This window comes from Notechis scutatus, chromosome Z (assembly GCF_049901735.1).
Source record: "Notechis scutatus isolate UNSWTSFEM ecotype Mainland chromosome Z, rNotScu1.2, whole genome shotgun sequence".
In the NCBI taxonomy this organism is placed as follows: domain Eukaryota; kingdom Metazoa; phylum Chordata; class Lepidosauria; order Squamata; family Elapidae; genus Notechis; species Notechis scutatus.
In genome coordinates, this window is record NC_142025.1 from 101,102,904 (window position 1) to 101,391,261 (window position 288,358).

Here is a 288,358-nt window from a genome sequence, read left to right on the forward strand (position 1 = left end):
ATTGAATGAAAGGAGTGAACTTAAATCTATGCAAAAACTAGAGGAACAAGGTATAAAGATGAAATGGTTTTCATATGCGCAAATACATTCAAGGTATGATAAAGATTTTAAAACAGAAGGTTTCTATGATAAATTGACTGATCTAGATAAGATTTTGACAGGTACTGATGAAAAGGTGATTTAAAAACTGTATGGATATTTATTAGAAATCAAACTAGAAGAAGAACAAGTTAAAGAAACTATGATTGCTTGGGGGAAGAACTTTGGATATGGGATTGATCTAGAGAAATGGCAAAAATTGTGGTCTCAAAATTATAAAATGACAATGTCAACAGCTTATAAAGAAAATTTGTATAAGATGTTTTAAAGGTGGCATTTTCCCCCAACAAGAATAGCAAGAATGTTCAAGAATAAATCCGAAAAATGTTGGAAATGTCATCAGACACCTGGCTCATATTACCATATGTGGTGGACTTGTGCGGACGCTAAAAAATACTGGACTAAAATCCACATGTGGTTGGAAAAAATGACAAAGAAACACATAGATTTGAAACCGGAGATATTTTTATTGGGAATTTTACCTGAAACATATAGTAAAGATTTGAAATACCTGATTGTAAATGTATTAACAGCGGCTAGGATTGTATTTGCTAAAAACTGGAAAAATGAGAAAATACCATCGTAGGAGGAAATTATTAAGAAAATATTGGAATGTGCTGAAATGAGTAGATTGACATTTGAAATTAGAGAACGAGGATAAACAATTTTATAAAATTTGGGACCTTTTCTATCAATGGTTAGATAATAAAATATAGTAATCAAATATGTAGATTCTTAGAAAATAATAAATATATAAAGATGTACTTTTTTATTATATCTACAAAATGTTTTTAGGATAGACTTGGGAGGATAATATGAATTGTTATAAAATAAACTAAGTAAATTATGGTTATCTCGTAAAACATGAATGAATAAAACTATAGTCAAATGACTGATTAATAATGATACTAGGGTACTTAATTTTTGATTGATAATATGAGCTTTTATGTAATGTAACTGTAATTGAAGACTACGAAATGGATGCACAAAATAATTTGTAAACCAACCGGCACACTGTTTGTATACCTATGAAAGAAAGTTTTGATGTTTTTATGTTTTGTTTGTTTTTTGTTTGTTTTTAAAAACCGATAAAAAAATTTTTTAAAAAAAGATATGTGGCATACATTTTCACAAACTTATGTAAGGGCCAAAATACCCAGGGCTCTGTTAGTTTTCCATTATACTGCAAGATATTTTGCTTTTGTTAGAAAATATTAACACAGCCAACGCTCAGATATAATATCTGGCTAGCTGAAAATTTTACCTCTCTCTCCCTCTCTCTTGATATATTCATACACAGTAGTAAGCTATTCTCTTGTAATGAGCTCCCATTAAGAGTTTTAATCCTCTGGTGCCTTACTTTTACGTGGGTTTTAGCAGATTTAAGTAAAATCTTCTTGTAACCATTGATTGAGGTGTAGCTCCATATCCTCCAAACAAGATAGAATACCTGGAACATCAGTATCTGGACTGCAATCAACAATCTGGCACTACCAGGCTGGAGAATGCTAGACATCAAAATGAACTGACCCATTTTCTATTCTATATAGGAAATCACATTTAAAAAACATATATGATATAAAGGGAGAAAAAAAAATCCACATGGAATAATATATCTAAGGTTTGGCATCTTCTTAGTATAATATTCTAGGTATCAGTGTTTCCATGATTTCAGTAATCATATTATTTTGCAAAATCTTTTGTGAGAATGCCAATATCTTGCAAGTTGTAAGATTCAGCAGTTTTGTGAAATTTCAATCATATAAAAAAAATTAATTTTAAATGCAAAGTTGTGGGCTTATACATGACATTTACCAAAACAGCAGACATCACATCACCTCCAGGCACTGTGTCACGATCTATTATATAATCTAGATAGATCTTTTCTCTTTTAAGTATCTTCTTTCTATTAGAATGGGTTGTTTTTCTTTTTTTAAAAAAATCATAAACTGCATCTCCTTATACTTAATTATTTAACAATTTTATTGTGTTATAAGATAAAATACGATACAAAATACAAAAGTAAATATGAAAATAGTGGGGAGAAAGAGGGGAAAGAATCCTTATACTTAATTTGAAGTGATACCATCCACAATATATCAAAATTTTGCTATTTTTTTCTGCTTCATGCTTGGCTCAAGTTTTAGAATGATGAAGACAATTCTTGAAACTACAATATCCATTATCTTGCAATTTACTCAGGTGCACTATAACTATCCCCATTTTATTTGCTAACCAGGAGGTAATAGTAACATTATCCATAACAGCAGAACAGGGATGATGCTTATTCTTATATGGTGAGATGGTTGGAGAGTACAGTACAAGCTTAGCATGCCTATTTAGAAGCAGATTGTATAGAACAGGGGTCGCCAACCTTTTGGATCTCAGGGACCACCAAACTCATAATTTTAAATCCCAGGGACCACTAGTATAAATTTTGACTGATGGTGGCTTGTTGACGTTGGTGGGAGAGAGAGAGAGAGAGAGAAAGAGAGATCTGATCTAACCTCTCTCCCCCCATCTCTCTCTCTCACACACACACAGAGGCAGGGGTGGGATTCAAATGTCTTAATAATCGGTTCTTGTGCATGGCCTAATTTGTGGGTGTGGCTTGGTGGTCATATGACTGGCTGGGCATAGCTTGTATGTAAATATTGTAAATATTTATATCAATATTGTATTTTTTATAAAAAAGAGCAACTTTTACCCAAAATTAGGCAAAGCAGGCAGGCAGATTGAGTTGCTCACCAAATCACAGATTCATTCAGAGATCTGTCAGATTGGCTAGTTGAGTCTGTCACATAAAAATTTGCTTGCAAGCAAACCCATAAAATTTGCTAGCAAAATTTGTTAACTCACAACACACCATGTATGTAAATATTGATTTTTTTTATAAAAAAAGAGCAACTTTTACCCAAAATCCAGCAAAGCAGGCAGGCAGATTCAGTTGCTCACAGAATCACAGATTCATTCAGAGATCTATCTGCCATCAGCTAGTTGAGTCTGTCACATAAACTTTGCTTGCAAGCAAACTCACAAAATTAACTCATGTAAATATTGAACCTTTTATTAAAAAAAGATCAACTTTTACTCAAAATCAGGCAAAGCAGGCAGGCAGATTGAGTTGCTCACAGAATCAGATTCATTCAGAGATCTATCTATCTGCCATCGGCTAGCTGAGTCTGTCACACAAAATTTGCTTGCAAACAAACTCACAAAATTAACTCACAACACACCATGTATGTAAATATTGAATTTTTGGGGGGAAAAAGAGCAACTTTTACCCAAAATCAGGGAAAGCAGGCAGGCAGATTGAGTTGCTCACAGAATCACAGATTCACTTAGATAGATCTGTGTTTCTGCCATCGGTTATCTGAATCTGCAACTGAATAATAGAACCTCCAGTCCTAAGGGAGGTTCGGCTCTCTAAAGATTAGCTAGAAAGCAAGAAATCCAACTGTTTCCTGCTTTCTGCTGAAAGCAGAACCTCCCTTAGGACTGGAGGTTCTATTATTCAGTTGCAGATTCAGATAACCGATGGCAGAAACACAGATCTATCTAAGTGAATCTGTGATTCTGTGAGCAACTAAATCTCCCAGCACAGCAGAACAGCTGATGGTAGGGGGGGGAAAAGGAAAAATAGCAACTTAGCAGGAAGTTTGCCAGGTAAGGAGTGAGTGGGCGGGGAGGGAGGGCCATGTGGGTGGCGCAGCCTTGTTTTTCCATGCAGCCTGGATTAATTGCTTTGGGGGGGTGCTCTGGGGGTGACATTTCTCTGCGGACTACCAAAATTTTCTTGCGGACCACCAGTTGGCGACTGCTGGTATAGAATCCTGTTCAGATCTCCTTTTCTTTCTGTTTTCAGAACTCCCACCCAAACTTTTTACCTCACAAACACTTTCCCCATCCTGGAGAATAGACATATTTTTCTTACCAGAGAACTGAAGTGATTTCTTATAGAGGGCTTTAGAAATTAGGACAATGGCTCCAGGTTGCTCACTCTTGACTTAAACAATTAGCCAGTGTGATGTAATGGTTGGGTTGTGATAGAGTTACTCTTCTGTAATATAACATTTCTTGGCGTGCCTTAGGCAAGAACAAGGGCCATCTGCCCAACATTTTCTTATCATAGTGTCCAACCTAATTACCAATATCCTATGACACTTTAGAAGCAGAGCATGAATGAATAGCTATCTTCTCACTAAAATATCCCAGCAATTGGTATCCAAATGCATACTTGAAGATACACACACACAGACACACACACACTCACATGGGTGGGAGGAGGGAGAGGGAGACAGTGTATATATGTATGCATGCATCAACTGGTCCTCTTTTAAAGCCATTTCAGCAACCAACTTATGATATTTATGCCAGTCTATAATCATAACAAAGATTGTTTGACTGATTACAATAACAAATTTCACAACTTAACTAAAAGAACATTATAACAGATCTGTCCATCAAAAAACAAAACAAATTACATACTCAGGTAATACTTTTAGTAGCACCAACCAAAGTGACATAGAAGAATATACTGTATGGCTAGTCCTTGCTTACCAAATTCCTTTGTTTAGTGATCATTTGAGTCTATAATATTTTAAATAAATACTTCTCGCAATTTATAAATCCTTGCATTTATGACTATTACAAATCTCACTGTAACATTACTACTATTTCTATACTTTGCAATTGTTGCTTATTTATAATTGTTGCAACATCTTATGACTATATGATTGCCATTTGTATGTTTCACCAATGATTTGCAACAGACAGAATTAACAGAAAAAGTGGAAATAAAATCGTAAGTTACAGTCATGTAATGTTTCTGTTAGCAACCACAATAATTTGCTTAGCAACCAAAAGCTAAAAGATGTTAGGGTTTTTGCAATCATGTGATTTTCTCCATTTTCTCCATTACAATGATGTGATTTTCTGCATAGCAGTTGCTCACTGAGCGACAAAGTTGCCAGTCCAAATTGTGGTTATTAAGCAAGGACTACCCATATTTGGATTCAAGGCCTCTGAATGTTTCCATCAATTAAATATCGCAAAAAGTTAGAAATGGGGAGGAAAAACAAGGATATTCAAAAGCAGGCCCAATCTAAAGCTATGAGACCTACAAATTTAGTTTCAAGATGGGAATTGTAAACAGTGTATTTCTTTGTGATAAGTGAAACACAATATGAAGTTTCATCTAGAATTCAGAAACAAAAATAATAGTGACTCTTCTTATCCCAGGAATGAAATCACAAAAATAGAAAGGGTCCATCCTAGTTTGGATTCCATCCTACCTTCACTGAATGTCCCAGGTAGGTCTAGAAGTATTATCTCCTTATAATTTCTGTACATTGTGCATCCATTACATTTATGCATCAAATCACTGTCTTCTTTACCTCTTTTTTTTAAGACCAAGTATTACTTCTTGGAGGAATTATTTCAGCTTCTTGTTACACTTCAGCCCAAATTTTAATCAGAAATGAAAATCCATGTATTTAGCACAGCCCAAATGATCACTAGGTTGATTACAATGCTACATGTATACCAGCATCCTAGCTGCAATATTTTTCTGTCAAATGTGTCATAAAATGTATTTGCTTTGTTTTTCATTTTAATTTACTCTCAGATATGGTAGCCCTCGACCTATGACCATAGTGGAGCCCAAAACTTCCATTATTAAGCAAGACGGTTCTTCTCTATTTTATGACCTTTCTTGCCACAGTTGTTAAGTGAATTGCTGCAGTTATTAATTTCATAACACGATTGTTAAGTGAATTGATTTTGCTTGTCAGAAGGTCGCAAAAGGTGATCACATGGCCATGGGACATTGAAACCCATCATAAATTCATGCCAATTGCCAGGTGCCCGAATTTTTATCACATGCCCATGGGGATGCTGCAAATGACCGTAAATGTGAAAAATAAATCCTAAATTCTTTTTTTAGTGCCACTGTAACTCTAGTCACTAAATGAGTGGTCGTAAGTCAAGGACTCCCTGCATAGCAAACAGCAAGATTCTCTTTTGGTATGGAATTAATGCTAGGCTATTATTTTAATAGGCCTTTACATCATTTTAATTTATAAACCAATTCTAACAGCAGTGGGGCACTGATATAAAAGGATTAAGTAATCCCATCTTTAATGGACAAGATGTTGCATTAGGAGAAGAAAGATATCAGTTCAAATCCATCCTCAGCTTTAGGCCATCCATTAGCTACATTCATGATTAACTAGGTTCATTAAGACCTAGTAGTGCACCTACATAATATGGTCTTTGTTGTGTGGCTCAACTCAGCATATTGTACAACTGTAGTCAATTGGATTAAGTCTGAATAGCTAAATTGATAAGCATGTTGTATAAATTCTCTTTGCCACACCTATCCCATAGGCCAGTTGTGAAGAAAAAATAAATACTATTATGTACACCACTTTGAACTCCTGAAGAAAGATGGATATAAAGTTAATAAAAATGAATAGGAAGAGCTACTCCTTTCAAATTCTAACTTGGTTTATATACTGAATAAACTCCTACTTTGTTTGATGATAGTTGATAATATTCCCTCCATTCATAATGCACTATCCACATTCCCCCGCCCACTGAGTGGGAATTTGTTTGGTTCATGCCAGAATTGCATTTCCTGGAAATACATCCTTTCATTCCTTGTTGATACCTGTGAGAGTAACAGAATTTGTCCATGATTTACAGATAGGTTATGGCATGGTAATCTTTTTAAAATTATTATTAGTTCAGGATTGCTGGTGATCACAATATCAATGAAGTTTGTAGCATTTGGACTGCAGCATTTGAATCAAGCCACATATGCCCAGTACAGAGTCCATGTATAATTGTGCAGTTGTATTCTAGAAATCTAGCAGACTGCCAGTTAAAAGTTTCTCTCTGCCAGCTCTAGTCTTTCCCCTAATTATAATAAACAATATCTTTAAGTCTCCCACATACCTAGGATTGTCTCCCCTTTTGGGTTGATATATTCGTAGAATTCAATGCCAAAAATGACATAAGGATGGGCAGCATCGTAGATGGCTTTAAAAGGCATGTAAGATATTTGTAACTAGAATCATCATATGCAGCAGCAATGTCGATTTATACATTTGGATGGTTGGAGCCACATAACAGTACAAATAATACTTCGTCAATGACCGTAAGTGGGACTAGAGTTTCTGGGCTAAGTGAGTCATGCCCAATTTTATGACCCTTTTGGCACCATTGTTAAGAGAATCACTGCAGCTGCTAAATGAATCATTTGGCCATTAAGCAAATCTGGCTTCCCCATTGACCTGGCTTATTGGAAGCCGGTTGAGAAGTCACAAATGGCAATCACAAACCCCAGGGTTGCTACAACATCATAAATGCATGCTGGTTGCCAAGTACCCAAATTTTGATCACATGACTATGAGAATGCTGCAAAGGTAATAAATGTGAGGACTGATCCGTAAGCCACTTTTTTTCAGTGCCATTGTAACTTCAAATGGCTGCTAAATGAATGGCTGTAAGTCAAGGGCTTGTATTACCTCTATGCTCTATTTTGTAGCAGCCTCTAGACAGTCACTATTGTAAACAAGGTGCTATGCATGACTTGGTCTGAATCAACGGCATTTTTTTATAGTCTTGAATTGCACTCTAAATTTGGGGCTTCTACCCCATGGAGATTGCCCGAGCTAAGTTGTATCTTGGGTGAGATTACATAGTTCTTTATGTGCACTATATGCTGACTTCTGATCTAAAGTAAATGGAAAGTGAGGGAAAGGTGAAAGGGAGCAATAGTCAGTGAGTCCTCTTCCCCTAGGGTCTGTCCTTGTAACCTAGAATTGATGCTAAATGTTAGACAGTAGCTGGCAAATGGAGCATGAAAGGCTGCCACTTTTATTATAGGGCCAGCCTTTGATTTCACATATTACGATTCAGTTTCATGGGATTTGGGTCATATGTAATAGAGATTGGCAAGTACCCCTGACCGCTTTACCCAGAATGAAAAGAAAGGGTGGGATGGAACAATGTTTTCCAATATACCTAAAGGAACACTGCTTTCTGCTCTGATACCTTGCTGCCACCAACAACAATCTGCCAGTTGAGATGGTTGCATCACCCTCCCCAATGTTACTGAAACAAACAGAAAGGCAGGATACACACTGACTGAATATGTGAAAGGTAGGACAATTGCTAACCTTGTCCTCAAATCACTGCCTCCTCCTTATATTCACATTTAGCTGTGTGGCAGAAACATTCTAACATCATCAAGTGTCTGGATGAGCACAGAACAGAACAAAGAGTATACCAGCATTCTAAGCATTTGGGATCACATACTTTATTTCTGAGATAGACTTCTCCGTGTAGCAAAAGCCATCCACAGACAGACCAACCTACATGTATACAGCAAGAATGGATCAAGTACCAGCATATTTGACAATCCAAAATGGTCTCACCCAAGAGAAATGTTCTCAGAACTATGGGATATAAGAGTTGAAGTCTACTGCCATGTTTCTCCAACAATAAGCCCCCCCAATAAGAAAGCCCAGCACTGTTTTATATGCATGTGGTGAAATTAAGCCCTGCTCCCAAAATTTGGGCCTATTTAAAGCATGTGTTCCCTGCCATTTCTCACATCGCTTGAACAACACAAGGTGAAGAGAAATGGGGGGAAGGACGGGGGGAAGGGTGGGGGTGGTGGAAACTTGCCATTAGGAGCATCCCGTGGGCAGCCTCGGCTAGAGCACCCCGTGGGCAGACTCACGTCATCACCAGCCACTTCTATTGGCCATTAGGAGTGTCCCACAGGCAGACTCGTATCGCCACCATCTGCTCCTAATGGCCGTTAGGATCGTCCCGCGGGCAGACATGTCTTGCCACCAGCCGCTTCTATCAGCTGTTTGGATCATCCCGCGGGCAGACTTGCATCACCACCAGCCGCTCCTAACAGCTGTTAGGATCGTCCCATGGGCAGACACTCCTCGCACCAGCCACTCTCCTAATGGCCGTTAGGAGTGCCTCGCGGGCAGACTCACCTCACCACCAGCCGCTCCTAACAGCCGTTAGGAGCGGCTGGTGGCGAGGCGAGTCTGCCACAGGACGATCCTAATGGCCAATAAAAGCAGCCTGGTGATGAGGTGTAGCTGCCCGCAGGGCACTCCTAACAGCCAATAGAAGCGGCCCAGTGGCGAGGAGAGTCTGCATGTGGGGCACTCTAGGTGAGGGTGCGAGTGGGGGGAAAATTAAGTCACCCCTCGAAAAGACAGCCTAGCCGTTTTTTCGGGGGTCAAAAAAAATAAATAAGGCCCAGCCTTATTTTATGAGAAACATGGTAAATTGGTGGCCATCTAGTTCCAGATTAAGAACCTCCAATGGGCAATGATGGGAGACCATCATTATTCATCATGTTTCATTGCTTTAACAGCTTTAATCAGTAAGAAATTCTTCTTAATACTCAGTCTGAACTCTTTAATTTCGGTCTGTTGATCTCTAGTCTATTCTCAGTTTCAACATTGAATTGGGCCATTTCCAAATGGATGTGAATGTCTTTCAAATATTTATAGACAACTATCATATCTCCGTTTAATATTTTTTACGAACTAGTAGTATTTTGCAAACTTGTGATAGCACAAAACAAAACAAATATAACTTCTAATATAGGATCTCTTAATATAATTTGGTAAAATTCTTTCAACCTCCAATATCTCACATACTTAACTTCACAAGCTTCCAGAGTCACTACAGAAAGGACAGACATCATCAGGCAACCTGGTGATGGCAGTCATCAGTTTTTTACAGCACAGGTCCCTAAAAGTTTTATGCTGTTAGGAACACTTGTCCAGTCACAAAATGGCTATAATGGAAGAACATAACCAGTTATAAAGCACTGATTTACAAGCATGTTACTTACCATCGCTCTCTACCCACCTCAGGCAAAATGCTCTCACCTGATTCATTTATGTGTACAAGGAGAAATATCTCTACTCTTAAGTAATGAATTACATCCAATCCATACTTTTACTTCCTAAGAAATAAGGTATACATATATTTTTGAAATTAATACTGATGATGGATAAGGATACTTTCTTTGCTTTGGAGTATGCCAACTTTCCATTGAAAAAAATCTTACTTTAAAAATTAGATGTAATTTAATGTAAGTTATTGGAGCTGTGAATGGGTACCAAGAAAGGTGTATTCTGAAACTAAAGATCACAGTAGCTTTTATTGTCCAAACCTGTTGAACTACAACTGTTCAACCTTCCTGACGAATAAGTTCATATATGGAATCCATTTTTGTTGTTCTGAATTCCCTGGAACTTGAATGGATTTATTGTTCACAAAAGCTTGCCTATCAGATATGTCCCTTCTTCAATGACATTCACCAAACAATACACAACAATTAGACTGTCTCCCAAAGTTCCAGTATTTATGCCACCTCTAATTAAGAGGTATTTGACTTTTTCAGGGTGCATCTAAGCTTATACTGACAGGAGCCAAGTTACCTTTGGCAGTGAAGTACTTATCCATGCCCATTTCTAACTTGCAGAAACTTAACTCACAACTCCCAAATTCTTTTCTATGCTTATCTATACATTGTTCAGATTGTGCTAACCTATGGCATGTTTTAATAATGATGACACAGTACTCTAGTTCACATAATTTCACATAATTAATAAATCACATTTTGATTTGTTAGTTACTAAATTTATTAAATGGGCAGGATTCACATAATATGCTAAACTAGGCCAATATGATGTTGGATAACTGGTATTTCAGCATGTTTTGGGAACCCAAACATTATCTTAGAATATTATATGAGTTAAGACAATCCATAATAAGCCAGCATAGTTTATTTGGGCACTACATGCTGTATACATTTATACTGCATTAACCTGGATTTAAGGATTAACATGGTGAGTACACCGTCTTGTATAAATCCTACCATAATAAAATTGAATCATGATTTACAGTCACTCAGTTCATCATACTGAGCTGAAACCAAACAAACCTTATTATGGCCTCCTGCTGTATATAAACCTGAGCAATCTCACTTAGATTCCATCAAAAGTTATATCCCTGCATGTAATATTTTTTGTCTGGATGGGAGTCCATTTCTCTCTCAATTCAATTGCCTTTTCCTGTGGAAAAGCAAAAGCCCACCCATCTCTGATCTACCTTGGCAAAATGGGTCTTAGTGTCTGGGAAATTATGCCTGTGATGCCTTTTATTCTTCTGATTTGTTTGATATGGGGTGGTGGGAACGTAGCTAATCAAAGAGTCCAAAGGGGAAGTGAGGGGGGAACAGATTGCAATGGTGTATGTTCCTTTATTTGTGTCAGTGACTAATCCCACCACTACACACACACACAAGGGGGAGGGGGAGAGAGATGCATAGCCCCAACTAGGTTGATGAAATGTGAGAAACTGAGATTTCACATCAAATGTGTTATTCTTACTAGCAGCAGCCTGCTGCAAAAGGGTCCATTTATATACCTTCCCTAATTTAGTGTTTCATAAAAGCCATGCTTTTCAAAAAAGAAAATGAAAAACAGTGCGTGTATTCCCATTCTCCTTTGTAAAATCAAGTCTCTTCAGCATCTCTAAGTCTGTTGGATTGTCAAACAAGAAAATGCTGTTTGAAGTCACCATCCCTTCCCTGCTTCTCCTATTCCTGGCTTTTGCACATAAAACAGAGGGGGAAAAACATTGGTGAGATCCATGATGGCACTTTCAATCATGACATTGGTATATTTTTCTAAAATCATCTTTGTTGATATATAACCTGCAAAGGCAATTCACTAATTCAATTCTTAACTCAAGTGAAAGGCTAATCCTATCAAAAGTATCCCTGTTTCATTACCTCTAGGATATAAAGTTTTGCTACATTCTCTCTTCAATATTTAAATGCACAAACAAAAGCCAATATAAATGCTTTCCTAATAGGTTTTAATGAATTAAGGGGACATTTGTTTTAAGCATTGCAAATCAAGGCCTTACAAGAATAGGCATTTGTGAGGATCTGATGAAAAGGTCCTCTTTGCCTAAGAGATGTAGGCTTTCCCAAAATTAAGATGTAAACCTGTAACTTGGAAGCTATTTCAGATGCAAGGTGGAGATTTGCACATCTGAAGGATCTCCCTGCAAAATCTCCCTTGCACAAACTTCCCCATCTAGAGAAGTGTACCAAAGAGAATCTGTGGTTTTAAAATGTCTTCTGGATAGGCTACTTCCTTTCATCCAGAAAATTGTATTTAATAAAGGAACAGCAATTCTATATGAAAAAGGAGACTTCCCAATTATTCTCACTTAGAGATCTCAAATATGTTTACTATAGTCAGAACATGGGTTTTTAGTCTCCATTGCTATTTTGTGAAAACTAGGCCCCAAAGCAGATCCTTGGAGTTTTCATGTTGTTAATAACAACCATGTCCAAGGACCAGCACCAGAATCCAGGTGTGTTTTACAGTCACAATAAATACTAGATTCAAAGGCCTACCTGTATTGGGGCTGTGCTGAAGTGGATCTTGCGATTAGGAACAGCCTCATCCTCTTCTGACAGCCCAGAGATCTCGACACAGCTAGATTCCGGTGCATACAGTCCATCACCATCTTCATCTTCATCCAGCCCACTCCCTCCTGAATCCTCCCCCAGTCCACTGTAGGCACTAATGTCCACCAGGTCAGCCTCAGAGAAGTCCTCCTTCTTAGACTCATCACCCAGGTCATTCTCCTCTGGTCCTTCAGCCTTGGTCACTTCCTCACAATAAGTGTCTGCCAATGGGCCTGGAGTTTCTAAGTATCTTTCACCACCCAGCTGGCCATTTTCCAAGGCCGCATGCACTGTGACCTCAGCTTGAATCACCTCTGCCCTGAGAGGGTCAGATCCCTTAGAGACCTTGCTGATCTCATCTGCCACTGCTGCTGCCGCCACTGCCACCTCAGCTGCCTCAAACTCTTGTTCAGAGTCCCCACTCTCTTCCACTTCCACAGGCTTGATCTTGCGCACTTCTTGGACCTTCTGAGGACGTAGCCCCATGTTGGAATCCTTATCCCCTGGCTTTGCTGCTACTGACCCAGTGGGAACCAGCTTGTTTTGGGCTTTGTCAGTCTCAGGCAACCTTGCTCTCACTTGGAGTGCAGGCCCATCACTATTCCTGGTTTCCACCTTGGCACCTCCTTCTGGAGCCTGGAGGAAAACCCTGGACCTTTTGCTAACAATTTTGGAGTTGAGAGGCCCAACTTTGCCAGGGGCTTTATGGAGATTATTCCTCAGGTCAGCCTTTTCAAAGACAGCACTGAGTTGGCTTACAGTGGGAGACACAGCCTCTGTGTCTAGTTTGTCCAGGGATTCTGTGCTGCCATTGAATCTCACCACCACATCCAACTTCCGGTCTTGGAAGCCAGCTCTCTCTTTCCTCAGAAGCAGTTTGTTGGTGGTCTCCTTCTCCTGCAGGCTCCTCTCGAAGATCTTCCGTGTCTCCTGGAGCTTGGACAATGGCTTATCTGTTTTGGAGTCAAACCGGCTCACCCTCTCAGATACGCTGGTGCCCAGTTTCAACAACGCGCTATGGTCCACATTCTCGTTCAGACTGCTGGCCCGGGGCAAGGACAACCGGACTGGCTTCTCCTTCATCTTGGCCAGATCAACTGCTCCCTCCCCTGGTGGAGGCGCAGTGCCCATTTGCAGGAACATATTTTTGATCCGATGGACATTGGACCCATACTTCTTGTTCCTGGCTTTCTTGGCCTCCTCACTGTCAGCTTGGCCCAGGGCATCCTTGGAGGCTTTCAAAGCTTGGATGCCAGCTTCGTAGGCGTTCCGGTGAGGTGAAGCACTCCTCAGGCTGCCTCCAGCCCCATTGCCACCGGTGGTGCTGCCCCCACTGCTGCTGGTGCCACTGCCGCCAGGAGTATTATGGGACTCAGTCTTCATCATGGTTCACCAAATCTTCTGGTGTCGCTGACACCACATAGCCTCAGGCTTCCTCCACCCCCCCACCCACCCCCGGCCACGCTGCCTCCTCTTCCTCCTTCACCTCCAGCAGCCGCAATAGAATCACATCGCGAGAACCCGAAAGGGGCAAGGCGGCGCGGCACGCTGCTTCTTCTCTAGCAGGCACCGTTCATTGTGTGTGAAGGAAAAATGTGACCAACCGGCGGTGGGGGCGGCGAGGAGAACCGAATCCAAGGAGCTTCTGACCCGCAGCGGGAAGGCAGATCCTCCGAAGGGTCTGGATTAGCTGAGGCCCATGGCAGCCGGCTCGTCGGATGTGTTACACCTCCCCCTTCTTCCCCCCCAGCCTCTTCCTCCTCCTCCTCCTCTTCCTCTCCCTTCTTGTCGCTTTCGCTCGCTCGCTTTTGCAGCGCGATGACGGAGACCAAACCCTTCTGCAAACGCCACAGCCTGTCGCTCCTTTAAAAAAAAAAAAACAGTGGAGTGGGGGAGAGCAGAGGGGGGGAAATGAAGAGAAAGAAGGGGGGAAACCTCTGGGTCTTAAAGTGATCACACTCTTGCACCTCCCTCGTTTTCTGCTATGGCAGGAAAGGAAGCAAAAAAAAAAAGGGCAGCGGCGCGTTCTTCCTCTCTTTTTCTCCGCCCCCCCACAACCCCCCGTTGCTTTCTCTTTACCGAATAAGCGAAAATGAGTCCATCAATCCAATTGTAAGAGGAAGGAAGAGATGCGGTGGGGAGGGAACCTCGGCTACGCCAGCTTTTGGATTTACCTCGCCGATGAATTATTAAAAAAAAATAATCATGACAATGTAATCCAATCGCTTCCTCGTGTCGCCTTTTTCACGCCTTACTGGCGTTGGGGGTGGGGGGGGGTGGGGAGAGGCGCGGTTTAAGCACTCGTGTCTACGCACACATATGCACCCACCTCACGTGTCTTTGCTCCAAAATTGGATTAACCGTGGACACCCTTTCCCAGATATTGTCCCACCCTGATATTTTCCAGCTCTTTAAGGGACAGTATTATCTCTGAATGGCAGCCAGCGTCACTGATGCTGCCGGGATCCACCTCAGGGGTGGGATTCAAATTTCTTAACAACCGGTTCTGTGGGCGTGGCCTAATTTGTGGGTGTGGTTTGTTGGTTATGTGACGGGTGGGAGTGGTTTGTTGATTAGGCGTGGCTACATGGTCATGTGACTGGGGTGGGTGTGGCTACATGGTCATGTGGTGGGTGGGCGTGGCCATGTGGCTGGAAACCCAAATTTAAGTGGTCCACACTTAATGACCAGGTGCTTTTCTTAGTGGCCAATTGCTTAGCCAGTGCTTTTGGCCAGTTTCCAAGTCCTGGAGAACCCTGAAGAGGGCAAGGCGAGGCACGGACAGCTACGGGAAGGTCTGCAGAGGGCTGGGCGGGGCCAACTTAACATCACTTCTTTGCCCTAATGACTAAGTATTAAAAAAGATATACCAAAACAAAAGGTACTTTATTATGTCATGTTTTTAATGCTTAAATAATAAAAAGGCACACAAAACTATATTGTTACAACTTTTTAAAATATTAATCAAAAACTATTACATAACAAAACTTTACAAAAAACAAAAATTATTTAAAGTACTCCCAAATTGCTTTTCTATTATCGTCCTGAGTTACAGTTTTCTGGTGTTTAACAAGAGCATCATCAGCTGTGTGATGATGTGCCCTAAACCACTTCTTTACTATAGGAACAGGGTCCCATTCTTGCAGAGGTAAGCCAATTAGACTGAGGGTCAGGAGGTTTGTAATATTGGAAACTGTAAGGTGACTTCTGCTTTCTGAACATATTATGTTCTTCTGTGAGAAGCCCCTTTCTGCTTCTGCTGAACTGACTGCAATAGTTTTAATAATATCTTTAGCCTTTTTTAACGCTGCAAGGAATTGTATAATTTTTAGAATCTTTTAGTACATTTTCTATGAAATCACAATAATCATTAATATTGATTTCATAATTGAAAATTTGACCAAATGCAACCAATTGTCCTTCAGCTGCTCTCCATGGAACCACCACTTCTTCAATGTTCCAATAATCTGGCTCCAAATAATTTAGAAATTTTAATTGATCAATGTCTTTAAATTGGCAGCCTGTTTTTAAATGTTCGCAATCCATCAATCTTTTCTTCAAATTAGTTACAATGCTTTGTATAAGTTTTTCACGAGGAAGTCCCACAAATCCATGATTTTGTATAAAATTTATATTTTTAAAAGTTTCTGAAGTAATCAATTCATTAACCTTATTTTCATATGAACCCTTTTCCTCTATAAGCATTTCAAATGATCTAATTGACCTTAGCACAAGTTTTTCAGCCTTTATAATGTCTATGTTTCTCGCTTTCAATGCACTAGAAAGGAGAGATATTTCAGTTAGCACATCAATCATCAAGGCCAAATCAGTGAGAAAATATAAGTTTTCAAGACGGGCAGCCATACCGGAGTATTTTTTATTTGAACAGAAAAACTGATGTAGCGCTGGATAAAGCCAGCCACACAGCTAGGGTTGATCTTAAACTAAAGGCAGCCCATCTTGGTCCAAAAACTCTACCAATTTTTATAATTTCAATATCAAGTTGTTTGGAAATTTTGTTAAGTTCAATTAGGTTCTTATTCGATTGATGGAAAATAGAATATATTGTATCAATAAAAATTTGAAAATGATTGATTTGCTTTATATCCCTAATAGAATCATTTAAAACAAGTTGCAGACGATAGTTTAAACAGTGCCATATTATAATATTTGGAAACTCTTTGGCTATCCTAGTGCTTACGCCAGATTTTCTCCCAAGCATAACACTGGCTCTATCAGAGCAAAATCCAATTAAATGTTTCTCCAGATAGTTTCTATTAAACCCAACTTTATTCAGACTTTCTATAACCAAACAATATATCGTCTCTGCATCTTGTTTATCTAATTCTACTAGTTCAAAGGAAAATTGTTGGTGAGAAAGCTGGACCTTCAACTTTTAAGTACAGTATAAGAACTGGTTTGGAAGATATTGTTGAGGCTTCGTCAATTGGAATACTCACCTCTAATGATCTAAGTGCTAGAGCACACTGCAACTACATAGCCAAAAAGGCATTAAGAGTTGTTAACCTAATCCTACGTAGCTTTTTCTCTGGTAATATCACACTACTAACCAGAGCATACAAAACATTTGCTAGACCAATACTCGAATACAGCTCATCAGTCTGGAACCCTCATTACGTATCTGATATTAGCACAATTGAGAAAGTCCAGAAATATTTCACAAGAAGAGTTCTCCACTCTTCTACTCGTTGTAGAATACCTTATGCCACCAGACTTGAAATTCTAGACCTAGAAAACCTTGAATTACGCCGTCTTCGGTCTGACTTAAGCATGGTATACAAAATCATACATTGCAATGTCCTACCTGTCAATGAATACTTCAGCTTCAACCATAACAACACAAGAGCACACAATAGATACAAACTCAAAGTAAACCGCACCAAACTTGATTGCAGGAAATACGACTTCAGCAATAGAGTGGTCAATGTCTGGAATACTCTACCTGACTCTGTAGTTTCTTCCCCAAACCCCAAAAACTTTAACCTTAGACTGTCTACTATTGACCTCACCCCTTTCCTAAGAGGTCTGTAGGGGGCGTGCATAAGCGCACCAACGTGCCTACCGTCCCTGTCCTATTGTTTCTCTTATTCTTTTATTTTTCTTATATGTAACCATTTCATGTATTCACAACTATGTATACATTTATACTTATTATCTTGTAAACAATTGGCAAATCAAATAAATAAATAAAATAAATAAAATAAATAAATAAATTATCAAACAGATTTTGCGAGTTTTCTTAATAATTTTGGTAAATAAATGTTTCCTGATATCTTTTGCAATGAAATCTACTATTGCAACTGCAGTTCTACGTGAATACAACCCTGTTCCCAAATCTAAACCATTTCTTTTTTGTAACTCAATCAGATCTTCTATATATGAAAATGGTCTGCACGTTTGTGTCAGACTATACACTGTAATAAACACTCTACATGTACTACTCAGATATTTCTCACTCATCTTCTCCAGTCCTTTGCCTATGACATCCTGCTCACATTGCTTCAACTTCTCTGTACAGATGTTGTGAGCCTTAGATGAGAAATGTTCCTTCAATTTCTTTCTGAAGGAAGCTTGTTGGATTTCTTTACTCCTTCCAGATGGTTCAATTTGGTAATTCTTCCACTCCTTAGCTCCGTGGACACTTTTTTCTTATTTCACTTATTTCAAATCTTCTGCAATACTTGCAACCTAATTTTTTATGGGAAACATCCAGTCCATCATATTTTTCCCTAAAATTATTGTACTGCTTGCAGTGTCCAGCAGTCAGGAAGGTTCCCTTCAATGTCTGATTCAGCTCTTCCAGTATCTGATGATGTGCTGGCTCCTTCCTCTGGTCGTGTTTTTGGATGATGTGCTGGCTCCACTTTCTTCTATGGATGATGTGCTGGCTCTTTCCTCTGGTCCTGATGTGGATGATGTGCTGGCTCTGCTTTCCTCAGACTCCAATGGTTGTGGTTGTGACTCCTTTGGATCTCCTTTTGTTTTCTTGCCGAAGAAAGCAGACAAACTCATTTGCCTTTTCATCTTGGCAATATGCTGCAAAAAAATCAACAGTGGTTTGGATTCGATAGTTGTTGTAAGTTGACTGGTGAAGGCAGTGGCAAGTAAAGAAAGCAGGCAAGGAACAGTGATCAATAATATTCAGTTACTTTTAAGAGTCCCTGACACTATAGCTAGTTAGTGTTTAACAGATGTTATGGAAGAGAAACAAGTTTCACCAGACAAGAATGAGACAGAACGGAAAGTGGATTTGAAAATGACAGTCTATAAAAAAGATGTTGCACTGTGTATATAAAAGAATGGCTGATATTTTCATAATTACAATTCATTAATTGAAAAAGAAACACTTAAAATGGAAATACTATTAACAAACCAAGGGAATTTGTTATTTTGTGCCAGTAGTGGCACAAAAATCTTTCCTAGCCATGACTACTTACCTGGACCAACAGTCCCTAATGGAATGCTCTCTCTATAGCAGAGAGAGAGAAGCCAGGGGAAGCCATGTTTGGTCGCCTAGCCTTTTTAGAATGCAGCTTAAAAATATACTGAAGCTTTTTACAGCCTTATGCAGATATATATAGTACAAAAAAAGATAATAGTACAAAATCATCTAAGAAGTTAGATTACAAATGGAATTGATAGGTACATTCACAGAGCAATACTGAATTCTTTTTCTGAAATTTATTCCTCAGTTTAAAAAACTGGAATATATGAATTCAATATTGGGCACTGCTAGAGTAGCTATTCAAGAGGATATAGTGTCCAGGTTAGCAAAAATGGTAAAGCAACATATAGATTTAAATTTTAAAACCAGAAATATTTTTGTTGGTACCCACATAAAGGGAGTACAATACATATTTAATGTTATGCGTGTTAACAGCGGCTAGAATTGTTTGCACAATAGTAGAAAAACGAAGAGATCTCCATGAAAATGAAATTTAAAAATTGCAATGTGCAGAAATGGATAGAGATAAGAGGTAGAAATTAGGCGTAGAATGATCATTGCTATGTATGAATTAAATACAGAAGGTTGATAATTATAAACATGTTGATATAATTAACATAATTAGAAATAAATCAATACAAAGAAATTTAAATAATTTTTCTGTTACACTGCTGTACTTATTGATATTTGTTTCAGCTTTGCTTTTTCATTTATGAAATATTTTATAATACTTTATAATATAAATATAATAGAATTACAGAGGTAAGGTAAAGTAAGGATATATTGTTATAGAATAGAGAAGTGATGATGAAATGAACATTATAAAGTAGAGTAAGCAAAAATGGTGATTTGCTCGCATAAAATGATGTAATATTAGTAGTCTAGTAAGTAATTAATAATAGAAATAATATAAATATATATAGTGGGTTTATGAAATAAGGATTAATGCAAATTAGAAGGGAAAGACTGCAGAGATTGTGCACAAGTGATTTGTACCAACCAACACACTATGTAACTGAAGATGGTTTATGTTTATGTTTGTTTTGTTTATGTTTTAAAAAAAGTAAAACACTTTTATTTAATCCATCCATTTATGTACGCATGCAACTTCTTGTTACATTGATGTTGCTATATATTGATTTAAGCAGAAACAGATAATCTATAACATCAATGTAACAAGAAGTTGCCTGTCTCCCTTTTGGTAAGTTGCTTTTTTATTTATGTATTTATTTATTTATTTATTTATTTTACTATCTGTTTTTGTTTTTATTAAGCATAAAAACAAAACAGATACTAAAGAAATAAATAAACACATAAATAAAAAATTATTTTACAATTCATCTTGATGTTTCTTTTTATTTGATTTCTAGGGGAAGTGGGTTTAGCTAATTTGTAGGCTTTTTTCTCTGTATCCCATGTGTTTGGATGTTGCTGTAATTTTATCTTCCTTTGTTGTGGAGAATAGATTGGCTTCAGCTTTTAATGGCTCTATTGACAAGGGTGGGGGCTGAATCCCTGCCTGAGCCTCCACTTCTCCTTTCTTTTAGGGGAATTTTCCAGCCCCTTTTTTAATATTTTAAAATGTCTTTTCTTTTCCTAAGAGAGGGGTGAATCACAACTTCCAACACTAGAAAATAGTCTTGCATTAATTTTCCTCTGTTGCTTCTTTTCTCTTCTGTGTGCTTGTCTCCTCTCCTCCACACCACCCTTCAAATGTAGATTAAGGGTAAGCTGCTAAATGCTTTTTTTTGGGGGGGGGGGGGAATAAGACCACTACTTTGGAATGTCTGTGTTTCTTACATCAAGTCTTGCTTTTCCTTCACATTGACTCTCTTCTCATCCCAAGCAATAGTAACAGTGGGATTTTTTTTTTGTGACAGTGTAAAGGCTGACCTGTCCTCATTTGATGCTTTGTGTTTTCACCTCCCAACTTCCTAAACAAAGAGGAGATGTTCAGGGCTTTTAAGATTTCACCTGATTTTTACCTGAATGTAAAAGGAATACCTTTTACCTAAAGTGAATGCTTTGCGCTCATTTGCTTTGCTGAAGCCCCCATTTCGGATCTCCTTTTCAGTCACGGCAACATAGTGCAGAAATACTACGGTGCTTCTGCAGTAACTCCATCTTCCTTGTAAGACTTAGAATCAGTGAACTGCATCCTGCTCCCCGCTTTATGAAGTATATTCTTTCAACATTGACTTCTGCCACCTCTGTGTACAATCCCAGAAGGCAGATCTTGAAGTAAGCAGAGTGAGTCTACTTAGTAAGATAACCACAAACATTTTTAGCTGATTTATAATACACCATCATGATTATTTTTAATGAGGATTACAAAGTTACATACTGATGGCGAACTAAGAAAAATACTGCAGTGTTATAGAGATTTTGAGAAATTACCATTCTCAAAAGAGCCAGAAAACTCTTAAAGAACTATGAGTAAAGAAACAAAGAAAAAGATTTGTTGTTCTTCCCATCTGGGGTTTAGCAGATGATGATGATGATGATGATGATAATAATAATAATAATAATAATAATAATAATAATAATAATAATAATAATAATAATAATAATAATAATAATAGTAATGAAGCCTGTCTAAATGGGAAGACTCAGATTATTTGATTTGATCAATTTGATGTGATCTCTGTTAAAATTCTTGGATATGGATCCATAATGATAACACATAGAACTGAATGAAATTGAATCGATTGTGATGAACTTTTCAGCTTGGGCCTGGGGCTGCAGGGCAGCGGATGATTGATGGATGAGTGAAACTGCTGAGTTTCCCACTGCTTCAAGAATGAGCTACAGGTTAGCCATGGAAAGAAAAAGTGGAAAATTAAAGGGACAAAACCTCCACAGGTCTGGAGTGATGTTTAATGGTATGTGTATGTGTCTCCCCACAGTTGCAAGATTTTGCAAGAAAGAGAAGTGAGAAAGATCCCATGAAGGATTTCGGAAACAAATTTGTGTGTGTGTGTGTGTGTATGGGAAATGTGTGTGATTAGTTGAAGCTGGGGATGGTGGGGAGAGAGAGACGCTGAGTGGACAAGGGAGATGAGAATTCTGTGTAATTTAAACCCCCCTCCTTCTTTTGCACAGGGTTTTTTTTTTCTTTTTACCTTGGAGGAGGGAGAGAGAAGCAGGGGAGGGGGAACTACCCCCCCTTTTCATTTTAACTATCCCCCCTTCTCTCTCTCTCTCTCTGCAGAGCCAGTCTGAGAAAGGTGGGGTAAAGGCTTTAAGAAGTTTTAGAATAACAGAGTTGGAAGGGACCTTGGAGGTCTTCTAGTCCAACCCGCTGGCCTGCTTAGGCAGGAAACCTATACCTTTTCAGACAAATTGTTATCCAATCTCTTCTTAAAAGGGTTACATCTGATTCCTGCCTTTTTCAGTCTGTACTATTTTTGGCTTGCATATTGAAAGCTATGCAAATATATTTTTCTTTTCTGAATACAATTTTGATTTTTTTTCCTTCTTCTGCAAATTTTTGAGGTTTAAACATGTTTAATTAAACCTATCTAAAGAGAAATGATTTTGAAATATTTTGCTTACATTTGTAAATGCTTTTAACTTAATGAGAATTTGCTTCCATTTGAATGGAACCTGAGTCTGACGCACTGATTTTAAATACTTAGGAGTCAAGGTGCTCCATCCTATGGCATGTTTGTTTATTTGTTTGTCAGCAACACAAGTTATTGTCCTTTTAAGAGTTGTTACAGGGATGAGCATCGGATGGATGTTGTAACTGTGAATGGATAATTACGCTTATTTTGAATGAAGACTTGTATACTAAACTACAAGAAGAGCCTAGTGTTACATAGATTAGGGAATGGCTTTTGAGGGTTTTCAACATAAGTGGGAAGGAAAAATACAGCTGGTGGCATTTTTCTCTAAAATACTAGACCCTACCTGTCAAGGATAGGAGATTTATAGGAAGGGTTGGATTTTGAACATTATTGTGTGGGATACTTATATTATAATCTAGGGTTAGACTTGATTTAATGGATATTCCCTTGGGGGAAATGGCTAAATTGAGGAAATTTAATTATTTATTGATGATAGTGGATCACTTGACTGGATGGATTGACGCTTATCCAGCCATGAGAGCCAAAATTATACTGGAGCAGATAATACCTATATATGGGATAGTTTCTATACACAGCAACTCATTTTTCTGCAAAAGTGCTTCAATCGGTCATGGAGTGTGGGAATTCAGTGGGAATGTCACATTCTGTGGAATGCAAATTCATCTATGCCATGGACCAACTGTTTACCCTTGGCTTGGCTCAGAATTTGAACCTGTCCAAAAAGGGAGATTTTACCTTCTGAAATGATATTTGGATTACCACATTTGGACAGAATGGGGAAATCCCACAATGTGAAACTAAAGATATGTCTGTAAAGAACTGTATACTTGGCCTCTACTCTTCTTTATCTCACTTCAGAAGCAAAGGACTTTTAATTCAAACCCTACCTCTCGAATTTGCTGTCCATAAGTTCCAGCCTGGTAATTGGGTCCTGATAAAAGCCTGGGACAAGTCCTACCAAATCTTGCTGACCATTGAAACAGCAGTCTGAACAAAAGACAAAGGGTGGACTACTGTTGATGAACTTAAAAGAGTGGAAAGTGTTTCCTGGAGAAGACTGGCTGAGAATAAAAATTACCAAAAACTGATGTGGTCATGGTGGTATGAATGGGTTTTGTTTATGATTTTTCTCATTGTAGGAGTACCAACTTTTTTATTTTTCCTGCCTGAGAGGTGGCTTATGTTATTCCAGCTGAAGATCCCAAGTGAAGCTGATGGACCAGTAAAAGACTCTTTTTCAATTCCCAAAAGACAGCTGGAAAGATTATGGGGGGAAGGGTGGAAATTCATTTTAATGTTTTCTTTGTTGTCTCATTTATATTGTAACCAGTTTAATGTACTCATGTAAGGATTGTGTATTTGAGAGTGGTTGCCACAGCAAATTTTGAACACCTTGGTCTTGAACACTTTGGACTTCGGTCTGATGGGAGGGAAATGTGTCCAACATGTTTGTATTGAAAAGTAGTTGCATACACATACACACATATATACAGAGAGACACACACCATTCAGAATTAGACAAAGTTTCTCCTAGTACCTCCACACAAATCTGCTCCTAGATTTTTGCTCTGTGCCACTAAGGCACAAGCAGTCATGTCTTCCTGCTAATTCCATGGGGGAGGGGCATCCCACTCAGGCAATTCCCTCACTTGAAGAGACAACAGAAAAGAGATCTCCAAACCCAAAGCCCTAACTATAACTCACAAATGATGTTGCCCAGATATTGCCCTGGTGGTCTCATGAGTAGAAGTCCGAAGGCTCATTGTGTGTAATTTTAAAAAAAATACTAAATAGCCTGGATTGTACAATGACTAAGAGTTAGGGCAGGTACAGTAATCATCCCTTGAAAATGGACAGCCTGTAATTTAAAGAAAAAACATGGTTGTGAAGAATTTTGGGGCTTGTGCTTGCTTAAAACCTGTCTAGAAACTTACAGACAGTGGTATAAACATCTGAAAATAATTGGCATGAAAAATTGGATACTGTAAATTGGATACTGTAAATTCCTTTCCAGAACTTTTCCCCCTGACTGCTAGACCTTCATGGTTGAAAGCTTTTGGGAGCCATTGAAGGAATCTTTTTCTGTTGCCTCTTATCAATGCCCTTAGCTTTCCTCATTCACTTCAATAGAAAGAATTCTATCTTTTTTTAAAAAGGGAGGAATGAAGGGAATAGTAATAATAAATAAATAGTAAAATATAGCATTAAGTAGAGAGTTACTCTATAGGTATTTGTTATCTTGCTGTTGTTAAAAAGATTTGCTTAACCTTTCACTTGTTGTAAAACAATTATAAACATATGCCTGCAATCAGTTACATCCCTCTCCTATTAAGACACATGATTGTCCCATCTAAATCAATCAGAATCCATCTGTTTTCCTGGATTGATACATTTCACCTGAGCATCACCCCTTAGGAATGTAATGTATCTCTCTGGGAATGTAACATACCTCCATTTGGAGGAATCCACAACTTTGAAGTATGCTGTTAATAGCCTCCTTAAGTGGTCAATTGTGATCAATTAGATGGACAATAGGAGAAGAGATCATGAAAGGTAAACATTGCCAAGAGAGATTTGTCTTTTGCAGGAAAGATGTAAATCTAAGTTAGAGAGTTTTACAATGCAGTTACTCGACTTCTAAGAATCTTAAAGATATAAAAAGGATAGGGCATCTTTCTGTATTTTGTAGAATTTTCCTCTCATGTCTCTTGTGATGTGCTAGGAACTTCTTCCCAGATCTTTAACTTTGATCAAAGAATAAAAGTCTGTTTGGTTTAATTTGCAAGCCTCCATTTAAGTCTTTGTTTTGGTTCATTTTTCACTTAAGTGTACTGCCAGACCTTACATTAACGATGTTATATATTTGGCACAAGACAATTCCTCTTTGTTCAATGTGGCCTAGGCAAGCCAAAAGATTGAACACCCAAAAGGTCCACAAAAATTGTTTATATTCATACAGTTCTTTTAATCTGGATGGACATGAATAATCCATTTGCTGGGTCCCACAATACACTTAAGTTGTGCAAAACAGTTGCCAACATGTTAAATGAACATAGCCAAAATCTCTGCCCAACACAATTTATTTAGGCCTATGAAAAAAGTACATAAATAAACAACCAAGTGCTTTGTGAATATGGCTGTAGAAAAAATCCCAGGTAGTCTATATAACTCCAAGACGGTTCTAATTTTATAAAACAGGAAAAGCCTGAACATTGATGCTACTGCTGAATATGGGCACATAGAATGGATAACCTATTTCAACAATTCTTGCTCCATTGAGAACTAGAGAAAATAAATTACAAATCTTCTCTGGTACCATATTAGCCTGTATGCATTGGCTCAATCCTTCATTCAATAAAGGAAGATGTGCCTAAGTACCCTTAACAATTATTCAAAAAATTGTTGTTAGTGTTAATTGTTGTTATAAATTAGAATTCTCCATCTTAAAATATGAAGCAAAAGCATTCAGTAAAATTTCTTGTGGTTTCAAAAATAATTATGATTGATAGTGAAATGAACATGTTCTAAATTAGCAATAAAGATAGAATCAGGCCAAGAGATTATTTAGGCTCAAACCTGCCAAGAGTAACTGGCAATGGCACTCCTAAAAGTTTTTTTTTTTCAACTACAGGTGCTAATTTTATCATAAGTAGTGCATAACTGACATGATGCATCCACCCTTGTACTGATTTAACCTTAATGTAAAGTGGGGCAGGGTGAGGCATATGTGAGTGCTTAGAACAATACATTTAGCCAGCTGTCAAGTGTTTGACCTACAAGTTACTGATGTGGAGAAGTGAATATGGTGAAGCAGGCTATGCACCCCAAGCGAACCTATTCAGTTCAAACTCATCTCTTCTTGTGTGACTACTAGTCAGGCTAAACATGGATCTAGCACACTTCTGAAAGATGCTAACTCCTATAAAATAATGTAAGAGGTAGCACAAAAGTGGGGCCCTGAATGAGGCAGAGGCAATGATAATAATAAACAAGCTCTGTTCTCAACTAGTGTTGCTGGCAGTGAGTAACCAAAGAGTTCAGTTCTGACTTCATTGCTAGCAGCATCTGGGAGTGGGGGGAGAGAGAGAGACTATTAGATGACTATGTGGCATACAGAATAGTGACTGACCTGCATGTAGTAATTACAAGAACTATCACTATGGCATTTAGCTCTGCCGAAAACCATGTGGATAAAGCAAAATCTATCCCCAAAATAATAAAAACAGTATAGTTGTGTACAATTTCTCTTTGGCAAAAAGAGTTGAAATCTGAAATTGATCCAATGGTAACAAAATGAACAAAACATAGCTGGCAGAATATAGCTCTTTTTCCTAGCTTAAATCTATACAGGTTGGGACTAGCCTGCTTGAAAAAGACCACTAAATCTATAATTACATGAGCCAATTCAGGACCTGCAAGCTCTTAGAAAAATACTAGGTAAGTCTTATCCCTTCTCTTTTATAATCCAAGACAACCGGGTCATGGAAGGAATTTCCCAGGAACCAGATGGGAAGAGGCATAACATATCTGTGTCAGAACGTATTGATGACAAAAACTGTATTGGGAAAAGAGGAAAATACTGTTTTAAATCTGGAACAACTAAACATGACTTTAACTGGAGAGATGCCAGTGTAGCTGGTGATGAGTATGAGATGAATATAATATTATGATGATATGGCATTAAAAAACAGTTACCAAGATACCATGTATCTGCCATAGTCGGGGGGAAATGAGGAAGAGAGCCCATGAACACTGAGAAATATTGATATTGTATTGTATAGAACAGAACAGCATAGAATAGAATTCTTTATTGGCCAGGTGTGATTGGACACACAAGGAATTTGTCTTCAGTGCAAATGCTCTGTGTACATAAAAGAAAAGATACATTCATCAAGAATGTATTATTGTATTGTATTATCTATAAACTTCTGAACAGCATCTTAATTGCTTTTTAACATTTTGATTCTTGATTCATTCTTTAATTCATAGAGTCATTCATTAATTCTCATCAACAAACCTGTAAGATGGCAACAAAGAGGACTACTGATGGTCATCATTTTGTGATTGAACTTGTGATTGAACATTAAATCATACAAAGCAGAAACTGCTTGCAACAATTATTTTTGTGATGTCTCTTTCTCATGGTTCATTAAAGAAAAATATTATAAGTTTGTGATTTGCATAAAACTGGGGCAATTTGGAGAGCATGGTTCATTTTATGAAAGTTCCTTCATTTTATTTCTAAAAGCTACTACCAGATGACTGTTCTAAAATTATTCATTGGATAGTATGGAGACTGCAAAACAGGATGATCTCAAGGGTGTTTATATGGCAATAGGTATTTATGAAATAAACCTTAGCAAACACTCATGGAAAATGTCCTTTTAAAGTGTAGTATTGTGCAGAGTGTATTTAAGATTTCTTGTGTCTATACTTTTTCCAATTACATTGAAGCATGCATAGTATGTTTTGGAAGAGCTACTATTCTTTTCATTTCCTTATGATGTGTAGCAGAGTTTTTCTCAGGAACTTTAAGTTATTTGGACTTCAACTCACAGAATTCCCTAGCCAGGAATTTCTGAGAGTTGAAGTTCATACATCTGAAAGTTGTCAATTTTGAAAAGCACTGATCCCCACCCTGATATTTTTTATTGTGAATTTAGGCCATCTAAACTCTAGGTATGGTACTCATTTTTGGCTTGTTATAAGTATAGTTGGATTACATCTACTTTTACATTTTCCTGGGAATATGACTATATTATAGAAGTTACATATAAGATCTACATTAGTCCTCATGTAACCATTTCAAATAATCCAAAGCTTCTTTTTTTCAGCTGAAATGTGTCAACTGTGAACAATGATACAAAATGAGGAAAATACAATTTTTGAACTAACACAGTAATAAGTAAAATTGCCTTACATGGACACAGGTTTCTAGTAATTTGCCTTAGCCAATGGCTTATTTCAGGGTTGCTTTTCAACTTCCTAGTCTAACCTGCAGTCCTGATCTTTCCAGACAGATTCCCATCAGAATGGTAACCTGAGCCAGCTCTGTTTAGTTCCCTAGGTCATCTGATTGGCCAGATGCTATGTTTTGCATCCTTTCCACTTCATTGCCCTTTTGCATATTATCCAATTTTGCTATTATCCAATAGCGAATTTTGTTTGCCAATTTCCTGATCTATACATAACATTGCATCCATAAAGGGGCCTTTTGGTTAGTGTGATAAATGAACTTTCCCATAATGGCTAAGCATTCTTTTTGAGCCAAGCCATTATAAGTTGTAAAAAAAAGTTAACAATGTGAACTTAATATGAACCCAGCTTTTTTGGACTTGCTGTACCTTCTTCACAAATACATTAACAAATGCATATTGGTTGCACTGACAAAGTGCTTGGTTTCCTCAAAAGTTTTCATGTTATGCTCTTTCTGGGAGTTCTTGCCTAACCACAAATGTTTCATATCTATCAGTGCTCCTATAGCTCACACCCATTTATCATCATGCATGTGAAGAATGAAATCCATAGATAGAAATAAGTAACTGGCCACATCAGACAACAGGGGAACATCCTAGTTGCAAAATAGGCTGCCTTAGAAGGGGAGGAGGGAAAGCATTAATGCATTACTCTGAAGTATCACTTGTAAGTTAAGCTTCTTGGTTAGGCACACCCTCTTCACAAGCTGAATAGCATGTGTTTTGTCCTCTTTCTGCTTGACACATGGCTATAGCCTTTTGGTCTCTGTTGAGACAGGCATTGTAAAGAAAATATTTGCTGGGGCTTAGAGAAGGACTGAACATCAAGGAGATATTTTGCACCTTAGCTCATCCAAGGTCATATCCTGTTCTTGAGCCTAGGTTTGGGAGGAAAGGAAGGGTAAGAGAGAGAGAGAAGGAAGAAGAAAAGGAGGAGCACCAGGACCCTGAGGAGCAGGAGGCTGACTTCCCTTTTATGGTTATGGTTTTCTTCATACATCCGTGTCACACACAAAAAAAATCCTATTCTAGCTTCTTCATTGTGCTTCTCGGTTCAAAAATTGGCTTCAGACATTTCAGCAAGAGATCTTGTGGAGGAACTCATGACTGCAAATTATTTTGATCCCAGGAAAAGCCTAGAATTTCTCAGAAACGTGGAGGCGGTATGATGCTTCTAGATGACTCCTGTAACAAAGGGGAAATCCTCTGCATTTGACTGGAAGCTCTTTCAAATCCTCAGTTTGAATCCGGAAACCTGAAGTTCAGAAAATGTACCCTGATGCTAATGGATGTGAAAGGGTAGCAAATACAGCTTTCATAACTTGAAAAATTTCTTTTCAATCTAATGATTTCAAATTATATTCCTCCATTATATATCCCATTCTTTCCATTTAGCAAAGTTCACTTTCACTTTATTACCATTCTTTCCTTTCAGCTGAATTTCTTTGTTTACACCAAAACATTTTCAAAAGGTAGAAAGAGTGTGTGTGTGTGTGTGTGTGTGTGTGTGTGTGTGTGTGTGGAAGAGTTAATGGAAGAAGCAGCCTAAAGTTAACTTCTTGCAACCTGCACCTTTTAAACAATAGGAGTTATATCATCCTCAGACAAATTGGCAGTGATGGGATTTGTTTTTCAAACAATCCATAAAGTAGTATTCTGAGGGAAACTTCCTTTAAAAAAATTCAAAGTGAGTGAATTAAGCCCTAATGTTTCACCATCCCAACAAATTCTTGCATTGAACAGGAACTGAGAAAGGAACTGTGAAAGAGGAAATGCAAACCACTGGTGCTTTCACTGGAGTCTCTTCTGCTACCCCTAGCTTGAATATCACTAATTGCACAAGAATCTGAAGACATATGATAGAAGAAGCAATTAACCCACCTAGGGATGTTTTACCATTTCCATATCAAAGAGAATAAATACCTTATTCTAAATTCTGGTGCTCAACATTTAAAATTTGTGGGCTAAGTTAATTAGGAATGACTTCTGGTATTCTTTCCAGCAGTGGTGGGATTCAAATTTTTTTTACTACTGGTTCTGTGGACATGGCTTGGTGGCTGGGGAAGTATACTGTAAAATCTCCAGTCAGAGGTGGTATTTGCTGGTTCTTCGAACTACTCAAAATTTCCGTTACCGTTCTCCAGAACTGGTCAGAACCTGCTGAATACTACCTCTGCTTTCCAGCCTATAAAGATAAAGGAAAGGAATTTTATTTATTTATTTTTCCATTGTCTCCATCTTGATCTGATTTATTTTCACACTTGAAAGTTCTTTTGCTGGCTTTTCCAATCCACAACCAGCATCATGCACAACTCAATTTTGGTTTTATTTTGTCCATTTTTAAGAGAATTATCCTGATGACAGAATTCTGAAGCCCTTTGCCTTATTTCTAATATTTTGTTGGACTGGAGAGATTTTTTAAAAGTAGCCCCATTTATGTTAAGCTTTGGACAAACCATTTAAGCTCTGCTTATTTTAGCCCCACCTGCTAACAATCTGATGAAACAGTAAACTCAAAAACCTTACTGTCTATGGAGATTCTCAATCATCCAGGTGATCATTGTCCCAAAGGTGCTTTTTCTTTTCTTTTATAACATTTTTTATTTTTATTTCTTTAAATACATATTTGGGTTAACCTTGTGGTTCCAGGTTTTTTAACATTTTAAATCAAACATGACCATAATTACATATTCAGCTTTCTTATCTAATTTCATATCATTATGTATTACCAATTTTTCATACAATATTCTCATACATTACTTTATATCACTCTCTTTATTATGTATGTATGTATGTATGTATGTATGTATGTATGTATGTATGTATGTATGGCATTCAGCTTTGTTCGGGTATTTTCCCATGTCATTGTAGTTGTGCTTTTAAAGTTGTAGCAACGTTTCAACAGAATCTCATCTGCCATCATCAGGCTTCTGTATTGTGTTAGTCTGTGAGTCAGACTTTCACAGCCGTTTCAGTTTTAAATTTGGTGCTAGCCTATGCTGTGCCAGAATGGTTTTTTCTTAATCCTGATTGGTTGGGAGTCTTGGTCTGTGTTTATTGGTCTTGGAGTTTGCTGTGTTCTGCTTGATTGGTGTTTCTAATATCTTCTGTCTGTTTTGTGGCTTTTTTTGTCTTGATTGGCTGGCAACATTGTGTTCCTGTATTGGAGGCTTTTAGTGCGGCTTGGCTCTGAGTAAATGGAAGGCTATCATTTATTAGGAAGCTAGGTTTCATCTGGGTGCCTGGTTGGGGTGTGTTTGAGCTGGAGGTATCAGGAGGGATCTGTTTGTGCCCAGGTGTTTGCCTGGCTTGTAGTGTGGAGATTTTTTTGTTTGTGAGTGCAGGCTTCCAAATAATTGACAGTCTGGTGGAGTCATCTCTTCTATTCATGCTTTCAGGTCTTTTTTCAATCTCTATGGGTTCTCTGATAATTCTGTGGCTGGGGTTTTCTATAGTGGCTAGGGTTTTGGTGCCATTGAAGTCAATGCTATGAACTGTTGCTTTTATGTGTTGGACTAGTGAGGAAGTGTATTCCAGCTTTTTTACTGCATTTTTGTGTTCATCAAGGCAGGTACTTATTCTTCTATTGGTCTGTCCAATGTATGTGGCAGGGCATGATTCACAGGGGACTTCATATATGCCTTGGTTTTCCAGGTCAATTTTATCTTTGGGGTTTCTTAGGATGGCTGCTATTTTTCTGTCTGTTTTGAAGGCAGTCTTGATGTGATGCCTGAATCGCCAGAACCAAACGCCTGGCAGACAACACACACATAAAGACTGAACTATGCACTCTGACTAAAGTACGGACAGCTAACGGCTTCCACAAAAGCAAAATCACCGGCTTGATCCACAAAAACACACTGAGACATAATGGAGACCTAGAAGATGAACAGACCTATGGAACAGCTGTCCTGCCCTACATAAGAGGTACTACAGACAAAATCAGCAAGATACTACACAGGCATCACATCAAGGCTAGTCCTTTAACAAATTACATAGTCTGATAATAATATAATCATTTTTATCTATTACCATATATATGTACATACAAGTTCTCAGTCAGATTCCACATGGTATTTCTTTCCTCATACTATCATATTCATTTTCTTGTATATACCATTAAAAAATTGTATATCTTAACTAATAATCCTATAATAAAATATTGTTTTCATATCTGTTCCAATTAAATTATTAATTCTTATATTTTTATTATAATTGGTATTTTATAGATCTTTAATAATAATTCTATAATAAAGTATTAATTCCAGGTTTATCAAAATCAATATTTATATATCTTAACTAATAAAATTCTTACCAATGCAAGGTCTCTGACTAACAAAATTGATGAATTAAGGCTACAGATTACAAGGACTAAATTCATCAAAAACTGCTGTGTTTTGCTAATCACAGAAACTTGGCTTCATTCACTCATTCCAGATGAAGCTATTGAGCTGGAAGGTTACTTAGCTCATCATCAGGACAGGAGTAGAGATTCTGGCAAGATCAAAGGGGGAGGTTTAAGCCTTTATGTAAACAAAAGCTGGTGTATCAATACAAAGAACATAGACAGCCACTGCTCCATGGATCTGGAGTATATGACTCTTAAATGTAGACCCATATATCTTCCATGGGAATTTAGCATGGTTTTGATTACTGTAGTCTATATCCCACCTGATGCCAATACTACCATAGCTTTGGGATCCTTGTAGAACATTGTTAGTAATCAGCAGAATAAGTATCCTGATGCTGTGCATATCATAGCGGGGAACTTTAATCAAGCTGATTTAAAAGCAGTGCTCCCTAAATTCTATCAGCATGTTAAGTGTGCTACTAGAGGAGCAAACATATTGGACAACATCAAACATGGCTATAAGGTTATACAATTGCCACATTTTGGACAATCAGACCATATGTCACTGCTTTTAGCACCAGTGTACATCCCTCTTAGGAGATGGGCTCTGCCTATAATAAAGACAGTGAAATCTTGGCCAGGAGATGCTTCCCAACAACTTCAGGATTGTTTTGAGAACACAAATTGGGACATCTTTTACCACCCTGACCTAGAGGTGCACACTGCAACTGTTCTGTGCTATATCAAACACTGCATAGATACTACCACTGTGAATAAGCGTATTAGGATCTATCCCAATCAGAAACCCTGGATGACCAAGGAAGTCCAGTGCCTCTTGCGTGACAGGACCAAGGCCTTTAGGTCCGATGATGAGGCAAGATAAAGTGTTGCCAGAGCTAATCTGAAGAAAGGTATTTGGAAGGCCAAGACTGATTATAAGAGGAAGATTGAGGATAATTTTTATAGCAATAACATGAGGCAGGTGTGGCGAGGGATTCAACAAATTACAAACTATCAACTGACCAATGTCATCCCTGCTGAGGGGGATGCTTCCTTGGCAGAGGAAATGAATCATTTCTTTGCTCACTTTGAAGTGGAGATATCAGAGACCGATAAAATACAACCACCAGCCAATTGTAGCCCCCACCTCATTGTGGAGGAACAGGAGGTGAAGAGCATTGTGAGGGCTGTGGATCCTAGAAAGGCTGCCGGACCTGATGGTATTTCTGGCTGAGTGCTTAAAGACTGTGCTGATCAGTTGGCTGGAGTCTTTACCAGGATCTTCAATCGGTCTTTATCCCAGTCCACTCATTCCATCTTGTTTGAAGGCTTCCACAATTGTTCTGCTGCCAAAGAAGTTCCCTTTCAATAACCTCAATGATTACAGACCAGTGGCACTCACTCCTATCATCATGAAGTGCTTTGAGAAATTGGTTTGCTGGCACATCACTTCTGGTCTTCTGCATACATTTGATAAACACCAGTTTGCACACAGAAAAAATAGATTGATAAACTCCACAAAGCATCCATACAAAGTCTCTTTTATTGGTTCATCAGGCATCCTTATCAACTCACAGTTATGACGAGGTTCTTCTTAATGTCCAATCCTTTGCATTTCTATCTTTATGGGTAAAAAGATGGTTATCTCTTTCATCCCATATCGTAGAGGCAGAGGGTAGAGTTCCCCTACGAGGTTGTGTGTTCAGGCAAGAGTGAAGAAACTTCCCCCAACCCACCAAGGGTCAATTCAGTGACCAATCAGGGTTACAGATGTGACCACCTGACATGTACTACATTTCCCAGAATACCTTAACTACATTTACCATGATGCATTCCGTTAAGGGGACAGCTCCCTATTTCTAACTAACTATCCCAAATCCCATTAACTCTAAACTGTCTGGACAGCACAGCCAGCAACTAGTAGAGTGCAGGATTTGTGTGTGTTTTTCAGTAAACTCCAACCATCATGATTCAGTGACTCCAAACATTAATAGAAACCACTAGAAAGATAAAAAGTCTCAAAAAAAGTCTTTAATGGCAGGTAGACTTGTCTTATGATATCTTTTGACATAAGGAATGATCTTGGCTACAAAGACAACTATTGAGGAAGGCAAGAGCTTATTTCTTGGAGTTTCCAGTGATCAGTTCTCTTCTGGGACTCTGCGAACGGTTGCCTGTCATTGTTGTTCATCTTTGCTAACAATGGTGGATGTCAGAAGTACGGATTCCGACTTCCATAGCTGTCCTCTGGCATATCAGATAATCAAAAGATTGGGAAGGCTTTGTTGGCTGGAAACCCTGGAATTTGTAGTTTCATCACAACTTGTGGTCCCAACACAAGTTGAATGAAATGGATAAAATCAGCTTCCAAAGTCTTGATACTTCTTGTACTAGTTCATGGAACTGACAGTTCTGGATCTTCATCAATCAGATATATTCTGAGTGTAGAAAGGTAAGTTTCCTTTTCCACAAAACCTACAAAGTATTCTCAATCTGGGAGAGGGAAGTATGAAATACCATGAAAGGCATTAATATCTAATTGCCTGTATTATTAAAAAAAAATTCCTATGCTATTTTTTACTCATAATCCCATTTCTTGGACCTGTGATCACAACAGTGCTCACCTGGCTGAATGTTCAGTTCTGGGTTGTAGATCATCTGTAAGTCAGTAGGCTAGTAGGTCATCAGTAAATTGTTTGTACATGAAGCTTCCAAATGAGTTAGGATTTAAGTGTATTAACCCAGATCTGGGCTAGAATGATACTGTTTGAAGGTACAGAAAAAACACTCACCTACCTCTGCCATCAAGCTGGCTGTTTCACCACTGTCTTCTCTAGAAGTCAAATTTGGCTGAAGGAGATTTCATCTTTGTATCTTCCACAATAGTAACACTGCTACAAGGAGAAACATTTCAGGATGTGATAGGAAAGAGTGGCATCAAAAAGTTGAGTCAGCTCTGATTCATATCAGCTCCCCTTCTCTTCCACCCACCATGGGATTTGCAGTAAAAAAAAGGGGGAGATAAGATTTAATAGCAAGATCTTACTGATTACAAATACATGACGACTGGCTTCTAGCACAGTTTGAAAAGATCAGGGAGTAAGGCTCTGTTTACACTGATATTTCTCCCCTGATATAGTTTCTATATAGTGGTCTATATTTTCAAACAGAGTTGAAATGAAAACTAGGAAAATATTGCTTTAAAAAACAAACAAACAAAAAGCCAAACTTTAAAACCAAAACAAACATAACAATAGTTGGCCTTAGAACATTTTATTTTCTATTTGAATTTTTATTCCTCTTTTTACTCAGTGTTGCACAGCATAAATGCTAACATCAACAACATCCACAATATTAAAATACCTATACTTCATAAGAAAAATGAAGTGATGAAATATTGAGAGGCAGTACTTGAAGAATCATAGGAACTAGACTCATTTTAGACCAATGACTTTGAAAATTAAAACAGGTATCTAGAAAGAATAGATTGTAGAAAAAGTTATTTTATAATCATAGAGGGAGAGATAAATTTATAATTGTACTTCTAATTACTGTAAAGAAAATTGAAAGCTATTTCTTTGTATCCTTCCCCCCCCCCTTTGTTTTTGTACTTTAGGCTCTTTCTTTGATTTATTTTTTCTTCTTTTTCTAGTTTTTGTTAGTTTCTATCTTCTTGTCTTAAATGAATGAAACAGATATCCAACCAAATGCCTGAAAAATGAAATAAGCTCACTCACAGCTTGGGTGTTGCTACTGAAAAGACCCCACCTTGTCACCACCAGCCAAACTCAATATAGACATTTGCATGCAAAAAAAGAATAACAAAATCTGGGTGAGGGGAGTAATGTAGTAGTTATTTATTTATTTATTTATTCATTCAATCAAATTTATAGGCTACATCTGTCACAGTTGCAATTATGTAGCTTCCAAATGTAAATACATTTAAAAATGCCTTGTGATAAAAAAAAATACCAAGCATAACAAGGATAACAAATGAAATAAATTATAACATTTCAAATGTAATGCAATATCCTGCTGTACACAGGTTTTCCTTGATTTACAATAATTCATTTACTTTAATGACCCTTCTAAGTTTTGAAAAAGGTGACTTCTGATAGTTTTTCACACTTATGACTATTGCAGCATCCCTATAGCCACATGATCAAAATTCAGATGCTTGGCAACTGGCATTCATTTATGACAGTTGCAGTGTCCTGGGGTCATATGATCACCTTTTGTACCTTCTCACAGCAAAGAACCTGGGGAAGCCAGGTTCACTTAACAACAGAGGTGGGATTCAATTTTTTTAACAACTGGTTCTGTGGGTGTGGCTTAGTGGGTGGGTGTGGCTTGGTGGTCATGTGATTGGGTGGGCGTGGCCAACTTGACCTCACTCATGTCAAGGGGTGCTTCTCCTCGCCTGACCTCTCATGACAGTGGGAATGTTGCAACGGTCGTAAGTGTGGAAAATGGTCATAAGTCACTTTTTTCAGAGCCATTGTAACTTTGAATGGTCACTAAATGAACTGTTATAAGTCAAGGATTACCTGTACAAAAATACAAAAAGCTTCTTTGCTTGCAAAAAGCTGCCCTAAATACCAATCATTAGATTAAAAATATCTGCAAGCCAGAGTTACAAATCAGGCAGGGTGCCAGAGCACCTTGAGGAATGAAAATAATTAAAATGCAATGATAACTATGAGCAGCCAACTCTTGCTCATAAAGTAAAACCCTTTAGCAGAGAGGCCATTTAAGCTCTCCAGAAAAAGCACACCCAGGAGAAGCAATTCTTAGATCCATTTGCACCACTTAAATATACCAGCTGGTCTCACTCCCCTCACAAGATATACTAAGGAAATCATCCAGATTTAAGGAAAGATTACATGCCTCCCAGAAAGGCAGTAAAAAAATCAGTGCCAAGCTTGCATCCTGTCTCTTGGAAGTACACCCCAAAAGGACAATGCCAGATACCACTAAATCAGTGAAGGAAGACCCCCTCTCCAAATAGAAAAAGAAACCATGAGGCAGGAAAAAATTCAAACACAATACAAATAATTAAATCACAACAATAGCTGTTGCTTGTTAAACCAATTACCAGAACAAACAGACACAGGAACTAGCTAGATTTCTCAACCTAGTTTCTTTTCAGGAACAGATATTAATCTTTTTCCTTCCAAACAAAGCTGAATAGGGAAAATTATGCCATCAATAAACACAGGATTAAACGTCACCAAAAACCAGTTTTAGACCAAAACTCAGAAAGGGTATATAAATGTTTGAATGTCAATCTTTCTAGCTAGCCAAGAAGAAGTATTTCCAGGGGAGTATTTCCTCCCAACAGCAGTGTAAAAAGCTTAAAGGAGCCCTTCCCCTTTAAGAAAGACCAGGAAAGAAAACAAAACCTCCTTCGGAGACAGTAAGTCTAGGCATACTGCCAAGAATGTAATAAGGGTGGAAAAAAACAAAAGGAGATTTCTTCTAACTACCAGTTCTCTGAACTGCTTAGAAAGTTAACAAAGGGTTCTATAGAACTGGTCAGAACCGATGGAATCCCACCCCTGCTTAACAACCATGTTACTAACTTAACACCTGCTGTGATTCACTTAACAACTGTGGCAAGAAAGGTTATAAAATAGGGCAAAATTCATTTAACAAATGTGTCAGTTAGCAACAGAAATTTTGGGCTCAGTTGTGATCATGTCGAGGACTACCTATATGAGGGAGCTGTATCATAACCCAGTCAGAGTCTGCTGGAAAAGCCAAGTCTCAAAGATTTTATGAGCACACAAGGATCAATGTTGTATGGATTTCAAAGGGATTGCTGTTCCATGGGGCAGGCACTGCCAACCCAACCTAGTGCCACAAGAACATTTCCTATGTTCACTTGGTGATCACCAAATGATACCTTAGATATGTACTGTCAATCATAACCCCAACCAGTTTGTTACTGTAATGAAGGTGCAGCACTGCGGAGGCAGTAGACACTTCTTATAAATACAGCTTATTGCTCCAATCCCAGACTTCTCAGATACAGAACAAAGTTCTGTTTTTAAAATAACAATAAATGCTATGCCTGGCCAGAAATTAAAACCAAACCTTTGTGAACCAGCATTTTGTTCTGCAGGAAGCAAAGGAGCTATAAAGTTATCTAGAAATGAAAAACATATGCCTTTTTTGAAATATATACCTGTGACATCTTGTTCTCTCATGGGGAGATAATCATGATAGAGAGGTGCATGTGGAGAGGTGCATGATAGACAAGTGCATAAAAAATGTGGAAAGTAAGAATAACCCTCCCCCCCCCCGCTTTGTTGGGGTTTGGGTCCATTCACAACCCAATGACACAGACAGCAAACACAGAGTTACTTCTTTCTATATGTATGTAATTTTACTGGAAATTTTAAAAACAAAGGTAAAAAACTAATACAAACGAATATAGAGTAAGGAAGAAAAAAGAAAAAGAAATCAAAGAAGAAATTAAGTGCAAGAAAGGGGGGAAAACTAATACAAACGAATATAGAGCAAGGAAGAAAAAAAGAAAAAGAAATCAAAGACAAAAAATAAGTGCAAGAAAGGGGAAAAAAAGAAAAAAGATACAAATTGGCTTCTCTTTTCAGGAGATATAAGTAAATTATAAATTTAGCTTTCTCTAAAGTTACATAACAACTCTCTTCTTCCTATAATGTAGCCTATTAAACTGTGAATTATAAGTTTATTTTTTCTGTATACACAAAAGATCCATAAGGATTTTCTAGTCACCAGTAAAGGTATCTTTAATCAAACAAGTCAATTTAGCTGTTTCAGCTTCACCAACCATTGTAGTGTGGAAAGGGAATTTCACGAAGACAGTAGTGTCACAAAAAACAGGAAAAGCCCAAGGGGAACATCAGGTCAGCCAGAAAACAAACTTACATAGGAAAAGGAATCAAATAAAAAGTATTAAAGAATCCCTATAGACAAAAGCCTAAGTAATTAAGAAAACTAGACAAATAGGAAAAGGAAACAAAAGATAATGTAGAAAACTGTTACAAATACAGGACATACCAAATAAGCAAAACAAACAGACAAAAGACACAAAATATAAATTACAAAAGGGACAGATAGGAGATTACTACAGAACAAATATGAAAAACTATCTTAAAGCTAAAAGAGATTACAGAACACCAATAATACAATCTGGCCACCCTGCGGAGTTTTCCCTCCAGCGGAAATAAAGACAAACTCAAACAGGATTTGAAACATTAGGCACAAATACAAACACTCACACAAAATCAACTTACAAAGGGAGAAAAGGGTATAAAAAACCAGGGACTTACCATAAGAAGCTAGCTAGCCCAGGAACACAGACTTCTCGTTGTTCTCCGCCTTCCTGAAAAATAAAAAGATCCAGCTTTCAAGCAGTTGTCCGTATCCTTGCGCCGGAGCTCTCCCAGCGGAAAAAACCAATCCTCAAAAGAAAGGCATTTTGACACCTTTCAACAGTAGGTAGTGCCAAAACTTTCCATTTTGTGCATATAGTAATCCCACTATGGTTATATACACAAAGTTCCATGCCCTTTTTTCAAGTGTTTATTCTCAGTCCAAAAAGGAAGCATTTTAAAAGACTCTGAATCATTGTATGTATTTGAATGCAAAATTTTCTAGCTTTTTTTGCACATCTGCTACGTGCAAAATTACTTTTCCTGGGCTTTTTAATGCAAAATAATTTATCACTAGCAGGGAATGGCCTTTTAGAAAATTCAAAGAACACCAGCTTTTATTCCTTATTTGAAGCTGTTTCTTGGTTTGAAATTTTTACACCAAGTGTCTACATCTATGCAGTCCTGGCTACCCTTGAAAAAGCTAAAGAAGTCAGACTGGTTCACGTTTAGATTGGAGACTGTAAAGCAATTTCAGAATCATAGGCTACACTGGGAAGTTAAAAAAAACACAACAGCAAAGTATTTCCATATTATTGCCCAAGAAAATAGCCGGGCTGTTCAGCCATCTTTACAGTTTCCAATATTAGCAGCAATTATTCTGGATTTTTTTATATTATCACCTGAATTACAAAGAATACAGATTGTCCTCAACTTATGACTACAACTGGACCCAAAATTTATGTTGCTAAGTGAGAATTTTGTTGACTGAGTTTTGTCCCATTTTATGACTTTTCATTTTATGAATCATTGCAGCTGTTAAATTAGTAACACTGTGGTTAAGTCAATTAGGATTCGCCGTTGATTTTGTCGGTCAGAAGGTCGGAAAAGGTGATCACATGACCTCAGGACACTGCAACTATCATAAATATTTTTCTTTTTTTCTTTTTAATAAAAGTTTTATTTAAGTCTTCACAAAACATACAAATACAAATAAAATATCTTTTTTTGAGAACAGTGTGGCCCCGGGTTATCACTTCTCCATACAGACATAAACTCAATACATATTTATCTTATACATTCTAATCCATATCTTATAACTATTTTCGCAATTTTTTCAATAGCTTTTCCCTTTCTTTACTTCCTATAGCCTTCCGGTTTGGGCTTCTTCGGCGACGGACCGAAATCGTGATCGTGCACAATTTTGATCCATGCTCGCCACTGGAGCGCCCTGAGCCACCCAGATTCGGGGCTGAAGCCACCCCGTAGAGGTGGTGAAGAAGGGGGAGCCATTAGTGAGGTTGAGGAAAGCCGCATCTCTCCTCCTCAGCTGGCCATTACTCCCTTTCCCAAAGGTGGTTGCAGCAGTGGTCAGAAATGGCCACTTCAAAGAAGAACATGACCGGACAAGATTGTGCAGGAGGAAGTTTAAAGGAGAAAGTTAGACTGACCAGGTTGAATGGAGATCATCTATTTAAGGTACCTGGAACCTGAATTTTAAAGACTAATACTATTCCTAAAAAAGATTTTAAGCGGTGAAAGAGAAAGGGAAAGGAAACAGAATTGGCTTTTTTTTCTCTTACATTGACAGTTTTAATTGACTTGGAACATTAAGAAGAAGAGATTCGAATAAGAAATTGATACTAATCCACTTTGACATTAATAGGCTATTTCTAGCTGATAATAAAGTGTCAAGGGGATGAAGATTCTTGGAAAATTTTCTTTAAAATAGAAAGAAAGCAGCAGAGAGAAAAAGGAAAAAAAGAGGGTGGAATCTGGAAAATGGAGGAGACCACCTGGAACTTTTAAAAAAATCGATAGTGGAATTTGAAGAAGGCTTGCAAAAGATACATTGGATTATTGGATGATTCCTGGAACTTTGAATGGAGGATTCTAATGAAACAAAATAAAATCAATTGGGGGTTGTTTAAAATTTTTTTTAAATGCTATCACTCCTTGAAGAGTTAAAGATGAGACTTAAAGAACAAAAAGAAGACAATACACAACTGTATGTAAAATGTCACAGTACTGTTTATTAAATAATGCTTATATGTATAAATGAAAGAACCCAATAAAGCATTGGAAAAAAACAGTCAAGGATTGACAATTTTAAAAAAATAAAAAAAAATTATTATCCAATATTCAAGAAATACCGTATTTGCCGGCGTATAAGACGACTGGGCGTATAAGACGACCCCCCAACATTTCCACTCAAAATATAGAGTTTGTTATATACTCGCCGTATAAGACTACCCCTCTTCCGCACACCTTCCACATACCAAATAAAAGGTAAAAGAACATCAGATTTGATTTCAACATGTTAATTTATATTCAAATGCTTATGACATGCAGGAAAACTCACAAGGCTGTGAAAGTATGCCAAATAATAGAACATAAGTAATTTTCCGATTCAGAGCAGGTTATAGTTCATAGTTTTATAAAATGTGTGTGTGTGCCTAAATTTCAAATTACCCATTTACCATGACTTGTCATGGACAGGCAACTTTATTAAAAGAATTCTATTTCAGCTAAGCCGGAAAGACACAAATAGGGCCTGCAGAAGCATAATTTTCACTCTGATATTAATTGTGGCAATGTTGCATTTTAAACTAGCCATGATTAATTATATCCAAATTTTCACACCCACACTCCCCTTCCTTTAGCTTTCTGAAAACCCCACATTTGCAGATCCCATTTTAGCAATGCATCTAAGATTTGACTTGCCAGCCACTATCATTAAATTATGCTTGCTAAAATATGAACTGAAATATGAACTGAAATATGAACTACCCTGCAAAGCTGCCCATAATGAAGATAAGTTGATCTTGATGTCAATCCTCCTCAGCCTTTCACTTGTCTTTTACTTGATACCGCTGCCAAACCTGCTTTTCCATCGATACCAGAGTAAAAAGGTGACATTGCTCCCCGCAGCAAGAGAAGACAATGTGGGATGTGAGAAAGAGGAGAAATCGCAGTGAAATTAAGGAAATTAGGCGTTTGTGTTTTTTTTTCCTTTCCCCCTTCGGGACTGGATCTAGAAAGTTGTCATTTTAACATGATCGCTCCCTTCTTCTCTTCCCACCCCCAACCTCTGTTTCGTCTTTAAAGAGAAAAAGACACCCATTCTGCTTTATTGTATCTGACATAGTGGGCTTTAGTTCAGAAGCTGATGTCACTCAACAGGCAAGTCCTTTCGGAAAACGCCAGGCCCTGCCTGGTCTTACCCAACTCTGCTTGCCAGGGATCTGGCAGGAAAGAAGGAGTTCCAGATCCTTTTTCTTTCTAGCCTCTCCACCTGCCTTTCCCGAGTCCATCCAAGGACGCGCCTGAAAACCAGGTTGATTCTGGGTAACGTCTAAGCCCCAGAGGCGGGGTCTGATCAGTCCCTTCGCCCAGCTCCACAAAAGGGGAAATCGCCAGCGAAGCAAAACAAACGGAAGGAAGAAACCGAGCAAGCCGGGTCAAGAGCTGCGCTACCTCTAGCTGAGCCTTAGCGGTAGTAGGGACCCACATCCCACCTCCACCCCACCTCAGCGAGAGGGAGCCGGCCGGATTGCGGGCGTAATCCCTCCCTGGCAGAGCTACGGGTAACCCGACGCTCAAGGCTACAACTGAATGCAAAGTCCCCGCTCTGAGATCTGCAGCTAATTTACGAGGAACCCTTTGCAATTCGCCAGCGCCTGCTATGACCTCAAGGAGAGGGAGAAGCGAGCCTCCTCACCAACAAAGGCGAAGAATATACCCGTATTTGCCGGCGTATAAGACGACCCCCCCACTTGGAGGCATGTTTTTCAGGGCAAAAAAGTCGTCTTATACGCCGGCAAATACGGTAAATATTGAAACAAGTACGTGGGCAGACCACAATCCAATGACAATTAAATGAAAAGGACAAAAAAGAAGATCTAGATGGACATTAAATAATACTATTTTAAAGGAAAAAAACTTTACACAATGGATGGAAAAGAATTGGCCTTCTTCTTTAATGAAAACAAAAAAGAAGATACTTCAATACAGAATGTTTGGGATACAATGAAGGCATATGCAAGAGGATTAATAATAGACTATACAAAGAAAAAGAACATTAGGAAGAGGCAAATGATTAAAGCTCTAGAAGATGACCATAAAAACTGGAAAAAGAATTACAGAAAACGCCACAGAAAAAGATATTAAACTTAAAATGGATATAATCAAACATAAAATGGATCAAGTAGAGAAAGAAGAACTGGCACAAAAATTAGAAGTGCTAAACAGAACTATTTTGAAGATGCAAATAGGCCAGGTAGATGGTTAGCATATAAATTGAGAAAAGAGAAAGAATCAAGGAAAATATTACAGTTAATAGACGATCAAGGTCAAATTTGTTATGGTAATAAAGAGAAAAAGGCAATCATTCGAGACTTCTATGGACAACTATATAAACAGGAGGATCTTGATGAGGAAAAAATTAAACAGTATTTACAAAATGCTAACCTACCTAAGATACCTGATGAAACTGGGAAAATGTTAGAAAGTGCTATAACAATGATGGAACTAACCGAAGTACTCAACAGACAGAACAATGGAAAAGCACCAGGACCAGATGGTCTCCCGGCAGAATTTTATAAAACATTACAAGAATCGTTGAGCACTTCACTGTTAGAAGTCATGAATGAAGTTATGATAAACAAGAAAATACCTAAAACATGGTCAGAAGCTTATATTACACTTATCCCAAAAGAAGGGGTTGACCCATTACAAATTAAGAACTATAGACCTATTTCCTTATTGAATGCAGACTATAAAATCTTTGCTTCAATCTTGGCAGAGAGGCTTAAAAAATACTTAAACAATTTTATTCACCCTGATCAGAATGGATTTTTACCAAAGAGACAAATTAAAGACAATATGAGGGTAATCCTGGACACATTGGAATATTACGAGGCACACCCTGAAAAACAAATGGCTTTGATATTCTTAGATGCCCAAAAGGCATTTGATAATGTGAATTGGAGATTTATGTTATTATTATTGGAACAGATGGGCTTTGCTAGAAAATTTATCCAAGCAATAGAAGCCATATATTATAAGCAAACAGCAAAAGTAATGATAGATGGAGAATTTACAGACTCTATTAATATTAAAAAAGGTACAAGACAAGGATGCCCATTATCTCCTTTGTTATTTGTTATTTAACCTTGGAAGTGTTAAATAGAAATATTAGAGAGGATATAAACATAAAAGGAATGAAAGTTAAAAAGGAGGAATTTAAATTGCAAGCCTTTGCAGACGACTTGGTCTTTATTTTGGAAGATCCTCTAGAGACAGCTTTAAAACTATTGGAAAAGATAGAGATGTATGGTGAGATGGCTGGCTTGAAAATAAATAAAGACAAAACAAAGATTCTGACAAAGAACATGTTATTAAGACAAAGAGAAGAGCTGGCAGACCTATTGAAAATTCAAGTTACAAACAAAGGTTAAATATTTGGGGATATATTTGACGTCAAGATGTACTACACTGAAAGGGAATAACTATATTAAACTTAAACAGCAGATAGCATCTGATCTGAAAAAAATGGGAAAGCCTACAATTGTCATTGATAGGTAGAATTTCAACAATTAAGATGAATATTTTACCCAGAATTTTATATTTGTTCCAAACAATACCAATTAGGTTAGGTAAGGATTACTTTGAAGAATTAAATAAAATTAAATAAAATTGTGTTGAAGTATATACGGCAAGGTAGAAAGCGAGAATAAAATTAAAACTCTTACAGGATGCTAGAATTAGAGGAGGATTTGGCTTTCCTAATTGGGAGTTGTATTATCAAGCTGCAAACTTAATGTGAAAGAATGTTAAAGAATGGATAACGTTAAGAAAGACTAGATTGTTGGCATTAGAAGGACATGATTTATTATTGGGTTGGCATGCTTTTTTATGGTATAAGGGAACTAAATCACAGGGTTACTTTAGAAGGCATTATATACGGGAATCGTTATGGTTGAATTGGGAGAAAATTAAGAAACAATGTTATTTGAAAATCCCAGTTTGGTTATCAACTATTGAAGCTTTTTCTTATCCTATAACTTATAAGAAGGAACAAACAGTTAGATATGGGGAATTACTAGATGAAAAGGGTGAACTTAAAACGATGCAAAATTTAGAAGAACAAGGTATAAAGATGAATTGGTTTTCATATGCGCAAATACATTCAAGGTATCTTAAAGATTCTAAAATGGAAGGATTTTATGATAAATTGACTGATTTAGATAGGATTTTGACAGGTACTGATGAAAAGTGATCAAAAAATTATATAATTATTTGTTGGAAATTAAATTAGAGGAAGAACAAGTTAAAGAAACAATGATTGCTTGGGGGAAGAATTTTGGATATGGGATTGATTTAGAGAAATGGCAAAAATTGTGGTCTCAAAACTACAAAATGACAATGTCAACAGCATATAAAGAAAATTTGTATAAAATGTTTTATAGGTGGCACTTTCCCCCGACAAGAATTGCAAGAATGTTCAAGAACAAATCTGAAAAATGCTGGAAATGTCATCAGATTCCTGGCTCATATTACCATATGTGGTGGACTTGTGAAGAGGCCAGGAAATACTGGACTAGAATTCGCATATGGTTGGAAAAAATGACAAAGAAACATATAGATTTGAAACCAGAGATTTTTTTATTGGGAATCTTACCTGATACATATAATATAAAATTAAAATATTTGATTGTAAATGTATTAACAGTGGCTAGGATTGTATTTGCTAAAAATTGGAAGAGTGAGAAAATACCATTAGAGGAAGAAATTATTAAGAAAATACTGGAATGTGCTGAAATGAGTAGATTGACATTTGAAATTAGAGAACAAGAAGATAAACAATTTTATGAAGTTTGGGATCTTTTTTATCAATGGTTAGATAATACAATATAATAATAGAATATTTAGAAACATAGGAAATAACGAATATACTTTTTTTTTGGTTTTGATAACATTTTTAGAATATTTTATTAAGATAGACTTGGTATGATTTTTACGATCTGTTATAAAATAAATTAACTAAATTATAGTTATCTTGCTTAAGTATGAATTAGTAAAATTATAGTCAAATGATTGTTTAATAATATTAGGATATATAATTGTTGATTGATAATATAAGTTATTATGTAACACAATTATTATGACTATGAAATGGATGCACAAAAAGGAGTGGTAAACCAACCGATACACTGTCTGTAAATTTATGAAGAATGATGATGTTTTTATGTTATGTTTTATGTGTTTTTGTTTGTTGTTAAAATCAATAAAACTTTTACTAAAAAAACAAAAAGAATAATTATTCCATTTATTATTGTTATACATATACATATACATATACATACATATATACTTTTTTTCTTTTAAGAATTTAGTGTGTATTTTTAAGGGAATGTACCAAGCAGAATTTGATTGAAAATAGGTATGTGTTATAAAATAGAGGTTAGAATATGAATGTTATAACTGTAAAGGTGTAACTTAAATTTTTAAACAAGATTTGAAAAAAGATACAAAGGTGTTACACTCCAGTCTAGTAATTACAGGGGAAAATTTGTTTTATAAGAAAAGATAATATGAAATTGTAAATAGGACAGACGAAAGTACAAAACATTGATTAGAAAGATTTTAAAAATTAGAAAAAGATATGTAATTGAATTAAGAAAGGAATGAGATAATATAAATATTTTTCTTGTAGCTACTTTTTCTTGTAGTTATTACTGCCAAGCATTTGAATGTAAATCTCAGGACCCTAGGGAATGTTGCAACAGTCGTAAGTGTAAAAAATGGTCATGTCATTTTTTCCCCCAGTGCCATTGTAGCTTCAAACAGTCACCAAACAAAGTGTTGTTGAGGACTAACGGTACATAACCTCATACTTCACTCTTGCTTCTTTGCAACCATGTCCATGTTTTAAAAACTAAGTTGGAAAAAGTTACAATTACTTTTAAGAGAATAAAATGCCATTACAAAGAACATAACTTCTCCAAAAGCAAGCTTTTTCTTGTAGCTACTATTGTGATTATGTTATTTAGGTTTTGACCTTTAAAAACACCATTAGAAAAACCAGATTGCATCTATCCTTTAAAAAAAAAACTATTTTTTTCCTGTTAAAAATCTGCAGACAGAATTTATTGTCACAGAACAGCTTCTTCCTTTCCATTCCAAAGGAAATGGTGATGCAGCACAATATAAGATGACATCCCTGGATGGGAATGGAGGTTTGTACTGTTTACATTTCCAGTGAACAGCGGGAGGGGGGAACGAATGCAGTCATCCCAGCTTCACCCACCATCCAGGTTCTCTCAAAAAGAGGACACACTGTTCACATACAATCAACCATCTGCGACAAAGACAGATTTTTCTTAAAAAACAAAACAAGAAAAAAAGCACACATAAATTAAATCTCCATGGAGCTTTCAGCAGAACTGTGCCATGAAAATATCACTATTTGAAGAAGCTAAAGAAAAGCCAAGGATTGCTCTTGATTTCATCATGAGCTGGAATACTTCCAACATGCAAAGAGGCCTAGTAATGGTGACTCAAGGCTTTTTGATATCTTGGGTCATGTCACTCCTTTCTATGTCTGCTAACTTGCAGGGGGCAAATCAAAGAAGTTGCATTTGATCTTCCTAAGATAGTATGAACAAAGTGGACATTGTTGCACAATTAATGAAGAGTCACCTAAACTCTCTTTCTTGCAAGTGATAATACAGTCAAATGATGAAGGAAACTTCTTACTTTAGCAAATATTCTTCTGTTTGGAGAACTCAGTAGCACGGGACAAAAATATTAATATAATCAACACACACAAACACCTTTTAAGTCCTTCCTTAGATACTGAATTAGTCAAAATTATACTAAGTTCATTGAAAATGGTAGGATAATTTCAATTCAACTAAATTCAATTTCAGTTTTTCTCAGTGGATGTATTTGAACTGCTTATCCTAATGTCCCACCAGCCAATTTTACAGAATGTACTTCCATGTCCTAGCCTTTGTCTCATTTTCAACCCACTGCTGTGGCAGCTTATGTTCATCTTTAAGAATTCTGTTTTACCCTCCTCTCTTCTCCTGACACAAGTTCAGTCATGCAAACATTCTGTAATGTCTCACTGACAAGACAGGTTGATGATGAACTCGGGGGCAGGGATCTGCCAAGCTCCCATGACTAACTATGGTTTGTTGCAGTCACCCCCTTCTCCTTTAAGTCCTTGGGTACCTTGTTCCATGAGCTGCAGAAAACATCAGACTCCTGACTCGTATTCAAAGGGAGAATTTTCATCTGTCCTTGTGATTGATACTCAGGCTATTTCTGCATATGCACCTACTATATTGGTCTTCTGCAAGATCAGTACTATATACCTGCAAGCAAAGTAGCCCAGGTGACATGTCAATGGCTCAGAACACAGACCCAGGCTGAAGCACAAGGAATCTCTTTTAATGCATCCCTTCAAGTTTCTCACTGCAACACTTCTCCTACCCATCAGATTTTTAGCCAGGTTATTGGGACACAGTTTTATTGATTTTTCAGAAGACTACTAGGCTCATGTTTAGAAATAGACTGAGTAAAAGTTACCAATGCAGAATATCTCCATGCTGATGACCAGTCACACTTATTAATGAAAATGTTTGGTTATGTTGTTTGCACTGCAGGTCAGGACACATAGAAAATAATTCTAAATCAGAGAATCCACCAGTCCCTATATTTGTATGGTTCCACAACTAAGCTGTAATGACAGGTGCCCTTCAAGCCTCATTAGGGAAGCAGATTAGAGCTTAGCTGTTCGGACAACACTAATTATACAGGTGAGAGCTATTGGTTAAGGCTTCAGGCTAGAAATCAGGAGGCTATGAATTCTAGTTCACACTGAGGCACAAAGCCAACTGGCTCACCTTGGGCTAGTAACCTTCTCTCGGCTCTAGGAAGGAGAAAATGGTGAACCATTCCTGAAAAAAAATTGACAAGAAAATTGACAAGGACTTGTCCAGGAAATTTCCTAGAATTGGACATGATTGAATAAAAGGGGGGAAAGTATTCTGGTAAGAGTTTTCTGCCAAACCAAGGGCTGAAGGAATGCACATTCATGTTGTTGTAAGGAAGAATCTTGAGACTGCAATAACACACTCAACTTAGCTGCTGAATTAATCCTTTTTCTGGGCTTACACAGTACATTAAATCCATGTTTTTCGATTTGGCCATACTAAAATGGGTGCCCGTCAGTTCCCAGAATTACCCAGCTATGAGATCATCAAATGCCTTTATAAATGAATAGAGCTAATGTGTGGCTAAATTCAAATTCAAGTGTTTCTAGCCACCAATATGATCATTTGGAATGATTTTTTTTTTAAAGGAAATCTATTTGTCAGCTTTTAAACCATCTCACAATCACTCCCAGATGCTTATTTTATAAATTAGAAGCAGGTGTTCTCAAAATCCATTGGCTATAACTGGGTTCAGAGAAGCAATATTTAACCCTTTGAGCTTAATAGTGTCAAAAATTTGGAAAATGCCTAACTTGACACTTCTAGCATATATATATTCCTGCCAATCCCCCAGGAACAAAAAAGAAACAATTCTTTATATTCACATTTATTTTAAAACAATATACTCCAATCACGTGTGCTGCTATGTATTATATAAAAATCACCAAATAATTACAAAAATGAAATATGAATAAAACAAACTAATTTTCAGAGGCTTCAGAAGCTGTGTGAGAGCACTGCTCTCTCTGCCTTGTTGGATGTTTGAAAATGCTGGCATCTCACCCAAAATTTTGTGACACATTTACCTTTAGTATTTTAGAGAGAAAAGGCAGGTTCTTGCAATTTCATTTGGGTTTCCAAATCAGGGGTGAGATTCTACCAGTTCACACCTATTCGCCAGAACCAGTTGTTAACATTCTAAGCAGTTCGGAGAACCGGTTGTTAGAAGAAATTACTGGCCTAATCCTGTAAAGAAGGCAGGAAGGAAACATTCTGGTGTTGCTTACAGAAACTGCCTCTCCGTTAACCTTTATTACATTCTTGGTAGGACTAGACTTCCTGTCTTTGGAACTTCTCTGGAGGTTTTTTTTCCTCCTTTGCTGGTACTTTACTTGTGTGGAGTGACCATTGAAAGTTACAATGGCACTGAAAAAAGTGACTTATGACCATTTTTCACACTTAGGACTGTTGCAACATTCCCATGAGAGTCATGAGAGGCCAGGCGAGGAGATGCGTGCCTCAATGTGAGTGATGTTGAGTTGGCCACAGCCAACCAGTCACATGACCACTAAGCCACGCCCACCAACTAAGCCATGCCCACAGAACTGGTTGTTAAAAACATTGAATGCCACCCCTGTTCCAAATGTATAATTTTACTGCCGATTCACTGTCCCCTGCAGTGGATCTTGTTAAGTTTGAGGCATGGGTTTAATGAACGGAGACCAGACTGTAAACCTTGAACTTCAGCTCTTTATTCACAAGCATAACAGAGACAAAACCCCGGCTAGCAGTCACTCTTTTATAGAGTAAGCTGCTATCTGGATAACCAATGGATAGTGTTATAGCGTTTGAATCTTGGCGCGGCCCGCCAACAGCCAGTCAGATTGCTCGGAATGAACCAATCATAACTTGCCATTATATGGGCCAATAGGAAGTGCAGGATTATGATCCTGCTAGGCAAATGAATCTTTATTAATTACATTTCTTTAGTTCACAACAGCTCTTGTATGGCGAGTTCTTTGAATGGGGATTGTGATGGGTCATGCATTTGAGGTGTGAACCCCAATGTCTGAAACTCAGAGTCTCACCTTGCTGCTCTCTGTAGTTTGGGTTTAGTTCCATTTCATTCTCTTTAACAAGGGATATTTAAAATGTTCAAAAATGCAATGGCCCCAAGAAAACATTTATGATGGGTTCACACAGTATGCTTTAAAAGGCAGACGCACTGCCTTAACTAATTATAAAATGACCTGAAATAGCCCAAATCTTTTCTGGACTTAACCTAACTTCTCCCCTGCTGTATGAATTCCATACTGAGGTTTTGTTGCCCCTCTCTGATTTGAAGACAGAGATGAAATCCCAGAGAAGATCTGTTAAACAGGCTCCTCTAAGAATCCCACTTCTGTCACTCTCTTACTCTCTATTCCTACAGCAGTTCTTCTCAAAATGTGGACTAAGAAAGGGTCCCCAAGATCTTTTCAGGATGTCTGCAAAGTCAAATAAAGAAATGTATCAAAACTTCTCTGTTTTAATTATTAATAAATATCAGTAGATATAACTCACATAAACAAAAGCTCTTTGGGGCCATCAATCATTTTTAAATATCTAAAATGGTTCTGAGACCACAGTGTTTAAGAACTGCTGCTGTACCTGTACTACAGGGAGGAATAAAAAGGAGACACAAGGCATACTTGCTATTCCTGGTATATTACGTGAGATAAAGTATTACGTGGATAAGTTTATTCTGAGCCGCAAAAATATATTGAATAAAATTACCTCCTGGATAATGAACATCTTTCAACCTATCCACTGAATCCTCTCTGTCCGTTTTAATATTATGTGACATGTGTAGAATCACAAGACATAATGCAAAACACAGGACATAATGCAAAAATATTTTTAAAGTATTTTTCTAGAACTTAGGCTGGAAGCAGGAAAAAATATAAGAAAGAAAGTCATCTGCATACTACATTGCTCCAGGATACATCTAATGGTGTAGTAAAGTGCAGAGAACTGCAGTGGATATGGGAATAAAGTAGAATGGGCAACTTTCATGACCATGACAGCATCACGCCAAGATTTTCTGAGACAGATAATTCTAGGTTTTCTTTTTTTAAATTGTGTCAAACTTTCCCTGATTCCCCTCATTAATATCCAAACAATTACACACACACACCACACATACACAAATATACATTTGTGTGTGTGTATTGTGAAAGAGAGACATTACTCTCTTTCTCTTTTTTATAAATAAATTTTATTAAATTTACAATTAAAAACATATCGACATTACATACACAAAAGGGAAAAAAACAAAAAAAGAACACTCGGTCTTACAAACTGGAAAGAAAAGAAAAGAAGAGATGTAAAAGAAAGAAAGAAACAAAGGAAGAGAAAGAGAAAAAAGAAAAAAAAAGATGCGTTTAAAAACAGACAATATCCTTTTTGACAGTCTGCAAGATCCAATTCTCCTACCTTAATTTGAATACACACATCTTATCGATATCTATGCTTAAATTACCCATTGTCCATTAAGCAGTTTATCTCTGGACTAACCAATTATACCAAGAGTTCCAATTATCGTAAAATGTTGAAGATTCTTTGTTTTTAAGTGCTATAGTTAATTTATCCATTTCTGCACAATCACATATTTTCTGGATGACCATTTGTTCTGTAGGTGCATAGGGTGATTTCCAACACTGGGCAAACGCTAATCTGGCTGCAGTTAGGATATGAATTGTTACATATTTCATCTTTTTGGGTAAATGTTTATCAGAGATCCCTAGTAGGAAGAACTCTGGTTTGTATTCGATTTGTTCTTTGGTTATCTCCTCCAACCATTTTCTGATTTTTGCCAATATTTCTGGGTTTCTTTGCAAGACCACCACATATGAAAGTAGGTTCCTTCTATGCTTTTACATTTCCAGCATTTTGGACTCGTGTTTGGGTTCATTTTCGCCAACCTCGAGGGGGCAAGTGCCATCTATAAAACATTTTGTATGTATTTTCTTTATATGCTGCCGATTTTGTAATCTTAATATTTCTGTTCCAAATCTTTTCCCATTCTGATAGTGTAATACTTCTTCCGACATTCCTGCTCCAGGCTATCATGTTCCTTTGACTATCTCTTGTTCTAATTCTACTTCCAGTAAGTATTTATAGAATTTGGATATGTTCTTTTGTTTGATCCTAGTAAAATTTTATCTAAATACTGCAGTTTGTTATAAATTCCAAAGTCTTTTATATCTTGTTTGTATCTGCTATGGATTTGTATATATAACCACTGATCAATTTTAAATCCCTGTTCCTGTAGTTCTTGTCGAGTTTTTAATTTTCCTTGCGGATCTAATAAATCTTTATATTTAATCATTTTTGTTATGTCCAAATTATTGGGGTGTACCATTGCCTCCATTGTTGATAGCCAGATCGAATTTTTAGATAGTGTTTTTTGCATATTTTTTCCCAATTAATTAATAATGAGTCCCTAATGAGGAGTCTATGAAAGTAAGACTGCTTGGGTTTCCCCACTTCCCATAAGAAGGCATGCCACCCTCTCTGGAGGTCATGCCCTTCTAATGCTAAAATTCTTTTGTTAAGTAAGTTCACCCAGTCTTTTATCCATAATAAGATAGCTGCCAAATAATATAATTCCCAATTTGGAAGGGCTAGACCCCCTCTACTTTTCGCATCTTGTAAGGCCTTTACATTGATCCTGGGTTTTTTCCCCTGCCAAATAAATTTAAGTGTGATCTTATTTAATTCTTCAAAAAAAATTTTTGGCAACTTAATTGGGATTGTCTGGAATAAATAAAGAAATTTTGGTAATATATTCATTTTAGTCGAGGCAATCCTGCCCAATAAGGAAAGCTGCAACTTATTCCAGGATTCTAAATCTTTCTTTGTTTGTTGAAGTAGTTTATCATAATTGTTCTCTTTGAGTGATTTACCTCTTTACTCTCTTTCTCAACACACAGAGACATATACAGCACATACAAATGCATATTTCTCTCTCTGCCTACACACACACACACACACACACACACACACACACACACGAACTCTAAACCACTAAATTTAGTTTATATTTGTGAGAGTTGGAGGTGAGAATGTTATAATAAGACATAATTAAGAAATCCAAGTTAAACTGCATTACAGGATAGTCTTCAACTTAAGACCACAATTGTGTCCAAAATTTCTGTTGTTGAGACATTTGTAAAATGAGTTTTGCCCCATTTTATGACATTTCTTGCCACAGTTGTTAAGTGAATCACTGCAGTTGATAAATTAGTAACCCATTACTGTTAAGTGAATCTGGCTTCCCCTGTTGACTTTGCTTGTTAGGAGGTTGCAAAAGTGATCACATGACCCTGGGACACAGCAAGCGTCCTAAATATGAACCAGTTGCCAATCATCTAAAGTTTGATCACATGATCATGGGGATGTTGCAATGGCTATAAGCAGGGGTGGGATTCTACAGGTTCGCACCTAGTCGCTAGAACCGGTTGTTAAAATTCTAAGCAGTTCGGAGAACTGGTTGTTAGAAGAAATTACTGACCTAATCCTGTAAGGAAGGCAGGAAGGAAACATTCTGGTGTTGCTTACAGAAAGTGCCTCTCCGTTAACCTTTATTGCATTCTTGGCAGGACTAGATTTCCTGTCTCAGGAACTTCTCTGGAGTTTTTTTTTCCTTCTTTTGCTGGTACTTTGCTTGTGTAGAGTGACCATTCAAAGTTACAATGGCACTGAAAAAAGTGACATGACCATTTTTCACACTTACGACTGTTGCAGCATCCCCATAGTCATGAGAGGCCAGGAGATGCATGCCTCGATGTGAGTAATATTGAGTTGACCACGCCCAGCCAATAACATGACCACCAAGCAATGCCCACCACCCAAGCCACACCCACAGAACCAGTTGTTAAAAATTTTGAATCCCACCCCTGGCTATAAGTGTGAAAAATGGTCATAAGTCACTGTTTTCACTGCCATTGTAACTTTGAATCATCAATAACTGAACTGCTGTAAGTCAAGGACTCCTTATAATTCCCAAAACATTCCATGGAGCAACCATGAAAGGTCCTGCAGGATTTCGAGAAGATACACTAGAAACATGGAAAAGAGAAATGGGGGGAGGGTATTCAGATTGAACAGCTGATGCAAAAGAATGTGTTGAAGCAGCTTGAGGGGGATATCAAGATGAAAGGGCCAAGATAAACGGCAGCGGCCTACAATTAATTATTCATCAAGTTATTAATAGTTGCAGTTGTTCCTTTACTACAACGATCCCACCCACCCCAGTCTTGTCAAACAGAAAAGCTTCTGTTCAGATAATCACATTCTTCTCCTAACCAAACTCATTCTGCTCCTAATCCTGTAGTTTTAGGAAGAAAGGAATCTCCAATTCTGATAATGGTGAGTTTTCCAAGACAGAGGGAGGTGAATGCATTTTAGGTTTTAGAGCATTGTTAAATCACTGAAGTTTTTTGAAATATAACCCCCAAAGAGTTCCATTGACAGCATTAAAATTACAACTCTCAGGGCAATGAATTGGATTGCATCTGGAAGACCCTGAACTAACCTTTTTTTTCAGTTAATAGTTCCTAGTCTTCATAAATCTCTTGGACATGTTGCCTGTGCAAAGCCTATTTTACCAGGATGGCCTGATGGGAAAAGCAAAAACTGTGCACTAGAACAAGTAATACAATCAAGCACTTCCACAATGTTTCTCCACATTATATAGTACAGAATTTTATATCCTGGTATCACAGCCACTTTATTTGCCTTTTTTCTAAATTCAATCAATAAAAACATGTATTGCAATTTTTATTAGTGGGGTGTTATTCAAGCTGTTTGATAATTTGTATTGCATTTTTTAAATTTCTTTTTCAGCTCAACAATTCCCTTTTGGAAAAGTGGTGGTTAGGAATCTACACAATATTCCAAATATTGATGCGATTTTTATTCCAATTCCTTTTCTGACTTAGGGCCTTTCCTTTAAAAAATGACTGCTGCAAATTTTTATTAAGCAACATACCAAAAGCCCCTAAGATTCTTTTTCTGATCAATCACTATAACTTAAATCCCATCAACATAAAATTGCTAACTAGGGCATTCAAAACCTTTGCTGGACCAATACTCGAATACAGCTCATCTGTCTGGGCTCCGCACTGTATATCAGACATTAATACAATTGAGTGAGTCCAGGAGTATTTCACGAGAAGAATACTACACTCCTCTGCTCGCAACAGAATACCCTATACCACCAGGCTTGAAATTTTGCGCTTGGATAATCTTGAACTACACCGCCTATGGTTGTACTTAAGCGTAGTACACAAAATTATCTGCTACAATGTCCTACCAGTCAATGATTACTTCAGCTTCAACTGCAACAATACAAGAGCCCACAACAGATACAAACTCAATGTTAACCTCTCCAAAGTTAATTGCAGAAAGTACGACTTCAGCAACAGAGTGGTCAATGCCTGGAATGCACTACCTGACTCTGTAGTTACATCCTCAAACTCCCACTCCTTCAACCTCAAACTATCCACTATTGACCTCACCCCATAAGTGCAGCCTAAGGGGGCGTGCATAAGTGCACTATCATGCCTCCCGTCCCTGTCCTATTGTCCCCATTTATTTGTACCAATTTCCTGTATTCTTACCCATGTTTATACTTATACCTACTGTCTTGTAAGCGATTGACAAATCAAATCAATAAATAAAATAAAATATTTACTGTAGGATATCTTTTGGGTCATAATTAATATTTGGGAGGGAACAGGGGGCTGCAGGGCAGTGGCTATAAAAGCATTTATAAATGGATGGGTGATTATCCAACACCCCCCTCCCCCCCCATCTTTCTGAGAGAAGGTAGTTTTTTTACTATTACTTCTTGCTTCATGTGTTAATTTGCATTCCAGGGTATACACAATGGGTTTTTTACACTGTCTATCTATAAATGGTAGAAAGATATGTATTATCAGAAAGAATTATGTGGACTCCAAACTATGGAAGTATAGGTCTCCACACCATGAGCCTAAAGTTTGCTTGGCAACATGAAAGAAATGGCTTTCTCCTGCCTTTTTTTTTTTTTAAAGTGTTTTCAACTTTCCCAATTCTGACAGAGCCTTGATGTTTTTGGTGTTCTTATCTGTTTAACTTGTCTGGGTTCAGGATCTCAACAGGGCCTGTCAGAATGTTTATGAAGCACTGTCTTCTGACTGCCGTGTACATCTGTGAAATGTGTTTCTTTGTTTGACTAATGGCATAGTATATGGACATGTGCTAGAAACTTCAAATATTGCTTGTGCTGTCCCAGCCAGTCTATGGGAATTGGATAGTTACTTAGGAATTATGAGCTGTCCCCTTAAGGGAATGCATCATGGTAAATGTAGCTAAAGGTATCCTGGGAAATGTAGTTCATGTCACGTGGCCACATCTGTAATCCTGATTGGTCACTAAATTGACCCTCGATGGGTTGGGGGAGTTTCCCTCACTTTTGCTGAACTCCATAACTCATGAGAGCTGCTTTCTATCGCTATGAGATGGGTTAGGAGATAACCATCTTTTACCACAAGGCAGATATACAAAGGATTGGTCATTAAAGAAGAACTTCATCACAAATGTGAGTTATGAGGATACCTGATGAACTAATAAATGTACTTTGTTATGGATATCTTGTTGAGTTTATCTATCTGTATCTGCACAGCTTCCAAATCCACATCTGTGCAGAAGGCAGAAAAGTAAAAGATGATCCTGAAACCCGTCTGTATAAAGATTTTTAATTTGGATTTGTGATAAAGCAAAGTAATATTGAAGCCAGGAGTGAATATGCAATGTTAATTTAAGCCTACATTTTCTCATCGCCTCTCTTCCTCTCTCTCTCTCTGTGAGCAATGGAACTTTTTACATGCTGTTTACATGGTGGGAGGGGTTGGAATTCCCCCATATGCTACAAACAAAGAGAACCAGTAAACCTTCTACAAATACAGTGAGAGACTCTGAGAAATCATGCCTGTATGTTTGCCGGTAAAACAAAGCTGATCTTCCTCTGCTCCTCTGACAAAGTAATAAAGAGGCCACAGTTATAAAAATATCTCTGGCCAGAGCCATCTTCAAAGCAACAGAGCACATTTCTCCCCCCAAGTCACAAGGCTGATTCAAGCAAGCTATTTGAACAAAGTAATTCAAGGAGCAATTTCTTTTGTTTAAAAGCCTAATGTTTCTTCACTCCTCCTCTCTTTACTAAAAAATTAAAAGCATAACATGGCCACAGTGCATGCAACTTACTGAAGTATTTTTCCTAATGAATTTTTCCCTCCCAGCGAAATCGGCTGACCTCAACTATTAGCTTAAGCACCATCTGAAGTAGGCAATAAATTCCTTTGGGCAATCAGCAAACTTCATAGCCATAAGACTCGCCCCCAAAAGAGAGAAATCAGACTCAAGCAAAGCAGTCTACATCCCCATCTGGTGGTCAAGAAGAAATTTACAGTGAAGTTAAATAATTCTTAACATTTTTCCCCTTTTTTCAAGGGTGGGCAAGGAAGTCCCCCCCCTCTTTTTCTCTTCAGCCCACTGCTACATCTGGGGCTCAAAGAAAAATCTCCCTGAAACTATTGTGGACAATTTAATCAACTTAATTCAAAAGTCTCAAGAGTAACTGCAACCTAACATGGGCGTAGCAACAGTGTCTTCCTGACCCTCTGCTGCCACCTTGTGAAGCAAGTGACAATTATAGGCATATTTCTGCGTTCCGCCCTCAAGTCTTCAGACTATACTACGCATATTTCTGCGTTCAGCCCTCTAGTCTTCAGACTTCGCGATGCAACCTCTAGTGCCCCCTTGTGTTACAAGCTCACAATGCACCCTAGAAGCAGCCATATTGTGTGCTGTGCTAGCATCGCCCAGACTCTGCAGTGCCACCTACGTGCTCAAGTATTAAATCCAGCAGCAATTCTACTTTCTGCTACCTGCTTGCAGCACCCCCTAGTACAAAAAAAGGGAATTGCATGGAAAACCACTAAAATTTTCCAAATTTCTTCCTTTGCCAATTTGAAGTGTGGTAACTTCCTAGCCATGACAGATGTCTCTGATGTACCAGAAGACCCGATTCCTCCACCCACCCTTGTTGTAAACATGGAGCCTGATTCCTGAAACCCAGTTTTAAATGTCCAACCCCCTAGAGAAGCTGTGATACCTCAAAAGGCCTACGACCTCAGACAGCATAGGAAGCTTACCTCACCCATGGTGACACACTTCAGAGAGGATTGGGAGAAGCAATATTGCCACTAGACAGACTCATGGGCAAAGCTTGAAAAGATCTGTGATGCCCCAAAACACAAGCTGCCTCCCGAGGAACTCTGCACATTGCTAGTTGATCTAGATGCCCTTCTTGCACGGTGGAGATGCTGTGAAGACAACCTCAAGTCCATCCAGTCAAGACTGGGTGACCCCAAACTCCTAACTCATACCCAATACTTCAAGGAGTTTCACAAGGAATGTGAAGACTGTGTCGAGGAAAGCAAGACAGCCCTCCAGGCAGCGCTTCACAATGCGCATCAGCAGGAAGTAGCGTCAAGGGAGCAGGCTACATCCGACATGGCTCCTCAATCACATGTGTCTTCTTCCCACCATTCTAAGAAACTCTCCTCCCTCCATCCCAAACTGGCTAGATCACCAGTAGTTTCCAGTGTCTCATGCCAAGTCTCCACTGCTGGCTCTCACCATCTTTCCAGAACATCCTCCCATCATAGCGGTGCATCTCAGGCCTCCAAAGCAGCAAGTTATGCCGAATGGGCTGCAGAAGATGAAGTAGAAGCTGTAGTAGCAGACGCAGAGCTACGCACCACAGAGGAGGTGACACGGCAGAAGGCAGAAATAGCAGCTCAACAGGCAGAAATGGCCAAAGCTCAGGCTACAGTGCAGGCCAAATTGGAGTTGGCTGAACGGCGAAGAGACTCAACAACAAAGACAGCATGGGCCACAGCATGGCGGAAAATGGCCAACAACACCTCCCTCCAATTCAACCTCGAAGAGTTGGGAGAAGAGAGCCCAGATACATGGGTCAAGGCCTACATGGATGAGCAGCACTCGCTTCAAAATGAGCAGATGGAACCACCTCAGTTGCCTAACAGTCTCCCACAACCAGAGAAGCACAGGGATGAATCTCAACCACCGACTCTACACGTCAGTTACACTACTGACATTGTACGACCTAAAGTACAAGATTCACTTCCCACCAACAACAAACCTTCCCCATTGATGTTGTACACACTAAGGTCCGAGATTCTCTTCCCAGCACCAGCAACCCTACTGCAATGTCTCACGCCCTGCTGGCTGAGCAACTTAACCCACCAGTGCTCACAACAACTTCTCGACGAGTCGACATGCCATCAACGACAACTGCCACACTCAATCCACAGGCAGCAGCATTTCGGCCACAACTTCAATACCTATCTGGCTCCCAGGCACCACAAGGTAACTGTGCCCAGCCTACACAACAGTGTGACGCTCGACCATCATCCCCAGTATGGGAGAACAACATCTTCTGTAAGTACTGGGAGGAAGACTACAACCCATCATTGACTTACAACCCAAACCCACCCTACAAGAATCCAGGGGGAGAACCTCTACGTCAATACCTCCCCCCAATTCAGCAAATGCTGAAGATTACTGGAGAAACTTGGCTGTACAGAGCGGAAAGCTAAATTTGCAGACTAACAGAGTTCGCAGATTGTCTGACAAGCCAGGCAGCAAGTATCTAGTATGGAAGAAACTTTTCCTGCGCCCTGGCCAGACCTGCATTCTTCGACCTCTTTGAGGTGCAACAGAACTTCACTTCACTTCACTGTATCAACGTGCCAAGGACCAAGAAGCACGGCAGGGAGGGGAGCTACTGGACTCTGCATAGAGTCATTGGATGGAAGTTCCTGGTTCCCAGTACTGCCCATATTTGAATGCGATGGGATACTGAATGACTGCAGTCAGATCGCAACACCTGAGGTCATTAGTAGCATGCCTCACCTACAGCACCTGGCTCATCACTTTCCCGCTCTAGATCCGGAGGCTGATATCCTACTCTTGCTGGGAAATAATGCCCCATGTGCCTTTCTCTTCTCCGAGTCAGTCGGCGGCTATGTAGACGGCCCAGTGGCCATCAAATCTCCACTAGAATGGGCGAATCGTAGGAATTGTCAGTGACGATCGGATGCAGGCTCCAGCCCAGGCAAATGCCTTAGCACCATCCATTCCAACTGCCTTCTGATTCCCTTTAGCACCATCGAAAACAAGAATGCCATTTCAGCCTAAAAGGCCGCTGGCAATTAGTACACTTTTGCTAGGACAACCTAAATGGCAGCAAGCAACCACCAGACGTCCCTCAAGATGCTCTACACAGGCATATGCCTCCGCAACACCCTTTCCAACAGCTTCCCAATGCCCTTTGACACCATGGAAGCAAGAGTACCATTCCAATCCTAAAAGGCCGCTGGAAGCGACCACCAGACTTTCACCTTTGCCGCCAAGAGTACCTGTACACTCTAAAAGGCTGCCAGAGGTGACAAGGCAGACTTGTACCAAGAGGCCGAGCTTGAAGATTGAACCTCAAGCTTTGCATGCTTTGCTTTGTTTGATGCTTTATTAATGTTTACTGTTTTTCTTAGTTATATAGCTAACTGTATATCTTAGTTATATAGTTATATGCTATTCATAGTATTACTGTTTACTGATTATCTTAGTTTATAGTCCATTTTTTTTCTCTTCTTTTAATAGTGGAATTTACAATTCCAGATGGGGAGTGTGCTGTCCCAGCTAGTCTATGGGAATTGGATAGTTACTTAGGAATTATGAGCTGTCCCCTTAAGGGAATGCATCATAGTAAATGTAGTTAAAGGTATCCTGGGAAATGTAGTCCATATCATGGGAGCACATCTGTAATCCTGATTGGTCACTAATTTGACCCTCAATGGGTTGGGGGAGTTTCCCTCACTTTTGCCTGAACTCCCTCTCATGGGAGCTGCTTTCTATCGCTATGAGATGGGTTAGGAGATAACCATCTTTTACCACAAGGCAGATATACAAAAGATTGGTCATTAAAGAAGAACTTCATCACAAACATGAGTTATGAGGATACCTGATGAACCAATAAATGTAATTTGTTATGGACGTCTTGTTGAGTTATCTATCTGCATCTTACACTTCAAATCCACCTCTGTGCAGAAAGCAGAAAATTGCTACAACTCTGATTCATTTTATTATCTTGAGAAAAAATCAACAGTCTCTGGGTTTGTTTCAAATACTGAGACATACCTTAGCTGGGCCCCATCCATAGTTGAGTTTATGGTCACTGCCCACTAACAATGCAATTCTTTAACTTACTGGATCTAATGTTCTGTTGGCCTAGAAAGCTACTTCTCATAACACGAAAGGCAAAAGACAATCTTAAATGCATTATTTAATAAATCATGCTTGAAGACAATGGTGAGTTCTGTACAATAATTCCAAAGTTTGCCTGGTTCAGCAAATGGGGGGTGAGGATACTGGAAAAGGATTTGCAATACTGCCATTGCAAACATGACTGAGAACAGAATAGCGCAACATGGACGAGTTGTTACTATCTCACTTTGGGCCTGTCATCCACCTTTCAAGTCTTTCCTTTCTGACCAATGGTTTAGGAGTGTGTCTCAATTTAGAAAGCACGGGGAAATTTTTTTCTTCTTTCTCAACTCTTGCTTGTAGCTGCCAGCATTTTGCGCCCACTCAACAGTGAAATTTCTGCTTTGCTGCTCATGCAAACTCCTTCCTTCTCTCAAAGCTCTGTAATTCAAATACCCATTTTTAATATACCATCTAAGCGATATCCCCTTTAGGCAGCAAAGAGGAGTGTTTGCCAACATACAGACACACACACACACACACACACTCTTCTGGGTTCCTGCATGTTAGAAACTGGAAGGTCAGGTTTCAGTGCTCCTGCGCATGTGCGCCGGGGAACTGCTCTTCCAGTTTCCAGCACAGGCGCATGTGCACCCGTATTGGCACGGTGCCGAAAAGGTTAGCCCTCACTGCCCTATAGTATATGTGTTTGTCACAGCTCATATCTTGTTTTTCTGTCATGGTAGTTAGTAATGGACACTTAATGCTTGCAGACTTATTTCAATCACCATCATCATCATGACTCCTCCTCCTCCTCCTCTGTTTCATTCTCATTCTCAATCAATTTGGTGGAAAAGGAAATCAGCTTTACTTCTATTTTTCCTAAAGAAAATACTGGTGAAATTCTTGTAAATTGGTCTGAGAATATTTGCATTCACCTTGATTGTGAGTAGCCATTTGGATCTAAATGAAAAGATTGCCTTTTAGTTCACCCGAAGTTATCTAACTTGTATGCCCTTCTCTATCATTCTCTAAGTATTTGAGAAATATTTGAGAATCTCCTTTAAACTCTTTAAAATTCAGGCCCCTATGATTTTTTACTTTCACTTTTGAGTTCATGTAATTGAAAACAAATGTAAACATAATCCATCAGAAAAGCAGAAATGAAACAGTTTGTCCAGGATCTAATATTCTAATATTACCGCAATATATTTATGAACCAACAGCAGTAACAGAAATGCAAGGTTTTCAGTCCTGCAGTCATTCACATGCACCCTATGGAGATAATTGCCGATACTAATTTATTTTCTAATCTATTTTTTGGAGGGAGGGGGCAATTAGACTTCAGCTTGTATCTGAAATTCTTTCTCCAAAATCAATTGCTTTAAGGAATGCTTCATTTCACGATTGCTCTTTCTCCAACTTATTTTATTTTTAAAATAGATAGAGCAGGGAAAATAAAACAGGGATAGAGGAATCTTCCAGCATTTCATGAGATGCAATTAAAATACAATATGAATGTTACACGTTTTATGTGCATTCAAGAAACAAGAGCAGCCTGCTTCTTTTTCTTTTAAGCAGTTTGAAGCATTTTTTTTTCTACTTATATGAGAGAGAATTAGCTATGCTTCCAATCAGTCAGGTTTTTATATTTTGCTTTCTTGTGGGTCCAATATATTTAGACGTAGGCTCACAGAGCTCCCCCAGAGAATTTTGGATATCGGACTAGGCAATCATGAAAAAATAATAACTAAGTGATATGACAGTAGATTGGTACTTGGCTATAAATATCTTTCTTTCTTTCTTTCTTTCTTTCTTTCTTTCTTCTTTCTTTCTTTCTTTCTTTCTTTCTTTCTTTCTTTCCCCCTCTCTTTCTCTTCTTTCTTTCTTTCTTTCTTTCTTTCTTTCTTTCTTTCTTTCTTTCTTTCTCTTTCTCTTTCTTTCCTTTCTTTCTTTTTCTCTTTCTTTCTCTTTCTTTCTTTCTTTCTCTTCTTTCTTTCTTTCTTTCTCCCTCTCTCTTTCTTTCTTTCTTTCTTTCTTTCTTTCTTTCTTTCTTTCTTTCTTTCTTTCTTTCTTTCTTTCTTTCTTTCTTTCCTTTCTCCCTCCTTCCCTTCTTCCTTCTCTTTTCCTTTTTTTCTTTTCTTTCTTTCCTTCCTTTCTTTTTACTACTCTCTTTCTCTTTTTCCTCTCCTCCCCTTCTCTCCTTTTAAATTATCAAAAGTGAAGTTTTTATTCTTTTCACAGATTGTCAGAACGTATTTTCCCAATGGCTGGATTCACAAAATAAGCTAAAACTGAAACCCAGGTGAATAAAACTTAATTGCTGTGGTTATATAATATGTGTTGAAGACATTAGCCCTATTCACCATTGTTTCTTTAATGGGGCAGAAGAGACAAAGATGTCCTACTTTACATCTCTTTTCTGCTGCTGGGATATGTGGGGGACAGGCTTAAGGCCAGTAACACTAAATGCTTTTCTCTTTGGGATGATCTGTGTAAATTATCCACAGTATTTTTTCAAGCCTGAAAAGTTTTTCCCTTTTTTGATTATATAAAGATACCAACACATCACATAAACTTCTCATTGTTTTTCCTGTCCTTTCCCCCCCCCCCTGCTTTAGCCTGGTTTTATTCCACTGTTCCAGTTTACTGGTATGATGTCTGGGTGCTTGCTCTAGTCTGGGTGTATGGATAAACTAGGTGTATGTTGGATACAAACAAACCTGGACAATACCCACAGTCATTTTTCAAAAATATGCAATGCCAAGACCAATAAACTGCATTATGGAGTATTGGAATAGCTTGATGCATACACAGAAAGACAGTGATGGAGTTCCTCTAGACCAGGGCTGTCAAACACGCGTCATCATGGCGGCGTCACATGACGTATCGGCAGAGGTGGTATTGAACAGGTTCTGACCAGTTCTGGAGAACCAGTAGTAGAAATTTTGAGTAGTTCAGAGAACCAGCAAATACCACCTCTGATTGGTCCCGCCCCCATCTATTCTCTGCCTCCAGTCCCAGCTGATTGGCTGGGTCTTCTTTTGTTGCCCTGCACAAGAGAACGGAGCTGAAAAGCAGGCTAGTGGGGTGGGGAGGGAATGGGATTTTACAGTATCCTTCCCCTGGAGTGGGGGAGATTTTGCAGTATCCTCCCATGCCCACTACGCCACGCCCACCAAGCCACACCCACAGAACAGGTAGTAATAGTTTTTGAATCCCACCAGTGCATATTGGGAATTTTTTCCCCTTTGCTAAACTGGGCATGGGCGTGACGCATCCGGTCTGTGGCCCACGAGTTTGGCAGCCCTCCTCTAGACCCTATTACCCATCTCATGTAGTACAAACCTGGTCTGTGTTTCAACCAAGCCTAGAAATAGTTCTATAGACAGCCCTGTTAAATTATCTTCTGTAATATCTGTACGAAGAGGGACAACTCGTTTGGTCTTGTATGCTGGAGAAAGAAATATTTTTTTATAGGCTGATGAAGACAGTGATTCATTGGATTGCAACCATGGCTTGTGGGAAGGGGACCTCTGGCTCCACTACAGATCTACCGTAATGCTCACTTCCTTGTGCTTAATTGCAGTAGGAAGAAGACTTAAACAGACTGTGACAGTTGTGCATGGGCAGCCAAGCTGCCATTGTACCCTGACATGAAGAGTTATCACAGTGTCTACCCACACTCCCTCATCTCAGAAATGAAATTTATGTCAGCACAAGGGACAGTTGTATGTCCTGTTTATCATGTATAAAGTCAGATTGCCTGAAATTTCCCATTTCTCTAGAAAGGAAGAACTTTTATCTTTGAAAAGCACAGGCAGATGAAGAAATAAAAAAACTAGGTTTGTGGTGAGGTAGGTGGAGGAGTTAAGATTTTTCCTCAACTTCTGATTAAAATTGGAATTTGATGGAAGGATTTTTCAGCCTCCCATAGATAACAAATTAATATAGGATAATATGCATCCTAAAGATCTGTTTTCTAGTCTAGAGGAATTAGAAAGCCACTAGTTAAGAACTACACTAAAGTTTATTTATTTATTGTTTAAGACGAATTGATTGTTTCCTGGATGTCCAGTACTGTCTCTTTAATTCAATTCAATCCAATCCAAGTATCGTTTTTATAATGTGGAACTATGATCCAAGTTAGTTCTAAAGAACAAACTAGCATAATCTTGTAATTTGCTCAGAGCCTAAAGTCCAATATATGTCTGTACTAGAAGTTCCTTTAAAACACTTTGTGTTTTTAACAGCCTTATTTGTTTATATCCCAGCTTTATTATTTTTATAAACAATTCAAGATGGCAAACATCTTATACTCTTTCCTTCTCCTATTTACCCCACACCAGCAACCCTGTGAAGTAGGGCTGGGCTATATTTTTATTTCATTCAGCTTTAGTTATTCTGCATGTAACAATAGAGTTAAAGAAGATTATCCTTTATCTTTTTCCTTTTAAAAGTAACATCTATTTCTATTTAGCCCCTTATGAGATTAATGTAGTCTCCCAAAAGCAGGGAGGAGCTGATTTCGTTAGTTATACAGCTCAATGTTTTTGGGCCAGAAAGAGGTGCTTCAAAATGCCTTTCTTTTTTTAAACTGTGTTTTCTCACACAGTAGGCTGTGAGACTTATCCTACACATATCAGGGTTGTGGGGAGTATGGTTGAAAGTTAGGTGATGTAAAAACTATGAAGCTCCTAAACCTAGGCAAGATCTCTCTCTCTCTCTCCCTCCCTCCCTTTCTTTCTCTCTGTCTCTCCCTCCCTCCTTCCCTTCCCCTCTGCTTTCCATAATCGAATATCACATTAATACATAAAATCCACAAAAACAGTATATAAAATGAGCATATGAAACATCAGAGCAGTGGGTTATTTTAAAAACAATATGAATGATGAATAAAATTATGAATAAAATAAAATAATGTATGGGTGGTTACTGGGGTGGCTATGGCTGGATATCTAGATTGTCGACTAGCCCCGATTTATATTTCCAATATTGGCATCAGTCATGGTTGGTTCAAATCCAGTTGAGCAGAGATAGGAGCTAAAGCTAGGAAACATAGACCAAGGAGAGTATGGGAAAAGGATTAGAAGACGCCCAATCATCTCTTCCAGTTCTATTCTGATTGATGATTGACTGATTCTATGGTCTCAGCTACCCTGGTATGGAAACATTTCAAAAGTGAACTAATGCAGTTCACATGGGATTATCTTTGGTCATAAAGCTGGAGACGGTGCAAACTGTAACTCAGTCCATCAGAAGGGCAAGAGGTTATTGAACTGTGATACTCAGCTTCTCCCAGCTCATTGCTGTCCAGATGTGTTAGACTATAACTCCTGCCATGGCTTACTGGTGAAGAGGTCTTATGTTATCTAGATAAACTGGATCAACAATTCTCAAAATTTCCCAGCCTAATTTATATCCTTGATCTTCCATACTATAGAGCTGCTTCCCCTTAATTTACAACCTTCATATGAGAGTAGAACCTCCATCATTCCAGCAAAACTAATACATTTTTTAAATTTATTTTTTCCAGTTTTAGTTCTATTGTACTTTAATAATTTATTTGATTGTTTTTATTTTTATTTTATTTTAAATATGGTTTTACATTCTGTAAGCCGCCTCGAATTGCCACGGGTGAATAGGTGGCAATATAAATTAAATAAATAAAATAAATAATAAATAAAACAATCATAATAATGTAAATTAATGGGCTCTGGCAGCTGGTAACGAATTCCCAGGTCCCCCAGCCTGCCCTGATTGTGCTGAGAAGTGGTCCCATTGAATCCAAAAAAACTGGTGACTTCCTACTTCTATATCCTTCTTTCCATGTCTCTGCCATCCCCACTGAACCATACTGGCTGATTTCAATAATACCGGCTAGTGCGAGCCTACTTGTCTTACACCTCAACAACATGTCTGGAAGCTTTGCTAAACGGCTAATTCGCTTTGTGCTGTTGTTATTCTGGTCTCAACTCTAGCAAAACAGAATGCGCTATGATGCCAAAAAGATATTGCGTCGTTTTTTCTTCTTTAGCTTGCTGTTGGACCTTTTCACTCGCTTCCAGAAAGCAGAAGGAAATCTACGACCCCTTCTCTTTTTCTCTTTTCCTGTAAAGGTGGATTAGTGTTTTTCACTGCGACCTGGATGTACTTCTGCCCCGCTGCATTCCTCCTTAAGAGACGGGGGCAGGAGAGGCTCGCTGACCTAAATATAGACGGATCATGGTAACGGAGGGCCTAGAGCAGACGCGGGTATATACGCGTACGTAAATATAGATAGATATATACTCTCTCTCTCTCTCTCTCTCTCTCTCACACACACACACACATTTTGCGCGCAGCTGCGACAACTGTAGTCGACGCGAAGGAGTCTAACTGTTTTACTAATAGGCTTTGGGTTAGCTTAGCAACCCCCTTTCTCCAGTTATTAGGGATGCGCGTCATTGCTGTAGTCTTTTTAGGCTGAAAGACAAAGCACGAGCAGCCGTTCATTCTGCGGAGGTTGCCTTTATTATTTTTAATATCGTCTCCAAAGATTTCCACCCCCACCCGGTCATTTTTAAAAAAACGATGTTCAATCCGCTTTAAGGGTCCCTGTTACAGATTTCAAGGGATTTCCTGCTCAAACAGTCAAGAAAACCGCACCATCGTTTTCAGCAATTGGATCCACAGGTTGCTTTATAACGTCATTGCTTATTCTTTTTTTATGTACTTTATAACTAACCAACTAAACATGATGTTTAATTCTGTAAACTGCCCATGCTCAGTGATCACGGAACTGCAGTTGGAGCACAGTGTTGAATATATATTGGATTGGGTGACAGATCTCCAATCACAAAATGTAGGTCTGCGTCTGTGTAGGTTTTAGTATTTTCTTCATCCGGAGGCTGGTTTGTTGCCAAGGTCCATTGTTTCAACTAAATAATTCTGAGATTATTATATGACTCAAATCCTTATGGAAAGCAGGGGCAGCTTTCCCAGTAGGACAGTCTATTCATTTTGCAAGAAGTTTTAAAAGTAACCCTTGGTGACCTACATGATTCAAGCATGCTTAATTTAAGACATCAGACGAAAACTAGTTCCTGCAGGTATCTTGTTCTGATTGCTCAGAGATGTCCCAGAATGGAACCACATTCTTTTCAGGTCTCTTATGCTTGCAACAGCTCTGGTTTTATTTTTGTTCAGGCAGGTTTTCCCTTAACCATCTCTTATGGTGCATGGAAGTTATTGTGTTACCCCTCAGAATCATGTTCAGATGTTAGGGACTCTAGAATCCCTTTCAAAACATCTTAATTTTGTCAGAAAATTGATCTGAGTGAAAGAATGGAGGGCACACTAAAACCCTATTCTTTTGAAGTGTTAACTCTTACTTTCTCTGAATATTATCTGTGAGATAGTAGCTATTGCAGCTATATATTTTTTTTACATGACTTGTATAAGTGAAGCACTCTTTGGAGATACACCCACAATTTGTGTACATTTTAACATCCAAATGAGTAACTTCCACAGAACGTCTGATGGGAAAAGAACAAAAGCAATCTAATGATGAAAACAGTGATCTGGCCATTCATTGTCTTAACCTGTCCAAGTTAAACAAGTCCTTCCCACTTTCACTGAATCATCTAAGCTCTGTACTCTGGATCCTTTGCAGAGTTTCTTCTTTACAACCTGTTAAGAAGCTTAAATCTTAAACCTTGGAGTATATGCAGCAATAGCAAAATTAACAGTATATATTCACAACAGATGTTTAACCAAATTCAGGAAAGCATGATTTCAGTATGTACAATATTTCAAATACTACACAGAATGGCAAAATGTTAACCTTTATAGCAGTGCTTCTAAAGTTTGGCAACTTTAAGATGTGTGAACTTCAACTCCCAGAATCCTAGGTGCAGGAATTCTGGGAGTTGAAGTCCACACAATCTTAAAATTGCCAAGCTTCAGATATACTGACTTGCTATTACAATTTTATTAAACATATCAAAATATAAAATACAAGTAAAAATTAAGATAATAGGAAAATGGAGAAAGGGAGAAGAGAGAGAGATAGAGACAGAGACAAACAGACAAAAGTGTGGACTAAAGGAAAGGGGAATAAAGCATTCTGACACTTTTCATCTCAACAGAATAAAAATGATAGTAACTACAGCCCCAATATTTTACTTTTAAATTGGATGTACTTATTTGATTAAGAAAAGAAAAGATTAAACTGCTTGATTAAAGCAGTTAATTTGGTCATTTCTGCTCATTCCATTAGTTTACCCAGACATTCTTCCAATATGGCAATTAATGTATCTTTCCATTTTTGCACATAGAGCAATTCTCACTGCCATCAACATAAATAACAACAAAATTCCATATTTTTTCAAGTTGTACCTTGTCCATTAAACCTAAAAAATGTGTCTGGCTTGGATTTTATGAATGTTCTGGGTTAAAATATGAATTGTACCCCTATGCATCTTTGCATTGTCAGAGGTCCACCAAAGATGGTAAAAAATACTTTCTTTACATTTTCAGTATACATTTGAAATACCTTTAGATATTATTATATATATATTCTTTTACAATATCAGGTGTTAAATATAAACAGTACATTATTTTATAATTTTTTAAAGATTATATTCATTATAAATTTTAGATTGTTCATTCACATGTTTTCCAACTGTTCAAATATTAACTTATATCCAACAATCTTTGCCCATTGACTTACACAGTGCTTCACATATTCATTCTCCAAATTCAATTTCAGGAACAATATATAAAGCTTCACAATAACATGTGAATCATTGCCACAAAATACAATTTCAAATTCATTTTTTATAAAATTATAACTTTTTGTGGTAGTTTGAATCTTTCTTTCAATTGTAAGTAAATAAATCAATAATATACATGTCCTTCTGACCTTAATTCTTTGGACTTGAGAGTAGGTTCTCCTTGATTAAAAAATATTATTTGACCATAAGCCCATTGGTTTGGCAACATCATCATTTCTTTTCTAAAGGAAACTTCCTGAGGTGACACCCAAAGACAACTTTATTTTTCTTTTATTCCAGGCCCCCTAGGATGGCATCCTAACAAAATGATTCTTAAAATCAACATTTATTTTAACATTGTCGCAGCATAAGAAGGCATGCCATCTAAATCTTAGTTCATGGCCCTCTAAGTCAAGTAGTCCCTTGTTTTAGAGAATCACCCACTCTTTCAAATCTGGTAAATCCAAACCTCATCTTTCTTTAGCATCTTGCAGTAGTTTGCATCTAACCATGGATTTTTTTCCTTGCCGTATGAATTTACAAATGTCATTTTGCTATTGTTTAGATAGAGTGTCAGTGGTCAATGTTGGTGAATTCTGAAATGAAAACAATATCTTTGGCAACACTTTCATTTTAATTACAGAGATTCTACCCAATAGGAAGAAACTTACAATTTGCTTTCTATAGGCTTATGCTGTAGGCATCATACACTGGTAAAGGTACCTTGGGGAAATTAGAAACCAACTAGCTTAATTTTTTTCTTCTTTTTATTTTTTTATATGCATAAACAATATGTAACAATATAATGGAGACTTTAGTATTAACCATTAAATTTAAGATTATTGTATAATAAATAATTTAATATATTTTTTCAGTTGTTTATCGATGCCATTAATCTCATGCTTATCAATATTAACATTTTAGAACTCATGGTCAATATTAACATCAACTTTCTTTTTTTCTTTATCTTTAAAGTTAATCTAAACAGCAGTGTTAATAATCCCCAGTCAACAGTATTTAAATACTCCTGGAAATATAATGTACTGTTGTCTTTATAATATGATAAAACAGGGGGAAAAACAGTGGGGGAAAAAGCCTTTTTTTTTTCTTTTTAAAAATACAGTATATCCTTTTGTTGGCCTTAACAGGATGCCGTGTGAACATATTACATGCAAAGTGGAAGTACTTTTTTCACACTTTCTGGGAGAATCTAACAGAAAGGAAATCTTTGGCAGAGACAAACTTTTTCTCCAAGCTATTTCTTAATTCTCCAATATTATTCCTAACTGTAAGCTGAGATGATGGAGATGAATTTCAGGAGCAAATATTTGGGAACTTTCAAGATTAATATCTGGCACAACATTGGCTTTTTAAGGGGTACGTATTATGATTGTTGAGTATGTATGCTTAATATGTAGGTAGTCCTCGACTTACAGCAGTTCATTTAGTTTTGTGACTGTTCAAAGTTATTCAGCACTGAAAAAGTGACATGATAATTTTTCATACTTACAACCATTGCAACATTCCCATGATCACGTGATTAAAATTCAGATGCTTGGCAATCGACTCATATTTATGACGATTGCAGTGTCCTGGGGTCAGGTGATCACCTTTTGGGACCTTGTTACAAGTAAAGTCAATGGAGAAGCCAGATTCATTTAACAACTGCAGTGATTCACTTAACAACTATGGCAAAAAAGGTCATAAAATGGGCCTAAATTCACTTAATAAACTTTTCACTTAGTAACAAAAACTTGGGGCTCAATAGTGGTCGTAAGTCGAGGAGTATTAGTATATATATGATGTCATATTCTTTAACTTTTATTTTAATGTAAAATAAAAGTATGGTTTTATTTATATATTCCTGTCCTGGTTTTCAGATCTTTAGTTACATTAAAGCATGCATATGCTTTATTGGTTCTGCTAATAATTTCAGGAAAGTGGGTTTAATTAAGTAAAAATGCATATTGACAACTAGGTGAGTCCTTATTTATTGATTAAAAGATATGTTAACATCTTAAGATCTAGTGACTAGATTCATGTGACATGCTACACCCAAGTTAACAATTATATTAATTAACATTATAAACTTCACAAAAGCAAGACAAAGAATACAAATTACATAGAACTGTATAGTTTGCAAGAGGATGCCATAAAAATATTATGGTGAATATACATTATTATGACTTAAGCTTTATGGACTAGAACTAAACCAAACTAAGTAAAATGAATGATTAGTCTCTAGTCCTCCATAGCTAATACAGTAACACACTGGTTGGGTTTACTTAAGTCCAGACTAGGCAAGTATTTTGAATACAAATGAAAACAAATAAGAAAAATAAATTCATTTAATTTTTAAAAGGTGAAGGATGCTGATAGAGCCACTGTGGTGTAGTCTGCCATCAGCCATGGAAGCTCCATGATTGACTTTGGGCTGCTGCCTTGCTCTTAGCCAATAGCCAATGGAGTGCAGTGATGAAGATGCTGGACCAAGACCAGGGAGACCCAGCTTCTAATTCATCTCCAGCTAAAGAAGCTCCCTGGGTGATTTTGGATCCGTGCTCTCGTTCAACGCAGTCTGTTTCAGGAGATTGTTATGGGGAAAGCCTTGAGTTCCTGACGAAAGGCTGGGTATCAGTCTAAGGCAAGAGTATCAAACTTGATTTCATTGAGGGCCACATCAGGGTTGTGTTTGACCTTGGGGGGGGAAGAGTGGGCATGGCCAGGGTGGGCGTGGCCAGCTCGATGTCACTCATGTCAGGGGTGCCTGAGGTGACCCGAGCATTCTGCCAACGAAAAGGGGCTCCTGAGCTCCATTTTTCACTGTGATGCCTCCTGCCGTCCTCTGTCAGTAAAAATGGAGCTCAGGGAGGCGCCCCACGGTCCTTGCGAGCTTTGATTTTGGCTGTGACGGCCTCCTGCAATCCTCTGCTAGTGAAAACAGAGCTTGCAAGAGCCACCCTTGGCCCCCCCAAGCTCCATTTTCACTGGCAGAAGCACTGCAGGCCAGTCCTTTGCTGTTTCCAGTGTGGCCCAAGGGCCAGATCTAAGCACCTTCGTGGGCCAGATCCAGCCCCCAGGCCTTGAGTTTGACACCCCTGATCTAGTATGTGTCCTGCAGCTCATTCTGTTGTAGCCCAATATGAGAGTTACATGGTCATACAGGGTACAGTATTTATTATTTGTTAGATTGATAAGTTGCCTTTCCTCCAGAGCTCAAGGCTACCTATGTGGAAGAAAGTAGAGTTACAAGCAACATTTTTTTACTTAGGGTTTTTCTTTCCTTCCTTTCCTTCCCTTATATAAAAATCAATAAATGCTGATTTTCAGATTCCTCTGTGTCAAGGGGGCAAGGAAAGGGAGATGGTTAGGTGTTCCACTGTTTTAGTCCTTCAGACCACATTTTTCACTGTTAGACAATTCAGCTTTTATGCTATTTTAACCTTGTGCAAAATTGAAAAGGGGCTTAAGGTTAAAACCTTGACAATACTGCTGGCTGAGCAGACTAATGCGAAGATACAAGCCTGATGGGCCTGGAATGGTGATGGTACATTTAACTGCTTTAGGAGAGCACAGCAGAATGGCAGCAGATGAGGCCAGTAGTATCCAGAGTAAACTCTGATGTTGTCAACAATGCCAGCTCACCATCTAGTTGTGGTGTAATCACATCATGACGCGCACACCATCATTTCTCTGTCTCATTGTCAGAGTGGAGAGACACCGTGGAGTTGATGTTTGTGGATGAAATTGATGCATGACCAGAAAGAAGGCATGAACTGCCATCTGTATGACATGGTCAGTAATACTATTCCCCTTCTACCTGCTTACCTTGTTACATCTCCAATGTAATACAGGTACTCCCAGAATTTCAGTCTCCAAGCAATATGATCATTAAGCAAGTCATATTGTGATCAGACCCTTTTACTATTGTCATTAAGCAAATCACCACATTGTTAAAGTGAATCCTGCTTCTCCAATTGACTGCTTGGTGAAAAGCTGGCTGGTAAGGTTGCAAATTATGATCACATAACCTCATGATATTGCAAATATCGTAAATGTGAGACTTGTACACAGATTGCAGTCATATGACCAAAGGGATGGTGCAATGGTTGTAACTTTGAGGATGCATCATAAGTGTTAGGGATATACACCCTAGCAGAACGTACAACGGCAGTCTAGCAGGCAGGCAGATATGTGAGACAAAACGTTGTAGTAGCTTACACTCAGTAAGACAGATACACTGTGCAAGTTAAATAGTTTTTATTCCAGCAAGAGTTATAGCATAGTCAAACGGTCCATATGTCATACACTAAGTTCAGTCAGTCCGGGGTTTATTCAGTTTGCAAAGTCCAGTGTCGAAGAAGAGGTCAGTAAACTTACAATCAATCAGTCCAGTGATATATCTCTTTTGCAGTCAGAGATATGAAGAAAAATCAAACCCCTTTTCTTCTCTCAGCAAACACGCAGTTATCACCATCAATCCATCATTGTCAGCAATCCAGTAAAAGCCGGCAAACAGTGAGCTCTCTTGCTCCCTCTTATGGTGATTTTACAACCGCACCCAAAATACTTGGTTTACAGTTTAAAGTGATACATACACTTAAAACCACTAACATAGTTTATATATATTATTTTTACCCAAACTAAGTTAGGTAACCAATGTTATCCCTAACATTCTCCCCTTTTGGGTAATATAATAATATATATATCTATTTACAATTTCAACCCATAGTTTTCACAATTTTCCTTGTGCTTTACTGCACTTTGGGCTTTTGTAAATCCATCTGCAAAATTTTCTTCAGTCATGCAATAGACCAATCTTATTAAACCATTTTTTACAGATTGTCTAACATTCAAATATCTAAGGTCAGTGTGCTTAGATCTAGTCTTTACAGCAATATTTGTAGCCAACCGTATGGCTGCTTGATTGTCCTCATAAACTACAATGGCATTATTAACAGTTATTCCCATATCTAACAACAACTGTTTATACAGAATTAAATCAGTCCACAATAAAGATAAACATGAAAATTCTGCTTCCATTGTGGACATACTTATATGTTGCTGTCTAATTGACCTCCAACCAATCAGTGTTTTACCTAATAGTATAGCCATGCCTGAAGTTGATTTTCTAGTTTTTATATCTGTTGCAAAACTTGCATCAGCATATGCACTTAAAATCAAATCATCTTTTGGCTCTAAATACAATGCATAGTGCATTGTCTTTTTAAGATACCTTAATATACGCTTTAGCGCTTGCCAGTGACGTTCATTTGGTTCAGCATTAAATCTCGCCAATTGATTAACGCCATAAGCAATATCTGGCCTTGACCAATTACTTATATATGATAAACTACCTATTAATGACTGATAAATAGTCTTATCAAATTTTGAACTTTGAGCATCAGTGTGGCAAAATTCCTGACTCATTGGAGTTTTTGCCGGTTTACAAAGTTCCATTTTATACATTTTTAGCAATTGGTAAATTTTATCTTCTTGTGATATCTTAAAGCCACTATTGGTTTTGTTTATTGTCAATCCTAAATACTGTCTTATTTCTCCTAAATGCTTTAATTTTATCCTCTTACTTAATAATGATATTATCTCAGTAGCTTCATTATTAGTCTTTGTTATTAAAGCAATATCATCTGTAAACAACAATAATAATGATACTATTCCATTTGTCTCTCTTTTAAATAAACATGGATCAGCTAAACCTGCTTTAAATCCTATATTGTTTAACTCCTTTACAATATATTGGTTCCATTCATAACCAGATTGTTTCAATCCATAGAGACTCTTTTTCAGTTTCCAACAGTCATTATTATTTTTATCATCCTTAATACCTATTGGTTTTCTTAAATATATAGTGTGCTGCAATGGTGCATGCAGATAGGCAGTTTCTACATCTAAATGATTTATAATATAATTTTTCTTAGCTGCCCACACTAAAGCTGCTCTCAAGGTTATTGCCTTTAAATTTGGTGCAAATACTTCATCATAATCACATGCAGTTTGATTAAATCCTTGAGCTACTAACCTAGCCTTATGGGTAACAGTCCCATTTTTACCAGTTTTTAATTTAAATATCCATTTACAGCCAATGGACTTTTCACCTGGAGGTAATTTGGCATTTTCATAAACTTTCATTTCTTTTAATGAATTTAATTCCTTTTCCATTGCCTTTTGCCAATTTTCCTGATCTTTTGCAGGATACATCCTAAGTTCTTCAACAGTAGTTGGAACTTTACTAACTTGGCAAACTACACTTGCTTGATACCTGTCAGGTGGTCTGGTTTCACGTGTAGATCATCTAGGTATTACAGGGCTTACAGGTGGACTTTCATGTTCTACCTGTTCCTGATTATCTATTTCTTCCTGTTCTGGTATTTCTTCCTGTTCTGGTCCTATATGCTCTTCATGTACTTCCTCTTTAATTGTACTCTTCTTATTACTGGTTTTTTCTTTTTATCTTTTGTAGGGTTCTATAATTACTTCCTTACTTGAATCTTGCTCCAGTTTTTCCCATCCTACATGTTCCAGGAATTGTGCACTAGCACTACAGTAAACTCTAGATGTACCTTTTTCCCAGAATCTGTATGACTTGTGATTAGATTCATAACCTACAAAAAATAACCTTTTAGCCCTATGTTGCCCTTTCTTTCTCAGTTGTGTAGGTATATGCACCCATGCTGGTGCTCCAAATGTGTGCACGTAGCTTAGGTCAGGTTTTCTACCATGCCACCGTGTGAATGGTAATTCACCAGTTGTTGAATTAACAACATTATTCAATATATGATTACCACACATTATTGCTTCTCCCCACAAAGTTTCAGGTAATCCTGAATCTGACAGCATAGTACGAGCCATTGCTTGTAATGTTTGGCCTCGTCTTTCTATAAAGGCATTATGTTGTGGCCTATATGGTGCAGACTTTTTATGTTCAACACCTGCCATCTTCAGTTTATTTTGGAATTTATTGTTTATAAATTCCATACCATTATCAGTGATAAGAGTTACTAATTTCCTTTTAGTTTTTCTTTCAGCGAATTTAAGCCAATTAAAGAAATTTTGATATGTTTCCGTTTTGCTTTTCATTAGATAACAGAAACCATATCTGGAATAATGGTCCATTATACTTAGTATGTATCGAGCACCTCCCACACTTGGTTTTTTAGGACCTATAATATCAGCAAATACTACCTCTAGAGCAGGGGTGGGCAAACTATGGCCCGCGGGCCACATCTGGCCCGTTGGTCTGTCCAATGCGGCCTGCCCCTGAAAAAAAATCGCTGCCATTGGTCTGTCCAATCCGGCCTGCCCCTGAAAAAAATCGCTGGGCGTGGCGTAATTGCCCTGTGCCGCGTGGCCCCCAAAGCTGCAAAACAGTGCGGAGCAATCTAGGGGTAGGAAAGAAAAGAAATTTGCAAAGGCCTCGGCTGGGAGTTCGAAATCACCTTCGAGTGCGACCTCTCCGAAGGTGAGTCCCCGCCGATCCCCTTTTTTTCCGGGGCTTCCAGGCTTAAACTTTGCAAAGGCAAAGCTTGCAGGCTGGAGCGTCTTCCCGCCGAGGAGCGGGAAGGATTCCACCCGGCGGGCGGGGCGGGCTGCTTGGAGCCACCTAAAGCTAGGCCGCTGCTGGTGGAGCTTTGCCCTGCCTTGGTGCCCTGTTTCCCGGCTTGGCGGTCCTGCTCGGGTGGCACTTTAAAAGCCTGCTCCCAGCACCCGAGCAACTTCCCAGCAACTTTTGGCTTCGTTTTAACTCGCGGGCGCTCATGCCTGGCCCCGAGCCGCGCGGCGGAAGGGAAGCCCGGCGGGCGGGCGGGCAGGCTGCTTGGAGGAGGCTCTGGACTTCCCCTCCGCCAGGCTCGAGCGCCTGCGAGTTAGAACGAAGCTGAAAGTTGCTGGGAAGTTGCTCCGTTTTCCAGGGCTTTGCAAAGGTAAAGTTTGCAGGCTGGAGCGTCTTCCTGCCGAGGAGCGGGAAGGGTTCCGCCCGGCGGGTGGGGCGGGCTGCTTAAACTTTGCTCGGGTGGCACTTTAAAAGCCTGCTCCCAGCACCCGAGCAACTTCCCAGCAACTTTCGGCTTCGTTTTAACTCGCGAGCGCTTGCGCCTGGCCCCGAGCCACGCGGTGGAAGGGAAGCTCGGCGGGCGGGCAGGCAGGCTGCTTGGAGGAGGCTCCGGGCTTCCCCTCCACCAGGCGCGAGCGCCCGCAAGTTAAAACGAAGCCGAAAGTTGCTGGGAAGTTGCTCCGTTTTCCAGGGCTTTGCAAAGGTAAAGTTTGCAGGCTGGAGCGTCTTCCCGCCGAGGAGCGGGAAGGGTTCCGCCCGGCGGGTGGGGCGGGCTGCTTAAACTTTGCTCGGGTGGCACTTTAAAGCCTGCTCCCAGCACCCGAGCAACTTCCCAGCAACTTTCGGCCGTTTTAACTCGCGGCGCTGCGCCTGGCCCGAGCCACGCGGTGGAAGGGAAGCTCGGCGGGCGGGCAGGCAGGCTGCTTGGAGGAGGCTCTGGGCTTCCCTCCACCAGGCGCGAGCGCCCGCAAGTTAAAACGGCAAAGTTGCTGGGAAGTTGCTCCGTTTTCCAGGGCTTTGCAAAGGTAAAGTTTGCAGGCTGGAGCGTCTTCCCGCCGAGGAGCGGGAAGGGTTCCGCCCGGCGGGTGGGGCGGGCTGCTTAAACTTTGCTCGGGTGGCACTTTAAAAGCCTGCTCCCAGCACCCGAGCAACTTCCCAGCAACTTTCGGCTTCGTTTTAACTCGCGGGCGCTCGCGCCTGGCCCCGAGCCGCCCGGTGGAAGGGAAGCTCGGCGGGCGGGTGGGCAGGCTGCTTGGAGGAGGCTCCGGGCTTCCCCTCCGCCAGGCGCGAGTGCCCGCAAGTTAAAACGAAGCCGAAAGTTGCTGGGAAGTTGCTCCGTTTTCAGGGCTTTGCAAAGGCAAAGTTTGCAGGCTGGAGCGTCTTCCCGCCGAGGAGCGGGAAGGGTTCCGCCCGGCGGGCGGGGCGGGCTGCTTAAACTTTGCTCGGATGGCACTTTAAAAGCCTGCTCCCAGCACCCAAGCAACTTCCCAGCAACTTTCGGCTTCCTTTTAACTCGCGGGCGCTTGCGCCTGGCCCCGAGCCGTGCGGCAGAGGGGAAGCCCGGTGGGTGGGCAGGCTGCTTGGAGGAGGCGACCCGGCGGTGCTCCGGCAGCAGCAAGAGGCAGTTTCGCCCAGGCTCCGCTCAGGTGTCCGGCTGGGGCTGTCAGGAGTTGCTACCGCCAGCGCAGCTCCGTGCGGCTCCAGTCCCGCGTTGCCTTGGGAAGGAAAAGGCAAAACCAAGAGCCGCTGAACCTGAGCCTCCGGTGCCGCTGCTCCCGTTGCAAACCACCGCTGCGGCTCTTCCTTTTTGCCTTTCCCTTCCCGAGGCAACGTGGGACTGGAGCCGCGCGGAGCCGCGCCGGCAGAAGCAACTCCTGACTCAGAGGGCCTCTGAGGGGAGGGGAGCCTCCGAGGGAGGGGAAGGAGGAGAAGAGGGGGGAAGGGGGCGATTCCCAAAAATCTTGTGCTGACCCGGCCCGTCTATCAAATTTTAAAAGTCAATGCGGCCCCCGAGCCAAAAAGTTTGCCCACCCCTGCTCTAGAGGCTCCTTTGTTTTAAATCCATTAATTCTATTTGCTGGTATCACCTTGCTTTTCTCTTGACTACAAGTATTGCAGTGCAAATACTTACTGCAAGGTTTCAGTTTTATACCCTTAGATAGTTCTACTTAAGCATTTTAAAATGTATATGCCCTAAACGTCTGTGTAACAAATGTATGCACTCATCATGAGGTTTAACATTATTATAAACCGTGTTAGCTACCTCTAATGAATTATCATTTAACACATACAATTCACCTCTTAAAGTTGCAGTTACTCTTTTACCTTCTTTTTCAATTATGCAATTGTCTCCCCTAAAGGTAATTACATAACCTAGTTTAACCAAAACTCTAACCGAAAGCAAATTAAACTTAAGCTGTGGTACATATAACATTTTTACATTTTCTTTTATGCAAGAACAATATGCTATACCTTCACCTTTAGCTTTAAGTTTCCAGCCATTAGCTAACGATATCTGCTGTGAACTCGTGGACATCTTAACAAATCTTTTCTTATATTTCGTTATGCAGTGCGATGCTCCACTATCTACCACCCATAAATTATTATTCACAGTTTCGTTGCTATACATGGCTAACTCTATGCATTCTTTATCCTTTTGATGCATTTTAGCATTCTGGCTGGCTTTTTGGCTTTTTGCTTTCTTGCAGAATCTAGCCAAATGTCCTTTTCCTCCACAATTAAAACATTTTCTAATTGTATACGCTGACGAAGATATTTTCTCTTCTTCACATTGTGGTTGTTCCCTTCTGAGTTGATCCCTTTCAAGCCTTCTCCTGGCTTCTTCAATTAATCTGCCAGTAATGTCAGTTAATGTAAGGTTATCTTTTGGCAGAACTTCAAGTGAAGTTACGTAGTCATCGTAGCTCTCATCCAAAGAAGACAAAATTATATAAACTTGGTGTAATTCAGTGAAGATAAGTTCTTTTTCATGCAGTTCTTGAAAAATTCTCTTCATAGAGTTTATATGATTCAGCATGTCTCCATTCTTTTGAAGATGTGTTCTAAACAGCTTCCGTGTAAGATTTATATGTGCTCCTACACTGTCTCGAACATAAATCTTCTTTAAATTCTCCCAACATTTCGCAGCTGTTTCTTCTCCATGAATATGGACAAGCTGTTGGTCAGAAAGTGTCAGTCCTATTATACATAGAGCTTGCTCATTCTTCAATTGATATTCTTGTATTTTCTGGGCATCATTCTCATCCTCCGGATCCCATGCATCTACTTCTGGTGGGTTTTGAATTATATTCCACAAACCTTCTCTTCGTAGAAGTAGGCTGCATTTCATAGACCATGAAACATAGTTTGTTCCATCCAGTTTGGATATTAGAGACAAACTTTGTAAATTGACTTGTGCCATCTTTATCTGGATATTTAACTATAATTAATAAAACACAGCTGTCTGTTTACAGTATTGTGTAACTACACAAACTTTCACTTACAAGCCTGTTATATCCTGGTTAGTCTGACTGTGTACCTGGGCCCATAACCAGTGTTAGGGATATACACCCTAGCAGAACGTACAATGGCAGTCTAGCAGGCAGGCAGATATGTGAGACAAAATGTTGTAGTAGCTTACACTCAGTAAGACAGATACACTGTGCAAGTTAAATAGTTTTTATTCCAGCAAGAGTTACAGCATAGTCAAATGGTCCATATGTCATACACTAAGTTCAGTCAGTCCGGGGTTTATTCAGTTTGCAAAGTCCAGTGTCGAAGAAGAGGTCAGTAAACTTACAATCAATCAGTCCAGTGATATATCTCTTTTGCAGTCAGAGATATGAAGAAAAATCAAACCCCTTTTCTTCTCTCAGCAAACACGCAGTTATCACCATCAATCCATCATTGTCAGCAATCCAGTAAAAGCCGGCAAACAGTGAGCTCTCTTGCTCCCTCTTATGGTGATTTTACAACCGCACCCAAAATACTTGGTTTACAGTTTAAAGTGATACATACACTTAAAATCACTAACATAGTTTATATATATTATTTTTACCCAAACTAAGTTAGGTAACCAATGTTATCCCTAACAATAAGTCACTTTTTACAAGTCTGTTGTAACTTCAAAACATCATTAAATGGACAACTGTAAGTTGAGGACCACCTGTAGATAACAAAGCATAATAGATTGTACACACCTTTTGACTGTTATTGGATGCTTGCCAGCTCAAAGAGGAAACCATCACTTTAACAGTGGTAAAGCCAAGGGTGACTTAAGCCTGCTTCAGTATTGGGCTGGGATTAGAAGAAGATAGTACTTAATAAATACATGTTGAATACATATATTCGAAGGCCTATAGTCCAGCAATGGGACTAAACAAAATAACACACAAATGAACACTGACATGCCTCAATTTTTAGTATCTCAGGTCCTCAGGTGCTTTTATTGAATTCTGCTGTTGGAGTATGACAATACTTTGCTTTTTATTAGACATTATAAATTATCCTTTTTCATGGGTCTTAATGTGTCATACCTCTTTGTCAATTGTGTATCATTATTTAATATCATCCTATCATAGTTAGGTTATATAGCTAATAATTATATTACACATCAATTTATTACTTGTCATTACCTTTTCCTTTAGTTCTTTAATATTTAATGCCCTATGTACTCTGTTGTTAGTATTGTTATCAGAGACTTTGGCTGGTCTTCTTTCCCCCGCACCCAGAAATAATACTATTTGGTTGCATTGTATAACATTATTTGGTTATTGAATTACTCATTTTCTGGATTTGAGGTTTTGAACTACTTTACACAGCACAGTAAAACCCTCTGCCTACTCCATCCTGCCCCACCCCCAACATTGATTAACATAACCACATTTAGCATTTTGTGCAGATGTCCTAACATAATACGTATGTTGTCTGAATGCTGACTGCCTCTCTGTATTATCTTACCTACGCTATTTAAATGCAAGCAGATTTTGGAGTAAGGACAAATTTATGCTTAACAATTTGACCAGCTGTTTCTCTATGGAGAATCTATTCCTGGAATAGGTTGATGCTGCCTCCTTGTGGCAGTTATGGGGCCTAAAACATGTCCCCCAGTTGGCATACATACTTAACCTTTGTTGGCAACAAAATACATACACTGCCTCCCCCATTTTCACACCAGCCTGCCCCTGTCAATCAAAGTTTTCCACTTCAAGATGGCAGGACAGTGCCTAACTGGGAGCTGTTTCCTCGCAGGCAAGTTTGTTCCTAGTTTTCTACTGTATATGGGAGGATAGAAATGTGCAACACCCTGGTGTGTTTGTGTGTTCTCTGTATGGCTCTGTCCTTCTGTATGAAGGTGCAGCTTTGCACAGGGGCTGTTTATAAGGCTTCAAGAAGCCATGAGCAAAGATTTGAGAAGGGAGCTACTGTGAAAGTTGTTCAAACTCGCTGAATGCTACTCCAGAGAAAATTCATGTATGGATTTTCTTGTCTTTTTTAACTTCCCAGGAATTGTATGCATTATCAAAATTTCATAGACCATGTTTTAATCTGCTTTCTCACGGCCTCTATCAGTACCTTCTAATTTTAGTGAGCTGCAGTTCCTTTTGTGGCTTGGAGCAGAGGTGGTTATTTCCCTATTTGCTGAAGAAAATAGAGGAACATAGCACAGGTGGTGGCATCTATTAGGCCCCTCAAAATCTAATGCATGTAAAGTGCTGGCTTTTGAGTTATATAGAGCTCTGGTCAAAATGGTAAGGGAAAAATATTTCAATAAGACATGGAGCCAAAATTCAGGAAAGTATCTTTGCTAGGAAAAAAAAAATAGAACCAAGGATTATTATTTTGTTTTTAAAGTAGGATCCATTGTTTCTGGATGTTTTTATGTTTAGCAATGAATGGGAGATCAGATCTGAAATTGATCCAAGTATTTATTTATTTGTTTGCTTGGGTTTATTTATTTGTTTGTTTAGGTTTGGAGGCCACTGGATTCCAAGCGACTCTGTGTGGCTCATACTAAAAAGCAATGACAATGAAATGGAAAGAAAGATAACTTAAAACTGTTGTAAAGAAAATCAAACACCATTTTTTCTCTCTTTTCCTTCCACTTTTACTATTTTCTTTAATTTCTTTAATTTTCTTTTTTCTTGGTTTACTTATTATTTTGCATTAGTTTTTATCTTCTTTTATAACATTTTAATAAAATTATTAAAAAGAGTGAGAAAAAACAGTAAAGGCGTCTCTATAGATTTTACTCCATTGGTTTTTACTGACTACAGGGGGCAGTATTAAGCCAGCACTGTCCGAAGACATTTCCATGGTCATGTGACCAGCATGACATCACAGAGTGCTGTTACCTTCCCACCAAAGTGGTACCCATTTATATACTTCCACTTGAATGCTTCTGAATTGCTAGTTTGACAGAAGCTCGGGTGAGGATGGGAGCTCACCTGGACATGTGATGTTCAGGTTTCGAACCTGGACTTTCCATCCAACAAGCCCAGAGACTTAACTACTGAGCTACTGCAGAGAGGGAAGGAGGGGGAGTGGGGAGGGAAGGGAAGAGGGAGGGAACAACCAACAGCTTATCTGTAGGACCAGGGAAAAGACCCAGATTGCTGCAACAAAGAAGACAACTTCCATTAACCCCCAAAATGACATTTTGATCAAAAATGTTCTGGAGTGCATCCACTTTGCCTGATCTTACTGGGCAGGCAGAGGTAGATGATCCCTCAATAATTATGCACATGTGTGTTTATAGTTAAGTCCTGTTTCATTACACTAGATTTTCCTACTTGAAGTTTTTCCCCCTGGTGTAAAGTATATAATTACCATTTTAGCCTGAAGACCTGACTCTTCCTCCAAGCAGTAGGATGGCGGATGAGACAGGAAACTGTTGGGTGTGGTACTTGTTGGGAAAGGTGGCTTTATTTTTAATCTCTGTTTTTATTTATTTTTGTAAGATGTCTAGAATTGTTATGTGAGATACGTGGTCAAATATAAATAGTCCCCAACTTGTAACCATTTGTTTAGAGACCATTCACAGTTACAACCTGAAAAAAGTGACTTATAACCGTTTTTCACACATGACCATTGCAGCAACCTCTGCAGATCACATGATTAAAATTTGGATGTTTATGGCAACTGGCTTGTATCATTTATGGTGGTTGTAGTGTGTCCTGGGATCACATGATCACTTTTTGTAAAGTCAGTGGGGAAGCCAGATTCATTTAACAACTGTGTTACTAACTTAACAACAGCAGTGATTCACAACTATGGCAAGAAAGGTCATAACATGAGGCAAAACTCATTTAACAACTGTCTCACATAGAAATTTTGGCTTAAGTGTAATCATAAGTCAAGGTCTACTTATGCTGTAAGTTCTATAAATAAGCAAACCTGATTTAGGTTTTTGTTTGTGTTGTCTTCCTCCCTCCCTCCCCCTCTCCCCTCCTTCCTTCCTTCCTTCCTCCTCCTCCTCCTTCCTTCTCTTCTTGCCTCTCTCCTTTCCTTCTGCTCCCCATCCCTCCCTCCCTAAGCAAAGTCATGTGCTCTCAGTAACAAAATAATTGCTTTACTTAAAATCTTACATTTCTTGCACTAGCAGTGAAGAGTGATTCCCCCTCTTTCCCCTGGATGATTTCCCTTTCATTAGAACCAAGCAGAGAGGAATTTGATATTTTTGATTGTCTGTACATTTCTGCCGGTCAGGGAAAATAGGGACTGGGAGGGTTTTGAACTTCTGGTCTAGCTATGATACACTTCCTTATCTAGTCTCTTCCTTCTGACATTCTTCTCCTGAAAGCATCCCATGAGATCAATATGGAACTGTAATAATGAATGGGAATAAGGAAATTAGAAAGAATTGAAGGAATTCTGCTTGGAGGATTCCAAGAAGAAGAAATATTATTTTTATCTGTCCTCTTGGGGGCGACAAGGGCCTTGTTAGTGTACACAAGATATTCAGAGGGAACTTCTTACTCAGTAAGTGTTAAGCTATCTGTATCAGGAACTTCTTTGTGAATCTTGCCAATGAGAAAAAATAATATATTCTAAGCTAAAAAGATCTAATCCTGTCTGAAAATAAATCAAGCAGAGGTGAGAAAAGTCTGTAAAATTAACATTGTTTAAATATCACAACAACAACAACAAGAAAACTGAAGCAGAGCAAATAGAACACCATCATCCCTCCATCAAAACTAGTGATTAGAAGCACATAAATTAAAAAAAAAGAAGAGAAATTCAGTTTGATTGGACTTCTGCACATATAGAAGTTGGGTTTCAATGTATAAACTCTATCTTACTTGCAAAAAAGGGATTGCAAGTTTGGCCAATAACTTTGAAGAAGCGGTGGGAAAAATATTGATTCCTTTGAAATTTGAAGATTCCTGAGAATTAGATCAGGATCATCAAATAAATCAAAGTTCTCATTCAAGGCACAAATTAAAAAATTAAAATTATTATACTTCAGCCACATTATGCAAAGACTTAGCTCTGTGGAGAAGATTGTAATATAGGGAAAGGTGGAAGGAAGGTGAAGAAGAGGGAAGCTAGCACGAAACTGAATAAAATCAATTACAACGGTGCATCATTGGAAGACCTGAAAAACCAAGTTAGGGGCAGATAATCAATAGAAATATTTATATTCTGTTTAGTACCAAGATTGCTTCCAAATTGTTTTAGAATTGGCTCAGTATTTATAAACAGCAATGGATCATGCCCAGTATTTCCTAACCGAACCACAGAAAACTACAATGATCTAATACATATCGATTTTACAGAAGACAATGTTGAAAAAGCACTACGCAATCTAAAACCATCTCTATCTATTGGACTGGATGGAATATGTGCCCACTTCTTTAAAAAGCTATCCTCTGCCATAGCAGAACCTCTAAGCATAATCTTTGAGAAATCTTTCAGGACCAGCTCCTTGCCTAACCTATGGTCACAAGCCACGGTCATCCCCATCTTCAGAAAGGGAGACCCCAGCCTAGTTGAAAATTACAGACCAATCTCCTTATGCTGTGTCACCTGTAAAGTCATGGAATCAATTATTAACCAATCCATTATCCTCCACTTAGAGACAAACAAACTACTCTCTAATAAACAATTTGGTTTCAGAAAAAACTATCCTGTAATCTGCAACTTTAACACTGCAAAAACATGGACTACACAACTTGATCAGGGCAAAACAATAGACGCAATCTACATAGACTTCTGTAAAGCCTTTGATTCAGTGGTACAAACTACTCCTAAAATTAAAATCTTATGGTATCTCTGGACACCTGCATAACTGGATAGAAGCATTCCTGTCAAACAGACAACAGATGGTCAAAATTGGGAGCATCCTATCAAATTCTGTACCTGTCAACAGTGGTGTTCCCCAAGGCAGTGTTCTAGGACCAACTCTTTTCATACTCTATATAAATGACCTCTGTGATCATATCAAGAGCAACTGCGTTCTCTTCGCTGATGATGTAAAGCTATTCAACACCACAGACAATACTGCTACCCTTCAAAAAGATCTTGACTATGTATCAGAATGGTCAAACAAATGGCAACTTCAAATCTCAATAAATAAATGCTCTGTCTTACATATTGGGAAAAAATATATATCAGAAAATAAAATACAGGCTGAATGGTCAAGACCTTGCTGATGATCCAAACTCTGTCAAGGATCTTGGAGTACTCGTCTTAAATGACCTAAGTGCTAGAGCCCACTGTAACTACATAGCCAAAAAGGCGCTAAGAATTGTTAACCTAATCCTGCATAGCTTTTTCTCCGGTAATATTACACTAATAACTAGAGCATACAAAACATTTGCTAGACCAATACTCGAATACAGCTCATCATTCTGGAACTCACATTACGTATCTGACATTAGCACAGTTGAAAAAGTCCAGAAATATTTCACAAGAAGAGTTCTCCACTCCTCTACTCGTTGCAGAATACCTTATGCCACCAGACTCAAAATTCTAGACCTAGAAAACCTAGAACTACGCTGCCTTTGGTCCGATCTAAGTATAGTATATAAAATCATACATTGCAATGTCCTACCTGTCAATGTCTTACCCCTTCAGCTACAACCATAACAACACAAGAGCAAACAATAGATACAAACTAAAGGTTAATCACACCAAACTTGATTGCAGGAAACACAACTTCAGCAACAGAGTGGTCAATGTCTGGAATACTCTACCTGACTCTGTGTTTTTTTCCCCAAACCCCCAAAACTTTAATCTTAGACTGTTTACTATTGACCTCACCCCTTTCCTAAGAGGTCTGCAGGGGGCGTGCATAAGTGCGCCAACGTGCCTACCATCCCTGTCCTTTGTTTCTTTTATATATATATATTTATTTATTTTTCTTATATGTATCCATGTATTCATAACTATGTTTTACTTATACCAATTATCTTGTAAGCAATTGACAAATAAAAATAAATAAATAAAATAAATAAAAGTTTAAGTCTTGTGGACTTCAACTCCCAGAATTCCTGAGCTAATGTGACTGGAAGAGGAATTCTGGGAGTTGAAATCTACAAGTCTTAAAGCTATCAAGTTTGAAGATCCCTGTCCTAGAAATTAACACACAGAACACTTTTTTTATTTACATGGACTAACAAATTTTAAAATATAGCTTATAATTTATGACTTCTTGAATTTCTTATGCCTTAAAAAATTGACCATGTCATCTCGACTGTATGTGTACTATATTATTAAGTGTTCCCTCTATATATCCTTACTATTGCTACTGTTGCATATATTTCATGCTATGTGCTAAATAAATAAATAAGTGCAAAATCTCATTTAAAGTTTGCATTTCCAGTCCTGCTTACATTATAATAATATTTTATAATGTGATTTTTGTAACTCTTGTTCAAGAGGTTCTCTTTGTAATTATCAAAAAAGTTAAATTGGTGAGAAAAATAAACTAATGGAACCTATAAATAACCTACAGAAATCTATTAAATTTTTAAAAAATCGCTAGAAGAACATAATCATCGTCATGAATATGGCTTTCTGCAATTTAAAAGAAATAAAAAACAAGGAAATTGTACGTATTATCTGCGTTTAAAGAATATTCTGTGTTACAGTTTAATCTATTTCCAGGCTAGATGATTTCAATTTTCTGTTTCATTTTTAGCCGGAATACAATTGTGCTGTGTTTCCAGATATGCAAAAACCTTGCTTGAGCTGGATATACAGATAGTACTTGACTTACAACAGTTCATTTAGCGACTGTTTAAAGTTACAGTGATATTGAAAAAAGTAAGACCATTTTTCACATGAGCATTGCAGCATCTCCATGGTCATGTGATCAAAATTCATATGCTTGGCAATTCACTCATACTTATGACGATTTGCAGTATCCCGGGGTCATGTGATCCCCTTTTGTGACCTTCCAACAAGCAAAGTCAATGGGGAACCCAGATTCATTTAACAGTCATGTTACTAATTTAACAAATGCAGTGATTCATTTAACGATTTGTGGCAAGAAAGGTTGTAAAATGGGGCAAAATTCACTTAGCAACTGTCTTGCTTAGCAACAGAAATTTTAGGCTCAACTTGAACGTCTAGGATTACCTGTACTGCAAGTTTTGCTGAAGTTCAGTCTACTGAAAGCAAGGAGAACTGGAGGTAAAGTAAATATTGTCTTTATACCAAAAGGACTGAGATTTTGTTTCTAAGCTGCTACTTTCTCTACTTGCTGCTAGGGGTTATTTTCATTGGGGGCTTGGCAGCCAGTCTTCCAATTCTCAATCTCCATGCGGTGGTTGGAGTAATTTTCATCCATGAGCTGGACAGAGAGGACTTTAAGGGTATGTTCCCTTTCTCCATGGAGGACAATGGTAAGCAATTCAAACATGTTCTTTTGTTGTGTTTTCTTTTTGCCCCTCTGTGAGTTTTCCCATTATTATTGTTGGTATTGTTATGTCTGGAGCGTGGGCGCAAGGAACAGAGACGAGGCATCGGTAGTGACTCAACTCTTTATTAGTGACTTCAGAACAGAGCGAAATACTTGGGCAGCAGCAGCCCTTTTATAGGGCTGGCTGCTGTCACAACAGCCAATGCTTTTGAGTTTGCCGCGCTGGGAAGGGCCAATCAGCGGCACCCGTTAACAGCCAATCAGATCAGCCAGAATTGACCAATCAGGACCCGCTGCTCACGGGCCAATCAGACGCGCAGGATTACGAACCTGCCGTAGAAGTAAAACTATTAGGATTTTTAAAACAGTGTGTTTGCTTAGTTCGTAACACCCCTCCCCCCTAGGTTCTGTTTGAGAGGTGGGGTGATGTACTCTTTTAAGTATGCAGGTCGTTTCACCTGTCTGCCCGATCTGCGTTGCTCCAACAGTCCTTGCCCAGGCTCTGGTTCCGCTGGGCTGTTCACTGAGCTCAACGGCCCGGCTGGGTCCACTGTCACACTGGGCGCCTCGGGGCTGTCATCCCTGCTCCAGTCAAGACTGGCTCTTGAATTTCCTGGATTAGTTGCCATCGCGGGGCTGCTCTGTGGCGAGGCAGTCATCTGGTCCAGCCCTCCTCCGGAAGGTGAATATCCCGGGGTTGGTTGCGTTGACTCTCGGTTTCCAAATCCCGTGTCGTATGCTAGCTCCTTTTCGGCCCCCTCGCTTTCCCTTCCCCCCCAGGTTTGAGGTTCGGGACTTGTGATGGAGGTAGGAGCTAGTCTGGAGCGAAGTTGGTCAATGTGGCGCTTCCACATTTTCCCATCAGCAGTTTGTAAACGGTAGGAACGGGGCCCCGTAAGTTGAGTTATAGTAGCGGGGACCCACAATGGGTCTCCTGAGAAGTTTTTCGCAAAAACTGAGTTGCCTACCCTGAATGTGCGGTACCTGCTGCTGGACCCCAGGGGTTGTTCCGGCGTGTAGGCGGGATGTAGGCGGTCAAGATGTGAGCGAAGTTTCCCTCCCATCAGGAGTTCGGCTGGGGTTTTGTTTGTGATGCTGTGTGGGGTAATGTGTTGGAGGAGGAGCATCCTGGTCACTTTCTCGTCGATGTCTCCTCTCTCCATCTTATGTAAGGTTTTCTATACGAATTGGACCATTTTCTCAGCTCGCCCATTGGCTGCAGGGTGAGCGGGCGAAGTTAAGGCGTGGCGTATTCCCAGGTCTGCGAGGTACTGTTCAAATGCAAGAGCAGTAAATTGGGGTCCATTATCTGAGACCAGGACGTCTGGCAACCCATGCATAGCAAATAGTTTATTTAGTTTTTTGACGACTGCTTCTGTGGTGGTGCTCTTCATTTTGTGGACCTCTAGCCAATTGGAATAGGCATCCACAGTTATGAGAAATGTATGCCCCTTGGTAGGTCCCGCAAAATCGATGTGGATACGGGACCAGGGACCCCGGGGTGTTTCCCATTCAGTTGGCGGGGCTCTTGGTGGAGCTGAGAGTGTTTCCTGACACTTGCTGCAAGTGGCCACCCAAGTTTCTATTTGCTTATCTATACCTGGCCACCCAGCGTAGCTCCTCGCTAGTGCCTTCATTCGCGTGATGCCAGGATGTCCATCGTGCAATAGTTTCAGGACTTTGTGCTGTAGCCGCTCTGGAATGATGACTCTGTCTCCCCACAATATGCATCCTTTTTTGAGAAGAGTTCTGTCTGGCGGTTTTTGAAAGGTTTGAAGGTGTCGTTGGGTTCGTTGTCAGGCCAACCTCTTTCTACCCAGCTGAGGACTCGTGCCAAACAAGGATCCTTCCTTGTCTCCAAGGTGATATCTCGTGCAGTCAGTGGTGGAGAAGGAAGGGTTTCGATTTGAAGCGTAGTTAGAGTTGGAGCTGGATCGTCTATGGCTTCAGGTAGCGGTGAGCGGCTTAAGGCGTCAGCGTGGGGAATGGCTTTTCCCGGGCGGTGTAGCAATTGGTAATCGTATGCGGCTAGAAACTCCGACCAATGAGTCATTCTAGGCGATAAGATGTGGGGTGTTGGTTTGTCTCCCGCTAAGATGCCAAGTAACGGTTTGTGATCGGTGATAATGGAAAAGGGTCTTCCGTATACATACTCGTGGAATCGTTTGATCGCTGCTACAATAGCGAGGGCCTCCTTATCAAGTTGGCTATAGTTCCTCTCAGTTTTTGACAAGGTCTTTGAAAAAAATGCAATGGGTGCCTCAGTACCGTTTGGTAGGATGTGGCTCAGGATTGCTCCTACCCCAAACGGTGAGACATCGCAGGTGATGGTTAGAGGTAAAGTTTCGTTGTATTGTATCAATACAGCATCTGAAGTTAAAAGGTACTTGACTTGCTGAAAGGCACGCTCTTCCCGTTGTCCCCAGACCCAGGAAGCCTTCTTGTCGAGGAGCCTATGCAGGGGTTCAGCAACAGTCGCCTTCTGGGGCAAGAAGATGTTATAAAAGTTAATGAGTCCTAGGAAGGCTTGGAGATCTGTTTTATTCCTAGGTCTTGGGGCGTTTTTATTGCGGATAGTTTTTTTCAGTTGGGTGAATTCCCTGTTTGTCAAGAAGGTAGCCCAGGAATTCAACCTTCTCTGTACAGAGTTGGCACTTGTCCTTCTTGACCTTTAGGCCAGCGTCTTTGAATTTCTGTAGAACCAGTCTGAGTCGTTTTTTTAACAGGTCTCTAGTAGGGGCAGCTATTAAAACATCATCGAAGTATGGCACGACCCCTTTTATGCCTTACAGTAATCTCTCCATCAAACTCTGGAAAATGCCAGGTGCTACACTTACTCCGAACTGAAGTCTATTACATTTGAAGGCCCCTCTATGCTTAGTTCGTAACAGGTATCATTCATGCACACATGTGCACACACACCTTCTATAGGTAGGTAATTTGCCTATTTACCTACCTACCTACTTACCTATCTCTTTCTATCTCATTCTCATGCACACACACACACACAAGTAAAACCTATCTACCCTTCTCTCTTGCCTTCCTGCCTGCCTGCAAGATAAAAGCATCAGTTACTACCCAGCTGTGCCTCATGTGATCAAATTACAAAGGTGGTTGCAATGGGACAGAACTTTTACACTTCTTGCTGAATTGAGCTATTCTGATTTTTCCTATGGTTTTATTTTTCCTGGAGCTCAGACCAGAAAAATATAACCTTTGAGGTAAGAAATAGAATAGAATAACAGAGTTGGAAGGGACCTTGGAGGTCTTCTAGTCCAACCCCCTGCCTAGGTATCAGAAACTATATTTTTTTTCTCCCAAATTTATTGTTTTATTGTATTATAGGTTGTATATATGTTATATTATCAAGGTACAGTGCTATTTATGCTATATTAACTAGAAATTGTTAACATTATGATCACTTAGATAATAAGGAAACCATTACATCAATAGTAAATATAGTTTTTGAAATGTTAATGAATGTAAGATTGCTTGAGTTATACATTTAATATAATTCAATTTCTTAACCTTAGATTGATAACAGAATGTTACTGGAATAACTGGGACAAATTGCTTCTGTTTTGACTCTTAAAGATACCACTTATCCCTAAAAAAGAAAGCCTTAAAGCAGCCTGTATTTGATGGCAAAATAGCAGAATTTGGGTGAAGTAATTTTGGAGTATCTGATGGGTTTTCAAAGTAGAATGAGAATAGTTTGCCTATTATATACTGTTTTTTAAAAAAAACTCTGAAAAACCAGCCTACTAAGCGGCCATTTTGCTGCCAAATTCTAGCAGTAAAATCTCAGGATGCTGGAGGTCACAATGAGATGAAAAGGGTCTGCATGATTTAAAATAGTGTTTCTGAAACTTTAAGTTGTGTGGACTTTAGTTCCCAGAATTCTCCAACCAGTGTACTGTCTAGGAAAGTCTCGAAGTTGAAGTCCAAACAATTTAAAAGTTGCAAAAGCTGAAAAACATGATCTTTATTGTAAGAAGCAGGGGAATACGTTGTGTCACTAAATTAATACAAAATAAAATAATATTTTGGTGAAATTTACAAAATTAGAAACCTGTTGAAAATGTAATATCTTCTGTATTCTGCCAGTCATTCTAGGAAACCACTCCCCTCCCCAATACTGGCTGACTGATAATAATAGAAGAAATAAAAGCATTCTAGTAATGTTGCACTAATAACCCTAGTCCAATTCTTGATTCTGAAAAGACAAATTCTATTGTATTTATCTAAAAGAAAACAAATAGTTGTTAATGGAGTTTGCTGCTATTATCATATTAGCCTTTTTAAAGAAAATTCTGCCCATTTTAAATTCAAATTATTTGGGTAAAAAAAATATTCATTTTGTACAAGTATTATCATTTGAGTTCAAAACTCCACAATAGTTTTTTATTTTATTTTGTCAAGCAATTATAAGATAACAGGTATAAGTATAAGCATGGTTATGAATACATGAAATGGATACATATAAGAAAAAAAGAAACAATAGGACAGGGACGGTAGGCATGTTGGTGCGCTTATGCACACCCCCTACAGACCTCTTAGGAAAGGGGTGAGGTCAATAGTAGATAGTCTAAGGTTAAAGTTTTTGGGGTTTGGGGAAGAAACCACAGAGTCAATGCTCTTGTATTGTTATGGTTGAAGCTGAATTATTCATTGACGGGTAGGACATTGCAGTATATAATTTTATGTATTATACTTAGATCGGACCGAAGGCAGCATAGTTCTAGGTTGTCTAGATCTAGAATTTCAAGTCTGGTGGCATAAGGTATTCTACAACGAGTAGAGGAGTGGAGAACTCTTGTTGTGAAATATTTCTGGACTTTCTCAACTGTATTAATATCAGATACGTAATGCGGGTTCCAGACTGATGAGCTGTATTCAAGTATTGGTTTAGCAAATGTTTTGTATGCTCTAGTTGGTAGTGTGATATTACTGGAGAAAAAGCTACGCAGGATTAGGTTAACAACTCTTAATGCCTTTTTGGCTATGTAGTTACAGTGGGCTCTAGCATTTAGATCATTGGAGATGAGTACTCTAAGGTACTTGACAGAGTTTGGATCATCAACAAGGTCTTGACTATTCAGCCTGTATTTTATTTTCTGATTTTTTTTGCCAATATGTAAGACAGAGCATTTATTTGTTGAGATTTGACGTTGCCATTTGTTTGAACATTCTAATACATAATCGAGATCTTTTTGAAGGGTAGCAGTATTGTCGGTGATGTTGAATAGCTTTACATCATCAGTGAAAAGAACGCAGTTGCTCTTAATATGATCACAGAGGTCATTTATGTAGAGTATGAAGAGAATTGGTCCCAGAACACTGCCTTGGGGGACACCACTGTTGACAGGTACAGAAGTTGATAGAATGCTCCCAATTTTGACCATTTGTTGTCTGTTTGACATGAATGCTTCTATCCAGTTGTGCAGGTGTCCAGAGATACCATAAGATTTTAATTTTAGGAGTAGTTTGTCATGTACCACTGAATCAAAGGCTTTAGAGAAGTCTATGTAAAATGCGTCTATTGCTTTGCCTTGATCGAGTTGTATAGTCCGTATGTTTTTGCAGTGTTAGAATTGCAGATTACAGGATAGTTTTTTTTCTGAAACCAAATTGTTTATTAGAGAGTAGTTTGTTTGTCTCTAAGTGGAGGATAATGGATTGGTTAATAATTGATTCAATGACTTTACAGGTGACGCAGCATAAAGAGATTGGTCTGTAATTTTCAACTAGGCTGGGGTCTCCCTTTTTGAAGATGGGGATGACTGTGGCTAGTGACTATAGGTTTGGCAAGGAGCTGGTCCTGAAAGATTTTTCAAAGATTATGCTTAGAGGTTTGGTTATGGCAGTGGATAGCTTTTTAAAGAAGTGGGCACATATTCCGTCCGGTCCAATAGATAGAGATGATTTTAGATTGCGTAGTGCTTTTTCAATATTGTCTTCTGTAAAATCGATATGTATTAGATCATTGTAGTTGTCTGTGGTTTGACTAGGAAATACTGGGCATGATCCATTGCTGTTTACAATTACTGAGCCAAAGAATGTGTTAAAGAGGTTGGTTTAAATGGTGTCATCGTTGCTAGTCTTCACCATTAGGTCCTTTCAGAGATGGGATAGACCTTGAGTCTTTTAATTTGTTGTTTCCAAAATTGCAGAAAGCGCGGGTGGAATTGGTGCATAGAAGGTTTTCCTCTTGTTTAATGTGATAATTGGTGCATTCAGTCTTTATCTGCTGACATAAATTTTTGTATCGGCTTTTGAAGTTGGCAACGTGACCAGATTTGGTTTTCCGCCAAAGTGATTTCTTTTTGGATTGAAGCTTCCTTATTGTTATGGGTAATTTGGTTTTTTTTGGTTTTGGGAGTTGTTATTGGTACATATAGTTTGATGACTCTTTTGACTTCAAGTAAAAAATGGTCTTCAACAGTAATGCATCCAGTGAATAGAAATTCCCAATCAAGGGATGAGAGATCGTTGTCTATAAGATCATAGTTGCCTTTTTTGAAGTTATAATTGGGGATCCCATCGTTATGATGATTTGTGGACATACGTTGAGACAAAAATCAATCATGTTGTGGTCACTGTTGGAAAAGGGTTCTTTAATTTGTATTCCGTAAATTGAATTCAACCTATTGCAGAAAATGAGATTAAGGCAGTTGTTAAGTCTAGTATTGTTGGTTACTAGTTGTTCCAGTCCCAGGTTTGTTACAGCATTGTAAAAGGTTGCATATATGGGTTCAGCTGTGTTAGGGATATACACCCTAGCAGAATCCGCACGGTAGTCAGGCAGGCACGCAAATATGTGAGATAAACATTTTTGTAGCTTACACTCAGTAAAACAGATACACAGTGCTAGTTAAATAGTTTATTCCAGTAAGATTTTTAGCATAGTCAAACAGTCCATATATCATACACTAGTTCCGTCCGTCCGGGGATTATTCAGTTGCAAAGTCCAGTGTCGAAAAAGAGGTCATTAAACTTACAAATATCAGTCCAGTAATATATCTCCTCGCAGTAGAGATATGAAGAAGTCAAACCTCCTTTCTTACTTTAGCAACAGCAGAGAACACGCAATTAACAATCCATCATCGTCAGCAAGCAATCCAGTAAGCCAGCAATCAATCCAGTTCTCTTGCTCCCTCTTATGGCGATTTACAGCCGCACCCAAAATTACATGCTTTGCAGTTAAAGTGACACACACTTAAACTTACTATCATAGTCTATATATATTATTTTACCCAAACTACGTTAGGTAACCTATGTTATTCTTAACAAGCTGTACATTTGTTTAGGGTCCAGTTAATGTGAGGTCGATTGAAGTCACCAAGAAAGATAAAAGCATGTAGGCAGGATGTTGCCCATGTTAGTAGTGAATTTAACTTGTTTACATGTTCAATGTCATAATCAGAGGCTCTGTAACATAGTAAGAATTGAAATGTGATATTTAAGAATATAGTATCTCTTTTATTGTGAGAGAAAAACCACATTTAACTTGGACTGCATTTAAAATTTTTCAGAAGAACCTCCGTTTGACCCTCCCATCACTTTCCATGCCAATCTTCTGCATCACCCTGATTTGCCTCGCTGGCTACGCTACATTCAACGTACCCCCTTTGACATAGGATACCTTTATGGATCTCCCACAGATAAGGACATTGGCAAACAGACCATTGAGGTTCGCTTTTCAGAATGTTATATTTGTTTTCCAGCTTCTCAAGTGAAGCTTTCTCAACACTGCATTTTATTAACTTTCACAGCAGGGACTTAAAAACTTCATAACTGCATTTTGTGAAAGGTTTTGGGGGCTACAATCTGGTTTAGATTAAGCTTCAACAACAGAGGTGGTATTCAGCAGGGTTCTGACCAGTTCTGGAGAACCAGTAGCGGAAATTTTGAATAGTTCGGAGAACTGACCAATACCATCTCTGATTGGCCCCGCCCCCATCTAATCTCTGCCTCCCAAATCCCAGCTGATTGGCTGGGTCTTCTTTTGTTGCCCTGCACAGGAGAACAGAGCTGGAAAGCAGGTGAGTGGGGTGGGAGGGAATGGGATTTTGCAGTATCCTTCCCTTGCCACGCCCACCAAGCCATGCCTAGCAAGTCACGCCCACAAAACTGGTAGTAAAAATGTATTGAATCCCACCACTGTTCAGCAGGTGTATTTGGTTGAATATGTCTGGGCTTGAAGCTCAATGGGGTACCCCTGGGATGAGACGAGGATCACAAAGGTTGCAATTTCAGAAGTGCTATGCCTTTATCTGCTTCATAGGGCCAAGAAAGAGTGATTGACTCAAGATCCTCCATCTGGCTTCAGGCCTAGTATACGTAGTTTCCTGATTTCTAGCCTGATGTCTCAACCATCAATTATAATCTGCTAATATTTCTGTGTTCTGAATCTGGAAAGAGTATAAGTTTCCAAAATATCAGGGAAGTAAATAGTTACCTCCCATTTATTTCAGAGGCAATCATAAATCAAAGAATCGCTATCTCAATGAACTTACTAATGAAAAATCATGCTAATGTATATGTAAAAGGACTCCTTCACAAAAGTAAGCCCAAAATTTTGTTGCTAAGCAAGACAGTGGTTAAGTGAGTTTTGTCAGATTTTACAATCTTTCTTACTACTGTTGCTAAGTGAATCACCACAGTTGTTAAATTAGTAATGTTATTGCATGCATCGAGTTACCCCATTGACTCTGCTTGTCAGAAGATTGCAAAAGGTGATCACATGGCTTGGGAAACTGTGACCAGCATAAATAAGAGTCAGCTGCCAAGTGTCTGAATTTGTGTGAAAAACGGTCATAAGTCACTTTTTCAGTGTTGTTGTAACTTCAAATGGTCACTAAATGAACTGTTATAATTTGAGGATTACTTGCATATAATTTTCGAGATTTGATAACTTTTATTCTTTTCAAATAAATCTGGTTAATAAGATGTGAGAATCTAGCCTTCAGGTTTGTAAACATTGATAAGGTTTGGCTTTCTGATTCTGAAATGTCCGCTATACTTGGAAGCTTCATCTCAGATTTCCAAATTGATGGAAAAAAGATTTGCTCTTGGTATTTGTGTTCTGAGATAATTATTTGGCTGTAATAACTATATATTTTTTCTTTTCAGAAGATATATATAAAAGAAAGAAAATATAAAGAAAGAATTGTGTGTGTGTGTGTGTATGTGTGTGTGTATGTGTGTGTGTTCCAGCATAACACTGAAACGCCTCAAACAATATCAACCAAACTCTGGAACAAAATACTGTGGTGGTAAATCACCCCAATACCCCCCCGTGTGTGTCTGTATGTGTCCCTGTGTGTGTGTGTGTGTGTTCCAGCATAACTCTGGAATGCCTGGGCCGCTGAAATGGAAAGGAATGAAGTATATCTATAGTGTTAAATCACAGTACTTTTGACAGTGATAATGTGCATTTTGGACTCGTGTTCTGTTAAGATACAGCTGTTGTGCCTTAAAATGGCTTCTACTGTACGGCACAGTGGAGTTGCCATGGTAATGGCTTCACAGTACTCCACAAGGGGGCCCACTCTGGTAAGGGGGATTGGTTCTTTAAAAAAATTGTATACTCTACTATTACGTTGATTTGACACTATAGATATAATTCATTCCTTTTCCTGTTTAATCAGGATTGCGATAAATAAATACTCGGGCAACACCAGGTTATCAGCTAGTAGATATATAAAGAGAGAGAGAAGAACAAATACCTGTACAGTAACCCAGAAACCTCTTGCTTCTCTATTGTAGGTAATGGCCTATAACAGATATACATTTGAGACTGTGAGGCAAGCAATGGAAATACGTGTTTCATTATCTCCAGGTAAATGGTTTGTATGCAATAAAAAATACCTGATAGCATTAACATAGATGTAAACTTTGATTAACTTGGCTTGAAACTTCTAGTTTTGAGTCATGAAAAATCCCTTAGTTAACATTACAATATTAATGTCTCTTTGAGAGAAGGCAGGTTGTCTGCTTGTTTAAAGCAGGCAATATTCTAACTTTTTCTTAAGCATGCCACGAATCCCTCAAAAATCACTTGCTTTTCCCCACCTCTTTTTTCTGTCCTTTACCTGAAGATGGAGATATGCCATACCAAGCAGATTTCCTTGTGAAGAACTGGGATGTTGAGGAAATGCTTCCAAAAGATGCCCAAGAACTTTTCCAAAAAGCTGTGGATAGAATGTGGGAGCAAGAAGGCTTGACTGTCGTCAATATTACCTCAGCATTAGATCGGGGAGGCCGTGTACCTTTGCCAATTGAAAACAGGAAAGAAGGGTAAGAAACATGACGCTGGAAATGACAACCAAAGCACAGTTGTTAAAATTCTGAGTAGCACTTGCTCAAGAAACTGAGGTAAGATTATAGCAAAATTAAGATCTTTGGTTGGGAGGACTTAATTTACTTCATTGTGCAGATTTCTCTCCTATCTATGTTTTCCAGCAAGAGTACCGTATATAGTCTGAAGTATCAGGGCCACCTGTGTGCGCTCTCTCTCAAAAACCTTGGGTGCAGCCTCTGGAGCCCCTCTAAAATTTGCCATTGAATAGTAATAATTGAGGTGGTAAATTATTAAATATAATTGAGTAATCCAACAATGAAGAAGTTAAATTTTATTGCAATTATATTCAATTCAGGTATATATTTTTTCTATCCTGACTCTTCCCAATTCTTCATTCTGATCTTATCTGTTTATTGGAATGTGGTCCTCAGTATATCACTCAGTGGCCAAGAGTGGATTTCAAGTTTAAAAAAAACAGGATGTACTCTATAATCATTAATATGTTCTACGTTTGTCCCTCAGGGTTTATGTCAAAATGGGGTCCAAGGATCAATTCACTACATGCTTAACAGAAGCAAAGTCACCTGACAACCTTTACCGATGCAGATTAGAGCAACAGCCTGTCATTACCTGTTATGATCACTTCAATCCTCAATTCCAAGTTGATTGGTGTAACCTTACTTTGGTGAGAGGATGTTGGAGAAAATTGTGCATTGGAGGGAAAGGGAGAGCAATTAAGGAATTCCTGGGTCTAAAGTGTCACCCCTCTTCTCATTTTTCTTTCTTGTATTCCTCAGATAGACCTTACAACTATAAATGATACAGAAATGGTGCCAGTTTATGGAGATGGAGTGCTTGAAGAAGGGACTGAATTTAATCCTCCTGATGATGCTCCTGATAGGATATTTTTCAGCGATTTCTTACTTACTTTCCTTCTTCCATTCCTCTTGGGCTTTCTACTCTTCCTACTCTTGGCCTACATCATGTGCTGTAGAAGAGAGGGCGTGTAAGTTGGGCATGCATCTACTAAAGGAAGTTATATGAGATTATTAACATACTTGGGTACCTGTGAAGTAAATAAGAATGCAAAATACAGAATGACTCAGAAGGCTGTTCCTTATTTCTGCATCTCTCTCTCTCTGTTTCTCGTTTTCACGTCAACTTCTTTCTTTTATAAGTATGTTGGGTTGTATTCAGTTATGTTTCAGGAAGAAGGTAGGTGTCTCCATCTGATACAATGCTGCAGCTACCAAGATATATAATCCAGCCTCATAATATTTCCCAAGAACTCAAACCAATTTAATTTAAAATCAGGTAGTACAGGTAGTACTTGACTTACAATAATTCATTTAGTAAACGTTCAAAGTTATAATGGCACTGAAAAAAGTGACTTATGAGTGGCTTTCTCACTTATGACCACATATTGCAGCATCCCATGGTCATGTGATCAAAATTCAGATGCTTGGCAATTATTTCATACTTATGACCATTGGTGTGTCCCAAGGTCATGTGATTATATTTTATTAAGCTTCTGACAAACAAAAACAATGGGGAAGCCAGATTCACTGAATGGTAATTCACTTATTAACAACTGCAGTAATTCACTTAACAACTTTGGCAAGGAAGATCATAAAATGAAATAAAATTCACTTAACAACTGTTTTCTTCAGCAACAGAAATTTTGTCATAAGTCAAGGACTACCTGTAAAATTAATTAGTAGGTATCAAATCCAACCCTTCATTCTAAGTAGGATTCACATTAAAACATTAAAAATAAATGTCTACCCAGCCTCTGCTAGGATTGAATTATGTGTAGAAATAAAAATACAGATAACTTTCAACTTATGACCACGATTGAGCCCAAAATTTCTGTTGCTAAGTGAGACAGTGATTAAGTGAATTTTGTCCCATTTTATCACTTTTCTTGCCACAGTTGTTAAGTGAATCACTTCAATTGTTAAGTATTAACACTGTTGTTTAGTGAATCTGGCTTCACCATTGACTTTGTATATCAGAAAGTTGTAAAAAGGTGTGATGATCCGGGGCGTGACACAAAAATAACACAGTCACAAAAGTAGAATAAATTTCCTTTAATGCCTCCAACGTGGGCCTCAATGTCCAATTATCCATGACTTGATATCAAACTCTTCCAAAAAACAGTCTATGAAGAAAGTAAATGCAGTCCGAACCAAAAGCAAACATAATTAGAAATTTTAAAAAACCCAACACAAACCACACTGGAGTCATTAACATGGCAGGCCAGGATGATAAATTGCAGACTTCCACAAGATAACACAGCAACCACAGTTGGGAAGACACCAAAACCCAGATAAACCTTGACCAAGATAAAGCACGCTTTGCTCCCAGCAAAGAGCTATTTAAAATGCCCCACTTATATCCTATCCTCCCAGCTGCAGCTAATGAAAGAGATCAGGGCCTTTTCCCCTCCTGTAAGACACATTGCTCCCTTCTCCGTTCCTCCCTGCACGCCCTAGGATGAAGAGGGGATGGCCCTGGGTCTTCCTCTGAATGCCCAGCCGGACCGTGCCTTTCGCCTGTTTCTTCCACAGCCACCGGAGCCACACTCCCACTCCCTGTCAGCTCCTCAATCTCCCCCTCAGAGTCAGACTCCAACAAGGGCATGACAAAAGGGACCACATGTCCCTAAGACACAGCAACCATTATACATATGAACCGGTTGCTAAGAGTTCAAATTTTGATCATGTGACCGTGAGAATGCTGCAATGGTCATGTGAAAAATGGTCATGTCACTTTTTTCAGTGCCATTGTAACTGAATGGTCACTGAAAGAGGAGTACCTGTAATTAAACTGGGATAGTTCTGCTCCTCTCCATAATAAAGAGCTTTGAAAGGATGCACATGGAGGAAGAGGGTATTTTCCTCAACTGAATTGATCCTGGTAATCAGTGGTGTAATCAAGGAAGGAGTTCTCCAACAATTTATCGACCATATCAATCCCCTTATTAATAACAGTAACATTTATATTGGAAAGATCCAGTGGGAAATTATCTTCCACTGAGGCTTAATTAATGCATAAAAAGTTAGAAGCACTGAAGTTCGTTGCAGAGAGAATTGAACCATCTTGAAACTAAAGAAATGTTAATATCTGCCCAGAAATATTCTCAAATAAATTTTCTCTTTTGAAATAACTTCTAATTCCTTACATGGACTGGAATTAAGTCTACGAGCATCTTTCAAAACATAACAAGGGTTGGAGCATTTTTCAAAACATAACAATAACTTAATAGGCTGCGGGCCTCTTATTGGGTATGGGAGTAAACTGAGAATATGGGGATTGGTGTGGAGGAGGACTTGGGCCTGCAAGTAATTTTGGATGCCTGGTGACTATCTGGGCATGTCCCTGCAGTTTTTTTTGTAAAATTTTTGAAGTTATTGATCCTCACCTTCTTCCTAAGTTTGTGAGAGAGTGACTGGCCCAGAGTCATCCAGCTGGCTTTGTGTTAAGCCTGAATTTGGCTAGTTAGTGCCAAGATGATGTAGCTTAATAAATTTGTTCTTTGAGAAATTAAAATGTCTCGATGTTCAGTTTATGATGGTTGCATTAATTGGAACCTGACATTTTGTGTCTAAGGTAGGACAAAAATTCACAGTCTCTGTTAGATCGGGTAGATCGGGTCCCACAGAGACGCGAGACCAAAAGTGAACATTCAGCTCTTTATTAGGTATACAGTTCTGTACAAGACCTGAGCTCCGCGGCAGCCCTTCATATAGGACTTGCTTGCGGCTCGCCGGCCAATGACAGGGCTTTGAATCTCCCGCGATCGGCTTGGCCAATCGTGGGTGATTCTTAATGCGCCAATCACGGCCGATCCGTTGTCCAATCAGGTTGCGGTCCGGGTGGACCAATAGGATTTCAGGGTTTGGAGTGTGCTAATATAGAACACCCCTCCCCTCTTGGTTTCGCCCGACGTAGCGTGGTCACGTAGTCGCGCAGGTAGGTGGGGCTCCGTACCTGTCTAGTTGACCTGCGTGGCTCAGTTGTTGTTTGGTCGTCGACCGGTTCTGATGGGCTCTTTGTCACTCCTGTATCCCTGGATGGAACCGCCTGGAAGGGTGAGCTGGGCTTATGCTGGTATCTCCCTCCCAGTCTACTCGGGTTGGTTGAGCTGCCGGTTCCTCCGTTCCTGCCTGGTCTTTCCGGGCTGGTTGAGCTGGCTCGGCTGCTCCTTCCAGGTGAAGCTTCGTCTGCTGTGGGTTCATCACTTACCGGTGAGTAAGACTGGTTTATTATGGTTTGGAGCTCGTTTATTCTGGTTGGGGGGTGTTCTGTTTGCGCTTTAGGGTTTTCTTCTTCTTGTTTATGGTTTGAGGTTTCCCCCCCCTTCTGGTTTCCTTGTTAGTCATTGTCGGCAGTGTTGTCGTGCTGTCAATGGCTATTCTTGACCTAAGCTGGTCGATATGCCGCTTCCAGCTCCGTCTGTCGCTTGTCTGTAGTTGGTAGGACCGGGGGCCTGTTATCTGGGTGATTTGTGGCGGTACCCAGAGTGGGTCCCCTGTAAAGTTTTTGGCGTAGACGGTGTCTCTTATGTTGAACATTCGGTGTTTGCTTGATGAGTCTGGGGGTTTCTTGGGTTATATGTGGGGTGTAGCCTGTCCAGTGGGGATCTTAGTTTTCTGCCCATGAGCAATTCTGCTGGGATTTTGTTTGTGGTGGTTTTGGGTGTAATGTGTTGTATTAAAAGCATTTTATTTATTTGCTCTTGTATGTCGCCGGTTTCGATCTTTTGTATGGTGTTTTTTGTGAATCTGACCATGCGTTCCGCCCTCCTGTTCGCCGCCGGATGAGCCGGCGCTGTTAACGCATTTCTCGAATGTTATTGCAGTAAATTGTGGGCCGTTGTCAGATACTAGCACATCTGGCAGCCCATGCGTGGTAAACAGTTTTAGTTTTTTTATGATGGCTTCCGTGGTTGTGGTTTTCATGGTGCTTACCTCCAGCCAGTTGGAGTAAGCATCGACGGTGATCAGGAACGTGTGTCCCTTGGTAGGCCCAGCGAAATCTATATGAATTCTGGACCAGGGGCCCCTGGGGGTTTCCCATTCCAGAGTCGGGGCGGTGAGGGGGTTCGGTCTGGTTTCCTGGCAGCTTTTGCATGCGGCTACCCAGGTCTCGATCTGTTTGTCCATCCCTGGCCACCAGGCGTAACTCCTGGCCAGGGCTTTCATTTTGACAATGCCCGGGTGCCCTTCATGCAACATAGACAATACCCTTCTTTGCAAAGTCTCTGGAATCACAACCGTGTCCCCCCAAAGTATGCAACCTTTTTGTGTGAAGAGTTCAGTTTGCCGGTTTCTGAAGGTTTTAAATTGTTTGTTTCCGTCGATTTCCGGCCACCCTTTCTCTACCCAGTCCAAGACTCGCACCAGCCGCTTGTCTTTATTAGTCTCTCTGGCAATGTCTGACATGGTCAGGGGTGGGTTGGGTAATGTCTCAATGTGCAGGGTTGTTGTTGTGGGTGCCGGGTCATCCTCCAAGTCTGGCAGGGGGGAGCGGCTCAACGCGTCTGCATGCGAGATGTTCTTGCTGGGCCGGTGTGTCAGCTGGTAGCTGTAGGCAGCAAGGAACTCGGACCACCTAGTCATCCTGGGTGATAGGATGTTCGGGGTGGCCTTGTTCCCTGCCAGGATCCCTAGTAACGGTTTGTGGTCAGTAACGATTGAAAAGGTCCTACTGTAGAGGTACTCGTGGAACCTTTTCACGCCGGAGATGACTGCTAGGGCCTCCTTGTCCAGCTGACTGTAATTTCTTTCCGGTCTGGAGAGTGTTCTTGAAGGCGATGGGTGCTTCTTTTCCGTCCGGCAGCGTGTGGCTGAGGATGGCCCCAACACCGAAGGGTGACCCAGCACATGTTACCGTCAACAGCAGGGTCTCGCTGTATTGGATAAAGACTGTGTCTGATGTTAATAGGTCCTTGGTTTGTTTGAACGCGTTCTCCTTCTGCTTCCCCAGGACCAGGTGGCTGTTTTATCCAACAGCCCATGCAAAGGTTCCGCCGCGGTTGCCTTTTGGGGTAGGAAAACATTATAAAAGTTAATGAGTCTGAGAAAAGCCTGCAGTTCCACCTTATTTCTTGGTCTAGGGGCTTCTTTGATGGCTCTGAGCTTTTTCTCGGTGGGGTGGATTCCGTGCTTGTCTAGGAGATACCCCAGGAATTCGACCCTCTCGGTGTACAGCTGACATTTTTCTTTTTTAACTTTAAGTCCCGAATCTTTGAATTTTTGTAGTACCTCCCTTAGGCGGGTCTCCAATTGTGTCTTGTTTGTAGCTGCCACCAAGACGTCATCAAAATAGGGCACCACCCCTTTGATCCCCTGGAGTAGTCTTTCCATGAGGCTCTGGAAGTCAGTTGCATCGGAATGCTCCTCAGTGGGTTACGATGGTTTGTGCCTCTGCAATAGTGGCATCGACAGGCAGCTGCTGGTAGGCTTGTGCCAGATCGAGCTTTGCAAAGACCCAGCCTCCCCCCAGTGAGTGCAGGGGGTGCTGTACTACTGGGACGGGGTAGGCACTAGGCTGCAGCGTGTGGTTGAGGGTGGCCTTATAGTCACCGCAAATTCTTATGGACCCATCTGGCTTGATGGGGGTGATTATGGGTGTCTCTCACCGGGCATGGTCAATCGGCTCTAAAAACCCCTGTGCGATGAGCTTATCTAGTTGCTCATCGATCTTGGGCTTGAGCGCGAATGGAACTCACTGCGGCTTAAGGGGGATTGGGGCGATGTTTGGGTCTAAATTGAAAGAGATTGGGGTCCCCCGGTACTTGCCTAGGGTGTCATCGAAGACCTCCTAGAAGTCCCTCACGAGCGTCACTTCCCAGTCCGCCTCATCGGTGTGGTGGATGCCCGTCACCTTGATGCCCAACGGTGTGAACCACTGTAGCCCCAGCAGGCTTGGGTGGTCTCTGTCCAAGATGGTGAGCGGCAGCACCTTGGTGTGTCCCTTAAAGGTTACCTTGAAATGTCCAGTCCCGACTACAGAGATACGGTTTCCCTGATAGTCCTTAAGAGTCAGCTTTTGGGTTTCCAGCTCGTGGCGGCGGATGGTAGGCACTAGGTGTTTGATTGTGCACCAGGAGACCATGGAGAGGTAGGATCCGGAATCCACCTCCATCTCATATGGTTGATCCTCGATGCCTACCTCCATGTGTACCTTCCGGGCGTTGATGGTCGAGGAATGGCCGATGACGACTGGCTGATGGGTCTCCTCTCTCCGTCGTGCCTCCCTGAGCCGCTTGCTTTGGCCGTCTCGGCTCCATCGGCTTTCGGTGTGGTGGTCTCTGGCCCTGGGGGGTGCCGTCTCGTCGCCGGGGGCTGCCATCTCGTCGTTGGGGGCTGTAGTTCCGCTTGTTCCGGCATACCTTGGCGATGTGCCCCCGCTTGTCGCAATGCCGGCAGATAGCATCGAAGAAATGGCATTCTGAGCGGGGGTGATGGCCTCTGCAGCTGGCACATTGGAACCCCGACTTACGTCCTCTCCGCTCCCGCCGGTCACGTTCCGCCTGGAGTTGGTGGATCTCCTCCTCCTCATCTTGTGTGTCAGATTGAGAGTCGATGTTGCCGTGGTGGGTGGTGGTGCTCACCCGGTGGCTGGTCTCTGTATGTCTCTCCAGTGCTGGGGGCGTCTCGATGGCGGCCGGTCGGTCTGCTGCGCTTGCCTGCTGCATCCGCGCCGCTGATTTCCTCATTGCTTCGGCTGCAGTTGCCTCGGTGATGGTGTCGGTGAGGGAGATGTTGCCCCTTGCCATCAGCCAACTCTGTAGGATGGGATCCTTGAGCCCGAGGACGACGCAGTCTCGCATGGGCCTCGTCCATGTCGGTGAACCCGCACATGCCTCTGAGGTCCCTCAGCTCAGCCACAAAGTTGCTGATGCTCTCACCCTCCTTCTGGTCACGCCGGTAAAAATCATGCCTTGTGATGAGTGTAGGCACGGCGGAGGCATAGTGGTTCCGCAGCAACGGTTCGAGGTCGTCCCAGTCCATTTCTTTTATGTCGTTGGGTTTGGCTAGGGCTTTTGCCATCTTGAACACTGCGGGCCCGCAGTGTGTCAGGAATACGGCCCTTTTTTTCTGTTCGTTGGCATCTTTTAGATTGCTGCTTTCCAGGAACATTAGGAATCGGTCAGTGTAGGATTCCCAATCCTCAGCAGCCTGGTTGAAGGGTGCGGGTGGTGCGGTGCTGCTGGCCATTTTATCGGTCGCTTTGTGCCGCGGTGCCACGTGCTTGGTTGGTCTCTTGTCTCACGATCCCACCTTCGTCGCCAGTGTTAGATCGGGTAGATCGGGTCCCACATAGACGCGAGACCAAAAGTGAACATTCAGCTCTTTATTAGGTATACAGTTCTGTACAAGACCTGCGCTCCGCGGCAGCCCTTCATACAGGACTTGCCTGCGGCTCGCCGGCCAATGACAGGGCTTTGAATCTCCCACGATCGGCTCGGCCAATCGCGGGTGATTCTTAGTGCACAATCACGGCCGATCCGTTGTCCAATCAGGTTGCGGTCTGTGTGGACCAATAGGATTTCAGGGTTTGGAGTGTGCTAATATAGAACAGTCTCCTAGTTCTTACCATGGAGCTTTAAACCACTATGCCACACTGTCTCTCATCAGGGGAGGCTTGTAGTTCTCAAAAATGTATTACTGAAAAATAAAATGATTTGCTTTTTTTCTAATTGGATATAATGCCTCTCTGTTTCTTTAAATTGTAGGCACAAGAGGGACTTGAGCACCTCAGAGTAAGTTGCTTTCTTTCTATCTTTTGTCTTTGCTTTTATTTATATTTGAATGTAAAAATGAATAAATATTTTGTTTTATGCTAATGTCACCATCTCCCCTGTTACCTCCAGTGTGTGTTTGCATTTCAAAATCTCCTTCCATTCTAGCTAAACTTTATGAATTTGTACCTTCTATTATATTTGCTTAATAGTGAGGTAACTTCATTTTTTCTAACGTTAAACCATTTGTGATAGGTACTTAGAGTCAGTCTAAATCATGGGTGTCAAACTCGTGACATCACTTTGTCATGTGACATATTGTAACTTTCCCCCCTTCACTAAACCAGGGGTGGGCGTGGCCAGTGTGTGACGCATCTGGCTTGTGGGCCGCAAGTTTGACACCCCTGGCTAAACCATTAACCAAGAGGCACACATATAAACACATAATACACAGAGAGGAAGGCATCACAAGAGTAGTTGTGATACCACAATCTATCTACCTGTTCCCATGGCAACTCTGCAATAGTTTCAAGCACTTGCTCCACTGCTCTCATAACTGTGGCAAAGGGGGATGGCCTTGCACAGGAATCCCATCCAACATCTTACTTTCTGTGGCAGTCAGTCAGTCTTGGGGATTCCTGGAAGAACCATCAGAGTAAACTAACGTGGCACTCAGGAGGGAACCTCTACTAATAGAAAGACAGGAAGTGAGCTAAGCCACCCTGAAACTTGGGGTCATGTTGAGGAAATAGCAGGCCAAGCTAAGTTTGAGAAGAAAATGGGTACCATAAGTGAAAAACAGATGACTTTTTCTTTGACTAATGCCATGTCTTCAGAAGAAAGCATTCCTGAACCAATATCAGCCAACATCTTTGCCCCAAAACTACTTTCAAATAATGATTTTGATGAACCTCAACCCTCTTCTTCAGGCCTGAACATGAAAACCCTATCTAGTTACAAGTCAAAAGATAGAGGTAAGCCTTCTTTTCCCTGGAAATTCATTCTGCCAAAGCGTGGTGTCTCCAAACTCATTTTCCAAGTGGTGGCTTCCACTGAGAAACGCAGTGGTGTCTCCCTGCAAGCCCTCAAAAAGAGTGTTGCAGCCACTGGCTACAGCCTGGAGAAGCGGAAGAACCATTTCAAGAGAGTCTTGAGGGCCTTGGTGGCCAAAGGATTGTTGAGGAAGTTGACTGGGCGTGGACTGACAGGCTCCTATGGGATTAGTAAAATAATGTTGAAAGTACTGAGAAGAAGAAAGAGGAAAAGCAGGAGGAGAAGGAAGAGGAGAAAGGCAATAGCTGTCCTTAAGAAAAAGAAACTTGGCAAGCAAAGGAAGAGGAAAAGAAGCAGGTCAAGGAAAAAGAAGACCAAGACTGAACAGTCTGATCCATCCAATTGTTGTAGTGAAAAGTCAGTGATGACATGAGGTTTCCATAGCTGAAGCTGTGTGTAAGGAAAAAGAAAATAAAGCGTCGTAATTCAAATGTCTATTGTGCCTATTATTTGAAAAGGAAAGAGTAATGAGAAATAAGGTAACATGGGAAAAACCTATGGGAACTCTGAATGTATTCTATCTTCTGTATATGTTACTTTTATATTATGAACATGTGCTGTTTATAATGTAGAAATGAAAGCTGTGTTTATCCTGTTGGATTGTAACCTTGGAGAAATGTTAAAAATGATTGTGTGTGTGTGTGTGTGTGTGTGCTATAATAAATTTCCTTTTCTCTATATATTGTATGGTAAATTATAGAAGGAAGCAAGGAAGGAAGGAAGGAAGTACAAGGATCTACTCTTAAAGAGCATTCAGAAGCTTCAACTGGTGTAGTGTGGTGGGCATGTACAGTCTTTGGGGCTCCAAGAGTGGTCCATGTTACAGCACTGCTTTGAGCGCTGCACTGACTGCTAGTTTGCTTGTGGATACACATCAAGGTTTTAGTTATTACCAATAAAGCCCTGCATAGCAGGGGTTCAGGTTATTTGAAGAACCACCTCAACCATATGGGACAGGCCTGCACCACCCATGCCAGCAGAGAGGAATGCTGTGGGTCCTTTCAGTCAAGGAATGCTGGCTACCAGGGCCCAGGATAAATGCCTTCTCTGCTGTTGCTCTGGCCCTTTGGAACATTTTGCTCCCTGAGGTGAGTTTTGCTCCCAACCTTTCAAACAGCCTGAAGACCTGCCAGTTGGCTTGGGGCTCTAATGGAGGAATATCACATTGGAAGTACTTGTTTGAGTAATAGCAGTTCCCACCCAACCCAACCCCTATAGATTCTCTTCCCTTTCTCCCCATCTTTGTTATAACCTGTATTTTATTGAAATTGCAATATTTTATATACTCATATATTTATGGTTTCATTTTAATGATGTATGCCACCTTGTGGCAAGATAGGTAGCAAACAAATTTAATAAACCCATAATAAACACTATATTAGAGATATCTGACATGATTAGGCCTAGAGACCTGGTCCACAAGATATTCTACCCTTTTCAGAGAGAAATCTTTATGCTTTTTGTCAGGGAAGACTTGGCCTACTTTGTTAGGTGCAGGTTGACTGATCAGAAAGTAAGTGCTCACAGGATTGTCTTTTGGTGCTGTGAGACAGTCCTTCATTTAAGCATATAAAAATATGTGCTTTGACCACATATGTTTTGAAATATATAACAACTGTGCAGATAAATTGTCTATGTATTGGTTATAATATTCCAATCTGAATAGGAATTTCCATCTGTTTTGGAAAGTCTGACGTGGCAGAGCTGACATAAATGATCTACAAAATAGATCAAGTTTTGTTTCCCAAAGAGTGAATGTTATTATTTCTCCTTTGGAAGAAGCATTGTGTCGAAATTGGAAAAGTACAGAAATAATTTTAATGCAATATTTTAAGACAAGGATAGGGGTTTTCTTTGTGATGGTGGGACTAGCTGGCACATTTGTAAAGTTGAAGGCATGTTGTGGGGAGATTCATATGAAATGATTGCTAGGGGGGAATTAAATTGCTATTTGAAAATAGTTGCATTATGGGTATAACCATTCACAATATTGTCATTTACTTAAAGGCATACCAGCAAGGTTGTTCCTAATGTATTTCCCAAGATGGATCCCATTGACTCAAGTTAGTGTTATGTTTTGTGGAAGATATATCAAAATACTTCCAAAAGAAGTATTTGAGTATTGGCAATTATCTTGTATTTTTATGTACATTCCATAACTATATATATATCCCACAACCTCCCTCCCATAACTATGATCTGCTTTATTTTTCAAAGAAATGATATAGACATTGTTGAATTTCAAATACAGTGATTGCTTTATTAGTCAAAAAGCTTCAGATGTCATGGTGAAAGATAGCTTGGGCTTCTTCGCTTACACCTGGACCTGGCTTGGGGCAGCCTGAGCAGAAGATGCCTTGCCTCTTTTACAGGTTTTCTTGACATCTGCCTTCGCTTGCTTCTTGCCAGCTTCTCGGCCATTCTTAGACATGGCAGATCTTTTTTTATTCTTGGTTGAATGTTTGGTCTTCGGACCTTTTCCTTTGCTTTTTGGTGGATTCTTCTTTCCAATGTCAGGATTGATCTTGAATGAGCCGGTTGCTCCAGTGCCTCTTACTTGCCAGATTTGCCCTTTTCCGACCATATTCTTAAGAGCCCTCAAGAAATAGTGCTTCTTTTTTACCATGTCATAGCCCTTGTTTGTCACGATTTTCTTAAGAGCTTGCATGGAAATACCAGACTTCTTCTGGGAACTGGCAATAGCATTATAGATCAATACGGAAATACTAGAATCTAGTGGCTTGGGTACATCAGCTCTTGGTGGATTTAACTGTCTTCCAGATCTTAAGGAAAGCAGGTTGGCATTATTTTCACCATTGTTCAGCAAAGGATTTTGTGCATCAGCAGCCTCAGAACAACCCGGAATATCCTGGGAATCTGGACCTTCATCAGCATCATCAGTATCTGGTGACTCAGCCGCATCTTCAGTTATATCTAGAGTAGGGGCCTCAGGAAATTCGTTTGGCTCCATCATATTTTTGGGATTTTCTGCCACTTCTCTCTTTCTGTCAGATCAGGGGAATATTTTTAGCAGTTTACAGCTCTCGTGCCCTATTTGAGAGAGAGAGAAAAAATTCAATTCCTTGCTACTGGCCTCTATTGTCCACATATGCCTATCACTTCCTGGGTATGCATTTGCAAATTTCCTAGATCTGAGGATTCTGTTTTCCCTTCCACAACTTCCCTTTTTCATTCACTCACCCAGTTCTTGCCTTGATACTTGAGATTCTAGAATGCTTTTTCTTGTGTTTTTCTTTTAAGTTTTATAAGCACATCTACTGTGTGTATGTATGTATATATATATATATATATAAAATGGTTGTCTTAGAGGATCTCAAACTGATGGTGCTCAATTGCAAGACAAAGCCTATCCATTTCTCACAAGCACTTTTTGAATGTTTAACTCTAGCTGGTTGTCAAGACAACATAGGTAGGTTCTCTATGATGTCGAGTTTCTGCACTATGATATCATGAGTGCAGATACATCCTTGAATCCTCCTTAATTTTTAAGTATTTTTCCTTGTGGGATTTAAAAAAAATATTAAGTAAATAAGTGAGAGCAATCCCCAGACAATATTACTACAGTGTTCAATAATTAAAACAGAAAAAAGGTGTATTTTGAAATAGGATCAGGGTAGATTTTGGAAAATGGGTCAGATACCTTTCCTCACACTGCCTGCTACCCCTTCTTGCCAACTAGTGTCCCTGTGAAGAGCCAAAAACAATTTGAAGATAGTTGGAGAAGTCCCATCTGCCCTATATTCTTTCAAAAGCAAAAGAAGACACCTCAATTTGGGGGCTAAATTAAAGGCTTCCATCCTGGAGAGAAAATGACATGACCCCTAAAATAATCAGGGTGACCTTTTTTTTCTTTTGAAAGAAGAAAGTAAAAAGGAGGACAGTTCCAGAACTGCTGACCCATTTGTTTCAGAGAGTTGCATTGCTAGAGTGGTCCCTGCAGCTTTGCAGTAATGGACTGTTGCATAATTTGGTTTGTTAAGAGTAATGAAAGACCAATCTTGATGAACTTGGTTAGCTTAATGTTGGCTTGGATTTTTGTGCCTTAATGTATTGTGCAAACTAAGCCTGTTTTATTAGACTATGGTTCAGTGTATCATGTTATTAAAGAAAATGGGTTAATTTGATAACTAAGGTTTGCTCTGGAAACAAACTGAGGGGTGCAGCAAATTGAGTTATTAGAGTAGGTGTAGATAGCCTTCTCTAGCTTTGCTATACTCTTTATTCCAATTGAAATTCAGGGGGAGATTTCCCTACACCTCCACACAGCTCATTTTTGTGCTTTTAGACAAAATAGTACAAAAACGAGCAGGGATGGAAGCGTAGGGAAATCTTCATTTGTGTTTTAGTTTCATTTGCTTTAGCCTCTTGTTTTTTATATATTATTATTAATTGTGACTTTCAAGACAGGAGGAAATCCTCATATTATAGGCTTTGGAAGGACTAGTGAAATTAAAATACCTATTGAATAATTTCTCTTAAAAAAAAGTTCTGTTCCCAAGACAGGACTAGAACTCATGGTGAGGAGAGCATGGCTTGCATGAAGACAAGGCCAGTTTTATGTCAAAGAAGCAATTAAAGACTATTTTACTAAGAAGAAGGCAAAGGGAACTGCCCTAACTTTGACTTTAGAAGATAACACTACCACATCAAATATTAAACTGCAAGAGAACCTGCTTGTTGAATTAAGTTGCTTGCAAGATTATTTTGGGAAAGGACTACCAAAGGAAAGAAGTGACTAAGAAATAGCCCAAACAGCATTCAATAGTATAAAAGGAAGCTATGGAAGCAATAAGACAAGGTTGGAAAACAACACGAAATTCTACCCTTCCTACCACCCATAATTCTCACCAAGTTGTAAGTACATCCTTGCTTAAGAACAAGTTTCTTACCTCAGGAAAGGAAGACTCTGCTTCTTCTCTGAAAAGGGTGGAGGATCCCGTGGATCAGCTTCCTCTTTATAACTCCTTGTGGCACCACCTTCCATCAATTACAAGCAGGTGAGATGGGGAGGGAACGCTAAGGAAAAGGTATCCAATCAGCACCCTGAACAGATTATTCTAGCCACTAGGATTGCTACACTTGTAGTTGTTATTACTTCATCCAATAATATTCAATCCAAACCTGATAAACGTATGTAGGTTCCAATGATAGCTAATGATATCTTATGTAGGTTCTGATGATATCATTTTTATTAACAAACTCTATAACAACCAATAATGTAGGGTCTGTTAATAAAAATCAACCCAAGTTGATTTTTAACAAACCCTACATTATAAAGTGTTTCAAAAGAACCAGGCTCTGTTGCCTATTCCTTTCAATAACTTGCTTGCTAGGGATCTTTCACAACAGAGCTTCTAAACTGTTGTCCCAAACATATAGATGTGGATCCATATCATATTTTTTACCTAGTTCTTTGGGGTTTAAAAGATTTTGACTTCTCTTTAATAAACCAGGTGATTTATAGAAAATGTTCAGGTAGGGAGAAACCCCTTGTCAAAAATAGAGTGTTTTCCTTTCCAGAATTTTTAGATATCTCAATTCACCCCTATTCAACTACATTCTCCACATTTGATTATGGATACAGCTTCCTGCCAAGAGCAGAGGAATATTATCACAAAAACCACTATTCCAGTGTAGAGACAATGCAAATACTCCTGCCTCTCTCATGGTGACTCATAATACTCAACTAATAGATCCCCAGAACAGATTTTAAACCAACAAACCTCAACATTGACATTCTTTTTTGCCTTGGCTGGATTTAAGTGAGAACAGATCAGATATGAAATAATTCCCTACCCTAACCACTTAAGGCAACTCCAAGAGAGGAAAACTATTCTGGGGGATTTATATCTACATTGTGACCCACTCTCTGGAGTAATATACTCTCCAAAGGCAGAATTTCTTGTGCATCCAATACAAACCTAGATAAGGATTTTGATACACAAACTAAGTTGCTGGATAATGATGAATCATCATCTCACCTATTTGGAGGGAAATTGCTAGCTCCCTCCTTAGATCATGGCTTGGATTCTACTTTAATAAAAGAAAAAACTGTTTATGGCTTAGTCCCTCCTAATCAAGCTTGTATAAACCCTTTATCATTTGTCAGGATTGAACAAAGCTACTAGTCATGAAAATATGAGGAAGGGATCACTTAACATTCAGAAGCTGCTTGTACATGATTCAGAAGACAGAAAAATTTGAATCTCAAGGGCTGCAACTACAAGGAGGGGTGCAGGTTACTGTACTCCAAACAGAATATATCATACCAGAAAGGTGGTTATCAGAGCTAGAATCTTCCTCCTATGGCTTATACACAGGCTTGCTTTCAGAGCCATATAGAGGACTGACATGAGAACCAACAAAACAAAGTCACCCTGATTAGTTGGAATATGACTGACTGGTTGTCCAATGCAGCAATACTATCTTCATAAGCTTTATAATTACATCTGAATTACATCTTGCTGCAAGAAACCTGGTTCCAACAGCCCTAACATTACATGGATATACAGCGTACTCTCTAAATGTGTAGCAGGGGAAGGTGAAGAGGAACTTAAAAGGAACTCTGAGTATATTGTTAACCACCAGCATGAATACAGTAACTCAAGAACTTATGCCATTTGAATACTATGCCATGTCAGTAGAGATTCAATAATAGTCAAGGTACGTTTTCCACCTTTAAGAAGAAAATATGCAGTCAGCAGCTTATGGAGTGTTACTTGAACAATATATTTAATGCATGGCTATGGCATGTATATTGATAGGGGGAGATTTTTGTTTGTTTGTTTGGGTTTTCACACACAAAAAAAACATAATACAAGTAAAACATATTTTCTGAAAATAGCATGGTCTCGGGTTACACTTCTTTATACAGACACAAACTCAATTTCATGCTCATTTTTGTGTTCTATTCCATATCTTATTACTATTTTGCATTTACTATATAGTTTTTCCCCTCTTTTAATTTTCTCAATGATATTTTGATTATCTCATCTTAATTCAAATCATTATATTTATACTTTTGTCTATCCTGTTTCAATTTCATATTATCTTTTCTCATTAAACAAATTTTCTCCTGTAGTTACTAATTGGAGTATACTCTTCTGCATTTCCCTCTTCTGTTGCTTTCTGGTTTTATACTTATTTTTCAATCTATTCTTTTTTGGGGTTGTTTTTCCCAGTCTTAAACTTTCCGTTCTCTTTCCCCGCTTTCCTTTTTTGCCCCACCTAAGATTACTTGTTCATTAAAGATGGCTTCTTCTTTGTCCTAATCTTCTTGTTCTGCAGGCATTTCTTGTTGTTTCTCATAGTTCCAAATCTCCATTTCTAAGAACTGAAATACGAAGCCAAAAGAACATTCCCCTTTTTGTGCATCTTCTTTGTACTTTTTAAGTTCCATTTTCAGTTCTTCTAAGAGTGGAGCCATTTTAGACACTTTTAAACAACCACCCGATTGATTTTAGTCATTCAAATGCAGTAACCAAGAATCTAGAAATCACCAAGTAATCAAAATACTCCCGAGCTGTTTCTTCTTATTTCTTTTTTCACTTTCTCTTCCTAGGGTTTTACTATTTTGTTGCCATGTTTCAGTTAAGATGTATCTTTTAGAAGTCTTGTTGAGATTTTACTGTAAGTTCTTTTTAATTCCAGGCAGTCTCCTCCCTTCCAGATCCTGCCCTTTTATTCTTTTTCTCTCCTTTCCTGTTTTCAAAACCTTTTAAATATCCAGAAATCTTTATTATCCCTTTGACTTTTTATTTTCAGCATTAAATGCCTATTAATGTCAAAGTGGATTTTTTTCCAATTTCTTGCTTAAGTCTCTTAGCTATCAGTATAAGAAAAGGAAAAGGAGGAAAAAAAACCAAATCCTTTCCCTTTTCTCTCTCTTTCGCTGCTTAAAAATCTTCTTAGGGAACAGTGTTATTATTTTTTATCTAGTTTAAATTCCAGGGTACCTTATTTGTTGCTTTTGCTGTTTGACCCGGTCAACCAAAACTTTCTCTTCTTATCTTCCTCCTGCACATTCTTTTCCAGTCAAGTTCTTCTTTGTGGTGGCCATTTCTGACCACTGCTACAACCGCCTTCAGGAAAGGTAGTAATGGCCAGCTGAGGAGGAGAGATACAGCTCTCCTCAACCCTGCAGGCAGTCTCCCCCTTCTTCACCACCTCTACGGGGTGGCTTAGTCCTGAAACCAGCCAGTTTGGGGCGCTCCAGTGGCGAACACGGATTGAAATCGTGCAGAGTCGTGGTTTTGGTCTGTCACTGAAGACGCTCAAACTGGAAGACACCCGATAGGGGGAGATTTTGATCCTAGTCTTGGACATGATGATGAAACTGTATATATGCACAATATAGTCCTCATCAACTTAGTTTAGAATTTGACTTTCCTCCTATGTGTTTGGAAATTAAAGGATCAGAAAGCAAATTTTGCAGGCTTATGCCTAGCCCAAAGAACTAGACAATGGAGAGAAGAACCTGTGCATTGACTACTGTGCTGACTGTATCAAAAGTAAGTCACACAACCCGCAACTCAGCTTTAACCTTCAACCACAACCCTACCTCAACCAATCCACCATCACCCAAGACTAGGTACGCACGCCCCTAACTACCTCAATTCCAATTACTGCTGGCCTTAAATGCAAGCTACTCAATGCAAGAAGCCTTGTGAATAAAATACCTGAATTTCTCTTCTTACCAAATATGGCTAAATTTGACATCATATTTGTCTGTGAAACATGGCTCAATGCATCTCTCCCTGACTCCATTACCACAGTAAGAGACTATGTTTACCGATCAGATTGTGAAATTCGTAGAGGAGGTGGTGTTGCTATCTTCTATAAAAAGTCCTTACATCTAAAAAACATCCAAGTTACCCAGGAGCTTGCTATTTCTGAGACCATTGTCTGTGAACTGTCCTTAAATATCACATTTTGGTTCTTACTATGTTACAGAGCCCTTGATTATGACATTGAACATGCAAACAAGCTAAATACACTACCAACATGGGCAGCATCCTGCCCACACGCTTTTATCTTTCTTGGTGACTTCAATCTACCTCATATTAACTGGACCCTTAACGAATGTACAACTGAACCCACACATGCAACCTTCTACAATGCAGTAACAAATCTGGGACTAGAACAACTAGTAACCAACAACAGTAGACTTAACAACTGCCTCAATCTCATCTCCTGCAATAGTTTGAATTCAATTTACAGAATGCAAATTAAAGAACCCTTTTCCAACAGTGACCACAACATGATTGACTTTTGTCTCAACATATGTCCACACAAAAATCATCACAACGACGGAATCCCCAATTATAACTTCATCCCTTGATTGGCAATTTCTACTCTCTGGATGCAATACTGTAGAAGACCATTACAACATATTTTTACTTGAAGTCAAAAGAGTCATCAAACTATATGTACCCAAAACCAGAAAAAACAAATTACCCAAAACAATAAGGAAGCTTCAATCCAAAAAGAAATCACTTTGGCAGAAAAACAAATCTGATCATGTTGCCAACTTCAAAATCCGATACAAAAATTTATGCCACCAGATAAAAACTGAATGCACCAATTATCACATTAAACAAGAAGAAAACCTTTTACGTACCAATTCCACCCGCGCTTTCTACAATTTTGTAAACAACAAACTAAAAGACTCAAGGTCCATCCCACCCCTGAAAGGACCTAATGGTAAAGACTGCAACAACGACACCATTAAAGCCAACATCTTTAACGCATTCTTTGGCTCAGTATTTGTAAACAGCAATGGATCATGCCCAGTATTTCCTAGCCGAACCACAGAAAACTACAATGATCTAATACATATTGATTTTACAGAAGACAATGTTGAAAAAGAACTATGCAATCTAAAACCATCCCTATTATTGGACCGGATGGAATATGTGCCTACTTCTTAAAAAAGCTATTCACTGCCATAGCCAAATCTCTAAGCATAATTTTGAAAAATCTTTCAGGACCAGCTCCTTGCCTAACCTATGGTCACAAACAACGGTCATCCCCATCTTCAAAAAGATAGACCCCAGCCTAGCTGAAAATTACAGACCAATCTCCCTATGCTACGTCACCTGTAAAGTCATGGAATCAATTATTAATCAATCTATTATCCTCCACTTAGAGACAAACAACCTACTCTCCAATAAACAATTTGGTTTCAGAAAAAAACTATCCTGTAATCTGCAACTCTAACACTGAAAAAACATATGGACTACACAACTCGATCAGGGCAAAACAATAGATGCAATCTACATAGACTTCTCTAAAGCCTTTGATTCAGTGGTACATGACAAACTACTCCTAAAATTAAAATCTTATGGTATCTCTGGACACCTGCATAAATGGATAGAAGTATTCCTGTCAAACAGACAACAAATGGTCAAAATTGGGCGTGTCCTATCAAATTCTGTACCTGTCAATAGTGGTGTCCCCCAAGGCAGTGTTTTAGGACCAACTCTTTTCATACTCTATATAAATGACCTCTGTGATCATATTAAGAGCAAATGCGTTCTCCTCGCTGATGATATAAAGCTGTTCAATACCACAGACAATACTGCTACCCTTCAAAAAGACCTTGATTATGTATCAGAATGGTCAAATAAATGGCAACTTCAAATCTCAACTAATAAATGGTCTGTCTTACATATTAGCAAAAAAAATCAGAAAATAAAATACAAGCTGAATAGTCAAGACCTTGTTGATGATCCAAGCTCTGTTAAGGACCTTGGAGTACTCATCTCTAATGATCTAAGTGCTAACTACATAGCCAAAAAGGCATTAAGAGTTGTTAACCTAATCCTATGTAGCTTTTTCTCTGGTAATATCACACTACTAACTAGAGCATACAAAACATTTGCTAGACCAATACTCGAATACAGCTCATCAGTCTGGAACCCACATTATGTATCTGACATTAGCACAGTTGGGAAAGTCCAGAAATATTTCACAAGAAGAGTTCTTCACTCCTCTACTCATTGTAGAATACCTTATGCCACCAGACTTGAAATTCTAGACCTAGAAAACCTTGAATTATGCCATCTTCAGTCTGATCTAAGTATGGTATATAAAATCATACATTGCAATGTCCTACCTGTCAATGAATACTTCAGCTTCAACCATAACAACACAAGAGCACACAATAGATACAAACTCAAGGTTAACTGCACCAAACTTGATTTCAGGAAATACGACTTCAACAACAGAGTGGTCAATGTCTGGAATACTCTACCTGACTCTGTGGTTTCTTCCCCAAACCCCAAAAACTTTAACCTTAAACTGTGTACTATTGACCTCACCCCTTCCCTACGAGGTCTGTAGGGGGTGTGCATAAGCGCACCAACGTGCCTACCATCCCTGTCCTATTGTTTCTTTTATTTTTCTTATATGTACCCATTTCATGTATTCATAACTATGTATATACTTATACCTATTATCTTGTAAGCAATTGACAAATGAAATAAATAAATAAATAAATAAATTATCCAAAGTAGGTGATATTATCAGTGCTAATAAGGATTGAGTAGGGTTTGCTCTCAGTTGATATTCTAGTAATTTGTCTTGTCAGTGTTGGTTAGGATAGTCGTGGACAGGAGTGTCAAACTCGCATAGTCATGGTGGTGTCATGTAATGTATTGGGACTTTTTCCTCCTTCCCTAAACCAAGCATGGGCGTGGCCAGCTTGTGATGCATCCGGCCCATGGGCCAGGAATTTAACAGCCCTGGTCTTGGAGATACTTTGGTTAGGCAATTTACTGTCAGCTTGCTATGCAGTTCCTTGATTAGGGTATTTTTACTTCTTGATTGTGGTCTAATGTTAATCTTGGAGTTAATCTATGCTCATCTGGGTGTTGATTGCTAATGGGGAGATATCTTGTTCTTTTTATTCCCTTTTTGGCTTGTTGGTTGTTCTTTTTTATAATATATAGATATTGTTTATGTCTATGTGTGTATTGAGGCTAATTTGTGAGACTGCCAGCCTTCTAGAAATTTCCTAGTGTTTTTGGACTTGGCTTGGTCTAGGATGGTCACAATTTCCCAGTTGAAACTATGGTTAAGCCTGTCCATATATTGTGAAGTTAGAGTTTTATCATGTCTTCTGACTGCTGGATGGCGTTCATAGATACGTTCTGCCAATCTTCTGCTTATTTGCCATAGAAGGTGGTTGTTGCAGTCATTGCACTCTATGTTGTAGATGAGTCCTGTTTTTCCTTCTGAGATTGCTGAGTCTTTTGGTTTATTCAGAATATTTTGAAGGGCTTTAGCTGGCTTGTGTCCTACACTGATTCCATGTGATTATAAACCAAAAAAATTATAACACTGCCAATCAAGAGCAGGAACTAGGTATGTCTAGTTTAATGAGAAGGACTAGGAGTGACATGATAGCAGTGTTCCACAAAGGGGGTGCCACAAAGAAGAGTCAACTCATTTACATCAAGCAATGGGTGGAAACTAATCAAGGAGAGAAGCAACCTACAACTAAGGAGAAATTTCCTGACAGTTAGAACAATTAATCAGTAGAACAACTTGCCTCCAGAAGTTGTCAATGCTCCAACTCTGAAAGTTTTTAAGAAGAGATTGTGTGAAGTGGTGTAGGGTTTCCTGCCAAAGCAGGGGGTTGGACTAGAAGACCTCCAAGATACCTTCCAACTCTGTTATTCTATTCTAACATTTCAGAAGCCACTGAGGCAGAAACATGAGAGGGTAGAGCTGACATCGCGATGATACGGCATGCGATCTTAAAGGTCTGAGATCTCTGCCGATATCTTTGCTCCTAGACAGTCCAAACGGATCTAAACTGTCCCGAAGAGATGGTGAATGTAAAGAGTGCATCCTGTCGATCCCAGGGATACCGCGAAGTCCCTGGTAGATCCAGGAAAAGCTCTTTTTGCCAGCGGCAAAGAGGCAGCCATTAAAGCTGCTGAAACGGCTCCGAAACGGAAGAGAACGGAAAGAGAAAGTGTGCCGGCTTGGTGAGAACTTTTTCTTTACTTTAAGATTTAAAAGGACACCCTAAAGAAAAGAAAGAATCTGTAAAATCTCAGACAGAAGTGATTAAGTGGTGATTTTAAACGGGAAGTCAAATTAATTTTTTCTTTCTTTTTGCTGGACTCTTCATATATGATTGTTTTACTTTGAACTGGACTGGTCTTTTTTGTTCTACCTTATTTTTTCTTTTTTTGTCTCTTCTCCTTTTTGTCTTTATAATATTTTAGGCTAGAGATTCCCTTTTAGCTTTTTTTTTTCTAAACCCTTTTTCCTTTTTAATTAATTTTTATAATAATTTGGAAAAGGAGGGGGAAAGTGAAAACAGAGGAAACTTTGTAACACTGCCAAATAGAGGCTTAGAAATATTGTTTCTCTTTTTTTCTCTCTCAACCAGACAAAGCTGAGAAAGAATTCTGACTTCTTTTCAAGGATTTTGAGCCTGTCTGATAAGATAGAGGGAAGAGCATGGGAGAGTATTATTGCAGGTGCTCTTCTGGGTTTCTATCAGTGTCTGGAGTCTGGTGTTGAAGTTTACAGAAAAAAGACGATAAGACTCTAGAGAAGAGAGCTATAAAACTCAACAAAAGCCTCAGATAACTAAATAGGGGCAGTGTGTTCTTTTTCTCTTTCTTAAGCTGGGCTATTCCTTACTTTAACAAACCTCCTTATCAGCTTATTATTTGTAATAGTCATTTGGATCTTTTGGAACTTACTTTTGTCTTTCTTTTTGCTTTTGGAGCCTAATTTTTACTTTTGCATTTTATTTTAAAGGAAAAGTCAGTATTAATGTTCTCCTTCTTTTTTTTAAAGGGAGTAGTCTTCTTTTCTCTCTCTCTCTCCCTCTCCTGCATTTTTTATTTACTTTCCATATTGGTTTTTCTTTTGTGGCTTCCTTCTTTTTTGTATATTTTTTATTACCTGAGACTTTTTAATTGGATTAAGGTGTTGAAGAACCTGAATAACTTCTTTTTCTTCTTCTTTAGTTTTTTACTTTTTATTTTTCTGCCTCCTACAAGATTTAACATTTCCCCTTTTTCTATTTATGTTTTTTTCTTCCTTTTTTGAGTTTTTACTGCTATTTAACTAATCGATTGGATTAAGGTATACAAGAACCTGAAGAATTTTTTTGTTTTATCTTGCTTCTTTTTTTCCACAATTTTTACTTGGAATTACAATTGGTTATTTCACGAGTGGATTAAGGTCTAGAAGAACCCGAAGATTTTGAATCATCTGAAATGAGCAGGAAACTAACAGCGGCTAGTTCTTCAATTCCTACTTCTTCCTCTTCACCATCTGGAGGACAACGCTCAATACAGATGATGTTACAACAAGAAAAAGAACAGGAAAAGGTGACACTGCAGATGATAATGCAAGGAATTCAAAGCATACAAGCAAGAACAGAGAATATTGAAAAGAGAATAGAAAAAACTGATGAAAAGGTGGAGAATATTCAACAAATGATGATGAAGTATGATGGGAGATTCCAAAAAATTGAAGAAGATAAACAAAGAGATAAGAAGATTGGAGATATTGATTGCAGATTAACTGTGGTTGAACAAGATAAAAGTGGGATGTTGAGATGGGAGATGGATAGATCAGAATTTTATCTCAGATTCCAAAACATAGAGGAAGAAAAGGGACAAAACTTAGCTGAGATAATGATAGAAATCTTGGCTAAAGCTCTGGAAATAACTAAAGAGAAGATGATGGATGGAATAGATGAGGCTTTTTGAATCTTCACAAGATATGCAATGAGAAATAGCTTACCAAGAGAAGTTCACATCAGATTTACAAAGAAAGCCATTAAAACACAAATATTGTAGGTGGCAAGAGAGAAAACATTGAAATATAAAGATAAGGAGATTGTGGTCCTGAAACAAGTACCCAGAAGAGTGAGAGAGATGAGAAGAGAATACCGATTCCTGACTAAAATTCTACTTTAAAAAGAGGTGAATTATAGATGGTTGATTCCAGAAGGTTTAATGTTCACATTGCAAGAACAGAGACACAGAATTGACTCAATTGAGAAAGCTGGCTTATTTTATACAGAATACTTTGGAGGGAAAGAGGAGGAGACAGAAAAAGAAATGTCACTAATTGAATTCCAAGAGGACTGCCAAATAGCGACTGAAAAAGAAGAAGGTGCAGTAGGCGGAAAGGTGGAAGTTAAAGAACAACATGAACCAAGATCTACAAGAGCTGCCAAACCTACCTATAAAGTATAATCATGGAAGATAAAAAACTGATTACAATTAACATAAACGGACTTAACTCAGCTGTTAAAAGAAGGAAAACTTTCCATAAATTACAGAAATTAAAATTTGATATAATCTGCCTACAAGAAGTACATATTAAAAAGCAACAGGAACAACTGTTGATACAGTCAAAGTTAGGGAAAATATTTACTTCTTTGACACAATGCAAGAAAAGAGGAGTGGTGTTATACATTAAAGATATTATCCCAGCGAAATTGATCCATATGGATGACGATGGAAGATTATTAATGGTGGAAATAATGGACAATAATATGAAAACACTCCTGATCGCAATCTATGCCCCGAATGACAATCAAGAAGAATTTTATAGAAAATTACATATGAAAATAATTGAACTGGACTATGCTAATATCATTATGATGGGAGACTTTAATGGAATTGTAGACAATAAATTGGACTATACAACACAGAAAACAACAAAGCAGAACAGAAAGACTCTCCCTAAATCCTTTTTTAAAATGACAGATGAAATAAATTTAAAAGATGCATGGAGAGAAAGAAATGCTAAGACTAAACAATACACCTTCTATTCAAACAGACATTTATCATGGTCCAGAATAGATATGATATGGATGTCAACAGAATTGTTAGCTAATATCCAAGAAATAAATATTGAAACAAGTACTTGGGCAGATCATAATCCAATGACAATTAAATGGAAAGGACAAAGAAGATCTAGATGGACATTAAATAATACTATACTAAAAGAAAAAGACTTCATACAGAGGATGGAGAAAGAACTGCCTTTTTTCTTTAAAGAAAATAAAAAAGAAGACACATCAGTGCAGAATGTATGGGATATAATGAAGGCATATGCCAAAGGCTTGATAATAGACTATACGAGGAAAAGAAATACCACGGAAAGACTAGCCTCTAAGACATTAGAGGATGAATATAAAGGACTTGAAAAAGAGTTACAGAAAATGCCACAGAAAAAAGGACTAAGTTAAAAATGGATATAATTAAACATAAAATGGGATTAATGGAAAAAGAAGAATTAGCACAGAAAATCAGAGGTACGAAACAGAACTATTTTGAAGATGCAAATAAACCAGGTAGATGATTAGCATATAAACTGAGAAAGGAGAAAGAATCAAGGAAAATATTGCAATTAATAGATGATCAAGGCCAAGTTTGCTATGAAAGTAAAGAGAAGGAAATTATACGAGACTATTATGGGAAACTATACACACAAGAGAATATGGACAATGAAAGAGTTAAACAGTACTTACAGAATGCTAATCTACTTCAGATACCTAAAGAGACTGAAATAATGTTAGAAAGCAATATAACGATGATGGAGTTAACTGAAGCACTTAAGAAGCAAAACAATGGAAAGGCACCAGGCCCAGATGGACTTCCGGCGGAATTTTACAAAACACTACAAGAATCGTTGAATCTTCCATTGCTAGAAGTTATGAATGAAGTTATGTTAAAGAAGAAGATACCTAAATCATGGTCAGAAGCTTATATTACACTTGTCCCAAAAGAGGAGGGCGACCCATTACAAATCAAGAACTATAGACCTATTTCTCTACTAAATGCAGATTATAAATTTTTTGCTTCAATATTGGCAGAAAGACTTAAAAAAATACCTAAATAATTTTATTCATCTTGATCAAATGGATTTCTGCCAAAGAGACAAATTAAAGGCAATATGAGAGTAATTTTGGACACTTTGGAATACTACGAGGCACACCCTGAAAAACAAATGGCTTTGGTATCCTTAGATGCACAGAAGGCATTTGACAATGTGAATTGGTGATTTATGTTATTACAAGCTGGAACAGATGGGCTTTGGTAAAAAATTCATCCAAGCAAGAGAAGCTATATATCATAAGCAAATGGCAAAGGTAATGATAGAGGGAGAATTGACGGACTCTATTGATATAAGAAAAGGAACAAGACAAGAGTGCCCACTGTCACCTTTGTTGTTTGTTAACCTTGGAAGTCCTAAACAGAAATATTAGAGAAGAAAAGGATGTAAAAGAGATGAAAATTAAAAAGGAAGAATTTAAGTTACAAGCATTTGCAGATGATCTGGTTTTCATTTTAGAAGACCCACTAGAAACAGCATCAAAACTGATAGAAAAGATAGAGGCATATGGAAAGGTGGCTGGTTTGAAAATAAATAAAGACAAAACAAAGATTTTGACAAAGAATATGTTATCAAGACAAAAGGAAGAACTGGCAGATGTATTGAAAATCCAGGTCACAAATAAGATCAAGTACTTGGGGATACATTTGACAGCAAGGTGTAGTACACTAAAAGAGAATAACTATATTAAACTTAAGCAGCAGATAGCGCTATATCTGGCGAAATGGGAAAATTTACAACTGTCATGAATAGGGAGAATATCAACAATCAAGATGAATATATTACCCAGAATGTTATATTTGTTCCAAACAATTCCAATTAGGCTTGGAAAAGATTACTTTGAAGATTTAAATAAAATTGTGTTGAAATATATATGGCAAGGTAAGAAAGCGAGAATAAAGTTAAAACTTTTGCAAGATGCCAGAATAAGAGGAGGATTTGGTTTGCCTAATTGGGAGTTGTATTACCAAGCTACAAATCTGATGTGGGTTAAGGAATGGATAACATTAAGAAATACTAGATTGTTGACATTAGAAGGACATGATCTGTTATTGGGGTGGCATGCTTTTCTATGGTATAAAGGAATTAAAACACAGGGGTATTTTTTATTTTTTATTTATTTTTTATTTATTTGATTTGCCAATTGTTTACAAGATAATAAGTATAAGTGTATACATAGTTGTGAATACATGAAATGGGTACATATAAGAAAAATAAAAGAATAAGAGAAACAATAGGACAGGGACGGTAGGCACGTTGGTGCGCTTATGCACGCCCCCTACAGACCTCTTAGGAAAGGGGTGAGGTCAATAGTAGACAGTCTAAGGTTAAAGTTTTTGGGGTTTGGGAAAGAGACTACAGAGTTGGGTAGAGTATTCCAGACATTGACCACTCTATTGCTGAAGTCGTATTTCCTGCAATCAAGTTTGGTGCGGTTTACTTTGAGTTTGTATCTATTGTGTGCTCTTGTGTTGTTATGGTTGAAGCTGAAGTATTCATTGACAGGTAGGACATTGCAATGTATGATTTTATATACCATGCTTAAGTCAGACCGAAGACGGCGTAATTCAAGGTTTTCTAGTTCTAGAATTTCAAGTCTGGTGGCATAAGGTATTCTACAACGAGTAGAAGAGTGGAGAACTCTTCTTGTGAAATATTTCTGGACTTTCTCAATTGTGCTAATATCAGATACGTAATGAGGGTTCCAGACTGATGAACTGTATTCGAGTATTGGTCTAGCAAATGTTTTGTATGCTCTGGTTAGTAGTGTGATATTACCAGAGAAAAAGCTACGTAGGATTAGGTTAACAACTCTTAATGCCTTTTTGGCTATGTAGTTGCAGTGGGCTCTAGCACTTAGATCATTAGAGGTGAGTATTCCAAGGTCCTTTACAGAGCTTGGGTCATCAACAAGATCTTGACTATTCAGCTTGTATTTTATTTTCTGATTTTTTTTTGCCAATATGTAAGACAGAGCATTTATTTGTTGAGATTTGAAGTTGCCATTTGTTTGACCATTCAGATACATAGTCAAGATCTTTTTGTAGGGTAGCAGTATTGTCTGTGGTATTGAACAGCTTTACATCATCAGCGAAGAGAACGCAATTGCTCTTAATATGATCACAGAGGTCGTTTATGTAGAGTATGAAGAGAGTTGGTCCTAGAACACTGCCCTGGGGGACACCACTATTGACAGGTACTGGATTTGATAGGACGCTCCCGATTTTGACCATTTGTTGTCTGTTTGACAGGAATGCTTCTATCCAGTTATTCAGTTGTCCAGAGATACCATAGGATTTTATTTTTAGGAGTAGTTTGTCGTGTACCACTGAATCAAAGGCTTTACAGAAGTCTATGTAGATTTGCGTCTATTGCTTTGCCCTGGTCGAGTTGTGTCGTCCATATGTTTTTGCAGTGTAAGAGTTGCAGATTACAGGATAGTTTTTTTCTGAAACCAAATTGTTTATTGGAGAGTAGGTTGTTTGTCTCTAAGTGGAGGATGATGGATTAGTTAATAATTGATTCCATGACTTTACAGGTGAGGCAGCATAAGGAGATTGGCCTGTAATTTTCAACTAGGCTTGGGTCTCCCTTTTTGAAGATGGGGATGACTGTGGCTTGTGACCATAGGTTAGGCAAGGAGCTGGTCCTGAAAGATTTTTCAAAGATTATGCTTAGAGGTTTGGCTATGGCAGTGGATAGCTTTCTTAAGAAGTAGGCACATATTCCATCCGGTCCAATAGATAGAGATGGTTTTAGATTGCGTAGTGATTTTTCAACATTGTCTTCTGTGAAATCGATATGTATTAGATCATTGTTGTTATCTGTGGTACCGCTAGGAAATACTGGGCATGATCCATTGCTGTTTACAAATACTGAGCCGAAGAATGTGTTAAAGATGTTGGCTTTAATGGTGTCGTCGTTGCAGTTTTTACCATCAGGTCCTATCAAGGGAGGGATGGACCTTGAGTCTTTTAGTTTGTTGTTTACAAAATTGTAAAAAGCACGGGTGGAATTGGTGCTTAGAAGGTTTTCCTCTTGTTTAATGTGATAATTGGTGCATTCGGTCTTTATCTGGTGGCATAAATTTTTGTATCGGTTTTTGAAATTGGCAACGTGACCAGATTTGTTTTTCCGCCAGAGTGATCTCTTTTTGGATTGAAGTTTCCTTATTGATATGGGTAATCTGCTTTTTTGTTTTGTTTTGGGAGTTGTTGTTGGAACATTTTAGAAGACATTATATACGGGAGTCTCTGTGGTTAAACTGGGACAAGACTAAAAGGCAATGTTATTTGAAAATTCCAGTCTGGATATCGACTATTGAAGCATTTTCTTATCCTATAATATACCAAAAGAAACAAACAGTTAGATATGTTGAAATATTGGATGAAATGGGTGAACTTAAATCTATGCAAAAACTAGAGGAACAAGGTATAAAGATGAATTGGTTTTCATATGTGCAAATACATTCAAGGTATGATAAAGATTCTAAAACAGAAGGTTTCTATGATAAACTGACTGATTTAGATAAGATTTTGACAGGTACTGATGAACAGGTGATTAAAAAATTGTATGGATATTTATTAGAAATTAAACTAGAAGAAGAACAAGTCAAAGAAACAATGATTGCTTGGGGGAAGAATTTTGGATATGGGATTGATCTAGAGAAATGGCAAAAATTGTGGTCTCAAAATTATAAAATGACAATGTCAACAGCATATAAAGAAAATTTGTATAAGATGTTTTACAGGTGGCATTTCCCCCCAACAAGAATAGCAAGAATGTTCAAGAACAAATCTGAAAAATGTTGGAAAGGTCATCAGGTACCTGGCTCATATTACCATATGTGGTGGACTTGTGCGGATGCCAAAAAATATTGGACTAAAATCCACACATGGTTGGAAAAAATGACAAAAAAGCATTTAGACTTGAAACCAGAGATATTTTTATTGGGAATTTTACCTGAAATATATAGTAAAGAATTGAAATATTTGATTGTAAATGTATTAACAGCGGCTAGGATCGTATTTGCTAAATACTGGAAAAATGAGAAAATACCAACACAGGAGGAAGTTATTAAGAAAATATTGGAATGTGCTGAAATGAGTAGATTGACATTTGAAGTCAGAGAACAAGAAGATAAACAATTTTATAAAATTTGGGATCTATTCTATCAATGGTTAGACAATAAAACATGGTAATGAAATATGTAGATTTTTAGAACATAATGAATATATAAAGATGTATTTTTATTATATCTACAAAATGATTATAGGATAGATTTGAGATGATAATATGAACTGTCATAAAACAAATTAAGTAAAATATAGATTATCTTGTAAAACATGAATGAATAATAGTATAGTCAAATGATGGATTAACAATGATATTAATGTATTTAGGAATATTTGATTGACAATATGAGAACATATACAATGTAATTGTAATTGAAGACTACGAAGTGGAAGCACAAAACAATTTGTAAACCAACCTACACACTGTATGCACATATATGGAAGAAGGCTTGATGTTTTTATGTTGCGTTTGTTATGTTTGTCTTAAAAACAACCAAACTTTTATTTAAAAAAAAGCCACTGACAGTCTACTACAATTGCATGGAATCAGAGTAGCACACAAGCCAACTCAAGCCCTTCAAAACATTCTAAGTAAACCAAAAGACCCAGCAGCCCCAGATCAGACCAACAATCAGCACCGAGATGAGCATAGATTAACTCCAAGATTAACATTAGACCAACGATCAAGAACTAAACAATACCTCAATCAAGGAACTGCCAAAGAAGCTGACAGTAAACTGCCCAACCAAAAAAACCTCCAAGACCGTCACCACAAAGAGTGACAAGGCAAACTACTAGAATATAAACTTAGAATAAAGCCCTCTTCTTACTAGCACTGTTGATGTCACCTTGTTTGGATAATGGAACATTTGTGAGAAAACAACCGACTTCAGAGAGCACCAAGTACCTCTCAAGCATAGAATAAGTGGAAAATGACCACTATCAACTTTGCAGGTGAGGGGCAAACTTTAAAAGAGTCAAGAAATTAAAATTTTCCAAATATAATTACATAGTTTATAAAGCTACTCTTAGACCCATTCCAATACAGAAGCACTGCAAGTTGGCTTGGTTTAAGGGACCCACTTAAGATGCTATTCTTTTATTATGCCAGTGGAAGTCAATATATACCTGCAAGCCATCAAATGTGGCTAGTACAAATTCAGCTTCCCATGATGGATTGTCAGAGATGCATCTTGGCACCAGTCATGTATCTTCCACACTTTGATATTCCCCACCAGAGAAAGGCTTTTGTCTAAGTCTGATGTAATACATTACTTACAGTACTCCTACCTGGAAGATATAAATAGATACCATTACTCTTTATGAGTGTGACTCAGGACAAGTAGAAACTATTGAACCAGAGGTGGTATTCAGCAGGTTCTGACCAGTTCTGGAGAACCGGTAGTGGAAATTTTGAGTAGTTCGGAGAACCAGCAAATACCACCTCTGACTGGAGATTTTACCCTGCCACACCCACCAAGCCACGCCTACAGAACTGGTAGTAAAAAAATTTGAATCCCACCACTGTATTGAACATGTTCTTTTGTACTGCCAGATTTAGCCAGCACCCCAAAACACTTTTAATTGCCCCACTGCTGAGCAGTAAAAACAGGATATAATGACCAGCAGTAAAAGCAATTCTTATTTTCTGAAATTACACATAGTCTTCAACTTACAACCATTTGTTTAGTGACCATCCAAAGTTATAATGGCACTGACTCATATTTATCACGGTTGCAGTGTCCTGAGGTCAAGTGATCACCATTTGTTACCTTCTGACAAGCAAAGTCAATGGGGGAGAGGCGGATTCACTTAACAATGTTAACTTATGTTACTAACTTAACGACTGCAGCAATTCACATAATCGTGGGAAGAAAGGTAATAAAATGTGACAAAACTCACTTAATAACTGTCTCAATTAGCAACATAAATTTTGGGCTCCATTGTGGTACTAAATCAAGGACTATCTGTAATATTAAAACAATGTAAGATTGTCAGGTATACAAAACTAAACAACGAATAATTAAGAGCAATTGAAATTGTTTGAGTAGGGAATAGCTTTGCTTCTGCATGATCCACTGGCTTTTTTTTTTTTTTAACGTCAGCAACTGTACTGTATCTTCCTCAGATTTGTCTGGGACTCTATCATTCTACATTTAGGTTACTTTTGACTCCTAAGAATGAAGCATGTTTTCTGCGTATGGCTCGTTTAGTTTTGGATGTCCTGGTTAATTTGAAAACTATTTTTTTTCCCTTTTCTTTCTTTCTTTCTTTCTTTCTTTCTTTCTTTCTTTCTTTCTTTCTTTCTTTCTTTCTTTCTTTCTTTCTTTCTTTCTTTCTTTCTTTCTTTCTTTCTGGTTAATGACAGCAATACAATTATTTGATTTGATTTAGTTCTGTTCCATTTATTTCTTCTCCTGCAGCATCCAAATGGTGCATCACCACACAATCCATGACAATACAGAGGAACTGAGGCAGATGGCTGGTGCTCGGGATGTGCCCCGTCCCCTCTCTACTTTGCCCATGTTTAATATCCGTACGGGTGAGAGAACTAATCCCATGCAAAGCAACCGCTATGACAGTGCCCAAGTGCCTCTCATCTTGGCTCAACAATGAATAATTGATCAGGTTTGTATCATGTCTTTGAATCTGCCTGCCCATAACTCCAGCCATTTGAGAGGGCAGAAGGGGTACAGCTGTGGTTCTAGGCAAAGAAACCAGATGGCAGGAGGCAAAATCCACATGTAGCAATTCTATTACTCTCCCCTTCCCCTAGATCAGGAGTGTCAAACTCATGCCATCACGACAGCGTCATGTGACCTATTGCAACTTTCCCCCCTTCACTAAACCGGGCGTGGGCATGGCCAGCGCGTGACATGGGCTGCGAGTTTGACAGCCCTGCCCTAGATAAAACATGAAGAAACTTGATATTATCAAATTGCATTTTAAACTATGGGTTGTTGTTGTTTTTTCTCAACAGGCCAGTCATTTTCACTGAGGAGGGTTTTTCCACCAAAGATGTTTCTCAAGATTGAGACAACTGTTGGCATGAGAGATCGGAGTTTGTTGCAGTGTTTTATGTTGATAATAGTGTAGCTTGGAAATTAACGATGTGTGTTTGTTCAGTAATTCTTGGTCTAAGTTTGTAGGGGTGAGTTTTGAGTCCCTTTGTTTCTACATATTCAGTGGATTGGAGATATTCAAGGTTAGTATCATAATGCTGTGTGTTAGAAGTGCCTTGCCTTCCCACACAACTATATTTTCTAAACTTCTTGCCAAAAGTAATCACAGTTAACATGTATTTGATATTACAGAATACATAATTTCCCTCTATGTTCCTCCTGTAACTTGGCATGATAAAAGATAAATTCTTTTTTTTCCTGTATTTTGCTTTCCTCAGTGAATAAATTGGCAAAACCTGGATTTCTTTATAAATAATACTTATATCAATACATACATAACCATCGCATTATACCATTTGAGTAAACAACATTATACAAAATACAGAAAACAAGTAAAAAGTAGTTTACATGCAAAAAAAAAAGACATGTGACAAAAAAAGAGAAATGAAAATAGAGCTAAATTTCATGGAAATAAGAATTCACCGTAGCTTTCCCCCCCTTTTTTTTCTTCCATTCTTGGGAACGTTCTTTCCAAATTGTAAATCACTTTGAGATATTTTAGTTGGAATTAGTATAAAAATAATTTAAATAAAAATACATTTATGCATATTACCCTTGTTTCCACCATGACATCATAACTTCAGAAGTCTTACTAGCAATAACACTTAGACTTATATAGTGCTTCACAGGGCTTTACAGCCCTCTCTAAGTGGTTTACAGAGTCAACCTATTGCCCCCCCGCCCAACAGTCTGGTGGCCTAGAGGTGGAGCTCTCACCTCACAATCAGGAGGCTGTGAGTTCGATCCTAGGTAGAGGCTAATAGTTGGAATAGGCTCTCCTGCTCCAGCAGGGGGTTGGACTAGATGATCTCCAAGGTCCCTTCCAACTCTGTTATTCTATGATCTAATTTGGGTCCTCATTTTACCCACCTCAGAAGGATGGAAGGCTGAGTCAACCCTGAGTCTGGTGAGATTCGAACTGCCAAATTCCAGGCAACTGGCAGACAATAGAAGAAGCCTGCAGTATTGTACTCTAACTACTGCGCCACCACGGCTAATCAAGTCTTACCAAGCCACTTCTAATGTTCTACTGTCTTTCAGTCCATTCACTCATTTGTTTTGAAGCTTATTCTTTCCTCTCTGCAAAAGCAAACCATCCCATATTGATATTACCAGTTTTATACTGATATCTCCTTTTTATATGCAATTCATGATTGCTCATGATTGCTTATCATCTACTTATCCTTGACCCTACCTCTTTTTGTTTCACAGCATATAAAGTAACCCATTTCTGAGATACCAAATTTAGCTTCCATATAACAAAGTGAGCAGAAGCAGGCTCTTATATGTAGTCACCTTTGCTTCTTTCAACCAATGTTGATATTATATACTACCCATTCCTTTTTTATGAGCAATAAGATGTTTGGAAGATATATTGAAATATTATTTCAGCTGAGGGGGAAAACACTATACAGAAGTTTACTAAAGTTTGCTCTGATCGCCTAAGCAAGAAAAAGGATAGTCAAGAGAACAGCTGCACTTCAGTGTTCAAAGGCTCAGCATAATGTGTAAACGTTTCCATAACTCATTTCAGAGCTTTATATATACTCTAGGTGTATTATTCAGGCTTACTGGTTAATATCAAGGACATCACTGGAGCAACATGCTTTTGAATGTTCAGAACAATTGTCCTTTCTTTAGCACTGTAAAAGTGAATACTGGGAAGTCCTCAATTTAGAACCTTTTGTTTAGTCACTGTTTGAAATTATCATTGCACTGAAAAAAGTGACTTACATATGGTCCCCACAGTTATGACCATCACAGAATGATCACTTGATTCACTTAACAACTGCAGTGATTTGCTTAACAACTAGGGCAAAAAAGGTAATAAAATTAGGCATAACTCACTGAATAACTACCTTTCTTACCATCGGAAATTATGGTTCCAATTGTGGTCATAAGTCAAGGACTATAAGTTGTTAAGTTAGTGACATGGTTGTTAGGTGAATCTGGCTTCCCCATTAACTTTGCTTGTCAGAAGGTCACAAAAAAATTAATCACATGATGTACATCATAAATAAATTTGAGCTGTTACAGCTATTCTTCCTGTCTGAATGTTGTTATCCAACTGTTCAGTGGGAAGTGGGAGACAAAATAGAGTGGCTCTATGGGTGGATATGATATTTCAGCAGCAATTAGCATTTGTATTTATATCATCGGTAAATGCTGTCCATTTCTACATTCCGTAAAAAGTTTGATATCTGACATCATTTGTGTTTAATTCCCCTTGAAAAAAAAGCATTGGTTTCTCAAACCATTTTAGAATAGAATAGAACGGAACAGAACTTTGGAGGTTTTAGTCAGGGTTCCAAGTAACACTCCCAATAAAATTAAAACTCCGAGGCAGGAATCTTCCTCAAAGCATAAATTTTGGGGAGATGTCATATTGGCACATCTGGGGTGTCTGAAGCCCCACGTTTTCCCCATCCAAAGTAAACCCAAAGTTCCTCCCCCTGCATCCACATCTGCATCACATGGTCCAATCAGATCAGTGTCCCAACTTCATCCAACTTCTATGACATCTTCCCAGGTGCTGGCTAGACATCCTTGGCTCCCAAGGAAAAGAATGTTGTTATGATTATACACCCCACACTATCTTCACCTCTCACAGCTTGCTCAGTCACTGCTGTGGCAGCCCTGAAGACTCTCACTTAAGATGGCTATAGGGCTGACAGGCTGCCCCCCCCTCAGCCAATGAGGACATCCTGAAATGAGATAAAGGACAGGGAGTTAGTTATGTCATCCTAACCACCTCTTCCTACCCTTGGTTTATCAGGGAATTTTTCATGGAACTGCTTCATCAATCTGTCTGCCTTCATGTGCTGTCCCAGCCAGTCTATGGGAATTGGATAGTTACTTAGGAATTATGAGCTGTCCCCCTAAGGGAATGCATCATGATAAATGTAGTTAAAGGTATCCTGGGAAATGTATTTCATGTCACGTGGCCACATCTGTAATCTCAATTGGTCACTAATTTAACCCTCCATGGGTTGGGGGAGTTTTCCTCACTTTTGCCTGAACTCCCTAACTCATGGCAGCTGCTTTCTATCACTACGTGATGGGTTAGGAGATAACCATCTTTTACCTACAAGGCAGATATACAAAGGATTGGTCATTAAAGAAGAACTTCATCACAAATGTGAGTTATGAGGATACCTGATGAACTAATAAATGTACTTTGTTATGGATATCTTGTTGAGTTTATCTATCTGTATCTGCACAGCTTCCAAATCCACCACTATGCAGAATACAGAAAAGAAAACTTTCACATCCCAGCTCTTTGCCCATGTAGCTTCAGATAAGGGGCATCCCTTCCAGTGGACTAAATACTGCAGGCGACCCCAGTGCAACTTGGAGTCCAATATTTTCTTAACCTCATAGTGGGTCTCCCCCTGTACCACGGTGCTGCCCTGTCCCTCAGTCTTATATGTGAGTGAGTCCCTTGCTGGCTTTACAGCTACTAAGCTACTATGGAAAACCTGATGCACTTTCTCTAACAGTCATGGGAGATTAAGTTGTACAGTTACTAGGTTAATCACTTTCATTATTGAAAATGGCCCTAGAAATTTAGGTCCCAGCTTTTCACTTTTTACTTTCAGTGCAAGGTATTTTATTAATAGGTACACCCAATCTCCCCCTCGGAAGAGAAGCTGGAGAGATCAGCGCCTATCTGCTTGCTTTTTGTATGCCTTTGCCACTTCAGCCAGAGTTCACTTCATATTCTCCCAACCCAATTTTAGTGATTCCATCTTCTCTGCCAGGGTCATGGATGAAGGTGGCTCTCATGGCAGCTTGGGCATGGGGACGAATTCCACGCCACTAGTGACTTGGAAGGGGGTCAGTCTGGTGCTGCTCTGTGTACTGCATTATTGTAAGCCACCTCCACAAATGGCAGCAAGTCTGCCCAATTGTCTTGTTGATAGTCCACATAGCATCTCGGGTATTGTTTCACCATGGCATTTGAGCATTCTACGGCTCCGTTCATACTTGATGGAAAGCTGAGCTAAGCCCCTGGGTCGATCCTATGGACTTCAGGAACTCCCTCCAGAATTTTGTTGTAAACTGAACTCCTCAGTTTGAGATGTCCCTGTGGGGCACTTCATGCAGCCGGTATATATGGCTTATGAACATCTTGGCCAATTTTCTGGCCGAAGGCAACCCAGAGCAGGTAGTGAAGTAGGCTTGTTTTGAAAATAAGTCAACAATGGTCCAAATAACCATGTTCCCTCTGTTTTCTGGGAATTCAACTAAGAAGTCCATGACAATTTCCTCCGGGCTAACTGTTGGAGTAACCCAGGGAATTTCCCTGGCTTCATCTTCATGGTTGCACACATGGCACAACTTTTGTCATATTCCTCTACATCTTTATCTTCAGCCACCAGAATTGCCTTCTGATTAAGTGAAGGTTAAGTAGGAATCTGAAGTGGCCAGCCAAAGGAGTCATGGCTGTGCTGTAGAATCTGAAGCCTCAAGCTGATAGGGATATAGAGTTTGGATCCCTTCCAAGCTAATCCATCCCTTAAGGTTAAGGTGTCCTGGTTGTCAGCAAACAACTGGTCAGTTGGGAGCAGAGACTACAATGCTGCTATCATTTGATCCCCTCTGAGGTCACCCTGACATTTAGTTTGACCTCTGGTAGTGACTTGGACTGCCTGCTGGGAAGGGGGAATGATTGCATGCATGACCTCTTCTTGCTGACTATCAAACTGTGGTTTTCTTGACAAGGTGTATGCAAACAGGTTCTTTCTCTCTCCCCCCCCCCCATGTATTTTAGCTCAAAGTTAAATTGCTTAAAATACAGTGCCCAACGGACTTGTTTGGGGGACAGTTTTTGAGAGGTTTTCAGTGCCTCAAGGTTCTTCCGGTCAGTCCAGACCTTGAAAGACTCCTTACTCCCTCCAAGAAGTGCCACCAGGAGAAAAGAAGTCATCTGATGGCATAAACTTATTTCTCCCAGACTGCCCATCATTTTCAGTGTCTGTGAGTTTTTTGGACACATAAGCACAGGGCTGGAGTTGACCTTGGAAGTTCTTTTGCAAGAGCACCACAGCTACAGCCTCGTTGCTAGCATCAGCTTAGATGACAAAGGGCCATTTGAGGTCAGGGTGCTGCAGAATGGATTCTTCTGTGGGTCAACTGTCCAGAATCCTGAGCCCCGGGTACATTCCCAGTCTATTGGGTAGCATAAAGGTTCAGGGAAGATGGAGGAGAAGATAGCAACCACACTATCTTTACCTCCTCCCTCCTGTTCCTACAGTGTTGACCCTGAAGATGACATATTTTATTTAGCCATGTTTTATTTTAGGCATTTCTATTCTTTCTTAACTTCTTTAGTATTGTGTAAAAGGGACCATGGATGTTCAGGCTCACCACAGTTTAGCAACTGGGAGGAGGGAGTATAGATAAGGGGAGATGTTTTGGCTAGGTGAAATTCTTTTCCTGTAGGAAGAGAATGTGTCTGCAGCTGCCTGGAAGTAGAGTTTGGAGTCATCAAACAGATGAACTGATTGGAGAACATGACTATCAGGGAAAGTTTCAAACTTATGCTTTTACTGGGTGTAATTCCAGGATTTGATCAGATCCAGAATTACACCAAACATTGCCAATTTGATATCTTGTTAATGAAAAAAGACTGTGTTTGGATAATGGCTGTGTTTTGGACTATCTTTGGGGAGAACATATTACTTAGAAGCTTGATACACAGTTTGCTCAGCCACCATTGTGGCAGCCCTGTAGACTCTCATTTAAGATGGCTGTAGGGCTGACAGTCTTCTAGTCCAGCCCCCTGTTCAAGCAGGAGAATTTACTGTTCCCCTGAAAAGAAGACCCGGTCTTATCCTAAAATAAGCACAGGTCTTATTTTGGGGGGAAGATTTACCTGCTTACCTTAGGATCACCACAGCCACACTGCCCATGCTTCAACATCTGTTGCACCACTGTTTGATGTCTGCAGCTGCTTCTGGCCACTCATGGACAGGCACCATGTGGCTTATTATGCTAATGCCGTCACTTGCATCAGGATGTTATGTGGTGTGTTGTGACATTGGATGTGTAAGTAGCAGCACTAGCACAACGAGCCTTGTGGTGTTTTGCTGTGGGTGGCAGCATTGGCACAATGTACCATGTGGTGTCTGGCCACAAGTGGCTGCAGAAGAATTTGGGCAGCACAACAGGTGTCCGGGCATGGGATGCCTGACTACAGCAGTCCTAAGGTAAGTAGGTGCAGGGTGCATCCCCCCCCTGCTCTGACTTGATTTTTATGCCTGCGCCTCACCCCAGATGGTGGGTGAGAGTTAACTAGGGCTTATTTTTAGGTTGGATTTATATTAGGTACAGGCGTGAAAATCGGGCTAGGACTTGTTTTCGAGGTACGTCTATTTTTGGGGAAACACAGTCTATTATTTCAGATAAGTGACTGTCTAGTCTCTTCTTAAAAACATCCAATGATGGAGCACCCATGAGTTCTGAAGGCAAGCTGTTCCACTGGTTAATTGTCCTCACTGTTAGGAAGTTTCAGGTTGCTTTTCTCTTTGGTTAGTTTTCAACCATTGTTTCTTGTCCTGCCCTCTGATGCTTTGTAGAATAATTTGACTATCTCTTCTTTGTGGCAGCCCCCCAAATATTAGAATACTGCTATCATGTCACCCCAATTCTTCTTTTCTTTAGATTAGCCAAACCTAAATCCTGTAGCCATTCTTCATATGTTTTAGTCTCCAGGTCTTTGATTATCTTGGTTGGTCTTCTCTGAACTTTTTCCAAAGTAACATCTTTTTTTTTTTTTTTTACTATGGTGACCAAAATTGGTTGCAGTATTCCAGGTGTGCCTTACTAGAGTTTTATAACGTGATTCTAATACTTCATGTGATTTTGATTCTATGCCTCTATTTATACAACCCAATTTTGTATATACAGTACAAAATAGCCTGAGAATCCAATTTGATTCATATAAACATCATTAGCAGTCTATCCAAGAATATACCCAAGCAACGTTTCAGCAGAATCTCATCTGCCATCATCAGGCTTCTGTATTATGTTCGTCTGTGAGTCAGACTTTCACAGCCGTTTCAGTTTTAAATTTGGTGCTAGCCTACTGCTGTGCCAGAATGGTTTTTTCTTAATCCTGATTGGTTGGGAGTCTTGGTCTGTGTTTATTGGTTTTGGTGTTTGCTGTGTTCTGCTTGATTGGTGTTTCTAATATCTTCTGTCTGTTTTGTGACTTTTTTTGTCTTGATTGGCTGGCAACATTGTGTTCCTGTATTGGAGGCTTTTAGTGCGGCTTGGCTCCTAGTAAATGGATGGCTATCTTTTATTAGGAAACTAGGTTTCATCTGGGTGCCTGGTTGGGGTGTGTTTGAGCTGGAGGTATCGGGGGGATCTGTTTGTGCCCAGGTGTTTGCCTGGCTTGTGGTGTGGAGATTTTTGTGTGTGTGAGTGCAGGCTTCCAAATAATTGACAGTCTTGTGGAGTCATCTCTTCTATTCATGCTTTCAGGTCTTTTTTCAATCTCTATGGCTTCTCTGATAATTCTGTGGCTCGGGTTTTCTATAATGGCTAGGGTTTTGGTGCCATTGAAGTCAATGCTATGACCCGTTGCTTTCATGTGTTGGACTAGTAAGGAAGTGTGTTCAGCTTTTTTTACTGCATTTTTGTGTTCATCCAGGCGGGTACTTATTCTTCTATTGGTCTGTCCAATGTATGTGGCAGGGCATGATGCACAGGGGACTTCATATATGCCTTGGTTTTCCAGGTCAATTTTATCTTTGGGGTTCCTTAGGATGGCTGCTATTTTTCTGTCTGTTTTGAAGGCAGTCTTGATGTGATGCCTGTGTATTATCTTACTGATTTTGTCTGTAGTACCTCTTATGCCGGGCAGGACAGCTGTTCCATAGTTCTGTTCATCTTCTAGGTCTCCATTATGTCTCAGTGTGTTTTTGTGGATCAAGCCGGTGATTTTGCTTTTGTGGAAGCCGTTAGCTGTCAGTACTTTAGTCAGAGTGCATAATTCAGTCTTTATGTGTGTCTTGTCTGCCAGGTGTTTGGTTCTGGTGATTAGTGTTTTGGCCACGGAGTTTATCTGTGCTGGGTGGTGGTGGGATTGGGCGTTGAGGTAGCGGTTGGTGTGTGTTTTCTTCTGGTATATGGTGTGTCCTAGTGTGCCATCTGTTTTTTTTTGTAGATTAGTACATCTAGGAATGGTAGTTGTTTGTTTGTTTCCAGTTCCATGGTGAACTTGATTTTGGGGTGTGTGCTGTTTTGGTGTGTTAGGAAATTGTTTAGGTTTTCTTATCCATGGGGCCAAATCACAAATGTGTCATCAATGTATCTTAACCATAGTTTGGGTTTGTGGGTGGCATTAGCTAGGGCTCTGGATTCGAATTCTTCCATGAACAGGTTTGCAATGACGGGTGACAGTGGTGATCCCATAGGGATATAAATATAATATAAATATAAATTTATATTTAATATAGAAATTATACACACACATGCACACACTTATTTAATTATAACAAAAACGTAAATGCTTAATGATAACAAAATAAAAGGTTCCAGGCTGGAAGCTTCCCCCCACCTGCACCTTCCAAAGAGACAGAAGAGCCTTTCAGATGCCTGGTGGAGGATTGAGAGAGCTCAGATCTGCAGCCGAGGAAAAGCTGGGGGGGGGGGAGGTGGCTCTTCCAGCCTCACCTGGAGACAGGCAAGGAAAGGTGTCCCTGGGGGCACTTCACTCGCTTTAGCACTTCGCTGCCAAACCCAGCCACAGCCACTGATTATTTGGGGGTGGGGGGAGAGAGAGAAAGCCTCTCTCGCATTACCAGGTGAGGAAAGGAGATGAAACAAAGCTCACTCTTTCATTGAGACCTCCAAACACCAATCTACCGCATTCCAGGAGATCTTCAAAACCACCAAAGGCTCCCACTTGCAGTTCCCGCACCTCCTGGCTCAGGTCCCTGAGGTGCACGCTCCCACACACGGCGGCAGCAGCAACAACAATCCCCTCCCTCAGCGCCCGCTGTCAGCTCTCCCCATTAGTTTTCTAGCTTTGAATTGCTCCCGGCTCTCTCTCTTTCCTCCCCCCCACCCACGTGCAGGCAGGAAAGGGAGATGGAGCCTTGCACAGCTCTCCCCTTTTCCAGCCCTTGCTGCCTCTCCCAACATCGAAGCCTTGGAAATGCAGGCAAAGCCGCCACAGTGGTAGCTCCCTGAGTTGCTTTCTTCGCCACTACTGCTTCCTCCTCCAGCATCTCCTTCTCTGGGTAGGGCGATTCTTAACTAACCAAGCATGCTAAGGCAACTCAGAACACTACTGCTGTGGTGGCTTTGCCTGCATCTCTGAGGCTTCGATGTTGGGAGAGGCAGCGAGGGCTGGAAGAGCCGAGAGCTGCGCACGGCTCCATCTCCCTTTCTTTGCCTGCCTGCACGTGGGGGAGAGGGGGAAGGAAAGAGAGGCGGGAGCAATTTAAAGCTAGAGAACTAATGGGGAGAGCTAACAGTGGGCACTGGGGGTGGGGACTGTTGTTGCCACTGCTGCCGTGTGTGGGAGCTGGTTGGCGCTTGCATCTCAGGGACCTGATTCCGGGGTCCTTTGAAGAGCTGGGAGGCAAGAGAACTGCATGGCCCAGATTAATTGCTTTGGGGGGCCATTTCTTCTGTGGCCCACCAAAAATTTTCCATGGCCCACTGGTTGGCGACCACTGCAGTATAGCCTTTTGATATACTGTAGTTAGATATATGGAATGAGACAAATTGTATAAGCCAGTCTCAATGATCAAAACATATTAGAAGAGCCAGATAGAAATATTTGGACAAATACAATTAAAAGACAGTGACTTCATCATCATCCTCACTATCATCCTGCCCTTTGTCCAGAATTCTTCACCAAGTAGGATGTAGTTTATCTATCTATGCTCATTTCTATCTTGTAAAGAAATCTCATTTTTGTTAGGGTTATAAAATCTGCTTCTTTTCATTAATGAAAAGAAGGAGTAGGGGTGGCATGATAGCAGTGTTTAAATATCTCAGGGGCTGCCATAAAGAAGAGGGAGTCAAGCTATTCTTTAAAGACCCCAAAGCACAAGAAGCAATGGGTGGAAACTAATCAAGGAGAGAAGCAACTTAGGACTAAGGAGAAATTTCCTGACCATCAGAACAATTAATCAGTAGAACAACTTGCCTCCAGAAGTTGTCAATGCTCCAACTCTGGAAGTTTTTAAGAAGAGATTGGACAATCATTTGTCTGAAATGATAAAGGGTGTCCTGCCTGAGCAGGGGGTTGGACTAGAAGACCTTCAAAGTTCCCATTCTCTTCTCCTCTTCTCTTCTCTTCTCTTCTCTTCTCTTCTCTTCTCTTCTTTTCTCTTCTCTTCTCGGCTCTTGGTGAATTACAACACTCTGTATGAATATGGAGAGACACAGAGAATGTCCCATTTGCCAGTATGTTGGCTACTACCAGAAACATCAGAGGTGGTATTCAGCAGGTTCTGACCAGTTCTGGAGAACCGGTAGCAGAAATTTTGAGTAGTTCAGAGAACTGGCAAATCCCACCTCTGACTGGAAATTTTACAGTATCCTTCCCCTGCCACGCCCACCAAGCCACGCCCACAGAACCGGTAATAATTTTTTTTGAATCCCACCACTGAGAAACATGTACTGATAATGACTTATTTTTGGCCAGTGACAAAGCCAAAGAAGGTGACTTCATTCTGACAGTTTAAAGTTTGATCTGGAAGAAGGAGAAATCCAACAGGCGAAAGCTGGATAAAGGCCAAGAGGAGAATAAAATGGGGTTCTTTCTAAACATCTGTTCTCCTAATGTCACTAGTGATTAATAAGATTAAAAAATGCAAAAAGTCAGTGCCTTTGAAGTTGCATCACCAATATAGCACGTCTTTAAGTTTTTGCATGCACTTTTAATCTTAATGGAACTGATCTGCATCTTAATTTATTTAAGAGGATCAACGCTTTTGATCTGAATGGCCACTTAGAACATGTTTCAGAAAAAAAAAGCCCAAAAATGAAGGCAGAAGGAATCAATGCTACAATATTTCAACCTGCTAAAAGTAGTTCTTGACTTACAATAGTTCACTTAGTGATCATTTGAAGTTACAACAGCACTGAAAAAGTGACTTATGACCATATTTCACACTTATGACTACTGCCGCATCCCCGTGGTCATGGGATTTACATTTGGATGCTTGACAACTGATTCACATTTATGACAGCCTCAGTGTCCTGGGGTCACGGGATTATCTTTACAACCTTCTGACAAGCCAAGTCAATGGGGAAACCAGATTTACATAACAACCATTTTACTAATTTAACAACTGCAATGATTCACTTAACAAATGTGGCAAGAAAAGTCATAAAATTGGGCAAAACTCACTTAACAAATTTCTCACGGAGCAACATAAATTTTGGGCCCAGTTGTGATCATAAGTTGAAGACTATCTATACACCATTTCCCTGTTACAGAATTTCACTTTACATTTCATGCATTCTTATGTCCAGCTCCCTATCTAGACAATAACACAATGGTGATAAAGAAAGCTGCCCGGGAATTGGAAATGTGGAGTTATCCCATCAGCCCGAAATGGCCAATAAGCTCCTTTCAGATTCCAATCTACTCTAAGAAGCTTGACTTTGTCTGTAGCGGGAGGTGACCATAATAGATTTTATACAGTTTCAGCTGAGATTAAATGTTGCCAGTTTAGGGGAGAAAACACTATTTTAAAACTAGGACAGCTCCCTTTTTTATTTTATCTTCACGGAGACATGGCAGAAAAAGGATATTGTTGCAGTACTTATTTATTTATTTATTGAATTTATATTGCTGCCTATTCACCCATGGCAACTTGAGGTGGCTTACATAATGTAAAACCATATTTAAAATAAAAAAACAATTAAAAATTAACAAAAAGAATTAAATAAATTAATAAAGTATAATAGAACAAAATCTGGAAAAAAAATCACCTCCAACTCCTACCCACCCCGTCCTGATGACAGCAGATCACATGAGCAATTTGATGGGCTCCATCCCGCTCTGGGTTCCTCAGGCCCATTGGCAGAACTGGGTCCTTAGTGCCTTCCAGAAGAGTATTAGTGAGGGGGCCATTCTAATCTCTGGGGGAATGATGTTCCAGAGAGAGGGAGCCACCATGGAGAAGGCCCTTCTTCTGGGTCCCACCCTGCAAGGCTTAAAAACCACAGCTGTGTTCATCGATCTTACTGCAGCGTATGATACCGTGTGGAAGAAGGGTCTGTTCTATAAACTGAGTCACACCATCCACTATAAAATCCTCTATCACCTAATAAATAACATGCTCAGCGATAGATCCTTTCAGATCATTATGGGAGACAATGTTAGCAAGTTAAGAAGACTCAACAATGGTTCTGTACTGGCAGAAGGTTCTGTACTGGCACCCACATGGTTCAATCTTTATATCTCAGATATGCCAGCTACAAGGGGATATAAATTTGGATATGCAGATGACCTGGCCCTAGCAGTGCAAGATAAAAATTTGGAAATATTGGACTGCCTCCTCTCTGAGGACCTGAAGTCCCTGGGGAAATGGTGTTTCTATCTTAACAACACCTGTTTCCATCTCAACAACAGACTCGCCAATGCCACCCCGAAGGTCTACCTGAATAATAGCCTATTCCCTTATGACCCTCACCCCAAATACCCCAGAGTAACTTTGTATCAGACTGTCTCCTATAAGAAATACCTAGATGACATGTCCACTAAAATCAATACCAGGAACAACTTACTCCAGAAACTAAGAGGATCAAGTTGGGGAGCCTCTACTCTCAGAATATCAGCACTAGGGTTGCAGGGGTGGATGCTACCGGTTTGGCCCGGTTCTTTAGAACCTCTAGCTGTGAAGAGCAGCTGACACTGAACCAGTTCGGTGTTTGGCCCACCCGCCTGCCCAGGCTCTAGGCTGTCCTTTATTCCCTGCTTTTTCCTCCTCAGCAGCTTTGCGCAGCACAGCTGAGATTGAAAAAGCAGGAAACAAGAGGATTTTCAAATGCTGTGCACCTGCGCGCCCTGCAGTTTGGAGAACCGGCAAATCGCTCCGCTGGCTGGCCCCTCCCCTCCCCATCCACTCACTCCTTACCTGGCATGTGAGCCATCCAACTTGCCTGGTTTGGTAACTTGCTATTTTTCCTCCCCCCCGACCATCAGCTGTTCTGCTCTGCCGGGAGATTTAGATTAGCTAGAAATCCTTGGATTTCTTGCTTTCTAGCTAATCTAAAAGCAGAGCTGAGCCTGAAGCTTCTATTATTCAGTGCAGACTCAGGTAGCAGATGGCAGAAACACAGATCTCTAAGTGAATCTGTGATTCTGTGAGCAACTCAGTCTGCCTGCCTGCTTTGCCTGCTTTTGGGTAAAAGTTGCTCTTTTTTAGATTAAAAAAAATCAATATTTACATACATGGTGTGTTGTGAGTTAATTTTGTAAGTTTGCTTGCTAGCAAATTTTATGAGTTTGCTTGCAAGCAAATTCTATGTGACAGACTCAGGTAGCCGATTGCAGAAAGATAGATCTCTAAGTGAATCTGTAATTCTGTGAACAACTCAATCTGCCTGCCTGCTTTGCCTGCTTTTGGGTAAAAATTGCTCTTTTTTAAATAAAAAAATCAATATTTACATAAATATTTATAATATTTACATACAAGCCATGCCCACCCAGTCACATGACACCAAGCCACACCCACAGAATTGGTTGTTAAGAAATTTGAATCCCACCTCTATAGGGTTGGTCTACTCCACAGCTGAATACTGCGCTTCTGTTTGGCTTAATAGCTGCCACACTAGCAAGATCGATGCTGGACTAACAATATAATGAGGCTCATAAGCAGTTGCATTAAAAATTTTTTACTCCTACTTGCTGGCTTCCCATCTTGAGCCACATTGCGCCACCAGCTCTAGGAAGTCAGGAAGACTTAGTGAAGGAGTTTAACAAAATTATGAGAAACCCACTTCTTCCTGTGCATGCTGATCTTTCTCATCTATCAATTGGCAGGCTTAAATCCAGGAAGCTCTCTCTGTCACTCAGTCAGCAGTTGTCTAACCACTCTGAGATCACAGTGGGAAGCCAAATGGGCTGAAAGCCCAGATACAGGCAGATGTGTAGTTGATCCTACACAAAAGGTGCCAAGTTTTGACCTTCCTTGCCAGCATTGGTCAACTCTAAACAGGATCTGTACCCAACATGGGGTCTACCAGGACTCATTGTTTAAGTGGGGTCTTGTTTCTACCCCTCAGTGTGACTGTGGTGGTCCTCTACAAAATATCCATTACATTGTGTCCGAATATCCACCACGAGCTTACATTGCCCCAATGTTTGATTTCCCCCCCCCCAACATAGATCACCCTGTCCCTGAATAGCTGGTTGGACTAGACATTAACATTTGAATCACTATAAGTCCATATATTTGCCATACGCTAAATAAATGCATAAATCTAGTCAGATTCATCTTGAATGCTAGAAGGAATAAAGGGTCCACCACTGAGAAATTGAAAAAACAAACAAACCCAGAATAATAAAAGTGTGACAACAGCAGGATGAGCAATCAAATGGCAATAGAAGGGAGAAGATGAAGTTTTGCTAGATTTATCACTATGGAATGGCTTGAACAAAAGACTGAGAAGCCTTAAAGGAAGAGAGATGTTGGTAGCATCAGAAGCAAAAGTTATTGAAACAGTTGTTTTATGCCTTGCATTTGAGCCTTGATCTAAATGCAGAACCCTCTCTATTCATTTGTGTATGGTATGCGTTATAAGCTCAATATTCATAAGTTTGGGAGGCCAACTGTGCATTTCTCTATCCGGCTTCTTTTGGTAGGGCAAAATATTTGCTATGTGTGATGTCTCCAGATTCTGTTTATAAAGCAGCCTTTCATACAAAGAAGCCAGCTTCTGAATGAGAGCTATTGAACTTTGTTCAACTTTCTGGGCAGGTGGAGGGAAGAGGATGCCCCATTGGATGGGGGGGGAAGGGTTTTGTTTTTTTTCATGCTCAGAATATCAGGTAAGCAAGAAGAAGGAAAGCTCAGCCCCATTTGCAAAGTTCTCAGAGAAGCCAAAAGAGCTACAGCAGAACTTGTTAGAAGGGAAAAGAACATTATTAGAAAAATCATAAGTAGGCGGTACAAATGAAGAGGAAGGTGAGGATGGAACGAATATCCTAGAAAAACATGAAAAAGAAGAGATGAAGCTACATAAATTTGTGTTGAAACAAGGATACCTATCTCATGTTGCTGGAGAAAAAGAAAAGAGGATGCAAAGACTGGCTACAAATTCCATATGGCAGGATCCAGAGAAGAAAAGTATCAGTTCTTGGATTTATTTTTAGGATCATGTGAGTACCACCTGAGCATTTTGATATGTCTACTACTATATTTCTCCTAATCTTGCATCCATTGGTCCTTTATCCTGCTGCTTTGCTTTTCTGTGGTTATAATCAAATAATATTTTATCTATTTGGGGTTCCTCTTCCCCAACAAATCTTTCAGCTTTTGTGATTTAAAAAGAGAAAGAATGAATAAGAGAGGGAGGGAGGCTAAAACATACAATGAACAGTTGCAGGAACTGGGCTTGGCTAGTCTAGTAAAGAGAAGGATCAGGGGAGACATGATAGAGGTCTTCCAATATTTGAGGGGCTGCCACAGGGAGGAAGGGGGTCAAGCTATTTTCTAAAGCACCCGAAGACCAGACAAGGAATAATGGATGGAAACTGAACAAGGAGAGATTTAACCTGGAAATAAGGAGAAACTTTCTGACAGTGAGAACAATCAACCAATGGAACAGCTTGCCCTCGGAAGTTGTGGGAGCGCCATCACTTGAGACTTTCAAGGATAGATTGGACTGCCATCTGTCAGAAATGGTGTAGGGTCTCCTGCTTGGGCAGGGGGTTGGACTAGATGACCTACAAGGTCCCTCCCAACTCTGATTATCTGTTATCTGAGAGAGAGAGAGAGAGAGAAGGAAAGGGGAGAGGGGAGAGGGGGTGAGAGAGGAAGACAGAGAAACAGAGACAGACAAACAGAGACAGAGATGGGATGGTGCGGGGGGGGGGGGGGCAGGGAGGACTTTATGATAAAATAAGAGAAAGGCCAGAGAGGCAGAAAATTACAAAGCTGAAATGAAATGTTGGTGAAAAATACCTTCTACAGCATACAGAAGAGGAGAAATGAACTGTTCATTTCCAATACCCTGCTAGGCCCCGAGAAGTGGAGAGACACCCACATAGTAAGTGAATTTTGATTTGGGGTAGGGAGCTAAGAGAAATCCATGAAGAAATCCATTTTTGCTTAATATTTGTAGTTTTTAATGGTGTTCGAAGGGACAGGGGTTTGCCCAATTAAAAAAGAATGGCAAGCTCTGTTGTGGTGCTGCAGGGTGAGAGAAACAATGAAAAATTCTAGATGTCACTATAGGGGAATAGCAGGGGAAAAGAATAGTTGGCATATAAGGAGAAATAGGACAGAGCAAGCAAAGTGAGAAACAATAGGAAAGGTATAATGAAAAAGAAAAACTACTAAGCCTTTTTGGACTCCCTTTCTCTTATATATTCTTATTATATATATTCTTAATAATATTTTTTTAATTGTTGTGGCTTCTTCTACTGAGATGCATAGAAAGGAAGGACCTCAAATGAAAATTTATCAGCATCCTTACAAATCTAGCCTCATGATTCCTTTTAAGCAGGGTTGGTATATGTCTTCAATGATAAGTCTACCAGATCTGAGCTGAAAAATATCTGGGTGACTACTTGAAGGATCCGAAAGCTTTATGCTTGCAAGTGTGGATATTCCCAAAATGTATATAAACTATGGCCCCAATCCCTCCCATCAGCCAGCACCCCAGCCATTTCCTGGCTTTGCATGACAGAAAAATTTGAATAACAACTGGTATATTTGGATCATTTCACATGCTTTATTTCAGCAGTCAAAATAATTAAAAACATCTCAAATTATTATACATATACAAAATAGGTACAGAATCTTCGGTCGGTCATACTCCCTAGAACATCTGCCTCTTGTTACAGAGAAAAATGGATTTGCTTGAATTTGAACCCACAAAGGGGGGGGGGAGAGAAGAGTTAAGGAGACAGAGATTGAGAGCAAAGAAGAGGTAGAAGAAAGGAAAAGGTTGTGGTTTTTTTTTTTAGCAATGAGTGAAGACCATTAAAAAGCAAGAAGACTCAGCACAAGAATTTGCTAGCAGGGTAAAAAAAGAAGGGGCGGGGGGAAAAGAAGAAAGAGGGATGGTGATGGAGAAGACCTGGATGGATGGGAAAAAAAGGCAAGCCAAAAAGGAATCCACCTGCTTTACAAGAGAACAACAGAAAAATTTCAGACCTTGATCCCTTGCAACAATTTTTAATTGTTATTTTTTGTCATCCTGGTTTCGTTTTGCTTAAGAAAATTAGCACCGTTTGAAAATTCACAAGTATCTTTGGGCATCCAGACACTAATTCTATTATTTCCCCCTTCTAATACTTCCATTTCTATAAGCAACAGAATTTGCTTGGAGCAAAAGTTGTTCATGTTTCACCACTTCAAAATTAATTCCATGGGACCTGAACATTATTAACATAGCAGACTAAAAGAATAAAATAAAATAAAGAGACACAGTTAGCACCTTTCGCTAAACTTGGACCCCTGCCTTGTTCCCTGCTGCCCCTCAGCCTGGTGATGGCATTGAAAAAAAACTCCAAAACTACCGCAAAGAACTTGGAAATCACAATTGTGAGGTAGCTGTCCATTACAATAATAACATACATTTAACATTGCAATTTCTCTGCTTTCTGTATTAGCCATTTATTTTTCTTCACTTGTTCACCGACAACATATTTGTAGCTATTAAACCAATTTTCTCCACGTTCTGTTTTTTTAAAAAAAACAACCACCAACCATCTTTGCAGGTATACCAGCATTATTAGCTGTTAACACTTGTCCAAATTTATATTTGTGTTGAAAACCATTCACCATCACACCTTTATTTAAAAGTAATTAAACTCCTTTCTATTGCCGGCTGAACAAAACAGAAAAAAGAAATACACTTACAATGGCTGAAATAATTATTTTTTCTGTGATATTGTTCTGTATAAAAACAAATAAAAAAATGTAAAATTGCCAGCAGAGAAAGATGGCCTATAAGGAAATTTTGGGGTCTTTTTTCACTACCAGGTTAAAGGGTAAGTTTACAATAATTAGGAGGATGTTATGGGCAGGATGTAAGACTAGTTTAGCATTGCTTTTTTGTTGCTTTGGAAGCAACAGATTTTGTTTTCTCCCCCCAAGAATTATAGTTAATATTCAGGTGTTCCTTAGTTGGTACTGATTTTTATCATTTTGTATGGTAAATCTATATATTTATTTGGAATGTGCAAATTGTGATCCCAAGATATTACATGATTTTAAAAATGAAGAAGGTAAAATCAAGCCATTCTGTCTTCGGTGATTCTAATTAAAAAAAAGTCAAGCAAGTGGATGCACTTCCTTAATTATTTTTCAAAAGTCATTTATTTTTATTTTTTTTGGTTTAATGCTTTTTTTGTTTTTTTTTAACGGAAACGAAAATAGTTTTAGAGATGATGGATAGAAAAAGACACAAATTCAAGTCCATGTGAAATTTCCTTCTTTTTTGGCTGTTTTTTATTTTATTTTTAAAACTGTCAGGTTTCCTTTGGGGTTTACAAGAAGCAGGCTGGTCCAACATCAAAGCCGAATTCCTGGTCTGGAGCACCAACGTCCATTGGAGCCACATCAATGATGGGCAACCGGGAAGTTTTTGTTGTCTTGTATTCAATGACTGTCTTTCCCCAAGTGTTGGTGTGACTCTGTAAAGGAAATGAAAATGGTATAAAATTACAAATGCTATATATGCTGTATAAGGCACTCACCAGAGATCTGTGTTCTTTAATCCTGATTCCCCATTCCTCAGCCTGAAAACAACTAGAGCTTTGAAATTTAAATCTCTTAAATTTGAATAAATGGTGAGGGGAATCATCAAGCCTTCACCTCTTGCTTTGTTTCTTAACTTTCAACAGTCCCTCCCCTAAGAATCTTAGTCAAGACTTAACTACAAAGTATGGACATTTTACTATTCTGCAAAGATCTAAACGGAAGACCTTTATTTATTTACTCATAGTTATTATTTTTATAAATAACCCAAGGTGGCAATCATACTCAATACTCCTTCCTCCTCCTATTTTCTCACCATAACAACCTTGTGAGGTGTGTTGGGTGGAGAGACACTAACTGTCCTAAAGTCATCCAATTGGCTTTCTTGCCTAAGGTGGGATGAAAAATGCACAATCCCCTGGTTTCTAGCCCGATACCTTAATTACTAGATCAAACTAGCTCTTTAAAAATTATCTTGAAAATTAGGAACATCAGATACATAAGATTATGAGCCTGAGCCTGAACCCAACACTAGAAACTAGTGGTGCAGTGGTAGAGACTTGGTGGCGCAGTGGTTAGAGTACTGTACTGCAAGTACTTCTGCTGCAGCCAGATATCTGCAATTTGGCAGATCGAATCTCACCAGGCTTAAGGTTGACTCAGCCTTCCATCCTTCCGAGGTGGTTAAAATGAAGACCCAGATTGTTGGGGGCAATATGCTGACTCTGTAAATCACTTAGAGAGGGCTGTAAAGCACTGTGAAACGGTATATAAGTCTAAGTGCTATTGTTATTGCTGCAAATGGAGCTGCCCCATCTAAAGCAGGAGCACCTAGCCTTTTGGGCACCAGGGATTGGTTCAGTGGAGAAAGGTATTTCCATGGACTGGAGAGGGCATGGTTTCACATGCATCCTGCATCCCTTGGATGGAGCTTCCCTTGTTTGCATGGCCCAGTTGCTGGCATGCCATGGACTGGTGCCAGTACATGGTCTAGGGGTTGGGGAACCTGATCTAAAGGACCTGAAGACTCACCGTGCAGCCATCCTCAATAACTGAATAGGTGAAACGGCTGTTGCCCTCTCCTCTCATTTCAATGTCATTGGAGCCCTGGAGGAGCAGAGATTTCTTCAGGTTTCCAGTCTGTTGATCCATGTAAGCTATACTGTTCTTGCAGTGGTAGGTGATGTTCTGGGAAGCCTCAGTGGACATCAGGCGCAAGAAGGTCAGTTGGATGGCAACATCAGCTGGGTTGGATCCCTCACTACCATATTCAAACTGCCAAGAGAAAAGAAAAAAGTAAAGTAGTATTTACCTCATCTTCTGTAGAAACTCTTCCACAACACCCAGAAACAATATTGCTTAATCTTTCCTGTCTGACCTGGAAGCCATCGGTCATAGTCTCTCCAAACCAGACATGTTTCTTCTCCTTAGGGTTCTTGCTGATGTACCAGTTCTTCTGTGCAATAGTGGCCTGAGCTGGGTAGACACAGCTCTCTCCAGTCTCCATATTACAATAGACTTCAATGGCATCCAGATTGCAGCCTTGGTTGGGGTCAATCCAATACATGCCTATTTATCAGGGAAAATAAATTAGTAATTTGACAGACGATGTTGAAAGGGACACAATTCTCATTTATTTCATTGACTGATTGGCTAACTCTATTTTCTTTGTTTCTTCTTTTCTATAGCATCTTCCCATGCTATAGGTTCTTTGTTCTCAAAAACAGTCCAAGTGGCCTCTCCATCTCCTAAAATATATGCAACATTTGATGGTGATAGTGGTGGTGATGATGAATATTCATGTATGAAAACAATGAATGAATGCATATATGCCTCTATGAAAATAATGGGCCTAAGGATTAATGGCAGAGCATGACCATATTCAATAAAAGGAGATGCTATTGTATCACTTTCCACTATTACTAATTGACAGAAGAAAGAACATCCTAACTTATTACTTCTCTTTGAAGAGTTGGAACAGGCAACAGTTATTAATTTTTGTAACTCTCTTGGAAAAAGAATCACACTTAGATCAATGCAGATCATATTCTGCAGAAAGAAAACATTCTTAATAGAATTAATATTTAGGTGAAATTTCTGAATATTCTGCTCAAAGGATCTTGCTGATCCCGGCTGAATCAACAGCTATATTGTGAATAACTTAGTTAATGAAAGCATGCAAGAAAAAGATCAGCAGTGCAAGAAGAAAGAACAGCAATTCTGACAGCACAAGGCAACCTGTTCAGACGCAAAGAAGATAATCTGTAGCAGTACATAATGTTTTAGAAGCTCAGATATGACTTGTCCTGCACTTACCACTCTTCCATTCTCCATGGCACATCTTCAGGTCACGGCAACTACGGGCTGGGTTCTTACGGGTTCCTTCGGGGCTACGGATGTTCTCAATCTGAAGAGAAAGGCTCTTGAGGGTAGTGTCAACTTCCAGGTCACGGTCACGCATTACATTAGCATCATCAGCTCTGTAGTAGCGGCCACCATCATGAGCTTTTTCTTGAGGAGGTTGGGGCAGGAAGCTGAAGTCGAAGCCACCGCTAGGTGGACCTGGGGGACCAGGGGGTCCAGGAGGTCCAGCAGGACCCTACAGGAGGAATATGAAGACAACAAGAATTAAAGGCAAAAATATTTTCGACTCATTGTAGGTAAGTTGTGATATTTCTAAAATCAATACATACAGCAGGGCCAACATCACCAGTACGACCACGAGGTCCAGGTGGGCCAATGGGACCAGGGAGACCATTCAGACCATCTTTGCCAGGGGAACCAGAAGATCCAGGGGGACCCTGTCAAGAAGAGAAAAAACCAAGATTAGTGAGCATTTGGCATAAGATAGAAAAGAGAAAAAAAAAGAGCTAAAATAAGACCCATCCAGCAAGTCTCTTTTTTTAATATAACAGGATGTATCTCTTTTCTTCTAAAATAATACTATATGTTTGCTGAGCATTAGAATCCAATTCAACATAGAAATATATTTCTGACGTTTGTCTCAGCAAAATTCAGCCTCATTTTTCTTTAGATTACTAGAGTTATATGTTATGCTCATCCTGCAATCACACAGTTATTGCATTATGATTCTACACCCCGGATCAGATTCAAGTGATTTCAGGTTGTTCTCAGAGTTTCCCTATTCATTCTGGATGGTTATAACACAGCAGATAATGTAACGGAATAATCATACTTACTCTTGGGCCAGCAGGGCCAGAAGCACCAGAAGGACCTTGTTCACCAGGAGAGCCCTATACCAAAAAAGTAACTTGTCAATTACCAAATCATCTAGACGGGTATCTGGTTATTTTAATACAATGACAAGTGAGAAAGCTGAAATCCCAACCTTAACAGTGACTTGAAAATGAAGTTTGTCTAATAATGTTTAATATGAAATGTTGGGCTTCTTAATTGCCCATAATCTCTCTCTCTCTTTCTGTTGCAAATGGCTTCTCTCATGGATTCAGGGAATCAATACATATGCAGTATACATGGATGTATGTACATATCTATTTTTCTGCATACAGTCTTTTGTGATCACTTAAATGTTTGAACATATCACACAATGGAGGAAAACTTTTCTGCATGAAGGGAGAATGTTAACCAAATGTTAATGTTTTTGAAAGTCTATTTCTCTGCCAATTGGGTGGCTTCAACTTTGAGTCTACTATTATCAGAAAACACAATATGCAAGACGTTTTGAGGCCAACCACATTATACTGATCTCAGAAACATTCCTGCTGGCGTTGATTTCAAACTGGTAGATTTGAATTTATTAATTTGTATATTGATTTGTAAAGAAAAATATTTGGTGAGGGCAGATAGTTCTGCTATTGTTCAAAAGCTGATTTCTTTCTAGGAAAATTTGTAGAAATAGTTTCAAAATTAGAATGATTTCAATAGGCAGTATTTCCTTTTACAAACAAATTGCAGTTTTTGTATATTACAAATGGAGCTCAGTTGAGAACTTGCATCCAAAGCAGAAAAGTGCACACTCTTCCTTCCTGTCTGTGCTCATAAACCTATCTACACTCTAAACATTGGAGCTTCCATTTAATCATTTTCTAGAGTTGTGGCATTGTGTGAAACTCCTTAATAAAATATTTGGAATAGCAAATTTGTTTGAATTAGAATATTCTTTTCTATACAGGGAGTATGAACAGCTACAAACTCTGTGATATTTTTCAAAGTCTACATTGTAATAAATTACACATGAATCCAGATCTGAAATCTTAAGACAGTGGGATTGACATGGAAATTGACTAACATAATGGATTAACATAGAACACATATCCCTCCCCTCCCCTTTTTAAAAACCAACTGGAGCTAAAAAAAAAAACCTTAAATCTTATTCTTGGTCAATTAGAGATACTCACAGGGGGGCCAGGGGGGCCTTGAAGACCGGAGAATCCTCTGTGTCCCTTCATGCCTCTTTCACCTTGTTCACCACTCTCACCCTTGTCACCACGGACACCTTGTGCACCCTGGGAAAAGAACAAAGAAAGTTTTTTTTAAAAATCAGTTTTCAACAAACACAGCAAAACTTATTGATGACCATTTCTTGGTAAACTTCGGCTACCGAAAACATTGTCTTAGGCAAAAAAAATAGCATATATGTGGATAACAACAAGGTTAACTACCTTCATTCAGTGCTATGCAATGGCAAGACTCTTGGAACAACCTCTAACATAATAACTAGAATAACCTTTAAATTATGTGGTTTCTTCTGAGAAAAAGAAGTATTTAGAAACTCCAACTTACCGCAGGACCACGAGCACCAGCAGGACCAGCAGGACCAGCGGGACCAGCGGGACCCTGGAGAAAAAGAAGAGGAGGAAATGTTCACACCATTAATTAAGCAACTCCTATTCATTTCTTTGGGAAATCAGCCTATGGGACTGTTTCTTTTCAAGCAAGAAGTCTGGAATTGAATTATATTTTACTTTACAAGGAACAAATCTTCTTCCTGTTTCTTTTATTGAGACAGTGGCTTCAATCTCTCTTTTGTTCCCACAACTATGAGTCTAAGTGGATATTTAGTGAAGAATCAGTGACATTTTATCAAAAAGAGAAGCTTGATTTTTGGAAGATGAAAATCAATTGCAAATCAGTTTGTTTTGAATTGATATTCTCTTGCACGTACAGAAGCACAACTCTTGGGACAGGAGAGGTTCCCTCTAGTGTCTGGAAAAAGGTCTCTCTTGCTACATACAAAACAGGCCACAAGAATGGGGGGTGGGGGGAAAGGCCACTTACACTCTCACCACGCTCTCCGTTCTTGCCAGCAGGGCCAACAGGGCCAGGGGCACCAGGAGCACCAGGGGCACCAGGAGCACCAGCAGGGCCAGTCTCACCACGATCACCCTATTTGGGAAAGGCAAAGGGAGAGAATCAGCATGAAGCCAGCCATATTTATTTAAAATATGATTTGAATGTGATTCATTTGAATATGATTATCTTGTAGCCTCGGTAAGTTCTTGATACTTGGTTTGTGATTCATATCAATAACTAATGAACTCACCTTGGGACCAGCAGCACCGTCACGTCCAGGAGCACCTTCAGCACCGGGAGAACCCTGTGAATCAAGGAAGAAGGGATACAGATTAAACAAGATCAAGGAAAGCCGGAACTTGAACTTGAGCACAATAGAGAATTTAGAATCCTATGCCTGACAAGGAATTCCAGCCTCTCCCATGAAGTATTTAGTTTGAATTCATGACTATATGAAATGGCTCTATCTCAAGTCAAACCTTGGGATATTACTTAGGTCATTTAGCAAGAATACCCCTCCAAGGTCTCCAGCAGAAGTCTTTTAAACAGGAGTTTTGAACGCTAAAAACTGAATTCAAGATTTTCATATATCTGATCATTGTTGTTTCATTTACCTAATCATTGTCTTTTCCTGAAGCTCCCTTGTTCTGAATCCAACCCCTGATTCATTTAGTCTCCACCTATCTTGATGCTTTAAAGCTCTCTATGGTCTCAAACACAGATCTTTCATGAATTTCCTACCACTCTTTTAGCTAGAGAGTTTAAGAATTGAACTGGGGACATCCTGTATGACACTGGACATGTTCTACCTCTAAGGGATGGCAAAGCTACAAACATCTATTTTGAAATTAATAGTAGCAGGTTTGATGACACTAAACTTGCACAGAGGAACAAAAATGTTGAGGAGAGTTGGAAGCACCAAACTCCTTTGGAAAAATGAGCACGCACCTCGCGTCCAGATTCACCAGGGGGTCCAGCCAATCCAGGGGGTCCAACTGGGCCAGGGGGACCACGTTCACCAGCAGAACCAGATGGACCTTGTTTGCCAGGCTCACCCTGTGCACCACAAAAGAGAATGCAATGCTATGATTCACAAGAACTGCTGTTCCAAAGAGAGAAAGAAGAATAAAATTTTATAGATTATGAATTATATTCTCTAGTACTCAGTATCTGGGAAAATATTAATAAAAGGACCTGTCCAAAATTCAAGGCCTAAGATACACAGTAAGATACAATATTTTGCTGCCTGATTTGGAATTACTTAAATCAAAATGCATAGTCAGCCAGCTAATTTGATCATAGATCTTCCCTTTTTCTCCTAGTAGATTAAATAGTTGAGCATTTGGTGCTTTTTCATGACAAGCCGAATATGACCAAACAAAAATCTCACTGCCTGATGGAATAGCTAGCTCTGAGAAAAGTGTTTGTCCTTTGGATTAGTGCAAGGTAAGATTGCTCACTTTATCTAAATTCTAAACCAGACTGCATGACAGGGGAAAAATGATTGAAAGATTTACAGTCAGAATTTTTGCAAGCAAATATCTCCAAAAATTAATTCCCGCTGCTGTGTCTGCAGTTGAAGAGTCCTTTTATGTTATTGTAATGTATTATTTAAAATGGAATTCCAAGAATTTGTGAAGTACATTTCTCAGAAAAGACTGGCTTCTCAACAAGGAACAAGGGCTTTAAAACCCAGAAGATCCATCAACTCTATTTTGAAGGCTTAGCAACATGACTCAATAAATACTTGAATGGACGATCAGCCAGTCTGTGGGTTTATAATATGCCGTGTTTTGTTAGGAGCAACAGGTCGCTTATGATTAAAAAAAACATATTTTCAAACTTGAGAAGTCCAAGGAAAAGGAAAGGCTGTAAATTGTGCAAAACTCTGGGTTTCATGGACAAACAAGTAGTTATAGAGTTATGATTAGTGAAAATATTGATGCTTTGCTCTGTGTGAAATTTTGAAAACATATTGCTCCTTTAGAAAGTACTGCTATGTATCTTTTTAGTGCAGCCTCAGAATGGAGGGAAATTTACCACTAGTAGAAAGTAAAACTATTTCTGCAGCAATGCACATTAATAGTATCACAAATGGGGAAACAAACGAATCAAGCCCATTGCTACTGTGCATTGTAAGAATGTGCAGAAATAAAGAACAGTAACTGGATTAAAAAAAAAACTTTCTTTGAGACATCAGTTGCAACCCTAATCACTGCTCCTTGGAAATATATCCTGTATATTAACTGTGTTTTTCATAAAAACACATTCAGCACAATATTATTGAAGAAAGAAACATCTAAACAAAAGGAAATCTTCACTGAGTTTGTCCATATTTATTTATTTATTGGTCTGAAGAAAAATCCACTTAAATTTTTCTTCTATGTTTGTAGCCTTACACATGTGTGAACTCTCCTATGAGACCCCAGATATTTTTTCCAGTACTTTGCTTCTTTCTTGGAGATCAAAGTTTATCTCATAAAGCTAAAGAATAAAAGTGGATCCATATTGCATTTCTGAAAACTCCAGTTGACTGAACTGAAGAGAAGTACTCACAACGGGACCAGGAAGTCCAGGGAATCCCCTCTCTCCTCTTTGTCCAGGAAGACCAACTACACCACGTTGTCCAGCAATACCTTGGGGGCCAGGAGTACCAGGTGTACCCTATAAAACAAAATATCATAGATTTTAGAAACAAGGCATAGATTTAGTGGACAATCAGGTTTCTTTTTTGTGAGTAGTATGCTCTACCAGATTTCCCCATCTTGATTCTTCAGTGATGTATAGACTGCATATGTTGTTGTCTTCAGCTAACATTGCCATTGGACGTTAGTTTAGAGAAGATGATGGAACTAGGCCTCAGTAACTGAGCAACAAACAGTGTATTATCCCTTCTGTATTACAAGAATCTTGGAGGATTTAGATGAAGGAGAAAACTGATGGATGCCCTGATAGTTTTTAATATTTGAAGTAATATCATTCTTTCCTATTTTTCTACCCATAGCCTTCCTAAACAGGAGTTCTTATCTAATGATGGCTAAATGTGAAACTCCCTACAGAAGACACTTTTACTGCTGAGATTTTTGTGTCTCATGCTTTTTTATTCAAAACAACATAAGCAAACAAATAAACTAGTAAACATAACTATACAAAGGTAGGAAAGCATTTTTTTTTTTAAAAAAGGAATGTAACTAAATTAACTAATTTTTCCAACTCTCAAAGAGGAGATGCCCAACTTGTCTCAAACATTTCATTTAAGAGAAGTGAATTTTGGATTTACTTACAGCAGGTCCATCAGAACCAGGAGATCCCTTTTCACCAGGAGGTCCAGGTGGGCCAGCAGGTCCAGCTTCACCGGGGCGTCCAGCAGGTCCAGTCTCACCACGGGGTCCTTTGCTTCCTTCCTTTCCACTAGGGCCAGGTGGGCCGGGAAGACCAATGTTGCCCTTTGGGAAAAGAAAGGTAACAGGCCTATCAGTCACTGCAACATCCAGCCAAAAGGCTGAGTTATATGCAACAATATTTTTTTAATATAAACCTTTATTAAATGAGGAGCCCTGGATGGGAATGCAATTACACTTCAAATCAGACAGATCACTCTGGATGAGCCAAATTTTCTCTCCCATTGGCTAATCATGTTAATTGTATGGTTCTTAAGGCCCGTTCAAGGAAACTGATTATCCACATTTTGAACAAGAGGCATGTTGAAAAAAATCCAGCATTTTCAATTGATAGACATCGATTCAATGAAATTTGAGAGATTCATGATGAGAGTTTTAATATTTTCCTCTTTGAGATCTTAATCTGTACACTCTAACAACAACTCCCATAATTCTCTGGGAAATAAGATATATCTATCATATCAGTATTATATATTCCTAATATACTTTTCCTGTTCATTCCTTCACTTTGTTGTATATTTCTGAACTGAAATACCTACCAAATTTCCACAACACTGAAATACTAAGCTGCATTCCATTACAAATGCTTTAATTTGTGTGCTGACCTCTTTCAGTCAACAATTTATTTAAAAAAACAACAACTGGGTGCAAAGCCTGTTTGTAAGTAAAATATTTTAAAGCTTCCAGTTCAGAGTTAATCATTAGATTGAATACTCATTGAAATTTACAAATTTTTAGTCTCAAGAAAGAGACAAAGGAAAATTAATTTGCATTGATGTCATTGCATATTAAAACCTGAATTTCTTCTGCCTTCTCTTACACAAGTGACATTTCCTCTTTATAATTAACATTATGATCATCATTTGCCAAAGGGGCAAAAATTCTCCTTCCCATCCTGACAGCCGTTTTGAAGTTTCCCCCATCCCCCCCAAAAATTTATTGATGAAACTGTGTGGTTACTTACAGATGGGCCAGGAGGTCCAACTCTTCCAGCAGCTCCAGGGAATCCAGTAGCACCCTATAAAAATAAAGAAACATACCATTTTCAATTATCCTTTTGTACAAAAGAAGACTAACACAAGTTCACTGTATATACCACCTTCCAGAGAATGCAATTGTTTAAAGGGGTTTTGTTCTGATTCACAAATGTGAAAGCTGGTGTGAAAAGCTCTCAGACCTTTTAACACCTTGTCTGGATGCACCATTTACATGGAGATGCTTTTATTTCTGATGCATTTCTGAACTGCTAACTGGGAATCCCAAATATATTAGCCAAGTAAGAGTATATGATCTAGGTGCAAATATCTGCTAGAATGTTTTAGACAGGATCTAGAATAGGATTCTTTCACTATCACACATGGCATTAAGTCAGCTAGTGAGACCTTTTTAATAGGGACATCATATTTATTTAATATGATATTTAAATGATATTTATTTAAGATCCTGTCCCAACTACTTAATGTAAATTAAAGGCTCTTAGAGAAAAGTTGTCTCTTTTGTATTCTGTTCAGCACTTCATAAGTGCTGAAAGTTTTATTAATTTCCTAAATCAATTTAGGAAAATAAAAAAATAGAAATCAGAAGGTTTTTTTTAAAAAAAAACAAGCAAGCTCAGAGAGCACCAAGGACGTCCTTTCTAACCCTGAGCCACAAATATTCTCCTTTATCAGATACTGAATTCTGCATTCTTTGAAAACAGGAACAATAATTTGAATCCTTAGTGAACTACCATTTTATAACATAGCATCTGATTTAATAATATAGAGGGGGAAACCATACTTACAGGGGGGCCAGCATTTCCACGAGCACCTTTGGGGCCAGGAGCACCAACGGGACCCTGCAACCAATAGGGAGAGATTAGCATGAAACTAAAGGCTGAGAGAAGGGCAAATTTTCATGGAAGAGAGTGGGAAGTGGTGAACAAGAACTTACAGCAGGGCCAGCAGGACCAGTAGCGCCAGCGGGACCAGGAGGACCAGCATCACCTTTAGCACCAGCATCACCGGGTTCACCTTTAGCACCTGGTTGTCCATCAGTTCCCTATTGGAGTAGAAACAACACGGATGGTGAAGATCGGGGAGATGGAGACAGAGACACAGGTGTATATTGGTTCTATGAGATTTAATTTCTACCTTTCTATGCATTTTCCAAATATATCTAACTAAACCAATCCTTCAACAAACTTCTAGTTTCCTGTTAAAATTGTACCCTGGCACTCAACTGCTTTGAAACTCATCAAATTTGGTACTTATTGCATTTTGATGTGAAAATTTTGTCCCTTTACTCATCATCTGTTTAGCACTCAATGCACAAACTAGAACCGGTTTCTGTCAACTACCTTGTGATTTACTACATTATTCCTTATGGGAAAAGCTTGTTTGATACTCATTGTTTTTGGCACTTATCCTGCCTCCCGGAACCAATTAGCAATGAGTACCAAGGTATCACTGTATACAGTTTTCTGGATTTGGGTTAAACATTTACTTTTCAGTAACTAGCTCAAGGAATGCTTGGAGAGCAATAATAATCTACCTTTCCAATCACCCTCACAGAATTGGTAGAACCAAAAAATTGAGATGCACAAATTAAAGAACTTGCAACAAGAATAACCTGTCTAATGTTCTTGGTATTTTAATCAAACTAGTCCTGTGACTGCTGTCTATTATTAATCCAAATCACTTGCTTCTGAAAAATACCATTAACACAAATCCAGCTGGACACAGTGACCTACTTTCTGGATCTCTGTTGGTTTCTGTGAGTTCCAAAGTGGTTCAGAGTATGAAATATTATTGGAAAAATTATTTGTATTCATTCATACCTATCTAACCACTGTAATTAGGTTATGGGTAAGGACAAATTGACTATCATCCCAACTCTGGAATTGATTGGTTCAACTTTCTTTTCCTACCAAAGATCATTTGATGGTAATATATGGCTGTTTTCTGATTCACTTGCTATGTTCTTATAATGACATAACACAGTAAATTGACTACTAAATTAATCCAGAGTCTTGGTTAATAGAAGATCACACATTTATCTAATGGGCTGGATTCACATAATAAGCTAAAGTACAGAAAACACCCAATCAAATCACACACTTATTGGGTTTTAACATGTTGCATTAGTATCTGCTAGACTTCTAAGTTTAAGCATTTTGTGTGAAGAAAGCCTTCACCTCATTATAGCTATAAGAGGATGCGAGCATTTTAATGGCGTTCCTGAGAAGCAGAAGAGATTTTCCATCATACTTACAGGGGGTCCAGCAAATCCAGCAGGTCCAGCAGGTCCAGGTTCACCACGGTCTCCCTGGGAAGGACAAGAAAGAGACAGAAAATGTCATGAAGAATGAAAGCAATGCAAAGTTAAGAAAAAAGGATAAAAGCTATCTAGCTAAGCAAGAGCTTTATAAGCTGCATTTCAAGACAAGCCATCTCAAGGCAAAATAAAAAAACAAATCTAGGAAGGTAAATTACTTACAGGAGCACCACGTGCACCAGTGGGGCCAGCAGGGCCAGCGGGACCACTTTCACCCTGGGTAAGAAGAAAAAGCAACACGGTTAAGCACCAGACCTAGTAATAGGTTTCCATTCATTAAAAATGTACTATAAGAACAATTCCATTTTGATAAGTCAGTCTTACATTAGGTACTATTCACTACTTGGATAGAAATCACAAATGCTTCTTTTTCCAATCACATAAAATTTTTAAAAATGGACAATATGCCTTCATTTCTAACCAGGGATTCAATACAAAAATACAGTTTTCTATTATTTATGACTGTTAAGCTGAAATAACACAACAATGATTAAAGGTATCAAGAGAGAGAGGGAGATGAGAGGTGGGAAAACTGATCATGTCCTTTGGGTGGGTAAATTAGTCAGTTTCTAGTCTATATTTATTTACAAGTATACTTCAAACTATTTGCACATTAAATAGGGTGTTTTTAAAATCTATATAAAATGACATTTTTAATCTTGGTATTTTGAATTCATTTAATTGTAAAATAGACTCATTATTTTAATGCATTTCTCATAAAAACATATGTTATAAGCCAGGAACTGCACCATAAAATATGGAGAAGTGTAATATCCAAAGAATAACTGAATTCTAGTCTGTGTATTAAAATGGAAGATGCACATTGGGTTACTTTGCTTGAAATAAATGAAACCAATGAATATCTCACTGATTTAGTTTCTAGCATTTGTAAAAAGCTATCCTCAGGATCAAAAGTTATAACTAAAATGAAGAAGAGGATTTTCTTAAAGTCTAGAACTTGCTACAAAAAGTCTTCCAAGCAATTTGTCCTAGATACATATCTGCATATTGGCTTATCTTCTCATTTATGCCATTTTGCTTTCCCTGGTGCTTTCACACACAAAAAAGACAATCTAAAGTTTGACATGAAAATAGCAGCTAGTTCTTAATTCATGCCCAGGGAATGTCAAATGTTAAGTAAAACATATGGCATAGCTTCCAATGACCATAAATCAGTAGGAGTTTGGGGAGAACAAGTTGATGGAATATTTGCCTTGTCACCAGAAGCACCAGCTGGTCCAGGTGGGCCAATTGGTCCAGTCAATCCTCGAGGTCCATCTTTGCCAGGAGAACCATCAGTGCCTTTGGAACCTGGGTCACCCTAGAAAAGCAGAAAGGCAAAAGAAGATCATCAATACTGAAAAGATCAGAGAGGCATAAGGATTGGAAAGAATAAAAGAATCATAGAATTTGGAAGGGACTTTGGAGGTCTTGTAGTTCAATCCTGCTCAAGCAGGACACCCTGTACCATTTCACATGGTTTCTAATAGTTGTCCAAACTTATGGAGGCAAGTCATCCCATTGATTAATTGTTCTAACTGTCAGGAAGTTCTCCTTAGTTCTAAGTTAATTGTTTCCTTTATTAGTTTCCATCTGTTGCTTCTTGTCCTACCTTCAGATGCTTTGGAGAATACACTGACTCCCTCTTCTTTGTGGACCACCCCCCCAAATATTGCTATCATGTCACCCTTAGTCCTTCTTTTCATTAAACTAGACATACCCAATTCCAGCAACCTTTCTTTATATGTTTTAGTCTCCAGTCACCTAATAATTTTTGTTGCTTTTCTCTCCATTTTTTCTCAACTTCTTTTTCAATATTCATATATTTTGAAATCTTGAAATAAGAAGATTTCACCTCATGCTTGAGGTTAGGAATTTTCTTGAACATATCTCAAAAGCTATAAAAATCATGATCCTGGATTGTCCTCTTAAGTTTTACTTCTTATCGCAAGGCCTCAGGCCAAGCTAGAAGACAACAAAGGTCAGTCAACCTTTTAATTTGGCTTGGGCTGCATTTAGGAAAATATCTGAATGCCAGTTAATGGAAGATAATATAAAATTAATTCTTTTTTTTTGCCTTTTTGATTCTCCCTTGTTTGTATGGCAGCATTAGAGAAGAACTTATCGATAGATGAGCATCATGGGTGCAGAAGACTGTAAATTTAACAACTGTCATACTTTGTCTACAATTTAAAAAAATCCCAATTCACAATGTTGGGAACTGATATCATTCAGAGATTTCAATATCATTCCAGACTCCCATCCAAAATTTTAGTATGCAGTCTAAGTCAGACTGACCTGATGGACAAGTCGTGAATATCTGTGTCAAGATTATCTTTAGGTACAATCTCGAAGGAATTTAAGCCATGCATAAAGCTGGAAAGTAGATGATATTTGATGTTCTTTGAAAAAGGCAGACTGTTTTTGCTTGTTCTCCATCTTTTTAGGCATAGTAAGATAATGGCTGCCATTTTGATGACAACCGTGTTCAACTATCATGGACTTACTCTGTCTCCCTTGGCACCAGGCAGACCAGCAGCACCACGTTCACCAGGCATACCCTGAAGACCAGGAGGACCTTGACCACCAGGAGCTCCAGGAGCACCAGCATCACCCTAGAATTGTACAATCAAGGCAACAAGAAGGAAGGCATTGATCAGGAATGGAATCAAGGGTTTCAAAGAGAGAGGGGGAGAGAGAGAAAGAAAAGAGGTGTCTATTTTTTTCCTTTAAAAAATCTTTTTTTTTTTTTCTGAATTCTAATGTTTCTAATACAATATTTAATTTTTCTGATCCCCACAAGGCACATTGGGGAAAAGTAAAAATGGTATTTTTCCTAGGAAAGCAACAGTTTAATGGGTTTGGATACATGATCTATCATTCTGAATACTCAAGGCTATCTTTATCTTTAATATAGCCTTTTCATCTTATCCTTTATTCATCTTTTACCTTAGCACCATCGTTACCCGGAGCACCATTGGCACCACGGGGTCCAGGGGGACCTGCAGGACCTTGGGAACCACGTTCACCAGGGAAACCTCTCTCGCCCTAAATGGAATAAAGAGTGAGTTGATTACAAATTGTGCATGGAGGCCTTGTTGGACAAATAAAGATGCACAAGGACCTAGAGAGAAGATCTTTACTTACTCTTGCACCAGAAGGACCAGGAGCACCAACATCACCAGGGACACCCTGTCAGAGTAAGGAGAACAGATATTGTTAAAAGATAAAGCCATTGAGAATGCATGCAGATAATCTACTCAATTTGACATGGGGATGGACAAGTGGAATGCAGTTCAGCAAGAAATGGATTGTTCACGATCATGTCTGAAGGCAGGATTAAATGGGGTGGGGTGGGGTTTGTTTCTTTCAATTATGAAGTTCTAGAGAAGGTAAATAGAAGAGTAGATTTGAGAAGGTAGGTATTTTTTTTCTAAAGGAAATAAGAACTCTTAAGACAAAGATATACTGTAGAAGAAAGAAATATCCATCATCTTGTTCCAAAAACAAGAGATTGTTTCCTTCAAAATGTTTTATTTGGAATATAAATATTTATCTGGATAAATCCTAAAGATGGCTTCACAAAACTGCTAGTTTCTTCTTCAGAAAAATAGAAAAAAATAATTGAACACCCATGTTCTGCTGCCCTACTGATGATGCCCTAGTCAAAAATGAAATTCTCCAGAAAATGTATTATTTAATTTCAAGTCCTACTGAAATCTTCAGAAAAAAAAGATATGGGTTATGTATTAATCTGCATTTGAAATTATGATACCACATAAAAATAGAATAGACTCATTGCCTTATGATAGACATAGTCTCAGAAATAGACTCTTACAAAAAGTGATTTGAAAGATGTAGTCCCAGATTATGATAAGGCAGGAATCCACTATTACAACATCTCTAGGTCATAATTATCCAGCACCCCTTAAAAGTGACGATCTCTTATTATCGATGTCCCTCACTGGATGAAAGAGAGGCTATGACCTTACAGGATAGTCTCTTCCAAACCTTGGAAAGCTACTAAAAGTCTTTTTTAATTTTGAAGTTTTTTAAAGTGGTTTCATCAAAAGAATATGAAATCATAAACTGGTCATAATAATGCCCCGAAGAGAAGGTAAACCTCCACCTACTAAAATTCTCTATAGCTATTAAAAGAGTGTAGGAATTAGGAATTGTAAAACAGAAAAATATGGGGCTGATTTTCCATATGTCAGTATGATGCTTTTCAATTGTTGGATGGTGCATACATCCATTAGAAAAAGAAATGCACAAAAAGTCCCAAGGGGGAAAATGGCAGACATTATTAATATATTAAGTAAGGTTATTCTGGGGAATATTTGTACTGAGTTCAGACTCCAAGTAACCTTTCTCAAATAGAGATCTATAACTCAAGGGTCCTTATTTAGTTTTTCCCCCCTGCTTTAAAGCATGTACAGACCCCACAATTCCTTCTTAACACTTCCGCACAAAGGAACACATTACATACTTGTTCACCAGGCTTTCCAGATTCACCAGGGGCACCAGCGGGACCAGGAAGACCCTGAAAACAGAAATCAGAAGTTAAGAAAATATTAGCTTTGATAGGACTGGATAAGCCTGACAATCAAATACAGCTTATTAAACAGACTAAGTACAACATGTTTACTTCACTAGCACCTCATGCTGATATTTTACAAGCAGTTTTTTCCAACCTGGCAGCTTTAAGTCCCAGGATTTCAACTCCCAGAATTCTCCAGCTAGCTGAAAACACTCTTTCAATGTTCTTACAGCCCTTATGGTTTGTAATCAATACAACCATATATATATTAAGTATTTTAGTTCAGTTCTCCTGAGCAAATAAATGTACATCATTTGAACATTCAAAAGAAACAAAAAGCAATTGTATTGAATATTTAACTGGTGTCTATATTGAAGAGAGAAAATATACACATTTTTTAAAGTAACCCTGCTAACCTGGAAGCCAGGAGCACCAGATGGGCCTTGTTCACCTCTTTCACCAGCAGGACCCTGCAATGAAAAGGTAGGAAAATTCAAACCTTGACAGAATCCAAAAAGGGGTAAACATTCATAATACTGAAGAAGGAGAAACCAAGTTCGTACTTACAGCTGGGCCTGGAGGACCTTGGGCACCAGCATCGCCGTCTTTGCCAGGAGCACCCTGGGAGAAACCAAGGAAGAGTAAGCAGAGCCCAATGCTTTTAAAATAAATCTTGCCTAAGAAATCTGTTGATTGAAAACCTTCCCACCAAATGCCTTCCTACCTATCACAGGATCAGATAATTTATCTTTGTAAAAAATATCCCTGCATTCTCTCTATCATTCCATTCAAAACCATCTCATTGTGGTGAAGGTGATGGATGGATTGGCATGGGGCACCCCAGAGTTTAGCACAGAACCTATCAGATGATTTTGAGCCAGTCCCTCTCACAAGCCTCCATTCCTTGCCCCCTTCTTATATAGATCCAAAAAGCCCTAAAAAAGGGACGTTGACTATAGAACGCTTAGCACATATATGTGAACTCTAGTCCATTGAGATAGGGAAAAAGTAGCAGCCCTCACAGCTTGCTCTAACGATCCCAGACAAAGGCAGCATTTATTTATCTATGTATATGTATCTGTGTATACATGAACACATGTATGAATTATTATGTGTATTTATTTAAAATATGCGTATAGCTGCCCAGTTATATAAAAGAACTCTGAGCAGCTATTTATTGCCAGCAATTATGTAAACCAATCCTTGAATAAATATCCATCCAGATCACTGAAGTGAATAACAGAGGGTGAGGAACAAAATACTTACACCAGCTCCAACAGCGCCAGGAGCACCTCTCTCACCAGGTTTGCCAGGCTCACCCTAGAAAAGGATGGGAAAAAAATAGATGAAGAGTGGGAGTTATTTCAGGGAAAGAATCAATAACTTGCATTTCATTTTTAGTATTTCTCCATACTATGGCAGTTCTAGGATGCCCAGGTCCAATTTGTATAACATAAGCATGGTTTTATATATATATATGTTTGAAAGGCAACTGAATGTCTTTCACTCAAACATAGTATGTGGGAATGACCTTGGGACGCAAGAGAAAGAGACACAGTTTAGATAACGGTCAAATAAGAGGCAACTGGATTCATAGAAGGAATGGGAGATGGCAAAAAATCAGAAAGGGCCTTCTGTATTTCTTGGATTATTAAGGTGAGGGGGGGAAATTCCATCACTGCAATCTTACAGTAAAGATAGAACAAGTAATTTGGGGTGTATAACTTCTCTGGATTACCTAAAAGAGCTGACTCAAGCAGTATATTTTATTATTTAGAAAATCTCAGTATCTCTATTATTCCATTTTCATTTTGAAAAAAGCAACCTATTTTACCAACAATTTCCTCTCTCCAATTCAGTCTAGAGTGATTTTCACAACCAACCAAAGCCAAATACTTCTTGAAACAATCTATTTCAAGTTACTGAAGTGCAGTTAATGCTTTTGCTCTCAATAAATCTATTTATACTTCAGTTAGGTGGTTACTGAATATAAAGTTGTAATAGCTAAAAAAAACCATGAAGGCCTCTCAGAAAATTGATTAAATAGGAGATTCTGATAATGACAGGAAGATCATGAATAAAATCTATCTATGTGGTCACTAACAATTGAGAGTGATCCGATGACATGTAACCTATAGTGGTAAATTGTTTCAATAATGTCAATATAGCATATACATGTGAAATATTCGTGAAATCAATTTTGAAATGAAATTGTTTCTTATGGTAACCATTTGGAAAATATTTTCAGTGACATATAAGAAATCAGAAGGGCAAATAGAGGGAGCTATAATATAGCCACCTGCTGCTCTTATTTAAGAAGTAGCAGATAGTCCTTAAAGAAGAATTAAAAGCTGCTGGTGTCATAGTTTTTTCATGGGTTGAGTGCTAAGATGGCCATTTGAGGAAGAGAAGGAGAGGTCATCCTTGTACCTCACCCATAAAGCCTGTCATTCAGGAAGTAAATATGAAGTGTTACTTACAGCAGAGCCTTTAGGTCCAGGGAATCCCATCACACCAGCTTGACCTCTTGCACCAGGTGGACCGGCAGGTCCAGGGCGACCATCTTGACCAGCAGGGCCCTACAAGGGAAAGGTAACAATAAGCCCATTTCCCCCCCATTTTTTCCCTTTTGCAAAATTTAAGGCTGATCCCATTAAGTACCCTCAATACTTACAGCAGGTCCAGTCTTGCCATCAGAGCCAGGGCTACCAGGGCTACCAGTCAGACCCTAGAAAAGGAGGGGGAAAAAAGAAGAAAATTTGTGAATTGGTGTGATGAGATATAATGAGAAGATGGATCCCTAAGGGGGAGGGGCTGCTTTCCAGAGGAATAAGAGTTAACTCCGCCCTTATATCATGTGTGAAAGAAAGAGGGTGAAGACAGGTCCTCCCTAATAGTTCACAAAGTACATTGTGCGTGCAAATAGTAGAATTTTCAGTTTGGTTGAAATTTTGTCTATAGGAATGAAACAATAGAGAAATTGGCTTGGAAGAATTGTCATGTGTCATTTTAGAGTTTGGGGCCTGACAGATGGGGAAACTATATATCTTATCTTTGCCTCTACAACGTATGACATTGCACAGTTCTGATTTTTATGCTATAAAGATCGTAAGCTACAACTTTTAACGTTGCACAAGCTGGACTAGACTTTGTAGGCTTTAAGGCAATAGACATACCTGTTAAGCATTAAAAAAACCCTGTTTTCCATTTTAAAACACCTGAACATATAAGCTGTATTTCATAAGAATTCCTGATTGGGCATTTCTTCTGTGGAATAAATATGCCCTGTACTTTAAGGGTTTCTTCTGCAACACAATTGCACAATTCTGTTCAATTGTGTTTTGACCATGTTTGTTTCTTACTTCCCTTCAACCGCCTTCAAGTGTGCAAGCTTTTGAATGATTAATAAATGATCCATGGTCAACCAAATAAGCAATGTTTTGATTAAGGATGAAGAGTCATTTAAAAAAATAAAACACCCAGTGGAAAAGCATCATTGGTTTATCTTAGCATTTTTAATACTAATTGTTTGTTGCTTTAAGGTTTTATGTTCGAATGGCTTAATACATGAACTCAATTGATTAGGATGAGAATAAGGATTAGGGTAAGGGAATGATGATAATAATAATATCCTAAAATATTTCCCAGTGTAATGGGATCAACACACAATAGAAAGAAGTTACAGTGACAATTTTGTGCCAAAGAAAGAGCTAGGAAGCAATTCATCCACTATAACAGAATTTATGAGCTTAATGTAAACCATTGGTAGAACAACTGAATTTGATTTCTAAATCCTAAATTCAGTTTGCAACTGGCATATTTGATTCCATAATTTTTTCTACATTAAAGTTTATGTTTATGAAAAGGGTTTTTTTTAATGACATTTTAGTCCTTCAACTGTTGTTTCATTGCTAATTATTTTACGGCCTTGATTTTCCTTCTCCCTCCCCCCAAAGTCTCACCTGGAAAATACATTCATATCTTAATGCTAAATGGCCAGTGCAATCATGATTATATCAAACCCCAATCCAAAAGGAGCCAATATTTTGGATTAGCATTGCCTTCATTTTGATGAGTTCTGAAAGTATTTGCTCCAGTTCACATATGCTCAGAAACATAACTAAAATAGAACAATAAAATCACTGCAAGGAACTAATTCCTTTTAACCTAGTCTATTTATTTCTCTGCTTCATTATCCTATGAGTGAAATGCGATATAAGTGATTGAATGAAAAATAACCTTGCTACTAATTCACTTAGTTGGGGGAATTGAATTACTTTGCATATGGTAAAATCCTTGTTTATGACAATGTTTAATATAATAAAGAGGAAACTAGGTTATATATCAATGTTATATATCAATGTGCTTTGCTGCTGTAGGGCCCAAATGATGCACAGGAGTGGACAGGTGTGGTAGAATGTGCCCCATTTCCCACTGGCTAGGAGCCAATGGGCAGCTTGAGGATATTTTCCCATTGGCTCTCTTCTTCTGAGCAAAGTTGCTATTTGCTTACCTTGGCTCCAGGAAGACCAGGCTCACCAGCCCGTCCAGCTTCACCAGTAGACCCTTTAGGTCCAGCAGGGCCGGGAGCTCCACGTTCACCAGGAGGGCCCTGGAAGAAGGAAAGGCATCAAGAAAAGCTACTAAGACCAGGTAAATCCTAGATTTTCATTTCTCCTTAGTTTAAGAGGCCTCTGTGTGATATTAAGACTATGAAGAGTGTATCTAAGGAAAGGAAAGGAATGGATATGTCTGGCAATGATGGCTTTGGCTGCAGATATTATACACGTTCATGAAAGCAGATTCTGAGACAAAGCAAACTTCACAATTATACCCAAAGTCCAAAGCTCCGCAACTTGAGCAAGAAGTGTAAAATGCTCTGTACTTTTGGCAAACAAACACACATGTTTGAGATCTCCCCATCTGACATGTATTTAGGTAATTCTAATGTGAGCAAGGAACAAAACATGAGCCAGAAAAAAGCAATATGGACAGGGAGGAGGCAAGATCTGATTATTAGAAGAGGAAAAAAAAAAAAAGAAAAAAAAAGTCCCTGTAGATTTCAGTGAAGTAAAATGTATGGGAGAGTAGGGATCTTATTTACAATATTGTCTGGTGCCCAGAGAGATAGCAGAATGCCCAGGACTATTAGACAAGAACTAGGTATGATAGCAAGTGCTATTAGTCCTACTAAGTATAAGGACAATGAAGATTTGCAAAACAGCTCTAATACAATTCATAGGAATAAATTTTCCTACTTTTTGTTAAGTGAGGTTGGTTCCATCCCTATTAAATTCCCCCAGAATCTGGTTATGCCATCAGATCTGGGGGGCTGAGGGGATGGGTGAGATATACTAACGTGATTCCTTTGTTATTAACATCTGCTGTTCTCTCTTAGCCTTGTGTTTTTTATTCTAAACATTCTAAAACAATAATTGCCTTTTATATATATTAATTCTTACCATCTTCTTCCATGCTACCCAGAGTGACTTTTTGTGTGTGAGATGAGTGACCATGTAATTCTGGGGGGGAAACCAGCCAGGCCCCTTAGCTCTTATAAATCCTCACAGTGCTATTCAACTCCTTCAGACAAAACTGAAAGGCTATAAAAAGGATGTGGCAAGGAAGACTTTCATTTTTCCCGTTTCCTAGGCAATAAGAACCTTAGACATATGAGTTTCTGTATGCCACAAACTCACTGAACATGATCTCGAGCAAATTGCTTCAGTAATGAGAGTAACATGGAGGAGCCACAAATGTGTATACTTATATATTATCAATACAAATACTAATAAAAAATATTGTTTTAGATGTGGCTTCTCTTTTGCTAGCCTATACACCTTGGAAGGGCAGGGCAAAAACAATCAAAGGTTGTATTTTGATAATCAGAAATCAGCTCTAGACACAGAAAAATATGCAAACACTAAGATAAATGATAGATATAGATAGATAGATAGATAGATAGATAGATAGATAGATAGATAGATAGATAGATAGATAGATAGATAGATAGATAAAAATATGAGTCTGGCTAGCCCATAGGAGATCAAGGGAATGTTTAGTCATTTATTATCCACAAGATCCATACAACCCACCTTGGGACCAGCAATGCCATCAGAACCAGGGAAACCACGGCTTCCAGGAGAACCCTGTGACACAAGATTAAGAACATTATCATTGCTTATCGATTAGAAAAAAAGTATTGTTGTTACCAAGTAACCTACAAAGAGGTCTGTCCTCTCAAAATGTCAATATGGAGTCATTTGTTTTTCTGTGACTGTAAAAAGACAGTTGCAGCAACTCTAGTAACCAGCATTCTGCTAGAAAGAATGAAAAGCTAAACGGCATAATCATCACTAAATGCCAACTTCAGATTCAGGATGATATTCTTTTCACAAGAATTCTAATTCAGTTCCGAACTGATCAGAGTCAAAAGCACCTATTTGTTACTTTGCCTCTTGCCTTAAATTAGGACATATGCCTTGCAAATAAAGGAAAGGCTTTAAAAAGCCACTGCCGTGTAGAACAGAAAGCTTAGTCTCTCCTAACTTATTACCAGAGGAAACAGTAGTGCCTTGTTTTAATTTAGTTTCCTTTGAAATGTTGCGCACCTTGTTTTATGCATGGCTTTTCCCCAGGAAGACATTCCCCTGACTTATTAAAATTAGTTAAATCTTCCCACCTGGCCTGCTTCAATAACACCTGTAATTCAGCTTAGCAATTCTCCATCAATCTAACTAAATATTATGAACCCATAAGACAAATATGTTTTTCTGCATATGTTGTTCTGAACACACTCAGTGTGCAAAGGTTAACAAACAATAAACATGGTTACATACACGTTCACCAGCAGGTCCAGGCAATCCAGAAGGTCCTGGCTCACCACGAGATCCTCTCTTGCCTTCCTCACCAGGTGGACCAGGGGGGCCTTGGACACCAGCGGGACCCTAGAAGATAAAGTGAAGGATATAAATAAGTTGGAGGAGAGGTAAAGTAAAATAATAAGAGAAATAAAATTACAAATGTATTTAGGTGAAATATTTACAGCTTCGCCTTTAGCTCCAGCATCTCCTTTGTTTCCAGGAGCACCAGGTTCACCCTAAAGTTAAGAAAAGGCAAAAACATACAGTAACATATCTCATGTAGTGCAAAATTGCAACAGTGGATTTGTCTTATTCTATATCTTGCAACAAAATAAGGCGATGTAAGAATTTATTAATTATATAATCTAGGGAAACAACTGGATAATCTTTATAAAGAATTGGTGGTATGGAAGAGAACTAGGTGAAAGATATCTTTCCACCATGGTTCAGTTGATATAAGCATCTTATGAGAACAAGAAACTGTGGGATTTGTGAGCAATAAAACTTTAGTCAATAATTTTGAAATGGTTATCTTTAAAGCCCACATTTCCATACCATCATATTCCATGTTTTTATAACTATTCCATCTAGTCAATGTATCAGTTCATATTGAAATGATGCTCATTTTAAAATGTTGAAAACCAACATTTGCTGAAAGGGATATGTAATCTGATGCCAAATCAAGAAAGCTGGTGTTCTATCCAGCAAAATATTTTAAAACAATATTCTTTTCTATCTTTATCAGGGTTCACTTCTGGATAACTGGCTACATGAATTTAAATATTGTAATATTAAACCCTTGATGAAGAGGTTATACTAAAGAATATTCAAATATATATCTCCTGATTGAGTAATGATATGGTAGAATGGATTCTCTATCTCCTTTAGTGGCCAAAGAAGTTGAGATTTGTATTAGTATGCTGTTCTACCGCCCATTAATCATAGAACAGCTACCTGAGAGAACTAGATGTTAGTCTGTACAATAGTCTTTAAAGGAGAGAGATCTGAAATCCATGTGGTCCACTCTAGTGCCCTCTAAGAAGACTGGACTGTTATGCATATGATTCTCATGATTGGCCAATATATAATTCAACGTATTCAGGTGACACCAATTGATAGTTGATAAGATTAAAGGTGAAGATCAGTTGGATGGTACTTACGCTATTACCCTTGGGACCAGGAGCACCACTGGGACCTTGAGGTCCAGCTGCTCCACGAGCACCGGGAAAGCCAGGAGCACCAGCAATACCAGGAGCACCCTAGAAGAAAAGCAGAGAGGTTGAGAGAAGTGGCAAAGAATAAAGACAATGACAAGAATAAAGAGAGTTCTTGGGATTAAAAGATACTTACAGGGGCACCTTTAGAACCAGGTTGACCATCAGAACCAGGATTTCCCTAAAGCAGAGAGAGAAAAAAACAAATAATTACTATATTAGTTCATTGAATGTATAAGTCACGTCTTTTGTCTCCTCTGCTGGCACACCATGCAATAAATTATATTCAACCATTAATCTTGAGAAGACTGAAGTGCTGTCCAAGAAATAAGTGAATACATGCAAGAGTGCTATTAAAATTAAGAAGTGGAACATCATTTTTTTAATAAATCAGAAGCATGGGGAAAGAAAGAGGTAATTCTTACACTAGGGCCAGCTGCGCCAGCAGGACCAGCTGGGCCAGGCTCTCCACGAGCACCTTGAGCGCCTTCACCACCACGAGCACCTTGAGGACCAGTTTCACCCTGTGCAAGAAGAGAGTGAAGATCCATAAGTGTGCAGGCCTCCCTGGGTTGATGCGCATCTTTCTCCCTGGTTAATCCCAAGGCATCATGCTTAGTCTCTCCAAGACAATTTCATCTTCTAGTTGGTTGCATTATAACACTATCCTAGTTAATCAGACTTCATGATCTCCCAATCCCATCCAGATACCATATGGTCTTACTGTTGAGTCATACATTTCAGACTTTCAAGGCCTGGAGTATGTGATGGAGGCCTTTATATAAATTTTAAACCTCATTCTTATATTATTGAACATTGTTGCTATGTGTTTATTGCGTCTTATTCAACTTTCAGTTATGTGTTTATTGCATATTATTCAACTAATATTTAAAGCTTTATATAATAGTTCATGCAGTTGTTTCCTTCTTATGGTAAATACTGAAATAAGCCATAATTTAATATGAGCTTCTCACATCTGGTCCCTAAACCTTCTCTTTTCTTAGGCCAGCAATCCCTTTTCGGTATGTAAACCTGGGCTTATATTTAACTTCAAATGTATCCCCTGATTCCTAAACAAGGAATTCTTGAGACTCCTGAGTACTTTAGCAAACTAGAATGGTGGGAGCTTAAAGCAGGAACTTTTTCAAGTTCAGGCATATCATTTCTGTCCATACATTTTTTCTCCAAGGAATGCTTTGTAGCCCACTTGCTAAGAAATAGTAAAGTGTGATAGAGATTGATGCCTTCGTCTGTAAAGAAACCTGAGAGATAACTCTCCCCAATCTTTATTTCTTAATTTCTTTCTTTAAAAAAAGAGAAAAGCTATAAAAAAAATCAGCAGCAAAATTGAACAATTTTAATACTTTTGTAACACAAATGCATTGCAAAGGCAAGTTAGTCGTCTTTCAAGGCCATTTAGAGTTGCCTTGAAACAGGAGGTGGACAGCAAATAAATTCAATCATCATCATCATCATCATCTTTACCTTAGGACCAGCAGGACCAGGGAATCCAGGGGGACCAGCTGGACCAGTGGGACCCTATTAAAAGAAAAAAGAAAAGAGATTAAGGGGTTGATTATACAGCATTTTCATACTATTCCAAATTAATAATTCTTAATACTGCCTGATCTGTATTAACTCTGGCCTTTGAAATAAGGAAAAGGAAAAATAGAATCAAGGCAAACTTGAAAGAAACGAAGAATATCCTCATTTAGGGCAGAAAGCTTGGAAGATTAGTCTTCACCTTCTATTAAAAGACCTCCTCTCTCTTGAAAAAAGGGTCTCCAATCATGCAATATGAAGACTTTCTGAGAGAAGCAAATGAGAGAGATACTTACTGAGGGACCAGCAGCTCCAGCAGCACCATCGTTACCACGAGCACCCTGTAAAGAGAATGGGCGTTTGAATTACCTACAAAATTACATAAGGTGTGAAAGAGGATATACTATGAATCCGTTGCAATTTAAAAGTTGAGAGGAATACACTTACAGCTGAGCCAGCAGGGCCTGGACGTCCTCTCTCACCAGGAAGACCACGTGGGCCCTAATGAGAAGAAACAAGGAGGGAAAAAGATCAGTTAAAAAGTACTTTGACTGGATCTAATTCTTATACCTTTATACTTTCCATTAATTTTAATTATATTTAGCATTTATCATTTCTAAAACTGTCATGTCTTAAGTAAGTTTTAGAAATTCACTTATTTACTGGAAAGCCATAGGGGTTGTAGAGAGCTATAGGAATTATACTTTCCTATATCTAGGATTTAATTTTTAAAACCTCTCTTTTCTCAGATATATCATGTGGTTCTTTTTTCTCACTAGGTTTTCCTGTTGGTATGGAGCTACATATAAATACATTTAAAAGTAACACTCAGTTCTATTGTAAATTTAGCATTCTTTCTACTTGACACAATCCCTTGTATTCTTAATATCAAGTATTTTTCCTTTATATTGGAGGCTTGTTTAAGGTTGGATTTAGAGATGACTTTTGCATGCTCTTTCAAATTTGCCTTCTGTTAATAGTAATGTGGAACTAGATTATCTTATCTTATTTGGTATCTTTGGCCAAATTACAAAAGGATGTCTATACTACCTTTAGATAAGGTAGCCCCATAATTCTCATAATATTTTCTATTTCACTGTTGTTTTCTCTGTCTGGGTCTCAGTGCCACTAGATAGGCCACACCAGGATATCAACTTCTTGTGAAGACTTTCACTGAGATGGCATGTACCCTGAATCTCACAAATTTGATTATGCTACCTCTCTCCTCCTTCTTATACTCCAGGGAATTAGGAAGGCATCTGCCTGAGTTACTTCTGGATATTATCCCACTGAACTGGACTTTAAAAATATTTCAGATTCCTTTTGTTTAGGTAACAATTCCTGAGCATCTCTGTAAAGATTATCTTCCTTTCTCTCTACAGTGCCACAATGGATCATTAGTTTTGTGGGGTTTCGACAGACATTCTTGCTATTTCTTATAGATTTTGTCTCAGACAACCAGACAATCAAAGTACTATGATACAATTAGATTTTTTTCTCCCTCCAGGGCAAAATAAGTTGCTTTGGTCGATGGTATAATTTAAACACATCTATTGTTCATCTAAATTATTGCTATATAGCCTATATTTCTTAGAACAATGGATCAAAGGAGGATGAAGATATATACTTACTACTTGTCCGGGAGCACCATTTTCACCAGGGCTACCAGGCTCACCCTAGAAGGAAAGAAGAGAAGAAACGACAATGCCAGTTGTTAAAATGGACGGAGGTGGAATTTTGTATCAAACAAAGGCATGCACTTAAAATGGACGCTCACCTTAGGGCCTGCAGGACCAGCATCACCTTTAGCACCATCAAGACCACTGAATCCCTAAAGAAGATAGGGATAATATGTATTTATTATTAAGTGGATAATAAGAAGGATGAAGAACAGAAAATGAAATGTTCAACAGTTACAATGGCACTTATGACTGTCTCTTCACACTTATGACTATTGCAACATCCCCATGGTCATGTGATCAAAACTTAGATGCTTGGCAACTGATTCATATTTATGATGGTTGCAATGTCCAAGTGTCACGTGAGCATCTTTTTCTGACCAGCAAAGTTAATGGGGAATACAGATTCACTCAGCAACCATGTTACTGACTTAACAATGGCAGTGATTCACTTAATGAAGGTGGGAAGAAAGGTCAAATATGGGGCAAAATTAACAAACATTTCCCTTTGCAACAAATAGTTTGGGCTCAACTGTTGTTGTAAGTTAAGAACTACCTATATTACATTATAAACATCATATAAATCATTAACGGGAGCTAAATGTTAAATGACTTTGAGTATTATGAGCCCCAGGATGGATGAATTATCAGGAACCATAAGGATATAGAATATCCAATTTTTAGAAACTAGCTAGATGTTTTTTTAAAAAAGAATCTGTTCAAAGGACTTGTCTGCTTGTGTTTTCTATGCCTTTTAAATTAGGAGACCTAAGAAATTATGAAGCTATAGTATATCCTTAAGTTCACTTGACTATGTGGTCTATATTTGTGGCCATAATGAATGCCAGGAATTACGGAGTGAACGCTTTCTGGCAAATGACTATAAACCCTATTCACATTTTGAAAAGTGCAATTCTTAAAAAATCTTCAGAAGACGTGCACAAACAATTTAAGTAGTAATCTAGCTTTGGCAGATTTTGAGTTGTACAACTTGTGAATGATGTTGGGCGTTGAATGATTGGAGCATGCTTACTCTGTGTCCCTTCATGCCTGGGAGGCCAGCAGTTCCAGGAAGGCCACGGGCACCCTGAAAGAAACAAGCAAAACATTCTTGAGAATAAAGAAAGGAAAGAAATATGGCAATTTTTCAATTTTTTTCAACTTTTCAGCCTGTGGCTTAGCCAGGTCCCCATTTCAAGACTAGCCTCCTATCATTACACTTATTTAAGATAATGAACTGAAACAAGGTGTTTCCCCCCCCTTATTTTTTTATTTAGAAATCAAACATTGCTACCAAAGTGATTTCAGTACTTCAACTTATCTTCTCTAACCCAATCTTTCAATTGTCCTGATACGTATTTGTGAGATTCCATTTCCCTCCCACAACCTATCTCACTATTAAAGCTTTGTATTTATATCCTTTCTATGAACAAAAATACATTTTGAGCAGTTGGACAATATATGATTCATCATAACAAAACAATTGCTGGCTAACTAACCCATCATTCCTTCCTCCATATATGGACAAGGCATCTTACCTGTGGACCAGAAGGACCACGCTCACCAGGACGGCCAGGTTTTCCAGCTTCACCCTTGGAGAAAAAAAGCAGAAAAAAACCTAAGCTAAAACAGTGATAATTAAGAAATCAGAGAGTTTTTTTTTTTAAAGGGACCTAAATCCTGTTGCAAAAGAGATCTTTAAGATTTGCAGAAACCAATCAAAAGTTATTGCTTGAACTCTGAGATCTCTGATCTTGACATTGGAAACAGGAAGTTAGAAGAAAAAATAGTGTGCAATAATTAAGAAGATCTAGCTTGCAAGAGGATAGGTAACTACCTGAACTCTACAAATACCATCTGAGGAATTAGCATCTTAAACTGCCCCTTGGATGATTTAATAGTGTATTTTTTAAAAATATAAGATAAATAGCAAGATCAAGCACGTAGTAAAATTAATAGTTATCTTTTGGAGATCTGCCATTTACTGCAGTGCGTAATAGGAGGACCAAAGAGAACAAGTGTCCAGGAAGAGAAGCGAGATCCCCCACAAAGAAATCATTTTTTGCAATTGTTTTCTACTGCTAAACTTACATTTTTTCAGAAAGAAGACAAGACAGGACTGATACTTCATTAATCAGTTCCCTCAAACTTGTAGGTTGAGAGAAGCACGTTTGTCATATTTGGTTGGAAGGTGTATAGTCTATCTATGGAGAATTAGAGAAAAAATGGGGAGTTTCCTCCTTCCCAGAGAATGATATAGTCACTCACATCATCTCCATTCTTGCCAGGGGGACCGGCTGGACCACGAGGACCCATTGGACCCTAGAGAAAAAACAAAGACATTACAATTTGAACTAATACATCTGTGCTCCTATTTATAACCTTGCTGATATCTTAAAGAACAGACTTGAACAGAAACCTATCTATAGCACGTTTACATTCAAAGACTATTCTAGGTAATAAAAAAAATAAATTAAAAAAACAACAACTGGAAGGAAAAACAACAACCAGAAGACTGTTCTGCCTGGCTATAAACATAATATAGGCCCCTCCATCCACCCCCAAAAGGCAAAAGAACGTCACACAATACTTACAGAAGAACCAGGCTCGCCAGGCTCACCGGGGGACCTTGGAAACCTTGGGGACCCTGGAAATTTAAAGCAGGGATATATATATGTTAAACAAAAAAGCAATTCCAAAGAACACCCTTATTTGTTCTTTGCTGCACTATTGAAGATCCATAAACATTTTCTTCAGCTTCTTGGATGAGAAGCAAAACATCTTCAAAGAAAAAACAAAGTCCAGTTGCCTTTTCAAAAGCACCTTTGGGACTACCATGACCTGGATAACTAAGAATCTCCATAGACATTGTCCGCTATGGGTCATTCATTTCCATTTCTGACTCCTGCCTTCATATCTTTAGCCCTGCGTTTTGCCTGGCATGAAACAATGGCTTTCGTCAGGGAAGCTGGCTGTTTTCCCACCCAGTTAATTTACTGAATTTTTCTACACTCCATTTTCATTACTCAAATATAGACTACAAATTTCTGTTAGGGATATGTTGACCCAAAGGTCACCGAGGCTGAATGGTTGATTGTGCAGCAAATAAAAAGAAGCAAAATATGATGTCTCTGAGAAATACAGAGCAGATTAAAGAGGAATTAAATTCTCCGGATATATTAGGATTAGGTTTAGTGTAGAAGGAATGGATTTAAGAAAGTCTTATTTATTTATTTGTTTATTTGTTTATTTATTTATTGACAATAAGCAAGTTCTGCAAAGCAAATGATGTCTCTTGTTTGTTTCTCTGAATGAATGCCTATTATGCGTTTCCAAGTTTAAAGTTGTACAAGGAAGGTGGCATCCCCAATATCACAGAGGGAAATGAATATCACTTGTCTTTCTTCCCTTGTTTTCACCTCTCTGGGTTGTCTTGATAAATAATTGTAAATAATAGTAGGCTAGGCCTTCCACACAAAAATGCTACTAACACCTTTGCACTATAAAACTCTCTCTCCAGTTCTGTGTGGGATTCTGCACAATTTAAACGGTTTTGTACTAATTTTGAATAAGTGTGACTAATATTCATTAATAACTTAGCAGAGCATAAAATTCTTGTTGTCTGCAACATGATAGATCCTCACTTTTACAAAGTCTCTGCTCTTTAAAAACGAGGAAGGAATAAAAAGATTTTGAAATGTAGTAACAAATGTATGTATCTTTGTTATTATATAAAGTTCATTCTTAAGAAGACAGAAAATACTTACAGGAGCACCTGGGGGTCCGGGAAGACCACGGGGACCAGCTGGACCCTAAACATCACCAAGAAATAAATAGTCAGCTTAAACTGAATTGGTACAATTTCTCCTTCACTTTGGTGGATATCTATGTTCTTAAAGTCTATATAATCATCATATTGCCCTGATCTTGTTTGATCATTTTGAAACCTTCATTAACCATACATTGTAGAACTGTTTTATTGAGGAAGTCTGGCCTTGTACTTCATTTTCAAAGTTAACTTTCATCAGTCTTTTCATAGCTCATGGCCCAACTTCAGTTTCTACATTGATTTTCGAAATGTATTTTATAATTGCTATGTTAACAGTGACATGTAATTTGCAAGTGATGGGTGGGTTGCCATTAGCTTTTAGCTTAAGGTGAAGTACAAGGCAAAATGGATCATTCCCTCTTGAGCAAAATATCTGAATATTGCTTCCTTCTTTTCAGAAGCTAAAAGTAGGTTGTACATTTCTGCTTCACTTAAAGCCATATTAAGGGATGAATTTAAGCCATGTTTCAATTACTTTTTATTACAAAAAAAATGTAGCCATAGTAATCACAGCTTAAATTCAAGTTATTGTCCTTAACTGCAATTCTCCATTCAATTAAGAAGACAATGTAATTATAATCTTTAAGAAGCCATTGTAACATTATGGTCTTCAACCCCACTGATTGCAATGACCTGCTTCTTGTAACTAACTCTGTTAGTTGTATAAAGTTTTATTATAAATCACACATGCTATCATTATGGGCCTTAATTAAATGAGTGAATACCCATTACTTGGATTTCCGGTCTAACTTCATTGCTTTTCTGCAGTACTTTTTCCTACAAAATGAACCCACATAGGGGAATCTTTGCTTTTTCACTGAATTCTTTTGATGACACCTGTGTCTATAGCTCCATAGATTCACCTTCTGGTCTTAATAGTTATTGAACCAAGAAGAGTCAACTCATTTACAGCAAGCAATGAGTGGAAACTAATCAAGGAGAGAAGCAACTTAGAATTAAGGAGAAATTTCCTGACAGAACAATTAATCAGTGGAACAACTAGCTTCCAGAAGTTATGAATGCTCCAACACTGGAAGTTTTTAAAAAGATGTTGGATAACCATTTGTCTGAAGTGGTGTAGGGTTTCCTGCCTAGGCAGGGGGTTGGACTAGAAGACCTCCAAGGTCCCTTCCAACTTTGTTATTCTATTCTGTTCTATCATATAAGAAGTATACATCTATTAGCAGGTTTCAGTGTTTTTCTTCTTCTTCCTTGTCTTCAGCAATCCCTTCCTTTCAACTAGCATCCAAAACCTTAAGGACACCAGCGCTTACCATTGGGCCAGGAACAGCAAGGCCAGCACCACCAGATTTTTCATCATAACCGTAAGACATCTGAGGAGCAAAGTTCTAGAAAAGGAAACAGCAAAAGGAGGACCCATGAACAGGTGCTTAAACATGAATGCCACATAATTTGATGGAATAGAATGGAATGGAATGGAATGGGCTAGAATAGAATTCTTTATTGGCCTAGTGTGATTGGACATACAAGGAATTTGTCTTGGTGAAAATGCTCTCGGTGCACATAAAAGAAAAGATACATTCGCCAAGTGTCAAGAATCATAATCTACAACACTTAGTAATAATCATAGGGTACAATAAGCAATCAAATTATACTAGGAAACAGTAAATAAAAATCATTAAGATACAAGCAACAAGGTTACAGTCATACAGTCATAAGTGGGAGGAGATGGATGAAAGGAAGGATGAGAGGATTAATAGTAATAGTAATGCAGACTTTGTAAATAGTTGGACTGTGTTGAGGGAATTATTTGTCTAGCAGAGTGTTCTTGTGTCTAGTTGTTCTGGTGTGCAGTGCTCTTTAGCCTCGTTTTGAGGGTAGGAGTTGAAACAGTTTATGTCCAGGATGTGAGGGGTCTGTAAATATGGAATATTGGAATAACCAAATTAATGTTGCTTACTCCACCAAGGCCAGGGGGACCAGGGGGGCCTGGAGGTCCAGGGAGGCCAGGTTGTCCAGGGATGCCATCTCTGCCAGCGGGGCCTGGAAGTCCCTGAAAACAAATATAGGAAGAAGTCAGATATTACTATTATGAAAGTATATTCTATTGACGAGCAAAATTAGAACTTGTTGAAAATTCCTTGCAACTCTGCAAAATTTGGATGGGGGATACTTTAATATTTCCCATAAACCTTAAAAAAGAAGACTACAACTAGGACGGGAACTTTTTAAAGTATTAATTATGTATCCCTGATGAAGGGATCATATGTCATTTTGGAAAAAAACTAAAGTTAAATATTGAAACTGACATATAAGTTTTAATTTTGGTGCTATTTTATTTTACTGTTATTTTAGAAAGTTACAGCAAGTCAATGAATTGGAATATGCTTCCCACTGGATAAGGTGTAACAAATGTAGCTATTGAATATTTTATGGGCAGAATTGTGTGTGTTTGTAATACAAATCATAAAATTATAGCAATGTGTATTGCTATAATGTGTATGAGCAATTATAGGATAGATTACCAATCTCCCATATTGAATCACAGTATTACAAAATGTTTTTTTCGTACTTTTGAACATAGCTTTTATATTTTTATCTTTAAATTTGAACTACAACCTGCCAAACATGTACATGCTTACCCTATCTCCTTTGGGGCCTGGTTCTCCTTTAGGACCCTGCCAAATAAAAGAAAAAAATAAAAGGATTATTCATATTGTTACAGGAATAAAAAAAATTGACATAACTAAAAAAATGGAAGTTTGGTTTGCAAAAATATAATTACCTCTACACCGGTATCTGGGTAAGCAGGAATAGAATCTTGAATACAAAATGTAAAAGAGTATTAAGAACCAGAAATTGTGACCATCCAAATGGTTTCATTTTTTTTTTTTAAGCTTCTAAATTTCTCCTGCCTACCATGAGGTTTTTTTAATGCAATGAAGCTTATGGGTTAAACAAGCTTATCAGAGTCACTGTCTTCTGTTGGATGAATCCAGTTAATTTGAGCAGATAATAGAACATTGAAACTCCTATCATAAGTGGCCTAATTAGAAAATGCCATGTATGATTGTTAATGCCAAGCAGATTTCATTTACGCACATTTCAAACAAATACAGTAGTACCCAATTTTTCCCCATGATATGCTATTTTGCTATGCAATAAAGCTTTGATATTGTAGCCTGAAAACATCTTCCCCAAACTTTACTCTCCTCAAATCTTGCCTAGCTCCATAGATATTATCTCCTCTGCAAGTGTCCTCCCTGCCTGCAAATGATTTTCATAAAAATGTATATTAAATCCAAATGAATAGATTGCGATGGAAAGAGATCAGAAAGCAGCCTTGGGTAAGAACAATGATTTGCCATTAGTATTTAGAATGAAAACTCAGCATTAAGTAACTATATAAGTGACAAATGGATTAATGGATAAATAAATGTTAAATGTTCATATGGGCATGACTGATTAGTTTTAAAATTAGATATTTTTAAAGAGTGAATAAGAATAATAGAAACAGATATGTAACTGAAAGTAAGTTAAGCATTTTAAGTAAATGGCAGAGGGTTTTGACTAAATGTGTAAAATGGACTAATAATAGATCACTACCAGAGTATATGAGAATGTATGAGTGACAGTTCTGGCTGTCAGAAGAAAGTGGACAATTATGATGGGATGATAGAGTAGCTAGGAAGGAGACAAACTATACAGTAGCTCATACCGGATCCAGGACAAACTGCACAACATTCGTCCGGAGAGACTACAGCATTGGGGCAGTTTGATACATCTTTGCATACAATGGTATCACACAGTGGGGTACCATAGTCACACAGGCACACCACACATTTTTCAGGCCTCCAAAGTGATTTGTCTTTGTAGATTTTTCCATTGTGCGTGCAGCTTCCAGGTTCGACTGTAGAAGATAAAGATAAGATGAAGGGAAAGAGAAAGAGAAGGTGTAAAAGAAACAAGATGCAGATGTGAGCAACTGTTCTTTGGGCCAAGCGCTAGCAAGAGCAGCAAAATGGGAGACATTTTAAGAACAGTGCCATTGAACAACATATGCGTGTGTTGGTGTTTTTCTCAGCATTTGCTTTCCTTTCTTGCACTGTTCTGACTTGATTCTCTGTGGGGCTTTTTAAACCGCATCTGCTTTTCATCAAGCACAGTTCTATGACACAGGAAACAAGCTCACTCCAAAGCAACTCTTTCAAGTAGCTTTGGAATTTAAACAAAATCTCTAGCCAGTTGTTACATCCAATTTGTAACCTCAGCATTTTGGCACTGAAGCCAAACCAAACACAAGGCAAGGAAAAATAAATTAATAATCTTTTGAAACAAGAAAGAGATGGGGAAGAAGAAGAAAGAGAAACAAAAATGGCATCTGAATTGAAAGATGATTCATGAATGGGAAGAAATGGTTTCTTATCAATAATGTGTGCTTTGGGGGAATTGAATCAAAGGAATTTCGGAGAGGAGACATGGCATGCATGAGCCAATGCAAGGCTATTTCCACAAGGCAGGTGCAATGGACTTGGATGAAATATTTTGCTAGCTCTTTGCATGATAAATGGAAGAGATCTAGCTAGGCCAAGAGTAGTAATTAAAGGAGAAAACCAAAATAAAGAATTTTTCTAATATATGTCATTTTGAAAAGTAAATAAAAGAATACCATAATTATAAATCTTGACACAGAGCCAGGTCCTTCTAAAATAGAGTTCTTCCTTTTAAGATATATATGTATATTTTCAATGCTAGACTTCCCAAACCAGAAAAAAAATATTTATTTTGATGGATGGGAATGCCAATGGATGGGAAATAACAAGATGAAAATAAGTAGTTTCTGGGATTCTTTTTTTAAAGCAAGAAAAGAAAAAGATCCATAGGAAAATAAAATTTCTCAATATTGCAATAAAAGTGCAAACTATCCACAAGATGGCAGCAAAATATCCACAATTTGAAATCAGACGTCACCAAAGTTCTCTGCTAAGGCATCTCAATTTTCTTTCCTTCCAAAGTGGGCAGGAGAGATGTTCAATAGGCATATTTAATCCTTGACTCCAGAAGGAGTCTCATTTGATTGATGTCAATTCCTTTGAAGGCCACCCCCACAACCCAGTTGGAAGGCTACCTCGGAATGACTTAGTAGCCAAAAGCAAAAGAGAATTTCTTCATGGCCACTAGATGTCACCACTGGTTATTTTTGACTAGAGGCGGTAAGTCATTCCGAAACATTCGCCATCCAAAAGGCTTTGTCTGTGAAATGATGTCTAGACTTTTGTGCTTGATAGATTGCTGAAACATTTTCCTTATGAATCATTTTGAAGCTTCCCCCACCACCCTCCAACTTAATAGTTTTGTGATGGCTTCTGCAGGCTTCTTTAGCAAGTCAGTGCAGCAGGCTTATTTTCTATAAGCCACTTCCTCTGGCTCACAATCTTTGTGTCTTAGTTTTCTAAGCAACTTTCCAATGACTTTTCCATCATTTGCTGAATATCCCCTTTCTGTTCCTCCCCAATGACAGCCCACTCCCTTTCCCTCTCCCAACCCTTGCTTTGCCGAACTTGGCAAGACAGCACAAGGCTTTGAATTGGTCCAACTTGTTGCTTTTCCCCAAGGCAAGGAAAAAAGAGAGAGAGGGAAACCAGGAAAAAAAAAATACCCCACAATGCCCAAGGCTATCCACAGCTGCTTAAGTTTGTTTTTCAAAAAGTTCATGTTCTCCATTAAATGCTGCTCTATCATGGATATAAAAGAAGTCAGGTGATATAAAATTTTTTACTTTTCAGCTTTCCAAAAGTTCTGTCCCTACATTCAAGGCAGCCTTAAAAACTTCTGAAAGGTCAAGGAGATGTACTGATCTTCCCCTTTTAACAATTATAACAACACCCTCAGAATTTATCGTCATATGTACTTACGTTGCCCAGATTTATTTGTGTAGCACATATGACAATAATTTCAATTACAGAAAAACATGACAAAATGTTAACATCTCTCTTTGCTTTGCCACCGCCCTATTTTGTAGGAAGGGTCGACTCTTGCTCTGTGTTTTCTGATTTTAAATGATTTGCAAGGGGATGGGGGGGGGTGGGGCGGAGAAGGAGACAGCTCTATGTTCAACACAGAACAGTTAAAGAATAAGAGAAAATGCACTCTCCTCCTCTCAGGATATGATAAAAACTGTCACTTAATTTATACAGAGAGTGAAAAAACACACACACAAAGCACTGTACATACCATCTTCTTCATCTTGGCCTTTGGTGAGTAGAACAGTTGCTGCTATTAAAAGCAGTAACCGGGAATCCACAAAGCTGAACATGTCTAAATATTAGACATGAAGACTCTTTGTATCCTAGGTTCTGCTTTAGTGTCCAGTCATACAGGGACGGTCTGCTTTATCTAGTTCCACTCCAGACCCCAGCAGAAACTTCCTACTGACTCTGTCAAGTTTTTAGGTTCCCTTTTTATATGATCCAAGGTCCTAGAGGTGGATCCCTTCTTCGCTTTCTCCTGAGTGTTGAAGGGGGGGATTTGGGGCCAGCCTCTCAGCCAATCAGCAAACGCAGCCTACCCTCAGACATGCACACCACACACAAACACACACACACACACGCATGCACACACTCCCAAAAAGTTGAGAAGCCAAGCCAAGCCCCTTTCTATCCCGTCTCAAAAGAATGGACCATGTTAATCCCCAAATTAGTGGAAGTTTTCATTTGGCAGTGCACTTTTCAAGAAGAGGGAGGACTAGAAGGGTATGAACTGAGAGAATGAGAAGGGGGGCAGGGAATGAAAATGAGAAAGGCAGGGAAGTTCCTTGGGAAGCTACAGGAAAGTTCAGAAGAAGAGTGTTGCAAAAATTGAATATCCAAAGGCACGCAGTTACAGAAAATTGTACGCTGGAATTTGGAACTCCTGAATGATCTAATAAAGCATCTGTGAAGGTGGGGCACCAGAGGGTGATATAGAGCAAAGCATGTATTTCTTTCTAAATACCTTTTCTTCTTAACAATATGAGCAAAGCAAACTTTTAGAGATCATGGGAACTTGCATTAAATATCCATTAATTTTGTTTATGCTGCGATTTGCTTAAGTTTGGATGATGATGATGATGGTTTGCCTTCTCCATTTCTTTCTCTATCTCAGAGTGTTGGAATAATTTATTTAATTTTAAAAAATAAATATAAATGTAGGAATAATGAAAAAAAGAAAATGATTAAAAGGTGCCACTGCACTTTCTCCTGCTTGGAGAACATACTAAAGAAATGGGCAGAGATTGCAAAATGAATATGAGTTAGGAGCTTCTTCTGTGCTGAAGGACTCTAATGTATATATTTGAATTCTCTGACCCACCAATAGTACCTTATCCTCTTCTTTATTCCTATTGATGGGAACTGCATGTATGAATTGCTCTGCACACAAAGCTCAGAGTCCAGATATCTGTACTTATTACTGATTGCAACGGAAACTTTTGAATCTTATCCTCAACACATTGTCCTGGAAATTGCATAGAAATCAGTAATACATAAATCTGAAAAAGATGTGATATAAATATCACTTCAATTGAACTTTCATTTAAATAAATAAAATACATCAGTACCGAAACATTTCTCTATCATATTCCGGTTCTTTAGCTTCTAAATATTGCAGCTATGTGCATATGGAGTTGTATCTACATATCTGTTTTGTTTCTGTGAACAGTATTATATAGATTAACCCTGTCAGAGTGTCAAAATTTATATTGCCAGGATAGACTGTAGCATGTGAATTTAACATGAATAAACCCATTTTAAAATATTTTAAAGTTAAAGTTGTTTTTTTAATTGAAAATAAAACATTTCTTCATGACACAGTACATTGTTTTATTAGTACAGATGTGACTAAAATATTGAAAAATTCAGTTTCTCCACCCTTTCCATTATTTTATTGATTATTTCTTCTGCAAAATTTAAATGGAAATAAAAAAGATTGCAACAACAATAAGCATTTTAAAATCCACAGAGAAAAATATAAGAATTTTTATGATTTATTATTAGACCCACTGTAGCTTTTTGTTTAAACTCTTAAGGCATCTTCTTCTTTTTTTAAGTAATAAAAGAAAAAAAAGTTATTTGGCAAGGATCCATAAGTGTTCAAAAGCGCAAAGAGACACGTTGGTTGGAAAAAGAAGCACCATTGTAACAACAGCACATAAGATACAGTACCATTTTTAGAAGCTGCAATTACGGGTGTGTTTAAATGTGTGTGTATCTTTACCAGCTATGGTAAACCATACCTTTCAACTCCTGGGTTCTAAAATGAGAGTAGCAAAGCTTCTAAATGAGGGACATCCTGAGACAAAGCATTTTGGAATAAAAGACATAAGGAGAGTCAACTTCCCATAAAGAAATAAATACACAAATAGTATATCTCTGAAGAAGTGGAGAGCTAAATACATTTTTTAAAATGTTGTTTTACAAATTTAGGATTTAAGATGGGTCTGCGACAGAGGTCACTAGCATCCTAAAACATGGTAAATGCCTGCCAGTCATACCTATTCAATAAAAAACATCGGAATGCGAAGTGGTCTGAAATTCACTCTTTGAGAGGCAGAATAAAAACACCTCCCCACTTTCAGGAAGGCCAGATAGCTTGTACATTTAATGAATTAGTTTCAAGTACATTGGCATTTGATTCTAATCATGACAACAAAATGATGTAAATTGTGATGTCACAGTGCAAGCATTAGGATAGTTCATTTTGTCATTTGTACCCCTTCTCTTCCCTGCCTCTGAGAACACCGATGCTCAGCTGGAAAATTCTGGAAGAAACATGCCAAAAATGAAGGACGCTAAAAAGCTGAGTGAGATTCTATAGAACACGGAGCTTCATCAATTATATTAATCAGAATACCTTGACTGAGCTGAACCTAGCAACACTAGTTGTTTTATTTTTTGGTGCTTATATAACTATGCACAATGCAAAATAATAATATACATCAAAATGAACATAATAACTCACTAAAACCACCTGAAGACCATAGCTAAAACAGAGACTTACTAATCAGAATGGTTTATAACATTTAAGAAATATTAAGACCTGTATTTGAAATAGGCCTGTTTTAGATTAAGACCTATATCTAAAATAAAATATTAAATAGAAGACCTATATCTAAAATAAATACTTAAACCACAAAGAAATATTTAGATCACAAAGCCCACCAAAAAGAAAGGTAGCCTATTTTAAATTTTTGATCAAGCTGCAAGTGTAATCCCAGTAGAAGAGTTGATTTCAGAATAGATTACTAATCAGAATACTTTAAAAATATTATAACCTTTTATAATTTGAAACCTTTAACATATTCTGGACTACAATCTCCATTTTTTCCACTTGCTACTAGTGTGCTCACTGGTATTACATAAATGTATTTTTTAAATTATAGGACGACACTATTTTATGAGCTGCCCAGGCTTGTAGGTCTTCAAATCAAATCAAATGGAATCAAAAGAATTGATTTGTAGTTGGAGTTTTGTTACTTTTTCAAATAGTTTCGTACCAATGGATAGAATTGGTCCTGATCTGTCTCCTATATTTCTCTTTGGAGTTTTCCTCCAATATGCAAAATATTTCTGGATAGCCTTTGAGACAGCAAAATCACTAGAAATTTATTTATTTATTTATTTATCAAAAACTTACAATATAACAGAACAAGAATAAACATAAGTTAAATACAAGAAATAGGAACTAATAAATGGGGACAGTAAGACTGGGACGGTAGGCATGATTGTGCACTTTTGCAAGCCCTTTACAGACCTCTTAGGAATGGGTGAGGTCAACAGAGGTTAGTTTGAGGGTGAAGGATTAGGGTTATATATCTTCCCCAAAGTTCAGAGCATCCACCCCAAAGTTAGGGAGAAACAGTCACCAAACTTTCACCTTATAACACCTCTTCATCTGGCTTCATGTTTCATTGTGGCCAATAAGAATTTGGATAAGAATAAGAAGGCATAGGAAATGTTGCTGATACATATATCAAATAACTTAACTACCATAGCAAACTATTTCTACAGAAGAATGAGTTAATAATTTTCAACTTATAATTATGTTTTGTATAATGAACCAAATAACTAGGTAACAATGTACTTGGTGTTACTTCTACTGGTTGAGCATAATTAAGATGTGGCTTGTAATGCATTGCTATTTTAATTTAATTCTCCTTCAGTGAACACAAAGTTAGTTTATAAAATGTTGTATGTGCAATTAAGTCTGAAGGTAAACTAAGAGTACTGCTTTTGTAGTGTTCCTCCCCTCCTTGCAGCAATTTTGACAGGTGCTGATATCTCTTAGTTTTTAGTATTCAACTACCTCAGTTCCATGCCTTGGGTGTTCATTTTACTGAGATGTGATCTGTTCTAGGTCATTTCTGGCCCACAGCAGAACAATTTCTGTGCTACATGCTAGGCCCTGCAGTAATTGTGAGGTGATCTTCTGAGGGAGATGGTGATGATCAGATCATTGCGATGGTCAGATCATTCTATAATGTACCTGTCTATTGTTGCCTCACTTAACCACGGCAATAGAGATGGGCCAATTTAAATTGCCCACCTCAGGTAACTAATGGATCTGGATAGTTTCTTAAGTATATTTATGGGCATTCCCAGTAATGTTATGGTTCCCTTGTTTTCTTATTGTACAAGAAACTTCTCTCTATTCCCTCCACAATGCTGATTTTCATGAGAAAAGAGAAAAGACACAAGTGGTGTTTTCTTCAGCAAAACCGCCCAGAAACTCTGCTGCTATATATTTCTATTAATTTGCTAAATGTCCAAGTATTTATGCACACAACTTTCAGACATTAAAATCTAAAACATTGTCTTCACTAAGCCTACCTTGAGGTAGATTAAGCCTACTTCAAAATGTTATTATGAGAGTAAAATGTACAAAACTCATTCACCCTTCCACATATACCTCTCATAAAACTTACTATGATTCTGGGCCAAATTGCTTTCTCTGCATCTTCCCAGAATGATAAGTTCCTAAAAACAGAGAAGGCTTTTAGGAAAGCATCATGGCATTCAGCGATCAAGTCTAGGTACTCCCTATAAAAATTTCCAGGTTCAGTTCTGGCATTACCTGATTCAAACCCGAGATATCTGCTGACCATTATTGTTTTTATGTTAGGTAGACTCAGTGGGGCAGAGTTCTTAAAGAAGGCACTACAAATGACATATTAACTACAAGTGTTAGTTCCCAGGTTTTGAAGTCCCCTCTCAGATTTGGCATTCTCACTAGGGTTCCTGATCTTGCAATGTTGAACCAATGAAGCACAGCAGTTGAAAATTATTTAAGGCAAACTTTAGTTTTAGATCTCTTACATTATTCTCTTGGATATTTTGTGCAATACGGAAATTGTATTACGACGGGGTCACAAACCTCAGCCGATTTGTGATCCCAGAAAATGACTTTGATATTCCCCCAAGTCAGTTCTGATAATGATGATTAAAAAAATGTGAAAATGGGTCCCCTTTGGTTGCTTCTGTTTGTTCAACTCCCATACAATACTCCCTACTCTTTAAGACTTTAAAATCCAATGCATTCTAGGCTTTAAAAGAAATTTAATATAAAAATGATACAAAAGAGAATCCATGAGCTTTGAACACAGGCACTCTAGTTCCACCTCTCTCTCTCTCTCTTTCTCTCTCTCTCTCTCTGTGTGTGTGTTTGTGTATGTGTTTGTGTGTGTGTGTGTATTAACAGGCTGCAATTAAATACCCAGAGAACGCTACCAAATCATCTAAATATTTTTTTTGTCCTTTCGCAACACAGATTCAAACTATCTGGCAGTCCTCCAAGGCTGTATCAGTACCCCAGACACGTTGCAGGAGGCACGCCCCTTCCCTGCTTTTTTGGAAACTTGTAAAACCTGGATCCTTTCCAGGGTAGATGTGTCTTTAATTTTTGCAGCATGACCAAAAAGAAAAGAATGCCATCACACACACACACACACACACACACACACACACACACACACACACACACACACACAGAGGGAGGGGGAGCGAGAGACACGATGGCATATAATATAATGTAATATATGGGAAGACAGTGAGACATAGAAAGAGAAAGAAAGAGAAACAAGAGGCTGGATTAAAAGGGGGGCGGACGGGTGGGGGGGGGGGAGGAACGCCACCTCATCACTTGCTGTTAGCAGTTTGGGCTTTGGAATGTGATGGGTTTGTTGGAAAAGAAGAAACGAAGACAAAAAATACAGTGAAAAAGGAGGGGGCAGGATAATAGCCATTCTTGTTTTAAGAGGAAAAGGGAAAGAGACAGAGAGACACAGAGAGACATACAAAGCAGTCAATGAAACAATCTTGATTGCAATAAAGATCTATAAACAACATATTCTGGAATTAATACAGGTAGTCCTTGACTTACAACCATTTACAGTTGCGTCTCAGGGTCATGTGTTCACCTTTTGTGACCTTCTGACAAGCAAAGTCAATGGGGAAGCCAGGTTCACTTGACAACTGTCTTGCTAACTTAACAACTGCAGTGATTCGCTTCACAACTGTGGCAAGAAAGGTCATAAAGTGGGACAAAATTCACTTAACAACTGTCTCACTTAACAACAGAAATGGGAGGCTCAACTGGCATTGTAAACCAAGGACTAGTTGTAGTCTTATTGTGTATTGTGTGTAATTTTTAGACAGCAATGTATAAGTCTACACTTATTTCAAAATACAACTTGGGACTTTATTAAGACCTCTCCTACTCATTTAGATGAGTGAAGCTCTAAGAATTAGCTCCAAAGTCTTGCTGTATGGAGGCTTGGGTCTCACATTTCATCATAATTGTGTGTTTTAATGTATATTTAACTATTTTTTTTAGCAATATAGTCCTCTGAGAACCCATTTTCAATAGGCATCTCATGAAGAAAAACAATGCATTTTTTTTTCTCCTCAGTTGAATGAATTAATTTGGTTTTGCAAAAAAGGAAAAAATATTGCTTTGATAACCTTCTTCATATGGGCATTGAGGGAATATTGATGAAGCATAGATCCAACTTCTTGGGGGCAGGATTACAATCTAAGTATCATTTAGTTCGAGGTGGAATTGTTGGGAAAACTGGTACACTGGATAACTTTTTTTTGCAGATTTCAGCAAGATCCAAGTGAAATAAGACCATTTCATTCATTTTTTAAAAGCAAACCGAGCCAATGCATATTTATTCAATTATATCTTCCCCTAGGAAGATATAGTTCTGTTGGTATTTCTGTTACATAAAGTTACTGCATATGTGTTGATGTCAAGCAAGTTCCTCATGAGTAGTTACTATATAGCCATAAGGATGAACTATTACAGCAATCAGAGACACTGTGATAAAGCTATAGTTGTAGAGGTCTCAATCATTTGTCCTACTGATACTATAAGGAACTCAATTGTCCAGCTAAGTAAAATTCTAACATATAGCTTTAGGTATGCCTACCTAACTTATTGTATTGAGTATCCCTATGTGCCTGTTTCCCATTAAGTCAAAACCCTTAGTGATAATGAGCTCCTAAGGAACACACTTGACCCTCAAAAACCAATGTAGCTAAACTGGAGAAGATGAGAGAAACAGAGTTTTTCAATAGAGGTCTTTAAGGATGAGATAAGGCACCTCACTGCAGTTAATATGTCTCAGCACACACAGAGGATGAAGTTCTTATGGTAGGAGGATATACTCCAAGAAAGAAAGAAAGAAAAATTATCTCTTAGAATGCACCCAGTCCCTGAAGGGTGTTACAGAAACATGGTAGAATGAAAATAATTAATAAACTACAGTTATATATGCATAAGGTTGACTAAGCCTTCTATCCTTCTGAGGTCTGTAAAATAATGACCCAGTTTTTGGGGGACAATATACATTAATAATAGTCATAAGGTACAATATTTTACATTGAATTTGGATGGCTTATTATTATTATCAATGGACATTAGTTTTATTGCATAGGATTAGTGCTTCTTTTCTTATATATCACCAAATATCTTATGATTGAAAGCAGTACAAAAATCTATTTTTTTAGTTTAGAATGATTATAAAAATTGAAGACAATGAAGAAATATTATATTTCAACAAACATATTAATCTGGGAAGATCAGTATACAATACATTAGATTTAAAGAAAACCTGGATTTTTTGTTTGCCATGGAAAGCTACCTACATATGATTCCTGCAACGTAGTAAAATCTTTCCCCTCAATTCTCAAAAGTATTTTGTTGTTATTGTTCTTGAGATATATTGTCATATTGCTTCCCTTGCTTTTCCTGAGGATGAGCACCATTTAAGTTTAGCTAAGTTTTGTTTTGTTGAAAGTGACGGAGATAGATGGCGTTTTTGTAACATTCTTCCTCTGTCTTTCTTACTTCCTGGTTATATCGTAAGAATATAGAAAATAAAAAGATTTGGACAGTTTCCTAGTGCAAACATTATAGCTGTTTATGTGGAGTTTCTAAAGAGAGGAAGGTGTTTCATCTTTTCATCCCATTCACAATTATTTCTAAGATCTCTTTGCCACAAAGCAAACCGCTATCAGGTCTCCATTTCACACCTTAAACCGGATGGGGTGGGGATGTGGACAGTTAATTTTCCCAAGAGGCTAGAAGAAAAATTGGGACTGTTGTGGAGGGCTGAATCAATAGGCCTGTGAAGGTGTATAGGTACAAATGAACGCGTATACATAAATTGGGGGAAAAAAGCAGCCACCTTCAAAATAAAAGCAATGTTATTATATTGCAGGTATGACACATACGCACTGTATTTACATTTGATTTCTAATTTCTGATTGACCTCACATAGGCTGGACAGAGATAGCCAAAGGGCTGGAATCGGATGTGGCCAAAGGGCTATAAAATGCCTAGTCTGCCTTATACTACCATGTTCTAAGGCAGAAGGAAGAGACTGTTCAAGGTTATTAAACTCTATTTTTTTTATATTCCTGATCCTCTGGGTTTGGTGAGCAGAAGCCAGAATGATAAACCCATTCCTATTAATTGAGGCAGTCCAAACCCATTAAAAAGTGTACTTAAAAGATCTCTTGGCCTACACATTAGTCTGAGTTTGAGAAAGAACTCTCTAAGTGTTTGAAACATGAAGCAGCACAAAAGAAAGATAGAACTGCTCTGCAAAACTTAAAAGCATTTGAGTCTGCACCAGGATTGCCTGCAATCCTAAGAAAAGGTGTGGCTATTTTAAGATAACAAACAGGTATTGTATTAATGCTCCTGAAGTGCTAAATCATTTTCTGAAGATTGTATTTAAAATACTGCATAGCCTACTGATTTCTAAGCAATGTTCTATATGCATCACAAATATGTCTTTTTTCAAAAAATTTGCCCACATATGAATATTAACAAATAGGTTGACTCTGTTCAGATGCTACTATTTGATCCACCAAGTTACTAAGGAACATTTCTCTGATTTTACCAATTCAATTCTGATTCTGCCCCAATCAACTAATTTCAACAAAACCCAAGACACTCAGAGAAGGAATAGGACTTTGTTTATTATTTATTTGTGATGACAGGTTATGTGACGCAAGCAGCGATAGGAGCTTTCAGGATACCAGGCAACAATAGTTGCTGACTGACCTGAATGATACTGCTCAAGAATTCTGGGAGTTAAAGTCCACAGGTCATAAAAGGGCCATTATTTCCCACCACTGCTCTATCTCTATCTTCAGATCCACTCCAATGACTATTCCCCCCCTCCCCCAATGCAAGCTGCAGGTTAAATGCTTATTTCTAGAATTAGCAGTAAGGCAGCAAAACATCGAAGTGTGACTGATTTGAAAAGAATTGGTTGTGAGGACCATTGGAATAATAAAAAATTGGCCCTGCCATTCTCCTGCATGTGAAAGGAAGTGAACATATAGAAATGGTACCTTGCCCAATACAGAGATGCAATTATTCCTCCTCCTCCTCCTCCTCCTCCAAAGGTGTCTCATGGCAATAATTATCATTGGTTTATTACTTCCTACCCTGTACAAAAATGTTGCAGGATGGTGAACCAGCAGATTCAGGGAAAATTAGATACCAAGGTTATCAGTTGCTCCTATTCCTGACATTCAATAATTACACATATGGATTACACAATAGAATCCTGGAAAATCCAATGCTGACAGTGGATAATGAGCAGCTGCCAGAGCAGGAAGGAACATGGGCTCTATATAAAATGTAATTTGTGAAATGCAGCACAAGTTGGAATATATGCTAGCTTTTCTTCTTTTTTTTCTTCTTCTGTAGAGAAAACTACAGCAGATAAAGGGCATCTGGGATTTGTTAACTTGATCCAATATTGTAAACACATGAGTTGCATTAAAACAACTCTCTTCTCTCTCCCTTGCCTTTAGTGTGACGGAAAAATATCTTAAGCACTTCATTCCATCGCCATTTGGAAAGTCTTGGTATCTCTGCAAAAATGAGGGTTCTGAGCAGAACGAAGGAGTGCAAATTCTGTGTTTCATTCTGTCTTCGCCACACTCAACTCCCATAGTCCAATCTGAAAAAAATACAAATGTTTCTGTACAGTCAAGCCCCCCACCCCCCATTACCACATAACTATTTCTAAATTCTGAAGAGCACTAACTTTAGCACAGTTCAAAGGTGTCACTACAGCAGCTTTGGAAGGTTGATACAAAAAGGTTCCCCATGAGCTAAGACTGTGCATCCCGTGGGCAAGGGGCTGTTGAAACTGCAGCTCATGCCTTGCTATTCTTCACCCTCTATGAGGACTTAAGGACCTGCCTTTTAAATCCTTATCTGAAAAAAAACACTCGGGAATTCTGATCCGTTTTATGTGTATATATTGCCAGATTTAGCTTCCTTGAAAATAGCAACATGTATTTATATGCACTATTTATCAAATTTATATGATCTAATGAAAAAAAAATGACTCTGTGCAGCATAAAACAAAATGGTAAAACATATAAAATTATTAAAACTTTTCAAACATTACAAAGACTACAAATGATAGCAAAATAACAGTGCAGTTCCATACAGTTCTATCTTAGGCCAAGTACTCTACATAAATGACTTAGATGAGGGAATAAAAGGGGAACTCATCAAATTAGCAGATGACACTAAACTAGCAGGAATAGCCAACACCCCAGAAAACAAATTCAGGATCCAAAAAGATCTTGACAGACTTGAACAATAGGCCCTATCCAGCAAAATTACATTTAATGTGGAGAAAAGTGAGGTTTTAAACCTAGGCAGGAAAAACCAAAGATACAATTATAGATTAGGCAAAACCTGACTCATATAGTAATAGTGAGAGGGACTTTGGAGTGCTAGTGGACGACCCTTTACATATGAGCCAGCAGTGTGTGCCAGCAGCTAAAAAAGCTAATAAAATCCTTGGTTGTATAAACAGAGGCATAGAATCAAAATCACATGAAGTATTAGTACCGCTTTATAAAACTTTAGTAAGACCACACCTGGAATACTGCATCCAGTTTTGGTCACCACATTACAAAAAAGATGTTGAGAAATTAGAAAAAGTAGAGAGAAAAGCAGCTAGGATGATTAAAGACCTGAAGACTAAAACATATAAATAATGGTTGCAGGAACTGAGTGCAGCCAGTCCAGAGAAAAGAAGGACTAGGGGGGAACATGATAGTATTCCAATATTTGAGGGGCTGCCATAAAGAGGAGGAGATCAATTTATTTTCCAAAGCACCAGAGGGCAGGAGAAGAAACAGTAGATGGAAACTAATCAAGGACAGAAGCAGCCTGGAATTAAGGAGAACCTTCCTAACAGTGAGGACAATTAACCAGTGGAACAGCTTGCCACCAGAAGTTGTGGGTGCTTCATCACTGGAGGTTTTTAAGAAGAGACTGGACAGTGATAGTATAGTATCTCCTGCTTGAGCAGTGGGCTGGACTAGAAGATCTCCAAGGTCCCTTCTAGCTCCATTCTGATTGATTGATTTGCTAACAACATTGGAACCACCATAGTACAGGCAATCCCCGAGTTACGAGTGTTCTCTTAGCAAACATTCAAAGTTATGTGATTGCCCCCTAGCATTTATGAACAAGTCCCGAAATTACAAATGTTGCAGCACCACAGCAGTTGTTCACTTTTACGAACAACTGCGGATGCCCTGCAATATTCACCCCGCCTAACCCCCCTTCCCACGTCAAATAGTTCAGTGGTGGAAAAGCGTGGACTGGAAGTGCATGTGAGTGGTTTGAAGAAGGCTTCAGTGATGAAAAAGGAGTGCGCCCCCCAGGCCTCTTTTCACGCCACCAGAGTTCTCTTCAAGATGTTCGTGCGCACTTCCGGTCCACATTTTTCACCGCTAAATGGTTTGAACAGGGCTCTGGAGGCAAGGAAGGAGGTCTGGAGGGCCGTGCGTGGCCTTTTACACCTCCTTTTTTTTTATTGCCGAAGCCTTTTTTCAAGCCCTTTGCTGATGAGAAAGGAGGAAGCAAGTAAAGAAACAGGCTGGAGAGGGGACAAAGCTTCAAAAGGTAAGTCACCAGGATGGTGGAGGAGACTGGCATTTAATTCTAGTATCTTGCAAAAATATATCCATGGCAGGCAATGAATTAGCTTAACAACTGTGGTGTTTAATTGTGGTGATTAACTGCAAAAAAATCATAAAATTAGGCACAGTCATGTGGTGGCCCACTTAATGACTGATACAACTTATCCATCGTGAGGCAGCAGCAAACTTACCCTGAGGGCAGTTTTGTTGTGGTTGGGGATTTTAATCAAGCCTGTCTTAAGTCTGTTCTCTCTAACTTTGTGCAGTATGTGCAGTGTACCACCAGAGGTAAGAATACTTTAGACCATATGTATTCAAACTTAAGACAGGTGTATAAAGCAATCCCCCTCTCTCATTTGGGTATGTCTGACCACCTGTCTCTGCTATTGTGCCCAAAGTATATCTCTCTTAAGAAAAGGATACAGCCAGCCAGAAAAACTGTTAAAATCTAGCAGGAGGGAGCACTCTGCCACTTGCAGGACTGCTTTGAAGCTACCGAATGGAACATATTTGAACATTTGGAGCTGCAAGAATACACTGATGCTGTACCATCATATATTACAACATGCACAGACAATGTAACAATGAACAAGCACATCAGAGTTTTCAGAACTGTAAACCCTGGATGATAGCAGAGGTATAATCACTCCTGAAAGCCCGAAATTCCACCTTAAAGGCAGGATAACAAAGACAAAGACAAGAAAGCCAAGGCAAACTTGAGGAGAGGCATCAGAAATATAAACGAAAGGTAGAGAGGCATTGGCAGATGATAACTCAAGACAGGTGTGGCAGGGGCCACAATATCCAACCAATTACCAGGGCAATATGATGAAAACAGCCAATGTTGATGCCATGCTGGGGCAGGAGCTGAATAGCTTCTTTACCACTTTGAGGTAAATAGACCTGTCTCTGAGGCTCTAGCCCAAAGGCCCTCTAATCTCCAGCCACTCACCTTGCAAGAACATCAAGTTAGAGCTTTGCTGAAGGCCATAAATCCCACAAAGCTGCAGGCCCAGATGGGGTGCTGGGGATCGTGGTAAAAACTTGCACTGACCAATTAACAGAGGTCCTCACAAGGACCTTTAACATCTCCCTACAATTGGCTAGAATTCTATCATGCTTGAAAGCAGCACAATTATCCCAGTTCCGAAGAAGGCAGCTATAAACAGCTTGAAGGACTATAGACCCATTGCACTGACGTCTATAGTGATGAAGTTTTTTGAAAGACTGGTCTTACAACACCTCAGGTCCTGTCTTCCATCGAATTTCAATCAACATCAGTTTGCTTATAGAAGAAATAGGTCAACATACTGCATTGAGACACCCTGAGAAATCTGGGAATTTTGTCAGAATGCTTTTTACAGACTTAGCTTGGCCTTTCATACCATCCTACCAGGCATTCTCACTGAAAAGCTGACTGACCTGAATTTCCCTCTCCTCACTTGAGACTGGGTTAAAGACTTTCTGATGGATCATCCACAAATAGTAAGGGTTGGGCCCTTTATATCCTCTACCCTGAAGCTCAGCACAGGCTCCCCTCAGGGCTGTGTGCTCAGCCCCTACCTGTACTTGCTGTATACATATGACTACATATCCTCTGGTCCATCCAATATCATAATAAAGTTTGCAGATGATACAACAGTGCTGGGCAGGGGTGAGATTCAAATTTTTTAACAACCAGTTCTGTGGGCGTGGCTTAGTTGGTGGGCATGGCTTGGTGGTCATGTGACTGGGTGAATGTGGCTTGGTGATCATGTTATTGGCTGGGCGTGGCCAAATCAATATCACTCACATCAAGGCACACATCTCCTTGCCTGGCCTCTCATGACTGTGGGATGGTGCAACAGTCGTGACAATAAAGGTTATCATCATCATCATCACTGTAATTTTAAGCTACAGTCATAAATCAAAGACTACCCTGTATGAGCAAGGAAAGGCAAATGCCAATTCATATGTGATAATATCATCATGCAAATGATGTGGTTCAGATATAATATCATCATGCAAATGATGTGGTTCAGATATCTGCATGAGACGTCATGTCATTATTGGCATCACTATAGAAGTGATCCATTTGTATGGTGCCCCCTGTTATTACTTTGACTTATGGATGATGCTAGCTTAAACTCCACACAGAAACAAGGTGTGTTAAAATTATACAGAAAATTATGAAAAATTGATGCATTAGACAAAATCACATCCAAAAATGAACTATTTTGGAAGTAAATTCACAGAATACAGAGTTCTTGAGAGTCAGGTGGCATGCAAATTGAATAAGTTAAATTAAATTAATCAAATTACAGATTTTTCAAAGAAGGGAGATGTTTAAGGGAAAAGTATTTATCAAACTGGTATAGAAAGAGGATAAGTAAGAGAGAGAAACAGAGACAGAGACAGGGTCCTTTAAACAATGATAAAACACAGATCTCTCATATATATATATATATAGCCTTCAGCTTTGTTCGGGTATTTTCCCACGTCATTGCAGTTGTGCTTTTAAAGTTGTAGCAACGTTTCAGCAGAATCTCATCTGCCATCATCAGGCTTCTGTATTGTGTCCGTCAGACACAATATATATATATACACACACACACACATACATATACATACATACATACATACATACATACATACATACATACATACATACATACATACAGATATGTATATGTAGATATACATATATATATCTGTGAATATTCTGAATGGGAATAAGTTTGATGTTTAAAAGAGATGTAATCTGGATGAGATGTAGAAATGGGAAGCCTTTTCTGGAATTCTGGATTCCTGTTCAGCCTCTCTTTGAAATGCACAATTGGGGACTTTTCTGGACTCAGTACTATTTGGCAAAACATAGATGGAGACAGGATTAAGGACAGCCATTTATGAAGGTGTCCATTCTATGTATTAACCCATTCTGTTAACCATAGATATGATTTTAAAAGAAAATGACTTATGCCTTGTTTAGCAGGAATTCAACCTTACTAGGAACCAGATGGAGTCCTAGTTTTTAATATTGACAGCCCCCTTAAATTGACCTTCCACTCAGAGAAACAGTGGGTCACAGAAGCTCAGCTACCATTTAATTTCCCCACAATGTTCCTTCCACAATGCCATTCCAGAGCACTGTGGGAAACAAATACGGGCTTCAGCATTCCAGCACTGACATTAAAGACAGAATCCAGACATTGGAGAGACTTCCAGTTCAAGGGATGGCACAACAGTACGGCGGTATACTTTAATTTGTCCCAACAATTTGGCTTTATTAAGTGGTGTTGTCCTTACATTTTCAACATAGAGCCAGTTAATGGCAGCCATTGAGGTCTGCATTTCCTTCCCCCCACCTCCACATCTGTCTTTCTACTCCCATCTGCCAAGCAAAAGCAAACACCGCTGCTCTCTGTAACATTGCGATGGAGAAGGGTGGGGCAACACATATCTATGAATCAGAGTTCTGGTCTTCCTTCCACCTCCAACACTATCACGTTGTTGAAAGTTTAGCAATCATATCAGGAACAAAATAGAAGTCCTGGGCCACCATTTCAAACCCAAGTTGTTCATTTTTGTAACAATATTGCTATAGTTTTCACAGATTTTTTTTCTTCAAAAAAGAGATTTAGCACTTTCAGAATAGTAGTGACTGTACATGTTTTAGGAGGATTACACAAGCCACTGCCTGTGGAAGCCACAGTTCATGTGTTACTCCAGATGCACAAAACCAACATGGCTATGGAAAGTAAAGCCCAATAATAACAATGGAATAACAACTTTTAAAAAATTCTTAGCAACTCTGAGCTACTGTTATGTGGGTGTGTGGATTCTTCTCAACTTTGTTTCAGCTCAAAAATTTTGCACATCCCCATAAACTCTTCGTCAACATAGATCGGTTGAAATCTCTCCCCTTCAACTTCTATATGCTGACAGCTTATTTCTTCTGACTCTTCCATTCAACAGGAGGTTCAACCACAAGCTACATGGAAGGCAACACCCAGTTTATTATGGCCCTGCCACTGGGCCACCATACAATCGTCCTTTTTCTTTCCCCTTAATTGTGGCTGGCCTGGTGATACCCAGCAATCAGTCCTACAGGGTTCAGCAGCTATTTCCAGCTCCAAATTGAACTGTTGCTTGCCAAGATGCCCTATGGTCCATTAACAGAGACCTAAAAGAGAGCCTTGGGGGAGCCAATCCCAAAGGAAATGTTTTCTGGAAGAACTTCAAATACAACATATTGGGGAGGGTTGCATTACAAAGCTAGTAGGAGGAAGATCTGAGAGCAAAATGTTTGAGAGTGTATATGTGCTTGGAGAGTGGAGAACAGACAAGAGGCAATTGTATATTTCTTCATATAAAAGGATTCATGTCAACTATTCATAAAAATATATTTTAGTGTTTATAATACCTAGTTAGGACAGTCTTAAAAGTCACATACAGCTCTCCAGAATCTGTTTTGAGAGTCTACAGTTATCAACTTATCATTATCAACTTACTATCCATTCCTTCCTTCCTTCCTTCCTTCCTTCCTTCCTTCCTTCCTTCCTTCCTTCCTTCCTTTCTTCCTTCCTTCCTTCCTTCCTTCCTTCCTTCCTTCCTTCCTTCCTTCCTTCCTTCCTTCCTTCCTGGAAACTGAATAGAAACTGAACAAGGAGAGTTCAACCTGGAAATAAGGAGAAATTTTCTGACAGTGAGAGCAATCAACCAATGCAGTGGTGGGATTCAAAAACTTTTAGCATCAGTTTGGTGGGCATGGCTTGGTGGGTGCGCTTTGCACATGTGCACACACTTTGCATGCACATGCATGCCAAACACGCACTTTGCACAGGCACAGAGGCATTCCAACTCACCTCCTGCAAGTCTGCACTCTCCTGGTCGCTTCAGCAGCTGCTTCGCAGCACTGTTCTGTGCATGTAAAGCAGTTGCGCTTCAAAGGCAGAAGGTAAAGGTGAGTATGGGAGCCCGGGTAGGTGGGCGGGCCCAACAGCAGGGCGACAGAAAAAACTGGTTCCATCTCCACTGCTCATTGGCGCTACCAGCTCGGTAGAACCGGGCTGAACCAGTAGCATATCACCACTGAACTAATGCCTTCAGAAGTTGTGTTAGTTTCATCACTGGAAGCTTTCAAAAAGAGACTGCCATCTGTCAAAAATGGTGTAGGGTCTGCTTGGGTAGGGGTGGGGGAGTTGGACTAGATGACCTTCCAACTTTGTTAATCTGTATCTGTAAATCCATCCTTCCTTCCTTCCTTCCTTCCTTCCTTCCTTCCTTCCTTCCTTCCTTCCTTCCTTCCTTCCTTCCCTCCTTCCCTCCCTGTGACTTGCCTTTCTCCTTCACTTTAAGTGCAAAACTAGTACCTTATGTTTGTATGGATCTAAAGCATTCATTTCATTTGTCAAAACTCTCCCAAACTCCCTTTAAAAATATTCCTGCCATTTTTAGACTTCAGACTTTGAGAATGCCATGCAAAGCTTAGCATGGTTCTCGGAGTAAAGGAAACAGCCTTTTGTTGGCCTAGCAAATGGGCAACAGTTTTACTCACCACTTTCATATAGTGTATTTGCATTTAAATAATGTTTAAATAAAAATGACTTTTAAATATCATTTTAATTTATTTTTCTTTATAAATAATAATATGATGATGATTATGTGTCTTATTAAAAATTATTCATATATTGTACAATTGCAGTGAAACAGTGAAATATATTAATAAGATAATGCAGTTTATTTAAAAATTCATACAATATATTTTGGAAAACAAAACTATTATCAAATGTAAATAAATTCTTATTGATAATTTTAAATAACAATGTACCTAATCTGATTTTCTAGGCATAGATTTTATTAAAAATGACTCATAATTTTATGGGAAATAGATTGTATCAATATAAAAACATTAATATAATTATATATGATTAGCTCACTTAAAACTATTCTGGTTGAAATTAATGCAGTCTAAAATTGATCTATATATGGTGTACCACTCCCATTTGAAGCTCTCAAATTTATGAAATTATAAATGTCCTTTGTTGAGGAAGGTGTAGCACTTTAGGATCATATATCCGTATGTAGACAAATGTGTAAAAATATTCATGTGAAAAGATAGCTTACTTTTGTATTGAATTATTTGTAGAAATGTTTTAAGAAATCAAAATATTTTAAAACCCTCAACTGATTTTAGTATTTTTTTTGTTACAGATAAATTACTAAAACAACAATTCCCAGCTCCTAGAGATCCTTAGAAATATTTCACTAGAAGTATGGCAAATAATGTATGGAGAATTGCTATATTGAAAAAAGAACTGATTTGCAAATTGGTTTGTAGCAAAGTAAAAGAGTCATCAATCAATTTATGTCAGCTCTGACTCTTTTTAATGAAACCTTTGAAGTGTGATGGTTGTTACAGTAGATTTATATTTATAAATCTATGACTTACCTTCACCTGGATATACATTCTGCACTTTCAAAGCAGTCAATCACCACTTGCCTGTCAGGCTTGGACTGATTGGACTCAGCAGTGGGAACAAGAGTGATTTCTGATTTCCTGCTGGCTTCCCCATTTACTTTGCTTGTGGAGAGCTGTCAGAAAGCATCAGAAATCACCCCTTTTCCTCCTCAGCTGACTTGTGGAACTGCCTGATTTGGGGGGGGGGCGGGCATAGAATAAAGAGAATCGTAGACAGCAAGGAAAACTGCACCTCAGCCCCCTCCCCACCTCCATGGAAGAAGAGGGCTTATCCATTGACCACTAGTGTCCTCTGCCAGACATACATCATCAACAGGCATCTGAGACATTCCCGTGCACTTCCCTTACCTTCCGTCATGTAAAAGAGATTTAAAATATATCCCTGGTTTCCAAGCAGCCACTTGCCCATGAGGCCTTGACATTAGCCAAATGGACAGAGGGGCCAGAGGGCCAGAGGAAAAAGATGGGGACTATGCAACGTATAGATTTCTGGGAAGGGTAGTCAAAAGGTGTGAACACAACTTTGCCAGATTTCAATCCCACAAATATCATTGGTCCCGAGTTTTGGATGCAGTCTAAAATTTAGCCCATTTGAAGTATGTCGACACAAAAAATATTTCTTTATGGTTCATCTTTTCACCTTAATGAAGGTTACAATCTATCAGTCACACGAGTTTTAGTGGAATAAAGATTTTTTTGCTGTTGTTCTGATAATCTGATAGTGTCAACAAATTGTATAACTTTTGGGAAGCATGGGAAGAATTTCCAGTCTCCATTTTTAATGGGGTGAGGTGGGCACCAGGTAGAACTTGTAATTAACTGTATATAAGAAATAATTGTGAACCTTGCTTTTTTTATTGTCTTCATGTTAAATTGCAGCAAAACACAGGTCTGAGTTAAGGAAAGCATAATACCTGCAACACAGGGACTTCGATAAAATGCCTATTTAAATCCATGTTTCTAAACACATCTTCTTCCACATTCCTCAAAGTTTCTTTGAAAGAAAGCATGAATATGTCAGTTTACTTTCCCCCACATTAGTACCTCAGAAAAATCCATGTGTCTTTTCATTTTGTAAATTTTGTTAAGTTGTTACTTAAAAAAAAATCCACTGCACCAGCCAAATCCAGTGCTTTCCCCATTACTATGAAGATCATTTATTGCCTATTCTCAATGGTTCATAGAGATGAAAGAGGTATTTGATTTTTCAGAATGTTTAGATGACTAAACTATAAGATCTGACAATAAGCATGCATTGTAGAAACCAGACTTTAAAAAATTGCAACACAATATCTCAAAAACATGCAAATTAATGTATACTTTAGGAAAAATATGTTTCAAGATGAATTTATTGGAGAAAACCTTCATAAGAATCACATATGTGACACGAAAAGTTCATTAAAATCTCAATGAAAAACTACATGCATTCAAGCAACCTTAAAAGGTACTTACAGTGCATATATCCAGTGCAATGGAAGTAGGCATGAAAAAATGTATTATCTGACAACTTAACAGAATAACAGGATAATAGAATGGGAAGGGACCATGGAACTCTTCTAGTCCAAACAAGAGGAGGAGACCATATACCATTTCAGACAAATGGTTGTCCAATCTCTTCTTAAAAATTCCCAGTGTTGAGCATTGATAACTTCTGGAGACAAGTTGTTCCACTGATTAATTGTCTCACTATTAGGAAATTTCTCCTTAGTTCTAGATTGCTTCTCTCCTTGATTAGTTTCCATCCTTTGCTTCTTGACTTGCTTTCAGGTGCTCTGGAGAATAGCTTGATTCCCTCTTCTTTGTGGAAACCCCTGAAATATTGGAACACTGCTGTCATGTCACCCCAGTCCTTTTCATTAAACTAGACATACCCAATTCCAGCAACAGTTCTTTATATGTTTTAGGCTCCAGACCCTAATCGTCTTTGTTGCTCTTCTCTATACCATTTCTAGAGTCTCAACATCTTTTTTACATCAGGGTCACAAAAACTGGATGACTATTCCAAGTATAGTCTTATTAAGGCATTATAAAACTTGTTAATTAGGACCAGCAAAATTTGCCATTAATAAGATAGGAAAATGAAAGCAAATAAAAATTGACACCAATAGTCATTCTTATTTCCTAGGTAAACAGTGAGCTTTTCAAGAAAAAGAATTCAGTGCTACAAATATGGAGGATACAAAGACTGACACTTACATTTTTGAGGGTAAACAATGCTCAAAATTGTCCTAAGAAAATATCTAAAGGAAATATGTTTCCAATGGATCACATACTTTAGTTCAAGGCAAATCCTCTCTTAGCAGCTATGATACTTGGGCCACCTGTTAGGGCCACAGTGCCCTACAGCTCACACTACTGATATGTGCCTTGAATTCTGCTTACTATTCATCTAATTATGCCTTTTTTATCATTAAAGTTTCTTACAATACCTACATTAGTAATAGGATTGGGTTGATGAGGTACACTAAGCAAAAACCACACTAAACAAAAACCACACTTTCCATGGCTTTTAACCAAGAATTAATGCATTCTTAGTAATTGGAACAGCTACCATTTGGGGTTTGGCCTTGGTGACCTTTATTACAAACAAGGTTACAAAGTCCAATTGTTATAAGAATGAACGGTGACTGTTTCCAAGTTTATGAACCACTGTAAGCTCAAAATGTATTTTTAATGTAGTAGGCAAAGGAAGTAAAATGATGGCACTTGGTGCTAATTAATCATGGTATGGCATATTCTATGGACACAGACTATTTTAAAGTCACTGAAAGACTCCACCCTCTTGTCCAAATCCTTATATTGTTCGAAACAATGAATTATTTCTAATAAATGCAAATAAATTTTTTACTTAGTTATATCAATAACTTTAACAGAATTGAAGAGTTCCCTAAGTTGCCATTCCTGTCAGAGAAGAAATCAGTAGCATTGATGACCCTTATAGTAGCATGACTTCCCCAGGACCAAAGGATTGTCCTCTAATATGTGCTTTTTTCGTGTAAGATTATTCCCAATAAAATAGTATTAAAAAAAATAATCAGAAATCACATTTGGCTGAGTATTTGACTACCTTTGCTGATCCACGGATGGTTTATTCTAAGACAATGACACATACAGAGACCATTTAAATGTAAGAAAATTCAAATTTAGCAATTAATTTACAGTTTGGGTAACCATCTCTTCCTGCTGTGCCCCCAAAAAACTAAATATGAAAGGTGTTCTCATTTATACAATTGTATAAATTGGTGGTTCAAATGCTGCAAAGAGCTGCAGTACTAGACAGTGGAGTTTACACAATAAGTAACCTAAGTTTTTAAACCCAAAGGGTTCTTTCCCCCAATACAATTATGTCCAATTCCCAGAGATTATTTGGACAAGTTCCTTTTTTTTTTTGGCAAGTTTTTTCAGAAACAGGTTGCCATTGCCTTTTTCCTAGGACTGAGAGAAAGTGACTGGCCCAAGATCACCCAGCTGGCTTTGTGCCTAAGATTAGAACTCACAATCTCCTGATTTCTAGACTGGTTCTTTAGCCACCACATCAAACAGGCTCTCCTAAATTTAATTCAAGTTTAACAAAACACAATTGCTGTGTTCATATAACATGTAAAGCCCATTTCCTCAAACCACATTATGACTTAATGTGATTGTCTGTTTCATCCAAATCAATGAGACAATGGCTGTGTTCTCACAATCTATGGAAATGCAAACACCCCAAATCTTTTTTAGCTTAGCTGGGCTTAATGTATTGTGTTGCAAAACCAAAATTTGAATATCAGATTTACTTTGCAACAGCAATACTACATTTGGTATTTTCCAGATGTACAGATAGTCCCTGACTTACAACAGATCATTCAAAGTTACAATGGCACTTTAAAAAGTGACATGGCCATTTTTCACACTTACGACCATCCCCAAGGACATATTATCAAAATTCAGATGCTTGGCAATTGGTTCATATTTATGACAGTTGCAGTGTCCTGGGGTCATGTAATCTTCTGTTGAGACCTTCTGACAAGCATAGTCAATGGGGAAGCCAGATTCACTTAACAACTGGGTTAATAAATTAACAACTACTATGATTCACTTAACAACTGTTGCAAGAAATGTCATAAAATATGGCAAGACTCACTTAACAAATATTTCACTTAGCAACATAAATCTTGAGCTCAATTGTGGTCATGACTCAAGGACTACCTGTCCTGCCACTGTGATTCTCAGGATTGCCAGTCACAGATACTACGAATCCTGAGATTTGTATTGCTTATGTGGCTGAGAACGATGGGAACTGTAATGCAATAAGTTCTGGAGAGGCTTATTCTGAATCTCATTCGTTGGTCTCACCTAATAATTCATCCTTTTCTTGTGGCGAGTAGAAATGAACTTTGAAAATACAACTTCATAGCAAATGTCATCAACTGACTTCAGTTTCCCATTCAAACCATTAGGGATGAAAACTTTTAATTAACATAGTTCTTAGCTGCTTCCTTCCAGCCTGGGAAACACAGCAGAACAAATGAATTCCCCCATACTTCTTTCAGAAGAATGAGAAACTAATTGAAATCTTCCACAGATTCTTCATATACTTTTCTGTCTCTCTACATGCACATAGATACATATATACCAAGTACCTTGGACCTATAAAAATACCACTAAGTCCTATCTCATTCCTCCGAAAATGGTATGTTTATGTTCTAAGGGGAGGGGAGCGTTGGATTTTTTGTTCAGAGAAATTACAGAATATTTTTCTTCTTCTCCAATACATGAAGATAGTGACTTTAATAATGCAATATATTACACTTCTGATCTTAGGGCCTCCAGCAGAGAACTTGAAGAGCAGAATGAATCAAAAAGTCACCCACCCACAAGCACACAGACCCGAGAAAACCTGGCAGAACTGCTTGGCTCTCCCATGGATATAATTAAATCCATACTATATATAGCAAAATGCAAGATGGAGTGGGTATGGGGTTGAGTTGCTGCCGACTTGGGGTGAATTTGAACAGCCACGTCATTAAAGCAGTACCAAAAAGAAACAAGACTCCTTGATTCATAGCAGTGGTCCTGGAATAAGGAGAGATGGCCAAAATGGAAAAAGATTGAGATTGGGAACTGAACAATGCAAGTAAAATGTGTAACTTTTTTTTTGGCGGGGGGAGGAAGGATGGGCAGTGATCAGAAGAAAAGAAAGAGAATTTCTCCTTTTCAAACCCCTCAAGGAAGACATGACTGGCAAGAACAATATATGCATCATATTGTAACTCTTCATGAGGTCTTCATTCCAGACAAGGACTTGGACTGCCACGTTTCCTAATGACTGAGAGTTGTGGTCTGGCAGAAAGCTAACAAAAAAAGGGGTGGAAATTCCTTCTCTCTCTCTCTCTCTCTCTCTCTCTCTCTCCCTCCCTCCCTCCCTCCCTCTCTCTCCCTCCCTCTCTCTCTCTCTCTCCCCTCCCATCTTTTGCTTGTGATGATGTTGGTCTTAGCCAGCAGTGGTGCCTTGCTTTTCACAAAAGTCCAAAGTTTTACTGATTTGCCCAAAGTTAACAAGGTCGCAAGAGAAAGAGAGGAAGATGAATGTGTCATAGAAGTAGTTAACTTAACCTGATTTTGCTTTACTCAAGTATATAGGTGGGCTCTTATTCAATTGGTGTTCTTTTATGCAAACAAAACTTCAGACAGAAAGGTTGCTTGCCAAGGAGAAAGTTCATAAAGAATTAATTGATATGTTAATTTTCTACCTGAAGGAATTCGATTGTATGGAAAAACATTCAATCTGTAGTTGTATTCTGGAGTGATACAGTCTAGACACAGTCTTATTATATTGTAAAATAAGTCAGAGAATAAACAGTCCAACTCCCAAGGTGTTTGGATGGAAATAAAGTTGCTGAGATGTAGAAATAAAAATAATTCTTTCTTTAAAGCTTGGTAAAAATAATAATACAAGAATGGCAAATCTGGTCTTCTTTGGCAGAACCATATTCATTCTAGATAAAAGAATTTTCTAACTACTTTAGGTCTTAAATTTTTTGCTTTCTATTGTAAAAAAAAAAGCTGATTGTTTTATTGTTGCAGAAAATGTAACTGTAAAAATGAAAATATTTTACCAGGCTTTAACTATACTTCCACATGCTAGAGAATTTGGGCTCAGTATAGTTTACTCAGACCATAACTGTGATTTTTTTAGTCATTATGAATAGTAGGGAAACTATACTAAACCTTAAAATAATCTTATCCAGGCAGCATATCTGGATATACATTCATAGGATTTCTACCATGAAATTCTCACTTCCCCAAATCCTATATTCAATGCAACAAATATATCCACAAAGAAGCACATATTCAAAAAAAAGAATGCCTATTAAGAGAAATAAAATGTAAGTGTACTTTTTGCATTTGGAGTCTGCTTATATTTTGGGGCTGATGTTTAAAAAGAAATACTGTATGTAGAGTTGACACATACAGGGGATATAATAATTTTAACGTGGGAAAAATGAGAATTAAGCTGTATTTGATATTGGTGTAATCAGCAATTCCTAATGACCATTGATTGAATATATTTTCTATCTTATGGAACTCAACCATTATGGTGATTTAGCTCAGGGCATACGTAATTGGAAATGCACTGCTGCTAGTTGCTAGGATGTAAAAAATAGGTTGAAACACTAGAAAGAGTGCAGAGAAGAGCAACAAAGATGATTACGGGACTGGAGGTTAAAACATATAAAGAATGATTGCAGGAACTGGGTATGTCTAGTTTCATGAAAAGAAGGACTAGGGGAAATATGATAGCAGTGTTCCAATATCTCAGGGGCTGCCACAAAGAAGAGGGAGTCAAGCTATTCTCCAAAGCACCTGAGGGCAGGACAAGAAGCAAGGGGTGGAAACTGATCAAGGAGAGAAGCAACTTAGAACTAAGGAGAAATGTTCTGACAGTTAGAACAATTAATCAGTGGAACATCTTGCCTCCAGAATTTGTGAATGCTCCACCACTGAAAGTTTTTAAAAACATGTTAGATAACATCATTTGTCTGAAGTGGTGTAGGGTTTCCTGCCTAGGCAAGGGGTTGGACTAGAAGACCTCTAAGGTTCTTTCCAACTCTGTTATTCTACCCCATCCCATCCCATCCCATCCCATCCCATCCCATTCCATTCCATCCCATCCCATCCCATTCCATTCCATTCCATTCCATTCCATTCCATTCCATTCCATTCCATTCCATTCCATTCTATTCTATTCTATTCTATTCTATTCTATTCTATTCTATTCTATTCTATTCTATTCTATTCTATTCTAATCAGTTACAACTTTTAACATTCTTGGACTCAGTTCTGTTTAACTGAGAATAAAATCAGTGTCTCTCATTCTCATTAAAATTGTATAGAAAAAAAAGTCAGTTCATACAATGTCCTGCATTTTATTTGGTTTAATTCTAGAAAAGGCAATATTGCAAATAAAGCAGCATTTTATTACTGTTTTGTTATGGTCTGCTGATCCTACTAAGTTCTCAGATCTGTTGTTGGCAAAGAGGAAATTTTTGGTATCAAATGATCAGCTTCAAATTGCTTGCACTGAATTTCAGTGGAGAGAAAATGGTATATTTCCTCCCCCGCTCATTACTAAATATGCTTAAATTGTCAATTCGGAAGGTTTTATATAAATAATTGCTGTAGTAAGAAATGCTACTGTTGAAATTCTTTGTTATCTCCTACCAGAAACTGTTCTGTTTTCCTTTCAAAGTGATGACATGATTCTTCTTTTCAACCTGGATTACTGCTGGATTGTATCCTTAGATCAAAATTTCTGGGTAAATTGGGATGTACATGCATTTCTTTGAGATGTACATCAGTAAACCTTGCTCAACCTGTTTTCTGCATTGAACATCACCATATGATTCCTTAGAAGGAAAATCAACTGTCAAGGATGGGCCTGTTCAAACTATGCATATTTTTGAGCACCAATACAGCTTATTTCTCCTACACATAAGTACATTCTTGTTGTAAGGAAAATATCCTAATTGTAGAGGGGGGGGGAAGTTAACCAATGGAATAAGCTCTGAATGGACACTCACCGAGGCCCCAAGATTCAAGGATATAGAGCCCCAATGGGGGAAACAGTGTTTTTTTTTTTTTTAGGGAAGATACCAATAAAGTATCTGCTATGAAATGGTATGGACCATAAGCAGAAGATTTGAGCAGACTGATCATATCTGACCCATTACTGAAGTACTCCACCAAATTGTGCTCTGCAGATCAAATCCTACATACATCCCATAATTGAAAGCAGATGCTTTGTTGCTGCTGAAAAAGGAAACCCAAGCCACAAGGAATTTTGGTCAGCTCCTGTGCCCAGACTATTTTCCCCCCACTTTCTTCCCCTCACCCAATATTCCTCCCTCCTCCCTTGCTTCAGTTCTTTCCTTGCATCCAATGTAAGGTTTTCTTTCATCTTGGCCATTCTCCTCAATCCCTCTCTTCTACCTTCTTCAAAGATGAGCTGATGCCATTGGCTCCCACACCAAACAACAACTTAGAAGAGGGTTTGCTGGAATTTCCAGCTAGGAGGAGCAGACACGTCCTCAGGATTCCAACTCAGCATTTGTGCCTGGGAGAATTATCCACGTCGGCAATCGTGGCAAGAGGAGGAGAGAAATGGGCAGCAAACTAAAACCTGGAAGATGACGTGTGCCTGAAGATGGGGGACTGGATCAATTCCTTTGGCAAGCTAGCCTCATTTGCCCCAACCCCTCCAGAGAAAGCCACATGGTTCCTCAAATGTTCTATGAAATGTGATCCAAGATGACGAGTAGTTGTGCGAATCCTCTGACACGTTGCAGTTGTGTAGCAAGAGGCTGATCAGGTTAGCACTTCTGAAAGTGGGTAAAGCCAGGAAGCAACAAACTGTTTTCTAATCTTGCACCAGAGGCATCTCACAGCATTCTTCAAATCAGAATTCTTCACAAGAATTGTCAAGGTTAATCGAGTAAATTTTATCTGCCTTTAATATAAAAAAAACACCTCTCAGATTTTCCAGAAGTTCAGGCAGACAGTGTAAAGCAGTTTGCTTTATTTTTCTCAACTCTAAACATAAGATGCATTCATGACCAACAACTCCTCTTCAGGACCATGAGTAATAGAATAAGTTGCATATTTTGGAGAATAAACTTTTACAAAAGTATGAAACAGAACCTCCCCCTCACAGAATATTTATTTCTGTTGCTAAGCAAGGCAGTTGTTAAATGAGTCACTCCCCATTTTACAACTGTTTTGACACAGTTCTTAAGCAAATCACTGTAATTGTTAAGGGAACCATGTGGTCATTAAAGGAACCTGGCTACATCCATTGATTTTGATTGTTGGAGTCCAGCTGGGAAGATTGCAAATGGTGATCATGTGACTCTGGGATGCTGCAAACATTGTAAATACACGCGTGTTGCCAAGTATCTGAATTTTGATCATGTGACTGTAGGGATGCGGCAATGGTCATATGTGCGAGGACCAATCATAAGTCACTTTTTTCAATGCCAGTGTAAATTCAAACAGTTGCTAAATGATAAGGATGATGTTATCCATTCAATTGTGTCTGACTCTTGGCAATTCTATGGGCGAGGTCTCTCTATATCTTCTGTTCTTGCACTACTTGAGTTCTTCTATGCTCTAGCTGGTATCAGCTTTGATGATGTCCAGCCACCATGTTGATTGATGGCCTGGTTTCCTTTTACCACTAACTCTTCCATTGTTTCTCCAGTGAATTCCCCCACATAACATGGCCAAAGTAAGTGAGACATGATTTTGCCTTCTAGTGGCATGCCTGGAGTGATGCGTTCCAGTACTTGCTTGTTAGTCACTTTAGTCACTAAACGAATTGTTGTAAATCGAGCACTATTTATATGTATATTTAACTCTGTTGCTTTACTCAATGATGAGATTTGAGATGAATTTTTGCTGCAAATTATGTAAGTAGCTTTCTAGAAATGGCTTATGTTGGCTGAATTAAAATGAAATTTTTAAAAAAGGTTTGAGCAGAAATGAAAACTGTCTTTTATGTTACAACTTTCCTCCTTCCTGATGAAGAAAAACACTCTGTGTATCCTCATGAAACTCCTTCATATGGCCCTAAGTCTAAATATAACTCCTGTTTTTGAACACAAGTGCAAAGAACAAGAAAAAAAAACCATTTTCCCCCCATGAACTGAAATAGTGAAATCATGTAGAAAATCTGATTGTCTCCCCCACTTTAATTTAGAAGTAGGGATTTTTTTAGATAAGGTGACAATTAAAATCAATGTCTTACTCTACTTAGAAAGAATGGGGAGAGGAAGTACACTTGAGGGCCATTAGGGAAACCTTTGCAATATTTATGAAGGAAGCAAAGGAATGTGATCTGGGCTCATTACCAAGAGCAGATGAGTCAGAAAAATAATCAACACGTCTCATATCAAGCCATCATTCCTTACACTAAATGTTTCTCTCAGCCTTCCTCACTTCGGTGTTCCACGCATGGGTTAGATTTCTACTCATGCTGGCAGGGAATTATGGGAGTTCCAACCCTGTAGATCTGGAGAGCATCTATGGTTTATCAGGATGCGTGAAGCCAGCTATTATTCCACAGAATTACAAGACTATGCCAAAGAAAACAGGGAAAATAAGAGTGAAGAGTTCCAGAAGTCTCAAATCTTCTTAGATGACTTTTGATGTTGGAGACTTGACCAATAGCTAGCAAATGGGTAACAATGTAGATGTTTGCTTTTGGGGGGGAGAATTTACAATCCTATAGCAAACCTATGACATCACCTTCCAGTTTTGCACATTTTCCTCTTTTGCTTTCTTCCTTCTGAAAAGGGGCTCTTTTCAAATTGCTTATTGAAACTTCATGTAATACCTGCATTTTTCACCTGACTTTTTCCTGCTTCCCTTCTGGATGGGGATCTATTAACAAAACGCAGCAGTGCATTGTGTTGTTATCTAGTGACCTCTTCTGTTATACACAATTCCATTCATTTTCCCGCCTAGTTTTCCACTCATCCCTCCCCCCCTCAAAGTCCTCCTGCCAAAAGCCGACATTCCATGGTGAGCTAGCATTCTCAGTTTTTATTTGGATGTTTGAGGGGGGGGGAATTCTGTCATATACCCCTCCCTCCCTTGCATAAAGATTTTTATTTAAGCTGCCAAAGAAACTGGATAGGTGCAATCAGCAGGAAATAAGCTTCGTTTGAGAGTTCCTAGCCTTTGTCTTTCTTTTCTGGCTTGCAGATTTTAGGGAATATTTCAGACAAACATATATGAAGATTAAAATATTCATTAAAAAAATAGAAAGGACCACAGGAAACAAGTATGTCATAAACAGTGCAGAATGTTGTAATAGTATATATTAATATGTAATGTTGAAGTACAACATTGTATTCTAATGGGATTGTGTGTGTTGTGCGCACTCCAACAAGATTGCAAAAACAATCTTGGAAGGAAGTTATTTGAACAGTCCTTCCTCCCAGCAGAGCTTTGAGACTGACATGGCAGCTGTCAATTTGGAACTGATTAAAAAGAAACCTTCTATGTTTATGTCATACTTCATCTGTTTCCTGTGGCCCCTTCTATTCTTTTATGAATTTTTTAATCTTCATACATGTTTGTCTGAAATATTCCTTGAAATATACGGGGGGAGGAGACAGAGATGGGTAAGGAACCCCCAAACCAAGCTTAATTCCTGCTGATTGCACCTATCCAGTTTCTTTGGTAGGTTAAATTAAAAAAAGACTTTTTGCAAGGGAGGCAGGGGAAGATAAGAGAATCTCCCCAAATATAAACTCCCGCAGGATGAATCTGAGCTGGGCCACTGGGGTGGGGGGGTGGGAGAGTGGGGGAGGATGGATACTGATCTGGAAAACAGTTCGTAATTTCTGGTTTGCAGAGTGAAAAAATGGCACAGAGTTTTCAGCCAAGCTGCTTAAATCTGGGTTGCAAACTTAAGAGGTGTTCAATGAAAGCCAGCTCTCAGACTTGGAGGGCAGTCACTCTCTCTCAACCCTTCCCACCTCACAGGATTGTGGTTGTGGGGAAAATAGGAGGAGGGAGGTGTGATGGATATATTCTTTGGCTTGAGTTGTTTTTAAAAATAAATAAAAGCCAAATACAAACAAACAAACAATTGTGCTTTAGGAACTCAGTACAAATAATTATCAGTATTCCCTTTTCCTATGTGAGCTATTAGGCTCTGAATGTTTGTAAATGCAACTAATTTTGAAAATACCAAAACAAGAAGAAGAAATCATAGCATGAAGGACTCAATGGCATATTGTGTTACTAATTCTGGGAGTTTCATGATCAGCTAATCTGGAGGGCATCAGCTTGTGGAAAACAAAAATAAATTCCTGGGAGATTTGAGAAACTACAAGAAGTATGCATAAGTGCAAGGGGCGTGCATAACGGCACCATCGTGCCTACCGTCCCTGTCCTATTGTCCCCATTTATTTGTACCTATTTCCTGTATTCTTACTCATGTTTATAGACTAGACTAGACTAGACTAGACTAGACTAGACTAGACTAGACTAGACTAGAATAGAATAGAATAGAATAGAATAGAATAGAATAGAATACTTTATTGGCCAAGTGTGACTGGACACACAAGGAATTTATCTTGGTGTAAATACTCTCAGTATACATAAAGAAAAGGTACATTCATTAAGAATCAAGAATCATAACATACAACACTTAATGATAGTCATAGGGTACAATCAACAATCAAATCATACTAGGAAACAGTCAAGTGGGAGGGGAGGGGTGAGAAGGAGTGGTGAGAAGATTAACAGTAATAGTAGTGTACATTTTGTAAATAGTTGAACAGTGTTGAGGGAATTATTTCTTTAGCAAAGTGATGGCTTTCGGGGGAAAACTGTTCTTATGTCTAGTTGTTCTGATGTGCAGTGCTCTATAGCGTTGTTTTGAGGGAAGGAGTTGAAACAGTTTATGTCCGGGATGTGAGGGGTCTGTAAATATTTTCACAGCCCTCTTTTTGACTCGTGCAGTATACAGGTCCTCAATTGAAGGCAGGTGGGTAGCAAATGTTTTTTCTGCAGTCCTAATTATCCTCTGAAGTCTGTGTCTGTCCTGTTGGGTTGCAGAACCAAACCAGACAGTTATAGAGGTGTAGATGATAGACTCAATAATTCCTCTGTAGAACTGTATCAGCAGCTCCTTGGGCAGTTTGAGCTTTCTGAGTTGGCGCAGAAAGAACATTCTTTGTTGTGCTTTTTTGATGGTGTTTTTGATGTTAGGTGTCCATTTTAGGTCATGTAATATAGTAAAACCTAGAAATTTGAAGGTCTCTACTGTCGATACTGTGTTGTCTAGTATTGTAAGAGGTGGTAGTATAGGAGGGTTTCTTCTAAAGTCTACCACCATTTCTACAGTTTTGAGTGTGTTCAGTTCCAGATTGTTCCGGTTACACCACGAGGCAAGTTGTATAACCTCCTGTCTGTATGCAGATTCATCGTTGTCTCGAATGAGACCAATCACTGTTGTGTGATCAGCAAACTTCAGTATTTTAACAGATGGATCGTTTGAGATGCAGTCATTGGTATATAGGGAGAAGAGAAGTGGAGATAGCACTCAGCCTTGGTGGGGCCCTGTGCTGATTGTACAGGTATCGGATGTGATTCTGCCTAGCTTCACCTGCTGCTTCCTGTCTGTTAGGAAGCTTATGATCCACTTACAAGTGTATTCAGGTACCACTAGTTGGTTTAATTTACTTAGAAGAGTGTCTGGAATGATGGTGTTGAATGCTGAACTGAAGTCTACAAAGAGGATCCTTGCGTAGGTATTTGGAGATTCAACATGTTGTGGGATGTAATGCAGAGCCATGTTAACAGCATCATCTGTCGATCTATTTGCTCAGTATGCAAACTGCATGGGATCTAACAGCGGATCCGTGATGGTTTTCAGGTTGGACAGCACAAGGCTTTCAAAGATTTTCATAACAACAGATGTTAGCACATCTGGTCTGTAGTCATTCAGTTCCTTGATGGAGGGCTTCTTTGGCACTGGGATGATGGTAGAACGTTTGAAGCAGGAAGGAACATAGCACATCTCTAGTGATCTATTGAAGATTTGCGTGAAGATGGGGGCCAATTGGTCAGCACAGACTTTTAAGCAAGAAGGAGTTATCTTGTCTGGCCCTGGTGTTTTTCCTGGCTTCTGTCTGTGTGATATACTTTTACCTATTATCTTGTAAGCGATTGACAAATCAAATAAATAAAATAAAATAAATAAATAAATAAGTTTTGGTCTTCATAACACAGTGCTAAAAATCAAAACTGGAAAAAAAATCAGTCTTCCTGATCGATATAAAGAAAAACTTTGCAGTCTTATGTCCATCCATGCCACCAACCCCTTCCTTTCTATGGCTGCCCTGCCACATTGGCACATATGATTCCTCCTGTTTCCATGTAAACCAGGAGATCTTAGACTTTTGCAGGCCTAGACAGAAGATCTGTGGGGAACTTTTTTGCAGGCTGTGGGAGCCTGTTGGTTAAAAAATGAAAAAAAAAAACCAAAAGAAAAAATCAAATAAATCCTGAAACCCCTGATTAAGAGGCAAAGTAATGTTATCCAGAACATAACGCCGCCCCCCTCCCCACCATGTGGGGGCAGGAGCTCTGAATGGATTTCTCTTTTCTACTCAGCTGTAGAAATATTGCCATAAAAGTCTATGGTTTGATCAAGGGAAGTTCCCCCCCACCCATCTCTCACAGGAACTCCAGTTTTCAGGGAAATCTAGAAAAATCCAGGTCTAGGCACATCAACCAAAACATAAAACAATGGCCATGCAGAAGATGGACATTCTGTTTTGATCCTTTGGATTTTTAGATAATGCCATCTGCTGATGAGAGCCAAGGACAAACAGAAATGTTTTGTAGATGTATACCACCTAGGAACAATGAGAGGGAGAGAAAGAATTGATATAATCCTTTCTTCATCTCTGGCGCTCATCTGCATACAAAAGCAATCTGCAGATGTTTGAGCCCAGGACAATCAGTTATTCTGGTACTTCTACTTTCTGAATTGCTGCATTTTATTTATTTAGAAAATAAGTGTATATGCCGCTTAGGCCTTTAACAACTATGAATAGCTTCCAAAGCTCAGCAGGCAAAGAAGTCACATGGGAGAAAAAAACTATGTGTTCCATCTTCCCTGCTTTGTCCCTCCTCACTGAAGTTTATGCAACTTTCTTCTTTGAAAGAATTCTTGCATATTTGCATAACTCCACCAGCCCTCATAGCTGAACAAAGGAAGATGATTTTTCTCTCTGAAAAGTCTGCATTTCTTTCAGCATTTATGAGTTTTTCTTAGGAGGACTTTTAAAAATGGTGAGGAAGAGGAACATGGACCTTCTGAGGGATTTCCCTCCGTTATGGAGCATTTAAGATGTTAAAAATCTTCTTTTTCTAATGAGCCTTTGTTGCCTGACTTACATTAAGAAGCCATTTCATTTTTTATTGCTTTCAAAATAGTTCAATTTAAAAAAAAAACTGAAATGCCAACAAAGATGAAAATGCATACATTATTAAAGAAAGACACATATGCACATATAGAAAGACACATACAGAAAGCGCTTTTAAAAGAAAACACAAAAAAATTCAACAACCATGGCCTTGTCTTCAGACCCATCACTTAAAAGATCACCTTAAAGTAGTTGTTGATGATCTGGATATGTAGGATAAATCACCCAGGCTTTGCCATAGTTGGATCACTGCCACCCAGGACCGCTGCAGGGCAAACTGATTAATTTAGATGGCCGATAGTATGCATCTCATGGATTTGTATGAATTCTGTGGGCATATTTTCTAAGCAATCAGTAGACTACTCCATTCATTGCCTAGTTAATTGTGCCAACAGGAGGCAACCTGGTCCCTTGATATGATTGCTGCTGAGCAGCCTCTCCCTGAATGCTAATCTGAGTCAGTTTAGGACTAGAATGTTTCTCATCTCCACTTGCAACACCAACTGGAATTGGCTCCAGAGGAAGGAATTAAACCACTGCAAAGCAGTAACTCCCTCTCCCATTCCCCTAAGCTAGTGTTTCTCAACTGTGGCAACTTTAAGATGTGTGGACTTCATTTCCCAAAATTCCCTGGTTAGAATCCTGCCTGGAGAAATCTGGTACTGAACTCCATATATCTTATACCTGCCAAGTTTGAAAAACACTGGCCTAAATCATAGATTCCATGCTGAAAACAAAGAGTTTAAATGCAAAATTGTTGCAGGAACCACAACTGTGGCAGCAACAAGACAAACCAAGGCTGCTGTTTGTATGGACAAAACATATATACAGAAATTAGTTTTTTTTAAAAAAAAAAAAAGATTGGTGGGAACAGGCACTTCACATAGAAGACAATCAGAGGGATCAATATATTCAAGGTTGGAAATCATTAAACAAATATAATGGCAAGGGTTCTTCTAGTAATCCACCTTCCACATCATGAATATTTTATATCACCAGACCTCACATTTTTAAAAGGGTTCTGATAGGACTTCAGCTTTGAAGAAGGAGCTAAAATGGCCTTGCTTTTTATTAAGCTTTATTTGCTGTAAATTGAAACTGGGTCTGATTTCCTTGCCTTGCTGTTGGCATATTTTGTTTTAATTGGGCCATATACATAACTTCATGACTAACAACAAAAATCACAACCTTCCCCATGATTGCCATTAATAGAACAGAATTCCTTATTGACCAAGTGTGGTTGGACACACAAGGAATTTGTCTTCGGTGCCTAAGCTCTCAATGTGCATAAAAGATACATTCATAAGATACAACTGGATGCTATTGTCATCTGGCTTAAATCTTCAATCTATTCAATGTCTTCTTGTGCAAGTGAGAATTCACTCCTAAAAAGTACCATATGTATAATTATGTAATCTTAAAAAAAAATTGCACATGATTGATGGCAACTATAAGTAGGATTGGAATTGTCTGCGACAAGAAGAAAGAAACACAGAAACACGTGAACATTATGTCCTTCAATTTTTTTAAACGTCTTTCTTGTTCATTTTCTCTTCTTTCTCTGTATTTCTCTGTCTTTTACTTGACCCGCCCCATGGTGGCACAGTGGTCAGAATGCAGTACTGCAGACTAACTTGCTGTTCACTCCAGGAGTTCGATTCTGAGTGGCTCAGGGTTGATTCAGCCTTCTAACTTTCAGAGGTGGGTCAAATGAGGACCCAGATTGTTGGGGGCAATATGCTGACTCTGTAAACTGCTTAGAGAGGGCTGTAAAGCACCGTAAAGCCATATACAAGTCTAAGTGCTATTGCTATTTTTTTTCCTCCATGGTACATCCACTGGAGCTGTAGCAGGAAATTCTCCATTCCCACCCCTTGCAGTACTAACTTCATAGCTCTCTTTTGCCTTCCCCATTTCAAGAGGATGCCTCTCCTTTTAGGGACAACTCTAGATGAGTAATACTCCCAGGGGAATGCTCAGAGAGAGGAAAAGAGTCAGCGGTTCTCTTCCAAAAATCTTTATGGAGGTGGGTCCTAAAGGGCTTCCCCTGATTTATGGATGATGGGAGGCCTAATGAAATCCAGAAAATACCAGGTAATCCTCAAGGTATGACTGTAATGGAGCCTGCCCGCTATGTTCAATAGTTGAGGCACCCATTTTCAAGTTGCTGGAGAGACTGAAAAACATTGCTGGTCTGGACACTCAATGGAGAGGCTTGTAAAGGCTTGTAAGAATAAGATTTTCACTTAAGGTTCAGAGGACCTAATCCAATTAATTTTCCAATTAATTTTCCTATGTATATATCTTTTGAAATACCATAATACCGTATTTGAATAGAAATACCAGTTAAGTTTCAGTAGTGAAGAAGATAGTATTTTCTGTAGGATTTTTTTTTTTTTAAAGGACTTTTCCCCACAGCAAATAGTTAATCTCTGGAATTCACTGTCTTCATTTTGAACATTTTTTCATGCTAGCGAGTCCTGCCCGTTTTGTGGCTAAGAGGCATAGCTAAATGCTTCCTTGCTGAAAACAGTTAAGTGTGTGGGACAATCTTTGCAGCAAACTGTGCTTTTATAGTTCTGCAAATCTGCTGTGTTGCTTCCTCTTGATTGAAGTTGCCACATTCTATGCAATAGATGTCCAATACAGGATGTCCTCGATTTATGAACATTTGTTTAGTAACCATTCAAAGCTAAGTCAGTCCTGGGAAAAGTCACTTACAACCAGTCCTTATAGTCACAGGAGGATCATAATGATGCTTGGCAACCAGCTCGAACTCAGGACAGTTGCAAAGTGGGATCCCTACTTGTAAGTTTACAAGCTGTCTTTTGGCAAGAAAAGTCAGTTGGGAAGCTGAAAGGAGGTGTAGTCATGTCATGTCTCACTTAACAACTGCACCACTTAATGATGATTTTTCTGGTCTTTATTGCAGTTTGTACGTTGAGGACTACCTACATGGGAATCTCAGAATAGCTAGGAATTGGGTGGCATATAAAGTTAATAGATGAGGAGAGGAAGAGGGGAAGGAAAGGGGAGATTTTTTTATGTGTAAAGCTATAATACTTTATATACCTCCATATCAGAGAAAGGTCTAACAACATAAAATATGTACAAAAAGGAAATTGTTCACAAAAATTACGTATATGAGGTCAGATGGCAAAAATTACATCTGCTTGAATACATCATTTATATAAAACTTATATTTTGAGTGCAAGCTTTAAAATAATCCTCAGTTTAGCCCATTGAATTATGCTGATTTGCAAATGGAAAAACTATTTCTCACTACTAATGTGGAGCCACTAAAACAGAGGAATCCATTTCTTAGCAGATTCTTTACTCAGATTATTTAATTTTCATAGTCATGATTGCACTGAAGATGGTGTCTGATTTCGTTGCACGAGGTGCCATGACAATAAAGTAAACTAAACTAAATTATCCGTTGGAGCTTCCCAGATAAGGTTTAAAATCCTGGCTGGCTGTGCAATTCCGAGTCCACACATCTTAATCGTTGCTGAAAAACACAGCAATATCCAAGACGATGATTGGATTTGAAGAACTGCCAATATCTAATAAATGATATCATACCTGAATTCCCACATTTGACTAATATGGTTTCTTCAATTTTGGTTTTGTGTGTGGTATGAATCTAGCTGTGGCTCTTCAAGGAAGACACAAAAATCCACCAGAGCTTCTAAACAATGGGGTATTATTTGCTAGAAATAAACAATACTCCAATCAAGTAACTACCAACCCAGACAAACAAGCTAACAGTAAACAACAGCCTAATCAAAGAACTGCCGAGACCACTCCCACCAACACTGACAAGTCACTAGTATATAGATTACAGAATAAGAACAAATCCTACTCCCTTTTAGCACGGATAATGTTATCTAGTTTGGTAATGAAATGTCTACAAGAAAACAACTAAGATCAGAAAGCACGAAGGACCGCTCAATTCAACCCTGAGTTACAAATATTCTCTTTTATAAGAAGGCAATTTCTAGAAAAAAATGAGAGATTCCCTAAATGTATGCCAATTTTGATTAGCCTTTTAAGTGCAGCATAATACAAAGGAGCACTACATTGTTCCATCTCAAGCAAAGTCTGCTTCAGCTAACTCCTTAACGTCTACCAGAGCATGCCAGATGCCTCTACAAATAATCTGTGGGATCTCTTCATCCTTGCATAGCTAAGCTATGATGTGTTTTGCTTGGTTTCCATGTTCTACAGACCAGATCATTGTAATTTACTTTTGACATAACCATGTTTATGCAAACCATAGCTTAGCACCAACGTGAATCCAGCTGCTCAACTGACAAGGTAATGGGTTATTGTTCCTGGGATGAAGAAAGATCTCTATTCTAGAAACCATACTGAGAGACCTCACAGTTGTTGTCTGCTTGTAAAGCCATTTCTGTTCCAGCAGCAAATTTCATTTTTCCTGGTTGATCATCCTTATTTCTCTCCCCATCCCGCCCCCCTCACTCTGAAGCTCCAGAGCATATCTGTTGTTGGGGAAATAGGGATCCTTCCACCCCTCCAGGACCTCATAGAGAAGATAGGCAGCCAGAATGGGGCTGGACAGCAGAGCTGTAGGGTTGAGCTCCTGTCTGGAAACAGAGGAATTGTGCTTGTTTCTGATTAGCTGCTTTTGGCAACCCTCCTGGAAAAAATAGCTTAAAAGTCAGAAAGCTTTAAAACAAATGTCTCAGACAGGAGGGGGTTGGGGAAGAGAAGGAGGCAGAAAGCAAGAAGAGAGAAGTCTAAGATCAGGAGGGGGGGAGGGGGGGACAGCTGGAAAAGGAAATAAAGCAGAGAAGGGCTCTGTTTTGTCCCGTTGTTTTGAATGAATAGATTGGTATCAGTTCCAGAACCCTTGAAGCTAGATTCGAATCTCAGACCTGATCTTAATCTCTAGGATTTTAAACCATTAACTTTAAAATAATAACATCAGTAAGCAACTCATTGTGCTATATCATGAGACATCCTGCTTGGCTTTGGTGAAACAAGATAGTTGAATCTTATCTCATTGAGGTTTATTAACCAAGCTTTATAGCTTAAACTCAGCTAATTGTTGTTCATGACATGAAACATGCTTAAGTAAAGTAGCTTAGTGCTCTATATGAATTGTTCACAGCTGTTAAATTGTAGCACAATCCATGCTTACTCAAGAGTAACCTTAGTGGACCTGTCCAGTGGCAAAAAAAAAAATATTGGATAAAGATAAAGAGTTGGCTAGAATAGATAGCATCACAGCAAATAGATCTGAAACCAAAATTATTCTTATTAAGGATAATATCGGGGAAATATAATAAAAGATTCACATATTTAATCATACACATATGCCAGAATCACAAATGCACAAAATTGGAAAAATGAAAGTATACCCATAGATGAGAAGGTAATAAAAAAAATTAGAATGTGCCAAATTGGACAGGCTAACAATGGAACTTAAGGACAAAGAGGAAACAGAATACTACTCAACATGGCATGTATTGTATAAATGGTTAAATAACAGGTGCAGAGATTAGTACTTAATAATGAAAGAAGATTAACAAAATAGAAATAAATACAGATATTTTGAAATATGTAAAAATATATAATGTAAGCAATACTACTATCGGACTGTACGTGAATATAATGTAAAGTGTAAAGAATGATAATAGCATATTATGGTATGAAAATAATAGTTATAATTATGATGTACAACACTATATAGTCAAAAGAGACTATATTGTATGACTATAAGAATAATAGTTATAACCAGGATGTATACCAGGATGTTTTTTTTAAAAAAAGAACTTGATATAACCAGTCCACTGATGTTGCAAAATTGGAAATGTGATGAATAATAACGAAAAATGTACATTAAAATTTTATTTTTAAAAAAAGAGTAAGTCAATCCCAAGGGCATACTCATATGAACAGAGCTATGTTTCATACTTGTATATACATTGAATCATAAAGTAATCAGACAGTTCACTCAATGTGCAAAATCAGAAAACAAACAAATAAATCTGGACAGGTTTTGCAATTGTGCTACTAAGCTTATAGGTTTTTAGATATTCAACTGATCTTGCTAAGAGTGTTATGCATACTTGAATTTACTTTTGAATGCAGAGGAGAGCTCTGTTAAAAAACTTAATGGATTTATCTGCAAACAGAGTTTGCAGTATCCTTTTTAAGCTGAGCAAGGCTGCACATTCCTCCTCTAGTGGATGCCATTAAATTCTAGAAAGAGAGAAGCCACCAAAAACATATTTTCTCTTAAACATCTGTAAAATGTCTATAAAAGCCAATATTTTGGTACACATGTACATACTCAACATTAAAATAAAAAACCCTGACCAAATAAATTATAACTGTATCATAACCATCTGCTTATTAAAACAAATCACCCCAGCTGTGCAATTTCAAACACAGAAGATGTGTCTATAACCAGGCACTTTCTGTAGGAAGACTGCAAAGCCCACATTTAAATCAGATGTGATGCAGGAAATCTGTGAGCAGCCCCCTTCCCATTTCTGAGACTTAAAAAGCAAGTTTTTAAATCTTGGGGGTGGGATCTGTGAATCTGATTAAAGAAGCAGCTTGATGAAACACAGCATTTTTTTTCCTAGAGTGTTGTATCTGTGCTGTTCTCCTTTCACACGCAGTTTTTTTGATGAGTAGGAATTCAAATCCCCCCTGCCAGCCTGCTCACAGAGTTCTTGATCTGAACATTGTGAAGTTGAGAATTGTGTATGGTTTGGCAGATTGAGCTTTATTTATTTGTCACCCAAATTAAAGAAGATGGTACTTTTCTTGGTGCCTCTCATTTACTCCAAGAAGGGGAACTGTCTGCATTTCTCCTTTATTGCGCTGGCTAGATAGTGATTGGCAATCTTAATAATGATAGTGATACATACATTGTTTTTTTTTTAAGAAAAGGAGTTCTTGCTGACTATAGGGGCTGGTGCTCATCTCTGTTTCAAAAGCATTGAGCCAAAGCTGTCAAAAGACATTTCCACAGCTATGCGGCCACCATGACATCATGGAGTGCTGTTATCTTCCCACTGAAGTGGTGCCTATTTATCTACTTACATTTCCGTGCTTTCAAACTGCTAGGTTGGCAGGAGCTGGGGTAAGAATGGGAGCTCACCCCATTGCATGGCACTCTGATCTCAAACCTGGGTGCTGGTTTTTCCAGCCAATAAGTCCAGTGTCTTAACTGTTGAGCCACCACACCGCCTAACATTGTTAAAAAGAAGAGATAAAAATAACTCCACAAATAAAGATAGTCTTTGACTTGCAGCCATAGTTAAGCCCAAAATTTCTGTTATTGAGTGAAACAGATGTTAAGTGAATTTTGCCCCATTTTAAGACCTTTCTTGCTACAGTTGTTAAGTGAAACACCACAGTTGTTAAGTTAGTAACTTGATTGTTAAGTAAATCTGGCTTTCCCCATTGACGTTGCTTGTCAGAAGGTCGCAAAAGGGGATCACATGACCCTGGGACACTGCAACCATCATAAATGTCAGTCAATTGCCAAACATTTCAATTTTGATCACACAACCACGGGGATGCTGCAACGGTCATAAGTGGTTGTAAGCTGAAGACCATCTGTAAAGTGCTACAATAAAAGAGTAAAAAAAATACAACAAAAAGAATTATGATGTGTTATTGTAACAATAAATGGTTTACAATTCTACATATACTTGTCCAATGCAACTATTATTCAAGGTGTACCGTATATGTTTCTGACACATGCAATTGGTAGCCTTGCTAAAGGTGGCTAATTTACCAGGGGTGGGATTCTACAGGTTTGCACCTATTCTCTAGAACTGGTTGTTAACATTCTAAGCAGTTTGGAGAACCAGTTGTTAGAAGAAATTACTGGCCTAATCCTGTAAAGAAGGCAGGAAGGAAACATTCTGGTGTTGCTTACAGAAACTGCCTCTCCGTTAACCCTTATTACATTCTTGGCAGGACTAGATTTCCTGTCTCAGGAACTTCTCTGGAGTTTTTTTTCCTCCTTTGCTGGTACTTTGCTTATGTGGAGTGACCATTCAAAGTTACAATGGCACTGAAAAAAGTGACTTATGACCATTTTTCACACTTACGACTGTTGCAGCATCCCCACAGTCATGAGAGGCCAGGCGAGGAGATGCGTGCCTCGATGTGATTGATATTGAGTTGGCCACACCCAGCCAATAACATGACCACCAAGCCATGTCCACCCAGTCACATGACCACCAAGCCATGCCCACCACCTAAGCCACGCCCACAGAACTGGTTGTTAAAAATTTGAATCCCACCCCTGCTGATTTACTACTAATGGGGGATGACCAAGTGTTTGAACCCTCCTGCCTTCTGTGTGCTAGAGCCATAACTGGCTGTGTTTGGGAAGTGGTCAACATATTTTAACAGAGGATGAATTCTACATTCTTAAAGAAGGCTTTGGTGGGCACCTTTTTCAAATAGCCCTTTTTGGATCCAGTTCTTCTTAATAATTGTTGCCCAGTCTCCAAGTTTCTCTTTCTGAGGAATTTTGTTATATGACTGGTAGAGACTCAGTTGAAGAATATGATGGAAGAAGTGGATTCTCTAGGCCCCCATTAATTGGACTTCAGGCATTACCAAAAACCAATAGGGCATTACTTACTTTGGTGGATTACCTTTTCAAGATACACCCTCTTGGTCCTTTTAAGAAAGCACCCTTTCTGGACTTATTGGACATCTAGATACCTTTCTATAACACTTATTATGGTATTTTATATTTTATATTATGGTATTATAGATCTCAAACTGTCTACTGTGGACCTCACCCCATTCCTAAGAGGTCCTTAAAGGGGCGTGCATAAGCACACCAGCGTGCCTACCACTCCTGTCTTACTGTTCCCATTTATATGAATTTACTTCCTTTGTTCTTGTTTATGTTCATACTTATACTTGTTATCTTGTACATGTTTGACAAACAAACAAACACATAAATAAATAAATTTTGCAGTACTACCCCTGGGGGTTTGGGAATAGGAGGCATTGTTTTCAATAGTTCCACTCTTTTCTTAATGGATATCTCCAGTCAGGATGAAGTTGAGGAGAGAATAGTCTTGTGGTCACATCCTCATATGTACTGCAAAGTTTAATCTTCTCCCCCTACTTTTTAACAGAAAGTTACTGGAAGAAACTTTTATCAATCAGTTAAGGCTGAGGTATCTGAATGCAAGAAAGAATGTTCCATTATGGGACTTCTGGTTGAGTGCTGTGTTGGTGCGGAGCTGAGGAGCGGATCACCACTCTGAAGGATTCTGATTTTTTCTAGTTGGTGGCTTTTTGGAGGGTGTCGGACCCCGGACAGGTAGACAAGAGAAAGGGGAAGACACGGAGGTCTTGGGGAGGTGCCGCAATCCTGGAGACTGGAAGAAGAACCCCCTGAAAACCAATGGCAGAAGAGGGAGATCGTGACAACCATGACAATCGGAACCAGAGACGCAGCAGCCCAGCCGATTAAAAGAAGCAAAAAGAGGGAAACAGCAGGCTGAGTACTGGAAAGGTGTATTTAAAGAAGATTTTCAGAATATTGGTGTATATTGTAAAGGAAGCTCCAAATTGAGTGGTGTGGTGAAACGGCGGAGCTATTGACAGGAGCGCTGACTGAAACAATGGCAGAGATTTATGCTGACTAATGGAATCGTGAAACCTGAGGAGATGAAGGGTGAGATAATAACATTTGCTTTGTGAGTGGAGGAGTGAACTATAGAACCTTATTGTCTGTTTATTTGAGAAGTGGGGAAAGAAAGAAAAAGAAGTGAAAGTGATTAAGTGGTATAGGAAAACGAAAGGACAATTAAGAGTGTAAAATTTGGAAACGAACTTTTGACGCATTGAAAGATCAGAAGAAAGGACTGGGGAAAAGAAACTTTAATTTGATAAATGTTAATAGACAATCCTGACAACAAAATAAGAAAGATTTATTTAAGGTTTATAAGTGAAACTGTAATTGTGTGGGAATAAAAGAACAAAAGAGTAAAAAGAAAATACACAAATGGAGAAAGTGACTGTGCAACTTGGAATGAGGACATTTTGAATTAAGAGTTCTTGTAAGACAATTAACAAAAAAACCTCTGGATCTGATTTAATAGATATTGGTAAGATACAAACCTATTTAAGTGACATTGGTAGAAAACTGATTTGATAGAGGTAAATATATTAGAAATTTGTATACAGAATATTGCTTAGTACTGATTGAACTTTTTGGATTAATTGAATAATTGTTGGAAAGTGATTCTATAAGCATATGAATTAGATGGTCAAAGAATAATTATATAATATTATTATTTTTATCTTATTGTTCTACTGATAAATTATACCAATCAATTTTTGTTTAAAAGTACTATATAAGAAATTTAGGGAAAAAGGAGAAATTAGACTTACTTACTTTGATTAAATATATATCCTTAAGGAAATAGATAAATTCATATATTTAAATATATTAATGAGCTGGGTGCTTTAACTATTTACATTAATTACATGATTATATAGGTCTGGTGTTTTCTGATTAAGCATACTGGTATCTATTTAATCACATTTATAGTGGATTAACTATATATATATTGGATTAATATTTAACTCTCTAAACCTTAGAATATTTGACCACTTAAGAAATAGAAATAAGATCTCTCTGGGACTATCTATAATAGAAAACTCTTATTTAACAATATATGCATTAATACGTATACTGTATTTAAAGGAGAAGACAATATAACTCTATGAGAGATAATTGATGGTGGATGGTGGAGAGAGCTTCTACAAATAGTTAAAATGGCAACAATAACTACAAATGTAAATTCAGGGAAGAAACCTACAACAGTGACATCTTCACCTCTGGTGAGATCGATTGACGCAATGTTACTGGTGGAAAAGACAAGTTTGCAGGCAGTACAGTCAACACTTGCTATGATGCAGAAAATGATGGTAAAAACCCATGAACTGATAGCAAGGAATCACAAAGACATGAAATGAGAAATGAGAATGAAATAGGAGGAGTGAAGAACGAGATACAAAATTTGGATAGTAAAATCAGCAAGATGCAGGAGACAATGACAAAAAATGAACAAAAATTAAACACAGTAGAGGCAAGAACTGAAGTGGTGGAAAAGAGATTAGAGGAATCGGAACAAAATTGGAAAGTCTTATATTGTGAACTTTGGATTCCGTGGTGCATATGGAATTAGAAAAAGCATCATTTTATTTGAGATTCCAGAATGTTGTTGAAGATAAAAAGGAAGATCTACGTGAAATAATGGCGAATTTGATAGCAACAGCCCTACAGAAAGACAAACAGGAAATCGAGAATGACATGGATGAGGTCTACAGAGTATATACCCATTACACCCGAAGACACAGACTACCCCAAGAAATCCACATCAGATTCGCGAGAAAGATGATACGAGACATGTTATATGGCAAGACCAGAGACGAGCCACTGATATATAAAGATCATGAAGTGGTAACACTGAAGCAAATAACTAGGAGAGTTAGGGAGCAAAGAAGGGGCTACCAGTTTTTGTCATCTCAGTTAATTAAGAATGGTATATCGTTCAGATGGCTCACCCCAGAAGGGCTCCTAGTAACATGGCAGGATAAAATATATAAAATTGATACAATAGAGAAAGAGCATCAATTTCGCGAACAATATGTGCGACCTGAGGAAGAACGTGAAAGTGGAGAAGATTTAAATACAAGAAGTCAGGAAGAACAACTATCTGAAGAGAAAGAACTTGCACCACAGTCAGAATCTCAGAAACTTAGAGGAGATGAGGACAACAGACCAAGTACAAGAGAACCCAGAACAAGGAAAGAAACAAAGAACTCTCTACACAGACACTAATACAAACAGAGAAATCACCTTATTTTCAGTTAATTTCAATGGTTTAAACTCAACATTAAAAAGAAAACAGGCATTTGAAAAACTTAAAAAACAAAATGCAGACATAACTTGTATACAAGAAGTACACATCATAGATAAACAGGCAGACCTCCTAAAGGATACCAATTTGGGAAAAATGTATTGGGCTCTTTCAAATCAAAGAAAAAGGGGTATCGTAGCATATATAAAAGATTGGCTGCAACACAAACAAGTATATAAGGATGATGAAGGGAGAATGTTATTTATAGAAATAATATTAAACCAGAAAAAGATTTTGTTAGTTACAGTATATGCCCCAAATGTAAATCAAAAAGAATTCTATAATAAACTCCATCACAAGATAGTAGAAACTGAATATACAAGTGTATGTATTGTAGGAGACTTAAATGCTGTTTCAGACAAGGACAAAGACTATAAAAGCTCCAAAATAAAAAATAAAAATAAAAGGAGACTACTCCCATCTTCTTTTAATGACATGGTGAGGGGATTAAATTTGAAGGATGTGTGGAGAGAATTATATCCAACTAAAAAGCAATATACTTTCTTTTCCAATTCCCATCGCTCTTGGTCTAGAATAGATCAGATTTGGATGGATCCAGGCTTAATGGAAAACATTGAAAATATAGAGATTTTGCCAAATGTATGGGCTGATCATAACCCTATTCAAATTAAGTGGAAAGAAAAGAGAATGGTTGGAAGATGGTCATTTAATAATAGTATACTAAAAGATAACAAATATATTGAAATGGTGAGAAAATAATTGAAAGTATTTCTTGAAATAAATAGGAGAGAGCATACATCCCTTCAAAATCTCTGGGATACAACAAAAGCTTATGTGAGAGGTTTAACTATTGGCTATAGTATTAAAAAGAATAAAGAAAAAAGGCAACAACAAAATGTGTGGAGAGAGAAACTTAATGATTTAGAAGTAAGTAGACAAATTGATCCGAATAATCAAAACACTAGTAAAGAAAGAGATTTGGTAAAACGTAAGATAAATTTAAGTATGCAGGAAGACCTGGCCCGAAAAGTTAAATTAGTAAAACAAAATTATTTTGAAAATGCAAATAAACCAGGGAGATGGTTAGTCCATAAAATAAAAAAAGAACAAGGAAAAAGAACGATTGTTGCTCTCCAAGACCAAGAAGAGAAAGTATGTACTCAGGTTAAGGAAAAGAAAGATATTGCCAAGGACTTTTTTTTACAAATCTATACAATCAAGAAGAAGTACCAGAAGAACTTATTAATCAATATTTGAAGGGAAAAAATTTACTGGAAATTATGGATGAAGAAATTATGGATGTATTTTAAATAATAAAATATCCATAGAAGAAATTAGAAAGGCAATTGGAGCCCAAAAACTAAATAAAACCCCGGGCCCGGATGGAATTCCATTGAATTCTATAAGGAGCTTCAAGAGTTATTGGAGGAGTTAATGACAGACTTATATAATGAAGCCTTGGATAGTGCTAATATACCAAAGTCATGGACCGAAGCATATATAACCCTTATTCACAAAGAGCAATCAGATCCACAAAAAATTCAAAATTATAGGTCAATATCACTTTTAAATGTAGATTACAAGATTTTGGCCACAATATTGGCGGAAAGATTAAACAAAATATTAAATAGGATTATTCATACTGACCAGAATGGGTTTCTGCCATATAGACAAATGAAGACAAATACAAGAATAATTATGGATGTTTTAGAATTCTATGAAGTACACACAACTAAAACAATGGCACTGATGTTTTTAGATGCTCAGAAGGCTTTTGACAATTTGAATTGGAATTTTCTTAGAAAACAACTGACAGGCATGAAATTTGGTGAAATTTTTTAGGATTCATTAAAACAATATATAATACCCAAACTGCAAAAATATTAATAAATGGGGAAAATACAGATAATATAAGGATAAATAGGGTGTAAGACAAGGATGCCCCTTGGCTCCCTACTTTATATATTAGCAGAAGAGACACTACTGGTACAAATCCGACAAAATCAAAAGATCAGGGGTTAAAAGTTAAAAAAGAGGAGTACAAACTTCAAGCATTTGCTGACGATATGGCATTTATAGTGGAAGATCCCCTGGAAACGACACCCATCTTGATGAAAGAAATAGAACAATATGGAAAGGTGGCAGGGTTAAAAATTAATAAAGAAAAAACAAAAGTGATAACAAAAAACTATACAAATGAACAAAACAAAGAGATTAGGGATACAGGTGGTAAATAAAGTAAAATATCTGGGGATATGGCTGACAGCTAGGTGCTCATCAGTTAAAAAAGATAATTACAATAAATTAAAAATTCAAATATTTAAATACTTAGATAATTGGGCTAAATTACAAATATCTCTATTAGGCCATATTGCAATAGTAAAAATGAATATTTTGCCAAAATTGTTGTTCTTATTTCAGACAGTGCCAGTCAAGTTGTCAAAAAGCTTTTTGGGGGAACTAAATAAATATATATCCAAATTTATATGGCAGGGGAAAAAACCCAGAATAAAATATAAATTATTACAGGACGATAAGAAAGAAAGGAGGCTTTGTTCTTCCAGATTTCAAAATATACTACTATGCTGCGATAGCAACCTGTCTCAGAGACTGGGTTAATTTTATAAATAAAAGGAACTTAACATTAGAGGGCTTTGATCTCCATCTTGGATGGCACGCATTTATGTGGGATGGAAAGAGTAAACACCACTTGTACTTTCAAAGGCATTATATAAGGAGTGTGTTATTAACTATTTGGGAAAAGATAAAAAAGTACATCACTGTAAGGTCCCACTATGGTTATCTATAATGGAGGCAGTTACACATCCAAACGTTGTAGATTTTGATAATATTGTAAGATATAAAGATCTATTACATCAAACCGGAGAGTTAAAGGGTAGGAATCAAATACAAATTCATGGAAAAGAGATAGCAGGGTGGCCCTATGCGCAGATGCAAACGCATTACAAAAAAGATAAAGAACAATTTGGTTTTAACATGACCTACAAAGAATTAGATAAAATTTGGCATGGAGAGGAAAGGAAGTTGATTAGTAAAATATATAAATATCTATTTGTTATAAGGATTATAAATTAAAAGAAGAAACAGTCAAGGAGTTTATGATAATTTGGGCAAAAAATGTGGGTCACAGTATTGAATTAGACAAGTGGGAACATATTTGGGAAATAAATTACAAACTATGTCAACCTCGTGCAAAGAGAATTTCTTAAAAATGGTGTATCATTGGCACTTGCCACCCGCGAGACTGGCTAAGATGTTCCCAAACCTCGCTCCAAACTGTTGGAAGTGAAATTGCGTCTAGGGAACATACCTCCATATGTGGTGGACATGTCCATATGCTCAGAAGTTTTGGAAAAATATCAACAATTGGATTCTAAATATAACTAAACAAGAAGTAAAACTTGAACCTGAAACCTTTTTGCTGATAGACTCAAAAATAGAAAATTTTGAGTTTTGTATGATAGACTCAAAAATAGAAAAAAAAATCAATATTTAATCTTGCACATTATAACGACAGCCAGAATAAGTTATGCTCAAAATTGGAAACTGTCCATTGTCCCTTCATAGGAGATGGTCATTAAAAAAATTCACGAGTGTGCAGAGATGGACAGCTTAACCAAATTACTAAAAAACAACAAAGATAGTGAATACTACAAAGTTTGGAACTGTTGGTAGGAATGGTTAAAGAAAAAGCAACATTTGACAACTGAATAAGTTATGAAACTATGAAGGACGTGCGTTTAATCATAAAGTATTCTGTGAAATTAAAACATTAAAAGAATGAGGAAGGTATTGTAACAAGGTAGATCACGTCAATGTTATGGGGTAAAAGAAAAAAAGAAAAGAAAAATGTAACCAATGCTCAATACCTGCTGCAAAATGTATATATGTATATATATTTGTTTTCTTAAGTTTTCGCGGGTACCAGACGAACACAACACAGAAGCCTGATGATGGCAGATGAGATTCTGCCGAAATGTTGCTACAACTTTAAAAGCACAACTATAATGACGTGGGAAAATACCCGAACAAAGCTGAATAACATACACGTATATATATTTGTTTATATGTATGTTTGTTTCTTTTTAAATGTTTTAAATATATGAAACTTAAATAAACTTTGTTTTAAATTTAAAAAAAAAAGAAAGAAAGAATGTTCCATTGCCACTCCAAGCCCAGCAATCTTGTTTTGATATCCAAGGTTGTCCTGATATCCAGGACAAAACCTGTTGAACTGAACTCAAGCAAAGCCAAGTTTCTATTTGTCCATTGTTGTACTGTATGGCCTCTGGTATTGTTCCTTAAAGGGGGAAATCTACCCTGAGGGTACAGATCTACCATTTAGGATTCCTAGATTCATGGCTATTGCTGGATGCTCAAGTGGAAGCCATGGCCAGAAGGAATTTTGACTGACTAATGTGCCAGCTGCAACCCTATTATAACCGGGAAAAAACTTGCAACAGTGACTCATGCCATTATCACCACACCTCTGGATTACTGCAGCATCTCTACATGGGGCTGTTTTGAAGAATACCTGAAAACTGCTGTTCCCTAGAATGGGCTAATTTGTGGCTCATCCTTGCCAACGTGAATATACTACATCCGGATTTCAGGCCCTGTATTGGCTGCTGATAGATTTTGGGGGCACAATTCAAAATTCTTATTGTAATCATAATGCCCATTATGGATGTATTTAGGTAACTGTAGGACAAACCTCTCAAACTACAACATTTTTGAGGGTCTGTTCCTAAAAAAGAAACTGGCCATGATGCACACCTGTGAAGCCAGAGAACAGGACATGCTGCTTTTTGATAATGGCTCCTGTATTGCCTCACCTTGAAAGCTGGATTAATAGCTTCAATAGTAGTCTTCCAGAAGCCAGTTAAAACCCATTTGTTCTGGATAATATCTTAGAATAAAGAGATTTGTTTATAGAATACAGAATAACAGAGATGGAAGGTGTTCTATATTAGCATACTCCAAACCCTGAATCCTGATTGGTCCACACGGACCACAACCTGATTGGACAACTAAACGGCCGTGATTGGCGCGCTAAGAATCAACCGCATTGGCACGAGCCGATCGCGGGAGATTCAAAGCCCTGTCATTGGTCAGCCGAGCCGCAAACAGTTCCTATATGAAGGGCTGCCGCGGATCGCAGGTCTTGTACAGAACTGTATACTGAATAAAGAGCTGAATGTTCACTTTTGGTCTCGCGTCTCTGTGGGGACCGATCTACCCGATCTAACAGAAGGGACCCTGGAGGTCTTCTAATTCCCTATTCAAAAAGGAGATCCTATACTATTATCTGTATGTGGATTTCTTGCATAATGTACTTTATTTTCATATTTACATTGGAGCATTTTAATTATTTGTACTGCGAGGCCTTATAATTGTTAAACATCGAGACCTTTGAGAAATTTCCACAACATACAGTCTATCCCATCAGTCCATGCAAAAGGAGAACAATACACCTACGTAGATCTTGAAGTTGATTAGCAAAGCCCATAGGCTCCCAGGATCTCCAATTCTATCCTTCCTTGGCTCTTGGTATCTTGTGGAGCTCTTTTGGACTCTATGCTAAATGCTGGAGTCCTTCCTTCCTTCCTGCCAAAGAAAAAAGAAAAAAAGCCTGTGCTAATTTATCTGTTGTGTACTTGGGGGATTTGAAATGATTCTCAAGTGAAACACAGATCAACTTCATTTCCTAAAACAAATTCTATGAGACAACAAAGATTGTCCTTCTGTTGTGAAATCTGAGTTATTTCTCATCCATTTTCTCCTACAAGGTCCGCATATGAGTTCTAGCAAAGCCAGATAACTTTCTTCCGCAGTCAAAATGCAGTGTTATAGAGAGAGGCTTAAAAATAAAACTAGTTTTAAAAAAATCTAGGTTGGGTTGGGTTTTTTTTTTTTTTTTAGTGAGGTGGCAAAACCCGATCCAGAATTCAGGCTGGAGGGCTGGAGCCATGGATAGGTTATTTTTCAGGAGTAGGGAGGAGAAGAAAGAGACATGCTGAGAAATCTCTTCTCCGCCCCTTGCCACCCTTTCCAGCTCTATAATGTGCTGTGCTGGCAGATCCAGAAATGGAAAGCAAATGTGAGTTTGGCGAGATGACAACAAGTGAGGATCAAATTCAGTCATTCCACTGACAGAGTCACAAAATGAGAAAGAAGTAAAGGCTCAGAAACATTGCCGAGAAATCCTCCAAAGCCCTGATCTGCTTTTCCTTATAATACTTACCATAAAAAGGTGATCCATGGCTTGACATCACAGAAGACCAGTGTTCTGAAAGCCATAAACTACAATACTAATACAGGTAGCCCACTTGGCTCATGACCACAATGGAACCCAGAATTTCTGTTGTTAAATAAGACATTTGTTAAGTGAGTTTTGCCCCATTTTACGACCTTTCTTGCCACAGTGGTTAAGTGAATTACTGCAGTTGATTAGTTAGTAACACAGTTGCTAAGTGAATCTGGCTTCCCCATTGACTTTGTTCACCAAGAGATTGCAAAAGGTAATCACATGACCTCAAAAGGAACGACCATGGACATAAGTATGAGACAGTTGCCAAGCGTCTTAATTTTGATCACAGGATCATGGGGATGCTACAGAGGTCATAAGTGTGGGGAAACGGTCATGTCACTTTTTTTCAGTGCTGTTGTAACTTTGAAATCACTAAATGAACTGTTATAAATTGAGGACTATTTGTATCTATATGCAGCATTTTTTTTTCCTCTGTGCTTTTGACGCATAGACAGCAAGTTGTCTCACTCTCACAAATGAAGGGCCAATTAACATGCATTGTTTCTCGAGGATAATAACAAACGATTGGGCGCACGAATCTCCTATAGGAATGTGGCAGCACCTTTGGCTACATTCACAAAAATGGGTCTATAAAATCACAATGGGGATTGCTCTGTTCAGGGCATCAGTCACAGAGCATTTTTCTAAGATGTTCTATTCTAATAGAAAAGTATATTTGTACCCGAGAGTTTAATTGTGCAGTCCTTGGGGTTCTTTGTGTTCAGTTGTTTGTTTGCAGATGTTTAATTACTCGGCTAGGTAAACTCATTGTGAGTCTGGGTTGAGTTGGATACTTGCACTGATAGTGTTATCTAGTTGGGTAATGAAACATCTGCAAGCAAACAATCAAGCTCTATTTTCTCTCTTCTGTTTTCTTTCTTCAAAGACCAGCTTTCTATGTCTTTCATATATTCTGTTCTCACCAAGATGGCTTGAAGGTTTTTTTTGTTTCAGGTTTGTTTTGCCTTTAAAGATACTTACTTAACTTACTTGTACTTTTGAAACATTTGAGAATTTCCCCAGCTTTCTGATCTCCCTCTTTTTTTTTCTTTCTTTTTTTTTTTGAGATGGTATAATTTAAATTGCATTTATCATATCTGCATCCCATTAGACTCAAAAACTAATAAATGGGTTGCAACCAGAAAAATTGCTTGTGAGTCATTGCCATTGCGTGTATATAACATATGTTTCATTATATATATTTCATTATGTAGATTTTCACTGTATTAGGTATAGGTATATGTACATATGTATTGTACATCTATGAACCTTGCACTCAGTTACTCAAGCCCTGGCGGTGGGGGCATTGTTCATCTGGACTACTGTAATACAATCTACATGGGGCTAAAATCCACTCAGAAGCTTTAGCTGGTATGAAATGCAGCAGCAAGAGCTGTCTTTCTGGCTTCTAGGATGGCCCTTATTATTCCTCTGTTCTGAAAACTTCATTGGCTGCTGGTTTGCTTCCAAGTGAAGTTCTAGGTGTTGGTTATGACCTTTAAAGCCATTAATGGCATAGGTCCAGGCTACCTGATGAACCGTCTCTTCCTGCTAGGACAAGCCCGTTTTACTTGTTCCAGCAGAGAGAGACAACTTCATATCACATCAGTCAAGGAACTATGACTGCTGTGACCCAAAAGAAAAGGCTTCTTTGCTACAATGTCCCCCCTCCCTTTGCAACATCTTATCCTCCAAAGTAAGATCTGCTCCCACCTGTGGTGGGATTCAAAAAAATTTACTACTGATTCTGTGGGCGTGGCTTGGTGGTATGGTGTGGCTTGGTGGGCATGGCAGGGGAAGGATATTGCAAAATCTCAATTCCTATCCCATTCCAGAGGGAAGGTTATTGCAAAATCCCATTCCCTCCCCACCCCACTAACCTTCTTTCCAGCTCCGTTCTCCTGTGCAGGACAACAAAAGAAGACCCAGCCAATCAGCTGGGACTTGGGAGGCAGAGAATAGATGGGGGCAGGGCCAGTCAGAGGTGGTATTTGCCGGTTTTCCTGACTACTCAAAATTTCCACTACTGGTTCTCCAAAACTGGTCAGAACCTGCTGAATACCACTTCTGGCTCCCACCAACCTATCCTTTCACAAGACCCTAAAGACCTGGATCTACCAGCTGGCCTGGGGACCAAATGGGGGAGCTCCACCTCTAATGTGCCCCTCCTGCTCACTACTCTCCACTTGCCCATTTTTTTGGTTATCATATTGAAATATTCGTGTTGTGTTCTTTTTTATTGTTTATTTTATTGTTCTATTATTTTACTTGTGTTCTGTTTACACTCTCTTTGTTTCTTCCTTTTTATTGTTGTAAGCAACCTAAATAGCAAGATAGGCAGCAATTGAATTTAACAAATACACACACACACACACACACACACACACACATATATATTTGAAGAAAATGCATATTTTTAAAATAACATTCATAAACAAAATGGACGAGTAAGATAACATTCATAAACAAAATACTTGTATAAAAATATGCATAATACACAAAATTATGGAACTTATTTCAGTTTATTTTCTGCAAGCTTGAGTTTATAACTCCTCCTCCTTTTATTGTGTGTTATTTCTTATTATTGTTTCGTGTATCATGAACTCTCCAATGTCACTTAGAATTGGACAGCACTGAACAAACAAATATCTGCAAAATATGTTAATACATAGTACAGACAGTCATTCATTGACTGACTTGTTTAGCAACTGCTTGCAGTTACAGCAGTGATGAAAAAGTAACTTAATAAGTAACTTATTAAGTAACTTAATTTACAACTTTCGCAGGTTTAGAAAACAAAAAGAAAGCTGACAGAAAGAAAGAAAGCACAGACAGCTTTGCTTAACATCCAGGTTGCTAGTTCCAATTGTGGTTGCTAAACTAGGACTTTGGCCACAAAATGAGAAGAGAGGGGAAAAAATAGATAGGGATAGATAGATAGATAGATAGATAGATAGATAGATAGATAGATAGATAGATAGATAGATAGATATAGATATAGATATAGATATAGATATAGATATAGATATAGATATAGATATAGATATAGATATAGATATAGATATAGATATAGATATAGATATAGATATATTGCTGTTTTGCTCAGCAGTGAACCATAACACCTTACTGGGACATTGGCAGAGCAAAATGGCCAGCCATGAATTCATTTAATGTGACTTTATGAAACTTCTCCATTGCAAATTTTCCCTTCTTCCCATCTTCTCCGATCAAAATAATCCAGCCCCAGATTACAAAAGAGGAGGAGGAATGGCTGTGTCTGGAAAACATAAACTTGACATCATCCAGAATGAAGGATTCTATCACAACTATCAGATCTTCTAACCGGGATGTCATATTTTACAAAGAAGAAGAGGGAGAAAGAAAGCAGAAATCACAGCTTTGCAATGAATTGTTTTGGGATGTCAAGGGCGGTTGTTTTCTTTTGTTCCAACCCTCTTTTCCAACTTCCCATTACAAGACCCCAAACCCATAGTTCTGTTCATGGCTGTTTAGTCTTGTGGTGAGAAGGTAGATTGCCTAATTATAGAGAGCCACCAAGGCCCAGAATCTGCTTCAAAGACCTCTCTCAGCCTGGGAGTGAATTCATTTCCCTATGGGCGTCATGCCAGGTAAACAGGCCACAAAGACCGTTTTGGCAGAAGCACCCACCTGCCTTGCCCTGCTATTTAAGCTTTCTGGAATGGAGTTTTAATTCTAGCATCTAGAAGAATGGCATGTAATTAGGATCCCCAAAAAGACTCTTCAGTCTAACTTGTAATCTCCAAAACGGATGGTTGGCATGCCGCGCTGCAATGAAAATTTGACAGAGAAAGGACAAGCAGGAGACAAAATATGGAGACTCACGGCTGCCAATTTAAACACACCCCTCCTTATTTGAGGAACCTGTGGGTGCTCAGCAAAAAAGAAAGAAAGAAAAAGAAAAAAAGGAAGGGAGGGAGGGAGGGAGGGAGGGAGGAAGGAAGGAAGGAAGGAAGGAAGGAAGGAGCAGCTAAGGATATTAGGGCTGCCAGATTAGCAAAAAAAATAAACCAGAAAATCTTTTGCAGAGGCTCATAACGTTTCCTAGGCTAGAGATCATTCTCAGCTTTTGGGTGAGGAACTGGGACTACACACGAAACAGTAGCAGATAATTTATCTACATCTCAAGTAGATAATGTGGCATTTCTAGAAGCTGCTAAACTCCACTTCCCATCAGCCATGGCCACACAGACTATAACTAAGGATTGCGTCTCCAGCAAAAGCTGGACAAGCACACATGGATCCCCTTTGCTTTCTGCTTGTCCCACTTCAGAGAACTGTCTCATCTCCCCTCTGCTAAGAAAGCAAAATGTTTCTTTATATTTGTCTGGACAAAAACAAAATACTTGGTGTCTCTCTTTTTCTTTGTCTCTCACTTCCCCCACCCTTTGATTTTCTTGGTTGCTGTATTTGGCATGTCCCCAATCATAGCGAATAACGATGATCTGACAATGTAAAACTGTAGAACGGAGGTTCTACTACGAGCAAACACCATCAAGGAGTGGAAGAGAGCCACTGTAGAAATCAAAGAGCTTTTGAAAGTGGAAGTGGAAAGAAGATGGCACCAAGTTACCCAAACCAACAAAATTAAGACATTCCAAGCCCTTCCAGTCCATGCCAATAGCTTCTCGCAGCCTGGAATAATGCATGCAGCTTTGCTTTTTCAGGGAGAGCAAAAAGCCCCACCCTTTGAGACTCCTTCATGCAAAGGCTTCTCCTTCCATCCACATTTCTATCCCATCATTCTAGCCCCTGCTTCATGCATTCCCTGATTGGTGTTGTTGTTTTTTCCTCCTCCCCTTTCATTTTGGAAGATGGTTTAGCCCAGAGAGCAGCCTTGGAAGTTAGCCTTATTAGATGTTTCAATGCAGAAAACAAGAGGAACCATCAGGGGCAAAGCAGAGGCCCCTCCAGGGTATTTATATTGGCAAAGCCAGGCATAGCATTACCCCACATCTGGAATGGCCAACTGCATCAGGAAAGAACTGCAAGACCAAGCAGCAATGGAAACTTCTTTACATTTGTTGGGGGAAAAGAAAACAACTGCAACTTCAACAGCTGCAGATTTCCTGCATGCAAATGTGCCTTTGTGGATCAGAATCCAGCCTTACAAGGTCTGTGATACAATCCCGAGAAGGGGTCTGGACATATAAAAGCTATATACCAGAAAAACACACTACACACATACACAGATCTGTCTATCTGTTTATCTATCTGTTTATCTATCTATCTATCTATCTATCTATCTATCTATCTATCTATCTATCTATCTATCTATCTATCTATCATCTACCATCTCACTATCATCTACCTGCCTACCTACCTACTTATCATTCCTCTCTCTCTCCCCACCCTCCCTATCTACCTACCTACCTACCTACCTACCTACCTATCTATCTACCTACCTACTCTTTTCCTTTCTCTCTGGAGTTATCCATAGTTCTTTCTTGCCTGGCTCCAGGATGTTTTGCCTGCTTTGCCCTCATAAGAAAGACTTCATCTTGATATCAGCCTCAAGTATGTTGAACTGGATCAAGGTGACCTAGTAGGAATACCTTCAAATAGGCCCTAGAATTTTCTTTGCAAATTTTCTATGTTATACCTAAGGAAGAATATTTCTTTAGGGCTCCAGCTGGCATGCTGCAAAATCACCCCCTACCCCACAATTATACCTTCATAACTCTTTCTATTAGATCTGCAGAGATAATAGAGCCTTGTTTTTTTTCTTCCCAGCTAGGGCAATATCAATTTCATGGAAAACCTTTGACAAGACTGATAATTCTGATTTGTTCTCCCCCACTCTACTCCAATTTAAGGGACCGCTATTCCAGACTGCATCCACACATTGGGATGCATTATTCATAATACTATAAATTCAAGGCATCCCCACCCATCTCCAATATTATGGTTTTTAACAACACTTTTATAGAGTTATGAAAATGTCTTAGAAATTGCTAAAAAAAAAAAAAGATTTAGGCACATAATGCCAACTTAGTTCGCACAGAAGTTAAGAATGTGTGAACTGGATAACTTCACATATAATACAAACATTAAAAAGGACACACCTGAGTTACTTCGCTTAATCTCTTTTTGTGCAATAGTGACACCCAACCCACAGCCATTTAGGCTTTGGGTGCAGAAGCAAGCAAGCGTTGCCCTTCAGTTATTTTTCATGTGATTAAAAACACGGATTTTTAACCGGTTTAACTTTCTTTAATGAATGGTTACTTGGCATTTACTCTTCTGTAGCAAAGACGGATGGAATCTTCCTCTCCTGCTTATGAGCCTCCTAGAAAAATTGGGCTCGCTCTCTGAAAATAGAACAAAGATGGGGCTTGGCAGAGCTAGTCTTATGTTCCGATGTCAAAGATTCGGTCTGTGACTGCCACATCTGCAGGCCACACACTTTGCCAAGCAGCTTTAGCAGATGGAGTCCAAGGCTTTCATTCCAGGAACAGGCTGGTCCCCATCCAAAAAAGCCAAGGTGGAAAACGTACACTTGGGGATGAACCCTCCCTCGCGGAGCAGAAGATGTAAAGAAGGGGTGGGATTTGCCATACATTCACACAACCTCTCGGATGATCTAAAATGATATTCTGTATTTAATTCATACTGTGGGAACTGTCCACTGTCTGGCATATGAAGGACTCTCATAGATCAGGAGATGTGATTATTTTCCCACCTCTCTCTCCTTCCAGCCTTTAAATGTCTCTGCTCCACTTTTCTGCTTGGAATGGGCAACATATGCACTAAACCCACACGCAGAAATTTGAGTTACAGCTTTGGACTGTAGAGTCTCTCTGCGCCCCTCCCCCCCCGCCCGCGCCTCTCCTTCCAGGTTTTAAATGCCTCCGCTTCCATCTCTCCTATCCAGGCATTTCGTTTTTCTAGGTATTTCTCCCCATCTCCCCTCCGCCTTTGCTTTCCATAGTCCCACCCTTTTCAGAACTTCTTTTCGCTTTAAGCTCCATCTTCTGGTCCCCTCGCAGCATGAACGGTGACTCAGTCAAATACATACTATTAATGTCATTCTCCTCCCTCCCCACACAACCACACCTATACTGATGCCAAAGTTAACACAAACCCAAAGTGCTACACCATCTGGAAGCCCCCTGGATCAAACCAAAAGAGGCAGGCGTTGCTGCTTGCTAGCCAGCCCTTCCTCTTTCTTTCTGCCTACAGGACTCACCCTCTCAACCCATTTATTTTTATTTATTTATTTGATTTGATTTGTCAATCGCTTACAAGATACAGGTATAAGAATAAACATAGTTTTGAATACATGAGATAGATACTTATAAGAAAAATAAAAAGAAACAACAGGACAGGGACGGTAAGCACGATTGGTGCACTTATGCACGCCCCCTACAGGCCTCTTAGGAAAGGGGTGAGGTCAATAGTAGACAGTCTAAGGTTAAAGTTTTTGGGGTTTGGGGAAGAAACCACAGAGTCAGGTAGAGTATTCCAGACATTGACCACTCTGTTGCTGAAGTCGTATTTCCTGCAATCAAGTTTGGTGAAGTTCACCTTGAGTTTGTATCTGTTGTGTGCTCTTGTATTGTTATGGTTGAAGTTGAAGTATTCATTTGCAGGTAGGACATTGCAATGTATGATTTTATATATAATATATTATATTTATTTTATATACCCATCCTAACACCACTCAGGGAGTGAATCAAGCAGGGCAGTTCCCCCTCCCCATTTGGAAGAATCCAAGTGCACGTGGTGTTTTGCAAATTCAAAGCCACACAGAAGCAAAACCAGCTCAAAAAGCTGGGATGTGGCAGCTGTCAGAGAAAACCTGCCACATGGACTGCTGTCTGATGCGGGTGGTGAAGTTGATTGCTCCAAGAGGGAGAAATCAGTGAACCAGAGAGCAATTTATAGAGTTGCCTGAATTTCTGATTCTGGCATGTAAAATGAATAGTAATATATTTCATTTCTCTTCTCTTCTCTTCTCTTCTCTTTCTTCTCTTCTCTTCTCTTCTCTTCTCTTCTCTCTTCTCTTCTCTTCTCTTCTCTTCTCTTCTCTTCTCTTCTCTTCTCTTCTCTTCTCTTCTCCTCCCTCTCCTCTCCTCTCCTCTCCTCTCCTCTCTCTCTCTCTTCTCTTCTCTTCTCTTCTCTTCTCTTCTCATCTCATCTCATCCATCCATCTATCTATCTAATCTGGCCATCCATCTTACAAGTGCCTTTGGGTGGTGTACGGTTAAAAAAAAAGTATAAAAACAATAAACATGTCGAACACAGTCATATAAATACACGCACACACACACACACACACACACATTCAGTCAGTAATGAAGCCACCAGATCTCATTGGTCCCCTGAGACCCCCAGGCCTGGTGACAAGACCAGGTCTTGAGGGATTTCTGAGCCCACTTCTAGGGAGAAAGCGTTCCACAAGGCAAGTGCCACAGCAGGGAAGGCCTACCTCCTCAGGCCTACCAAATGTAATCCCTGGGAGATGGGATACACAGCTTGTCTCTTTTGATGGATCTGATGAGAGAAGCAGGTGTTATCAAATAACCTAGCCCCACACCAGGAAGAGTTTAAAAGAATGTAAAACAAAATAAAACAGTATTTTCTGATGATGGCTTCTGCTTTTGTGCAGGTACATCCTATATAACCTCAAAATCTAAGGAGGAAAAAAAATCAGGAGAGTCTACGGACTCATCCGCACATCCCCTGAAGAGTAGCTCAAAGCTCTCTATGTATTCTTCAAGGACATTCCTTCATGCCTAAATTACTAATGTAATATATTGTCATATGTAAGGGCTTTATACTGAAGTGGTATTTTCCATCATCTCCCAGCAAAGCCTTGTTGCATGCGTGTAGCATTTAGGCAACAACCGTGTTCTTAGTGGGCTCAAGAGTTGCTATCTTCACTGTAAAGATGTCCTCCTGTCCACTCACTGGGCACTGCCCTCCATAGCTATTTTGCCTTGTGCTGCTTATGAGTATCATCCCTGGCTTGCACAAACATCTGCCTGCACAAACATCTGCCCACAGAATGCTACATAATCTGTTATGTAGATGGGCTGCTATAGGAGGGGAAGATTGGCCGCTAGGGCCTGAGGAGCTCCTTAAATATTAGGTGGAAGCACCTTGGAAAATATTGTCAGGCTAAGCTGGCCGGCATGATTGGGGAAGGCGTGAAATAAAGCTGTTGGAAGGGGCCTGGGCCTGGAGGGCAGGGAGCTGGGGATGAGCTGTAAGGGTGGGAAGGAACAAAAAAGATCAATGGGTTGAACAGGGGAAGCTAGATTCACTTAACGACCATGTGATTCTCTTAATAGTTTTAGTGATTCACTTAACAACCTATAGAAAAAAGGTCAAAAAATTGGGCACGACTCACTTAACAACTGTTTTGCTTAGCAACCGGAATTCTGGTTCCAATTGTTGTTGTAAATTGAGCACTACCTACATAGGAGTCAAGCTTCATTGAGGGAATCTTTTAACAGATTTTGGGATAGCTTCAAAAGCTGACCTGCTTTAAGACATTTCCAATGGTCAGGGCTGAAATGATCACCTCCCCTAAATGGTGTCCATTTGATCTTATTAATTTCAGCCACACACATACGTGTGTGTGTGTGTGTGTGTGTGTGTGTGTGTGAGATTTAGTTCCATCTCATTGGGCAAGATTTTCCACAGCATCCAAGGCCTGAAAATATTGTCAACCCCTGAATTTAATTCTAGCAAATACAAATTATTTTGTTCTTGAAATGTTTGCAAACATATATCACATCAATAAAGTTTTAACTATATCATCAACTAGGCTAGAATTTAGAACTAAGAAAATCTGACAAAAGAGAAGATGACCAGAGGCTAACTTGCTCAAACATGACCTGACTTACATAAACAGTGAGCAGTTGCTCGTCAATTGTCTTCTCAAAGTGATGTCCGTTGGGTCACAAAGAGTTGTAAGTGACTGATGAGTAAAGAATTACAACCAACCAATTAGAAAAATCAGTACTAGATGACCATAGATAGATACATTGGTATTGGAGAAAACTGCCTTTTTTTGTTGCAATAACGTGGAAAGTACAGCTAGACAAGGCTACATGTTTGATTTTTGACTCAAAAAGAAACATGTCCATGAAAATTCATGTAAATTGTCATCGTCATGCATTTTCAATTATGGGTAGTCCGGACAACAAACAGCAATAATTTTGAACACATTTTAATACATTCTTTTGGTCAAGAATTACAAAAATTACTTCACTATCTCTGAGTGACTGACTTAACTATGTGTCAGCAAATCAGTTTTGACTCCTAGAGATCTCACAGATAGATTGTCTTCATTCATATTGTTAAAATGTCAGAAAAAAAATAACTCCAAGAAGGTATGTGGAAGTAAATATCAAGAAGCACAGTTTTTTTCCCAGTACATCATTAAAGCAGAGGGAATTAGCTTGCCAAGTTTTTTTTCCAATCACACTATTATAAAAAATTTAAGAAGTTTAATTTGTAAGCTGCCCTGTCAATTTGCAATGTGATGGGTGACAAACAAATTTAATAATAAATAAATTATTCCATCTGCATCCATGAGTGAAGGAGAAAATTATTTTAATTCCATGGAACTTAATAAGGAATTTTAACTGCAGCTTTCTTCCACTTTTTAATATACTATCCTGGCTATATTATACTTCATTTTTAACAAACAAGTTACTGTTTTTAAAACCTCTTTAGAAGGCCTGTTTTGAATACAACTAATACTATTGTGCTGTTATTATTACTGGAAAAATCAGGTTTGTTAATCTTTTTGAAACGAAGAAGAAGTAGGAAAAGAAGACATGCATTGTATGATGATGATTATGATAGGAAGGACTGTAGTAGTAAAGACTGCAAGTGCAGTCCTCCCCCGAGAAATTATGCAAAATATAAGGAATAAGTTTCTTAAAGTTAAGATGTTCTCCTATTGATTTCAGTCAAATAAAGAGATCCTGATTTTCTAACTAGTGTAGAAATGAATAGGAAATGTATGCATTTCACCCATTGTGTCATTACTGTCATTGGAAGGGAAAATCTGAATCTTGTGGGCTAGAAAATCTCTGGATTCAATATATTGCTGGAGTACAACTCCCATCACCCTGATATCTTCGTGGTGCTGGCTGGGGCATCTGGGTTAGGAGATTGATGAAATGTGCCTTTTTTCATCTGCCTTTCTGAATGCTAAATTAAAACTCTCCTTCCCCTTAGTGTTTCAAGGGAAGAATAACAAAGACTTCAAAAATGAGTCACTCAAACTTCTGGAAAATATTGCACCCGTGAGCTAAGCAAGGCCAATGACACCCCAAGCAGTGCCTCTTGTTTTCCTCCACATCAGACCAGTGACATCCAGGTTGTTCTTCATTGGTCAAGTTTGTCGCAGAACTCAATCCCTCTCCTGGACACCCTAACTACTGACCAGCCATGGCTTCCTTTTTGCCATCAATTCTTCACTCATTAAAAAAAGAAGCAGGAAGGGCTGGAAGGAACCACATAAGAGGTAATGAAAGAGGTAATGAAAGAAACTTCAAAGGAAAATTTGGAGGCAAAGGATGAGATGATATCAAACTTTAAAGCTGTTCTCAAATGCTCTAGTGCAGGGGTGTCAAACTTGATTTCATTGAGGGCAGCATCAGGGTTGTGTTTGACCTCAGGGGGGGCGGGTGTGTCTGTTCCTGGGGTGGGGGTGGCCAAGGTTGGGCATGGCCAGTTTGACATCACTCCTATCTTATATCATCATCATTAACATCCTACTCGAAATATTGCTAAGTTGTATAACATAGCTTAGATGCAATCTTGTGGCTAGGAGCCACACTTTTAAATCTTATTTTAAAAATTTGCATCTAAATATCTATCCTTGCAACCTTCAGGGGCCATGTCTGATGGTGTGGTGGCATTGTCAAGAAAGATTTGGGATTCTTTGTAATGTTTTAGGGGAGGGTGTTTCATTGTTTTGAGGGCAGCAGATAGGTTGCTGTTTTTTTTAACTTCACAGAAGATCAGCACTCTTATTCCCACCCTTATTTTCAAAAATTAAACATTACCCTGTTTAAAAGTGATCTATTAATAAACCAATAAGACACCTGTAGCTTGGACAGACTGATACGACTCCTGTGGTTTGGAAACTGTAAGCTGTCCGCCTCTGAAAGGGACCAAAATAAATTCAAGACTCAAATTTTATCTGTATTTATTAGATCAGAATATCAACAATATTCTGCACGTCTTTCTCTCCTTTTTTTTAGAACACACAAGAAGAACAAACAATTTGGATCAAAAAGGTTTTTTTTTGGGAGGGGGGTTAGAGGGAAGTGGGAAAAAATCAGGTCATCCCATAGATAGCTCTCACCCGTCTTCATCCTTCCCCCATTTTTATTGTTTCTCTCTGAGCAACCATCTCATCTGGTTCCCAGCTGCTGAACTGCTGGCCTCCATTCCTTACTTGTGGTTGCTTTTCTTTACATTTGGCGTGTGTGTGTGTGAGTGTGTGTGAGTGTGTGTGTGTGTGTGTGTGTGTGTGCACGCATGCGCATGTGTATGCTTTCCTGCTGAAGTTTGGTGCACGTTTAAGACAGACTCAGTTCCTGATGATGTGGCAGTAGAAAATATTTTAGTCAAAGAACAATTTCACTCCACCACCACAACCCCTCACCCCACCTTTCCCCGCACATATACAATAGTTGTTTTTAAAAAAAGATGTTTCCCCAATAGTGTTTCTCAGTTCTTCTTGTATTCATGTATTCTTTGCAACTTAGTTAACACTTCTATCTATCCCTCATTCCACTATTTTGTCACCCCACTTGGCCAGGCCATATTTTCCATGATTCCCATGCAGAAAAGCATAGTAGAGGAGGTAATGGCTCCATGCCCAGACTACAATACAGCCTCCCTTCCCTGTTATTACTAATCCTTGATCCACTTTTTTCCTTTACTCCCAGTAAAAGGCAGCCACTCTAATAAATTTGAGCTTTATCCAAGCCCATTCCAAGGAGCCAGATTCCTTTCTTTTAAACTCCCCCCCTTCCCCTTTTGTCTTTTTAAAACAAGGGTAGACAAAAAGTTTTCCTGCCCAGGAGGATCGTGTGCATATTTTGAAGGCTGCCACCAGCAGGATATAGTATGGATAGCTTGACTGGTCTTCAAAACTCCAGACTATCAATAGTTGGCAGCAAAGAACAAATGCTGGGCTTTACATGGTACAAAATGAGAGGAACTCTGTCAAAGCATGTATTTGAGTTTCTCTCTCCAGGATTCTTCAGGGGAGAGATTTATCAATTCTTTCTCTTTTGAAAATCACATTTTTTTTTGGTTTCCTTTTAGTTTTTATGTGTTTGCTTCATCAATACTGTGGACATCATATACTTAGACTTCAGCAAGGTATTCAACAAAGTAGACTACAACTTACTTCTTTATAAGCTAGAAAAAAGTGGGATAGATAGCATCACCATCAAATGGATTTGTAACTGGCTGAAAAACTGTAATCAACAAGTAGTTCTTAGTGATACTATGTCTACATGGGGGAAGTAAGCAGTAGGACACCACAAGTTTCTGTCTTAGGCCCAGTACTTTTCAATATCATTTCTTAACAACTTAAATGAGGGAATAGAAGGGCAACGTACCAATTTTGCGGATGATACTAAGCTGGCAGGAATAGCCAACACCATAGATCAGGGGTGGGCAAACTACGGCCCGGGGGCCACATCCGGCCCGTTGGTCTGTCCAATGCGGCCCGCCCCTGAAAAAAAATCACTGCCATTGGTCTGTCCAATCCGGCCCGCCCCTGAAAAAAAATCGCTGGGTGTGGCGTATTGCCTGTGCCGTGTGGCCCCCAAAGCTGCAAAACAGTGTGGAGCGATCTAGGGGTAGGAAAGAAAAGAAATTTGCAAAGGCCTCGGCTGGGAGTTCAAAATCACCTTCGAGTGCGACCTCTCCGAAGGTGAGTCCCCGCCGATCCCCTTTTTTTCCGGGCTTCCAGGCTTAAACTTTGCAAAGACAAAGTTTGCAGGCTGGAGCGTCTTCCCGCCGAGGAGCGGGAGGGTTCCGCCCGGGCGGGCGGGCGGGCTGCTTAAACTTTGCTCGGCGGCACTTTAAAAGCCTGCTCCCAGCACCTGAGCAACTTCCAGCAACTTTCGGCTTCCTTTTAACTCGCGGCGCTCGCGCCTGGCCCAAGCCGCGGCAGAGGTGAAGCCCGGTGGGCGGGCGAGCTGCTTGGAGGAGGCGACCCGGTGGTGCTCGGCAGCAGCAACAGGCAGTTCGCCCGGGCTCCGCTCCAGGTGTCTGGCTGGGGCTGTGAGGAGTTGCTACCGCCGGCGCAGCTCGTGCGGCTCCAGTCCACGTTGCCTTGGGAAGGAAAAGGCAAAACCAGGAGCCGCTGAGCCTGGGCCTCCCGGTGCCGCTGCTCCCATTGCAAAGCACTGCCGCGGCTCTTCCTTTTTGCCTTTCCCTTCCCGAGGCAACGCGGGACTGGAGCTGCGCGGAGCCGCGCCGGCGTTAGCAACTCCTGACTCAGGGGCCTCCGAGGAGGAAGGAGGAGAAGGGGAAGGGTGGGGGCGATTCCCAAAAAATCTTGTGCTGACCCGGCCCGTCTGTCAAATTTTAAAAGTCAATGCGGCCCCCGAGCCAAAATGTTTGCCCACCCCTGCCATAGATGATAGGCTCAAGAACCAGATGTATCTTGACAGACTTGAACACTGGGCCCTATAACAAAATGAAATTCAATGTAGAGAAAACTAAGTCTTACACTTAGGCAAGAAAAACCAAAATTACACATATGGTCTGGGTGAAACCAGGCTTAATAGCAGTAATGTGAGAGGGATCTTGGAGTCTTAATGGACAACCAATTAAATATGAGATAACATTGTGCAGTGGCAGCCAAAAAAAACCCAATGCAATCTTAAGTTGCATTAACAGAGAGATTCAATCAAGATCAAGTGAGGTATTAATATCACTCTATAAAGCCTTAGTAAGACTACTACAGCTAGAATACTGCATCCAGTTTTGGTCACCACATAAAATAAGATGTTGAGACTCTAGAAAGAGTGCAGAAAAGAGTAACAAAGCCGATTAGGGGACTGGAGGCTAAAACATATGAAAAACAGTTACAAGAACTGGGCATGGCTAGTCTAGTGAAGAGAAGGACCAGGGGAGACATGATAGCAGAGAGGAAGGGGTCAACCTGTTTTCCAAAGCACCTGAAAGCCAGACAAGTAATAATAGATGGGGATTGATCAAGGAGAGATTCAACCTAGAAATAAGGAGAAATTCTCTGACAGTAAGAACAATCAGCCAATGGAACAGCTTGTCTTCAGAGTTGTGGGAACTTCATCAATGGAGGCTTTCAAGAAGAGACTGGGCTACCATCTGTCAGAAATGATGTAGGATCTCCTGCTTGGGTGGGGGGGGGGGGGTTGATGACCTACAAGGTCCCTTCCAACTCTATTAATCTGTTAATACAGTAGGAAGGAAACTGCATCAGTTTTCAGTTCTTCCAGTCAAAGGGAAAATCTAAGTCACGAGTATCTAACCTTTTGGGTTACCTGGGCTGCATTGAGTGAAGAGGAATTGCTTGGGCCACATATAAAATATATAATAGTTAATGGATATAAAATACAGTTTATAATCTTGTGGAGCTGCATTACTAGCTGTTCAGTGCCACATGCAGCCATGGGCACCACTTTTGCCTTGGTTTTAAGAAATGGTTCTATGCATGGATATGGGCCTGAGACTAATATGTAGCAAAACAACAAAATATGATTCTTGCAACATTCTTCTTCACAACAAACACTTTCTTCAGGGGAAAAAATGGCTTTTGAGTGAATGTTTCTCGGTATTTCTCAACCTTGACAACTTTCTCACCTATGGACTCCAACTCCCAGAATTCCCTAACCCTAACCCCATGTTGGCAGGGAAATTCTGAGTGCTGAAAGTCATACATCAGGAGGTAGAGAAGGCTAGGAAACCCTGAACAAGAGGTGTCCTATCTGGGATACAAGATGCAGCAAAGTTAATGGTGTTTTTGTACCTTTTTGCTGCTCTCTGCTGGTCAGCAGGATTTTTGCAACCCACATAAACTGTATTTTGAGCTGCAATCATGTCCAAACTCTGACCATCCACCATGAATGGGTATATAAGCAAAGTCTCCAGAATCACATAATCAGCAAAACATTGATGGTGGCCATTAGAAGCCCTCCAAAATTTGGCATCAAATTGTAGTTTTTCATATGACAAAGATGAATGTCATGATCATGGGGAAATTTCACATAAATTAATTTCATTTAAGTTACATTAAATAAAATAGGTGAATAAGATTAATAAAATTAAATCAATATTAATAAATACTGTGCTTCGTATTGACAATTGTTAAGTCTGGAGTATTATGTGGCAGTTGTCTGTCTATTTGAATTCTAAAGACCGGTTTTGCTTCTTTACTTTCTATTACTTTCTCTGTAGTGGATGTGGCAGTACCCAGAGACCGCAGAAAGAACTGGAGAAGATAACAAAATACAAAGACCTCCAAACTGAAATAGAGTGACTGTGGCAAAAGAAGCAAAAGTAATAGCAATATAATGCACCCCAAAATAACTGGAGCACCACTTGAACACTACTGGCACTATTGACAAATTCGCCATCAGTCAATTGCAAAAGGCAGCTTTACTCAGAACAGCTTATATTCTGCAATGATATTTGTAACACCATTAACTATCCACATCTGCTTGTCCCAGGTCCTTGGGAATGACTTGACAGGTGGACAAAAATCCCAAATCCAATCTGAACATCTGTCAGACTGTGCAATGAACAGTATGATATTAAATATTTATTGTTATTTATGTTTCTTAACATAAGTAAAATATAACAGTTAAGGGAATCACCGCATATGCTAAGTTAGTAACACGGTTGTTACGTGAATCTGGCTTCCCTGTTGACTTTGCTTGTCAAAAGGTCGCAAAAGGTGATCACATGACCTCCAAGGATACTGCACCCATCATCAATATGAATCAGTTATTAAATGTCCCAAATTAGATCTCATGACCCTGAGATTGCTGCAACAGTCATACTGGTAAGTGTGAAAAATGGACTAAAAACACTTCCCCCCCTGCTGTTACAATGTTGAACAGTCACTAAATGAATTAATTTAAGCATCAAGAGCAGTACATAATTGCCATGGGGGGTATGAACTCCTGGACTGATGCAGACTCTATATCTGGGTTTCTCAAACTTGGCATCTCTAATGGGTGCACATCATCTCCCAGGATAACCCAACCAGCCGCACATTTTAAATATGCTAAGTTTGAGAGATGCTGTGTACATCATAGAGAGCAGGTTAAAGTCTCCAAAGAGTCTTGGAGAGTCCACCACCAACCCACACATCGATTCACACAACCCAGGCAAAGATGTCACTATGCAACAGGGAGGCCAGTACAAACTCAATTCTCTCACACACCCCCGAGCCCATCTTCAATCACACCATATCCCATCTGGCCATCAGAATCTCTGAAAGCCGTTAAGTCTTTCCAGATAACTTTACCCCTTTCCTAAGAGATCTGTAGGAGGCATGCATAAGGGCAAAAATGTGCCTACCATCCCTGTCCTATTGTTTCTTTTTATTTTTCTTATATGTATCCATTTCATGTATTCATAACTATGTTTATCCTTATACCTATTATCTTGTAAGTGATTGACAAACAAACAAATAAATAAATAAATAAAAACTGCCATTCCTCTCATTCCCATTCTGGGGCCTGGGAGGGAGACTTTCTTTGGGTCAGTTGACTTATCTACAATTAAATCATAGGTACTTTCATTATAAACTAATCTGCCATTTAGTCATCATACTTGGAAACCATGAGATGAATACAGGGGGCTGGAAGTCAAAACTTATTTCACTCACTTCCCTGTAAATGCTCACCTTCAGTTCCCCCTTACGTCTCCTTCTGTCCATCTCTAAGGTAAAGGTAAAGGTAAAGGTTCCTCTTGCCCATACGTGCTAGTCGTTTCTGGCTCTAGTGGGTGGTGCTCATCTCCGTTACAAAGCCGAAGAGCCAGCGCTGTCCGAAGACATGTCCATGGTCATGTGGTTGGCATGACTAAATGCTGAAGGTGCATGGAACGCTTTTACCTTCCCACCAAAGTGGTCCCTATTTTTCTACTTGCATTTTTACATGATTTTGAACTGCAAGGTTGGCAGATGCTGGGGCAAGTGACGGGAGCTTACTCCATTACGTGGTGCTAGGGATTCAAACCATCGAATTGCCAACTTTTCTTATCAACAAGCTCAGTGTCTTAGCTACTGAGCCACCACGTCCGTAGTCTGTCTATTCTGTGATGTTATTGCCTGTCATCAGCCCCTATATTCCTCCTTCTCCACACCCTGCCCTCTTTCTCTTTCTCAGGTTAAATATATCTCTCAAATCACATTTCACAACCAAATACCCATCCCACCTTCACTGTCAGACCATAAAATCCTAAAGCTGCTTCTCTTCTCCCAGAGACTCAAGAGCAATAGGGCTGTCTGGTTATCATGAGTTACACAATCACATTTCTTACATATCTACACATAATACAGTACATTTCACCTTAGCTAGCTCTGAACTGGCAGAGCCAGCCTCTGGCTCAATTCCATTCCTACATCTCAATCCCCAAAACCTAGTCCAGTCCATAGTGGACTGCAGATCTATTGCAAATCCCAGCTGCTGATAAAGGGACTTAGAGGTTTAACGTCTATGAAGCTTCTCAATCATCCAGATCATGGTTGTCCCAAAGGTGCTTTTCTTTCTGGTGTTTTTCTTTTTCTCAGAGAGCTGAAGCAGCTTGGATGAGAAGTGAAACATCTTCAAAGAAAAAACAGGAAGACCAGTGGCCTCTTGAAAAACCACCTTTGGGATAGAACTTTAATGTAAACCTGCAGGACAAAAGGACTCGGGCATGGGCAGATATATGCCTAGGTGGCTGCTGGACGTGGACCAATAATAGCAATAGCATTTAGACTTATATAGTGCTTTACAGCCCTTTCTAAACAGTTTTTACAGAGTCAGCATAATATAAGTATCCTTTGCATAATATAAGTATCCTTTGGGCTGATACTATTCCTGCTGTCCAAGTTTTTCATGGCTTACTTCGGAACACTGTTCTCTGCTGGAGAGTTGCAGTGCCTTTGTTTTCTAAAGTTCTGGTTGCCCCAGTTGTACCCAATCTGACCCATTTCACAAAGTAAAAAAAAAAAATCCTTGTCATTCAGGCCTCCTCTCTCCCAATGCTGGTAAGTGCCCAGGAAAAAAAAAACCATTCAAGAGACCACCCGAGTGCAGCCAATGTCCACTTCCTTGTGTTTCTGTACAGCTTGCTTATCTTCTCCAGCAACTCTGTACTTTCTGTTTAGAGCTCTGTACTTTGTGTTAGAGCCCACATGCCAACCTCTCTATGGTCTTGCATTCACCAACTCCACTTTTTTCAATCTGCTAACAGAACCACCACAACAAACAATCCATCCCTGGGGACCTCAGAAACGTTCAGAGTATTCACTTCCATTCAGTTCCCACCAGGTGCCATCTGGGTGGCGGGGGAGGACAGATTGAAAGAGTTCAGTTTAAACACCCCTCCTAAATATGATGAAAGAATATTTTGATTCCTAGAGGAATCTGATCCCAGGTGCAGATGTCTTAGCCAGGAAGTACTGCTTTCTAGCTCTCCCCCAGACCTCCACTGGGGAGGAATCTCCAATATCTCTGCTGGGCAAGTAGGTTCTATATGAAACAAGTGGATCTGCTTATACCTATATACCAGGCCAAAATTGCCTTATAGGTCAAAGCCAGTGCTTTTAATTTTATGTAGAGGAAGTATATTGGTAACTAAGGCAAGCTGTAGTGTTGCACACAAGTAGCTACTCTCTCCTGCTAAATTGCTGGGGTTTTGTATTAATTGTAGGAGAAGTCAAATGCAGACCTAGAATAGTACATTACAGCAATTTATACAATAAATGATAAAGGATTCGTGTTGCTGAAGTTTTTTCCTCCAGGAAGGGCCACAAGTGAAGACTATCCCCTTGCCATAGATTCCAACTGTTAGCTGTGAACCTAGGAAGAGTCCCCTGTCATGGTTGCATTGGTGGGGGTGATGGGGGGAGGAGTGGGGAGGATGCTATTCTATCCTATCCAGAGTTTGGATAAATCAGATGCATTGGAGATAGACGAGTTCTTGGAATTTTAGTTCCACCACATTTGAAAGGAACTCCATTGGAGAAGTCTATTTTCTGCTCTATCTGACATTCTTCTCTTAAATAGACCTTGCATTCCAAGCCACAATAAACTTAAGGTTTCCTTCCAATCCTGCATTTTAGTGGTTTTGAAATTACCACCTGATCTCCTTTAGTGGGATTAAGCTGCCATGCAGGCACACATTAGCTTAGCTGTTGCATAGTCATTAAGAATAATGGAGCACCTTGCTCCTCTCTCCGTGTGTGTGTGTGTGTGTGTGTGTGTGTGTGTGTGTGTGTGTGTGTGTGTGTGTGTGTGTTTTGGTTCAACTGAACCACCTCCTGCCTTCCTTAGAAGACGGGAACATTTTTTGACAGAAGAAAAAGGAAATGAGAAAAACAAAATCTCTTGGTACTGCAACCATACCTTGCAAATAATCCCAGGCACATCCTGGTGATGGCAGGAGGAGGAAATTCTTAGAATAGGTCCTCAGAATCACTCTCTCCCTTAGCCACTCTACATTTTGAAATGCATAGCAGATCCTACAAGAGTCTTCTGCAGTGTTCCTCCCTCTTGGCTGGACAATTCTGGGAGTTGAAGTCCACGCATCTTAAAGTTTATTTATTTTATTTTATTTATTTTGTCAAGCATGTATTAGATAACAGATATAAGTATAATCATGATTATTAATACATAAATGGATACGAGTAAAAGGGAACATTTGGACAGGGACGGTAGGCACGTTGGTGCTCTTATGCACGCCCCTTAAAGACCTCTTAGGAATGGGGTGAAGCCAACAGTCGACAGTCTAAGGTTTAAGTTTTTGGGGTTTGGGGAAGAAACCACAGATAGTGTATTCCAGGCATTGACCACTCTGTTGCTGAAGTCGTATTTCCTGCAATCAAGTTTGGTATGGTTTACCTTGAGTTTGTATCTATTGTGTGCTCTTGTATTGTTATGGTTGAAGCTGAAGTATTCATTGACAGGTAGGACATTGCAATAGATAATTTTATGTACTATGCTTAGGTCAGTCCAAAGTTGCCAAGGTTAAAAATCGTTGATCTACAGATATGGCTTTTCATCCTACTTTTCCAAAGGATCTGATTTCTGGCAAGTTGCCTCCAGCAATTTCTGAGGGAAAGAGCTATTGAAAGTGGGCAAGAGTTTAAAAAGGAGAAAGCTCTGCAGGCTTTGAGCCCTGAGCCTACCCAGTGTCTTCTGGCAGATGTTTCAAAGGGAAGCTAGTCCTTGAAGAAAGAAAGTGTCTTTACCACATATCTAAAACTGCATGTTCTGTTATTGTAGTTCTTACAAACACGCAAACATTTTGCCTTGTGTTTTCAGGAGGGTTTATTTGCTTTTGCCAAACTGGTTTCTCTTTTCCAGAGACATTTTCCATGAACCTGGAAAGACTGATTTTAGCCAGTTGCAATATTTATTTAATTTATATACTGCCTTTTACCTACTATTATCTTTACCATTTTTATAAATAATAGAAGGCAATGAACATACCTAACATTCCTCGCTCTTCATTTCCCCGACAACAACAACCCTGTGAGGTAGGCTGTGCTGACAGAAAGTAAAGTTAACCAGCTGGCTTTCATTCCTAAAACAGACTAGAATTCATAGTCCCCTGGTTTTTTGGTCAGCACCTTAACAATTTCCTGCATCAAATTGGCTCTATAGTTACATTTTTCTTTCTTTTTTTTTGCTTTCAAATAAAAAACAAAAAAGGAGAAAATGGTTATGATGGCAATGGTGATGGTAAATGGCTACCTTAGTTTTTTAACACTCAATATTTTTTAAAAAAATGTTTTCACCTGCTAGGATAAATATCTCCAACGGTAACTACAGTGGTAATTAAGCAGAGCTATTTTGAGATTCTCTTGGCAGAATGAGTATTTGTCCTTGAAAATGGGTTACGTTGCTGGAAGTTTTGTTTTTCATACATGGATTCAAAGCAAACCCATAAAGTCTTTTCAAGAAATGTCAACTGATATGAGTGGTCTCCACAATGCCGGTTTAATTAATGGGTGCTATTCAAGATATGACTTTAAAGGTGACAACATGGTTACTTATGTATAACTCAGATTATGGTATGAAAAGGCCTGCAAAAATAATGTAGCGTAATGTATGTAAATTATCCTGGTTTGATTTTTGTAAATATTTTCAACCAGCTTTTTCCAATACAAATGCAAAGCCTCCCTCAATTATTTATGGTCAATTTGCCAGAAAACACATTTGATGATGTAGGTGAGTTTGATGGCTTCTTACTCACACAAAAGTTCCCAGGCAAAGGAATGAAAGCTAAGGGTCTAGATCCAAATCCTAACTGTCTGATTACTGTCTCGTTGAAAGAAGCAGCTCTTTCTGCTTTTCTAAACTGTTCCAAACAAATTCTTTTTTTTTTTCAATAACGTGTGTGCCTTACTATTTGGAATTACTGTGCCCAGATATGGGGGGGCAGGGAAAAATATAATTAGCTGGTATCAGCTGTCCCTCCTCCCCATTTTCAAGGACATTAAAAGTTCCCATACAAGAAATCAAATTGGTGGGTCTTGTTTTTCATCCGATAACATTAATTACCAAGAGTTAAAGCTGGCCCCACAGCTGTGCATCTGGGGAACAAGTTTTAACTTTTCCCTCATATGTCAAGAGCTAGAAAGAATTTGAGAGTAATGGCACCAGCTAGTTGATGATTGCAGATTATAGGTATCAGAAGGCTGCCTGAGAGGATGAGATTCTGGTCCTTGGATATAGCCAACCTGAATAGATATTAGATGCAAAGTTGCAAATCGTTCTCAACTTATTGTATGACCAGAATTGGGACCAGGATTCCCATTGCTGAGCTGTGTCTGATTTTATGACCTTTTTTTGCCATGGTTAAGTGAATTACTATGATTGTTCAGTGTATGTGAATATGGCTTCCCCCATCGATTTTTCTTGCTGGAAGCCAGCTGGGGAGTTCACAAATGGTGACCACATGATCCCAGGATGCTAGAATCACATGCCAGTTGCCAAACACCACGTGACCATTGGGAGTTGTGAGTGCAAGGATCAGTAATAAGTGACTTTTTTCAGTGTCATTGTAACTTTGGTTGATGAAGGAATGGCTGTTAAGTCAGGGACTAGCTCTATGCTTCCTGCATGGTGCAAATGAATTTCTTGTTCTGAAAAGTGTTCTATCAGGCAGCTTAACATTGGTTTCTGGGAATGGTAGTTCAATGCCTGTGGGAGGATGCAATTGTACACATACTTACTGAGAATAAATATTAGTAGGATGGAATGTTGTTGCCTGTTTGGTAATGGATTGCAGGCTTTGAGTAAAGAAAACACTGCAAAAACATATGGACTACACAACTCGATCAGGGCAAAACAATAGACGCAATCTACATGTAAAGCCCTTGATTCAGTAGTACACTACAAACTAAAATCTCTGGACACCTGCATAACTGGATAGAAGCATTCCTGTCAAACAGACAACAAATGGTCAAAACTGGGGAGCGATCCTATCAAATTCTGTACCTGTCAATAGTTAAGGGTGTCCCCAAGGCAGTGTTCTGACCAACTCTCTTCACACTCTATATAAATAACCTCTGTGATCATATTAAGAGCAACTGCGTTCTCTTCGCTGATGATGTAAAGCTATTCAGCACCACAGATAATACTGCTACACTTCAAAAAGACCTTGACTATGTATCAGAATGGTCAAACAAATGGCAACTTCAAATCTCAACAAATAAATGCTCTGTTTTACACATTGGCAAAAAAATCAGAAAATAAAATACAAGCTGAATAGTCAAGACCTTATTGATGATCCAATCTCTGTAAAGGACCTTGGAGTACTCATCTCTAATGATCTAAGTGCTGGAGCCCACTGTAACTACATAGCCAAAAAGGCGTTAAGAGTTGTCCTACATAGCTTTTTCTCTGGTAATATCACACTACTAACTAGGGCATACAAAACATTTACTAGACCAATACTTGAATACAGCTCATCAGTCTGGAACCTGCATTACGTATCTGATATTAACACAGTTGAGAAAGTCCAGAAATATTTCACAAGAAGAGTTCTATACACCTCTAATCGTTGCAGAACACCTTATGCCACCAGACTTGAAATTCTAGACCTAGAAAACCTAGAACTATGCCACCTTTGGTCTGATCTAAGTATAGTATATAAAATTATACATCGCAATGTCCTACCTGTCAATGAATACTTCAGAGCTTCAACCATAACAATACAAGAGCAAACAATAGATACAAATTTAAGGTTAATCGCACCAAACTAGATTGCAGGAAATACAACTTCAGCAACAGAGTGATCAATGTCTGGAATACTCTACCTGACGCTGTGGTTTCTTCCCCAAACCCCAAAAACTTTAACCTTAGACTGTCTACTATTGACCTCACCCCTTTCCTAAGAGGTCTGTAGGGCGTGCATAAAGCACACCAACATACCTAACATCCCTGTCCTATTGTTTCTTTTATTTTTCTTATATGTACCCATTTAATGTATTCATAACTATGTATATACTTGTACCTATTATCTTATAATTGCTTGACAAAAATAAATAAAATTTAATAAAATAAAATAAAATGTACTGTACTGTGAATAATGAAGCAAATTCCCAGGGAACCCTCCTATAGAACTGCAGCCATTCCTTAGCAGTTAAAGGAGGGGCTGAATTTCAATGTCTTATCCAAAGTTGTTTTGCCATCTGCTGGCAATCAGGGAAATAAAACTCCATCTTGAGACTTAAACTTTTTAACTGCCCTCCTTGATGCTCCTCTTCCAAGCTTCATTGCAGAGGCATGTGAGGAAAGAGCAATGATATTTTTAAAACGGTTATTTCATTTTTCAAATGTAGGTTTAGTATGTGTGCTGCTCCACCCACTGATCACTTCTGTAACAGCTGGTCGTGTCTGAAACACAGAATTGATTCATCTTGGGACGATAGAAATGCATACAACGTATGACCGCAATTGAACCCAAAATTTCTATTACTAAATCAAACATTTGTTAAGTGAATTTTGCCCCATTTTATGAACTTTCTTGCCACAGTTGTTAAGTGAATCACTGCAGTCGTTAAGTTAGTCACATGGCTATTTAGTGAATCTATTTTAACCATTGATGTGGCTTGCCAGAACGTTGCAGAAGCTGATCACATGACCCCAAGGCACTGCAGACATCATAAATATGAATCAGTTGCCAAGTATCTGAATTTTGATCATGTGGTCATGACGTTTTATTTATGTATGTATGTATGTATGTATGTATGTATGTATGTATGTATGTATTTGTCAAGCGATTATAAGATAACTGGTATAAGTATAAACATAGTTATGAATACATGAAATGGATACATATAACAAAAATAAAAGAAACAATAGGACAGGGATGGTAGGCACGTTGGTGCGCTTATGCACACCCCCTACAGACCCCTTAGGAAAGTTTTGGGGGTTTGGGGAAGAAACCACAGAGTCAGGTAAAATATTCCAGACATTGACCACTCTGTTGCTGAAGTTGTATTTCCTGCACTCAAGTTTTGTGCAGTTAACCTTGAGTTTGTATCTATTGTGTGCTCTTGTGTTGTTATGGTTGAAGCTGAAGTATTCATTGACAGGTAGGACATTGCAATGTATGATTTTATATGCTATACTTAGATCGGACTGAAGGTGGCGTAGTTCTACGTTTTCTAGGCCTCGATCTCATCTTCTACAATAGTTTGAATTCAATTTACAGAATACAAATTAAAGAACCCTTTTCCAACAGTGACCACAGCATGGTTGACTTTTGTCTCAACAGATGTCCATACAAAAATCAACACAACAATGTGATCCCCAATTATAACTTCAAAAAAGGCAACTATGATCTTATAGACAATGATATCTCATCCCTTGATTGGCAATTTCTATTCACTGAATGCGATACTGTTGAAGACCATTACAACATATTTTTACTTGAAGTCAAAAGAGTCATCAAACTACTGTATATGTACCAATAACAACTCCAAAAACCAGAAAAAAACAGATTACCCATAACAATAAGGAAGCTTCAATCCAAAAAGAAATCACTTTGGCGGAAAAACAAATCTGGTCACGTTGCCAACTTCAAAAGCCGATACAAAAATTTATGCCATCAGATAAAGACTGGATGCACCAATTATCACATTAAACAAGAGGAAAACCTTCTATGCACCAATTCCACCCGCACTTTCTACAATTTTGTGAACAACAAACTAAAAGACTCAAGGTCCATCCCATCCCTGAAAGGACCTAATGGTAAAGACTGCAATGATGACACCATTAAAGCCAACGTCTTTAACACATTCTTTGGCTCAGTATTTGTAAACAGCAATGGATCATGCCCAGTATTTCCTAGTCAAACCACAGACAACTACAGTGATCCAATACATATTGATTTTACAGAAGACAATGTTGAAAAAGCACTACGCAATCTAAAACCATCTCTATCTATTGGACCAGACGGAATATGTGCCTACTTCTTAAGAAAGCTATCCACTGCCATAGCCAAACCTCTAATCATAATCTTTGAAAAATCTTTCAGGACCAGCTCCTTGCCAAAACTATGGTCACAAGCCATGGTCATCCCCATCTTCAAAAAGAGAGACCCCAGCCTAGTTGAAAATTACAGATCAATCTCTTTATCAATTTTTTTATAAAGTTTTTTATTTTTCTAAACAAACACAGACAAAACAATACATAAAAACATAAAACCATCTTTCAATTACATACAGTGTGTTGACTGGGTGCAATGCTTTTGTGCTACATGTCCATAGTCCTCCTTCACAAGTCCCATAAATTCTCATATTTTCCATTTTATGTATATATATATAAATATTATTATCATTATGGTTCTTTCATTTAACAATAACTATTTGTTCCACCTCTTCATATAGGATATTCAACATTTTAAACCAATATGTAATGTAACTTTCATTGCCACTTCATTTCATAAAAAATACATTTTTATATCATTTTCTCTTAAATTCTATTATTTTTATATTGTAAAGTTATCTATAAAATATATCATTTCCACACTTTTTTTTCCTAACCATTGATAAAATAAATCCCATATCTTATAATGTTTTTCTGCTTGTTCTCTAATTTCCAATGTCAATTTACTCATTTCAGCACATTCCACTATTTTCTTAATAATTTCCTCCTGTGTTGGTATTTTCTCATTTTTCCAATTCTTTGCAAATACAATTCTAGCTGCTGTTAATACATTCACAAACAAATGTATCAGTTCTCTACTGTATATCTCTGGTACAATACCCAATAACAATATTTCTGGTTTAAAATCAATATGACTTTTTGTCATTTCTTCCAACCATGTGTGGATTGTAGTCCAATATTTTTTCGCCTCTGCGCATGTCCAATACATATGGTAAAATGAGCCAGGTATCTGATGACATTTCCAACATTTTTCAGATTTATTCTTAAATATTCTTGCTATTCTCGTTGGGGGAAGATGCCACCTGTAAAACATCTTATACAAATTTTCTTTATATGCAATTGACATTGTCATTTTATAATTTTGAGACCATAGTTTTTGCCATCTTTCTAGGTCAATCCCGTAACCAAAATTTTTCCCCCATGCAATCATTGTTTCTTTAACTTCTTCTTCTTCTAATTTAATCTCTAATAAATATCCATATAATTTCTTAATCACCTTTTCATCAGTACCTGTTAAAATTTTATCTAAGGAAGTCAATCTATCATAAAAACCTTCTGTTTTGAGATCTTTATCATATCTAGAATGTATTTGCGCATATGAAAACCAATTCATCCTTATACCTCATTGCTCCAGTTCTTGCATAGATTTAAGTTCACCCTTTTCATTAATAATTTTGCCATATCTAACTATTTGTTCCATTTTATATATCACTGGATATGAAAACACTTCTATAGTTGAAAGCCAGACTGGAATTTTCAAATAGTGTTGTCTTTTAATCTTCTCCCAATTTAATAATAAAGCCTCTCGTATATAGTGCCTTCTAAAATATCCATGTGTTTTAGTTCCCTTGTAGCATAGGAAAGCATGCCAACCCAACAACAAATCATGTCGGGTACTTATTCTTCTACTGGTCTCTCCAATGTATGTGGCAGGGCATGATGCACAGGAGACTTCATATATGCCTTGGATTTCCAGTACATGCAGTAAAAAAGCTGGAACACACTTCCTCACTCGTCCAACACATGAAAGCAACGGGTCATAGCATCGACTTCAATGGCACCAAAACCCTACCACTATAGAAAACCCCAGCCACAGAATTATCAGAGAACCCATAGAGATTGAAAAAAGACCTGAAAGCATGAATAGAAGAGATGATTCCACCAGATTGTCAATTATTTGGAAGCCTGCACTCACAAACAAAAAAATCTCCACACCACAAGCCAGGCAAACACCTGGGCACAAACAGATCCCCCCCCGATACCTCCAGCTCAAACACACCCCAACCAGGCACCCAGATGAAATCTAGCTTCCTAATAAATGATAGCCGTCTATTTACTCGGAGCCAAGCCGCACTAAAAGCCTCCAATACAAGAACACAATGTTGCCAGCCAATCAAGACAAGAAAAGCCACAAAACAGACAGAAGATATTAGAAACACCAATCAAGCAGAGCACAGCAAACTACAAGACCAATAAACACAGACCAAGACTCCCAACCAATCAGGATGAAGAAAAAAACCATTCTGGCACAGCAGTAGACTAGCCCCAAATTTAAAACTGAAACAGTTGTGAAAGTCTGACTCACAGACAAACACAATACAGAAGCCTGATGATGGCAGATGAGATCCTGCCGAAAAGTTGCTACAACTTCAAAAGCACAACTATAATGACGTGGAAAAATACCCAAACAAAGCTGAATACCATACATGTAAGTATCCATGAAAACTTAAGAAAACAAATATCAGACCTCTATGGGGAGGAAATAAACAGCCAGACGAAAACCTATGAGAAGCTGGAAGTTAAAAGAGCAGGAATACTATGTGACCTCAAATTCCTACGCAGCTGCAGAGACAACAATGCAACACCAACCTGCTTCAAATTAACATTTCATCACAGCACAGCAGCTACTAAACGTATCCTGAAAAGAACTGAAATGACTCCACTCAGGAACGAGCTCCACGGCAAGAGATTCCAATTGGATCAGTTAAACAAAGATTTGCTAACACTACACTTGAAATTGAGCAGCAAAATCCACCCTCTACTTTGGGACAAGATAAAACAACTTACAACTTGGAGAGCTGAAACTGAAACCACTTACAAAAATGACAAACTCTTGAAGAAACTAAAGAAATTAGAACATGACAAGAAAGCCCCCAACAACTCACAACAACACCTGAAACAATTAGTATATAACGTTTCCAACAGAGAACTCACCAAAACAGAAACAGATGTCCTAACCAAAGGATTCAATTATGCTATAGCACCCCAAAAAATCCCCACAGAATCGATCATATGTGCAGTAGAATCCAGCCTAACTAAATTAAGTACAGTTGAAGCTGACAGAATAAGACACCAAGTTACTAATATCCCATGCACAAGCAAACCACCCAAAAGCAACTTGCACAAAGAGGAACTAAAAGCCCTGCAAACCCTAAAGAACGACAGCAGCATAATCATACTTCCAGCAGATAAAGGTAATGCCACAGTAGTAATGGATAGAAAAGACTACGAAACAAAACTGAGAGACCTACTCCAAGACTCCACATACAAACCCATAAACACGGATCCAACCACATATCTGAAAAAATAACCAAAAAGGTAATTATAACCAGCCACATGAGCAAAGAGATCCAACAGACGATCATCCCAAGAGAAAAATCTTACAGATGCCCCAAACTATACGGCCTCCCAAAAATACACAAAGAAGGCATACCTCTCAGACCCATAGTCAGCTCCAGAGGAGCACCACTACAAAACCTAGCTAAACACTTAGCAAAACAGCTACAGCCCCATGCTGAAGCAGCAGCTTCACATGTACAAAACTCATACCACTTCTTGGAAATGATCAAAGATCTACACGTGGAACAAGAAGATCTGCTTGTAAGTTTCGATGTGGTTTCACTCTTCATTCAAGTCCCGATAAAAGAAACTTGAAATCATCAAAAATAAATACCAACCAGCTAAACACCTCATGGAACTAGCAGAACACTGCTTAACCAACACATATTTCATATACAAAGGACAAAGATACAAGCAAATTGAAGGAGCCCCTATGGGATCACCACTGTCACCCGTCATTGCAAACCTGTTCATGGAAGAATTCGAATCCAAAGCCCTAGCTAATGCCACCCACAAACCCAAACTATGGTTAAGATACATCGATGACACATTTGTGATTTGGCCCCATGGAAAAGAAAACCTAAACAATTTCCTAACACACCTAAACAGCACACACCCCAAAATCAAGTTCACCATGGAAAACGGAAACAAACAAACAACTACCATTCCTAGATGTACTAATCTACAAAAAAACAGATGGCACACTAGGACACACCATATACCAGAAGAAAACACACACCAACCGCTACCTCAACACCCAATCCCACCACCACCCAGCACAGATAAACTCCGTGGCCAAAACACTAATCGCCAGAACCAAACGCCTGGTAGACAAGACACACATAAAGACTGAACTATGCACCCTGACTAAAGTACTGACAGCTAACGGCTTCCACAAAAGCAAAATCACCGGCTTGATCCACAAAAAACACACTGAGACATAATGGAGACCTAGAAGATGAACAGACCTATGGAACAGCTGTCCTGCCCTACATAAGAGGTACTACAGACAAAATCAGCAAGATACTACACAGGCATCACATCAAGACTGCCTTCAAAACAGACAGAAAAATAGCAGCCATCCTAAGAAACCCCAAAGATAAAATTGACCTGGAAAACCAAGGCGTATTGAAGTCCCCTGTGTATCATGCCCTGCCACATACATTGGATCGACCAATAGAAGAATAAGTACCCACCTGGATGAACACAAAAATGCAGTAAAAAGGCTGGAACAGACTTCCTCACTAGTCCAACAGATGAAAGCAATGGGTCATAGCATCGACTTCAATGGCACCAAAACCCTAGCCACTATAGAAAACCCCAGCCACAGAATTATCAGAGAAGCCATAGAGATTGAAAGAAGACCTGAAAGCATGAATAGAAGAGATGATTCCACCAGATTGTCAATTATTTGGAAGCCTGCACTCATAAACAACAAAATCTCCACACCACAAGCCAGGCAAACACCTGGGCACAAACAGATCCCCCCCTGATACCTCCAGCTCAAACACACCCCAACCAGGCACCCAGATGAAACCTAGCTTCCTAATAAATGATAGCCGTCCATTTACTCGGAGCCAAGCTGCACTAAAAGCCTCCAATACAGGAACACAATATTGCCAGCCAATCAAGACAAAAAAGCCACAAAACAGACAGAAGATATTACAGAAGCCTGATGATGGCAGATGAGATTCTGCTGAAACGTTGCTACAACTTTAAAAGCACAACTATAATGATGTGGCAAAGCTGAATACTATACATGTAAGTACCCACGAAAACTTAAGAATATATAAGCTGAATAATATATATATAATTATATATCATTATATAATTATATATATATATAATTAACATTGCTGATGAGATCAATTTAGCTAAAGAGATCCCCAGAGTCAATATGTCCCTTCTGATAGGTTTCAATACAGGTGGGCTTTCCTTAATGATTGTGTTAAATTTATGACAGCACTGAGTGTGGCAAGAGGGGAGACAACCAAATTTAAGAAATAATAAAACCTATTTATTATATTTATATACTGCCAATCTTATTGTCACCGACGGTCCTCAAAGTTCTGGCCTTCACAATGTCCCTGCCATTTGTGACCTTCACTTCCAGCTTCCAACAAGCCAAAGTCAATGAAAAAGCCAGCATTGAATATTGTAAGTAGTGATCATGTGACCAGAAGCTACCAATGGCTGAGCCTAAATTAAACCATCCTTGCTCACTATGCCACCCAGTCAAGCCAGCTTCTTTCCTTGACTCTGCTTATTGCCACCATCAACCAGGATTGTGTATGCTACTTCTAACCCATTCCTTGGAGCAATTGAGCAAGGGCTTTTCTCTCTCTTCTTGCTATCCTGCATCACCAGAATGGAACAAACTGCAACAGCTAAAGCAAGCAGCCATCTATTTTGATTGCAAGCTACAATGTAGAAAGATGCTGGAGGTAGATGATTGTTTTGATGACAATAGCAAAGCTATCGGTTCTTTATCATCTGTGCAAGATAGGGCAATGGCAAACCACTCATGTATTTTTACTAAGAAGACTGCATGGATAGAAAATATAAAATGATTGATGATAAAATACCAGATGACCAGGCTTGCTCAGATCGATGGTATTCAATATGCTACTGAGGAAGGGCTGAGGATATTTTGTAGAATTGTGATGTGGTTTCAGGATGTTTTATTGCTATATAGGAAAAAAAATCCAAAGATGCAATGATAGTATAATATGGAATTTAAACATGTAAATATGGGAAAACATATCATAGTGAAAGATGAAATGACTTCAGATTGACATCTAGGCATTAGCAAATTGAAATGATTAGATATTATGGTCACAAGATCAAAGTGTTTACTACTTGGTACATGAAAAAAGGAACAGAATTGCTTTTATAATTAGGAATGATATAGCAAGTATATGATTACAATGCAATTAAATTGGAATCAATGACATCCATCATCAAATATTATCAATTAGACTTTGCGCATGGCTCTTTATGCTCCAAACACTGTCACAGCAGAAGAGGAGGCTGATGGATTTTATGGTCAAGTTTAATTTGAAATCAGTAGGACATTCAATAAATATGTGCTGCTTGTAATTAGAAGAATGCCAAAGTTGGAAGTATTAAGGAGGAAGGTGTAGTTGAATTATATGGCTTAAGAAAATGAAATGAAGCAGAAGAACTAATTATTGATTTCTTCCACCTTAACTGACTTATTTACAGCTAATACTGTCTTCAAAAACCAAAGCACACATGAGATGTATACATGAAGATCACATCACCTAGTATATAGAAATCAAGTTGACTACATTATAGCTAGGCTGGTGCTGACTTTAGAACAAACTACGAACTGTTTATGTGTAAATTCCAAGCTTAGAAGAAGCCAAGAAGGAGAAAAGTAATCAGTTTCCACAATATGAACTTGAGTATATAGTATGCCCACCATTTTTAAAGGCAACACCAGGAATCACTTGGAAATCCTACTTGCTGTTCATGATAAAGAACCAGATAGTTTGTGGAAGTAATTTAAAGGAGCTGTTGAGGATAGATGTGAAAAAAGACTCCAAACCCAGAAACAGAAGAAAACAAACTGGATGTCAGAACAAACTGTGACAATTGCCAAAAAGAGAAAGAATCCATAGCCAAAAAAGACAATGTTATCAGGAAAGATCTTAACCAAGTCTTTCAGAAAGCTGTTAAGAGACAAGAAGCACTATTACAACAACAGCTGTAAAGACATCAAAAGATGGAAATAGACATGGAAAAACAAGAGAAGTCTTCCAAGAAATCTATGTAATCAGAAGGAGGTTCCAAAGTCAAACTGATATGCTAAATGACATCTATAGTTAGGTAATAGCTAATAATAGAAGGAGTATACTGAAATTATGGATAATAGAAATATCGTCCAAGATACTTTATAAATGTTTCTTACTTACAAGAACTTGTAGTAGTAAGAGATTGAAATTAGAGTAGTATTCTCTTATTCCCAGATCATAAATCTACAGGAATGAATGGAACACACACAGAAATAAGGACAGAAGAAGCAGTAAAGATTCTAACTAAATGATGTCAGTAAATATAGAGAATGATACAGTGGCCAATGACACAGTGGAAGAGGTCAATCTACAATCAAATATCAAAAAGGACACTTAACAGAATGTGCAAACTATCGTAGAATATTCTTAATTCCACATCCATGCAAAATAAGCTTACAATCATCTAAAGCACAGATTAGAGCCCTACATGAAAATACCACAGATGCCCCATGTTCAGGTTGGCTTTGTGAAAAGACTGAGGAACACAAAACACTATTGCTGATATTGGATAATTGAGAAAGCCAAATAATAACCTGAACATTTTAGGATGTTCTTCATTGTTTGTAGAAAGTGTTTTTTGTTATTGTGTTGAAATATGAAAACTGAACTCTGAAGAAACACAATAGAATAAATATTAACAACTTGAACTTTGGTGTTGGAGAAGAATTCTCTAAATGTAACTGGATAGTCAAGAAAAGTACAATAACAAAATATGCCTCATTAAACAAATCAATTAAGACTTCTCATTTGTAGCACAAATAACTAGGCTCAAATGATGCAGGATGTGAAGATTCTGTTCCTTTGACAAATCCATAATGCTGGGAAAAGAGAAGATGGGGATAGCCAGCAGCAATGGGCATGGATTCAATTAACACCACTGATGTGTGCACTCTTTGGAAGCCCAAAGGGCCAGGTTGGAGACATCATCCTAGAGGTATATCTTGTGTTCATTAAGATGAACATCAACTTAAGGGTGCATAATCAATGGATGTGAGATGTTAAGGCATAGACACTTTCATGCAGACTGATTTACAAAGGAAGTATCATATGCTTACTCCAAAATAATATATTGTAGGAGTGTCAAACTCGATTTCATCAAGGGCCAGATCAGGGTTGTGTTTGACCTCGGGGGGGGGGATGTGTCTGGGGTGGGGGGTTGGCCAGGGTGGGCATGACACAGGACTTGTTTCAGGGACACATGTTGTGTCCAAGTGCTAAGGCAAGACTTCCATGAGACCCTCCCTCAATCCCATTATAATCTTCCTTCCTCTCTCCTTTTCTTCTTCTTCCTTCTCTCTTCCTTCTCCTTTCTTCTTCCTTCCCCTCTTTCCTTATTTTTGCTTCCGTGCTCTCTTCCCCTCTTTCCTTATTTTTCTTTGTCTTTTCTCTTTCCCTTTCTCCTTTCTTGTCTCTTCTTGCATGCTCAAATGCAAAAGGAGAAAGATTTCTCCTTTTCTTTTGTTTTTAGTTTGTTTTGAAAAGCCATCTGCCAGTGCGTGTCCCTCCCCTTCCCCGTTTTTTGTTCTGAATGGCCTCCTGCAGCCCTCTGAGCTTGGGTTGCTGCACGCGGCCCCCCAAGCTCCATTTTCACTAGCAGGCACTAGTGGTGCCTGCAAAGTGCTAGCAGGCACTTTGCTGTTTCCAGGCCGACCCCGTGGGTCAGATCTAAGCACCCTGTGGGCCGGATCCATCTGTAGGTCTTGAATTTGACACAGGAGTGAGATTCAAAAAGTGGCCATGGATTTTTGCCTTCCCAAGGGTCTGGAGGCCCTCCGGAAGCTGGAAACAGGCCTGTTTCCAGACTTCCAGAAGGCCCGTTTTCCCCCCTCCAAGAGCCTCTGTGCAGATCCTGCACTTATCTGCATCGAAAATGAGCCACATGGAGACTCCTGGCAGGGGCGGAGTGGGGTGGACGGGGCCAGCCAGTCAGTTCAAATATCGGTTCAGTGAACCAGATACAAATTTAACATCCGGTTCACCCGAACCGGTCCAAACCGGTAGAATACCACCCATGGTTTGACACCCCCCATCTATTGGGTTTTCTGAGTGATTATTTTTATCTCAATTTGCACAAAGATATATATTTATTTTAGGGTAAGTTTTTAGTTTAAAAATAAACATATTGGGGATATTTATGTTTATCAAAAGCATCTACAGAAAAGATTGCACATAGTTTTTAACCTTTTAAATTAAATGGACACAGGAATATGGACATCTGGAAGGTTGCAATTTAGATAACATGGAAACAAAAGCTTTTTCATCCCTGCTTTGTGCATTTATTGTTTCATCTGTCACCATTTTTTAAGAGTTCTCCACTCTTCTACTCGTTGTAGAATACCTTATGCCACCAGACTTGAAATTCTAGAACTAGAAAACCTTGAATTACGCCGTCTTCGGTCTGACTTAAGCATGGTATATAAAATCATACATTGCAATGTCCTACCTGTCAATGAATACTTCAGCTTCAACCATAACAACACAAGAGCACACAATAGATACAAACTCAAAGTAAACCGCACCAAACTTGATTGCAGGAAATACGACTTCAGCAACAGAGTGGTCAACATCTGGAATACTCTACCCGACTCTGTAGTCTCTTCCCCAAACCCCAAAAACTTTAACCTTAGACTGTCTACTATTGACCTCACCCCTTCCTAAGAGGTCTGTAGGGGCGTGCATAAGCGCACCAACGTGCCTACCGTCCCTGTCCTATTGTTTCTCTTATTCTTTTATTTTTTTTATTTTTCTTATATGTACCCATTTCATGTATTCACAACTATGTATACGCTTATACTTATTATCTTGTAAACAATTGGCAAATCAAATAAATAAATAAATAAACTTTCTCCATCATATATTGACATTGCTCTTTTGCTAAGAATACTTTTTGAACCTTACAATATGTGAGATTGTAACAAAAGATGTTTAGCATATAATTATGCCTAGTAAGATGACAGGAAGGTAGTTAGCTGGATTGGTTTTATTACCTCTTTTGAATATTAATATTATAGCAATAAACAGGCCCATCCATTGGGGATCTGCAAGGGATGGTTAATGTTAACAAACAAGGGAGTCAAAACAGTGTTTTATCAATTACAGGCCACAACTAAAATATTGCATCCAGTTTCGGTCACTACATTGCAAAAAAGCTGTTGAAAAAAATGCAAAGAAGAGCAAGTAAGATGATTAAAAACCTGGAGACAAAAACACATGAAGAATGGTTGCAGGATTTGGGTTTGGCTAGTCTAGAGAAAAGAAAGGCCAGGGGGTGACATGATAGCAGTATTCCAGTATTTGAGGGGACTGCCACAAAGAGTAGGGGGTCAACTTATTTTTTAAAGCACAATGGTTGGAAACTAATCAAGGACAGAAGCAGCCTGGAATTAAGGAAAAACTTCCTAACAGTGAGGACAATTAACCAGTGGAACAGCTTGCCTTCTGAAGTTGTGGGTGCTTCATCTCTGGAGGTTTTTAAGAAGAGACTGGACAGCCACATGTCTGAAATGGTATAGGGCAATGTTGGTGTACCTTTTTGCCACCGAAATAGGAGTGTGTGCAGAGTGTCGGAAACCGGAAGAGCTGAGCTTTCAGTTTCCGGCATGCACATGCACGTCAGCCACTTGGTCTTCCAGTTTCTGGCATGCAGGTGTGCGTGAAGACCAGCTGGCTGCGCACCGGAAACTAGAAGCTCAGCTTCCCAATGCACGCATATGCACTGAGAAGCTGCTCTTCCAGTTTCCAGCACTTTTGGCCCGCCTGCATATGCGTGCCAGAACCCGGAAGAGCAATGGGCGATGGCTGGCATGCCTGGAGAGATGGCTCTGCATGCCATTTATGGTACATGTGCCATAGGTTCACCATCATGGTTATAGGGTCTCCTGCTTGAGTAAGGGGTTGGATTAGAAGACCTCCAAGTTCTCTTCCAGCTCTATTTTGATTGATTGATTGATTGGCTTGTTTCAGCATTTCTGGGAGGATCAAGTGCCCTCCAATAATTTTCACATGAGGAATTAAGTTTTTTTGCCTTTGGTTTGGAAACCGAGGGATAGACAGGTAGAGAATTAGAAATTGTTGGCTATAAATCACAATTCATAGGTACGGTTTAGATTAACCATGCACAATACTGGTAGTCCTTGATATTTAGTGGCTGTTCAAAGTTATATCACTGAAAAAAGCGACATGACCATTTTTCACACAACCATTGCAGCATCCCCATGGTCATGTGATCAAAATTCAGTCAGGTGGCAACTGACTCACATTTATGACAATTGCAATGTCCCAGAATCATGTGATCATCTTCTGTGATATTCTAACAAGCAACATGAATGGGTAAACCAGGTTCACTTAAGAACCATGTGACTAAATAACTCCAGTGATTCTCTTAACTGTGTCAAGGAAGGTTGTAAAATGAGGCAAAGCTCATTTAACAATGTTTCAGTTAGCAACATAAATTTTGGGCTTAATCATGATCGTACGTCAAGGATTACCTGTAGTGAACATGCATTCTAGATCTGGGATTTGTAAATGCAAAAGAAACAGGACACCATTTCTGACTATCTGATTTAGAATGCCCCATTCTGCCAATTGACAAGCCTATTTCTTTTTACTCAGGTGAACCTTATATTTCTGTTTATGGGAAGAAAAGTGTATTGGGAGCAAGGTTTCACCTTAGCCATGAAAGCCAGTTGGGTGACCTTGGGCTATTCATTATCTCTCTCTGTTTAAGCTACCTCACAGGTTGCTGTTGTGGGAACAAAAGGAGAAGAAGGACTGTTTAATATGTTAGCTGCCTTGAGATATTTATAAAAAATAATAAAGGCGGGGGGGGGGCGTCAAATAAATCATTGTTATCCATAGTGGCTTTGCAGGTGGCAGTCATGTTCTGGCTTTGGCATGGACATTTTCTTGGTCAGACCAGATCTTGAAAAATTTAGTGTGGGTTCTTTCTACTGGCTCAGAAGTAGACTTTATGAATTTTCTACATTAATCTAATAAAATCTTGGAACCGATTAAAAATAGCCTGCGTTGCACAAGGGTCCATCATTGCTTGTCTGAGCTAATAGGCCATGGATGAATGCAATTTTGTGGGGGGCCAGTGTTCTAACTTGGTAAGATACAGAGATGGGATATGTCAGCTTACCTCAAGTTCCTCCCATGCTATCTGTGGTTGTGTGAATTTAGCAACACCTGAAAGGCCACAATGTTATCCTCCAAAATTTTCAGGTATTTGGATTCCTTCCTTTAAAAAAAAAAAAAAAAGTTTGAGCCAGTGGTTTAGGGCGCCAGGCTAGAAAGCAGGAAGGTATGTGTTCAAATCCTGCCTTAGCCATGAAAGCCAGCTGGATGACTTTGAGTCAGTCATTCTCTCTCAGCCCATCAGGGTGGTGGTTGCGGGGAAAACAGGAGGAGGGAGGTGTGTTGGATACGTTTGTTGCATTGAGTTATTTGTAAAAAAAAAATAAAGATGGGATTCAAATAACTAAAATAGCAAATGAGGAGAAGGGAAGACTCTTCCAGCTACATTTTACTTCCAGGGCCTTTCCCTAAAAAGCAAGTCAGCCAACACCCACCCAGGATAGAAAAAATAAATTCCTCAGCCACTGTCAGGAAACTGCTTGCAAAACCCATCAGAAATCTTTTCCAGCATTTCAATCCTCAGTTTACGTGGCAGCTGTGAGGTTATAGTAAAAACAGGCACACGGTTGACCTTAGAGTTTGCAGAGGTTCAGGAAGGAAGAAAAAGCAAATCAGGCCAGATTGGGTTTTGCTATAAACTGGGAAAAAAACAAAAAGAGGAAATGCAAGAATGAAAAAGAATTTCTGCAAAGGACTAGGAAAGAGGACACGAAGAAAACAGTATATTTCCAAAGACACAAACACAAGCCTTATTTTTCTACAATTAATTTTAGTTAGAAACATTCTTTATTTCCTATTCCTTGTCTTTTCTTTTAAAGAATTGGGCTTAAAGATTATGTGTATTGTAGTCCAACCAGAGGTGGTATTCAGCAGGTTCTGGCCAGTTCTGGAGAACTGGAAATTTTGAGCAGTTCGGAGAACCTGCAAATACCACCTCTGACTGGAGATTTTACAGTATCTTTCCCCTGCCACACCCACCAAGCTACGCCCACAAAACCAGTAGTAAATTTTTTTGAATCCCACCACTTAGTCCAACTATGTTGAAATGGCAAGCATCCTGAGATTCATACAACATATAACTGGGTTAGTTCAAAGCTTAACAGGTTTGGCTAGCTTTATCTACTTTTCTGAGGTTTGGCCTGCAAACATAGCTTGTTCAGTTAGCATATGTTGCAATGAATGATACAAACTTGGAAAACATGTTCCTTCAGGAACCATATTAAGTGCTTTTCCAGAAGTTTTTCTTCTCTGAGTAAAAGTGACCGAGTTAGAAAGATTAGCACCTACACACAGAGTCTGGTAGTGTTAGAAACTCTCTTTAGGTAGCAAAGCATCTTGATATTTGTGGGTCTTACCTGTGAAGAGGTAAGTGTAGATTTGTGCTCTAAGCAGATAAGTTACACCCATCCATTATACAGGAAATCCTTGACTTACAACCATTCATTCAATAACTTTTCAAAGCACCGAATAAAGTGATTTATAACAGTTTTTCACACTTACAGCATCCTCATGATCACATGATCAAAATAAGTCTGGAAAAAAGTCACTTTTTTCAGTGCCTTTGTAACTTTGAACAGACTAAACAAATGGTTGTAAGTCGAGGACCTGTAATTTATATTTTATTTTTATGTATTTGTTAATGAGATATAATAGTAAGTGATTAAAATAATATTTTCACAGGTTACATTTATATTTATATTATATTTAAGTCATACATGAGTTATAGAAGCAAAATAAAAATTATAGAAATAAGTGGTTGCCCAGTTGTATCAGCTATGTTGAAAGATTTGACAAACAAATCTTGACAAACTCCAAAACTGCAGGTTCTCCTGCTAAAAATGAGAGGGAGCAGAGGGGGTGGGGGTTGTGAAATGTTGAAAAATGATAGATTTACCTTTCATATTATGGGCTACAGGCCAGAAGCTTCCTCTTTTGGATTGCCCATGTGTTGCAATACTTGTGTTTAGCAGGACATCATCTCTGAGAACATAAATACAACATTTGTTATGGAGAGTACAAGAGGAATAATAGATCTGGCCAAGTAGTCACCAGATTGCTGGGAGACTGTGCTTGAAATTCTTTAAGTCCTTCAGGAGCAATACAACATGGCTTCTAAAAAGGATAGTCTGCCTCTGCCTCAAAAAAGGAACTGCAGAGAAGGAGTATAAAACATTAAAGTTGTTAGATTAGGCGGAAAGTTTAGTTAACTCCTTGTGTTGACTTGTGGTACATTCCTTAATAAGCTCAGATCACTTATATTGCTTGCAAATCTCTTTTTTCTATCATCTCTCCCCCCACTCTCCCTCTCCCTCCTTTGTCATACACACACACACACTCCCTCTAACTCTACCTACCTACCTATCATCTACCTGCTATCATTCTCTGTCTTTCTGTATTCTCTCTCTCACACACACACACATATACGCACTCCCTCTAACTAACTCTAACTCTACCTACCTATCATTTACATGCTATCATTCTCTGTCTCTCTGTATTGGCACTCTCTCTCTTATACACACACACAATTCCTCTCCTTTAACTAGCTCTAACTCTACCTACCTACTTACCTATCATCTACATTCCATCATTCTATCTCTCTGTACTCTCTCTCTCTCTCTCTCTCACACACACACACACTTTTCCTCTTACTAACTTTAACTCTACCTACTTACCTATCATCTACATTCTATCATTGTGTCTCTCTGTATTATCTCTCTTTCTCTCTCACACACACACACACCCTTTCCCTCTTACTAACTCTACATACCTATCTACCTACCTACCTGTTAATATGGCTCTGCATTACATCCTACAATACCTTGAATCTCCAAATACCTATGAAAGGGTCCTCTTTGTAGACTTCAGTTCAGCATTCAACACCATCATTCCAGACATTCTTCAAAGTAAATTAATCCAACTAGCGGTACCTGAACACACTTGTAAGTGGATCATAAGCTTCCTAACAGAGAGGAAGCAGCAGGTGAAGCTAGGAAGAATCACATCTGATACTTGTACAATTAGCACAGGCCCCACCCACCCAAGGCTGTGTGCTTTCTCCACTTCTCTTCTCCCTATATACCAATGGCTGCATCTCAAACAATCCATCTGTTAAATACTAAAATTTGCTGGTGGCACAACAGTGATTGGTCTCATTCAGACAACGACGAATCACACCAATGTGCCTACCATCCCTGTACTATTGGGTTTTTTTTTTCGTATATGCATCCATTTCATGTATTCATAACTATGTTTATACTTATACCTGTTATCTTATAATCGCTTGACAAATAAATAAACTTACCTCATAGTGTAACTGGAACAATCTGGATCTGAACACACTCAAAGCCGTATAAATGTTGATAGATTTTAGAAGAAACCCTCCCATACTACCACCTCTTACAATACTAGACAACACAGTATCAACAGTAGAGACCTTCAAATTTCTAGGTTCTACTATATCACAAGACCTAAAATGGACACCTAACATCAAAAACGTCATCAAAAAGCACAATAAAGAATGTTCTTTCTGCGCCAACTCAGAAAACTCAAACTGCCCAAGGAGCTGCTGATACAGTTCTACAGAGGAATTATTGAGTCTGTCATCTGCACCTCTATAACTATCTGGTTTGGTTCTGCAACCCAACAGGACAGACACAGACTTCAGAGGATAATTAGGACTGCAGAAAAAGCAATTACTACCCACCTGCCTTCCATCAAAGACCTGTATACTGCATGAGTCAAAAAAAGGGCTGTGAAAATATTTACAGACCCCTCACATCCCGGATAATAAACTGTTTCAACTCCTTCCCTCAAACAACACTATAGAGCACTGCACATCAGAACAACTAGACACAAGAACAGTTTTTTCCCCGAAAGCCATCACTCTGCTAAATAAATAATTCCCTCAACACTGTTCAACTATTACAAAGTCTGCACTACTATTACTGTTAATCTTCTCATCACTCCTTATCACCCATTCCCTCCCACTTGTGACTGTATGACTGTAACTTTGTCACTTGTATCCTTACGATCTATATTGACTGTTTCCTAGTATGATTTGATTGCTTATTATACCCAATGACTATCATTAAGTGTTGTACCTTATGATTCTTAACTCTTGATGAATGTATCTTTTCTTTCATGTACACTGAGAGTATTTGCACCAAGACAAATTCCTTGTGTGTCCAACCACACT

General features: G+C 38.8%; 5 protein-coding genes and 1 long non-coding RNA gene across 12 annotated transcripts in view; 3 read left to right on the forward strand and 3 right to left on the reverse strand.

Annotated features, from left to right (window-relative positions):
• Positions 1–15,070, reverse strand: part of PPP1R9B (protein phosphatase 1 regulatory subunit 9B) — a 96,173-nt gene extending 81,103 nt beyond the window's left edge. For 3 of the 5 annotated variants that reach the window (XR_015746126.1, XM_026669686.2, XM_026669685.2), the window contains exon 1: positions 12,581–14,897. Coding sequence is in view for 4 of the 5 variants with exons in the window: in XM_026669686.2 (XP_026525471.1) it covers positions 12,581–14,020 (1,440 nt within the window). In the remaining variant the exon portion in view is untranslated. Of the gene's footprint in view, positions 1–12,580; positions 14,899–14,963 lie in introns of those variants that run through there. The other 2 variants (XM_087948332.1, XM_087948333.1) reach the window with 2 other exon arrangements.
• A 466-nt stretch (positions 15,071–15,536) lies between these two features.
• LOC148129029 (E3 SUMO-protein ligase KIAA1586-like) lies at positions 15,537–60,349 on the reverse strand. Its single transcript, XM_087947342.1, is given in 8 exon segments — positions 15,537–15,542; positions 15,688–15,936; positions 15,938–16,546; positions 16,548–16,984; positions 17,878–18,304; positions 18,306–18,401; positions 18,403–18,525; positions 60,341–60,349. Coding segments are annotated over 8 exon segments (1,956 nt in total).
• A 9,305-nt stretch (positions 60,350–69,654) lies between these two features.
• SGCA (sarcoglycan alpha) lies at positions 69,655–136,183 on the forward strand. Of its 3 annotated transcripts, none has more exons than XM_087945340.1 (10): positions 69,655–69,741; positions 91,517–91,651; positions 99,204–99,361; positions 101,440–101,512; positions 101,772–101,970; positions 102,497–102,659; positions 102,772–102,980; positions 110,721–110,747; positions 135,184–135,388; positions 135,741–136,183. In XM_087945340.1, the coding sequence occupies exons 1-9, from the start codon at positions 69,702–69,704 to the stop codon at positions 135,374–135,376; spliced, it is 1,197 nt and encodes a 398-aa protein (XP_087801466.1). In that variant the 5' UTR covers positions 69,655–69,701; the 3' UTR covers positions 135,377–135,388; positions 135,741–136,183. The 3 variants fall into 3 exon arrangements, with proteins under 3 accessions (XP_087801466.1, XP_026525468.1, XP_087801467.1); XM_026669683.2 differs by lacking the exon at positions 69,655–69,741 and adding an exon at positions 84,987–85,052; XM_087945341.1 differs by lacking the exon at positions 69,655–69,741 and adding an exon at positions 84,995–85,052 and having other exon boundaries at positions 99,207–99,361.
• On the forward strand, positions 111,505–112,152 carry LOC113413444 (uncharacterized). Its single transcript, XM_026669684.1, has one exon. It carries the CDS (start codon positions 111,505–111,507, stop codon positions 112,150–112,152), a length of 648 nt encoding a protein of 215 aa, XP_026525469.1.
• A 16,677-nt stretch (positions 136,184–152,860) lies between the features above and the next one.
• On the reverse strand, positions 152,861–192,913 carry COL1A1 (collagen type I alpha 1 chain). The gene is given in 52 exon segments (XM_026669680.2): positions 152,861–154,789; positions 155,886–156,128; positions 156,232–156,422; positions 157,170–157,452; positions 157,547–157,654; positions 158,054–158,107; positions 159,233–159,340; positions 159,618–159,671; positions 160,113–160,220; positions 160,378–160,431; positions 161,076–161,183; positions 162,684–162,791; positions 163,412–163,573; positions 164,493–164,546; positions 165,312–165,365; positions 165,461–165,568; positions 166,781–166,834; positions 167,006–167,059; positions 168,057–168,164; positions 169,351–169,458; positions 169,793–169,891; positions 169,991–170,035; positions 171,333–171,386; positions 171,800–171,853; positions 171,951–172,004; positions 172,650–172,703; positions 173,864–173,962; positions 174,058–174,111; positions 175,897–175,995; positions 177,479–177,532; positions 178,223–178,330; positions 178,429–178,482; positions 179,407–179,505; positions 179,597–179,641; positions 179,886–179,984; positions 180,946–180,999; positions 181,299–181,343; positions 181,450–181,503; positions 182,634–182,678; positions 182,780–182,833; positions 183,715–183,768; positions 184,220–184,273; positions 184,950–185,003; positions 185,276–185,301; positions 185,304–185,328; positions 186,449–186,493; positions 187,785–187,859; positions 188,432–188,524; positions 189,114–189,149; positions 189,257–189,291; positions 190,190–190,381; positions 192,706–192,913. Coding segments are annotated over 52 exon segments (4,362 nt in total). The 5' UTR covers positions 192,788–192,913; the 3' UTR covers positions 152,861–154,642.
• A 53,845-nt stretch (positions 192,914–246,758) lies between these two features.
• LOC148129030 (uncharacterized) lies at positions 246,759–262,879 on the forward strand. The gene is made up of 3 exons (XR_015745598.1): positions 246,759–246,870; positions 256,413–256,701; positions 261,648–262,879. It is a non-coding gene; the product is annotated as an uncharacterized LOC148129030 (long non-coding RNA).
• The last annotated feature ends 25,479 nt before the right edge of the window (positions 262,880–288,358 follow it).

Excerpts from the sequence above, each read along its gene's own strand:
- SGCA (XM_087945340.1), top strand. The coding sequence starts at position 69,702 with ATGGTAACGGAGGGCCTAGAGCAGACGCGGGTATATACGC. Across the intron at positions 102,660-102,771 it reads ATTGGTGTAACCTTACTTTG|ATAGACCTTACAACTATAAA; the intron begins GTGAGAGGATGT and ends TGTATTCCTCAG. Across the intron at positions 110,748-135,183 it reads AGGGACTTGAGCACCTCAGA|CATCCAAATGGTGCATCACC; the intron begins GTAAGTTGCTTT and ends CTTCTCCTGCAG.
- LOC113413444 (XM_026669684.1), top strand. The coding sequence starts at position 111,505 with ATGGGTACCATAAGTGAAAAACAGATGACTTTTTCTTTGACTAATGCC.